A 288358-nucleotide genomic window follows, 5' to 3' on the forward strand; every position below is an offset into this window, starting at 1 on the left:
GCCCCTGGGGAAAATTCCCTTATACAATGGGATAATCACTTCCTTATCCCTGCTAGCAAAATTATTGTATACAGCCACTCCCTGACTTATTAGCATTAGCAAAGGCACATGATGCAAGAAAGCAAGTTTATATAGCATCAGCCAAAAAAAAAAAACACCTTATTTTCACCCATTGACTCGCTCCAAATGTTTGTCAAGTTCTGCCTTGAATCTATTTAAGCTATCAACCGCTACAACGATAGATGGAAGTTTGTTCCAGCAATCAACTATCCGCTGGCTAAAGGCAAACTTCCGCACATCTAAGGCGCCTCCATAGTCAGGTGGGCAGGAGCAGCAGTGCGTAGCACACGCTTCTTGATTAGACCGGGGTTCGCGCCCGTGACCACCAAATACGGAGAGGTCAGGGAATGACCACCGCATTATCCTCGGATTAATATGGTCTTAGTTGCTAATGCTCCTAAAAACCAAATGAAGACAAACCCCACATCTATCCTACAACCGTCTTTCCTCAATTTGAATTTATGCCTTCTCAGGCGATTATTCTGAGCAAGAGGAAGAATCCCATCCCCATTGAGCATGCTCTAATCATTCAAGTCTTTATACACCGCAATCAGATTACCAAGCAGGTGCCTAGTCTCTAGACACTGTAATTTGCAAAACTTAAGCCTTTCTTTGTAAGAGCAACCCTTTGTTCCATTCGCTAATCTTGTTGCCCTTCTCTGTACTCGTTCCAATAGCTCTACATCCTTCTTAAAATGAGGCCTCCAGACCTGTATACAGGACTCAAAGTGTGGCCTGACCATTGCCTTATACAAGGGGTTAATCACCTCCTTATCCATGCTAGAAAAATTCCTGTATATCATTGAAAAGACACCATGAGCTACTCTTGCAGACCATCTGCACTGCTCAGAAAACTTCATATCTGCCTGCACAATTATCCCCAGGTCCTTTTCATTCTCTACCACTGTCAGTGTGGTACCACAGAGTTGATACTTTTTTCTGGGATTACTGCTTCCCATATGTAGTACTTTACATTTCTCAATGTTAAACTTCATTTGCCACCTCTCAGCCCATCTTCTCAACTTTTCTAGATCCTGGTTCAGCAGTGTACTGTCATTAACAACCCTCGTATCGTCTGCAAACTTGGACATTAAGCCTGATATACGATCATCAATATCATTTATAAATACGCCGACCTGGCTAGCCGGGGGAGGGGGGGGGGGGTAAAGTACCTGCCTAGCAACCGAAAGGTCGCGGGTTCGAATCCCGCCTCGGGCTTGGATCAAAGTACTGCAAAAACCTAGGGAGGTGGATTATGGCCACAGAAGCCGATGCGCCAACAACTACCAAAAAAAAAAAAAAAAATTATAAATAAGAAAACAATGAACCTAACACTGAACCCTGAGGGTCTCCACTAATAACATTAGTCCACGAAGAGCGGTGTCCATTGATTACCACACTCTGTCTTGTCCCACTCAACTATCCCTTTATCCATAGCAGAAATTTGCCTCCAATGCCACACTGCTCCAATTTGTTAAGCAGTATCAAAGGCCTTCCTAAGATCGAAATATATGATATCAAAGTTATTCCCTGCATCCAATCAAATTGGTCAGACAAGACTTCCCCTTAACAAACCCATGCTGTGTCCGAGCTATAAATGAAGTCTTGTCTAGATGATCCTGCAATGCTTCTTTAACCAGTGCCTCCATTAATTTTCCTGGAACAGAAGTTAAACTAACAGGTCTGTAATTACCTGTGTCTCCCTTTGTGGATTGGGGTCACATTTGCACATACTCTACCGGCAGCACCTCCTCAACAGAAATAAACATATTTTTCTGTTTTCTGAAATTACAAGGACTCCGCTGATTGCCTCCCCTTAACACAAGCTTACCCTTTCCACCATATTCCCCCACTAAAACTAAACATTAATAAAAATATCAATATACACTATAACATCAACGTTATGTTAGATTTGGGTTTTACAAAAACATTTCCCATGTCGTTTTGAGAAATGTTCCGAAGCTAATTTAATTACAATACAGTGACTTGTTGCACGGTTCCGATATCAAGTTGAGGAATATGCAGTATTGCTTGTAATATTTATGTTATATGTACTAACGACTACAATATGCAGTTGCCTATACTCAGAAATCTACTGATGTGTCATCCTTTATAGCACAAACTACGGCCTCGTAAATAGCACAGTTGATATAATCATCATCCTCTCCATACTGGGTGGAAAAGACCCGAGTTTAAATTCCATCACTAGTATTGAAAATGCCTGAACCCTTAACATTTCTTCCCAGTACTAAACACTATCTAGTTATCATTTAGTATTATTAGCAGCATCCGATACTTATGGTACCGTAAAAGAGGAAACTTCACACTTAATAGTAATCAAAGACTATGATCAGAACATTATCAACTGTGAGCATAGCGGCATAAAACTTTATCGTTAGTAAACAGCTGCGCAATGGAAACCACTACAAGCTCACCTCTTTTCGAAATTGTAATAGCATGTGATGCAAGAAAGGAAGCGCATGGGTTTATGAGGCATCAGCTAAAAAAAAAAAAGTTCACACAACCATTCGCTCTAAAGGTTTGTCCAGTAACTCCTTGAATTTATTTAAGCTAGCAATTTCCACAACGACAGTTGAAGTTTATTCCATCAATTAACCTCCTGCTGGCTAAATGCAAATTTCCGCACATCTATTCTACAACTGTCTTTCTTCAATTTGAATTTATGTTCACTTAGTTCGTAATCTGAGCAAGTGAAAGAATTCCATCAGAATTCAGCGTGCTCAACTAATTCAAGGCCTTACACCCTAATCAGATCACTTCGTAAGTGCATAGTCTCCAGCCACTGCAATTTACAGAACTTAAGACTCTTGATAAGAGGATCCCTTCTTTCCTCTCGCCCATCTCTGTACACGCTCAAGAAACTCTACATCCTTCCTAAAATGAGCCCTCCACACCTGTACGCAGTACTCAATGCATGGCCTGACCATTGCCCTATACAAAGGGATAATCACCTCCTTTTCTCTGCTAGCAAAATTCCTGTATATCATTGACAAAACCCCATTACCCGCTCTTGCAGCCTGTCTGCATTGCTCAGAAAACTTCATATCTGACTGCACAATTACTCCCAAGTCTTTCATTTTCTATCACCCTAAGTATAGTACCACACAGTTCGTACGTTCCTCTGGGGTTACATTTACCCATATGCAGTACTTGGCATTTGTCAGTGTTAAACTTCAGTTGCCACTTTTCAACCAATTTGCCCAAATTTTTTATACCCTGTTGTAAAGCACACTGTCATTAACAACCCTACCAACCTTTGTATCATCTGCAAACTTCGACACCAAGTCTGATATACCTTCATCAATATCATTGATAAATATACAAAACAACAAAGGACCCAACACCGAACCCTGTGGGACTCCACTAATAATATTAGTCCACGAAGAGCAACACCCATTGATTACCACCCTCTCTCTTCTTCCACTCAACGATCCTTTTATCCATTGTAGCAACTTACCCTTAATACCATTCTGCTCCAATTTGTACAGTAGTCTTCTATGCGGAACAACGTCAAAAGCTTTCCTGAAATCCAAGTATATGATATCAAAATTATTTTTTCCATCCACATCATAGTATCCAATCAAATTTGTCAGACAAGACTTTCCCTTAACGAACCTATTATGTGTCTGAATTATTGCTGCAGTCTTGTGTGGATGATCCTGCAATGTATCTTTAACCAGTAGCTCCATTATTTTACTCGGAACGGAAGTTAAACTGGTCTGCATTTACTGGTGTCACGAGCGATCCCCTTTGTGAATTGGATATACATATCTCCAGTTTATGTGGACTTCCCGTGAGCTTAAGGATGTTCTCATAATTATGGCTAAGGGTTGCTTGGTTTCTTTGCCGCCTCTTTTAATATATCTAATAGAATCGTATTTCATCTGCAGCAAGAACGTACTATCCTGCATAACGCCTTGCAAAGTAAGGACCCAAATTCATGGTCCTCACCATAGCATGACATTTGGAAATGCACACAACCAATAATAATACATGGGATTGTGTTTTCTTTGGAAACGATGGAAAATGAGTGGACTCCAAATGAAGCATGGGCGGCTTTAACTGATAAACAAATACAAAAAGGTATTGTGATCTTTCTTGTGCAATTCTGAAAAAGAATTTTAATAAAGAAATGCTCAAAATTATTAACTTGCTAAAATATTTGAATATGAACTCCGACAACATAAGGGTGACTCGTATGAAAATGAATAACTGGCACTTTATTTTTCAAAGAAATAATCACCATAGTGTCATCCCCGGGAGAACAGTTGGTATAATTACAGTCCTCCCCACAAGTAGAAAAAACCAGAGTTCGAATCCCATCAAGTGACGCGAGGAATTTTTATGGGCCTTTTTCACGTGGCTGTAGTTTAGGTTTCATGCATGGGTAGCATGGAAACTTGGGTTTTTGGTCTACCAAAACACAAGCATTTATAGACATATCATATATGGCACAATGTCCTAAGTTGCTGATGTACCTAAAACCGTACAAGTAGTCCTTGTGAGTGTAAGATACCATACCAGTGTTTTCGAAGTCTTGAAATTCTCAGCCGTGACGATTAGTGTTTCTACTGCATGCTGCATTGCTTGCTCGTTGATTCTAAGTGCCGTCATAGCTTGGTCATGCACAACAATATGAAAGCCATATTGTCTCTGTTGCTACTCATACATCACAGTACAATGCGTGTCCCTAAATTTGCACCGAATAATTTAAATTTAGACAATCAAATCATCATAATTAGTTCTTATATGTCCAACAATATGGTATAAACTGAAAAGGAAACTTCTCGGACCTCCATTTTCATACTTCCCCATTTTGTTGGGTTGCATAATTCAAGTTAACTTACTCCTAAGTTAACTTGGAGTTAAGTCAAAAAAAAAGTTACCTTTTGACAGATTTGCGCGTTTACTATGATTTTGGTTATAGTGAATATCTTATTTTGAAATATTTCATTTTTATACCACAATAAAATCTCTGATTTTATATTGGTATAAAATCATTTTTTAAGCATCATAACACCGAATTAATAAATCACGAAATAATTATTATATATTTATTTTCCATCTTATTTTTTTTGGCTGTGCAGCAAAAGCCTAGAATCATTTCGCCTAAATACTATACATTACAATTTACACGCTCGTTCTCTGGCATGAACTGAAAATACATACCATATGTTTATTTTTTATCAGTATATAAGCAGTTATTGTTAAAATAGATAACAGCACGTACAAAGAAAAGACAACCACTTCAGTTTACCATTAAGTATATACTATAATATAAACAATAGAAGTTATTTAAAAAAAAAAAATTACCACACACCACTTTACAGAATTGGGAATTTTGAACCCTATCTTCCCCTAACCGATTGATTGATTAAAAAAAAAAAAAAAAAACAAGACAGAGAGAGACTCGACAATTTTAACTAATCCAAACCTAGATTGAAATTTAGAGGAGAATTAATTATTTCTTTCTGCCAGTAAAAGCATGCTTTAAAAACAAGAAGTTGCTTTTATTAATACCACTTTCACGAAAAACTGAAACCACAGTGCGTGACATCCCAACCACATACTCAGTACTTTTACCACGTTGTTTGAACCGATAATAAAGATTTTCCTCATAATTTACTTTCAGGAAGATTTACTACCATTTCACTAAATGCACATTTGGTTACGATTTAAAATTTTAATTTGCCAAAACATTCCGATAAAAAAAAAAAAAATCTGCACTAGAAACAGCGACTTCTGTAGCAAAAAAAATAATAATAAACCTGCAATGCCTCCATACCTACTAAAAACAAGAGTTTTTCAGTCGTGCATACATGGAATGGCGAGCTCTCAAGATGCCACTAAATCTGTAATCATAAGTTTTGCAATAATATCAGCCATTTAGTAAAGATCGTAACCTATCCACACGACTTCTTGTAACACCACTTTTGTATCACACACATGCACATTTATATATATGTGAATTAACGTGATTAGTTCTCAATTGCCACGTGGATGTCCACCTATCCAATCGGAGTTATCGAAACAAAAAACGCTAGAGCTGTTATCATTTACGCTACTGCTGAATTGCAAGCCACGAAGTTTGGCTAGTGTTATCGAGTTTAGATGTGGTTACTCGGCTGTGGGTCGTAGGTATGATCAGCTGCTTTAGCAGCGACGATTCCTTCAACGTTATTTATATATTTATAATAGGATCTTTATGCGATAATTAATGGCGCAATTTCTTTTCCTGCAGACATTAGGTGGACACGCTGGAGACACAAAACAGTATCTTGGACGGCTCTCCCGGACGCAGTACGGTAAGTTAATGTGACACGTCGACATCCCCCTATTCTGGTCATTGACTGATGCTGTCTTGTGTAAACTTAATATTTACATGTATATTTTAAAATTTTAATTCAGAATCGATGGAAATTTTCTCTTTTCGTTATGTGGTTAGCATCAACATGGCAGCTATTTTATTATTATTATTTTTTTTCAGTATGGGTAAAAGCATCACGTTGAAATGCTAGCACGTGAATACAAATTTACGATACCTACGATGTGATTTCACCACTTGTGGTTTACTAGTGGCGCTTCGTTAAAAGGGGGATAAAAGCTGCTCTTTAACTGCGATGAACCTTTCCCCCATTTCCCTTCCCCCACCTCTTGGATATAATTTACTTGATCATAGTTCAACGTAGATAATTTTTTTTTTTTTTTTTTTTTTTTAAATCTGGTTCTTGCTGTATGTTGTTTATGATCGTCACAGTCCTCTTGTTATTATTCTTAATATCTGTTCACTGATTACAATAAAGTGTATTTTTACTTGAATATTTTTAAGTTTATTTATTGCGAAGCTTTAACACAATTTTTAAGAAATAAAGATGCAATAGTATTGCTTTACTCTTGCCATATTGGTCTACGTATGCGGAATGCTCCAGTATCACATCAATATAACCACTGGGATGAAAGTCGAATATAAGAAATTACGTAGTTTCCTACATAATACATCCGATTTTGCGAATTTCTATATAACTGTTTTCAGTTGTTCTAACTATTTAGTAGCTCTTAAATGTTATTTGCGATGAAAATTACTTTTTACGTTATTTAACATATGTTAGGTTGGTTTCAAGTACAGTTCACATTTTTTTTAGTAATGTAAAATGTACTTTATGAAATTTTGGATTTTAAAGCTTATGCAGAAGCATGTGAACATCTTATATATATATATATATATATATATATATATATATTTTTATTTTTTTATTTTTTTTTTATTTATTTATTTTTTGGTTTGGTATCGTGTGCTGAATTTAACCAAAAAAAAAAAAAAGTTTCCACTGCAGCTTTAGATTTGGCTTAAAAAGAAACGAATTTAATTATTGCTACTATGTTATATTTAAAATTTATATGTTGTAAAAATATTTAAAGTAATTAATTTATTCCTATTTTGAAATCTATATTTGTTTGCACAATTTTCACCTTTATTTTTTATGGTGAGGGAAGTTTGAAAGGCCCTCTGTTTTTACTGAAATGATTGTATTTATTCTTAGTTGTAGTGTAGCCATAACTAAAACTGTCAATAAAGCAGTTCATTTATCACTTCAACTATAGGAGAAAATGCCCATCACATTCTACAAGTGATGGATTGAAACTTGTAAGAATAATATGGGAACTTATAATTTTTAATAAAACCTGTTTATCACTATTTTTTTTGCCCCGAAATATTTTGTTTTTCTATAACTATATAAAAAAGTGGTCTGTAAACATAGACCTGTTTTAAGTTGGATTTTAATAAATTAGGTTCCAGTTGAAGAGTGTGGTAATGTAGTTGCAAGAAATTTTTAATGTCTTTCATTTTGAATTCAGAAGCTAGTATAGTAATCCTCTATTCGTAAATAGACAATAGCTTAGTATTATTGGCAGTATTGATCTTGTTACTTTGAATATGTTTTTAGTTATTAGTGTGGTTTTCTGTACAGCTACTGTTATGTAATAAACCATATTGCAGTACTTAGAATGTCAGTGATTTAAATCTGAACTGAAATGGAGCATTATAAAATAAAGTAGCAAAAGTAATAATGCAAGTTCAAGGTCACTGGGACATTTCACTTCGGTTTTTACTCATTACTTTGTATGAGTAATTATTTACAACAGAACCTGGATAAGAAATTCCCGCATGAGAAGTTTTCCACTGTACTAGGTTTGGTCTCTTAAGTCCCAATTTCAACTCTATATATTGCAATGTATTATTTTCCCGTGTAAGAAGTTTCCTGCATAAAAAGTTTGTGATAAAGAATACACAGAGTATTATTATAATGACATTTTTCCGCTTAATGTTTTTAAATATACAGATTGTTTATTTTTAATATTAAACAATATAAACATTTTGGTAATCAAACAAGGTAGTGCCAAGAATCATTTTAGTTCGTAGTAAATCACCAAAGTAGGTGAAATGTCATCTTTTTTGATATACATGTATATCATACAGTGAATGCCTTCACAACAAGTTGCTCTGATTTTGCATTACCTCCAATAAGCAACAGTTTGCCAATGGAGAAGACTAATGTTACTCTTGGTAGATACCACCACCCAGCAGTGGTGGTATTCACTCAGAATCCACTGGCAAAGTGTTGCCTATTTGAGGTAGTTCAATATCAGGGCAACTCATTGTGAAGGCACTCACAATATGAGATATCACAAAAACGATGCCATTTCATCTACTTCGGTGATTTACTATGAACTAAAATGATACTACACACTAACTTGTTCGATCAGTGAATTTTTCAGAGGCTTTCAGCACTAAAACTTTTTTAGTGTAAACATTTGATATAATGGAAGTGACATATTGCAATTGTTTTCATCGATATCCATAATTGGATAGCGTTAGCCAAGTGAAGCCCAGTGATGCATTTGCCGTTAAGTTCTGAATTACTTAGTGGATCGTTGCTCTGTAATTGTGACCTTTTAAGGTATGTTGGAACTCCAAAGGAGCTCATCCTTCCAATTTGGTAAGGAGTTTAATGAACAGAATGTTAAGCAATTAGAAATCCTCAGTTTAAAAATGTTTCCCATAGGTAGAGTGAAATATTTATAAATTCTGAAATAGTACATAAAAATGATCTTTAACTTATGTATGTGTATCTTTTCATTTTAATTTGCGTAGTTAATATTTCATACTCTTAGGTCATTTTCTTGCGTAAGGAGTTCTAAATCTCAGGTCCCTTGGAAAACTGCTTATCTGGGTTCTACTGTATTTGATTTCAACTAATATTCTAAGTCATCATTCTAAAATTAGACAATGATCTAATATGCTAAATCCCTGTTATAGCACTTTTAGGGTGGAACCCTGAAGAAACAGCAAGAAAGCTGATGAACAATGTTGTAGCGAGAGAGGGATGGAAAGCTGCATAGTGTGCCTGTGCACTGATAAATGACTAGATACTGAATTGTAAAGGGTAACATTTCTACATTCATAGCTTCCAAATTAATTACTGTAAGAAATAAACAAACAGCACTTGCACTGAAAATAATTTCTATTAGGGAAACAAACTGAACCATAAATGATTTCTAGAATTTTCTATGAACTTTTTCCCAAACTAAAATCAAGAGGAAGGAGGGTGATATTTGGGTTTTTTTCTTTTTTGCACCTTGAGGAGAAGAAAAAAAAAAGCAATATAGATGGTAAAAAATTTTTAATTAGAGCACTGTAGATATTAAAAAGTGTCTCGCACTTATAGAATTGACCATGGTATCAGAAGAAAAGAGCATTAGCATCCAGATTTGGCACATTTTGCCTAAAAAAAAAATGAATTTAATTAATGCTACATATGTTATAGTTAAAATATGTATACATGTTTGTGTTGTAAAAAAATTTTTTTGAAGTAACTAATTTATTTCTATGTTGAAATCTATATTTCTTTGCAGTATTTTCACCTTTATTTTTTATGGAGAGACAAGTTAATTAAATAGGAGAGTTAAAGAGGACAGTTAAGTAAATAGTTAAACACTCTCTCACTTTTAAAAGTGAGATTGTTTAAGTATTTATATCTTAAAAGTGAGATTGTGTTCTAACCAGTAGTATTATAATGGTTGCATATTCTCTGTGTATTGGGATTGATTGTTTGATCTGGATAATGGTAATTAGTCCAAGTTTCATCTGTAGTTACTAACTGACTGCGAAACTTATTTGAGTCACGAGAAAATTTTGCAGTAATTGTCCTCTTGGGTCTTGTTTTTCTCGTTTTGTTGAAAGAATTCTGCATGAAAAGAATTTGTGTGGGCAATATGATGGACTCATTCACAAGATATGCTTTAATATCTTGTGTATTGTAATCAGGTTATTAACAGCATGTGTTTTTTGTAGTTGACACAGTTACTAGTCATCCAGACCTAAGTTCATCTTTAATGATTTGGCTACTCCGTTTGAATTCAGAAACCTAGTTCGTAAAGGTACTGTATAGTGGACATTCACCATGTAATATCTCCACCATAACAGTCCTTTCTAGCAAGGTGATTATTTTAAATTTCGATTATCCAATTTTTTTCCCTCTTGCTAAAAAATTGATGTTTACTATTTAACTGTGAGAAGCAAAACTAGCACATCAGTATAATAAAATCACAACTCCACTTTTTATAAAGCATTATGAATGAAGTAAAGAAGTGTACATTTCATCCATATCTGTATAATACCACCCACCATATTATTATTATTATTAGCCATATGGTGCAAGGAAGCCTGAGGCTTATGCTGCACCAGCCAAAAAAAAAATTTGAGTTACCCTGAGAAAGAGAAAGCAAGAGTCAGAAGTAGAAGGGAATCACCAAGAAAGAGAAGAATGATGATATCCAGCAAGGTCATATTGAGAAATATGACCTTGTTATGTATTGTTATATATCCTAAATGAATTGCAGTACAGTTTTAAAGGGAAAATCTTGTTTGACCAACCTGACAAACTACTTGTGATGTGGTCACACAGGAGTTGGATTCAAGAGACAATTTTGATATGCATTTGGCACAATTTCCACACTAGAGGTTTCTGTACAAGTTGCATCTCTTGGGTAATGGGCAGAATCATCAGGAGGATGGAAGGATGGCTGAAGAACAGGAGGCAGAGAGTTGTTACAGATGAGAGAAAAAACTTTTTTCTATGTTAATGATATAAAGGTTTGGTGGGTGTAATAATTCATGTCAGACTGGGCTAAGTAATTTGAGCAGGTGGAAGCAAGAGAAATGGATGTTATGTTTAAAATGCTGCTAAGTGACTTGGGTATTTTAATGCAATCAGTTGAAGGTTAATATGTGGAGTAAATAATGTGTCTAGGTTTTGGAGGTCACATTGAGCTTCTTGAAGGAATCCAAAGTTAGGTGGTGGTAGTAGTAATAGAGGCATGAAATGCAAGAAAGCAAGCTTATGTAGCATCAGCCAAAAAAAAAACATTTTACACATCCATTCCCTCTAAATGTTTGTCCAGTTTATCCTTGAATTTATTTAGGCTATCAACGACAGATGGAAGTTTGTTCCAGCAATCAACTACCTGCTGGCTAAAGGCAAAGAATAGCAAAGGAGTATCCATACAAGAAGAGATTATGAAGGCGTAGATTACAGAGCTTGAAAATGGCATCTCAGGAAGAGGCAGGGAATCATAAATAATTGGGGACCACTAATAAAATGGACCTCGGAAAATTTGTTTGGTCAGGATGTTGTTGACTATAGAATAAATTACTTTTACTGGTAGCTGAGGTTAACAGGTTTAAGGCACACCTAGATCCGTACCCTCCAGCAGTCAGAAAAATATGATCATTGTCATCACCAAACAAATGTAAAAATTGAAAAGTAAAATGAGATGGTGTCTGTTTTGCAGTTTAAGAGTTTGACACCAATAATAAGATGCAGTTTTATGGATGAAGCTTTTTTTTTTTTCTTGCTTTACTAGCTATCTTGCTTCTTTTCAAGGTGCCTCCGTAGCCAGGTGGGCAGGAGCAGCGGTGCATACCACACGCTTCTTGATTAGACAGGGGTTCGAGCCCGTGACCATCAAATACGGAGGGTGCGGAAAGGTCAGGGAATAACCACCGCATATCCCCGGAGCAATATGGCCTTAGTTGCTAATGCTCCTAAAAACCAAATAACAACAACAACAAGCTTCTTTTGGTCTTTACAAATACTAATAAAATACAGTCAGTCCTCCTATAGCATGATAGTTAAGTTCCTAGAACCCCTCATGCAATATAAACAACAGGCCCTATGGGAAAAATAGGGTTAGGTGCCGACCACCCAAGATTGAACACACATTTGTAACCAAAACATTACCAAACACAATAAATTATCATAATAAAATACTTACGTATTTTATTATGTAATAAAATATTGCTAATGCTTTTGCTTCTATTGTAAGCAGACTTGTTTTTTGTTTGATTTTTCTATCCAAACAGATGACAGCTGTTCCATCTCTTCTAATTCTTTGTCTTAATCTAATGGATTTTAATTACACTTTGAGTTGTTTCTGCTATGAAAGTTGTTTTTATTTTCTTTGCATGCTTTGTAATTCTCGGCATTGACTCGTTTAGGCCTGTAGCAAGTGCAATATCAAATGGTCTTTCATTTCGCTCAAAGTGTTTCATAATTTCATATTTTTTCTCTATCGACAGAGACAGACTGGCCATAAGCCTTACCGGGGAAACCTTGGTGGGCCGGAGGCCGATGTGATTTTGGCCATAAACACTAGTATGAGGCCACTACAAATTTTCCCGGGTAAGAATTTTTGACCCAGTCTGCCTCTGTTTATCAATATTCCTTTTCATTTTCTCTCTGAATCTGTAGTGTCTTCACCAGGACACTTCCTTTTCACACCTTTTAAGTATTTTACTCATTTTTAGGGAATAAAGCACAATTAAAAAATGAGGAGGCACGCTCGATACACATAAACAAAGCTGCGCATGTGTAGCAACTGAATAAACAGCACTGTAAAGACAGAGACACACTTTGAACAACTCACTAGCTCACATTTTACTAAAGCACATTTCTGGGGGTTACTACCATAAAACAATAAAAACAATTTATAGCTGCATTCCTACTAGTGGAATCTGTTATAAGCTGGTAGTAAACTCGATCTGATTGCATTTACGATAATACCAGTAGCTGAAATTGTGTGGGTTTTTACGTTATTATGGTGAAATTGTTTCCCCTTCACTGATATAAAAAACAAATACATTTTCAGACTCTTCTCTTCATTCTTATCGTGTTGCGTTCATTTGGGGGTGATTTCGCATTCGACTGCCATTTCTTGTAAACACAAAGGTGAATCGTGCATAAGCAAATTTGGTTTGTGTTATATATGATATCATTCCCCTATTTATAATTTGTGTATATGATATACGACAATTATACGACGACTGACTATATTCACATGTTACAAATTCATCATTACATAAACTGCCGAAAATAAAATTTATCTAATAGTCACTGTAGAAATATATTTTATTTTTTTAATTAAAGTTTTTATACATCACAATTGTGTGAGTTTAGTATTATAGAGAAGTGGCACAAATATCTGCTTATTGGTTTTTTAATACACCTGTTGGTTTCATCTGTGGATAAATCCTTGCTAGTTCTGTTCACAGATAAAACCATATCTATAAATATACACACTGATGGAACAATTTATCCATGGTTTTCAATCATGAAAGTTTTTTTTTTTTTTTTTTTTTTTTTTTTTCCTGTAGATAGTGCATTTAAAATTAACTCTCCTAAAGGACCCTTCATTCCAGTGTTTTCCAACCTTTTCAGATATGGACTATTTTTTTATTTGAAGTAGAAGCCAGCACAAACCACAAAAAATATTAACCTATGCTTGCAAATATATTAATAACTAGTTTTTAAATAACAATATGTTCTCATAGTTCATATGTAGTATACATCAGGTTTTTATAGATTTATCTGCCATCTCTGGTAATGGATCTGGTGCCAACCACAAAAAAAGTTATTTTAACAGGTTTATTTTAATCGTGAAAATGCTGTTTTATTCTAGAACAGCACACAGCAGAACCAGGATTCTGCTGTGTTTTGTTACAGCATAGTTCTTTCCTTTTGTAGAAATAAATATTCAAACCAAAATAAATATTGGTTTGAATGGACTTTTTTTTTTTTTTTTTTTTTTGGCAGAAGGGTAATATTTAAGACGAATATAAAATTCTTGCCATCACCAACCAAATGGAAGAAATTTACATTTGAAAAAGTAAAATGAGATACAGGAACTCCCTGACTTATGCAATAATTGAATTCCGTAAATTTGTTACATACGTTTTTGCTGGCCGGTGAAAACTTTAAAAAAGTCGTGGAAACATATTTTGCATCCCATAGGAATAAATGGAGATATTGTGAAAACATCACAATGTGAGCCCAATAGCACATTGTTTTTTTTTTTTTGTTGGTAATTCATTCCAAGACCTTGGAAGTTGAAATTTTCACTATATAACTAAGCTATTTATCTCTCTAAAAGGACATTTTTATAATAGAAATTGCACAACCCTTTCATCATTATCATACATATGATTCTGCCATAAGAATCAATTTTGAACGGCTTTGTTGATATTTTTCTAAAGAACATTTCTGCACGTCACGACCATAAAACAATTTGCACTTTCTGGTTTATTGGTCTTTTCTGTTAGTGCATCTAATTATAAACTGGTAGTAAAATCGATCTTATTGCATTTGCGATAATTGGAATTATGTGGGTTTTAAGTTATTATGGTGAAATGTGTTTCCCCTTCACTGGAATCTTCTCTTCATTCCTATTTATTTATTACAATGTGCCTCCGTAGCCAGGTGGGAAGGAGCAGCAGTGCGTAGCACACACTTCTTGATTAGACCGGGGTTCGAGCCCGTCACCACCAAATATGGAAGATGCGGAAAGGTCAGGGAATGACCACCGCATATTCCCGGAGCAATATGGCCTTAGTTCCTAATGCTCCTAAAAACCAAATAACAAACAAACATTTATTACAACGATGAAGGGAAAGTGACCAACAGAAAGTGCAAGTGGTGGTAATGATAGGAAATGAAACAAAATTGGTTTAGAAATGAAGATGAAAATGATTAAGAAGTAAGAAGCAGGACAAGTTTGTCATCTATTGCATAGGAATTAGGTCTTGCTGCTTCAACAGTGAATACTATTTCAAAGGACAGTGCACTTATAAATGAACATGTTAAAGGATCAAGGCATTAAAGGTTAAAAGTGATCACAAAACAGTGTTAAGGTGCTATATCGAAGATGGAAAAGCTATTAATAATATGGACGGAAAATCAGATTCAGAAGCGATTCAAGCAAAAGCAAGAAATGTTTATGAAGATATTAAGGATAAGTACGGCGAACCACAAGCCAAGTTCGTGGCAAGCAACAGGTGGTTTAATAGGTTCAAGCATCGCACTGGTTTCCACAATGTTAAAGTATGCAGTGAAGTTGCCAGTGCAGATTCTGCAGCAGCAGAGAAATTTTGTGATGTGTTGGAAAAAAACCCCTTCTAAATTTCCACAGCCCTCAACCTCTGAAGTGCCTTTCTTATATGCTGGAGACTGATTCTGGCAACAATGCTCGAAAGGTAAAAATTGATGTTATGCCTGTCCCCTCCTTTTTTTGTAATTTTATCATTTTGAAATTTTTGTAATTGCACCTTGTGTTTTTTCCTGTGAGTGAGATTAAATTTGGTCCTTGAAGTTGTCTGAGAGAATGTCAGACATTCTCTCAGATACCTGCCAGACTACCTAGGAGTCTAAAACGCTGATGTAACTAATATTCAGGTGACACCCAAGTCAAGTGGACCCAGTTTCGACGAAGTCCGGACGCTCTGTGAAAGCCAAATCCACTCCTTTTACCTTCATGATGGGGACTGTTAATAATCCTGAGTATAACACCCATGCATATGCACACTGTGGGTGACCACCCACGTGTGAACCAACGTAAGCAAGGGTCAAGGTGTGGTGCTCACACCACATAGTGAAATGCCACTCCACTGTGTTACCAAGTAATACTAGGTGGTAGATGACTCTCATCAACCAGTGCAATACTACTACTTTGCTTATTGGAGGCCTGAAGTAGTGGAACCCATGTTTAGTCTCCAAAGCTAAGTTCTGGTCAACCCTTCCCCATCTCTTCAATCGTGCAGTATGACTGATGTCTTTTTGAGGTTATGATGGACATCATGGCGAGATCCAATCTTCCTTACATTTCGAGGGTACAACTCTAAAATGGTGTTTGCAGCCTGACCGCTAGTTAATACATCGGTGGGCGCCTCCGTAGCCAGGTGGGCAGAGTAGCAGTGCGTAGCACATGCTTCTTGATTAGACCGGGGTTCGAGCCAGTGAGCCACCAAATACAGAGGATGCGGAAAGGTCAGAGAATGACCACCGCATATCCCTGGAGCAATATGGCCTTAGTTGCTAATGCTCCAAATAACAACAAAACAAACAGATACATCTGTAACTGTTTAGTAGGCTTCCAGATCAGCTAGTGTATAATCTTGCTACCTCTACTCTGCCAGATAGTGACTGGAGGGAGTCCGAGTAGTGTGTGTGCAGGGGGCATTGACGAGGCCACGTTATGTCAAGGATCTGGGTATATTCTTACCATGTGTACACCACATCCAAAAATTTCATTACTTCATACAGCATCTTTACCCTCCCCACTTTTTCTTACTATTGAATACACCATGAATTGCCAAACTAATAGAGTAAGCTTATCTGCAAAAAAAAAAATCTAACTTTACCTAACATGTCCTAGTTCATTTCGCAAATATACGTGGTCTCAGTTCTAATCTGAACGATGTCCATTTCCACTTGCAGTCTGCCAAAACCCATGTACTTTTTCTGACAGAATCTCAGTTATCGGTTGATTCAACTACTGCTCATCTCAGATGCCCAAATTATTTGCTGTATGATTCCTTTCGCCTCAGAGGTGGTACTTGTGCATATGTCCGTTCTGATATCCCCTGTCAGGGACTTGGTAATTTGGAATCTCCTCTCTTCAATCTTCTCTGGCTTAAAATCTCTCTACCTCATTGTGTCAAATTCATCTGTTGTCTCTACCGTTCTTCCAACTCCACTAATCACTTTGAACTCTTTGACTTCCTCTCTTTGCAACTTGACTCTCTCCAGTCCAACTTTCCTAACAGCGAGGTAATTTTCCTTGATGATTTTAATGTTCATAACTCCAGCTGGTTTCCATTTCTAGTCGCACTGATCCAGCTGGTCGAGATGCTGAGGATTTTGCAATTACTAATGACCTTGCACAGATTGTTCATTTACCTACAAGAATACCGGACAATCCTAGCCAACATGCTTGATCTTTTTCTCACAAACAACCCTTCTAAGTACACGGTTGAAGTGAGTGGTCCTTTAGGCAACTCAGATCATGACTTTGGTATTGTCTCTTCTCCAATGGAGCCTTATCTCATGGCTATTCCCAACCTCGTGTTGTTTGGCATTACAAGAATGCAAAATGGGATGACCTGCAAGATTTCTTTTCCTTGGTTGGATTACTGTTTCAAAACTTTGTCAACGTTTGCTCAGATTATGTCAGTGAAATTATTCTTGTAGGAATGGAATCCTTTATCCCACACTCCACTTTATAATCTCGTCCTTTATATAAACCTTGGTTTTCCAATAAGTGTGCTAAGGCTGTTCAAAAGAAGAACGTTGTATATCATAATTGGCTTGTTTCCAATTCTTCTGTTTCATTTTCTGTCTACACCAAAGCTCGCAACAATTGTAAAGCAGTTATTAATTAGTCCAAACTAGATTTTGAACAGGCTAAGAGTAGAAAACTTGCTTATTGCGTTAATGGTAGCAGAGCATTCTGGTCTCTTGCCAAAACTATTGGCCGCAACTTTTGCCCACCTCTGTCAAAACCAGATGGTTCTGTTTTCACTTCAGCCAAGGATAAAGCTGACTTGCTAGCAGCCCATTTTTCTTCCAACTCTTATATTAATGATCTTGGTAAAACAACTCTCACCATTCCCAACATGCTACATTCAATTGCCTCCTGTGGTGTTCTGTACAAAGGATGTCGGAAGGATTTTGACAAATCTTGATGCTAAAAAAGGTCCATTTTCTGATGGTATTTCTCCACTTGTTCTCAAAACCTGTGCTCCTGAACTTTCTCGTGTTCTTTGCCGCCTTTTTTAACTTTCTTATTCCAAAGGTGTTTTTCCTTCTGCTTGGAAATTTACTCATATCCAGCCAGTTCCTAAAAAGGGTGACAAATCCCTCCAATCCAGTTATCGTCCCATTGCAATTACTTCTACTCCTTCTAAAGTAATGGAGAAATCAATTAACCATCAACTCTTACAAACTACCTAGAAACCATCCGTCTGATCAACGGATTTCCAGTATGGATTCCGTCAGTGTTGATTCACTGGTGACATTCTGGCTTATATTACCCATTTATGGACAAATTCAATGGAAAGGTTCGGTGAAACCCAAGTAGTTGCTCTTTTCATTTCAAAGGCTTTTGATCGTGCTTGGCATAAGTCTTCTAAATAAGCTTCCATTGTATGGTTTGCTTGTTGTTCTTTGTAATTGAATGTCCAATTTTCTCTCTGACTGCTCACTGCAGGTAATGGTAGATGGCTCTCTGTCTTCTAACTTCTCCACTAATGCTGGTGTCCCCCAAGATTCAGTTCTTTGCCCCCATTGTTTTCCTCTTGTATATTAATGACCTTCTTCCATTGACCAGAAACCTATCCGTAGTTTTGCTGATGTTAGCGCATTGCATTCCACTTTCCATTTTGAGAAACCTTGCCCTGCTCAATCAGCTGCAACTTCTCGAATATCCGCTACCAATTCCTTAAATGTTGATCTCCAGGTAATTCTCCAGCGTGACAAAGACAACTTAGTTGATTTCAATCCTTCTAAAACTCAGTCTTGTCTTTACAGGCGGGATCAACACTTGCTGTTGACAATGTAGAGCATTTACGTGGGACACATGCCAACGTTTGCCGCATTGTTATATCTCGCAAAAAAGGATCCTTCTGCTCCTATGATTATCTTTGGTGACACTCCGATTTCTAGACAAGTTGATATATCTCTTTTGGGGATTACCATGACTTCTAATCTCTCTTGGTACAAGCCTATTACAAATATTGCTTCCTCTGCATCTAAAAAACTTAGTTTTTTCTTTCGCTCTCAGCGTTACTTTTCTTCCAAACAGCTGTTCTCTCTGTACAAATCGCAAATGTGCCCTACCATGGAATATTGTTCCCACATCTGGGGTGGTGCCCCCAAAACCGCTCTCAGACTTCTAGATTCCATTCAGAAGAGGGCAGTTAGGTTAATTAATAACTCATCTCTAACAGAGTCTCTCCACTCGTTATCTCATAGACATGCTATTTCTGCTGCATGTGTTTTCTACAGATACTTCCATGGGCACTGTTCTTCTGAATTGGCTTCTATAATTTCTGCTCTCTTTCAGAACAGTCCGAACACGTGCTGCCAACATCCATTTACTGTCCAACTTCAAACTCACAGCACCAACTTTTCATCTTCCTCGTTTATTCATTCAACTGCCGTTTTCTGGAACAACCTTTCTTCATACTGTATTTCCTGAAAATTACAGTCTACAGAAGTTCAAATCTAATGTCAACAAATATCTTCTCTCTTCTTCTCAACCTCCAACCCAAGCATTGTACTAAGTACTATAGGTTCTAATACTTCTCGTGTTTGGGGTTTTCATAAAAAAAAAAGAAAAATTGAATAAATAATTCTATTTACATGTTCATCAAACATTTCTTTTTTGCTTCAATCAAATTCAGCAACCATACTTGCAAGTGCTGTCTAAGCATTTAGGGAAATTCCAACTTACATAAAACTCAACTTACACAGAGTTTCAGTACATGCTCTTTGAGTGGACCGGGGTTCAAGCCCGTGACTGCTAAATCCGATTTAAAATTTGTGTCGATTGATTTACTGTAAACTCCACTGACCTGGTGGTCAGGCAGAGCATGAACAAGAACTTTTATTTAGTTTGCCGACTGGGCTAGCCGGGTGGGTAAAGTGCCTGCCTGGCAACCCAAAGGTTGCGGGTTCGATTCCCGCCTCGGGCTTGGATCAAAGTACTGCAAAAAAAAAACCCTTGGGAGGTGCATTATGGCCAAAGAAGCCTATGCACCAACAACTACCAAAAAAAAAAAAAAAAAACAGAAGTTTCACGGAACACAACTCTTACGTAAGTCGGGGAGTGGCTGTAGTGTTTGTTTTCCAAGTCAAAGCTTGACGCTATTAATGCTAATTTAAGGAAATAAATTAGTCTCCCTATATATATATATATATATATATATATATAAAAGGCTGAAGCATTAAGAATGATTGTAAGAAATTTCAGAAGTGCCTGTGAAATGGTTTGTCTCCTTTACCAGTTTAAAGTTATTGCAAGCGGAATTGGGAAATTTAGACACAGAAAAAAAATGAAGCCTGCCTAATGAGGTACAGATGGAAATTGTGTATCGTATATAAAAAAGTGAGATTGAGTTACTTGGGAAGAAGTAGTGAGAAATTGAACTATCAGGCAAAAGCTGCAAGGCACAACAGTAGGCAAAGGAAGAACACAGTGTTATGTTAACTCCTCAATCCAGCAAGGGGGTGAGATGAGATGCTGTAGCCCCAGAAATATAACTAGTAAGCACACATTCCTGATCAGTTCATCTCTGAATCTGTGAAAAAAAAAAAAATATATTAACAGAAAACCTATGTACACAAATACAAGATGTGATTAAAAAAAAAAAAAAAAAAGTTTAAGGACTAAACTAATATTTGAAAAAAGATGCTGCTTATGGCCCATTCAGATGGAATTTGTTTGAAGTAATCTTCTTGACTCTGTACACAACAATTCCAGTGCTTCTGGAAGCATTCTGATAGGCAATTCTTTTTTGAATTGCTAATAATTCCTGTGCCACATTCTGAATAATTTCTAGAATTTGCAAATATGTGACCTTTGAAGAGGATTTTAAGCTGAGAAAAAGAAAAATTAATGATTTATCAGACCACCTTGAGAGGCATAGACTTGGTTGCAATGCATCATTTTTCCCAAATCTTGTATTCAAATTGATTTTACATAGCCAATGAGGAATACCAGTTTTCTGGAAACTTTGCAGATATTTAAACATCAATCACTCCTATTCAATTCATGAATATGAGGATTGATTCATTGATATTTGAAGTAGAAGGGTGGCCAGAGTGAGGACCAGCTTTCATGAGAGAGAGCAGCTGTCTTTAAGCTTTGAGAATTACTGAAAAAGTCTTTGCCAACATATCGCACATCTGTGAAAGCTGTGTGTGTGGTTTCTGCTGCACTTTTCCTAATTTGAAAGAAAATTCACTGCTCAGTGAAATCACTCATTTAAAAGGCAGTGAAATGCATAAAACACCTTCTGTTCAACTTGTGATAATTGAGACTGACTGTAAATAAATGGGCGATGCATGTGTTACTATGTCTATATGAGTAAATGAATGTGTTGTGATAACTCTATGATGCCACAATTTCAAGATACAAATCAGTCTCTTAACTTTTTGATCGTATCTCATATAAATCTCTCTAACAGCACTTCTAGTGAGGATGAAGTATATAATAATTTTACTTCATATTTTGTATAGCAAATACTGCCATGTTATTACTAAAATGTAACATTATATAAACTTTTATAAGAAAGAAGATCCAAATGATTCAAAATTTTGAATTGTGATGAAAAGTATATCACGTAGCAAAGCAGCTTTAAAAACTAATCTAAAGAAGCAGGTAGGAACATGAAAAATGCAAGATTGAGTACATTAGGAAAGATCATTATATTGAACCCAATGAAATTAAAGAAATACAGCAAAGAATGGAACCTGATACACAATATTATGCATAAAGGTTAAATAAAATTGATAGTTCGAATGAATAAAGTTGTAAATAAAACAGAAATAAGGTCTATGTGCAAAACAGGAATAACTAGAAATGAAAACTCAAAAGCCATTTGAAACAGTGCCTCTCCTTTAATAGCTTAAGGTTATCACATACTGAATGTAAATTTTGGGAAAATAAACATGAATTTTTAGATAAATGAAAACGCATGCCAAGCAGAGAATTTGCTTAAACTAGGCAAATGTGTTGTGTGTGTGATTGCACCCTGAAATATTCATGGTGCAACCACATACTAAATCAAAAAGCACAAGAAGTAAATGAGGCATGAGAAGTCAAAAGGCATATGATGAAAAATAATAGTGTAAACCCCAACACACAATATTGACCATAAAAGTGAAGTTTAGGTAAAAATGAACATTAGGTTAAAATTCCAAAAGTAGAGAACAATGAGCATTTCCTTAAGATATTATGCTAAAAATTGGATTTCATGCATATAAATGTGTGTAAATTAATATGCATGAAATTCCAATTTAAATAATTTTGTTTAGTTAGAAATAATATATATTTTTTAACCAAATAATAAAATATGTGGGACCCCAGAAACATTTCAAGAAGTTGTCATATTTATAATTGTTTGCATTTAAAAGTGGTTGGGAACTCTATTTATAAAGTTGTATAAAATGCTTGCATATTGAGAGCAATCGATGAGCTATAGACTTTGATTCGTATTGAAAAGCTGTCACACTATAGAAGTCAGTAATACGAAAGTTAAAATGTTTTTATCTTGCTACAGTTATTGAACAGAATTCAAATCTTATGAAACAACACAGTACTCTGGGAAATAAAATATATTTATTAAGAAATATTTCTATAGAGAGATTTAAGCATTATGGGTTTTAAAATGATGGGACTATATTTATTTCTTTTGAAGGTGGCACAAATTAGAAGATGTGTATTTAAATAAAGGAAAGAAAATTTATTTTTAGCCAAAGTGTCAGTCAATCATTCTGTTGGAACAGTTTGCCACTTAATTTTGTAGAACTATAGCTTAGATGAATTTAAGAAAGAGATGTGTGGATTGTTTTTTTTTTTTTTTTTTTTTTTTTAAAGGTGATGCTAAATGCCTGGATTCCTTGAATAACTTTGCCTTTATTATGACATACGTTGTATGACCAAAATTGTGTACACCTATGCGCACAGTTAGTTGCAAAAAAGGGCTTTTAATTCAAAAACCTAATCCATAAGGACCACCTTTGGTCTGATTGACTGCCTCGCTTCTCCTTGGAATTCTTTCTACCAACTTCAGTAGGTGTCTTCTGAATTTGCTTCCATGAGCCAGTTTCGGGGGCAGGGTTTGGCTGCAGCCTAATATGGCACTACAATTTATTCTAAAAGTGCTGACTGAGGCTGACTTCCAGAAACCACGCCAGCTCTGTCACTTCATGTAGACGATACTGATGGGGCCTGTATTTGCAATACTGCTTGAATGTAGGTAGCACACTGTCTAAAACATCCAAGCAGATCATGGACTTTGTAGGTTCATGTTACCACCACCAACAGACAGTCTGAATTGGCACTCTGAGTAACTGCCCTATACCATCAGACTGCCTCCACCAAAGTTCATGGTTGAGATGGTGCACTCAGACTGGAGGTGCTTTCCAGTAAGTCTTCACAGCTAAGCATGTCAGCTGGAATAAAATGGTGCCCACTGAGACTTGTCACTCCACAGCACCTTCTACCACTGTTCTGGAGTAAGGTGTGACACCACTCCAAATGCTGTTTCACATTGGCGATTCTGATATTGGGCAGTTGAATTGAACCCAAGGTAGTGCTGCATCCCTATGGATAGTTGAAGTACTAATCAATTTTCTTCCTGTGACCTGTTGAACTTGTTTCAGGTTTTCTGCTGATGACGTGAGAGGCTCCAACTACTCTCTCTTTATGGTTCGTTGAAACATAGAGCATAGTTATTCTATCCTTATACTTCATGAGTTTTTGGGACTGTCTAGACCTTTTTATTTTTTTTTCTTGGAGATGTCCATTGGAAAAAACATTGTGCAGTGAGACTCTTCATTCTGTGGCACTTTCTGCCACTGCTTTGGAGTTTGTTGTGACAGTACTGTAAATGCTGTTTCGTGTTGGTGACTGTGATATTGGACTTATGGGCAGCCACCCTACAATTGAACCCAAAACTATGCAGTTTCCTACTGATGTTCTGCTGATCTATTGGACCTGCTCCATGTGTGTTTCTGCAGGTGTCATGAGGCTCAAACTACCTTCTTTGTGGTTCAGTGAAACACAAATAAGGTAGTTCTTCTATTTATGTGCTCCATGAGTTTGTGGGACTGTCTAGACCTCTCTAGACCCCCCCCCCCCAAGTGTGGTAGTAATAGAAACCCAATAGCTTGAAGAGCATGTACAGGAAAATATATAGGCACATGGCTACTCATAAACAGTTTATACTATAAAAAGTATTTTTAACTGAAGTCAGTTTTGTTTTATGGTCTATCAGCACATCTAGCAATGAAAACTTAGTGCAGTATTGAGTACAAAATTAGAGAAATGTTTTTTGCACATAGGCAAAAAAACAGTTCTCCATTGCTGACGCTGTCTTCCATATTTGAATTACATCCACAACAGTGGATTTGGGCAGTCCAAACAAAGTGGAATCCTATTATGATCCCATATTGAAAGGTCCCATTCTGATTCATGACCTGGACTGGTTTCTAACTTACCACTGCTGCACAGGCAGACCTGAGAATTATATTGTTATCTCTGTACTAGTAGGGTGCAGGACCTTCTGGTAGTACACTACATTTGTGTAGTGGTCCAAACAATTTTGATCATATAGTTAACTTTTGACCTATACTCTTATCTCCTTTTTTTTTTTTTTTCTTTTTTATTTTACAGTAAATTTGTTTTATTACTGCATTTTTGTATTGTATTTTGTCTGACTGGTTGGTGTAAACAAGAATGATATTATTAACCTGATCCCGGTAGTTATTTTGTACCATTAACTGGTTGAGTCCTAGCTATCCTTATATTTACCATCACCTCTGCATATTTCCAACTAAAGCTATTGAATTGAACTTTAATTCCTCATAATTAATGTAAGTTTGAGATATTTCCAATTATTCATCTAGAGTTCATCTTGAAATGTGTCGGGATTTGGCTACTTATTTAGTTTAAAACAGGGATTGAATGTGCTAGTCATTACTTTAATTAGGTTTAACATTATGAAATATGTGGAATTGGGCAATCTGCATGACTTAATCTTTAAATAACTGCTTTGAATTTTGTAGAAGTTTCTATACTGAATGGCATTAGATATCAGTTGCACACAAATTAATGATAAATGGTACATTGTTGTTTAAAACATATATACTTGTACAAACACTATAATAAATAAATGCAACAAGGCACAATACTATAAGAGCTTAGGATTTATACTATTAAATATAGGTGTAAATACACCATACTATAGCTCAAATGAAAACTACAATCATAGTTTTCATTTGAGATACATATCATACAAGATACATAGTTTCAATTGTATCTTGTATTGTGATCATCTTTCACAATGAGTTGCCATGTTTTGCACTACCTTGAATAAGTAATGCTTCACTAATAGAGAAGACTATTGTTACTTATTCTCGGTGGGCACCACCACCCAGACTGCACCATTTCAAAGCTTGTTGGCCTTTCATCGGTGTATGAGCAGGTACTCTGGTATTGCACTCATGACAATCCAGTTGTGAAGATATTCCCACAATATAAGAAATGCCAAAAGGTATATGTAATAATACTATAATAAATAAATGCGACAAGGCATAATACTATAAGAGTTTAGGATTATACTATTAAAAAATAATGATGTAGATACACCATAGTATAGCTCTTAAATGAAAACTATAATCGTAGTGTAAAGGCATTTTTTCAATTGTATCTCATATTGTGATAATCCTTCATGAGTTACCATGTATTGCACTACCTTGAATAAGTGACGCTTCACTAATAGATAAGATTATTGTTACTTATTCTCCGTGGGCACCACCACCCAGACAGCACAGTTTCAAAGGTTGTAACAATAGTCTTCTGTATTAGTGAAGCATTACTTATTCGAGGTATTGTAATATATGACAACTTGTGAAGGATGATCACAATATAAGATAATTGAAATGATGCCTTTACACTACGATTGTAGTTTTCGGTTAAGAGCTTTACTATGGTGTATCCACACCTATATTTAGTAGTATACTTGTACAGAGTATCCAAAAAAAATCTGAAACCATAGGCTGTACAGTTTATGTATGGTTTTCTCCTTTTGTTGCATTTGTGATTTGGTGGCATTGCATAATGATAAGTGTGTGGAAGTAATTCTGCCATGTGGAGATCATAGGCACCAAGAAGTTAAAAATAGTTTCAGCACACATCACCCAGAACAGTTCCTAATTGCACGTTACTGTATGTGTAAATCACTTAAGAAATTCGAGGAGACTGGATTAGTGCTTGATAAAGAATGCTTTGGATGATGAAACAAATGATATCAATGCTTGTACGGTTTATATTCAATTTGAACAAATCTCTGAATCACATTTGGTCCTTGAGGCTGTCACAGATATTCTCTGAGGTAGGCCAAGCTGTGCTTACTACCCACGAGTCTAAAACACTGATGGAACTGATATTCAGGTGAAACTCAAGTTAAGTGAACCTAATTTCGGTGAAGTCCAGTCAGTCTGTGACAGCCAAATCCTCTGCTTGCACCTTCACGATGGTGGGACTGTTAGTAACCCTGGGTATAACCCCCATGTGCAGGGTCCGAAATACGGTACCTAGCACACTGGAGGTGACCACCCAGGTGTGAACCAACGTAAGCAGGGGTCGAGGTGTGCCGTCCACACCACATGGAGGAATGCCACCCCTCCATATTCACAGGCAATACTAGGTGGTAGATGATGCTCATCAACCAGTGCAGTACCACCACTTTGCTTATTAGAGGCTTGAAGTGGTGGAACCCATGTTTGGTCCCAGAGCAAAGCTCTAGCAAACCCCCATATCTTTCTTCCATCATATGCAGTATGATTGATGTCTTTTGAGGTTACAATGGACATCATGGTGAGATCCAATCTGCTTTACATTTCGAGGGTTCGGCTCTAAAACTGTTGCAGGTTGGCCGGTAGATAGTCCACCAGACCAAACCAATTGATAATTCTCTAGGAGGCCTCCGGATCAGCTAGTATATAATCTCACTGCTTCTACTGTGCCAGATAGTGACTAGAGGGAGTCCAAGTAGTGTGTATGGAGGTGGCATTGTTGAGGCCACGTTATATCAAGGAACTGGGTATATTCTTACCATGTATATGCCATATCCAAAAATTTCATTACTTCATACAGCATGTCCTCACCACCTTTTTCTTACTTCTGAATACACCATGAACTGTCAAACTAATAGAACAAACTTATATGCAAAAAGATCTAAACTTCCCAAAAATTTGCTCATTCATTTCACAAACATGCATGGTCTCAGTCTAATCTCAGTGATGTCCATTTCTGCTTACAGTCTGCCAAACCCCATGTAATTTTTCTGACAGAATCCCACTTGTCGGTTGATTCAAACACTGCTCATCTCTGAACTATTTGCTATATGATTCCTTTTGCTTCAAAGGTGGTACTTGTGCATATGTCCATTCTGATATTCCTTGTCAGAGACTCGGTAATTTGGAATCTCCCCTTCTCAATCTTCTCAGGCTAAAAACTCTACCACATTCTGTCAAATTCACATGTTACCTCTATCATTCTTTCAACTCCACTAATCACTAGGAACTCTGTTTTCCTCTGTTGAAACTTAACTTTCTCCATTCCAACTTTCCTTACGGTGAGATAATTTTCCTTGCTGATTTAAATGTTCACAACTCCAGCTGGCTTCCATTTTCTAGTCACATGGAACCAGCTGGTCAAGATGCTGAGTCTTTTGCAATGAATAATGATCTTGCACGGGTTGTTCATTTACCTGACAGAATACCAGACAATCCTAACCATGCAGCCAACATGCTTGATCTTGTTCTCATAAACAAAACCCCTCTAAGTAAGGTGATTGGACCGTCAAGGTGATTGGTCCTTTAGGCACTAGATCACAATTTGGTAATGGTCTCTTCAAAAATTGGAGCCTTTCTCTTGTTATTCTCAACTTTGTGTTGTTTGGCATTACAAGAATACAAAATGGGATGATCTGGGAGAGTTCTTTTCCTTAGTTGGATTACTGTTTCAAATCTGCTAATGTCAGTGGTTGCTCAGATCATGTCAGTGAAATTATTTTTACAGGGATGAAATCCTTTATTCCACCCTCCACCTTAAAATCTCTTCCTTTATCTAAACCTTGGTTTTTCAGTAAATGTGCTAAGGGTTTTCTGCCTACACAAAAGCTTCCAAAAATTGTAAAGCAGTTATTAATCGGTCCAAACTAGATTTTTAACAGGCTCAGAGTAGAAAACTTTGTTCTTGTTGAAATGATAGTCGGGCATTCTGGTCTCTTTCGAAAGCTGTTGGCTGGAAATTTTGCCCCTCTCTGTTCCCACCTCTGCCAAAAAGAGATGTTCTATTGCCTCTTCAGCCAAAGCTAAAGTTCTGCTATCCTACTTTTCTTCTAACTCGTTTATTGATGAACTTGGTAAACCACCTCCTACCATTCCCAGTACACTCCATCAATGCCTCCAGTGGTCTTCTGAAGGATTTTGAAATAAGATTGATGCTAAGAAAGCTCTAGGTCCATTCACTAATCTTGTTGCCCTTCTCTGTACTGTAACATTCCAGCAGCCTTACATCCTTCTTAAAATGAGGCCTCCAGACCTGTATACAGTACTCAGGTGTGGCCTGACCATTGCCTTATACAAGGGGATAATCACCTCCTTGTCCCTGCTAGAAAAACTCCTGTATATCATTGACAAGACACCATGAGCTACTCTTGCAGACTGTCTATGCTGCTCAGAAAACTTCATATCTGCCTGCTCAATTACCCCCAGGTCCTTTTCATTCTCTACCACTGTCAATGTAGTACCACACAGTTGATGCATTACTCTGGAGGTTCAGGAGCACAAAGCCTGTGCTCCTGAACTTACTCCTGTTCTGTGTTGTCTTTTTTTCACTTTCTTATTCCAAAGGTATTTTACCTTCTGCTTGGAAATTTGCTCATATCCAGCCGGTTCCTAAAAAGTGTGACAATCCTTCCCATAAAATTATCGTCCCATTGCACTTTCTTCTACTCTTTCTAAAGTAATGGAGAAATCAATTAACCATCAACTCTTAAACTGTCTAGAAATCTTCCATCTGATCAACGATCACCAGTGTGGATTCAGTTGGTGCTGATCCACTGGTGATATTCTGGCTTGCGTTACCCATCCGTGAACACATTCAGTGGAAAAGTTTGGTGAAATTCAAGCAGTAGCCCTTGACTTTTCAAAGACTTTTGATCATTTTTGGGATAAAGGTCTTCTAAATAAGCTTCCATTTTACAGTTTTCCATCTTTTTTTGAATTGGGTATCCAGTTTTCTGTCTGGTGGGAGGAAAGGAGAAAGAATTGAACCTTGGGTGTTCACCGAGGTTTAGTTGTTTCTCCTATTCTTTTCCTCTTATATATTAATGACTGACCTTCCATTGACTGGAAATCCTATCCGTAGTTTTGCTGATGATAGCACATTGCATTCCAGTTTGAGAAACCTTGCCTTGCTCAAACAGCTTCAACTTCTCAAATATCCTCTACCAATTCCTTAAATGCTGATATCCAGGTAATTCTCTAGTGGGGCAAAAATAACTTAGTTGATTTTAATCCTTCTAAAACTCAGTCTTGTTTTATATCTCGTAAAAAGAATTGTACTTCTATGCTTATCTTGAATGATATTCTGATTTCTAGGCAAGATCATATATCTCAATTGGGGATTACCCTGACTTTTAATCTCTCTTGGCATAAGCACATTACAAATCTTATTTCCTCTGCATCTAAAAAACTGGGTTTTCTCTTTCACTCACTGTTACTTTTCTTTTCACTGTGTACAAATCGAAACCCCTCCCCTACCGTTGAATATTATTCTCACATCTGAAGCCTTGTTCCCAAAACATCTCACAGTTTTCTAGATTCCATTCATAAAGAGAGCAGTTAGGTTAATTAATAATTCACCCAACAGAGCCTCTCCACTCTGTCTTCTACACTGTTTCTGCTGCATGCATTTTCTATAGATACTTCCATAGTCGCTGTTCTTAATTGGCTTCTATAATTCCTGCTCTCTCTTCCAATGCATTCCGAACACGTGCCACAACCGGTCAACATCCTTTAATGGCTAAATTCAAACTCACAGAAGCAACTTTAATTCTTCCTCATTTACTCATTCGACTTTCATTTTCTAGAACAGCCTTCTCTCATGTATTTCCTGAAAATATCAACCTGCAGAAGTTCGTCTAATGTCACAAAGTATCTCTTTCGTCTTCTGAATCTTCAACCCATGCACAATAGATTCTAATACCTCTTGTGTTTGTGGGTTTCATTAAAAAAAAAAAAAAAAACTTATGGAAACTGGGGTATTTGCACATCCTGAAGATTTGCAAAAATATTCAGTCATCTGATCAATGCATGGAGTTGTGCAACTGGGTATTGCATTTAGCAAGACAATCCAAGTATCAGAACGACCACTCTGATACTTGGTTCCATGGTGATAATCATGTGTTACTGATCCAAAAGTAACCCTAACTGGCTCATCCTATCCAAGGACTAGGCCATGAAACAGAATACTTTCCAAGCAATCTCAATAAGCAGGGCAAATATTTGAAATAGTTACAGCAAGGTGGAGGCTTGCTTATTACGCCATGTGAGTAGAGATTGTTTATATGAACAGTTCCCCAACATTTAATTGGAAGGTGCCAATGGAATGGTCACCACAGTTCCTTCACATTTTCCTATGGGGCCATCTTAAATGCCAGGCACTTTCTGTGAAAGTGTGTAATGTTAAGTATCTTAAAGAACAGATTGTCACTTACATGCAAATGAGATTACACTCTAAACATTTCATTTTGTTTTTTTTGGACTGACAGAAATGTTTTTTTTTTTTTTTAAGGTGTTGTCCTGCCAAAGAAGTTTATATTGTTTGGTTAGGGCGATTTAAAACTTCTTCCTACCTTGTTTCAAAAGTATGTTGTTGGATCAGTAATAAAGAAAAAAGTTCCATCAAGTGTGTTTTCAAAACACCTTGTTGAGTGAATGTCACCTAAAATGTACTCATATTTTCATGGGTATGATTTTTTGCCAAGTGGTAATGTTATTTGATCTAGGATTTGAGCCAAAAAAAAGAGCATTATTATAATAAGAATTATCCTATTCTGAAAGCTAGTGTGTATAAGAAAATGTTTTTTTTGTTAAAACTATGAATAAAAGGGTGTGTATGTGTTTTTTTTTTTTTAGCGTAATGTCCAGGCACCATAAAAAAAAAGGTGCTTGAGCATTGTAACCATATTGCAACTTATGTTTGAAGATATGCTATTCACAGGCTGACACTTTGTTTTGTGATCCGAAAAACATGGAATAAATCACTGAGAAAACCTTATTCCCTCACTGAGGTCAACTAACTGCAGTCCCATTTGAAGAGGCTTAAGAATTCTTCCAGTTTCCAATGGAATTACAGGATTCGACCTCTCCAAACAAGCGATGGAAGACAAAGGTGTGAAGTCATTGAGCAGTATGTATTTCAAAATGACCGTCAGGCAAGAACTTTACATCATTAGTGCTGATTCATCATTACAGTTGTTTTTCACTCACACTTGATGCTTGATGATGAATAAATTTTCTTTTGATAATGCAGAGGTGAACTCCAGTTCATCAACATCAGAGTGATTTGTGTTTTCCATCTTCTGATAAGGAATAAGACATGTGGCAGAAAATGCAACATGAGGTAAAAGAGTGAAATATGTTTGACTCCCCATCCCCCATAAAAATTAATTTTAATACCTGTATTACAATAAACTGTCTTTTAAAAAATAAGTCATTAGATAGTAGATAAATTCTGTATAATTGTTGTTTTGAGAAGACTGTTTAAAGTGTCAGATGGTCTTTTAGACATCAAGCTGTACGTTTCTTTGTGTTATAAACACACACACACACACACTTTTTTTTTTTTTTTTTTTTTTTCAATCTTGGTTTGGGAATGCATTCTTGTATATTGCATATCACACCCTTTGAGAATTGGCTGTTTAAGTACACTCGGTCCCCAAACTGTTGTTTCACTTAATGCATAATTATCTGACTGACAGAAAAAATGTCTCTGCCTGTGTTTCCAAAGCTTTAGCAGTTTAGTGTTCATTTTTTAGTTTTAAATTCCATAATGTTGCTTAAAATACTTGCTTGCTTTAATACTGGAGCTTTATGTTTGCTATCTTCCCATCCCAGTTTGACCTAGATTAGTAGGAAGAAATTTTTGGCAATTTGACAATGCGTGCATATTAGAAGTGGGATTATAGTGGGGAGAAAAAAGTACCACAGAAATAGAAGCAGGGCTTTTTTTGGCCAGTATACGTATTGGTTAATATAGTAAGTGATGACATAAACATAATACTCGCTTATATATTATTAAAGTTTTTTGTTTGCTTACAAAGTCCCTCTTGTAAACATTTGCTTGATTGTCACCGTTTGTGTGAAATGTAGAATGTACGGCAAATGCCTATATTTTATTTATTTATAGTGTAGCTAGTTTGAGGATGGTTATCATACCCCATAGCAGATGATTACCGCTTGGTTCACCTTGCTGTTTCTGAGGGCAGTGCATACTCTTCTCTCCTTGTACAAGAAGTGTTCCATCCATGAGTGACAGAACAACAAACCTCTGATCTCAGTGACTGTCAGCCATGGCTAAAACATGCCCAGAGTTCCAACATAACCTCTTATTTCCAACTGAAACCAGAAAAAAAGTTAAAACTAGTTGAAGTAGTTGTGGCTGGAATAGATAACAATAAATGTGTGTGGGGCCGACCAGGCTAGCCGGGTGGGTAAAGTGCCTGCCTGGCAACCCAAAGGTCGTGGGTTTGAATACCGCCTCTGGCTTGGATCAAAGTACTGCAAAAACCTTGGGAGGTGCATTATGGCCACAGAAGCCAATGCACCAACAACTACCAAAAAAAAAAAAAATAAAATAAAATAAATGTGTGATTCAATGTGATTGTGAATGCAACTCTATAAAGAAGCTAATGACAAACAAAGTTGAAGACAATTGTGATGAAGCCGGAAAAGATTACGATGAAGGTTATAAATGCGATGGTGTTTGTGGCATCTGGAAAATGAAATGAAGATCTGCCTGACCTTTGCGACGTAGACAAGAAAATTGAATTTAAAAATATGAATGGCTTATAGTGAAACAAACTGGGATATGAAACTTTTTAAGATAATTGGATCTCTCATACCTGAAAAGAAAAATCAATATATGATATTATCAAAAGAATGGATGGATGTTCAAATAACACTTTTTAAATCAGACAAAAAAACAAGACAGCATTGTGGAAGGGAAAAAAATCCATGATTATAAAAATAGGTTAGCTAATAAAGCAGCTAAAAATATGTTATGTGCTTAGAAAAAAACATTAGAAAATGTTTGTGTGCAAAAGCTTATAATAAGGATAAAGAGATAACAGAAAAAATCTTTCGCACTGCTTACAAGGTAGCTAAAAAAAATCAGTCTTAATGATTTTGAGTGTGAAATAGACATACAAGAGCCAAATGGTGTTAATATGGGATGGATCCTGCACTCCACAAATGCACACATTACTATAGTTAATCACAATAGTCATAGTCAGGAACTGGATGCAAAAAATAATTTTGATATCATATACTTGGATTTCAGGAAAGCTTTTGACATGGTTGCACATGGACAATTACTATACAAATTGGAGCAGTATGGTATTAAGGCTAAGTTGCTACAATGGATAAAAGGGTGGTTGAGTGGGAGAAGACAGAGTGGTTATTATTCGAGTCCCACGGGGTTTGGTGTTGGGCCCACTGTTGTTTTGTATATTTATCAATGATATTGATGAAGGTATATCAGGCTTAGTGTCGAAGTTTGCAGGGTTGTTAATGGCAGTGTGCTACTGTAACAGGATCTAGAAAATTTGAGCAGATGGGCTGAGAAGTGGCAACTGAAGTTTAACATTGACAAATGTAAAGTACTGCATATGGGTAGAGAAGTAACCCCAGAAGAACGTACCAATGAGTGATTGTGCAGTCAGATATATCAAGTTTTCTGAGCAATGTAGACAGGCTGCCAGAGTAGGTCATGAGGTATTGTCAGTGATATACAGGAATTTTGCTAGCAGGGAAAAGAGGTGATTATCCCTTTGTATAAGGCAATGGTCAGGCCATGCCTTGAGTACTGCTTACTGGTCTGGAGGCCTCATTTTAGGAAAAATGTAGAGTTGCTTGAGCATATACAGAAAAGGGCAACAAGATTGGTGAGGGGAACGAAGGAGTCCTCTTACTAAGAAAGGCTTAAATTCTACAAATTGTAGCAGCTGGAAACTAGGCACCTGCGAGGTGATCTGACTGAGGTGTATAAGGCTTTGAATGGGTTGAGCACACTGAATTCTGATGGGATTCTTCTTCTTGCTCAGATTACGAACCTGAGGGGGCATAAATTCAAATTGAGGAAAGACAGTTGTAGAATAGATGTGTGCCTTTAGCCAGCAGGTGGTTAATTGCTGGGACAAACTTTTAGAGGGAATAGTTGTGTGAAATTTTTTTTTTTTTTGGCTGATGCTATGTAAGCTCATATACTTGCTTTCTTGCATCACATGCCTTTATTACTACTACAACAAATCATGAAAAAGAAAAACACTCTTACAGGAAAAACCAAAACAAAGAGTCACATATCTACCTTGATTGTCTACATCCGCGTTGTGTTCTCAGAAACATATCCCGAACCAGTAAACATTTTTCTGGATCTCTTAGAATTAAATGTGACAGCTCAAGGAATATTCCAAACACTTTCAGTACATCAGTGTTTATGGTTTCACAGATGAATTCTTGAGTGAAAATTTGGAAGGATGTCTATCTTGAACTAACCATTTAGCTGATGTCTATGCTGGATGATGTTTTTCATTTACCAGAATCAGACTTTGGTAGTAAAACTGTACAGTTAAAAAATGAGATTTTGTAACTGTTAAAATTTAACTTTATTTATCATTTTATTTATTTATTTATTATATTTTTTTTTGACAACCAGTAACTTAATTTCATGTTAAGCTATTTCAGAAATAACATCTAGTAATTTTTTCCATAAAAAATATAAATCTAAATGAAAAATTGATTAAGAAAATTTGTTATTAGAGGATTAGCATGAATTTCCTGGAATGTGAATATTTTAAGTGGAGTTATGGACTATATAACCTGTGCATAAAGGTTACCAGGATCCCATAATCTGATAGGCAACTTGTGCTTGAACCATTGGAATAATTTTATAATATGACCTATAATTTGTGCCCAACAGCTGGTTCATATTTCTAGGAAATACTATACTACTTTTTTTTAGACAAAATAAAAGTTAATTTCTTTTATAAAATCAGCATTCAAAGCAATATTGGTTCGTTTGTTTTTTTACAGTGATTAATTATTTTCTTTTTGTAGATTGCTGGTTGTAATATGAAATAAAAAAGCTAACATAACATTTCAGAACAGCATAGCATGATAATTCATTCCTGTATAAAAATTAAACTCTGGGAATTTTAATTTGAAAGATATAAGTAACATTAAATATATTTAATTCCAATAAACTTCAGACATTTTTATTATTTAGTTTTATTTATTTAATCAAAATTGAACCAAAGATGGTCATGCCTAGTGGTGTGCTGGAGCCAGCTCACACGAGCCGATTGTTAAATTTTCCAGAATTTTGCAAGCTAGTTGTTAAACCGACAGTGACTATAACCTGTAGAGCAGTGTGCACTTCAATCCAAAATGGCTAACAGCATTTGGGCGATAAGCTTGAATATGGTGACACGGAAAATCCAGCTGGGGCACTCTTATTTCAACACCCTTTGTGCTTCCCTTCCCTGCACGATAGCCTATGTAGGGATTATCTCTGCTAGCAATTTTACAGGAATATTATTTCCAACGAACATCTGCTAAATTTTGCTTGGGCCGCTTCTTAAGGTAATGACATTCCCATGCTCTCAACGTCTGTCAAAGATTTCGTGTTTCTAGAATTATCATGATGTATCGTTGTGATATTGTCACATATTGGATTTAATGATGATAAATTTATTAGAAAAAGAGTTAGCAGATTAGGATGCAACTCCATTTGTCAAATCATGGTTGAATTGCAACCATAGATTGGTGATACAAGAGCTCGGGGAAAAAGTCAGTGAAAACATTTTGTGAGAATCAATTGGCTATATGGAAATTATAATAAAAAAAATTATTATTTTATTATTGTTTGAAATTTTTGTATTCCAGATTGTTGTAAATCAGTAAGACTTACAATAAATATATACATACATTCTTGGTCTTGTTTTTTTTTTTTTTTTAAGCAAGTCAATTATTAAAAATTTACCAGCACACCACTGGTTTTGCCTCTTTACAGTCAGTCAACTATATAGGGTTCATAGCATAATAGTTAGCAATTTATAGGACATACTGTAGTTTATAGATTGATTTCATAGTAAAGAAATTACAAGAGAAACCATAGTTGTTACACATATACAAATGCAGTCTGTACATCACAATAAATATAACATAGAAATTATCCAGAAATAATTTTGTTTCAGTTGAGTTAGTTTGAAGTAGATTTTGCAGTTCAAAAGTTCATAGGTCAGTCTGCATAAGTTTAAAGAGCAATGTACTAGCAGGTGACCAAAATCCATTCACACCTGCTACACAATGTGTAGGGCTGGAAACCACTATAGATCGCACCAACTTTGTCATTACCTCATGTGATCAGGTACTAAGTAAATATTGGGAACAACAGTGACGGGCAGTTGGATCTATAGTAATGGAGAAAAGGACAAGATGTACCGATTCACGCCGACCGGGCTAGCCGAGTGGGTAAAGTACCTGCCCGGCAACCCAAAGATCGCGGGTTCGATTCCCGCCTCGGGCTTGGATCAAAGTACTGCAAAAACCTTGGGAGGTGCAATATGGCCACAGAAGCCGATGCGCCAACAACTACCAAATCAAAATCAAAAAAAGTACCGATTCACTAAATTTTCAGAATGAGGGAAGTTTCCAACAAGGTCCTCTTCCAATATGCTTAGTTGCTACAAAGAAATTCAATATCAGTTTCTGAGATGATTATTTGCAGGGAGTTAGATCGAAACATCCTTTCAAGAGATACAAGTCAGCATAAGCTGCTTGACAGAGGAAGCTTATTCCCAATAAGCCATGGCATGGAAGGTCAACAAGATGGAGGATATCTAAGGAGTATATCCTTTTCATGATTAGCTTTGCAGTGAAGAAGTTTCTTGTCATTATATGCTTCTTCTGTGGCACTGTTACATGGAGAATGGTATACAAAATAGTGACAGGTTTGCCCGAAGCACTATTCATTCATCAACAAAGAATCCAATATTCAATTTTAAGGTGAGACTTCATGTATGTGTTGGATCATCTGGTCCTTGGTGCTGAAGTACCAAATGACCTTTATGCATTATTCTATGCTTCTGTTATCTGGTCCTCAGTCCCCAAGGACCAGATGAGAGGCATAAAATCAAATGCTTGACAGCCTTTTTGATGGGCCACAAAGCCCCATATGTCTTACTGTATTTAAAATGATGGTGGAAGGTTAACACATCATGTTAAAGTGATGGTCAACTGGTGCTATTTTGGTTCCTCCAATATATATCTCAATAATATTTAAGGTTTTCTTTTTTGTAATTGTAAGTTTAGTTGATTTTGAACAATTTAGTTCCAGGCCAATGAATTATAGTGTTTTTCAATGTATTGGATCTGATTATTACTGTAAAGAATCACCTTGGGTGGCAGTTAGTGCTCCTTTGAGGTCATAATGAACATACTATCTGCATATGCCAGGAAATCTTCAGATGAGACAAGAAAGAGTTCTAAAGATGTTATACCTCTAGTGATTGTAACCTCTTTATGGTAATTGTTGTGTTACTTCATTACTGTCATTACTTTCCTGTTGGAAAGTAATGACAGTAATGAAGTGAAAAACACCAGAAATCTCAAATATTTATTTAAAGTTTCATAAGTGGTGGAGGAATTGCAGTGTTATCAATTGCTTCCTTAAAATCTAAGGAAGTGTAAAGCTAACTTTTATTACCAATTGCACATTAAATCCTAAATGACGTTGACAGAAGATTAGTAGTGGTTGAGCATTTGTAGTATTGTGTCCGAATGTGCAGGTTTATGGCTGAAGCAGTAGGCCACCAGTGAAGGAAGAATAGCCTTTCAGAAATCTTCTGACAAGTATGTCTCACCAACGTAGGCCTTGTACTCTTTGGAGCACTCCAATGCAAGTCCTTAGGAACAGATGTAACATAATGTAACCTGTTTAGATGGGATCTCACCAGAAATAAGAATGTTTCTAAATGATTTCAAAAGTGGGTCAATGATATAAATGCTGCACACTTTAACCATGAAGTGGAGAATGGCAACTGGTCCCTCAGTGTTCTTATTTGGTAGTTCATTGATGACTTGAACAAGATCTTGCTTAAGTGATTTTATCTGGGGGGGGGGGGGTTATGGATATGTGAAGGCTCGGGATTATCCTGTTTTCTCTTTGTAGTCATGATGGGCTTTTCTTTGTGCTCTGAGAAAGGACTTTTTCTTTCTTGTTGAGCAGAAAGTCAAATTGTTGTTCTCTTCCAATGTCTGTGGGCAGTCAGTTTCCACTTAAGAGCTAGTTTAATTTTTGGACTTGAACTGCAGCTTGATTCTTGATAATATACATATCAGTTCAGAAACTCTGTCTGCAATCATTCTAAGTTGCTCTTGGCCAAGAATTTTAAGACATCTCCCAGAGGCATGCTACATGGACTGTTCCAGTCAGTTGAGGCAAGATACCTAAGAACATAGTGTGTATATTGTCAGTTGGCTCACAATGTTTCCTTCAACTCTGTTTTTATTTCTGTTGTGACATATACAGTACTCTGTAGGGGAACAAATAGTTTTATGTAGGTTAATGTAAGGCTATATTGATATGTTGTTCATCTGACCCCTTAGCCTAGGGCTCATAAAACACTACTGATCTCTAGTTACCATCCATTGGCATAGTAACTAGGGGAAAGGTTAGGAGGGAACAGTACTCTGGCAGTGCTAAACCCAGAGTCACCTGATTTGCTGGAGATGCGTGCAGGATGAATAGATTTGGAGTTAGAAGGTATGGATGTAAAGTATAGTGGCAGATGAGAGAAAGAGGCAATCTGCCAGGCAAATTGGAATTAAGGGGATAGAGGGAAATTTTTTTTTTTTTTTTTTTAATGAAAACACCAATTATGCGAGGTATTAGAACCTATAGTACTTAGTACCGTGAATAGTTTGGAGGTTGAGAAGATGAAAGAAGATATTAGTTGACATTAGACTTGAACTTCTGTAGATTGTAATTTTCAGGAAATATGTATGAGGAAAGGTTTTTCCAGAAAACAAAAAGTTGAATGAATAAATGAGGAAAAAGACAAGTTTCTTTCTGTGAGGTTGAAGTTGGACATTAAAAGGATGTTGATTGGGTTGTGGCATATATTCAGGCTGCATTGAAAGAGAGATCGGGAATTATAAAAGCAAATTTAGAAGAATAATGCTCATGGAAGCATCTATAGAAAAGGCATGTAACAGAACATCTGTTACAGAGTGCAGAGATTCTGTTACAGGTAAAAAAAAAAAATATATATATATATATGAGTCATTAATTAACCTAACTGCCCCCTTTTGAATGGAATCTGGAAGCCTGAGAGAGGTTTCGGGGGTACCGCTCCAGATGAATGAACAGTATTCCATGGTAGGTGGATTTGCGATTTGTACAGAGTTAACAGCTATTAGGAAGAAAAGTAGTGCTGAGAGCAAAAGAGAAACCCAGTTTTTTAAATGCAGAGGAAGCAATATTTGTAATGTGCTTATGCCAAGAGAGATTAGAAGTCGGGGTAATCCCCAATAGAGATATATGATCTTGCCAACAAATCAGAGTGTCATTCAAGATAAGCGTAGAAATAGAATTCTTTTTACGAGATATAAGACAGTACTGAGTTTTAGAAGGATTGAAATCAACTAAGTTATCTTTGCCCCACTGGAGAATTACCTGAAAATCAGCATTTAAGGAATTTGTAGTGAATATTCGATATGTTGAAGCTGTTTGAGCAAGGCAAGGCTTCTCAAACTGGAAGGTGGAATGCAATGTGCTGTCATCAGTAAAACTATGGATAGGATTTTCGGTCAATGGAAGAAAGTCATTAATATACAAGAAGAAAAGAGTAGGAGAAAACTGAACCTTGGGGAACACCAGCAATAGCAGAGAAGTTAGAAGACAGAGAGCCATGTACCATCACCCACAGTGAGTGGTTAGAGAGAAAACTGGGTACCCGTTTATGAAAAACAGTTGGCCAACCATAATATGGAAGCTTATTTAGAAGAACTTTATGCCAAACATGATCGAAAGCCTTTGAAATGTGAAGAGCAACTGCTTGCATTTCACCATTGAATTTGTCCATAAATCCATACCTTGCATTTCACCATTTTGTCCATAAATCCATAACTTAAGCCAGAATATCACCAGTGGATCGACACTGATGTAATCCATACTGGCGATATCAGATAGAAGATTTCTAGACAGTTGAAGAGTTGGTTGTTGATTTTTCCATTACTTTAGAAAGTGTAGAAGTAAATGCAATGGGACGATAATTGGATGCGATGGATTTGTCACCCTTTTTAGGAACTGGCAAATTTCCAAGCTTCTGCTTGGATATGAGCAAATTTCCAAGAACAACAAAAAAACCTTTGGAATAAGAAAGAGAAAAAAGATAACACAGAACAGGAGTAAGTTCAGGAGCACAGGTTTTGAGAACAAGTGTAGAAATACCATCAGGACCTGGAAGCTTTCTTGGCATCAAGATTCATCAAAATCCTACTGACATGCTTTTGGTAGAAGACAACAAGAGGCATTGAATGGAGTATACTGTGAATGGTGGCAAGTGGTTTACCAAGATCATTAATACATGAGTTGGAAGAAAAATAGTATGCTAGTAGGTCAGCTTTATTCTTGGCTGATATGGCAATAGAACCATCTGGTTTTGACAGATTGACAAAAGTTGCAGCCAATAGTTTTGGCAAGAGACTAGAATGCTTGGCTACCATTTGGACAAGAAGCAAGTTTTCTACTCTTAGCCTGTTGGAAGTCTGGTTTGGACTGATTAATAACTGCTTTACAATTGTTGCAAGCTTTGGTGTAGGCATGAATATTTGTCAGCAGGAAATGTAACTGAAGATTTGTAAATAAACCAATTATGATACCCAACATTCTTCTCTTGAACAGCTTTAGCACATTTACTGGAAAACCAAGGTTTAGATAAAGGACCAGATTTTAAGGTGGAGTGGGGAATAAAGAATTCCATCTCTACAAGAATAATTTCATTGTTATGATCTGAGCAAACGTTGACATCAGAAGTTTTGAAATAGTAATCCGATGAAGGAAAAGAAGAAAAGCGTAGATCATCCCATTTTGAATTCTTGTAATGCCAAACAACACAAGGTTGGGAATTGCAATGAGAGAGAGGTTCCATTGGGGAATAGACAATCACCAAGTTGTGATCTGAGGTGCCTAAAGGACCACTCAATTTGACCATGTACTTAGGAGGGTTGTTTGTGAGAAAAGGATCAAGCATGTTGGTTGTGTGTTTAAGATTGTCTTGTATTCTGGTAGGTAAATGAACAATCTGTGCAGCAACATTAGTAATTGCAAATGCCTCAGCATCTTGACCAGCTGAGTCCATGTGACTAGAAAATGAAGCCAGCTGGAGTTGTGAACATTAAAATCGCCTAGGAAAATTACCTTGCTGTTAGGAAAGTTGGACTGGAGGAAGTCATGTTTCAAGCGATTAGTGAAGTTGGGAAAATGATAGGCAATACATGAATTTGACAGAATGAGGTAGAGAGATTTTAAGCCAGAGAAGATCGAAAAGAGGAGATTCCAAATTACCAAGTCTCTGGCAGGGAATATCAGAACAGACATAGGCACAAGTACCACCTTTGCAGCAAAAGCAATCATAGAGCGAATAATTCGGACAACCGAGATGAGCAGTGGTTGAATCAACCGATAATTGAGATTCTGTTAGAAAAAGTAAATGGTGTTTGGTAGACTGTAAGTGGAAATGGACATCGAGATTAGAATTGAGACCACGTATATTTGTGAAATGAACAAGGAAGTGTTTGGGAGCTTTAGATCTTTTTGCAGATAAGTTTGCTCTGTTTGGCAATTCATGGTGTATTCAGTAGTAAGAAAAGGTGTGGTGGGGGGGACTTGTTGTATGAAGTAATGAAATTTTTGGATATGGTACACATGGTAAGAATATACCCAGCTACTTGACATGACATGGCCTCAACAGTGCCCCCCACATACACACTACTTGGACTCTCTGCAGTCACTATCTGACAGAGTAGAGGCAGTGAGATTATGCACTCGGCTGATCCAGAAGCCTCCTCGAGAGTTACCAATAGGTTTTGTCTGGTGTACTAACTAGTGGCCATCCTGTGAACCCAGTTTAAAGCTGTGCACTCAAAATGTAAGGATAATAGGATCTTGCTATGATGTCCTTCATAACCCTAAAAGACATCAATCATGCTGTATGATGAAGAGAAGAGGTAGGGGTTTACAAGAGCTTTGCTCTGGTGACTAAACATGGGTTTTGCCACTTCAGGCCTCCAATAAGCAAAGTGGTGGTATTGCACCAGTTGATGAGAGTCATCTACCACCTAAATGTCCTAAGAGAGTCCCCTAGGATGGTAATGATAGGAGGAAAGTCATAGAGAGATAGGATACACTGTATATTTTTGTGGTGGTTGAGTGACAAGAAAATTGAGAATTGGAATGATAAGAGTTTTGTTTGTCAGGCTTGGTTCCATGAATCCTGTGAAAATTTAAATATAAAAATATTTTTTATATTTGAATATAAAAACTTGGAATCACATGTACTGATATATATATATGTTTGCCACGTGATATTTGAAAACCAGTGATTATTTGGTGGATGATTTTATGGCTGTAATGTACAAGGACAAATTATGGATTCAAATCTGAATGAAAAATTTGATTTTTAAAAAAAATTCTTTATCAGAGCTCAAATTTCCTGGATTATGATTTTTTTTAAGTTGGGTACAACTCTGTACTCTGTGCATAAAGATTACCAGGATCCCATCATCTGATATGTAACTTGCTCCCAACTATTGGAAAGATTTTACAATACAACCTGCAACTTCTGCCCAATTGTTGCTGGTTCATACTGAAACCAGCAGTTGGATCCAGTTGCCGTGTATGTAGGTGAAAACAAGCTGTATTTTTTCAAAATATATGGCAACAAAAAAGTTGTATATTAACTCACTCTGAATCCCAGAAAAAAAAGTGTAGAAAAATATTGAAACTGAAAATAAATCTTTACAAACTGTAATTACAGAAATTATCCATTTTTAATTGCACCCATTTCAAACATTAAAGTTTTTGAGTGATAAAAGTTGTTAGAATACGCATTAGCATTAGTAGAGGCATACGATGCAAGAAAGCAAGCTTAATCAGCATCAGCCAAAAAAAAAAAACCTCCCATTTCTGAACCTCCATTCATTCTAAATGCTTTGTCCAGCTCAGCCTTAAATTTATTTAGGCTATCAAGTTCCATAACAAAAGTTGAAGTCATTTCACCAATCAACCACCCACTGGCTAAAGGCAAATTTCTGCACATCTATTCTACAACTGTCCTTTTGTTTGAATCTATGCCCCTTCAAGTTCTTAATCTGAGCAAGAGGAAGAATCCCATCAGCATTCAGCTTGCTCAACCCATTCAAGTCCTTATACACCTCAGTCAGATCACCTCACAGGTGTCTACTCTCCAGGCGCTGCAATTTGCGGAACTTAAGCCTTTCTTGATAAGAGCACCCTTTTGTTACCCCTCACCAATCTTGGTGACCTTCTTTGTACTCGTTCTGGCAACTCTACATCCTTCCTAAAATGAGGCCTCCAGACCTGTATACAGTACTCTAGATGTGACCTGAACATTGCCTTGTATAGTGGGATAATTCCATGACCTGCCTTGGCAGCCCATCTGCACTGCTCAGCAAACTTCATATTTGACTGCACAATTATCCCCAGGTCTTTTTCACTTTCCACTGCTGAGTGTAGTACCACACAGTTAGTACATTTTGCTTGGGTTATTGCTACCCATATGCAGTACTTTGCATTTGTCAATGTTAAACTTCAGTTGCCACTTCTCAGCCTATTTGCCCAACTTATCTAGATCCAGTTTGAGTAGCATACTGTCTTTATTGTCGTTAACAGCTCTGCCAACCTTTGTATCATCTGCAGACTTGGACATTAATCCTGATATGCCTTCATCAATATCATTGGTGAATACACAAAACAACAAATGGACCCAACACTGAACTCCGGGGAACTCCACTAATAACATTTGTCCGCAAAGAGCAGGGTCCATTGATTGCCACTCTCTGTCATCTCTCACTCAACCATCGTTTTATCCATTGTAGCAACTAATCCTTAATGCCGTACCTCTCCAATTTGTACAGCGATCTTCCATGTGCAACAGTATCAAAAGCTTTCCTGAAATTCAAGTATCAAAATTATTTTTGACATTCAGTTCCTTTTTGACCATAGCATAGTATCCAATCAAACTGGTCAGACAAGACCTCCTTTTAACAAATCCATGCTGTGTCTTAACTATTACTGCAGTCTTGTCTAGATGATCCTGCAATGCTTCTTTAACCAGTAACTCCATTATTTTCCCCGAAACACAAACTAACAGGTCTATAGTTACTTGTCACCTTTTGAACCAACTTTGTGAATTGGTGATACATTTGCACACCTCCAGTCCATGGAGACCTCCCCTGAGTCCAAGGAAGTTCTCATAATTATGGCTAAGGGTTTGCTTACTTCTTTTGCTGACTCCTTTAATATAACTGGATAGATCCCGTCCTTATGTTTAACTTCAACAATTTCTCCTCCACTTAGCTCCCTGTTAGTTTGATAAACTTCTGGTATTCCCCTCATTGAATAACTCCTCGTGTGTGAATGTAGATGCAAAATACCCATTCAGTTTATCAGCTACCTGAGCATGATCATCAGTAGTCAGCCTATCCTGTGTTAAGTGGTCCAATCTGATTCATCCCTTTCCTTTTAGAGGTTACATAAGTAAAGAACTCTTTGCATCCTTTGTCAAGCCTCTGTATCCAGGTGGGCAGGAGCAGCAGTGCGTAGCACACACTTCTTGATTAGACCGGGGTTCGACCCCGTGACCACCAAATACGGAGGATGCGGAAAGGTTCGGGGAATAACCACCACATATTCCCGGAGCAATATTGCCTTAGTTGCTAATGCTCATAAAAACCAAATAACAAACAAGCATCCTTTGACAAAGATTTCTCGTAATCTGCCTTTGCCTGCCTAACCTCCTTTGTGACTTGATTACAGACAAGCTTATATCTGCCATAGGCTTCTGTGTCACCTGATAATTTATATGCATACCATACATTTTTCTTTTCTGTCACGAGCCTTGTTAATTCATCTGGCATCCATTTAGCATTAGTAGAGGCATATGATGCAAGAAAGAAAGCTTATGCAGCATCAGCCAAAAAAACCTTCCCATTGCACCCCTCCATTTGTTTCAAATGCCCATCCAGCTCAGCCTTAAATTTATTTAGGCTATCAACTTCCACAACAAAAGATGAAAGTCTGTTCCACCAATCAACTACCCGCTGGCTAAAGGCATATTTCTGCACATCTGTTCTACAATTGCCATTTAGGCCTGAACTTTGAACAGTATTTCTTAGTTGGAATGAAAAGCTTTGTAGCCTCCAAGATTACGTCCCTGAAGGCTTCCCATTTAGATTTCAACATTGGTATCAACATCAGTTGAGACCCCTGTAGTCGCCTTTACGAAAGTAAAAGCCCTTTCCTTTAGCCTTGATGGTAGTTACATCTTTAAGTAATTTCCATATCAGTACATTGTGATCACTGCCATCCCACGATTCCTTTATTTGCAAATTCTTAATGCATGAATAATCACTGCTGATAATCAGATCAAGAGTATTACTCCCTCTGGTTGCCTCTTGAACATGCTGCTGAAAAAAACAGTCATCCAATAAATACAAAGTCTTGCTAGTGTGCAAATGACCAATCCACAAGTTCCGGTCAATGTCTGGAAACTTAAAATCCCCGATTATAAGACATTCTTATTTACTGGCCCACTCTATTTCTCTGCACAATTGCTTATTATACTCATCAGATTCATTAGGCCTATAACACAGACCTACTCTTATTTTTCCTTTCCCAGTGCTTATGTCACACCAAACAGACTCAACATTGCATTGTCCACCAATATCAATTGGATGCACTTCCTTATATTTTTTTTGTGTTTAACTAACAGCATAACTCCTCCTCCCTTCCTGTCCTGTCTATCCTTTCTATACACATTGTACTCCCCAAATTCCAATTTTGCACTGCTTATATCTGTCTCTGTATTTTTTTTATGTGAACAGTATTTTTTTATGTCAACAGTATTTTTTTTTTTTTTTTTTTATGTGAACCCCAAACACGAGAGGTATTAGAACCTATAGTACTTAGTACCGTGCTTGGGTTGAATATCTGCCTTTGATGTCTTGACTAGCTCTTCAAGCTCATGTATTAACTATACACTTAGCATTGGTGTACATGCGAGTATACCTGCACCTGTTTCTACTCTTAGTTATCCTAATACAGCCCGTGTATTTATTTGTTCCACTGTGACTCCCAGCAGTCCTGGGAATCTCTATTGCCTTGCTTACCATGCTGCTGCTTATTCTAATAGAAGCCTTGCAAGAATCACTTTTGCCTCTGCCTTTGGCCAATGTTAACTTTTTAGTCTGTGAAACCCCCCCCCCCAAAGATAGCAATTTTCTGACCCACCTAACACTGCCTTGATAGCATCAGCAAATATTCTTGCACTGTTTCTATTTAAGTGTATCCCATCCCTGTAGAAGCAGTCTCTCCTGTCAATAAGCACAGACCAAGGTGAAAAAAATTCTATCCCTTGAGCCTTGCACCATCTCTCCAGGGCCGAATTGATCGACAAGGCTCTCATCATATACCCCCTTCTATCATGTCTGGGCAGAATTGCAAACACTTTCACATTCAACCCTAACTCGCAACTTTTTTTCAAAATTGAACTGTACTTGTTGAGTAAATCTGCAGATCTCTTACTCTTAATGTCATTAGTTCCAACGCGTACAACAATATCACCTTTTGTGCCCTTAAAAGATATCTGCTTTACAACGTCATCAACTTTTGCCCCTGGTAGACTTACCCTGATCCTGTTCCACCTGTCCTTTTTGCATAGTATATTTCCTGTCTCCCTGATAATAGAGTCACCAACAACAACTAGTTCCTTTGGGACCAGCATATTCTGCCTTGGAGATTGCCTCTGTGTTGCCTGATGCGCAGGAGTCAGCTCTGCTGTTGAGATGGGCAGCTGAGAGCTTGATGGGCCCTCATTTTAATTTCTTTGAGGGCATTTACCCCACACCTCAAGCTCTCATAGACGCCCATCATAATGCTGAGTTCGCACCTAATTTCTGGACACTCTAGACATCTAGCACACAAAGACATCCTCCTTGGCTAGATAGTGTCCAGTTTTAGAAAGTTCAGTAAACATTTCGCATTTCGCTCATTTTTTGAGACTAATGCATTGGAGAATCGCCCCCTTTGTTTTTCCCCCAAGTCACAGCACTCACTAGTCTGTGTTCTTTGCTTCACAGCTCTAGTCTGGATCATGATTTCCGTTTAAATACAGTTTAATTAACAATGGAATTTAATAAGATTAATAAATATTTTTGATTAATTGATAATACTATACTAAGCTAACAGATTCCTAATACAGTGCTTCGTATTACATTATCCAGTTTTATGACATACCTTACGCTATAAGTTCGAGAATATATGTTGCGCTATTTTTTATCGATTACAATATTGGTGCCAACACCGGAAGTCGTAACTAGTTGAGTACTTTCGAAATAAAACACTAAGTTTTATTTCATTTATGTGCAATAATATTTTTTTATTCTGCAGTGTCAGTTGAATAAATTAGTACTGGCAAATGACAGGTGAGAAAATTTATATATCAGCAAAAAAAAAAAAAAAACCCTCCTACATCACCTGTCCATCCCTTTCAGCAGTTTGTATAGTTCTTCTTTGAATTTATTCAAACTACTGACATTGACAACAACAGATGGAAGTTTGTTCCAACAATCAGCTACCTACTGGAAGGGATGGACAGGTGAAATAAAGACAAACTTTTGTATATCTATTCTGCAACCATCCTTCCTCAATTAGAATTTATGACCTCTTGTGTGTAGTCTGAGGAAGAGGAAGAATGCCATCGGCAATGGATTGAGCTTACTCAATCCATTCAAAACCTCATTCAGATCACCTCGCAGGTGCCTAGTCTCCATATGTTGCAGTTTGCAGAACCGAAGACTTTCTTGGTAATGGTTCCCTTTTGTTCCTCTTGTCAATCTTTTTATTGCCCTTCTCTGCACCCATTCCAGCAGATCTGTATCCTTCCTAAAATGAGGCCTCCAGACTTGTATGTAGTACTCAAGATGTGGCCTGACTATTGCCCTATACAATACAATAATCACTTGCTCCTTATCCTTGCTAACAAAATTCCTGTATATAATTGACAAAACCCTAAGAGCTGTCCTGGTAGTCTGAATTAACATAACTGTGTGAACAAAAAAAAAAAGACCTTTATTTAATGGTATAAATAATTCAGGTTTAGTTAAAAGGCAAATCAGGTAAATGTACTCCCTCATTAGTTTGTATCTTCCTAATGTGCACTGACAATTAAAAATTTTCCACAGCACCATATCAGTTTTCATCAATCACTTGCTGATTTCTTGGGGAATGTCTTTTTTATTTAAATTATATTCGTAGGACAGACATGAAAAATTTCTTTCCTTTTTCTTCACTGAAAAAAGTTGTATGTACTGAGCTTTGGAGATCTTAGTAACCATGCAATGTCTACAAATCTTAAAACAACATTATCTGTAACCATGCCATGTAAGGAATGCATAGTGGTGTTAGAAGTGTGGACTTCTTTTGGAAATAAACCCTATCTTGTTCTGGTTTATTCCTAGTCATTGCGAGTTTTTTTGTAAAATGTCTGATTTCACTGTTGTAGTGCGAACACTCAGCATTGTTTTGTAACCTTTGTACTGTGCAGCAGTTTTTAATGCAATTCTACAGAATTTCTTTCCCAATTGGAATGGTGGACATATCTGAAGGAAAGAGGTTTTTTTTTTTTTTTTTGTAATTTCACTTCAAATATTGTTGAAATGAAAGAGGATTTCCATGAGAAGTCAGGGTGATTAATGATAATTTCTGTGGTGCCATGGAAGATTTTCAGCACAGATTAGAAAGTTGTGAACCTAACAAAAGAGTACATTTACTCGACCAAATTTTAAAGAATTAAAACTGCTTCGCTTAAACTGTTAAAGTTTTTTGCACAGTTTGATTTCTTCATCTGATATTGCAAAACAAAAACTACTAGTTCACAGTGCTGCACCATCTGTAATAAAATTTTCACTTTTGTTCAAATGATATTCCTTAATTTAATGCTGAAATCCATTCTGCAACAATCAAAGAGCAACTGCATCATTGTTGTTGTTGCTTGAAGTTAGATTTCTAATCAGAACAGCATGCAAATTACAGGTAGGATTAAAATTTAAATAACCTACTGAGATTAGTGCAGGTAGGTTTGTGTGCAGATTACACATGCTGAAGTAGCAAGAGTTGAACTATTAATTACTGTAACATTCAGTAATCAGGATCAGTTTTACAGTAGAGTTAGGAGTGTAATCACACAGCACTCTCCTTTCAAACAGTTGCATTATATATATATATCCTATTGAAGATCCCCTAAATGAGCAATTGGTGGTAGTAGTAGTAGTGGCATGTGATGCAAGAAAGCAGGTGTATGAGCTTATACAGCATCAGCCAAAAAAAAAAAAAAAAAAAAATCACACCATTTCCTCCAAATGCCTGTCCAGTTCCTCCTTAAATTTATTTAACCTATCAACTTCCACAACGACAGATGGAAGTTTGTTCCAGCAATTAACCACCCGCTGGCTAAAGGCAAATTTCCGCACATCTATTCTACACCTGTCTTTTCTTAATTTGAATTTATGCCCCCTTAGGTTCGTAATCTGAACAAGTGGAAGGATCCCATCAGAATTCAGCGTGCTCAACCCATTCAAGGCCTTATACACCTCAATCAGATCACCGCGCAGGTGCCTAGTCTCCAGCCACTGCAATTTGCAGAACTTAAGCCTCTCTTGGTAAGAGGATCCCTTCATTCCCCTCACCAATCTTGTTGCTCTTCTCTGTACATGATCAAGCAAATCTACATCCTTCCTAAAACGAGGCCTCCAGACCTGTATGCAATACTCAAGGATTGGCCTGACCATTGCCTTATACAGAGGGACAATCACCTCCTTTTCCTTGCTAGCAAAATTCCTATATATCATTGACAAAACCCCATGACCTGTCCTGGCAGCCTGTCTGCATTGCTCAGAAAACTCTGACTGCACAATTATTCCCAGGTCTTTTTCCATTTTCTACCACCTTAAGTGTAGTACCACACAGTTGGTACGTTTCTCTGGGGTTACTTCTACCCATATGCAGTACTTTGCATTTGTCAAGGTTAAACTTCAGTTGCCACTTCTTAGCTCATCTGCCCAAATTATCTAGATCCTGTTGCAGTAGCACACTGCCATTACTATCATTAACAACCCTGCCAACCTTTGTATCATCTGCAATCTTCGACACTAAGCCTGATATACTTTTATCGATATCATTGATAAATATATAACAAAACAACAATGGACCCAACACCGAACCCTGTGGGACTCCACTAATAACATTAGTTGATGAAGAGCAGCACCCATTGATTACCACCCTCTGTCTTCTCCCACTCAACCATCCTTTTATTCAATGTAGCAACTTACCCTTAATACCATTCTGCTCCAATTTGCACAATAGTCTTCCATGCGCAACATTGTCAAAAGCTTTCCTGAAATCCAAATATACGATATCAAAATTATTTTTTGCATCCAGTTCCTTTGTAACCACATCATAATTTCCTATCAAATTTGTCAGACAAGACTTTCTCTTAACAAGCCCATGCTGTGTCTGAATTATTGCTGCAGTCTTGTCTAGATGATCCTGCAATGCATCTTTAACCAGTGACTCCATTATTTTACCCTGAACAGAAGTTAAACTAACTGGTCTGTAATTATTCGGGTCGTCCTTCGATCCCCCTTTGTGAATTGGGGATACATTTGCACATCTCCAGTCCATGGGGACCTCCCCTGAGTCCAAGGATGCTCTCATAATTATGGCTAAGAGTTTGCTTAGTTGCTTTGCTGTCTCCTTTAATATAACTGGATAGATCCCATCCACCCCAGGTGCCTTTCTTATGTTTAACTTCAACAATTTCTCCTCCACTTTGCTCTCAGTTATTACAAAATCATTAAGCACCCTGCTACAACTTGATAACCTTCTGCCATTTTCAAACCTTTAATAACTCCTCATGTGTGAATGTAGATGCAAAATACTCATTTAGTTTGTTTGCTATCTGAGCAGATTCATCAACAGTGGAACCATCGATATCAAGTGGACTAATCAGATTCATCCCCTTCCTTTTAAAGTTTAGTTGGCCACAGTGCTTCTTCCAAAATGCTAGAAGTGTCTGTACAGAAAGTTCAGTTCTATAATGACCTTGCTCCTTAATCTCTCTCTCTCTCTCTCTCTCTCTCTCTCTCTCTCTCTCTCTCTCTCTCTCTCTCTCTCTCTCTCTCTCTCTCTCTCTCTCTCTCTCTCTCTCTCTCTCTCTCTCTCTGTGTGTGTGTGTGTGTGTAAGTAACATGAGTTAGACACAAAAGGAAACTTGCACCCCCACCATTACTTTGATGCTGGTTACAACTTTATTGGCAACCTAAGGCATGATAGAAGAGATGGCATTGTTGCCATAATATATCATGAAAGCTATTGCATGCCATGGAAGTAATTCTGAGAATTTTGAAGCAATATATGAAACAGTCTCTTAAATATTAGTATTTGAAACAGCTTCAGTTTAAAAAAAAAAAAGTATTGCACTTAAGCAGCTCCTGTGGTCAAGTTCAAACTGAACTGAGCTGAAAATAAATAATTACAAAGGACAAATTAGGTATTATTTGGCAAGAAATTTAAAAATCTTTACCTAAAATTGATGTGGAAACCAAATATATATATATTTTTTATTTTATTTTTGAAACGGCTCTTACTTTTGTTTTCTTTTTCAAGAAAATATGAAAGTAATAGTGAATTCTATATTTTATTTTTCAACCCCCCCCCCCAATACATCAGTAGAAAATATAGAACTCGCTATTTAACCCATTATAATAACGCTCTACAAAACATCTCTCTGATAGTGAAATCTATTTTTATTCTACACTACAAGATTGCTATCAGAGCCGATATAAAAAGAATGTTTGTTGCTTCAGGGACGTTGTAAACTGTATGGTAAATAAAAAGCCCTAGGCATTATTCAAGATGGATGAGGAAAATTATCTGATGCAGATTTTGAAATGCAGCTGTTATTGATATTTTGCATATCTCTTACAAAAACAATACAATAAACATTCTTAAAACAAAATCAAACTTGAAAGTAACTTACTGTGCAGGTGCCAATCCTCTTGACCTTTGAATTTCCTTAGACTGCCAGCCTCACTTAACACTCATGAAGATAACATATTTCAGAAATTAACTTTTTACAGTCCAATCTTTAACCCTTCCCTCTTAATTTGAATTAATGGCACCTAGTTCTAGGCAGGAGAAATAAATTCTGAGGGTCTGGGAACTATCATTGGTTTGGGTAGCCCCCTTCTGTCATTGCCTACCTATGTAACATCTGGATCCACACTCATATATATGGCACTGGATTGGAAAACGAGCCTTCATTCATTTTATAGTCCTTACTCAGAGCCCTATGGACTTTGATCAGAACCCTTTTAAGGTATTTGGTAAGCAACTGTCTTGATTGCTAAAAAAAAAAAGAGACCACTTTATTATAAGAGGAAAAGATTGGTGTGGAGTTCTTAATTTTCAACTTTTAATTTCATTTTAATTCTTCAAGTTCCTGAAACCATATGGATCAAGAGATGAGTCTTGTAACGTATAAGCTTTTGCTATTCCATTAAACATCTATATTTATTTATCAGTGCAAAATAAAATTGTGATGTAATCAATGATGCAAGTTATGTAAACATCTTAGTTCAATTTATTCATTTTTGAATACTCTTAGCTCACTTTTAAGAAACTATGTAATGTCTCTGATCCAAGTAAAAGATTTCTAATTACTGTTCTGTATATATAGGGTATATCCAAATTTCTCTTAACCTATGAATGATACCAGGAATATAACTTAAAAATAAGGATCATTCATGAAAATCGTTGGATTGTTTAATTCCAGACTGATTTCAATATTTCATAGTTCATGTGTACTAATGTAATTATTATGTGACCTTATAGTTGGGCTGCAATTTTTTTCAAATGTTCCTGAAACACAAAATAACATAACTGAATTTTAACGTACCCTTCATACCTCCCCCCCAGATACATCAGTAGAAACTTATATACAACATGAACATAATGTCTCCTAATTTTTTTAAGCTTAAACAGAGAAAATCATACTACTTATACAACCGAACTTGACTCCTTAAGAGTTTTCTTTTTCTTTTTTTTTTTTCTAATTCTTTTTTTTTTTTCCAATTCTTTTTTGAATTAGAAAATTATCTATTCTTTTAACATAGCAAATCATTGTATACTTCTGTAATTATTTGTGCATGAAGAGTCAAATTGTTTACAGAATATATTTAAGTTGTGTCATTGTGTGTATTCAAAGCTTTGAGAGAGCATTGCATGTGCTGCTAGTGTTCTTTTTTTTTTCCCCACCTCAAGCTTTGTTGTCTATATCAGTCCTTTAATCCCCTATTAAGTCAAATGTATAACAAAATAGTGACCTAGTAAACTAAAATATAAAAAATTCATAAACAGTAAACATTTGTTAAAGCGTGGGAAATGTTTCAAGGGAACAGAGGAATGTCGGCATCATAATGGGCAAAACGAATGGGTATTTCCTTGTGGGATATTTTATTCATTGTAAATATTATTCAGTACACAGATAGGATTTTCTGTAACTTGGCAAATGTAAGTTATATCATGTGTTTGTATATGATAAATTCTTTGTGGGGCAAAAAAATATATATGCAAATTGGTTTGGTCAAATTTTTATTAAATATGGTGTATTGAAATTTTTAACTTTTAAAAAACATTCTCATTTTACCTTTATTGCATTGTACTAGGGAATAACTTGTAAATGCTCCTCAAGTTTATAGAGTATTTATTACATAATTCTGTAGATGCTCTGTCACTTGACAGTCTTAACCTTGGCATATAGCTTATAATGTAAAGTTAAAGAACTGTAGACAATCCTCAAGTAGTATGGCTGTAATTAGGCTAGCTGTAGACTAGTCTAATTATAGCCTGATAGATTTGGCAAGGAGTTTGCCAATAAAAGTCTCTACTTGAGTGGTTAACTAATAAAGTTCTTATCCAGAAATTAATTTGGTGTTTTCAACTCGCTCACTCTGGATTCAAATTTATATAAATAATGAATGGATAGAAAAGTTGGGTCTTAAACACATTAATAACCCATAATTTAGGTTAATAAATTTGTTGAAGGTTCTGTTTCTTCAGATTTAATTTATGTGAATGCAAGTTTAAAAATGTACATTATATATGTTGTGGGGGGTTAAAAAGCATAGCCTTGGAAAGAAAAAAAAACTGCAAACATACTTAAATTTCTACAAATAAAATATCTTACTTGATGTTGATACAAGATTTGTTTCTCGTGAACTACGTCACCAGAGACTCAATGATATTTTAGATATCTGTATGCATCTTACTTTTATGTAGTATCAGTTATTTCCATGTGTGGAAGAAAAACCAGATGCTTGTGTGTACTGTTTATTAACCACTTCAAAGATAAGTTCTAAATCTTCATGAGACATGATTCAGTTATGCTGTATGAATGAAATAATGTAGTATTTTCATCTTTTATTCATGTGTGTATATTATATTCAAAAATGTAATTTTAAATTAGTACCTATCCTATAAGCTGAAGTTGTGTGTTGATGTGGAAAAAAGAAATTATGTGCGTGCGCGCGCACACACACACACAGCTTTGTTGTGAAGCAGCTCTCTAAATCTTAAAGCACACTGGTTGGCACAAGGAAGTTATATTGATAGATGCTGGATTTCATTAAAAGTTATGCGCTACTTAGTACAACTTTATATATATCAAAATATCTGAAAGGGAAAAAAATATATATATAATATATATATATATATATATATATATATATATATATATATATATATATATATATACAATTTTTTTTTTTAGTTAATTATAATACCAACTAGATAAACTGGAGAATTTAGCATAAAAGTATGAGGGGTGAAAACTGTACTCATTAGTTCAAAGGGCCAAGTTTAGCTAACCTAAGTTGGACTTCTTTGTTGTACCCCATAAATAAACACATATGATAAAATAAAATGATAATATAGCTAATTATAAATATGTGGATACATTGAATGGAAAGTTTATATTTATTTATTTATTTTAATATTTCATCATGTTTTGTTCTTTCTATTATAAAAATACCTTGTTCAAATTTTAAAGTAAATTTCACTTGGGCATTTGGAATATCCAGAATAGCTGGCACATGAATTATTTTTGTTGTCCAAGCAAGAAAATAAAAACTGTCATTAATCTGATGAAACCAAGTGCATCTTTTTCATGAACAATAGCTGATTGTATCACTTTCAGCACATTTGGTATTAATAGTCATCAGTAAACTGAGCATTATCAGTCTCGTGTTTGTAAAAGCACAAGACAGCTTGAAGGGAAATGTCTGTTCACTCTTTCGTACTTATCAAAGTAACTAGACAAAACTGGTTTGATTTTTTATTTGGCCTGTATCTTTATAAAAAAAACAAAGCAAAAAAAGCCTCTATTTAATCACCAATGGGATAACTTTGCATAGTAGTTGTTTGTGTCAGTAATTTCTTGCTAAATAATCGTCATCAGGTCTTTTCCACACTGGGTGGAAAAGAGTTCAAGTCCCATCAGTGACGTGAGGAAAATTTATGCACCTTCTTCACAATGTGGCTGAGTTAGCTGGTCTCAGGAGCGTAGCATGTCCCCCCCCCCCAAAAAAAAACTTGGGTTTTTCATTCACCAAACAAACAATCTAGAATTTTATTTTTATTTTGTTTATAAAAGAAGGAAATTTTTACCAACAAGATATTGTTTTTATCTCTATGGGAAACTGAACGGTTTTTTGACTTAGATTCTCCAGTAAATGTCATCATTAATTTCAACAGGTCCACAACTAAAAATGCCCTCCTGGGTAGCATGGTCGGTAGAATCATCATCAGGTCTTTTCCACGCTGGGTGGAAAAGACCTGATGACGAGTTCGAGTCCCGTCAGTGACGTGAGGAAAATTTATGCACCTTCTTCACAATGTGGCTGAGTTAGCTGGTCTCAGGAGTGTAGCATGTCCCCCCCCCCCACTAAAAAAAACTTGGGTTTTTCATTCACCAAACAAAGTCAACCACAGAACACAACTAAAAATAAGTATTTTGCAGTATGCCTACTTTAAAAAAAAAAAAAAATTGCATACAAAAATGCAGCACATTCTCTCTCTCTCTCTCTCTCTTTCTCTCTCACACACACACACACATATATATATATATATTTGGGTTATTTTTATGTTAATTTTTGCTCTACAATTATTGCCATACTACTGGCTTATGTTTTATTTTATTTAATTTAAAATATTGGATATATTTCAGCTTCATATGGAAGAATTGCATGTCGCTGCCTCTAATGAATGCTTATTATTTATTTATTCACTTTATTATAATTTAACTTATGTTAATATTTAATATAATTCAATGATAGTGTATATATATATATATATGTGTATATATATATATATATATAAAAGCATAGATGAGGCCATGTTGCATATAGTTTATTTACCAATAGGAATTTTTCTAATATGTAGTGTTTTAAATAATGCTGCTTAAATATATTGTTCCACAGGTAGCACACAATCAGTCACCTTCCATGCTGTAGCTTGTTCTGGTTTCAGTTCTTGTTTTCTTCATGTATACTGCTGTTTTTTTTTTTTTTTTTTTCAATGAAATCTTGTTTTTTAGTATTTGCACTTTGGCGAATGTAACAAGGGTGGGCTGAAAAGTAATGCTTCCATTTTTATAAAGTCTGAAGACATTTACCCCAGATATTTACCCCAAAAGTTACTGTGATAAATTCTGCAATTAAAAGCATGTAGTGATTTTTCGGTCTTCAATATATTTTCGTGATTTGTTATGCATTTTTTCCATTGTTTTAACCATGCATCAAAACCATGACAGAAATACAAAGTTTCACGTGTTCAGAATTGATATTCCAAAGTTCGAATGAAATAAAATGAAACCTGCTAAGAACAAGGTCTGAGTGATGCCAGATCTTACTCCTGGGACTTATATCATGTGTTTGTATATGATAAATTCTTTGTGGGGCAAAAAAATATATATGCAAATTGGTTTGGTCAAATTTTTATTAAATATGGTGTATTGAAATTTTTAACTTTTAAAAAACATTGCTTAACGTGGTTAAACATTGCACCACTTTTGCTTAACGTGGGTCCCCCCACGTTAAGCAAAAGTGGTGTCTACCCCCCTAGTATTGCTTGGTGACACAAAGGGATGGCATTTCCTAAGCTTACTAGAATACACGCCATGGCACAAAATCAAGATGATGGCAAAAGTAAGCATTACTTGAAAGGCTTGTATGGGCTAAGGAATTTTAAGACAATATGATTTCGATGTTTATAATATATAAACATCGAAAAAAAATGCTCTATTCTAAATTTGGGAAATTTTTCCAGATTTGCTAAAGAAAATAAAATGCTAATACATGAAGTACTTTATATATATATATATTGTGTTCTTAATGAAGGTTATGATAATGATATCTAGTCAAATTTTACAGTGTTAGGAGTTTGGCAGTTGTGCAACGTTAATGCTATTGTACAAAGGTCAATTAGATATTATACATGCATGAAATTATATTGATTGATTTTATTTAATTAAATGTTAATCTGAAGGCAATTAGGTGTATATGGATCAGGTTACCAAGCTAGCAAATGTAAACTAACTTTAGTCTGGGAGGCCTATAAACGTTATATGAATGTAATGGTATTAAAAATAATATGATGCTAAATGATGAAATTAACAATAAAAATAACAATATAATTGCAATAACATTCCCTCCCTTGGCCATCAATCTGCTGCTTCATCAGGGACTTTGAGCAGAATGATAGCCAGACTAAAAGAATGTCTCATACCTACCCGTTTCTGTTGTTCCCATACCAGTTTTTCCAGTTATAAATTTTTAAGGGATAGTTTTAAATTTATAGAAAATCAATGAGCTGGGATAATATGTTTAGTTTAATTTACATAAATTTTTTAATTTTAAATTTTACCAACGTATTGTCTGAAATCGCAAACTGGGATAGGTGACATAGGGCAGGGCTTTGTGTCACCTTGGAAGGAATGAATGAAGAGAATTATGAATCTTCAGGTGTCAACTTTACAGTAATGTTATACATATGTGGATTGTTGAAGAGCCTTAAATTCATTTTCTTTGTACCCTTCTCATTTTTTTTTCTTTTATCGGAATGTGGGAGATATAAGTGATGTGCTAGGGGAACGCTTTCGTCAGGATATATCTACAATGGGAAAGGTGGTACCAAGGTTGGTGAAATACTGTATGATAGAAGTTTTCTGCTGGTTTCTTATGAGGGAAGCAAAATGAATTTAAAAAAAAACTGAGCAGAAAATATTTCTAAGGAAATATAATGTATGGTACATTGTTTTTGATTAAAATATTTTAAAATGAATGACTCAGTTTTTAAGCCAGAATTTGTATTATTGTGTGATATTTGAAATTGATTGTTCATTGAGTTACTAAAATTTCAGTATATTTTTCAATGGAGACACGATAAAAACATAAATTTGGTATTTTTGGAATTAGCAAATTAATTTTCTTTAAAAACCTGCAACTTTTGCTTGGAAGTACGAAAAAAAAAAAATCTTGGAAAGCGTAATTTATAATCATCCAATGCATTTTAGTTCTCTGCCACTAGTTTCACAGTTCATTTGACATCCATTTAAGGTCTAAAACTTGAACAGTATGTCATAGTTGGTATAAAAATCTTATTAGCTTCTGAGATTGCTTCCTTGAGTGCTTCTCATTGGTATCATCATCAGTTGGTCCCACTGAAAAGAATTTTAAAAACTATCCAGTACCATTGTAGTAACCTTTACGAAAGCAAAATCCTTTCCCTTGATAGTAGTGAAATCTTTAAATAAATCCCTCATCAGTACCCTATCGTTGTTGCCACCCAGTGGTTCCTTTGTCTGGAGATTCTTAATGCACAAAGAGTGACTTGATTATCAGTTCAAAAGTGTTGCTCTTTCTTGTTGCCCAATATGCTGGCATAGAAAACAGCCATCCAGTAAATTCAATTGCCAATGAGCCACAAAACTACAACCAACCCATCCAGTAAATTGAGAAATGTTCTGCTGCTGTGTGAATGACTAATCTTCAATTTGCTGTTAATATCAGGAATGCTAAAATCCCACATTATATGATAATTAATATCATTTAATGGCTGACTCTATTTGTCTGTATAGTTGGTCATCGTACTCATCACAGTTGTTTGGCCTGTAACATACTTCTAGTCTCATTTATGTTTTCCCAGGGCATATATCACACCAGACTGACTCAATATTACACTGGCCACCATCATCAGTCAGTTACACTGCCTTAGATTCTGTGCTTCTAAACTAGTAACTGAGCACTTCGCTCATTTTCTGTTTTCCACATATGCATATACTTAGTGGATTAAAAATTTATTGCTTCTGTAATTGGATGTGAGAAATGTGCACTAATTTTATATTCACGTTTTTCACTACATGCATATAATTATTGCACTATACTTAATGTGGTCCTGCAGTTACTTTTTGTACAGTAAACTAACAAAGATTTCTGAAATTTAATAGCAACATAAAAAAAAAAATTCATTGAAAGTTATTGGGAGTTTCAGCTGTGTGGATAGAGTAGATGAAGAGATTGACATTGCTGAAGGCTGTGTTGGGGGGGTCTTGAAGACCCTGCACTTGAGCCTCTGAGTTAACCAAGAGTTCTCCCTCCCATCCTGTCCTGTCTATCCTTCCTGTAGGTTATACTCTCCCATATTCAGATTCTGTATTTTCTCTGTATGAGTGACACCATGTTTCTGATATCTCCAAAATGTCTGCATTTTGATGCTTTAACCAATACATCAGATTCATTAAATTTATTTACTATGCTACTAGCATTGATGTACAAGCAAGTAAATCTGTTTTTTACTTTTAGTGACCAGTAGGAGCATACAGGAATACTTGTCTAGGCAGTATAGAGGATTTCCCAAAAATCCATAGAATATCATGAAGTACAAACCTTTGCTAAGCCTGGTGGGTGTTATGTATGGTTTATGTTTAGTGTGCTGTCATGTTATATGATTGGGCTCTTAGCAGCAGCAGCAGTCACCAGGAGAGCTGGCTGGTTCCCTTCCTTGCCATGAGGAGGTGGGCCATCTACTCTGTTTATGCTGCATTCCACTACCCCAAGGTTTTGGAAGGAAAGTCCTTCTGGCCACTACTGTTTAGTGAAGCTTTTGATGGGCCATCTACACATTTGCCTAAAGAAGGGTAGAGGCTGGCTGGTCCTTGAGATAGTAAGCAGAGGATAATAACAGGGAGAGTGTGGATGAAAGAGGAAGGGTTTGGGGATAGTAGGAGAGACATTCTCAGGCAAAAATAGAGCAGTGAAGCCTATAGAAACTAGGGTCCCCAAAGGAGAGCTAAGGGTGTCCACAGGTGGGCTATAAGTAAAATAAGTAAAGTGAAAAGGCTTGCCATCAAGTGTAATGCACCTAAAATCACTGTTGAGTGAATCCTACCATGGAATAGACTTGGATTCCCAGAAATATTCCCACCTTGTGACAGTTTCCTCAGACAAATATCACAAGGTGGGAAGCTCACCCCAATGATTCAGTGGGGGACAGGTCTCCAACGTCAGCAAAGAACTTACAAGAAAAGTTGGGTAAGCAAAGTGATTCCATGATAGGGTGATGAAAACCATTTACCACAAGGAATCCTACTCAGAGGGGGGATGCATTCCTTAAGGTCAGCAGAAGAGTAAGTGAAGGTAGCAAGTGCCATCCTAGAAGAGAAAGAGAAGACAGAGAATCCTGTAATGGGAAGAACACCCATATCATTATCAAAGTGGCCCTCACAAAGGGGTACAACTCCCATAACAGTGTGAAAGGACTGCATTTAACACAAGATCCTACCTAGATAGGAAATCCCCATGTCAGAAGAAAGGAGAATACCCCAAATGGGATGCTCTGGTTTTTAAAATTGCACATTAGGGAGCCCCAGTGTAGGATTTTCTACCCCAAGAAGCAAGAATTCCACTTCACAGCTGACCTCAATGATGTAGAGTCCATCAATGTCATCACTAGTGTGCAATTGCAGTAAATCCTATCCCAAGTGGTTAGGACATGACATATATCTCCTGGCATATCCTTTGTCAAGAGAAGGGACCCAGGTGTCAGTAGGAAGAGAGAGAAATCCTCTCAGTTAAAGACAAGGATCCCATGATGGGGAGAGGAACTCATCAGCAAAACCTTACCAGAATGGAAAAGGACAACCATTCAGGGCTGCAGGCATATCAGGAGTTATAGAAAATCAACTGGCCAGCACCTATGGTAGTGAGACTGAAGCATAAGGAGAACAGTCTTGTACACGATGTTGGTCGTGCAGCATCGTGTAGAGGATGCTGCACAAACAGCATCCTCTTTGTCTCTTAAAGTACAGCAATCGTACAATATCAGATCACAGTAACATTCACCTACAAAATTTTTTGGTTCAGTTATGAAGTTTGTTTTGAACCCACATCAAACAGGAACTTGTGGACATTGGAGGAGAACTTTGTCAATGACAGGTGGAAACGATGTTCCCCATACCCGATAGTTATAGGTATTCACACTGCTGCTCAGCCAGAAATGAGCATCATCTAATAGTTGTAAGGTTGCATGTCATCCACCTGTATCCTATCCAGAAGCCACAGAGCAGCAAAGTCTGTAAATTGTTGTGGGTTACACCTGTCATTAACCAGTGCATCACATGGATTTTGTAAGGAAACCATTGCAGGATGAATGAAACACTTAGCTTCTTGATGTTTAGTTATTGCAATACTACTGGATGAATGCATTTCATGTGGCATCATCAGACACAGCAGCAGGGATTTTGTTAACTGCATTCTCAGTTGGCTGGCATCCTCTTCAAGGAGCTATAGAAAAGGCATCTGTTTCTTTAAATTTTATCATAATTTTGCATAATCCAATTTAGGGAAATGGGTTCTTAAAATTTTAAAATGACAATACTTCAAAGCACAGCAAAGTGCTTTGAACTTTGGTCACATCTGCATTTATTGCACTTAAGATGTACAAAGGGTACTAGGAAAGTTTTGCAATACAGCTTTGTTTATTTAATTTTTTCAAAGTAATTTCATCTACATTCAATACACCTCTCCATCCTCTGAAACCAATCTTTAAACCAGTTCTGCCAAGTTTCACTAGGGAGTAAAGCACACTCGTTGTCCCAAGCCCGTAGAAGGTCCTCATCACTGGAAAACCGCCTTCCTTATAGCTTCATTTTCACATGCGGGAACAGTGCAAAGTCGCAGGGAGCAAGGTCTGGACTGTAGGGAGGGTGCTCAAGAAGTTTCAGTCCTGTCGTGGTTAAATATTCGGTGCAGGCTTTGGCGCGGTGAGCTGGAGCAGTATCGTGATCGAGGTACCAGGTGTCCATTCTTGACTTTGGCCGCAGGTTCTTCATAGATCCAATGACTTTAGGCAGGCATTGTTCAGTATACCACTTAGCTGTGACTGTCTTCTGCGTGTCCAAAACGACACGTTCCATAATTCCACTCGATTTGAAAAATACAGCTATCATTTTCTTCTTTACAGATCGGGATTTTCTGACAATTACGGGTGTGTCGTCATCATCAAAGACCCAAACTTTGTTTTGAGCTTTGGTCGGCAGATCGTAATAGTACAGCCAAGTCTCGTCACCTGTCACGATGTTGTTCACATACCGAGATTGTCCCTTATCAAACTTTTTTAACATCTCCCGGCACCAAGTCACACGTCGTGTCATCTGCTCTTCAGTCAGTTGATGCGGCACCCAGAGAGAACAAAGTTTCTTCACGTGCAAATGATCTTGCAGAATCGAACGAATTGCTGGTGCATTTAGGCCCAAAGTATCCTCTATCTGTTGGTAGGTCACTCGCCTGTTTTCGTCAAGCATTTTCCTCACAGCAGTAACGTTTTCCTCCGTAACTGACGTTCGTGGCCTTCCCGGCCTCTCAGAATCCTCCAGAGTGAAATTTCCCCTTTGGAATTCTCTATACCACCTGAATATCGTTGTACGATGTGGACAATCATCATCTAGTGCAAGAGTCATTTCTTCTAAGCACTGGTCTATGGTTAAACCACGCACGAAATTATACCGCAAAACTGTCCTTATCTCATTTCGTGACCACGATGCCATCACAAGCACTTTACACTCTCACTACTAATGAATAACTGAGCCCATCGACTTGGCGCGGCGGCTACTATGCACATATGAACATGTCTCAACATGCAGCAACAAGCAGCTTCCTGTGATTCATTGTTGCGTCATATTGCAAAACTTTCCTAGTACCCTTTGTATTACTAGTCATACTATGAATTTATTTTGCATTCTGGCCACTGTGCAAAATGCATACTGGTGTCACTTTTTGGAATGGCTACACCTCTGGATGGTTCGTGGTTTGCTACCTACAAGTGGCCAAAATAATCCACTTTAAATGTACTCACCCTTATGTATTCAAGATCTAAAAATAAGGTACAAACAAGTATAGTATGTGGTAAATGTTCAAAAGTGGAAGCATTTTACCAGCAGTTGTTAAAGATAGTATGAGTAGTTTTGAACAGAAAGGAGAGGTCTGTGCATGTGATATCAAACCAAAATAGCAGCAAGACTGGAGAGTTGGATAAATATAGAGATAGAAAATGTGATTCATTTTCTGCATACATGGGGGTAGCATACCAAGCACATTCATCATGAACTTATTGCTGTGTGAAGAATGCATTAAGAGCATGAAACAAATTTCTATGGGGTGCATTGAATTCCTTTACAGAGGTGTTGTCTGGATGATAAGCCACTCTTGCTCCAGCAGTGTGGGTGGGAAGTGTTGCAGCATCCTGCAGGTAGTTCCGAATTTGGCATCCTTGACGTTTATCTCTTTAAGTCCATCAAACCACCTTTATAGGGTCTGTGGTTTGTATGGTGAAGATGTTATTACACTTGTTAAGAACTGGTTAAAGATATTTTACCAGGATGTATTAATTTCCTGCTAGAATAAATGTCTAAACTGGGTTGGTAATTATGTAAAAAAGTAATATTGTGATGTTTGCACATTAGCATTAGGAGAGGCATATGATGCAAGCTTATACATCATCAGCAAAAAAAAAAAAAAAAAAAAAAAACTTTCCATTTCACCCATCCATTCACTGCAAAAGTTTGCCCACTTCTTGAATTTATTTAAGCTATCAACCTCCACAATGATAGAAAGAAGTTGGTTCCAGCAATCAGCAGTGTAATATGTACTCAAGCAATTGTATCTGTGTTAATAAATGCCATGTCACAATGTTTTTGTGCATCTTACTTTGGATCATCCTTTACACTGTCAAACAAACTTGTAGAACTTTCTGCCTTTTTTGGTGTAGATTAGGAAATTTGACCCAATGGAGATACTTATAAAATTTTGGCAAATCCCTTCTTTGAACTTTGCTTTTTAAGCAGCATTGCTATGATGAAAGTCAATTAGCTTGAGTTATAAATTTAGTTTTTGTAATGCAAACTATTTTCATTTATTATAACGTGTGTGCGCACGCTCGTGTGTGTGATATAATTAAACAGTTTAGTAAAGCATTTAAGTATGTTTCAGGGGCTACCTAAAACATTGTGACATACTCTGTATTGTGCATCACTGTGTTAGACATTCAGAGGCTCTCTTTTGAGTTTTCTATTTATACATAATGGCTGTGCTGATGTTTTTATTTTTTCATATGTATAAAATTAGAGAACACTTGTTTGCTTATTTAAAAAAAAAAAAAAAAATATTGCACATGCTCATTTCCCTTTTAAATAAGAATAATTGTATTTTTACAGGTGTACTGTATGACTTGGCATTGAACAACCAAACATGAATCTGGATATGTCTCAAATAACTCTTAATACTGAACATCTTGGTGCTTCTAGCCATAGAGCAACTGCAACTATTTTGGATGATGGTGTGATTTATGAACCTGCATATAGCTATGATGAACTCTTCCCTTCTTTGCCTGAAATGGAAGCAAGGCAAGAGACTCCACAGGTTGATGGAGTTCTCTGGAGTCAGAAGATGAAAATGAAGTCATCAGTCATCACACAGGTTAGTTCTGAGTTATTGACTATAACTGGAACTTTGTCCATGATATAAGTGAAGATTTATGTGTTACATGTATGTTATTAATTACACTAAATGCCATCAAGCTTTGACAATGCTATAATGCAATAAAATTATTATAATTTTGAGTAATGTAATTTTGGAATCAGGAAGATCGGATCGTGGTTTTAAATGCAAGTTTGAAATTTCACTTGTATGCATTCAAGTTCATTAGTATTAATATTGGCCATAGAGTTTAAGGAAGCAATGTTTCTGCTACATCAAGGGAAAAAAATAAATAAAACTTTCCCTTTCTCCCATAGGTACTGATCAAGTTTGCTTTTGAATTTCCTCAAGTTGCTGCCCCCAACTGCCTACAAATGCAACTTATTCAAATGATTAACAGCTTTTTCACTAAAGAAAAACCTCTAATAATCTAGTCTTTAGCTCCTTTCCCCTTTCTTTCAGTAAAGACGCCAGGTACTGTTTTAATGCTGATATTGAAATAGTTTGAGAGCACAGCACTGCTTAGCATTATAAATTTTTTGTTTATGCTCCAGGGTGGTAGTAGTAGTAGCAGTGGCATTTGATGCAAGAAAGCAAGTGTATGAGCTTATGCAGCATCAGCCAAAAAAAAAAAAAAAAAAATCACACCATTCCCTCCAAATGCCTGTCCAGTTCCTCTTTAAATTTATTCAACCTATCAACTTCCACAACAGCAGATGGAAGTTTGTTCCAGCAATTAACCACCCGCTGGCTAAAGGCAAATTTCCGCACATCTAATCTACATCTGTCTTTTCTTAATTTGAATTTATGCCCCCTTAGGTTCGTAATCTGAACAAGTGGAAGGATCCCATCAGAATTCAGCGTGCTCAACCCATTCAAGGCCTTATACACCTCAATCAGATCACCGTGCAGGTGCCTAGTCTCCAGCCACTGCAATTTGCAGAACTTAAGCCTCTCTTGGTAAGAGGATCCCTTCATTCCCCTCACCAATCTTGTTGCCCTTCTCTGTACACGCTCTAGCAAATCTACATCCTTCCTAAAATGAGGCCTCCAGACCTGTACGCAGTACTCAAGGCGTAACCACATAAGGTCAGAGGTGTTTTCAAGATAGAGAGAATACAAGAACATTATACTGCATTTAGTAGTCACATAGGCTTGAACCACAGCCACTCAAAGCATGTGCACTTTTTGTACCCTTTCACAGAACCACTCGGCTGTGGAGGCCTTTGCCTTTTTGTCTTCACTGCCTGTAACCATGACAGAGCTTGGGCTCTTTAAAATCAACTGTGTTTATTCATGAGTTTACCCAAAATTACTAGTATTGTTTTCAATCAGATAGTATTGCTGAGAAGGGTGAAACTGTTATTCATTAAAAACTTAAAAGGGCATTATTATGACCAAGTTTAGTAATACAGTCGATTCCGGTTATTTGGGACACAACGGGACTAGTGCATTTTGGCCTGATTAAGCGGCTGCCCCAATTATCTGAAGTTTCACGTAAATAGTTAAAAATACAATGGATCTCCCCTTTACAGTTGGTTCACTATACAATCAAATCACATTACAATGGACTCACCATAGTAAAGTACCATTCACTATACGATGTGTAGTGAGCGCTGTCATTGTGATCACATTTGTGAATTGAATTTTGATTCTATTAAATGGTGATTCTAATTAGCGAAAATAGGAGGAATATTATCCACAGGTTATAAAAGTAAAGATATATTAAGCACAAATTTAGCCTTTATTACCTTACCAGTTAAAAAATTAAATGATATATGAAAATTGGAAGAATATACGTGATAATTGGAATAATTTATACGTACTGTAATGTGTACATACTAACTAGTTGACATTTCTGTTCACTGACATTTGTGGGTGGGGGGGTTAAAATTTAAAACAGTAAAAAGATAAGCAATCAATAACAAAGAACACGGCACACACAAATTGCAAGTGAGAATGGAGTAACAAGTTATGAAGCTTTAAAAATAGGAATGAAGAGAAGATTCTGAAACTTTAATTTTTTTATATGATTGAAGATTCCATGGAAGTGTAAACACATTTCATCATAATAACCCACAGAATTCCAGCTGTCGGTATTATCACAAATTCAATAAGATCAAGTTTACTGTCCATTTATGATAGATTGCACTAACAGAAAAGCCTAATAAACAGGTGACTGTTAATTGTTTTTTATTGTTTTATGGTTGTGACCTCCAGAAATCCGACTGAACCACATGGTATGGTCAGAAACAATCATAGGGTAATCTCCAGTGCTGCGGTCTCCTGCCCCGATTAAACGGCATGTTGTCCCAGTTAAGCGAAGTAAACATGGCTATTTTCTCGATTGGGTTCTGTTTTTTAAGATTTGCCCCAAATAAACGGCTGCTCCGATTAACTGATGGCCCATATAACCGGAATCCATTGTATTTGTTTCAGTCATCTTGTATCAAGCAGCGAATAAGTGTGTTGAATCTAAATAAGCATGCAGGTGTTGTGCAAAATGAAACTAAAAATTGAAAACAACTTTTGCTATTATTTGGTTTTTAGGAGGATTAGCAACTAAGGCCATATTGCTCCGGATATATGCGGTGGTCATTCCCTGACCTTTCCGCATCCTCGGTATTTGGTGTTCACAGGCTCGAACCCTGGTCTAATCAAGAAGCGTGTGTTATGCACAGCTGCTCCTGCCCACCCGGCTACGGGGGCACAACTTTTGTCATGAGTATAATATAATTTCTATTATTGTGCTGCATTGGCTCAATGCAGCATTTCAGTGAAAAAGCAGGGTACTATTTCAACCTAGGTATTGAAATATTCGAGAAAATAAAATAATATTTGTTCAAACTGTGCCCCTGTTATTTTGATGGCAACAGTACATTATACAAATAATTTTCTTAGGAGAGGTGCCACTTATTTGTAGTAGTAGGGTACGGATGCAGTTAATATAAATATATTCACAGAATGAGAGAAAAGTGACATTTGAAATGCCTTTACTTTTGCAAATTTTAATTTGAAAGTAGCCATATTCTATAAAAATGAATGAAGTCCTATTGATTTAATTTCACCTCAGATAGATAAAAAGCTCTTTACAGCTAAATTTCTTAAATTATACAATTTTCTGCTGGTGATTATCACAAATCATCATTTTTTGCTATGTGGCACTTAATAAACATAATATATATCTATTAATCTCCCACAGTGACATGACTACAGTTACAGAGTGTCCTGAAAGTCATCTACCAGAAGGGAAAATAATAGTGTTTATAATTTTTGTTTATTGAAAGTTTTATTTTGACAAGATCAAAGTAAAACTGAAATTGGAGAAAACAGTTACCATAATATTTGTTTTTGGAGAGGTTCAGGCATCTTATAGATCCATTGCAGTACATTTTATCAGCTGCACCTGAAAAGATTCATCAGTCAAGTCAGAGGATTAGTTGACTATTTTAAGAGAACTAAAAGTGTCCATGACTGTGCCTGTAGAGGTAGACCATGAATTTCTATTAATGAAAAAAATGTGTGCTTGGAAAAGTTGTAATGAGTCCCGAAAAGTTTATAAGAATGGAATTTATTACTATGGCATGATCATCAGGTTAGAGGAGTTTACAGTAAATCGTGAAACAATCGTTACCCATATTTAGTGTCACGCGTGATTGAACTATAGTCCATTCAAAGAACAAGTGCTAACTGCGCTGTTACTCCTGACCACTCGGCCATGTCAGGCCTTTTTTCCATTAAATTCCATTTACACTTCATACAAGAGCTTCATGGGGGCAACACGAACTAAATAATTCTGTGAATGGTTTCTGCAAGATGAAAACCATTCATTATTGTTTATCTGTGAGACCTTGCTTTATCTTGATCGTGTCAAAAGACAATTTGAGATATTTGGCTGGTGAACAACTAATATGAACTGAAACAACATGAGTTCATTGCAATCCACAGTGAAACATCTATGTTGAAGAAATTTGTCATTCTTGTCGTCAAATGACCATTTTTCTTACTTTTATATATTGAGATCATTCAAGAACAATTGCAGGACCACAGCATAAAAATGTTGTGACCTTAGAATCAGGAGTTGTTTAAAAGTAAATGGCAGAATATATGAAATTGAATATGAATATATGAAAATGTGTGAATTAGAGACACTGCACGTAGAAGAAAATGAGAACTATTACCATTGGAGAAATGCTTGCCTCATCTTGTGCATAGCAAAATTTCTCAGCTGTGCTGAGACCATTGATGCTAACTTAAAATTTGTTTTTGATATGAAGTATTACTGTTAAGTTTCATTTATTTATTTTTTGCTTAATTTCTTAAAGTTGATTATGAAATGAAAGTTTTCTGTTATAATTTCAATTGTCAAAAAATACAAATTTATTGTAGAGCATGGTTAAAGCTAGTGCATGGTTGTGAACATGGCTAAAGGAATATGAAACAGAGTGCAGTTTTGATGTTAACCATGCAGTTAATGACCTATTTAAATTGTAATTTATAAAAATAATTATAAAAGTTGGATTATGTCTGGGCCACAAGGTCTGGAATGCATTTTCCTCCCCGGTTTTCTTCCAATATTGTGTTGTTCACTTGATGCTTGTTCACTATAGCACTCTTTATTTTTATACCTTTCCCTACAATAGCACTAATCACTCCACACACTTGGGAGGAGTTATCCATTTGGATGCGGGTGTTTGGGTGCCAGAGAGGCTTCATCCAAAAAAAAAAAAACCTGATGCTCTTTAATTCAATTTTTCAATCAACTAATTCAAAGTGCTTGCCTTCAAAAGAGTCTTCTTTGATTTAAATTGACTTTTAACCAATTCTGTAATTAATGAAAAAACATCAGAATTTCTGGAAATGCTACCACAATGCACTTCCACTTTTATGACAAGGAAAAATTTTGAAAGCTGTCTGTTCATTTCCACAAAATTATTTTTCTTGTCCATGAGTAACTTGCATCTTTGTGTTAATTTTCTGTAACTGTTTGTTCTGCACAAGCTTCCTACGTCCATGTCTATAAATTTCTGTGGTCATGAAATGCTAGGTGGAAAATTATTCCACCTATTTCCACATGAAATAGGTGGAAAATTACTGAAGTGGTCACTGTACCATTTCATGCATATTACAAAAATATATTCTTTATACACCTTCCCACCCAGTAGTGTTATAAGAAAGGGAGCACCTGCTCAGGGTTCTAATTAACTGAATTTTATTGAAATGCTATTTATAAAACTTCTCTTTAGGTTCTGTCGTTTCCTGGCAGGGAGTTGCTTTTAGCTGCACACTGACCGAAAACAGCATTCAGCAATGCTGTTTTCAGTCAGTTCTAATTTACGTATTGTTTACGTACATTTTATGTCTGAGTGATTGATTTTAGTCTACTGAGTAGGCTTCAACTTCTTTTTCTTTTTTTAAATGGCCTCAAAGAGATAAACGAAATCAGCTAAGCTAATAACATGAAGAAACTGAAATTCTAAAGTAAGTTTTCTTGCATTTTCTTACACATATACTGTATTTATTGCATAATTTATATATTTTTAAAGTTGATATTTAACAGTTTAAATGTTTCTACTACATTTAATATTGTTATATAGAAAAATGGTGCTCTAAAATCAGCCAGAAACACTGGTCACACATAACCAGTTAAAATTATATGCATTATATCCTATGGATAAATCTCTTCTGCTTAACTTGGCTCCCCTTAGTGCCCTGGTTTTATGGGCCCAATTAAGAGTGCTAAGCACAGTTGACTAGTATATTGTTGAACACTGGATTCAAAACTCATATCCTCAAGCTGATTAAGAAATGCATTCTGTGTGTGTGTGTGTGTGTGTGTGTGTGTGTGTGTGTGTGTGTGTGTGTGTGTGTGTGTGTGTGTGTGTGTGTGTGTAGAAATATCAGTAATTAACAAATATTGTCAACAGTGCATGCTTTGTTTGCCTGGTCTGTGATTTTTATAAATATTATATAACATCATATCTGATTATTAAATTTTGTTTATTTTTTGCCAGCTGTATGACTAAATTGATATGCACATATTTTAAGGTATTTCATGTTCCTGTTGAAGAGAGGCGTTTTAGGGAAATAAGTAGTCAGAGATTTGGTGAACAAGGAGAACAGGCTAAAATATGTGCAGACATCATGCAGAAAACTGGTGCTCATATTGAAGTCAGCTCTTCCAAGGATCAGAGTTTAACCATTCTCGTTACTGGCAAAGAGGAAGCAGTACTAAAAGCACGCCGTCAAATTGTAAAGGAATTACAGACCCAAGTAAGAACTGCATTATGGTGATCAGTTCCTTACCTTAAAAGTAGACTTAGGTTTCTTAAACTTTCTCTTCTATTTTTCCTCTCATAATTAGTTTAATGTTTCTTAAAGCCCACATTACCCTGTAAGAGAATGACTTTTACATTTCTTGCTTAATACATAATCCATATACAGTTAGTCCCCAACTTACGTAAGCCTGAGTTACATAACTTCAGACTTAAGTAAATTTTTTTGCTAAAATCGTAAAGATACTTTCTGTATAATTTTTAAGAGTGAAATTGAATGAAGGTACAATAAGTTTTTTTTTTTTTTTTTTTATTTCCATTCCAATGCAAACTATGTTGGATAATAACTTGCGGCATAACTAGAGTAACATTTCATTTTCGGCTTTAAAAATTCTGGAAGAAATATTTGACAATGTGTGTTTGAGACAGGTGAACTACATCAAAACACTTTAGAGAAACCCCACAATGTTCAAGCCACATAGACTGTGTCCCATCAGCTATTTCTTTGGAGAATTACACTTTAGCCCTCCTTCTCTACATCCTTTCCTTCCTTTCTTTCTGGACTGTAGAGTCAGTTCAGTTTTGTTTGCATTTTGTATGTAATATTTGTTATACATGTCAGGTTATTGTGGTGAAGTCGAAATTCACGTTGTCCTACCATTTTCAACGACTTCACATTAAACTATCATTGTGTAGTGTGTGTGCTTTATTCGCATGTCGTAAGGTGTGACATCATCTCTTGTAACTTAACCCTGTGAAGTTCTTTACAGAAAACTTGATTTTGACCATTATCATGGTGCTGTCTAAGAGAATAAGTGAAAGCAGTACTACTTCACTGCTGTACCCAAATAAAATTTTTAATTGTTGTGGTATACAACTATTTTTCTTCATTCTTCTCAGGATATTATATGTTTATAATTTTTGCATATCAGAGATGTGATAGCAATATTTTATTAGCCATTCCCAAGTTACGTATAACTCTACTTACGTAAGAAATCCTGGAATGCATCTCTTACGTATGTCAGGGACAGACTGTACTTGTTTGTGCACGTTAGTAAGTTACATAATCCATATACAGTTAGTCCCCAAGAAAGATATACAAAGAATTATACATTATATATGTAGCAATGGGCAAAATAGGTTTGCTACTCAATGCATCAATCTCATATTGGGGAGGCATTTTTTTGCCTTGGTATTGCAATACTCTAAATGAAAAGTACTGCTCCAATAGAGAAGTATATTTATTTTAATTTAAAGTGTATGCCACTATTCACACCATGGTGTAAACTCTGATTGGAATCTTGTTGGTGGGTAAGTAGGTACTGTGAACATCTAAACAACTGAGTGACAAGATGTATCCATAATATGTGGGATGGTGCAGTGGCTAAAATAAAGTCAAGTAAATTTAGGACAAAAACCTCATGCTGCAAAAACTATAAAACATTATTGTGCAAGTAGGGCATATGTACATAGCAGTGAGAAGATAATTTTCTACTTGGTGCATGCATCCACCTCAGGTTCAGGTATTTACAGTGCCTACCTCCCCACTAATGAGACTCCAATAAGAGTTGGAACTGTGATATGGGTAATGACATACACTTAAATGAAAAGCAGTATACTTCTCCATTGGAGCAGTGCTTGTTATTTGGACTAGTGTAGTGCCAACTTGTGACAAAGTTTATCCACAATGTGAGATTGATACGTTAAGTAGCAAATCTAGTTTACTCATTGCAACATACATAATGAGACCTGTGTCCTAAACTTGAACATAATTTAAGAAGCAGTTGTACTCTAATTTTTCTGATTGTATTTAATTCTTGATTTATATTAAAAATATCTTCTCATAAAGAAGATATTTTTAATATCTTGTGAAAACCTTGTGGAAGATTCATTTCACACAGCAATATTTTCACTAGTATATAGGTGTCAGCTCACTGGATTTATGTCAGAGACTGTCTTTTTGATGACTTCTGCTTACTATCCTGTTTTACTCAGTCTTTTCCATGACAAAAATAATAAAAAATATAGTTTTGCTGTTAAATTAGGAATTTTAAAAAATTCTGCAAATTTCTGCTTGCTTTTGTTCTTCATTTCTAGTTTATGAATTGGTCATCAGGTGCACTAGTATACTGTATATGTTTCAAGAAACAATAACGGTAAAGGTGAAGAAACAACTTAACACCTGACAGGGTTCAGCTGCAATCTTTTGATATATAACCTCCCTATTCCTTTCTGATCTGTCTTAATTTCGTGGTAATTTTTTGATAAAAATATTTACCAAAACTTTTCTGAGTTCAAATGTTTCTCTTAATTCATATAAATACATCCTTGATTCCTTATTTCTGATTTTCTCATTTTCATGGAATTTGGTTTGTACCCTAATTATTAGGCTTCACTTCCACATAATCTTGACACCAAAACACTTTCCTTCACTCACAGACTATTATCAAGTGGGCATCGTCCATCTTCACCTGAAGCTCTTTTCATCTAGCAAATCCCTTTACCCTTTGGTTAAAGTCAGCCCTATTAGAGAGGATAGCTCATAATTCTTAATCCTGATTGATCACACCCTCTCTTTTTACTGTAAAAACAGTCATGCCCTGCAGTTTGACTATCCCATTCTAGTGGTCTATTTCAAGCATTCTCCTCTCTCTCCAGAATTCAGGTAAGCCTTTCCATAATCTTACTTAATTTGATAATCTTTCTCTATATTTTACTTCCAACCCTCCCCCCCCTCAACGTTAACTTACCGTAATTTTCTTTATGTTTTTTGTGCACCTCCTTTCTATAACACTAAGTTGTCCTTGTGCTTTCCAAATTTGAATTCAAATCTTCTCAGTGTTTCTTGTGGACAATTTCTTTGAAATTTTGTAAAGAATTTAATTTGAAGTTATGTTCCTTAACTTATTAACCAATATTGCATTAAAATTCATTAATGTAACTTCATAATGCAATCCTGTTGTAACCCTGAAATTGCTAATTTGATTTCTTTAATGTTTTAACTTCCTCTGTAGGCCTGATAATGGGGTTCAGTTGAGCCTTGAAATGTCACTGAAGTGTTAAGTCTAAATTGTGATCCACTTCAATAAATGGTGTACCAGTGTTTTTAATTTCCTTTAAACATATATGCAAGATTTTCTGTGTATTATAAAATCTGGAATAGGCACTGTACATAGTTATGAATTTAGTTTAAAATGAGGAAATGCAGTTTTTAATCTGACAAATGAGCATAACAACAATGTTTGGTGTAAAGAAGAAATGCAAAATTAATGTAGCAGTTCAAAGTGAAGATAATGTCTGGTGCCATTTTTGTGAAAAAGTTATGTTCTGGAACACACTCCCCAGTGTTGGAGTTATGATAATATTTTATATTGTTTTATATTATCTAATGCCGTAGTTTGTTTTTGCACTTAACACCTGACCTACCTAAAAAATCTACAAATTACTTTTTTCATTAATTGTTCAGACAGCAATAATAAATAAATAAAATAAAAAAGTCAAAGTATTTTTCAGGTTTTTCATTTCCAACAGAATGCATAATATGACCCTTTCTTTCAATTTAGAAAGCAATAACAGTTGATAAAAGAATTATAAAAACCAATATCATTAAACATTTATTTCAAAGAAAAGAAATGTATGGGATGACAATTCCTCTAACTAATATTGTTGATAGTTTAGACATATGGGACAAAACATATTTCTAGACCAGCGTTTCCCAAATTGTGTTCTGTGAAAAATTGTAATTAATAATTAAAGAAATAAAATCAATACATTTTGCATTTGTAGTGTACACCACTTTGGTATCATTATAAATTTTAACATTTTATTTATTTTTTTTTTCTAGTTATTAATACACTGGCATAGACTAATAATCAAGTAGACCACGGAACACTTTATTTAGGTGGGCTTTTGCATAGAGCATAGTATGCATAGAGGTAATGCCATCTACGAAAAAGTAGCAATGTAGTGATCTAATATGCCATTCATATGCGATTTAGCCTGGAGTACACGGGTTGAAGGAGAGGGGGAAGCGAACCGATATCATGACTAAACTCACTTCCTTGTATAAATTTTTTTGATAATTATTAGTATTTAGAAATATTATTACAATAAATGACCATGGATTTGTGGTTGAAAAAAGGAACTTAAAAATGTGAAGCAAGTACTTCTAGTATTGCAACTGTGGTCGCTGAAAACGAACACAATATTGTCACACTTCAAAGTGGGGATGAACAATTGCAGCCTTTTGTTACGTAAAAATCCAAAGTGAAAAAACAGGAACCAACTAATAAAAGATCAAAACAAAAGTATGATGACAGTTATTTGAATTTTGGCTTTACATGAGTTGGAAATGAAGATACTCCTGATGTACAGTGCGTCGTATGTAATAAAATATTAGCAAACAGTTCTTTGGCTCCCGCTAAACTTGTGTTCTGTAAATGTTCCGTAAATAAAAGTATATTGTGAGTTGAAAAGTGTTAAGTGACTAAAAAGTTTGGGAAACGCTGTTCTAGACTATCAACAAATTGACAAAGGAGGACATATGGAAAACATGTCTTCCCTTGTCAATAAATTAGTAAAGGCCACCTTCCTTGTCAATCACAATTATAAAAGAGACCAACGAGAGATGAGCACAGAAACAAAACATTATGAAAAAAAAAAAATGGTGATTATAGTTCTACTGATGTGTCATCAAAGAAGAAAAAATTAGTCAAGAAACACTTGTGATGAACCGAAGGCAAAAAATGAAGCGCAAGATAAACACTGACAAGGAAAAAATTGAGTATACTGAGTTATGCAAAGCCATTAGAAAGAGACTCAGAGAGGACATAAGAAGATTTAACACAAGAAAAGTAGAACAAGCATTAAGGGAAAACAAAGGATTTAAATCAGCAGCCATGAGCAGTAATACAGAAAGACAAATGATACTGAAACTGAAGAATAGCGATGGTGTACTTATAAACAGCAAAGAAGGCATAATTCAAATAGCAGAAGACTACTATAGAGAATTATACAAGGAGCGAGGGAATTATGCCAGCAGTGGGGAAGATGGATTGCAAATTAGCAACACATACGACATACCCGATATTCTTCCTGATGAGGTAGAATATGCATTGAAGAATCAGAAAGCCCTGGGGGAAGATGAAGTTACTGTAGAGTTGTTAAAATTGGGAGGAAGAGACATAACACAAAAACTGGCAAGGCTCTTCACAAAGTGCATTAGAAAAGGTGTGACACCTAACCCTTGGAATAATGCAATCATAGTTTTGCTGCATAAGAAAGGAGATAAATCAGAAATTGGAAATTATAGACCAATTAGCTTGTTATCCCACATCTTCAAGTTGTTCACAAGGGTCATTACTAACAGATTAGAAAGAATACTTGATGAGAATCAACCGAAAGAGCAAGCTGGCTTTAGGACAGGATTCTCAACTATGGATCACCATAACGTAATATCACAGCTAATGGAGAAAGCAAATGAATATAAAACACCATTATGCCTGGCATTTGTGGATTATGAAAAGGCATTTGACTCCATACAGCATAAGGCAATGTTTCAGGCACTGGAAAGACAAGGCATAGATACCCCACATATTATGATTTTGAAGAAAATATATGAGAATGCTACCTCATTTATTAGACTGAACAAAGACAGTAGGAAATTTAAAATTGAGAAAGGAGTTCGACAAGGAGACACATCTTCAAAGCTGTTTACTGCTGCCCTTGAGGAAGCTTTGAGAAGATTAGACTGGTCGCAGAAAGGAGTCACTGAACAGAGAGTACCTAAACTATTTACGATTTGCAGATGACATTGTGGTCATAAGCCACAATCCCAAAGAATTAGAGGACAATTAGAGGAGAATTAGAGGACAAAATCCAGTTAGTAAGGATTTTGGACTAAGGATGAATATGGCTAAAACAAAAGTAATGATGAACAAGTATGCCACAGAAAGGGAAATAATGATTGAAGGAGCAATAATTGAAAAGGTGGAGTCATATACTTATCTGGGACAAGTTATTAGCTGTAATAATGATAAATGGCTGGAAGTCAAGAGAAGAATAAATTTTGGATGGATAGCATTCAGGAAATATAGTCACATACTGAAGAGCAATATCCCAGTTTGTCTGAAACGTAAAATAATGAACCAATGTATACTCCCCACCTTGACTTATGGAAGTGAAACTTGGGCACTCACCAAAAGAATGGAAGAGAAGCTGAGAACTACACAGCGAAGAATGGAACGAATTATATTGGGAATCAGACTGTTAAATAAGAAGAGAAACACATGGATTAGGCTGCAAACTCAAGTAAAGGACATTCTTATCAAAACTAAAGAACTAAAATGGTCTTGGGCAGGACACATAGCTCGAAGACATAACAGATGGACTAAGAAAATAACAGAATGGTACCCAAGAGCAGCTAGAAGAAAACCTCGAAGACAAAGGTGGAGATGGATAGATGAAATTCATGAGTTTGTGGGTAGTAAATGGATGGCCAGTGCTCAAAACAGAAGGAACTGGAAAGTTGCTGGAGAGGCCTTCATCCTGCAGTGGATTGAAAATGGCTGATGATGATGATGTGTCATCAAGGTGATTTTTGTGCTGATGTGACCAAATGAAGTGTTACAGTTTCAGGTATTTAATATGCTCTTAGCAGAAGCTGTATAGCTTTGAATAAATTTGGTAAATTATGGGCTTTGTATGGCAGCCAGCTGACTTTCTATTGTGAGTACATAGGGCCCAAGTGTGTTCCCTTACAGTAGTTGAAAGTCTGATGGCCCAACACAGAATTCCTAGGTAACAAGTGCCAACTTTTGAAATGTGACATAATTGGAGACCCAATTTATCATCCTTTTTGAATCAATTTTGCAAAAAAAAAAAAAAAAAAGTTGTTTTCAGTATCAATTCTGTAAATTTCATTGTGAGAAACTACCAGATGCTATTATAAAAGAAAACCATTGACATACGGTAGTTCTTTGTCGAAGAACTGACAAATTCTCAAGGAAGCTTGAAATATAACAATTATCCCAAGTCATGCTTGAAATTCTAACAATTCCTCATAGCAATGCTTAGTATGAGAAGATATTAAGCAGATAAGAAAAAGAAAAAACTGAGTTACATCTACTCATTCTGTTGAAGCTTTGAAAATATTCTTGGCAGCCAGGTCAAAAATCATTTGATTAAAACTAAGCATGAAATTTAATTTCTAGTGCAGTGTAGACTTTAAAAGCCCTCCTGCTTTTTCCAAAAAATTTCCTGCTTTACTCTTGTTTTTTGTGAAGAATTCCTGCATTTTTTACTAAAAAAAAGAAAAAAGCTGTTTCTTGTTTTGGCCAAACATGTTTCCTGTTGGCGCCTCCATGGGCAGGAGCAGCAGCGCATATCACACGCTTCTTGATTAGACCGGGGTTCGAGCCCGTGCCCACCAAATACGGAGGATACGGAAAGGTCAGGGAATAACCACTGCATATTCCCAGAGCAATATGGCCTTAGTTGCTAATGCTCCTAAAAACCAAATAATAAACAAATAAACATATTTCCTGTTTTTCCTCCTGCTGACAGTTATATAATCTCCAGCTTTACAAAGGTCAGAAGCTATGTAATAAGTTAAGAATGTTATATTATATTTTTTAAACTATACTACTGCAGTTATGAATATAATTATTTATATTCATAATATTCTTGAACAAAAAATTTATTTTAAAGTAGTAGTAGTGGTGGTGGTGGTGGCATGTGATGCAAGAAAGCAAGTGTATGAGCTTATGCAGCATCAGCCAAAAAAAAAAAAAAAAAAATCACACAATTCCCTCCAAATGCCTGTCCAGTTCCTACTTAAATTTATTCAACCTATCAACTTCCACAACGACAGATGGAAGTTTGTTCCAGCAATTAACAACCCGCCGGCTAAAGGCAAATTTCTGCACATCTATTCTACCTCTTTCTTTTCTTAATTTCAATTTATTCCCCCTTAGGTTCGTAATCTGAACAAGTGGAAGGATCCCATCAGAATTCAGTGTGCTCAACCCATTCAAGGCCTTGTACACCTCAATCAGATCACCGTGCAGGTGCCTAGTCTCCAGCCACTGCAATTTGCAGAACTTAAGCCTCTCTTGGTAAGAGGATCCCTTCATTCCCCTCACCAATCTTGTTGTCCTTCTCTGTACATGCTCAAGCAAATCTACATCCTTCCTAAAATGAGGCCTCCAGACCTGTATGCAGTACTCAAGGCATGGCCTGACCATTGCCTTATACAGAGGGACAATCGCCTCCTTTTTCCTGCTAGCAAAATTCCTATATATCATTGACAAAACCCCATGACCTGCCCTGGCAGCCTGTCTGCATTGCTCAGAAAACTTCATATCTGACTGCACAATTACTCCCAGGTCTTTTTCATTTTCTGCCACCTTAAGTGTAGTACCACACAGTTGGTACTTTTCTCTCGGGTTACTTCTACCCATAGGCGCCTCCGTAGCCAGGTGGGAAGGAGCAGCAGCAGTACATAGCACACGCTTCTTGATTAGACCGGGGTTCGAGCCCGTCACCACCAAATACGGAGGATGACGGAAAGGTCAGGGAATGACCACCGCATATCCTGGAGCAATATGGCCTTAGTTGCTAATGCTCCTAAAAACCCAAATAACAACAACTTCTACCCATATGCAGTACTTTGCCTTTTTAAAACGTTAAACTTCAGTTGCCACTTCTTAGCCCATCTGCCCAAATTATCTAGATCCTGTTGTAGTAGCACACTGCCATTACTGTCATTAACAACCCTGGCAACCTTTGTATCATCTGCAAACTTCGACACTAAACCTAATATACCTTCATCAATATCAATGATAAATATACAAAAGAATAGTGGACCCAACACCGAACCCTGTGGGTCTCCACTAATAACATTAGTCCACGAAGAGCAGCACCCATTGATTACCACCCTCTGTCTTCTCCCACTTAACCATCCTTTTATCCATTGTAGCAACTTACCCTTAATACCATTCTCTCCAATTTGTACAATAGTCTTCCATGCTCAACAGTGTCAAAAGCTATCCTGAAATCAAAATTATTTTTTTGCATCCAGTTCCTTTGTAACCACATCATAATAACCAATCAAATTTGTCAGACAAGACTTTACCTTAACAAACCCATGCTGTGTCTGAATTATTGCTGCAGTCTTGTCTAGATGATCCTGCAATGCATTTTTAACCAGTGATTCCATTATTTTACCCGGAACAGAAGTTAAACTAACTGGTCTGTAATTACTCGTGTTACCCTTCGATCCCCTTTTGTGAAGTCAGAAGTAACTATACACAGCTGTGTTATACAAGCTTTAAATCTTAGTGTGCAAAAATTAGCCTTCGCAATCATTTAGGTTAAATAAAATTTTTAAAAATTACTATTTGCAGTACAAAAATCATATTTGAATTTTATAATGGGTATTTTATGATTTTATAATAGTATCAGTTCCATCAATTTCAGTGCAAGAACCTACCAGAAGCTATTATGAAAGAAGAGAGAATTAATGCACATTGGTCCTTTGTTGGGGGGACTGACAAGTATAGAAGGAAATCTGAATTTTAAAAAATTTCAAGGCTCACTTACCATTTTATCAATTTCTAATAATAGTGCTGAGGTGTGAATGGATTTTCACCCAGACGAAAAACAAGTGTACTTCAGATCTGGCCGACCGGGCTAGCCGAGTGGGTAAAGTACCTGCCCGGCAACCCAAAGGTCGCGGGTTCGATTCCCGCCTCGGGCTTGGATCAAAGTACTGCAAAAACCTTGGGAGGTGCAATATGGCCACAGAAGCCGATGCGCCAACAACTACCAAATCAATCAATCAATCAACTTCAGATCTTCTCATTCTGAATAGGGCTATTGTTACAAACAAAACTGAAATGTTGAATTTCAGTCTGCAAGAGTATCTTCTTTGAAGCAACTGTAATCAGTTGGCATCTATTAGGCAATCCAAACAAATCTACAGAAAATCAGGTGTATGTACTGTTTGAAACAAATACTGATAAACAATTTTGTCGCTGTTTTAATATAAATGTGTATATTAATAGTGAAATTTAATTTGAGGTCCAAAGTCTGGATTTAAAAACTTTTTTTGTTTTCCTCCTGCTTTTTTCTAATAAAAAAATTACAAAATATGCTTTCCAAAAGTCAGTGGTTGGCAGTTATACTAGAATGAAAGACTTTTCAAAAAATATTGTGTAGTTGACTAGCCTCATGGTTTCATGTACAGCCAAATCTCAACCCTAGAAATTTTGAATCATTATATGAGGTGCTTAATTTAGCATGAAATAACAAGCTTAACAATTTGTGAAGTGGCTGAAGAGATGATCATTTCTTTCAGAGATGATCAATGGCCACTTGGGCCAGATTTATATATAAGATAAACAAGCTACAGCTTAGGGCCTCACATTACAAGGGGCCTCATCCCATCTTTAAATCTGGCCCTCATGACCGCTGGCAGTAATGGTAGAATAAGTGTGAACATGCTGTACACATGAATTTCCTTCAAAGTAAAATACTTTGGGGGGGGGGGGGTGGATATTAGCCTTGCATCTCTGTAAGTACACCTTTTCATATTTATTCTCAGTACAATTTAATCAGCTCTTTTATGTCTATAATAATATATTTTGACCCATCCAAATGGCAATTAAATTAATAAATTTTATTAGTGTTAATGAATTTCAAGACAAAAATAAATTAATACTATTTCCACTTTGTTTCTTTTAGGCAAGTTTAACCATTCTCATTCCCAAAGACCACCATCGTTTTATTTTAGGAAAAAATAGAAAAAAATTAGCAGATTTAGAACTTAGTACAGCTACAAAAATTACTGTGCCACGTCCAGAAGCAAATTCTGATCATATTCTTATCACTGGTACCAGAGAAGGAATTGATAAGGCTCGGCATGAGATTCAGTTAATTTCTGATGAACAGGTAAGTATAATTGCATATTTAAATTAACTGTGTGTATTTTAAAATTATGGTATAAAGAGAATTGTAAATAAATTTTGGATGCTTTTTTTAAATATTATTTTTAATAAATTTTTTTCTTTCCTTAACCTTAACCACTACAAGAAACAAATGTATTAAATGTATTGGGCTTTTTTTTTTTTTTTTTTTTAGGAAGTTATTTCTTGTTTTATTTTAAATATATACGTGTTAAGTGGAGTTTTATGGGTGGGATGAAGTTTTAAGATTTTTGAAGCTCCTTCAGATGCAGTAGTACATAATTAAGATATCTTCATTTACTTAAGTTACTTTATCAACCCTTAGTTTGCTGCAGTGACATTTAAGGTTCATTCTCAATCACTCTATGGGAACACAAAATCATGTGTAAAGTACTGCTTTGATTCTGAAAAATTACAGCATTTTTAAGTGACATCCATCAATAGACTATGGTACTGTTTAAGCATTTTGAAATTTATGCTTTCATTAAACTTAGGCTTGTTGATAGTTGCAGATTGCCTCTGAAGTCTTTGTGGATAGCTGTTGAGGTAGCTTGTGTCACTTTGTAAAAGTGGCATTACAATGGTTACTGACACAGGGTATACTCCCCAAAGATGGGGGTGATTTTATATATACCCAAATGTTCCCGAAATTTGAATGTTGCGCGGGAACTATGTCTAGTATGGACTTGTGGTGCTAGATAACACTGCATGCATCCTTTGTGAATCAGTGTGCCACGTGGTGTCGGGCTGGATAGAGTCATTGAATATTTATGCACAGTTCTTTGGCAGTGTGTTTCGTGTAGGTTGTGATGGCTGATGTGAGAGAGCAACGTGCTTGCATCAAGTTTTGTTTCCTTCTTAATAATACAGCAGCAGAAACCCATAAGAAGTTGAAACAAGCTTTTGGTGACAATGCTTTAGGCCAGACGTAGACCTACTACTAGTTTAACTGTTTTAAAAACGGTTGAATGTCGGTTGGTGACTGATTGCTCTGGGCATTCATCATCAAGCACCACCCCGGAAAATGTCACAAAAGTTTGGGCGGTGATCCATGAAGACTGCAGGCAAACCATCCACAACATTTGTGACATTGTAGGACTACCATGCGGCATGTGTCAGCAGATTTTGTCAGACGAGTTGAACATGAGAAGGATTGCGGGCAAGTTCGTGCCACGGTTACTGAGTGAAGACCAAAAGCAGCATTGAAGTTAGCAGAGATCTTCAAGAACAGGCCAGGAGTGATCAAAATTTCCTTTCTAAGGTTGTCACTGCTGGCAAGAATTGGGTATATGTGTATGACCCAGAAACCAAGCAACAATCATCCCAGTAAAAGAACCTATCTTTGCTCCAACCGAAGAAAGGCTGACAAGTGAGAAGCAATGTGAAGTCCATGCTGATCTGTTTTTTGGACATTGATGTGATTATCCATAAGGAATTTGTTCCTCCTGGCCAGACCATCAACGCAAAGTTCTACTGCCACTTTCTGAGGCAGTTAAGGGAAGCCATCAGGAGGAAACATCCAGAGAAGTGGTACACAGAGAATTGGCATTCATTGTAACAAAGCACTTGCCCACACATCTGTTGCTGTGGTGCAGTTTTTGGCATCCAACAACATGACAGTTGTCCTCCATCCCCTTATTCACCAGACTTATCCCCCTGCGATGACTTCCTCTTTCCAAGAATGAAAATCAAGTTGAAGGGTCAAAGATTTGACAGCATAGAGGATATCCAAACCGAATAGCAGGCAGCGCTGAACACTATGATGAAAGTCTTTCAGGATGCATTCAAATCACGAGAGAAGTGCTGGGATCAGTGTTTATACTCTCAAGGGGACTACTTTGAAGGTGACAGTGGTGATTAAGACCCAGGGTGAGTCTAATTTATTTTATAAATACAGTTTGGAAACTTTTGCGTAGCACCTTGTATTAGGGGGTTTTGAAAAGTTTTTGGTGGGCCAACTTCTTCACTGTGAAGAAGTTGGCCCACCAGTGGCTGTGTATTATTTTTCAACATATTCTCCTCAGAGCTGTACGAACCTGTTCCAGAGATGTTACAATGCATTTATTCCACTATCATAAATCATTCTACGGAATGACTCAAGGCCTGAAAAAATGCTTTTATGACTGATATAATCTCTTCATTTGTTTAGAATTATTTTCCAGCCAAGTGAAATTTTGAGTTTAGGAAACAAAAAGAAGTCTGGCATTGCAATATCTGGTAAATATGGTGGGTATGATAGTAATTCATCCCCATTACTGATGCATTTTAATCAATGCAATTGCTGATGTGTGAGTGGGAGCCCCTATCTTGGTGAAACAAAACACTTTCCATCAGTATTCCTTTTCTTTTAGACTTTATTTCATCTTATAATTGATATAATAGGTTATATAGTATTTTACCATCGGAGTTTGGCCTCTTGGAACATAGTTATTATTCATTTAGGATCCCAAAAGGTTTCCATCATAACTTTTCCAGCTAAAGGAATGATTTTTGCCTTCTTTGGCAGTTGTGTACTTAAATGTTTCTTTTGCTTTGATCAAGCTGATAGTTATATAAATCTTTAAAAATCATGCCAAAAAATTTTCTGGATCTCCTTTGTAACTTGCCAACAATTCTGACAGTCTTTCACTGACATTATAAGGTTTCAGAAGTAGCAGGGTCTCTTTTGCAGATGCAGAAACTTTTGATAAACCTAATTCCTCTGTCAGAATGTGATGTCTGATTATTAAGATGCCTATAGCCTAAAAAATTTCATTGATAATTGCCAGTCTGCCCTCACCATATGTGTATTGAATCAATTTTTTTTTTTTTTTTTTTTAAGCAATTTTTTTAGCTGGTCCTTGAGGTTGTCACAGATATGCCAGACAATCTGTACTTGCTACCTGGGAGTCTAAAATGCTGAAGGAACTGATATTTGGGTGACACTCAAGTCAAACAATTTCGGTGAATTCCGGACAGTCTGTGACAGCCAAATCCTCTGCTTGCACCTTCACAATGGTGGGACTGTTAGTAATCCTGGGTATAACCTCCATGCACAAGTACATGGTGGGTGACCACCCAGGTGTGAACCAACGTAAGCAGGGGTCGAGGTGTGGCGCCCACACCACACAGAGGAATGCCGCCCCTCTGTGTTACCAGGCAGTACTAGGTGGTAGATGACTCACATAAACCAGTGCAATACCACCACTTTGCTTATTGGAGGCTTGAAGTGGTGGAATCCATGTATAATCTCCAGAGCTAAGTTCTGGTCAACCCTTCCCCATCTCTTCCATCATGCATTATGATTGATGACTTTTGATGGTATGATGAACATCGTGGCGAGATCCAATATTCCTTACATTTCGAGGGTACAGCTCTAAAACGGTGTTTGCAGTTTAGTACACTGGACCGAACCTATTGGTAACACTTTAGGAGGCTTCCGGATCAGCTAGTGTATAATCTTGCTACCTCTACTCTGCCAGATAGTGACTGGAGGGAGTCCGAGTAGTGTGTATGTGGGGAGCATTGTCGAGGCCATGTTATGTCAAGGATCTGGGTATATTCTTACCACGTGTACGCCATATCCAAAAATTTCATTACTTCATACAGCATGTCCCATCCACTTTTTCTTACTATTGAATACACCATGAATTGTCAAACTAATAGAGCAAGCTTATCTGCGAAAAGATCTAAACCTCCCAAGCACTTCCTAATTCATTTCTCAAATATACGTGGTTTCAATTCTAATCTCAACGATGTCCATTTCCACTTCAGTCTGCCAAACCCCATGTACTTTTTCTGACAAATCTCAGTTATCAGTTGATTCAACTACTGCTCATCTCAGTTTTTTTACTTTTCTTCCAAACAGCTGTTCACTCTGTACAAATTGAAAATCCGCCCTACCATGGAATATTGTTCCCACATCTGAGATGGTGCCCCCAAAACCGCTCTCAGACGTCTTGATTCCATTCAGAAGAGGGCAGTTAGGTTAATTAATGATTCATCTCTAACAGAGTCTCTCCACTCGCTGTCTCATAGACTTACTGTTTCTGCTGCATGCCTCTTCTACAGATATTTCCATGGGCACTATTCTTCTGGATTGGCTTCTATAATTCATGATCTCTCTTTCAAAACAGTCTGAACATGTGCCACCACTAGCCAACATCCATTGACTGTCCAACTTCAAATTCACAGAACCAACTTTTCATCTTCCTTGTTTATTTATTCAACTGCCATTTTCTGGAACAACCTTCCTTCATGTATTTCCTGAAAATTACAGTCTACAGAAGTTCAAGTCCAATGTCAACAAATGTCTTTCCAACCCAAGCATGGTACTAAGTACTATGGGTTCTAATACCCTTGTTTGGGGTCTACATAAAAAAAAAAAAAAATTAGCAGTTGTGTGTTATGCACTGATAGGATCATCTTTAATACTCACTTTCTCCCCTCTTGAATTCTGCTTCTCATTTTTTAGGTGCATTAGCATATATGTATAATGTGCCTCTTTATTTTCATTGTCTGTTTGCCCATCTGGCATGTCATAATTTAACTCCTAGTGGATAGATTTTATGGAAATTTTATGTTTGGGCCCATTAGAAAGATTTGTTAAGATATCCTAAATTTCATTAAAATCAGACCAATAGAAATCCATAATTATTATTTCTTTGTTCATCTGTCTGCGTGTAATAACTAACCTCTCAGTGGGTGGATCTCACTCAGAATGATTTGTCGAGCATTCTCAAATTTCATTAAATTCGGACCAATAGAAAACCTGGCAATTACAATTTTTTTCCTCCCCATGCATATCATATGAGCTATCCATATACTGTATATTCTACCTGAAGCACTGGATATTGTTTGTGTTGCCATGTGCTTGTTGGAGGAATGAATGGGCATTGTGGTGGGTATGCAGAAATAAAACATTCTTGGTTTGTACATAAAAGTTGTTGCTTTGTGTGCATGATTTTATTATAAATCATGAATTAGTACTATTTGCTAATGTACTTGAAATGTAATGCACTGCATCCATTAACTAACTTGCTCACTACCATGGCATATAATCAAATAGCATTAGCATTAGTAGAAGCACATGATGCAAGAAAGCAAGCTTATACACCATCAGCCAAAAAAAAAAAAAAAAAAAAAAAAAAAACCTTTGAATTTCACCCATCCATTCACTCCAAAAGTTTGCCTTGAATTTATTTTAGCTGTCAACTTCCACAACAACGGATGGAAGTTTGTTCCAGCAAAAAAGGCAACTGTCTTTCCTCAATTTGAATTCATGCCCCCTCAAGTGTGTAATCTGAGCAAGAGGGAGAATCCCATCAGCATTGAGCATGCTCAAATCATCAAGGCTTTATACACCTCGATCAGATCACCTTGCCTAGTCTCCAGACACTGCAGCTTACAGAACTTGGGCCTTTCTTGGTAAGAGCAACCCTTTGTTCCACTCACCAATCTTGGTGCCCTTCTCTGTACTTATTCCAGAAGTTCTGCTTGTTTCCTAAAATGAGCCCTCGAGACTTGTATGCAGCACTCAAGGTGTGGCCTGACCATTGCTTATACAAAGGGATAATCATCTCCTTATCCCTACTAGCAAAATTCCTGTATATCATTGACAAGACCCCATGAGCTACTGTATATTCTAGCTGAAGAAGTAGCCTGTCTAATATATCAATTAGACAGGCTACTCTTGCAGCCTGTCTAATAGATATATTAGACAGGTACAATATCATGAATTTCTTTTGATGTTTAAGCCTTCTTCTGATGATATGATGTTCAGATTTTTTCATTATCTGAAAAAAAGAAAGCACATTTATTTACAGCATGTTATCAAAGAAAATGTAATGAAATTATGAACCTGCATTCTTGCATTTGTTTTATGCAGAGGATCAAATAACCAAACAAGACTATATTCACAATTTTATTGTCATTATTTTTGTATTATAAGCTACAAATTTTTCAATACCCATATAATATACTGAAAATGGTATTTGGGGATGAAAAAAAGCACAAACTACTTTTTGTGCTAGACTGCTTGAGTATATAAAATTGTAATGCATGTTCTGGGAATGTTATTTTAGTTGTTATTCAACAACTAAAATGCAAGAAATTTCCCTTTCCTGTGTTATCCATTTAATCAAAATCTTGTTTTAATCCTTGTCCTATATAATTATTTATATCTATTCATTCTTACAGCATTAATTTATTCTTACTAGGCTAAACTGGCATTCGAAAGGCTCGACATTCCCAAAATTTATCACCCGTTTATATCAGGTCCATACAATGAAACTGTTAATCAACTTATGAATGAAACAGGCGCTCGTATAAACATGCCACCACCCAGTGCAATGAAAGATGAAATCACTATAGCTGGCGAAAAAGATGCAGTCAATAAAGCTAGAGAAAAAGTTCTTAAAATCTATGAAGATAAGGTAAGTTTGTTTTTATTTGTTCCAAGAAAATTCATTTGTATATAAGAGAACTTCTGAAATTAATTTCAGGGTGGTGGATCTCTCCCAAAAAAAAAAAAAAAACATATCTAATGTAGTAGTTTCAACTTTTGTGCACAACATGCATATATTACAATCGCTGAACTAAAAAAAAAACTGGCATTTTTAAAGTATCACCTATGGACTTATTACAAATTTTTAGTGACACATGCGTTGAGAACTGCTAAAGGAGAGAAACAGCATATAGCTTATGAGATGGAAAGTCCACCAAAATGAAATCTGTTAAATATTACTTCAGTTGTACCAGTGATAATATGATAAATTCCAATAGCAGCTCAAGGGTAGAAGAGATTTATTTTTTCGTTTGTGAATTCAGTTTTAGGAATAGTAGTATACAAGAAACTGCTCCCTCTGAGCACTGGAGATGCTTTGTCAGTTTATTATTTGATCAGCTACATTTTCTCATAACTGTAATTATACTAAGGATCACTTAGTGTATGAGGATTTCCTGTACAATAAGGAGGATTTACATGGCAGCAATTTTTATCAGTCCCTTTCTAAATCCCTCTTATGAACATCCTCTAGGCATCAACTTGTCAAACATAAACAGCATTGTCTTCTAAGAGCTAATTGTGCCTGTATTAAGCAAGCTTTTTTGTCAGGAAATTTAATTCCATACATTTTTATTATTTTTTTTTAATGTGTTTAGATTAGATGTCTGGCTATTTTTGCACTTGTAGACTAAATAATTTACAATTTTTTCTCTTTTTTTTATCATCACCAAATAATTATACCATAACACAAATATAAACAGCAATACTATATGCACTAATAATGAATTTTGGAAACTGAATTTGCTATAGTGAACATGTGGTGCTTCTAATTGAAAAACTCTTATTGCTTTTAGACAATGCTGCTCAGCACCTGGCAATGAGGAATGTGAGCAGTTAACGTAAATTAGAGCAATGGCATGTTGTTTCCCCTGTAAGGTTTTGATGTGTTCCATTGAAGAGCAAATATTGTAACAACGATATACAGCATTACAGTTTAGTACAGTGCAGCGTTAAGTCAACCTTTGGATCGAGGAATAATGCAAGCAGTGAAATTAAATTTTAGAAGGAAACAATTCGTGTATATTTTAAGCCAAATATAAATCAACAGTGAAACTAATGAAGTTGAATTGTTAATCTATAAATTTATTGGACCCAATTTTTTGGATATGCTCTTAATCAGAAACCAAAACTTGAAACTATTCAAAAATGAGTGGGTTTTCATTTTTTCATTTAAACCCACTCAAAAATGAGTGGGTTTTCATTTTTTCATTTAAACCCACTCAAAAATGAGTAGGTTTAAATTTTAGAAGGAAACAATTCGTGTATATTTTAAGCCAAATATAAATCAACAGTGAAACTAATGAAGTTGAATTGTTAATCTATAAATTTATTGGACCCAATTTTTTGGATATGCTCTTAATCAGAAACCAAAACTTGAAACTATTCAAAAATGAGTGGGTTTTCATTTTTGCCTGAGCTTACTAATGAGAGTGTGCCAAATGATAAAAAGTCAGATGATTGCATTGAACATAAAATTTAATACTTATTATTACATATTTAATACATAAAAAGTTGCTGGGGGAGGGGAAGTTATTACCACCATTTATTTGTTGGCATCAACAAAACTTAACTTCAGTTATTCAGGAAGCCCTTTGGAAGACTGGTCATTATTTTTGAGGTAGAAAAAAAAATTTATTATGTTATTAGCATTTTTGTTATTTAGATGCATATTGATATTAATTACAAGGCTTCAGATATATTCCTCCTTCCCTGTTTCTTCTTTTAATGATTGGTGCCATTGTTTATATATTGAAGAGAAAAGAGGTGTATATCTTGCTTTAGCATTAGTTGAGGCATACGATGCAAGAAAGCAAGCTTATGCAGCATCAGCCAAAAAAAAGCCCTCCCATTTCACCCATCCATTCACTCCAAATGCCTGTCTAGCTCAGCCATAAATTTATTCGAGTTCCATAACATATTCAACTTCCACAACAAGAGATGGAAGTGTGTTCCAGCAATCATCAGCATTGAGCTTGCTCAACCTGTTCGAAGGCCTTATACACCTCATTCAGATCACCTCGCAGATGCCTAGTCTCCAGGCACTGCAAATTGCAGAACTTAAGCCTTTCTTGGTAAGAGCACCCCTTTATTCTCCTCACAAATCTTGTTGCCCTTCTTTGTGCTCATTCTAGCAACTCTACATCCTTCCTAAAATGAGGCCTCCAGACCTGTACACTGTACTCTAGGGACTGACCATTGCCTTGTACAATGGAATAATCATCTCCTTAGCCTTGCTCCTTAGACTTGCTGCCCTGGCAGCCCATTTGCACTGCTCAGCAAACTTCATAATTACCCCCAGGTCGTTTTCTTGGGTTACTGCTACCCATATGTAGTACTTTGCAGTTGTCAATGTTAAACTTCAGTTGCCACTTCTCAGCCATTTGCCCAACTTATCTAGATCCTGTTGCAGTAGCATACTGTTTTTACTGTCGTTAACAACCCTACCAACGTTTGTATCATCTACAAACTTGGACATTAAGCCTGATATGCCTTCATCAATATCATTGGTGAATACACAAAACAACGATGGGCCCAGCATTTGAACCTGGGGAACTCCACTAATAACATTTGTCCGTGAAGAGCAGTGTCCATTGATTACCACTCTCTGTCGTCTCCAACTCGACCATCCCTTTATCCATTGTAGCAACTTACCCTTAATGCCATACCTCTCCAATTTGTACAGCAGTCTTCCCTGTGCAGTAGTATCAAAAGTTTTCCTGAAATCCAAGTATAATATATCAAAATTATTTTTGACATTCAGTTCCTTTGTGACCATATCATAGTATCCAATAAAATTGGTCAGACAAGACATCCCTTTAACAAACCCATGCTGTGCCTTAATTATTACTGCAGCCTTGTCTAGATGATCCTGGAATGCTTCTTTAACCAGTGACTCCATTATTTTTCCCGGAACACAAGTTAAACTAACAGGTCTATAGTTACTTGTGTCTATAGTTCACCTTTTGTGAACCCCCCTCTGTGAATTGGGGATACATTTGTACACCTCCAGTCTATGGAGACCTCCCCTGAGTCAAAGGAAGCTCTCATAATTATGGCTAAGGGTTTGCTTACTTCCTTTGCTGCCTCCTTTAATATAACTAGATAGATCCCGTCCACCTGAGGTGCCTGCCTTATGTTTAATTGCAACAATTTCTCTTCCACTTTGCTCTCAGTTATTTCAAAATCACATAGCTCCCTGTTTAGATTTTGATAAACTTCTGGTATTTCCCTCCTTCAAGAACTTGTTTTCCCTCCTTGAATAACTCAGTTATGACTTTTCTTATATTTAGGTACATAAATCTCAAATGTTACAAGATTAATTTTTATATCTTGCTATCTGCATAATATACAAATGACTTAATTATAGGCATAACTTTTATATAGGGTTGTTATTTCTAGAATAACTAAAAATACAACTTAAAATCAAGAAATTTGATTTTTTTATCGTTTTATTTATTTGTTAGCGAAATAAATGCCAGATGGTCTCAGTAGAAGTTCGTAAAAATCAACACAAGTATATAATTGGGCCTCGTGGACAAACTCTGCATGAAATTATGGCACAGACAGGTGTATCTGTAGAAATGCCTCCCACTGAAAGTCAATCTGAAACAATTACACTTAGAGGTGAACAGGATAAATTAGGACAAGCCCTAACTCTAGTATATGCAAAGGTAATTACTTGTAGTTTTTATATATATATATATATATCTGTTAGTTGTGATTCAGTTAGCCATGTATCGAACTTGGTAACAACTGTTAATACTATTTATATTTAATTTCATTACTGTGTTGCTAAAATTCCAAAGAAAGTTAGAAAACTTATTTTCTGCAAACTTTCTCTGTAATTTTATTTTCCTTAATTTAATTAAAATTGCTCTTTACACAAATTAATTTAGTTTACTTAACTAAATTGCATTGCACGGTAAGGATCAATTTTAAAATAACCTACTGTTAATTACTGAAGCATTGCCAACGTTTTAACACATTTTCACCCTGTCTACTAGAGATTTCTCAAACTTTAAATAGAAAAACAACAAACTGGAGTCAAAAATTACCTTGAAGGTAATTTTTGACTCCAGTGGAATAAGTGACCATCATTTTTGTGATGGTCACTTATGTCACTTTGTGGTAATTTTGTGACCATCAGTGGAATAAGAGATTAACAAATCTCTTCCATGAGAAGATATATATTAACACTAACTAAAATAGAACTTACAACCTTCTTTTGATAGAAGTCCCTATGCTTCTTATATTTTCATTATTTTTGTAAATCAAGTTTCATATAACAAACTGTCATATAATAAGTTAAAAAAAAAAAGGTGTATAGGATATTTTAATTTTAATTTATAATATACAAGGGAGTATGAGAAGCTTTTGAAAATGTTTGAAGTAGTATATCACCAAAAGAGATGATTAACCACTGGTCTAATGTATTAAGGCAGTTTTGAAAGCGTGGTACACTCACTCCTGTTGGGAAAAGGGGGTATATAGTAAAATTGAATTGGTTACTGTATGGTACTCACGATATGATTGACTAGTTGTTTAAAATTCAATTTTTGCTTAAAGTCAGGCAGCATACCAATGTGGACTCAATAAAAATTTGACTATTTTTATTATCTTTCTCAGTCTGTCTGTGAAGGTCAATTAAGTTGCACTATCTTTATGGCTATACATGACATGTCACTACAGGGAATACCATGCTATTAAATTGTGTTGGTGGGGTCAGTTTGATTGGGTATTATTATTTTAATGGCATCAGAACTTGTCACTCATATCTATATCATGTATTTGTTTGTAGGGGTGTATATTTGTGGGCCAGTTGCATGTTTTGTAAGCTGAAAAACCTGGACTGACACACAGGGAAACTATTCCTGCCTCAGATTAGCTAACTACATCTTTGACTGAAAACTTTAGAAATTACTTCAGTCATTGATGGGAAATTAGACTCAAATCTCTCCAAAATAAGTGGTAGGTGGCAATGCATTCTGCTGGCCAAATGGCCATGGAGGACATTTTGAATAGGTAAATTTTCAGCTGCTTTACCTTAACATTTTTAAGTACAGACATAGTTACAAACTTTCACTCAGTACAGTGGAAGTCTGAAATTAGATTGCTATTAATTACCTTTTAGAAAAAAATATTCCTGATAGTAGTAACCAACAATAAAATTCTTGTGCACCTTGGTCATTATCCGGTTAACCTCAATTCTGTGCATTGATTACAAACAAAACCCTTGCAGCTGCAAGGTTAATCCATTAAATGCTACATTGGACAATGTTACAAACAGCTGCTGTGTTCATTCTTGACATTTGGCAACATTGTCTCTGGCATAATCTCAGTTATACAAAGAAGGTGTGTGTCACCTGCAACGACAGTCTAAAAATGGCACCCATATTGGAAACTTGGTCCTGCAAGGAACAGCAGAGTTGGTTAGTTTTTATGGGCAAAGCAGCAGAAAATAAATTGTGCAGTTGAGGATTATGGTGAAACAATGTTCAGTAACACTCAGAATTAAATAAAATCTAAATGCTCGAGGCATAATATATTATGAGTTTAAAATAACACTGTAAAATATCTGTGTAAATACACCATGGTGAGCTCATAACGAAAAACAGTATAAGTGCCTACATGGCAACCCAAAGGTCGCGGGTTCGATTTCCGCCTCGGGCTGGATATCACGATGGTGCCGAACCAACCGGTTGGTTGGATATCCCGGCCACGATACACGAAGGAAGCAAGAAAAAACTGGTTCCTTCGTGTATTGATCACATCATACGAAATAAATAAAAACAATATAAGTAGCGTAAAGGCATAGATTTAATTCTATCTCATATTGTGACTACCTTCACAATGAGTTACCATGCATTACACTAAGTCAAATAAGTAATGCTTCACTAATAGCAAAGACTATCATTACTTGGCACCTCCGTAGCCAGGTGGGCAGGAGCAGCAGTGCGTAGCACACGCTTCTTGATTAGACCGGGTTTTGAGCCCGTGCCCACCAAATAAGGAGGATGCGGAAAGGTCAGGGAATGACCACCACATATCCCCAGAGCGATATGGCCTTAGTTGCTAATGCTCCTAAAAAACCAAATAACAACAACTATCATTACTTATTCGCAATCAGCACCACAACCACCCAGACAGCACTGTTTCAAATCTTGTTGGCCTATCCTCAGTGGGTGGGTAGGTACCCTGGTGGTGTTGCTATCATGCCAACCCATTTGTGAAGTTAATTCCCCAATATGAGAGATACCAAAAGGTGTGCAAGATAATGCTTAAATAAAATCTAAATGCTCAAGGCATAATATATTGAGTTTAAAATATTGGATGTTTTCTTAAACATCCAATGTATTCCCTAATGATAACTTCAAATGAGTCATTACATCCCCCTCTCCCCCCCGTGTTTGGACAGTATGACCACCAAAAGTAGTTTGCATGTGATCAAGGGATTAGTATAAATCCCAGAACATGATGCTCTTTGTACAAGTAAATATTGTGGAGTAACAGTGTTTTTTAATTGTAGTTATATTTTTTATATATTAGTTAAATTAAATGATAGGTTTAACTGTACCAATCATTTTGGTGAATATGCAGAAAAATAATGTATAGATAGTATTTTATATTTTTTCAACTCTCATATGAGGTGCAGTTATAAAGTAATGCCTGCTTTGGTTTTGAAAAATATATTACAGTGGTCATTCAAATGAATGCTGCAAGATCAACATAATATGCATATTACAAAAAAAACTGATCATAATCTTGTGCCAGATTATTGATCAAAATCTGTTGACAACACTGAATGCCCACATGATACCATCTGCTGGCATTATTTGCATCAAGGTAGATGTGATCTGTACCCAAATTTTTTTTTTTTTTTTTTTTTTTTTTTATAATGCAAAAGGACAAAAACTGCTAAAATTTATCACAGAATGTTTGCTTGATATAGTGAAGTATGAGTTAATGGAAAGTCTGAGTAAGCAAATAAGTTTAAGAATGGTGTTTAAAGTGTTGAGGATTCTCCTCAACTAGGGCAAGAACAGTGACATGGCACCAGAAGTCATAGATGCAGTGGAAGAACTCGTATACAAGGAAACCATTGCATTACTATCACAGAAATTGCTATGTCATTCAAGATTACTATTAGTTCAGCACATACTGTCATTAGTAAGGAGTTGAACTTTAGGGAATTGTGTGCCAGATGGATTACTCAGTGTTTAACACCAGAACTGAAGGAATAACAACTTAATCCATGTTTCATGAACAGCATGAGTGTGAAGGAGATGCAGTCTTAGAACACAGTGACCAGAGATGAAGCCTGGGTGCAGTATTACACACCAGAAAGCAAATGTGCAAGTTCATAGTGAGTCTCAGGCTCACTATGAACTGGAGAAAGTCTTTACTCAAGCATCAGCTAGGAAACATTACTCACTGTATTCTGGGGTGAGTTACAGTTTTGAAACAGTGATTGGGAACAGATACAGTGATGTGCTTTTCAACCATGTTTTGCTGTACCCGGGTATTTGTGCCTGCAGTGTGTGATAACATCCATCCTCACACCACCCATTCTACAATGAATCAAATACAGGAGATGAAGTTAGAGGTATTGCCCCATCCCTCATATTCACCAAACCTGGTTCCATATAATTATCACCTTTTTGAAGAAATCAAGGCAGCAGTGCACAAGTGGCTTCAACAGCAACTACAAAACTTCTTCTCTTGAGTAATCCAAGCATCAGTATAGTGTTGGAAGAACTATAACTAATGGGAACTGCATAAAACATTTGACATGAATAGTCTCCCTGTTGTTTATGATATTCAACTTTTACTGAACTCTACAATTTTTCATTTGCCTGGCCTTTTTACATAATTGAAATCTTACATACTAACTTTGCTTTCAATATAATCACCCTCTTGCTTTAAGCATAGCTATAGTTGCTTTGCCCATTTCTGGTAGCATTGTGAAAACTATTTTGGAATCTTGCTGAAGCACTGAAAAATTGTTAAAACCAACAGATGGGATCACTACAGTGATCTCTCAGTTGAATCCCATGCAAATGATTTTTCAAATTCCAAAATAAAATAATCAGATGGTAGACCTGGAGAATATGATAAATGCTGAATTCATTCTACACTAATTTTTCCAAGAAAATTGGTCAATGTGATCAGTGTGGTGGTGTACTGTCATGATACAGAAGGAAATTGTCTCAGATGTCTTTCCTGCACGATTGCTGGCAAAAGTTTAATGCTCACACATTTCGCAATAGAATGGTTTCAAGATTTCATAATATCATACCCAGTGATTGCTATGAGAAACACTGATGGGGAACCATCCCCTTTGTAATGGAACAAGTTAGTATGACTTACCAATCTGAAATTGCTTTAGTTGTGGGATTCCAGTGCTTCTGTTATGCTGAATGTTGTTTTGCCTGTAGACCAATGGAATCCATCTTGTCCTCAGTGAACTGCATTAAGACAACTGGAATTTGCATACTACAATTGTGCCCCCATATCTGCTGATTCAGTTACTCGCAGTTAATCATTGGGAAAAAAAAACAAAAAAAATTTAACATGTACTACTCACATGGCCAATACAATGCTTCCCTTTATTTTTAATGATGTTGATTTTAAATTGAATAGCTTCCCTTTATTTTTTTACAATGTCGCGTATGGTTTGGTCACCAACATTATAATGGTTCTTTAGAGATTTAATGGATGCACCGTTTTCAAACATTTGAATAATTTCAAGCTCTCAGTTTTTGTTTAATTTGAAAGCACAGCTCTTGCGTTTGACCATCGTTTTTGCGATTTCTAAACAGAAAAAAAAAAAAAAAAAATTCTGACATTCCTGACCTAAATAACGAAACAAAATTTGTCCTTTTGCGGTGCGACAGAACACAACAGATGCAATGCACAAAATCAAACTAAACATTTGGTTTCTTTTTTTTTTTTTTGTTTTGAGCGGTAGGTGTGAAGCCAGCGGGGGTTGCAAGATAATAGGTATAGTAATCTCCCAATGACAACTTATAATGCCTGTTCTTGTTGCTTATTTACAACTTGCAAAACATCTGTTTATATCTATCCTAGTTGAATTTTATGATTTCTGGTTGTTTTTTTTTTTTTTAATTTGGAGCCTTGAAGTGTCCCGGTAAGTCTAGTCTGCTGTACTTGATTATTACCATATTTAATGTTGGTAGTGTCTTACTGTGTATTTAATTTATCAATTAAACTTTATTTTACGTATGTATGTATGTACAAGAAAATCATGTTATATGTGGGGTCAGCAAGTGCTTGCTTATGTCCGCAGTTTCAGCCATCCATGGTAGGTCTTGGAACATAGACCCCGTGGATATGGGGGTCTTACTGTACTAGGTAAGAAGGACCTTGTGTATTGATGAGTCTGCATTTGTCTTCATTTGAGACACCCTATTTTGTGCTAATTTTTGATGTGTTGCAAATCATCATAAATGATTTTTTTTTTATTACCCTCTATACCAAAAAAACAAGTTTGATTGCAAATTTATTGATAGGTACTGTTCTCTTATCAGTTATTAGTTTTGTGTTGCAATCTTTTCACTGCCTCTAAACATAAGACTTGTTCTGCCAGAATGTGGTTCATCAGCGCTCAGTTCTTTCCTGTGCTTTAAACATTCTAACCCACTTACTCGCCCTTCTTTCATCATTTGCAGAATTCGTGCACACAGACACTCCCTCCATGCATGGTGTTGCACAGATCCTTTTACAGTAAAAAAAATTAATCACCACATATTCTACTGAAATATGTTAAGGGCTTTAGCCTCAGGCTGCGAGAGATTTAGACAACATACAAGTTAGTGCAAACGCATCATATTAGTCCGCAACTAAACTGTGAATTAGCAAAAATATATGCAAAAGCGGCATCGTTTAAGTTATATCTCATATTGTGAATACCTTTACAACGAGTTGCCATGATATTGCACTACTTCGAATAAGTAACGCTTCACCAAAGGAGAAGACTGTTGTTACTTATTCTCGGCGGATACCACCACCCAGAAGGCACCATTTCAGGGCTATTTGGCCCTTCTTCGGTCGGTGGGTGGGTGGGTAAGTACCCTAGTGATGCATCTGAAAATAGCCCTGAAACGGTGCCATCTGAGTGGTGGTATCCGCTGAGAATAAGTAGTAGTAGTAGTAGTAGTGGCATGTGATGCAGGAAAGCAAGTGTATGAGCTTATGCAGCATCAGCCAACAAAAAAAAAAAAAAAAAAAAAAAAAATCACACCATTCTCTCCAAATGCCTGTCCAGTTCCTCCTTAAATTTATTCAACCTATCAACTTCCACAACGACAGATGGAAGTTTGTTCCAGCAATTAACCACCCGCTGGCTAAAGGCAAATTTCCGCACATTTATTCTACATCTGTCTTTTCTTAATTTGAATTTATGCCCCCTTAGGTTCGTAATCTGAACAAGTGGAAGGATCCCATCAGAATTCAGTGTGCTCAACCCATTCAAGGCCTTATATACCTCAATCAGATCACTGCGCAGGTGCCTAGTCTCCAGCCACTGCAATTTGCAGAACTTAAGCCTCTCTTGGTAAGAGGATCCCTTCATTCCCCTCACCAATCTTGTTGCCCTTCTCTGTACACGCTCAAGTAAATCTACATCCTTCCTAAAATGAGGCCTCCAGACCTGTACGCAGTACTCAAGGCGTGGCCTGACCATTGCCTTATACAGAGGGATAATCACCTCCTTTTCCCTGCTAGCAAAATTCCTATATATCATTGACAAAACCCCATGACCTGCCCTGGCAGCCTGTCTGCATTGCTCAGAAAACTTCATATCTGCCTGCACAATTAGTCCCAGGTCTTTTTCATTTTCTACCACCTTAAGTGTAGTACCACACAGTTGGTATGTTTCTTTGGGGTTACTTCTACCCATATGCAGTACTTTGCATTTGTCAAGGTTAAACTTCAGTTGCCACTTCTTAGCCCATCTGCCCAAATTATCTAGATCCTGTTGCAGTAGCACACTGCCATTACTGTCATTAACAACCCTGCCAACCTTTGTATCATCTGCAAACTTCGACATCAAGCCTGATATACCTTCATCAATATCATTGATAAATATACAAAACAACAGTGGACCTAACACCGAATCCTGTGGGACACCACTAATAACATTAGTTGACGAAGAGCCGCACCCATTGATTACCACCCTCTGTCTTTTCCCACTCAACCATCCTTTTATCCATTGTAGCAACTTACCCTTAATACCATTCTGCTCCAATTTGTACAATAGTCTTCCATGCGCAACAGTGTCAAAAGCTTTCCTGAAATCCGAATATATGATATCAAAATTATTTTTTTCATCCAGTTCCTTTGTAACCACATCATAATATCCTATCAAATTTGTCAGACAAGACTTTCCCTTAACAAACCCATGCTGTGTCTGAATTATTGCTGCAGTCTTGTCTAGATGATCCTGCAATGCATCTTTAACCAGCGACTCCATTATTTTACCCGGAACAGAAGTTAAACTAACTGATCTGTAATTACTCGTGTCACCCTTCGATCCCCCTTTCTGAATTGGGGATACATTTGCACATCTCCAGTCCATGGGAACCTCCCCTGTGTCCAAGGATGCTCTCATAATTATGGCTAAGGGTTTGCTTAGTTGCTTTGCCGCCTCCTTTAATATAACTGGATAGATCCCATCCACCCCAGGTGCTTTTCTTACGTTTAACTTCAACAATTTCTCTTCCACTTTGCTCTAAGTTATTACAAAATCATTAAGTATCTTGCTACAATTTGATAACCTTCTGCCATTTTCAAACCTTAATAATTCCTCACGTGTGAATGTAGATGCAAAATACTCATTCAGTTTGTTTGCTATCTGAGCAGGATCATCAACAGTCGAACCATCGATGTCAAGTGGAGCAATCAGATTCATCCCCTTTTAGAGTTTATATAAGTAAAGAAATCCTTGCTGTTTTTCTTAGCATCTTTTGCCAAGGATTTCTCGTGATCTGCCTTCGCCCGCCGAACCTCCTTTGTCGCCTAATTACAGATTAACTTATATCTGCCATAGGCTTCTGAGTCGCTTGATAATTTATATGCATCCCATGCATTCTTCTTCTTCTCTGTTACAAGTCTCATTAGTTCATTTGACAACCATTTAGGCCTAAACCTTGAACAATATTTCTTAATAGGTATGAAACTTTTAGTAGCTTCCACGATTAATTCCTTGAATGCTCCCCACTTAGAATTTACTGTTGGTAACATCGTCAGTTGATCCCACTGTACAGAATTTAAAAACTGTCGGAGACCACTGTACTCGCCTTTACAGAAGCAAAAACCCTTTCCTTTACCCCTGATGGTAATTAAATCTTTAAGTAAATCCCACATCAGTACACTGTGATCACTGCCACCTAGTGGTTCTTTTATCTGCAAATTCCTAATACATGAATGATCACTGCTGATAACCAGATCAAGAGTATTACTTTCTCTGGTTGCATCTCGAACATGCTGCTGCAGAAAACAATCATCCAATAAATCCACAAAAGTCTGACTAGTGTGTGAGTGCCCAACCCACAAGTTCCAGTCAATATCAACAACAGTCTTCTCATTTGGTGAAGCGTTACTTATTCGAAGTAGTGCAATCTCATGGCAGCTCGTTGCTAAGGTATTCACAATATGAGATATAACTTAAACGATGCCGCTTTTGCATATATTTTTGCTAATTAAGAGTTTAGCTGCGTACTAATATGATGCGTTTGCACTAACTTGTATGTTGCACATGTTCTACATAAAAATCACTTTTCTAGTATCAAAATTGCATCTTTTACTAATGATTGCTGAGAGGAACTGACTACACATTGAAAGTTATTAGTTATTCAGCTACTAACAGTGCATGTATTTGTAGTAGCAAATTATGCAAGAAAGCAAGCTTTATATGGCATCAGCTGAAAAAGGGGGGAGGAATCCCACTTCACCTATTCATTCCAATACAGCCACTCCCCAACTACGTAAGGGTTACATTCTAGGAATTTTACGTAAGTCCTAAATGCCGAATTTCCCTAAATGCTTATGCAGCATGCAAATTTGATTGAAGCCAAAAAGAAATGTTCGATGAACATGTAAATAGAATTATTTATTCAATTTTTTTATCTCATTCACAGGAAAAATTACAAAAAAAGAGGAGACCGGCATAACGTCAGTAAGTTTTACCATTCGAGCATCGTTGCCAGAATTAACTCTCCAGCCAATAAGCATGCTGCTGCGGAAGTTAAGGGCTGTGGAGATTTAGCAGGGTTTTTTCAACACATCACAATTTCTCTGCAGCTGCAGAATCATCACTGGTGACTTCACTGCATACTTTAATATTTTGGAAACCAGCACAATGGTTGAACCTATTAAGCCACCCGTTGCTTGCCACGAACTTGGCTTGGGGTTCACTGTACTTATCCTTAATATCTTCATAAATACTTCTTGCTTTTGCTTGAATGGCCATTGGACTTGGGGGCACTCGCTTCTGAATCTGATTTTCCCTCCATGTTATTAATAGCTTTTCCATCTTCAATATAGCTGAACGCTGTTTTGTGATCACTGTTGATCTTAAATTCGTTGATCCTTTAACATGTTCTTTTTATATATGCACTGTCCCTTAAAATAGTATTCACTGTTGAAGCAGCAAGACCTAACTCCATACATTGAATAGATGACAAACTTTGTCCTGCTTCTTAATCATGTTCATCTTCATTTCTAAATCAATTGGCCAATTTTTAGTTTTGTTTCCAGGCATTTGCACTTTCTGGTGTCCCTTTCCCTTCACCATTGTAATAAGTAAATAGGAATGATGAGAAGATTCTGAAAATTTATTTGTTTTTTATATGATTGAAGATTTCAGTGAAGGGGAACTCATTTCACCATAATACTGTAATGTAAAAACACAAAGAATTCCAGTTATCAGTATTATTGCAAGTGCAATAAGATCGAGTTTACTACCCATTTATAATAGACTACGCTAACAGAAAAGCCCAATAAACTGGAAAGAGCAAATTGTTTTTATTGTTGTTTGGTAGTGACCTTCAGAAATGTGTTTTAGAAAAATATCACAAAGGCTTTCAAAATTGATTCTTATAATGGAACATATGATAACAATGAAAGTGTAGTGCAATTTCCATTATAAAAGTGACCTTTTAGAGGAATAAATAGCTTAGTTATAGCAAAAATTTCAACTTCCAAGGTCTTGGAATGAATTACCAAAAAAAAAAAAAAAAAAAACCCAATGTGTTGTTGAGTTCACATTCCAATATTTTCACGATAATTTATTATCGTGAAAATCCATTTATATCTCCATTTATTCCTACGGGATGCAAAATGTTTCCACATTTTTCCCCCCCCCCTCACTGGCCGGCAAAAACTTGCGTAAAGTCAGATGACTGTAAGTTGAGTATTACGTAAGCCAGGAGTTGCTATAGTTTGTGTTTAGTTCTTCCTTGAATTTATTTTAGCTGTACACTTCCACAACAACAGATGGAGGTTTGTTCCAGCAATCAACCACCTGCTGGCTAAAGGCAAACTTCTACACATATATTCTGCAACCATCCTTTCTCAATTATATTGGTGGCTGGAACAACATTGGATGTTACAAATTGCAAATTTTACAGGACAGCCAATTTAATGGAAACGCAATAAAAGCTACATAGTTGTCAAGGAAATCTCACATCCAACGTTGTTCCATTGTAATAAATGTTTTCCAACAAAGGAGAAAAAAAGAAATAGAATCTTTTTTTTTTTTTTTTGAAATTTTTAATAAGAACACAGAGGAAAGTTTAATATTGTCCACAATTACATTGAACACTTACATTAGAATTCGGTAAAAAAGCATCGAATTAAGTGAAATGAAACTTAAAAAATTAAAAATCAGAAATAGCACACACATCATATCGGATATTCTCGTGCACTTGGAATATTTTCATAAAACTCGCGGTGTGTAGGGTCCATTAGGTATTTTGTCATGTCCATAAGATCTTTCTTTTTTGCTTTTGAGATTGGAAGAGAGGCTGAGTATAATAGTGGTAGTTCACAATACTTAATCACCTTTGGTTTCGCTGGGGAAAACAGGATCATGGTGCCATGGCCTCAACACGTTGAGGCCATGTAACTGGGTCATCTGCGGTCACTTCAACCACACATACTGAGTGATCTTCATTTCTATCTTGATTTTTCTGGGGGCAATATAGTCGAGATCTTTGAAGTAGGCCTGGCTCATTTCAGCGATCATGAAAGGGCCTGTTTATCTTGGCATTCGCAATGACTGACTTCCAGTCTGAAGGGACAAGAGGTTTTTCCTTTTTTTTAGCATGCTCAATAAGTGCAAAATTCTTGTCATAGGGCAAAAAACTGTGCCCCGTGATTAAAAATTTTTGATGTATCTCAGTGAAGTAACGTAATGATATCAAGTAAATCGGTACAACTTAATGATGTTCCAGTTGTTATTCTGACCCGTGCAGCAGTCAGACCACACAATCAGTCTTCTTTCTTGGCCAATGAGTAGAGGCTCGTATGATGAGGTCACATATTTTAATATGCACAATCCAATTTCTTTATATCCACGCTTGGCTAAGCTTTCATGCCATAAGAGCTTGTTAGCCTGATTTTCTGTCATTGTGGATGCACAGATTGTACGTTGAATATTGGCGCTGATAGTAAACATCAGAGTGCGTTAACATGGGCGTAAATAAAACCTGTTGTAAGTCAACGCAAAGTGTGACAAAATTCGCAGTATTTGAATCATGGGTAAGGGTTTTATATGCTTTGTCAGCCTTCGTGTGATGAATAAGACTTTCTTGTAAGATCTTATTTCGCCCTTCTTCGTTGTGAGCTAGAATCAGGCGGGCACAGTTTTTATCGCACTGTTTGCAAGTATCTGACCGCAGTGCACCAAATTGCAAATTGAACTCTTTTGAAAATTTTTCTGTACTTTGTGGAATTTGCAGGACTGTCAGGGTACTTTTCTTGAAATAGGCGATACATTTTAGTTAAGTTTAAGTCAGGGCTCAAAAAAAGTTTTGATGAAACATTTCTACTGTAGTGACTAACTTCAGTTGGGGAAAGAAGCAATATGCTCTCTGATATTTGAGTTTACAACTGCATCAACAGCGTGTTGACCGCTGAAATGTAATCCCCTTTTATCTTTTGGTGCGACCTCCCCGTCTTTCATTTTTTGTTGTAATATCTGTACTCGTCTTAGGGAGATAATAAATGCATTGCACAATGTCTTGCGCCTACGTAGCCAGGTGGGAAGGAGCAGCAGTGCATAGCATATGCTTCTTGATTAGACTGAGGTTCGAGCCCGTCACCACCAAATACGGAGGATGCGGAAAGGTCAGGGAGTGACCACCACATATCCCGGAGCAATATTGCTAATGCTCCTTAAAAAAAAAAACCCAAATAACAAATAAATAACAAGCACAATGTCTTCTGGCAAACAGGCCTCCCATTGAGACTATAATCAAAACCAGCCAATTGTGTTGAAATCGAATCTGTTTTATTTGGACGTCTTTTTTTTGGCTCTCGTAAGGTAATTAACTAGAGCAGTTAAAAGGGTTTGTTCGTTGTAACTTACCTCGTGAAACTGTCGGAATAAATCAAGGACCATGGAAGGGTGAGGTCACTGCACCCTGACTTGCACGTTGCTAAACAACCTCGAGGACAGGACGGTGGCTTTTTATCTGAAACAACTTTTCCCGTACGCCGATTCACATAACTTTTACCACTGTCTTTCAAACATTTACGCTTTTTGTCTTTCCACTCCGCGATGTTCAACACCCATTTATGGTTGTTCATACTGTCTAAATCACTATTAGATACCTGCGTTATAGCAACAAACTTGATAGAACTGAAACCAAAATGAATTGTAACCTCTGGCTCACTGGCTCACATCCAGCGTTGCTCCACAACCTGATATCAAGACATGTGCTCTTTAAACCGATTTATCACTATCTACCGGTGAGTTTGAGAACTAAAACTTTACGCATTCCGATTCAGCGAGTCACAATCAATGTTATTCCACAAAAAAAAAGACTTTGCCAAAATAGTCACATCCAATGTTGTTCCAGCCATCAATTAAATTTTAATTTATATCATCTTGTGTGCATAGTCTCAGAAAGAGGAAGAATCCCATCAGTATTGAGCTTGCTCAATCCATTCAAAGTGTTAAACACTCATCAGATCACCTCACAGGTGTCTAGTCTCCACATGCTGCAGTTTGCTAACTGAAGCCTTTCTTGATAAGATCATCCTTTTGTTCTCCTCCCCAATATCTTTGCCCTTCTCTGTATCCATTACAGCAGCTCTACATCCTGCCTAAAATAAGGCCTCTAGACTTTATGCCGTAATCAAGATGTAGCCTAACCATTGCCTTATACAATGGAATAATCACCTGCTTATCCCTGCTAGTAAAATTCCTGTATATCATCAACAAAATCCCATGAGCTGTCCTGCCAGCCTGTCTATACTGCTAAGAGAACTTATCTGACTGCACAATTACCTCCAGGTCTTCTTCATTTTCCACTACCATGAAAACTTTCCCACACAGTTGGTACATTACTCTCTGTTACTGCTACCCATATGCAGTATTTTGCATTTGTCAATGTTAAACTTCAATTGCCATTTCTCACCCATCTGCCTAATTTTTTCTAGATCCTGTTGCTGTAGCATACTGTCATTAACCACCCTGTCAACCTTTGTATCATCTGCACACTTTCGCATTAAGCCTGATATGCCTTCATTAGTATCATTAATAAATATAAAAAACGAGCCCAGCACCAAAACCTGGGGGAATTCACTAATAAGGTTCAGCAATGAAAAGCAGTGTCCATTGATTAGAACTTCATCTTCTATCACTCAGTCATCCCTTTACCCATAGCAGTAACTTTCCCTTATTGCCACACTGCTTAAATTTGTACAGCAGTCTTTTTTGTGCAATAGTGTCAAAGGCTTTCCTGAAATCCAAGTATAAGATAACAAAATTTTTTGCATCCAGTTCCTTTGTGACTGCATCATAGTATCCAATCAAATTGGTCAGACAATATTTTCCCTTCACAAACCCAAGTATAACTACACTCCTGTCTATAGGTGGTGCTGCATCACTTCTTTAACCTGTGACTCCATTATTTTCCCTGGAACAGGAAAATAATGGATTCAATTCTTGAAAACAGGCAAGTGAAATTGCTTGAAATTGCACAAATAGTGAACATGAGTAAGTCGACTGTTCACAAAATTCTTCACGATGTCCTTGGCTTTCGAAAGGTATGCTGCTGCTGGGTGCCCCGGCAATTGTCAGAGGAGGACAAAGCAAAATGCATGGGGATGTGTCTGGAGAACCTGTTGCGATACAGCGATGATGGAGAGGATTTTCTCGCTCGCATAGTCACAGCAGATGAAACGTGGCTTCATCGCTTTACCCCAGAGAGCAAGGCACCTCCGTAGCCAGGTGGGAAGAAGCAGCAGTGCGTAGCACACGCTTCTTGATTAGACCGGGGTTCGAGCCCGTCACCACCAAATACGGAGGATGCGGAAAGGTCAGGGAATGACCACCGCATATCCCGGAGCAATATGGCCTTAGTTGCTAATGCTCCTAAAAAAAAAACCAAATAACAAAATAACCCAGAGAGCAAATGAGACTCCATGACCTGGAAACATACACGATCTCATGTGTGCAAAAAATTCAAAACTGTTCCCAGTGTCTGAAAAGTCGTGGCCACAGTGTTCTGGGATCACCAAGGTGTTCTGTTGGTGGATTTCTTGCAGAAGGGAGGAACAATCAATGCACAGCTTTACTGTGCAATATTGGAAAAACTGAAAACCAACATTTGATGCAAATGACCAGGACTCCTGACAAGTGGTGTGATTTTGTTGCACAACAATGCAACTCCACACACTGCCCACGTCACTCGTGAGTGGTTGCGCCATAATTGTTGGGAAACACTGTCACATTTCCCCTACAGCCCAGACTTAGTACTTTCAGACTTCCATTTGTTAGGCCCTCTGAAAAAAACACCTTTCAGGAAAACATTTCGCCACAGATGAGGAAGTTCATCAGGCGGTGCGATGTTGGTTACTGCGTGTGGGCACGGACTTCTTCAGTACTGGTATTGATAAACTGATCTGTTGTTGGGACAAGTACATCAATAAAACTGGACACTTTATGGAGAAGTAGTTCGTGTTCACTTATTTCTTGGTGCGTAATTTCAACTTCGTATTATTAAACATCATCAAGAGAAAAAATGCGTCGCCTTACTTTTTGGAAACCCCTCGTATGATAAACTTATTTTTATCAATTTAACCTCTTTCTCTAATATTCACCTAAATGTGATGATTTCAATATTCAAGGGTTCTTTTATAATACTAAATCATATAGTTTGTTCAACATAGTATTTAAATATTATAATTATTTTTGTCAAGATTTACCACTTTCAATTTGTTTATTTTAGGCAAACAGTGTAAAAATACGTGAACTTGATGCTCCTAGCTGGTTGCATAAATTTATCATTGGTCGAAAGGGAGCTAATATTAGGCAAATAACGCAAGATCTGACTAAAGTAAGTATATACCTGAAGATTTAATAATCTTTATTCAGATTTCTTCTTCATTTTTTATTGAATTAAAGATATGGTATGGAAAATTATGTGAGGTTTATGATTATGTTAATGAAGGTGGCATCTGCTTATTGTACAGACTGTCTTTTTAAAAACTCATAAGTTAGTGGATTTATGTGAATATATCCTTAAAAAAATTAAGCTAGTTAATGCCTTAAGCTCCATGTATTTAAACACATACAGCGATGGTTCAATATATCTCCTTGCTAGTTTATATATATATATATATATATATATATATATATATATATATATATATATATGTTATCAAAAGAAGTGGTTAAGAGATTTTTGAAATCGAGATACATAAAGGATTATATCTCTAGGTTACTACTTTAATAGTAGAAAGAACCCAGCAACTATAAGGGATGTAGATAATAAATATATAGACAAGGAGTATGAGGTAAAGTATAGTCTAAGGAACCAGCAGTCGAAACTATAGGAAAAAATGCATATAAGTACCTGTAAATAAAATAATGTTGAATTATGTTGAATTATTTCCCTGCCTTTTTCTTTCAGCTATGTATTATTTTCCCTCCAGCTTACTTCTGCTACGCATTACTCAAAAACTCCAGGTATTGTTCACTTATTATACTTTTGGTTTCGATTTTAGTTTGTTTCTTGGCATATTTCAACTTACATATTTTTTGCACCTGCTTTTTCCTTGCAATACAAATATTTGGTATTAGCTCCCTTTTATACTGATGCTTACAAAGCCAGAGCCCTTACTATAAGGTTGGGTTTCACAACCCCAGCTAGCTCAGTGTGAGTTAACAACTTGCTCTTTGCTTTTTATCTTTCTACTATCTATTTCTACCTTTCTTCCCATTGGTAAAACTATTAGTGTATACGAGGGTGATATGAACGTTCCTACTATCCTCCTCCTCCTATTGCTATTTTCATCTTTATTTACTTTACTACTCCTTTTTCCCTTCTCTGTCCTCAATTTAATACCTCACCTTATACCATGTGCTTGTTCCAAATTATTTAATTCTAATTTCCACAAAATTACTACATTTAAATCCTACACAAAACTTTATATATTTTTATTAAGGACACCTTTTCCCATTCTGAAAACACTTAACTGTGTTTTATTCTAACTTGATCCTTATTTTTACCTTAATAATTGACACTTCTTTGGGACTACCTTGTCCATACTGTATAAGAATGTTGCTTTTTGGCCTTTCACCTTTCTTCTACTACTATGGACAAGTATAGAAATGCTGTATCCGTTATATCCTGATACATGGTCAGGTAGTGTCCCCTGATGAAATACCTGACCATGTATAATCAATTTAGCTGACATCAGATTCTGCATATTTGTCTTACCTGTATTCGACTTTTATCATAATATGTCCTCCCATATCTGATGCATCTACCACTTTTTATTTTATTTGTATTATACTTTATCTTATTATTAATAATTTTATTTTACAGTTTACTCACCTCCTATTGGCTTTGTAATTCAGCCCATAATTTTCTTAATTCATCAAAACTTTTAGGATATTAACATTCTTTCAACTTTTACATATCTACTGTACTTTTTCTACTATCCTTACCCTTCTATTCACTGGCACTTTGTGTAATTTTCACTTCCATGTATGCGTACTTTATCTAATATATCTTTTCATACATACTTATATATACTTTTGCATCCTTTAATGCTGCTTTGCACCTTTAGGTGCATCTGTTATACCTGACTTATTAATTTTTCATCAACTAAAACCTTTTCTTATCCACTTAAACTTTTATTTTAAAATTACATTTAACACACACACACACACACACACACACACACACACACACACACACACACACACACACACACACACAGGGGTATCAAAAAGTTCATACCCTGATCTAGATAAAACATCAGTAGGAAGATGCAGGAAGTTGTCTACATGTTCAATAACTAATGTGAAATTTCAATCCTGCGGGTGATTGTACACCAGAGGTGGAGCCCGGAATTTGAGGAAGGATGCTATGGTTGAGGAAGTGGAGTATCGAGCAGTGATCAAGTTCCTGCATTTGCAGGGCAAGAAAGCTCAGGAAATTGATGAAACAAAAGCTGTGTATGGGCAGAATTGTCCATCCTGTGACACTGTAAAAAGTGGAAACAGGAGTTCCAGTGTGGTCATACAAGTGTCTTTTGACGAGCCAAGAGAAGGAAGGCCATCAACATCCACAGACAGTGAGATGGTTGCAAAGATTGAGCAGCTGGTGCTGGGTGACAGACGTGTGACAATTCATTTCATCGCAAAAGCAGTGAGAATTAGTTATGGGTCTGCCCACAGCATTTTACATGACCATCTGCACATGTCTAAGGTCTCCACACAGTGGGTTCCAAGATTGCTAATGCCTTTGCAGAAGCCGTTGCCACCACAGACTTTGTTGCCCAGTGCAGGTTCGAACTACTGCAGCACCCACCATATTCTCCTGACCTAGCACTGTCAGACTTCTTGTTTGGAGAAGTGAAAAAACCATTGCATGAAATGCCACTTTGATTCGTCTCAGGAAGTCATCAATGAAGTAGAATTGTGGTTTCAGGCAGAAAGTGTGGACTTCTATGATCGAGGCATTAAACAACTGATTCATAGATGGGAGAAATGTGTTACTATACCTGGAGAGTACATAGAAAAGGATTAAACTTCCTGTGAAGTTTCACCTTTCTAGGGCTATTATTTTTGGTAAAGGTACGAACTTTTTGATACCCCTCGTCTGTATATATATATATGTTGTTGGCATAGATTAAGTATAAAATATCATTTTCACATTGCATTAGCAATTATTTTTATTTATTTTTAGGAAAAAAACCCCAGTACAGTTAGTATTGCAGATATAAAATTTGATGTTTGTAGCTGATAGTTTTGATGAAAAAGACACATTTCTGTGGTAATTAAACTGAATTATTTTGGGAAAAAACTGAAACGTAATATTAAAGATAGACCAAACATTTCAGTATGATTCTCTATACTTTTATCAGTGATTAACAGCAGAAAATTTTGGATAAAGAATGATATCCACATTGCTGCTAAAACCCTATTTGTTCAGGGATCTAGAAATACAAAGAAAGTATCTACATATATTGGAAAGTTAAATGCATCTGTCCTGAAGTTCTGGTACACTTGAAATAATGTATCTGCTGACTGTATAACAAAGAATAAAAAGAAACTGCTTCTCATTGGACTATGAAGGTGATGTTGGCAGGTGGACTGGTCATTGACTCGTGCCATAATGGAATGATTTGCTGTGGGCCAGTTGCTTGGTTACTGGTCACCAGACAGATCTCCTGGATACTAGAGCTGTCAGTGGGAGAAAACACTGTTGCTAGCAAATGCATAGGTAGTCTACTTACTCACCTGGCTCTGTTGGAAAAACCTGTGGATAGAAAGAGCTACTATTTGTAGCCCCCCAGATAGAAAGGGGTGCTAGTGATAGTCTGCTGGATAGAAAGGGATGCTACTATTAGTAGCCTGCTGAATAGTGATGAGATATTTATGCTGTTGGATGGGAGTGGGTTTGCTGTATGAATGTTAGATGGGCCCATGACTTTCCTCTTTTTGTGTTTCTTGTAAGCCCTAATCATTCAGTAGTTGGCAGTCACAACAATCAGACATTTGAGTCGTTGCTCCTGGCTCATGAATTTTAATCTTGGATAAGGAGTTAAGGTGGAACACACTTATTTTATCCTATCTTTTCATGAAACTTTTAGAGTGAAACACAGATTGTAGAATCTGATTGATTGTCAGTGGTAACTTGAACCTTAATTTTTATACAAACATAAGCTTAAACCAAATATAATAAATCTGAAAACTTAATGTATTTTCTTAAGCTTGGTTAAGGAATTAAGGTAGTATCTTAAATGTTTATTTGCTCAATTTCTTGTTAGTTGTTGGCGCATTGGCTTCTGTGGCCATAATGCACCTCCCAAGGTTTTTTTTTTTTTTTTTTTTGCGTTTTTACTCTGATCCAAGCCCAAGGTGGGATTTGAACCTGCGACCTTTGGGTTACCAGCAAGCACTTTACCCACCTGGCTAGCCTGGTCAGTTTTAGATTCTTAAGTTTCAGCAATAAATTAATTTTTGTTATCCACTTAATTTTGTAATATTTTGCTGGTTTTTTACTGTAATACTTTGTAAGTTAAATTCTTATCTTAATAATGGTTGCCACAAGGTCTACTTCACCTGTCTCATCACAGGAGATATCATAACTTTATGATAGGCAATGCTAAGTGATTGTCGTTCAAGTTGAGAGTGTATCACATTTGCAGCCTTTAGAGTGTATTCCAAAGTCACCCTTGTAAATAATCATGGTTCCACTGATGATTGTCTTCTGAATTACTGTGTCAAAATTGTGCCAGATGCAAGGAGTGTGCTAGTCTAAAACTGAAATGTGGTGCATTGCTGGATGAAATTGAATCATTGAAGAAATGGGTAATTCCCAAGAGAAAAATAAAACTGGGGACTAATACTAGTGACCTGCCAGGCAATACAATTCCAATTCAGTTACCAAGGGAGAATGATCACATGCAGACTTTCCTATTTAAAAAGGACAGTTTTTTGCATTGGGGGAATGGAAAACCCATTCCCCCATTGCAGTGGTAATGGGGAAAACATATTTTGTATATATAAGGCCTGATGGACTGGAACCAGAGTGTTTTCCAAGAACTAAAATTAATGATATGTTTAATGATATGTGCAGTTTTTCTGAACATGATAAGAGGAATTTTATGATGGAAAGCCTTGTGGGTTTCTCAAAGGTAGCAGGATTCTGCAAGGCTTTTCAGAGGAAATGTTTATCAATGTGACGTGTCCTGTGCTTGCAAATAGAGGATCTTATTTTGTAAACACATAATATATTTGAACAAAGTAGGTACATTGGTCTTTGCCAGTACCATTGTCATTAGGAATTAATGGAAACTGCTAGTTGGTGAGGCCAGTGGTAAACACATATACAAGTTTATCTGATAATATGGGTCTAACACTTGCACACATTTCAAGAGTTCTTGTATTGAATTCTCAGGTGTCTCCGTAGCCAGGTGGGAAGGAGCAGCAGTGCGTAGCACATGCTTCTTGATTAGACCGGGGTTCGAGCCAGTCACCACCAAATACGGAGGATGCGGAAAGGTCAGGGAATGACCACCACATATCCCGGAGCAATATGGCCTTAGTTGCTAATGCTCCTAAAAACCAAATAACAAACAAAACAAACAACGAATTGAATTCTCAAAAGCCAGAGAGCCTTCTGATATTTTGAATATACGAGGGAGGGCAGTGCTACTGCAGCAAATTTATAACTTCGAAGGATGTGTTAGGTTAGTAAACAATACAGTAAGACTTAGTCTAAATTGCGTATACAGTAATATTGGGAGTTGTCGATAAAATGAGTGAGTCTGAATTGGTTAGGATAACTAATGCTGACAAAATAGGGCCAACAGGAACCTACTGCAACTTTCACTATGGCATGTGTAGTGTATTTAGGAAAAATAGGCAAAATAGGAAGAGGTTCATGCTCCTTGTCAAAAGCATTCTCATATTTGGAACTTACTCATGACAATAGAATATGTGGATAAATAGCTGGAAGTGAAGGGAAAATGAGTGGGGTATTCCATAGGCCAAAAGTTTATGAAGTGTATGACCAAGAGCAGCTGTATACAGATGGAATGGGTAAGTGCGAATGCCTTCTTATACTTGATATCAGTTTTCCCTTAGTGATTGAAACAAGTGACAGGCAGACTCACAGTGAAGGACACACTTCTTAAATCAGCTAGATGAATTGTTATTTGTTATTAGCATGTTTGAAAGTACTAGCTACAAGAATGATCTAGACACAGTATTTACCCATGAGTTAGATAGCTTACAGTTCCTTGGCTGACAATAGAGGAACTCTTAGCAGGGAGTGATCACACAGTACACTAAATGGACATAAATCATGGGATACCTACCTAGTAATGGGTAGGCCCACCTTTCGTTCAGATAAGGGCAGTCACACGGTGAGGCATTGAGTCCACTAGTTCACAAAAGCATTCCATTCCACGGGTATTTCCATCCATGCTTGCTGCACCACTGTCCATAATTCCATTGCATTCCTGGATCAAGGAACTAAAGCTCAAACGAACCTTTCCACAGCATCCCAAAGATGCTCCACAGGGTTCATGTCTGGTGAACAGGGAGGCCATTCCATGTTGGTAAAATCTGCGGAATGCTCTTCGAACCATGTTCTAGTTACCATGGCTATGTGGGAAGGTGCATTGTCCTGCTGGAAGAGTCCGTTGCCCTGTGAGTGCACAATGACCATGAAGGGATATTAAAAGAGGTATGTGATGCAAGAAAGCAAGTGTATGAGCTTATGTAGCATCAGCCAAAAAAATAAAATAAAATTCACAACCATTCCCTCAATGTTTGTCCAGTTCCTCCTTGAATTTATTTAAGCTATCAACTTCCACAATGGCAGATGGAAGTTTGTTCCAGCAATTAACCACCCGCTGGCTAAAGGCAAATTTTTGCACATCTATTCTACAACTGTTTTTCCTGAATTTGAATTTATGCCCCCTTAGGTACATAATCTGAGCAAGTGGAAGAATCCCATCAGAATTCAGTGTGCTCATTGCATTTGAGGCTTTGTACACCTCAATCAGATCACTTTGCAGGTGCCTAGTCTCCAGCCACTACAATTTGCAGAACTTAAGCCTTCCTTGGTAAGAGGATCCCTTCATACCCCTCACCAATCTTGTTGCCCTTCTCTGTACACTCAAGCAAATCTACATCCTTCCTAAAATGAGGCGTCCAGACCTCTAAACAGTACTCAAGGCGTGGCTTGACCATTGCTTTATACGAAGGGATGATCACCTCCTTTTCCCTGCTAGCAAAATTCCTGTATATCATTGACAAAACCCCATGACATGCTCTTGCAGCCTGTCTGCATTACTCAGAAAACTTCATATCTGACTGCACAATTACTCCCAGGTCTTTCATTTTCTACCACCCTAAGTGTAGTACTACACAGTTGGTACATTCCTTTGGAGTTGCTTCTACCCATATACAGTACTTTGCAATTTGTCAATATTAAACTTCAGTTGCCACTTCTCAGCCCATCTGCCCAAATTTTCTAGATCCTGTTGCAGAAAAACACACTGCCATTACTGTCATTAACAACCCTGCCAACCTTTGTATCATCTGCAATCTTTGACACTAAGCCTGATGTTGTTTTGTATATCGATCAATATCATTGATAAATATACAAAACAACAGTGGGCCCAACACCGAACCCTGTGGAACTCCACTAATAACATTAGTCCACGAAGAGCAACACCCATTGATTACCACCCTGTCTTCTCTCACTCAACCACCCTTTTATCCATTGTAGTAACTTACCCTTAATACCATTCTGCTCCAATTTGTACAGTAGTCTTCCATGCGCAACAGTGTCAAAGCTTTCCTGAAATCCAAGTATATGATATCAAAATTAATTTTTGCATCTGGTTCCTTTGTAACCACATTATAGTATCCAGTCAAATTTGTCAGTCAAGACTTTCCCTTAACAAACCCAATATGTGTCTGAATTATTGCTGTAGTCTTGTCTAGATGATCCTGCAACGCATCTTTAACCAGTGACTCCGTTATTTTACCAAGAACAGAAGTTAAACTAAGGGCGGAAATACCACCCTCTGTCTTCTCCCACTCAACTGTTGACACCATTGTCACTTCATGAAACTTCACTTGTATACATGTCAAATGTACGGGAGCTATATTTACCAATTAGTTTATTGCTCAGAGAGCTCTGTTGTCATTGGCTGTATTCACAAGATAACACGTCGGGCTTCAAGGTCAAATGACATTTTCAGGAGCTCAGATTTTTCTGTTCGAACAGAAATTTCATTAGGCATGACAAGAGGAAAATGGAGGAAATGCTAATAGAAAATTAAATTAGAAGTAAATAATTTGTTTTGAGCGCACAAGTAAGAATATCCAAAAAACAAATAACATCAAGGACGTTGCACCTGTGCCTATTCCGAAGCACCCTCCACTTCGACCAGCTACTCGGCATACTCACTACAAATGTCCAGTCAGAGGGAGGCTCAAAAATGGCCAAAGGAGGAAAATATACCAACAGAATTACAATTAGCAAATTGAGAGGACAAACAATCTATCATTTCAATTAGCACAACTCATAAAAATTTCTTACAAGTTCAATTTTTAGCGTTGAAAAATAGTTTTTTGTTGTAATTAAATTTCATTAATTTTTGTTTCGTATTTTGACAATAAATCCTTATTCAAAATTAAACTTGCAGTATTTCAATTTTCCTTAAAGGTACAACTAATTTTTCCTTAGCGCTGATTAAATTTCGTATTTTGCCCTTGAATGTTGTCATCCTTAATTGGATTATATAGGGAATTAAATTATTCTTTATTCATCTGTAAGTACATCTTGAAACGATTTTCATCTTCTAAGTCCTGCAGTAAATGATGGAATTTGCCTTTTTCTGTTCTCTTCCAGTTTGTCCTGTATCTGTTGCTTACTCTCTTTTGTTTTCTCGGCTATAAGAAAAGCGCATGCATTTTCTAAATCTTCTTCAAAATCCGAAGAGAAGGATGAACTGTGGCAATTCATTTTGCTTCAGGTTTCCTCAAAGAGACTGACACATATACGATGTTACAGGTTTCCAGATGTACCCCTTTTGGAATTATAATAAAATTTCCAAGATATCCCTTTTTTAACATTTGAAATGGGGAATTTTAAAAAAGCAGAAATCATAAAACAACCTGTTGAGATGATTATTTAGAAAAAAAGAATTAATTGACAATAAAGTTGTTGTTGAAATGCACTCTTAATTAAAGACTCAAAAAACAACATTCTATCCTATTTACAAAGAGGGTTATAGAATATTTATATTATGCTTACTTTGTAACCTTTTATATTCTACTTGACTTCTTTTTTTATTTCGTTGTAATGGTTTAAGGCTCAGGCAACAAACTTTTTTTATTTAAAATTCCCAATATCAATATCGATTTGCTGTATGAAGAATATGTTCTGTTGAAATCATTCCATAAAAATATTGCGACAAAAGACCTCAAAAATACCACTGATGTTTGGATTAAAATTTTAAATGCATATGAAGTACGTAATACAGAAAAAAATATTAATTTTGTTTTTACCTTTGCCTCACTCAAATGCAATGAGTGAGGGAGTATTTAGCTCAATGTTTAATGCATGGAAAAAGGATAGAAATAAGAATGTTGAAGGAGAAATGTTGCCGAAAATCAATCACAATATGTCATGCAAAAAGTTTTATGCAAATGCATTAAAAAATGAAAAACTGTTAAAGAAAATTCCCTCAAATGAAAAGTATTGCTAGGTAAATATTTTCTTTTTTATAAAATAAATCAGGTTTATTGAATGTGTATTGTAAACAATTATTTAAAACATTTGATGTTAATATTTATAAAAAGTTTCCTTTTAGTGTTTATAACTCTTGCAGTAAAATTTTCCGAATTAAAGCATGGTCTATAATTCGGTTAATTTTATTAAAAGTTGACTAATTTTGCATTCCACGAACTTGTAAAAATAAACAAAATATAGAAATAAAATGGTTGTTATTAAAATTGTTTGGTTTTCTTAAGATGTGATGCATGTACCCCTAAACGAGGAATGAATACCCCAAACATAAGCATGACTTCCCCAAGGTCAAATTTTTAATCTGATCACCCTACGTTACAATGATGCTTCTTCTCCGACCAACTTCACAGTTTACCCTAAACAGCAACGTGGCGAGAGTCCCGTGACGTGATAACAGTGTGTTTCCGCCTTAACTGGTCTGTAATTACTCGTGTCGCCCTTGGACCCCCTGTGTGAATTGTGGATACATTTGCACATCTCCAGTCCATGGGGATCTCTCCTGAGTCTAAGGATACCCTCATAATTATGGCTAAGGGTTTGCTTAATTCCTTTGCTGCCTCCTTTAATATAACTGGATAGATCCTATCCACCCCAGGTGCCTTTCTTATGTTTAACTTCAATTTCTCCTCCACTTTGCTCTCAGTTATTAAAGAATCATTAAGCACCCTGATACAATTTGATAACCTTCTGGCATTTTCCTTATTTAACTCCTCATGTGTGAATGTAGATGCATATACTCATTCACTTTGTTTCCTATCTGATCACGATCATCTACAGTTGAACCATCAATATCAAAGTGGACCAATCTGATTCATCCAATTTCTTTTAGAGTTTATATAAGTAAAGAAATCCTTGCTGTTTTTCTTAGCCTCCTTTGCCAAAGATTTCTCGTAATCTGCCTTCACTTGCCTAATCTCCTTTGTTACTTGATTACAGACTAGTTTATATCTGCCATGGGCTTCTGTGTCGCCTGATAATTTATATGCATCCCATGCATTTTTCTTCTCTGCCAAGAGTTTCATTAGTTCAAATGACAACCATTTAGTCCTAAATGTTGAACAATATTTCTTTATAGGTATGAAACATCTAGTAGCTTCCAGGATTAATTCCTTGAATGCTTCCCACTTAGAATTTGCTATTGGTAACATCATCAGTTGGTCCCACTGTACAGAATTTAAAAACTGTCTGAGACCACTGTAGTCACCTTTACAGAAGCAAAAACCCTTTCCTTTACCCCTGATGGTAATTATATCTTTAAGTAAATCCCACATCAGCACACTGTGATCACTGCCACCTAGTGGTTCCTTTATCTCAAATTATTAATACATGAATGATCACTGCTGATAACCAGATCAAGAGTATTACCCTCTCTGGTGGCCTCTCGGAAATGCTGCTGCAGAAAACAATCATCAAATAAATCCACAATAGTCTTGCTAGTGTGCAAGTAACCAACCAAAAGTTCCAGTCAATATCTGGGTAGTTAAAATCCCCCATTATAACACATTCTGATTTATTAGGCCACTGTGTATTTCTCTGTACAATTGTTCATTGTACTCATTCGAGTCATTAGGCCTATAACACACTCCTACTCTTATTTTTGCTTTCCCAGTGCTTATGTCACACCACACTGACTCAACATTGCACTGTCCATCTGTGTCAACTGTATGCACTTTCTTTAATTTTGTTTTTCTTAACAGCATAATCCCTCCTCCCTTCCTATCCTTTCTATTCTTTCTGTACACATTGTACTCCCCAAATTCCAATTCTGCATACCTAATATGTGTGACATCATGTTTCTGATATCCCAACAATATCTGCCTTTGATGTCCTGACCAACCAGATGTGGATGGTTTGCAAGGATGGACACATAACCTGGACCATTCAGAAATGCGTTTAGACGTACCAGAGGTCCCAATGTGTGCCAGTTGAACATGCCCCAGATCATTACTGACTGGCTACCTGCCCGAACAGTTCCTTGTTGACATGATGGGTGCTTAGTTTTGTGCGGTTTCTGCCAGATATACACCTCCTGTCCGCTTGAAATAACTGGAAATGGGACTCATTGGACTGGGAGACCCATCTCCAATCATTCAAGGTCCAGTGCCACTGTTCTTTTGCCCAGTTGAGGCATAGAGTCTAGTGTCATTGTGTTAGCAATGCGACTCTGGTGGAGGACAGCTCCCATAACCTATTGTGGCTAATGATCGCTTGATGGTCTTGGTGGAGATGTTTCTGGCACCTCCCTCATTGAAGTTGGCAGTGATTTGTGCCACTGTCGCTCTCCGGTTGGCTGAAACAATGTGAGACACACGTCTGCAGCCACATTCATCCGCACCTTTCTCTGCTCACGATGAAATGTTATTCTGGAAATGGCATATTCCCGATACTCTTGAGATTGTCAAACGGGGATAGTGCAATTTCTGTGTCACCTCTGCGATAGTGGCCCATGCATCGGGCAATCAGTGTAAAAGACTTGCCTGGTGCAAAGAGCGTGCACATTGGACTTTAGAAGACTGGAAGAAGGTGTGCTGGTTGGATGAGTCACATTATTTACTCCACACCGTGGATGGTCGTGTACGGATTTGGCATCAACAACATGAGGCTCTTGATCCATCATGCATGGTATCAAAAGTGCAGGCTGGTGGAGGCGGTTGTATGGAACCTGACTGTGGTTGCTGACTGTGTACAGCCCGCTATGTTACACTTTGTCCTGAATGGCAATGGTGTATTCAAAGATAACAATGTGCCGAGCCATCAGGCACTTGTTGCGCAGAAATGATTTGAGGAACACAGTTCTGACTTCGAGCATATCGATTGGCCTCCGAACTCCGCCAATATCAATCCCATAGAGCATTTGTGGGACACTATGGAAAGGTATATCAGGCGTCTGGATACACCAATCACCTCCATGCCTGCATTGCTGACCACATTACACACAGCTTAGTTGGCCATACCTCCCGAACGCTTCAGACATCTTGTTGAATCAATGCCACATTGGATAGCTGCTGTACTGAGGACAAAAGGACCTACGATGTATTAGGTAGGTGGTCATAATTCAGTGATCATTCAGTGTAAATAGGGGACATAAATTTAAATTGCAGAGGAAGAGGTATAGATTGGATTGTCAGAAGTTTTCTTTTAGACATTGAGTTGTAAATTCCTGGAATAAGTTACTTCCATGGGTAGTTGAAGCTGAGAGCCTGAGAGAATTCAGAAGTTACTTGGATTAATGCCTGCACGAGCAGGGTTTTATTTTTATTGTATGTTTACAAAAATTTTTATTTATTGTATCATTGTATCATGTGGCGAGTTATCTCCCCCCACCTCCAGCATGCACTAGCACAAAGTTGGTTAAGTAGTATTTAAACTCTTTATATTAATTACACAACCATTTAATGAATTGCCCAATGTTACATTATATTGAAATACTTGGTTTGTATGTAAATAATATAACATAACAATTGGATAATGTGCTACCATTGCTACACTGTAAATCAAGATGAAGATGATGCTCGATTTTCAGACAACATCTTTTGGTTAATGAGACTATATTCAAGCTCGCTGGTACAGTGAACTAACATAATTGTATGCATTAGCACCATCATAATCCAAACCTTCATGTAGAGAAGGCTGTGAATTTACCAGGAGTTAGTCTTTGGTATCTCATCCAGGGAAATTGTTGGACTGTATTAAGTTATGGATGACATGTACCTTCACAAGCATAATATGTCCATTGTGTCTACAATTTAATTGCAATTAATTTATTAATTTTATTTCCTAAATTTTGTGCACTTTTTGAAACACTATGTATGTTGACATAACAGCTAAGCAAATAAGGAAGTTCCAATTCAGCTAAAGGTTGAATTATTTTGCTTTATATGTCAGTCCAGTATGGTAAAAAAGATTTTTTCAAAAGAGTATTTTGCATTTCAACAACTTTAAAAGAACAGTACCTAATATATTATAACAAACTATAGTGGTCTTATATATTAAGACATTATAGGTAAAAATTTGCTAGGATTATGGAATGCTATATATGAATTTATAATTTTTATATATGAATTAAATTTATAATTTTTCAACAGAAATATTGCAGTTTACCTTATTTAGACAGAAACAATTTGTTTCTGTTTTGTAAATACAAATAAATATATGGAGTGAGAGATACCTTAAAGCATTTGTCATGCTTTTCTCGTTTGTTTTTGTACGTTCATACTAAAAAACTTTATTTAGTCATTTAGCTTTATATTTATTTTGTATAGCTCTTTCTGTTTGCATTAAAGTAATATTGGGTTAACAATTCCCATGCATCATGATACCCAGGTTTTAGAGTGAATATAATCACTTAGTAGTGGGGTAGAATATATTTCCTTAGAAATTTTTATTATTCTAATTATATAGGTTCATGTTGAGTTTAATAACGATCAAGACAAAATTAAAGTTGAAGGTCCACCAGAAGAAGTAGAAAAAGCCTGTGAGGCTCTTGAGAACATGATTCAAGATCTGCAGTCTCGCATTGTTCATGAAGAAATCTCTATTGATCCTCAGTATCATAGGCATATTATTGGTAAAAATGGAACAAACAGTAAGTATATAATAAAATTCTTTTAATTGTCTTATAAGTATGTAGTTTTCTTAATTGATAACTTTCTAAAATTAATCTGATTGAAATTTGGCTGAGATCAATTGCAAACATAAAGAAATAAAATGTTTTCTATGCATACCTAAAAGCCTGCATTATTTTATTGTTAATTTTTTTTATTATAGTAAAATATTGTTGTTGCTTATTCTGTTTGGCACACTATGGCCATAGTTGCCAATGCACCTAATAAATCCCTACACCAACAACAACAGCTTATTCTGCTATAAATAATAACTCATCGCTTTCAGAATTTAAATCAGGGTATGGAACTAAACTGAGAAGAAAAAAAAGCCAGGGTCAGAAGCAGAACTAAAACCAAAAAGCTGCTGTTTTTTGGTTCACATAAATTGTTAGCAAAGGTGGAATGATCTTGATTCTGTGACAGTACTTATCATGACAGTATTTTGTCTTATTTTAACAGAGTGGAAAGAATGGGGGATATTTAAAATTTTGGAAAGTTAAACTAATTAGCCATAGTTGTATGAACTGGCTGCTGTTGTTTTGGATGCATCAGTAATCCAATTGATTGGGAAATGGGCTTTTTGAGACTAAATTTTACTTTGCAGAATAACAGGGTTAGTTCAAATGGCAATTTATTGGAAGATATTCTGTTAATTTTATCAAGTTATGGTTGCTTAGATCATGGCCATTTCCCTAGTCTTTGCATTTTTTTATATTCCCTATTTGCTAGAAATATTGATTTATATACAGTTATTCTATATTGTTTTATATATTTATGAAAATACAGGGTGTTTCAAAATTACGTATACACACTTTAAAAATTTATATTTAATGAACAATATATACAAATGTAAATTTTTTTTTTGATACGTTGAAGACAAAAAACTATTTTTTTTACAAAAATAAAACTTTACTTTAATTGTTCAAAATGCCCTCCATCAGCATTAATGCATGAATGGCATCTATCTTCAACAGATCTACATACTGAAATGCACAGATCAAGTGGAATGTTTTCTGCTTGTTGAATTTTCATCCACAATTCCTCCAATGTTTGTGCTTTGTGACTGTAAACCCGATTTTAAGTACTGTGTTCAAGTATGGAAACCGCACCTGAAGAAAGACATCGAGCTTCTTGAAAGGGTACAAAGATGGATAACTCGCCTGGTGAGATCAGCAAAAGGGCTTCCTTATAAAGAAAGACTTCGAATATCTGGGTTGCAGAGTTTGGAAACTAGACACCTTAGAGGAGATTTGATTGAGGTGTTTCAAGGCTCTGAGAGGCATCAGTAAAATGAATGAGGACGAAATTTTCAAGATTATAAATGATGCTAGAACTAGGGGACATAAATTCAAGTTACAGGGGGAAATGTTTAGATTGGACTGCAGGAAGTTTTATTTTAGCTAGTGAGTTATAAATTACTGGAATAAGTTGCCTACATGGGTGGTAGAGGCTGACAGTTTGGGGAAATTCAAAGGTCATCTGGACAGTACCTTTGGGTCAGGGAAGTGCATAGGATGATAGGTTTTATTTCCTTTCCTTTTCTTTTATTAATTATTATTATTTATTTATTTATTTTTATTTTATTTTTTTATTTTTTTGGCTGGTGCAGCATAAGCCATAGACTTTCTTGCACCATGTGGCCATTACTAATACTAAGTATCCCGAAGCAAAAAAAATCTAAAGGTGGGAGATCTGGAAACCTTGGAGGATATTCAAAAGCACTCCCTCGACGACCTATTCACTGATCATGTAATTCATTGTCAAGATAATCGTGCACAGCTATATGATAATGTGGAGATGCACCACCTTGCATCTGCAAACATGTCTCTGATTTTTGGTACAGCACAATCTCTCAACATATCCAGAATTTTTTCCATTAACAATGCCAATGAATCGATAGGGACCAATTATTCCATATGAAGAGAGTCCCATCCACACAGTAATGCCTGGTAGATTGACATCTTTCTGTAGAGTGATGTGTGAATTTGGCCCAGTAAACAATTGTGACGATTTATATATAATCATTCATTTAAAATGTGGCCACATCTTACCACACGATTGTATCCTGAAAAGCATGATTTTTGCCATGTTTTTTAATGTACTGCTCACAAAATTGCAGTTGTCAATACAGATAATCTTCTTGGATTAAATGCAGTAATCGAGGTAAATGACTTAGTTTAATTCCTTCGTCATTATAAAAACACTTGTATGGTTTAAACCTAGCTCTTGTGAACACTGTCTTGTTGATTTTCTTGGAGTGCATAGGACTGCATTTCTTACAGCTTCAATGTTTTCATTACTTCTGGATGTCCTCTTCCTGCCACATGCTAAGTCATTGATATTCTGAATGGCTCCATGCTCCTCAAATTTATCCCACAAATGAGTAATTGTTAAATGTGTGGGCACTTTTGTACCATATCGCGATTTCCAAGCACACTGAACTTCATTGACATTTTCATATTTCCAATACCATTTTATAATTGCCTTTCTTTCTTCAAAATTTAATTGAGTACTCTCCATCGTTTTTAAGATATCTATAAAATAAAACAAAAATTAAATTATTGTAAAAAATTATCTATTTTAAGCTACAAAACGAGTTTAAGAAAATTAAATTGGTGCACATTGTTCATTAAATATAAATTTTTAAAGCGTGTATACATAATTTTGAAAAACCCTGATATTGTGAATAAAATTTATCATTTTTAGTGATAAAAATGTAAGGGTTTTTTTTTTCTTCCCCCTTTTGTAGAGTTTGAGATATTTTAAATAACTACTATGTGTATCCAGGAAGTCTTTAATGAAAATAGTCATGGAAAGCTGAAGTAAAGTAGTACTAGTAGTAATGGCAAAAAAGTGATGCAAGAATGATGCTTAATAGCATCAGCCAAAAAAAAAAAAAAACCTATACAGTTCACCCATCCATACCATACCATCCACGAATTTGTCTAGCTCTACCTTCAATTTATTCAATCCGTCCGCTTCTACAATAACAGATGGAAGCCTGTTCCAACAATCAACCACCAACTGGCTGAAGGCAAACTTCCACACATCTATCCTGCAATGAATTTATGATCCCTCATGTCATAGTCTCAGGAAGTGGAAGAATGCCATTAACATTCAGCTTACTCAATCCATTCAAGGCTTAAAACACCTTAATCAGATCTCCCCGCAGGTGCCTATTCTCAAGATGCTGCAATTTGCAGAACTGAAACCTTTCTAGATAAGAACACCCTTTTGCTCCCTTCACCAGTCTGGTTGCCCTTCTCAGCACCCATTCCAGCAGATCTATATCACTTCCTAAAAAGTCAGGCTTCCAGAGCTGTATGCAGTACTTAAGGTGTGGCCTGACCATTGCCTTATACAAGGGGATAATCACCTCCTTATCCCTGCTAGTAAAGTTTCTGTATATCATTGACAAAACCCCGTGAGCTTGTCTTGTCCGTACAGGGCATGTCTGTACTGCTCAGAGAATTTCACATCTGACTTGCGTAATTACCCCCAGGTCTTTATCATTCTCCACTACCCTGAGTGTAGTACTACACAGTTGATAAGTTACTCTGGGGTTATTGCTACCCATATGCAGAACCTTGCATTTGTCAGTGTTAAACTTCAACTGCCATTTCTCAGCCCATCAACTCAATTTTCCTAGACCTTGCAGTAGCTTACCCTGATTACTGTCGTTAACCACCCTGCCAACCTTTGTATCATCTGCAAACTTAGACATTAACCCTGATATACCTCCATCAATATCATTGATTAATTATTGAAAACAACAATGGGTCCAGCACTGAACCATGGGGAACTCCACTAATAACATTAGTCCATGAAGAGCAGTGCCCATTGATAACTACTCTGTCTTCTTCCATTTAACCATCCCTTTATCCATAGGATTAACTTGCTCTTAATGCCACATTGCTTCAGTTTGTACAGCAGTCTTTTATGTGCAACTGTATCAAAAGCCTTCCTGAAATCGAAGTATATGATATCAAAATTATTTTTTACATCCAGTTCCTTGATCACTATATCATGGTAACCTATCAGATTAGTTAAACAAGACTACCGCTTAACAAATCCATGCTGTGACTGCATTATAATTGTATGCCTGTCCAGATGGTCCTGCATTACTTCTTTAACCAGTGATTCTATTATTTTTCCTGGAACAGACATTAGTCTAAGTTGTGTAATTACTCACATTGCCTTTTGATTTACCTTTATGAATTGGGGATGCATCCGTACTTGCTACCTCCCTTAATATAATTGGATAGATTCCATGTGCCCTAGATCCTTTTTTTATGCCCATCTTCAACAATTTCTCTTCCACTTTCCTTTTAGTTGTCACAGTCACTTAGCTCCTCGCTAGAGTTTGATAAACCTGATGATATTGTAAGGAGTCCTTATGTGCTGGGATGTAATGACTAGATCGTAGATATAGCTTACCTTAATTTTTCAGCACTCACCTCAAGGTGAGTGCTGAAAAATTAAGCTAAGCTATATCCACAATCTAGTTTGATAAACCCTAACAAAGAGCTAAACCTCCTCTTTGTACTATAAATATAAGCATAGAAGGCTTTGCTGTTATCAGTAAGCATAGGAAACCAATTAAACAAATTCACTTGGAGAGAAAGAAGAAAAATTATTCAGAAAGTAAAATTAGTTTTTTATAATATAATTTAAGTCCATTTTACCCTGTGTACCTTGAAAGGTGTGTAAGAACTAAATGAATTGATTAAATTCTCCCAAAATGAGAATTAAGAAAAATGGAAGGAAGAGATGGGAAGACCATATTATGCATTAGGAAATAAGAAAAATTCATGGTAACATAGCAAATATCCAATCCAAAGTGATGTAAACTTAAGGTGGTATGGGCATGTTTAGCTAATCTTTCTTTTCCCCAAGGCTGGAAAAGGAGGTATTAGCCAAACAGATAGTCAAAGCAAACTTGTAGGTTACATATCAACCTGATCATAATTACAGCATCCAAAATACTTTATGAAGAATTGTTTTGCTGAAAGTAACTCAAATCAATAATTTATTTGATTGTAATTAAATTATTTAGAATTTGAATTATATGTTGTCAGTGAATCATCAAAAGATATTCTTAAACTCTGGTCTCATATAGGCATCCTGTCTCGTGGTGTTTAGGTATATCACAGTAATCAACGTGGGCATGAGTAGCATGCATATTTGAGTTTACATGTGGTTTTAGCACATGTGACTGCTAAGTATGGATAATAATTGTATGCTTTGTTTTCTTGTCAAAATGATTAGCTGTAAACTCCTGAACTATGTGGTCATATGGGACTATAAGCAGAATTTGTTAGATATGTGGTTTTCTTTCATTGTCTTGTTTACTATTTTTCTCATTGTTATTTGATACCTTTCAAAATAATTTGATATACTACATAAAGAACTTTTTTTCTTTAAAGGTATTTCTGATGTATATTAATATTTCTGTTTGCTAGTGTTATACCAAACAATTATTTTAAAACTAATTTATAATAATTGTCCATTAATCCAGTAAATAGGCTTAAAGAAGAAACAGGTGTTCTAGTAAATATCCCATCTGACAGTGAAGGAAGTAGTGTAATTAAAATTGAAGGTAGCCCTGAAGGTGTAGCAAGAGCCAAGCGAGAATTTCTTGATATGGTTTTTAAAATGGTAATTAAATTATTTATTTATTATTTTGTTTGGAAATAAATGTAAACCTATTAACAAATCTATTCAGATAAGATTTATTTCCTTTTCAGGGAAAAAAATTTTTTAATTGTTTCAAATTAAATTTTAAAGTATATTTGTTGATAAATTCAACTGATTTCTCCTTATGGTGAGGTGAAATTTAGTGAATAATGACTTCTTCATTATGTTAAGCATATAATAGTTAATTAACTATTCCATGTAAACTATTGGAAAGTTTAACTTTCCTGGCTACTGAGTCTAATTTGCTCTCCTTCCCACACCCAAATTAGTTGGGTTGATGTGGTGTTTGCAGCAGTTCTATCTTTAGATAGGCAAACTCACACAACAGAACTTGATATTTAAAAAATAAACAAACAAATAATTGTAACATTATACATACACTTACAAGTAATTTGTCTAGCACCTTAAAAATATAAACTACTGTTTGTGTGGCCAAAGATGTTTATAACTCAAATAATTAAAATATTATTCTAACCCTTAATTAGGTATGCTGGATCATTTAAAATTCATAAAACATATAACACTATAATAAGACCTATATAACATATGCAGCTGAGACAAGAGGCACAGCAGCAAAAATAAAACAAAGCAATGAAACTATAGAAATGAAAACATTATGAAAAATAATTAATAAAACATTAAGAAAGTGAGAAAATTAAGAATAAAAATAAATTGAAAAATAAAAATAAAACATTAAGAAAGTGAGAAACAGTGTAAAACTCACAGTTAATGAGTGTATATATAATAGGAAAAAAGAATGAAGAAGAAAATGATGGGATAGAGAATAGCTGGTGGACAAAATATTAAAGAACCGGAAACCATGGGCGAATGAAATGGAGAAAGATCAAGAAAAAGATGGAAAGTTAACTTATTCTAAACCCAAAAAGCAGAATGCGTAATGGGAAAAGAAGAGTCATTTAGACCCAGCGATTTTTAGCCCTTTCATGCTCTTTAATTACTCTGCCCACACAGTTGAAACTCCCCTTACCTTTCAAAGGAGTATTTTCTTTGATTTATCTATTTAAAATTACAGAACTCATCATTAATTGCGCTAATCTGGATTTTAAGAAATGTTTTCTGATGTTTTACTACCAAAGTAAATGTAGTTCAGTAATCTGGACTAAATTTTTAATAGAAATTTTGAGTCACTTGAAATTTTCTCTATCACATCAATATTTTTTACAAATAAAAAATATGAAAATATTGATGAGGGTGGTTCTGGTTTATTTTGTATTTTTACATATTTTACAAATAGGTTATTTTTATATAAAAATACTGATAAAAATATATAAAACGAAATATTAAAGGCTACATCCTCCTGTCAAGCATAGATGGCTGAAAATTAGATTTCTTACACACTTAACTGAGTTAAACTTGTGCCATTTTGACTTCCCTAGGAAGCAAATTTCAATGGTTGGTCCTCCTTTTAGGATCCAGTAGTAGTTGACTATCACTTTGACATTCCATTCCCCCTTGGTACCTTTTTTCCATTATTTTATATCCAGATGGAATCTTCCCTGCTTTTCACTTAAACTATGTAAATTTTCTGGGAAATAGTTGATAAGAGTGCAAGAAGTGTATAGTAACACTCATATTGCAACCTAGTTTTCTGTACTTCCCCAGCATGTTATTTACGAGTCTCATAATCTCTTTCAGTTTGGTTCGTGGATTCTTCAGATACAGAGTCTAGCAGCAGTTTATGAATAATGAAGCCCAACAAATTCCTGCTTTGATTTTTTTTCATATGCAAGTGATGGGAATTTAATGCAGACATACTTGAAACAACTTCCTTCTCTATTCAAGGCTTGGATGAACTGTTTCATTAAATCTTATATAGAGGAAGTAACAGTTTGTTTTGATCTACTAGTGGCTTGTCTTTAATTTTCTTTGAACCTGTTGTCAGAAACTGTCTTGGTGGCCACACTTGCCTTTCCAAATGTTTGCTCCTCCTTGACTATCCCACTCACAGAAAGCAAAGCAGTTTTGTGTAACCAAAATGTTGGCCAAATAGCAGGCCAGAGTGACTATAACTCTACATGCTATCAACTGTGATCCTTGTATTGAATATTTTTGAAAACAAGCTTAACACTTTTGTAGTTTCATTTTTAAGTGCTGAATGGACTAAGGAATGGATGCATATTTGTATCTGTTATTAAGGAGTTATGCCCTTGAGATTTTGCTTCAATGAGTCTATAAGTAGCCTCCACTCTCATTGGTTGAAAATTCCATAAAAGTTCATAATTGCAGGAATATTGCCTTCTTCGAAAAAACAGGGAACCAGTTCTTTTTCTTAATGTCTATACCATGAAAAGCTGACTGTTCCTGTGGTCAGCAGATTCTTGGGTTTCAGCCTTGATCCTAATAGCTCTTTAGACTCCTTGGGTAAATTAAATCTCCCACGAAATAAAGTTCACTTTTGGTAAACAGCTGTGGGCCAGAGTCGTGATTTCTTTGTCACAATAATTTATATCATCCTCTAGATCAGTGGTTCCCAAACTACTGAAACCTATGGACCCCTTCAAAATCAAAAAAAGTTTGCAGACCCCCCCCTCTCTCTCTCTCTCTCTGTGTTGAGCCAAAACATTATGACCAGCAAGTCATTATGCAAATCAAAGCAACTGTAGGTGAACTGTGGCGCAGGTCGGGACATGGTATAAAAAATACCTGATACTGAGCTCTGTTAATCAGTGTTACTCTTGTTCTTCGGATGGGAAAGGCAACGGCCTTAAGTGAGTTTGACAAAAGCCAAATTGTAATGGCCAGACGACTGGGTCAGAGCATATCTGAAATGGCATGGCTGGTGGGATGCTCATGGTCAGCAGTGGTTAGTACCTACCGAAAGTGGTCCGAGGAGGGTGAACCCCATGAACTGCCGGCAAGGTGTTAGACAACTACGGCTCGAGGTGAGCGAAGGCTCTCCCGGATGGTACATGACAACAGAAGGGCGACTATGGTGCAACTCGCCAGTAATTGGAATGCTGGCGATGGAAGTAATGTGTCACAAAACACAGTACATCGAATCCTGCTAAAAATGGGGCTGCATAGCCGTGAGCCACTCTGAGTGCCCATGCTAACCATGGTTTACTGGCGACAGCACCTACAATGGGCACGCGAGCATCGAAACTGGACCTTGAGCGATTGGAAGAAGGTCGTCTGGTCCGGTGAATCACATTTCCTGTTGCACCATTTGGACAGCTGGGTACGTGTGCATTGTTTGCCTGGTGAAGTGATGGCACCTAGATGCACTGTGGGATGAAAACAAGCCAGTGGTGGCGGTGTCATGCTTTGGGCAATGTTCTGCTGGGATATGCTGCATATGTTATATACCCTGGGTCCAGTTATCTATGTGCCAGGCACTCTGACGTCTACCACTTACCTAAACATCATTGCTGAACAGGTACACTCTTTGATGGCAACGATCTTACCCTCTGGTTGTGCAATCTTTCAGCGGGATAATGTGCCATGCCATACCGCCTGCATTATTCAAGACTGATTCAAGGAACGAGGAAGACTTCCAGGTATTGCCCTGGCCTCAATTCCCCAGACATCAATCCCATTGAGCATCTGTGGTTTGTGTTGGAACAGCAGCTCCGATCTGTGGCATCTCAACCACGGACCTTACAGTATCTGCTAGTTACATGTTGGTTCCAGATACACAAGACACATTTAGAAACCTTGTAGCATCCATGCCTCACTGGGTATGAGCTGTTTTGGCTGCACGTGGAGGACCAACATCATATTAGGTAGGTGGTCATAATGTTTTTGTTCATCGGTGTATATGTATGAACACTATTTTCTGAAAATAAAATTCAATTTTATGTTTAAAACAACTTAATTTTATTTATTCTTATTTTTACATAAAAATATAATAATAGCTTTATCATCAATTTGTAATACATAGAAAGAATAATTTGACCAATTCCAGAGGGTCTGTTTTGCAGACCCCAGTTTGGGGAATCCTGCTCTAGATCACAAATATCAGATTTGGGATCTGATAGCATATATTCAAAAACTGATGGTGGTTGTGGTAACAGTAGTTCGGGTCTGTGGGGTGCTGGCTTTACAGCTGAAGTAATGTTGGAGTGCACAAACAATTCTTTGCTTGTCCATTGCTCTATAACCTGCTACATTTATGGAACAAATGTAGCAGTTATTAATATGATCCTGAAGTTCCTCCACACCATGGGAATGGCAAATGTCATGGCTTTTCTTTTTACCACATTTCCACCAATTGCATTCCCTCCATTCATGTATGGCTCACTTATAGGGATGGAGGGTGGGGACTCTTATCTTGGTCACATAATTTTAATTCCAAAATATATGACATATTCATTTTTCACAAATGATGTTTTATGCAGCGTTTGTTTCACCACAGCATGGTTACTGCAAATGTAGCAAAATATATTTGGATTGTTCACACAACTATGAGTTGCCATTTGAAAAATATGAAAATCATGCAGAAGCAGATACTAGTTAGCAAGATTGCACCAGAAAACAACTGAATTCAAAAGAAATGCTTCACAGGTTTATATAACTATTTGACTTGCAGTTATGGACACATCTATATCTACCAACCATAAAGGAAGTAGTATGCATATCACAAATACATGGAATGTGCATCTAAGAAAATAATTCTTACAGTTGATTAAAAACTGTACGTGGTATGTAAAAACAGTTTGGAGTTTTAGAATTAGCATTAAAAGTACACTCAGAAACACCATGAATTTTGGAAACATCAAAATTTATGCAGACCAGTGTTTTATTGGGCTTGCAGAGAAAAAGTATGAAATGCTACTGTGCATTACTTTTTTTTTTTTCTTTTTTTTTATTTATTTATTTATTTATTTTTTTGAAACTGCAAAACCTCGGTTGTGGAAAAAAACATTTCTTATCAAATACCAAAATTATTCTTTAGATGTCCTGAAACAGCTGGCTGGTCCCTACATAGCTCCTATTAACTTTTGGATGACTTCTCTGCAACTGTTCCATTTTATGGAACAGAATATTTGTTAATAAAATATCTTATTTTTAATGATCAAGTATGTATATGTTGTTACTGATGCATTTGATGAAACCTGATTCATTCTGAACCCTGCTCTTTTGGGATTAATAATAATTCTGAATTCCAATGGCCACTAGTTTGTTAACAAATTGCTTCCTATGCAAGTGAAAATCATTTTTACTTTTTATTTTTCTGTGCAGTGCAAAACATTCCAATTTGTCGAACTTTGTTTGTTCATGTTTATGAAGGATAACACTTTTCTTGTGCATGGGTTCTATTTTAATTTAATTAGTTCTCTTTCCTTCATCCCATATTGGGAGATCTTAAGTGAGTGATTTGGGAAGATTTAGAGAATAAAATTGACACATCTGAAAGTGATACCAATGATTTTGCTGAAGAACTTCAGCATCACAGTGACACAGAGGCTGAAGGTGATGAAAGTGCAGAGAAAAAATAAGGAAATATATCTTTCTCTCTTTCATTTATGCACAAATAAAAAAATGTGCATTACTGATAAAGTCTTCTTGGTGCACTTGGAGTTGTCAATATGCTGCTTTACTGAACAATCAGCTCAGTAAAATGTACCATATCAAAGTTTTTAATAAATTGACAGTAAAGGACTTTGTACCTTCTAATATGTTTCAGTTTCAACTATGTTTTTGCTACCAGTACATGGGTAATGTGCTTTATCATTTAAAATACTTTGAAAGCTCCGCTTAATATCCTCTAGTAATTTTACAGCCATATTTTGTTATTCATATTTAGTTTAGTACTTGAAAACGTGATGAATAATGGAGCATAGAATATCAGGGTCTGTTTTTTCCCCATAGACTCCATGCTGTAAATAGATGCGTGTTTCTGGTAGTTTGATTACAAGTAAAAATAATTGTAATATGCTGATATACTAGTGCATTGTACTTCCTATTTGCTTTCAAATTTGCAACACTAAAAGTCCAAAAGTTCATGTTTGAATGGTACTTCTTATGCAAAATTTTTATTTCATTATGGAGTAACACATACAATAATATAATAGTAAATTCGGCACTTATTTTGAGAAAGCATTTTTTTTTATCTCTGCTCCCGGTACCAAGATGCCGTACTATGGCACTGACTATATCATGGTAGTCCTATTCTGTTGTTGTGTGTATGAAACCAAATTAGATAATGCAAATAATATCCATATTTTGGGATATGATTAAAAATTAAAAAAAAAAAAAAAAAAAAAAAATGATAGAGGCTGTTTAACACCTGTAATCCTTGCAATAAGGGTAGGATTTCTCTTTTCTGGCACCACTCCTCATTCAGTAAACTGCATAACAGATTGCTAACTACCCTTTTTAAGTGCAGCTACATAAGCTAGTCATAGAGCACTTGTGTGAACTGGTGATCAGTTTGATATTACTTCAGAGCAGCTGAGAGAGAGAGAGGCTAACCACCCGACTCAGCGTGGACACTGCTGGAAAAATGTATGTTTAATTCTAGTTGTGAAATTTCATCTTGGCTGTATGTGTAAATTGTTGTTTGGTTTTTAGGAGCATTAGCAACTAAGGCCATATTGCTCCGGGGATATGCGGTAGTCATTCCCTGACCTTTCCGTATTTGGGGGTCACGGGCTCGAACCCTGGTCTAATCAAGAAGCGTGTGCTACACACTGCTGCTTCCACTTCCATAGAGTGGAAGTGATTAACGATGAAGCTGCTTGAAGTGCTTTTCTCTAATTTTCAATACCACTTTGCCGAGTCCAGTTAAATATTTTGCTTTCAATAAGCAGCTTTCATAGTCAGTCATAAATAGTGACTTATTTACATGAACAAAAAAATAACTAAATAAAAAAGCTATTTTAATTCCACATAGTGAAACAGACAGATTTTGTCTCTTTGAACTTTGTATTAACCAATTTACTGTGCTCTGCCATACTGGTTACTCACAACTGATCAATTAGTATGATGTATGATTCATATAATATAATAACATTATTTTTTATGTTGATGTGGCACTTTTTTTTTACTGTTTAAAACCCATTTTAAGCAGTCATATTTTGATGACAAATTTGAACATGAAAATGTTTTTCAAAAGTCTTGATTTTCTAGATATGAAATATTAATCATAAATTACAAAACTGTTTTATATGGTTTTGTTATTTATGATTAATATATTTCATATCTTGGAAACATACTATTGAGACATTGTTTATAGGAACTTTTTTTTTTTTTTATTTTTAGCCATAGAGATTCTCTTACATATTTTCTGTTTAATTTTGAAACATGTATGTTAATATTAGTATTGGCATTAGCAAAATGATGAGGAAGCAAAGCATATTCAGCATCATCTGAAAAAAAAAGTTAATAAATAATTTTATTCAAACTATCTGCTTCTGCAACACTGAGTGGAAGTTTACTACTTCCTCGCTGAAGGCAATTTCTCCATGCATATTCTGCAATCATCCTTTTTCTGTTTAGATTTATGGCTGTTGAAAAGAACATTTGTAGAATAGATGGGCATTTACAATCTGTTGCAAGTGTAATATAATGCAAATAAGTATTATGTACTTTGCCTCTGTTATCTTTTATATAGGTAAACACTATGCTAGCCTGTAGTTGTCCAGAGGTTCACCAAATTTTGTTCAATAAAACTGATTTTAATAATAATCCCCCTTCTTAAAAGAAAGCAAAAAAAGTCTTAGTGTTATTTTAAGAGAGATTAGCTTGATTATCAATACAAACACAAGCTAACCTCAACTTCAGATAAAGCTAAATTTAAAAAGGAAAGTTTAGCATACATAGTCATTAACTTAATTTAAAATTTAAGCAAGTATAATTTTGTAATATTCTTAATTTTTCATTTATCTACAGAAAAATGAAATTACTAAAGAACTTGCAATTGAACAGCGATTCCATAGAACAATTATTGGCTCAAAAGGAGAAAAAATTAAAGAGGTTAGAGACCATTTCAACAAGGTAATGTAGTGACATTTCTTTTATAGTTATATATAATTTGTATTGTAAGCCAGGTTATATATTTTAACATGTCCTGTATCTCCACATTTCCTATATTCTTCCTAATTCATTTCTCATCATGCCAGTTCCAATCTCAGTGATGCCCATTGCCATCTACAATCTTGCAGCCATTGTTTTTGTATAGAGTTGTAGGGAATTCAAATTTTTAATTGTGGTAACTAGGCAACTCTAACGTATAATTATATACCGTAATATGCATCACTGCATTTACGATTCTATTAGATAGCGTAGTATCGACAATTAATTAATTAAATTTATTGATCTTATTAATTTAAAATATTATGCCCCAGACTAGAGCAGCAAAGCAACGGGCACAAAGTGGCAGGAGTGCTGTGACTCGGGAGAACCGAGGAGGGAAAATTCTCCAATGCATCACAGCCTAAAAAAAATGTGCAACTTGTGAAATGTTTGCTGAACTCTCTGGAACAGAACATGATCTAGCCAAGGAGGATGTCTTTTGTGTGTGCCAGATGCAGAGTGTGTCTAGAAATTAGGCATCAACTTGGCGTTCTACTGGGCGTCTATGAGAGCTTGAGGTGTAGGATAGATGCCCTCGAAGAAATTAATATGAGGGGCCCGTCAAGTTCTCAGCTGCCCAACTCAACGCCAGAGCTCTCTCCTGGGCATCAGGCAACACAGTGGCAATCTCCAAGGCAGAATGTGCTGGTCCCAAAGGAACTAGTTATTGTTGGTGACTCTATTGTCAGGGAGACGGGGAATATATTGTGTAAAAAGGATAGATGGAACAGGACCAGGGTATGTCTGCCAGGGGCAAAAGTTGATGACGTTGTAAAGCATATATCATCTTTTAAGGGTACAAAAGGTGATATTGTTGTACACATTGGCACCAATGACATTAAGAGTAGGAGATCTGCAGATTTACTTAACAAGTACAGGTCAATGTTGCAAAAAAGTCGTGAGTCAGGATTAAATTTGAAAGTGTTTGCAATTCTGCTCAGACACGATAGGAGGGAATACATGATGAGAGTCTTGTCAATCAATTCGGCCCTGGAGGGAATGTGCAAGGCTCAAGGGGTAGAATGTTTTTTCAGTGTGGTCTGTGCTTGTTAACAGGAGAGACTGCTTCTACAGGGATGGGATACACTTAAATAGAAAGGTGCAAGAATATTTGCTGATGCTATCGAGGCAGTGTTCGGTGGGTCGAAAAACTGCTAACTTGGGGGAGGATTCACAGACTAAAAGGTTAAAATTAGCTACAGGCAGAGGTGAAGGTGATTCTTGCACAACTTCTATTAGAATAAGTAGCGACCTGGAGCGAGGGGTGCTGGGGGTTTCAGGGACTGATGGCAGTCATCGTGAAACAGGTGGGTATATGGGATGTGTTAGGGTAACTAATAATAAGGATAGGTACATGTATACCAATGCTAGAAGTATAGTAAATAATTTGATGAATTTGAAGTGTTGGTCAAGACATCAAAGGCGGATATTGTTGGGATAGCAGAGACGTGGTGTCACACAGATATAAGGAATGCAGAACAGGAATTTGGGGAGTACAATGTGTACAGAAAGGATGGACAGGGTAGGAAGGGAGGAGGTGTTATGCTGTTAATTAAGAAAAACATAAAATCAAAAGAAGTGCACCCAGTTGATACAGATGAACAGTGCACTGTTGAGTCAGTTTGGTGTGACATAAGCACTGCGAAAGCAAAAATAAGAGTAGGAGTGTGTTATAGGCCTATTGACTCGAATGAGTACAATGAACAATTGTATAGAGAAATAGTGGGCTAGTAAATCAGAATGTCTTATAATGGGGGATTTTAACTTCCCAGATATTGACTGAAACTTGTGGGCTGGTCACTAGTAAGACTTTCGAGGATTTATTGGATGATTGTTTTCTGCAGCAGCATGTTCGAGAGGCAACAAGAGAGGGTAATACTCTTGATCTGGTTATCAGCAATGATCATTCGTGTATTAAGAATTTGCAGATAAAGAAACCACTAGGTGGCAATGATCACAGTGTACTGATGTGGGATTTACTTAAAGATATTATTACCATCAAGGGTAAAGGAAAGGGTTTTTGCTTCCATAACGATGAGTACAGTGGTCTCAGACAGTTTTTAAATTCTGTACAGTGGGATCAACTGACGATGTTACCAACAGTAAATTCTAAGTGGGAAGCATTCAAGGAATTAATTATGGATGCTACTAAAAGTTTCATACCTATTAAAAAATATTGTTCAAGGTTTAGGCCTAAATGGTTATCAAATGAACTAATGAGACTCGTGACAGAGAAGAAAAATGTATGGGATGCATATAAATTATCAAGCGACTCAGAAGCCTATGTCTGTAATCATGTCACAAAGGAGGTTAAGCAGGCGAAGGCAGATTATGAGAAATCCTTGGCAAAAGATGCTAAGAAAAACAGCAAGGATTTCTTTACTTATATAAACCCTAAAAGGAAGGGGATGAATCTGTTTGGTCCACTTGATATCGATGGTTCGACTGTTGATGATCATGCTCAGATAGCAAACAAACTGAATGAGTATTTTGCATCTACATTCACACGAGTTATTAAGGTTTGAAAATGGCAGAAGGTTATCAAATTGTAGCAGAGTGCTTAATGATTTTGTAATAACTGAGAACAAAGTGGAGGATAAATTGTTGAAATTAAACATAAGAAAGGCACCTGGTGTGGATGGGATATATCCAGTTATATTAAAGGAGGTGGCAAAGCAACTAAGCAAACCCTTAGCCATAATTATGAGAGCATCCTTGGACTCAGGGGAGGTCCCCATCCACTGGAGATGTGCAAATGTATCCCCAATTTACAAAGGGGGATCGAAGGGTGACACGAGTAATTACAGACCAGTTTGATTTCTGTTCCGGGTAAAATAATGGAGTTACTGGTTAAAGATGCATTGCAGAATCATTTAGACAAAACTGCAGCAATAATTCAGACACAGCATGGGTTTGTTAAGGGAAAGTCTTGTTCCACAAATTTGATAGGATATTATGATGTGGTTACAAAGGAACTGGATAAAAAAAATAATTTTGATATCATATATTTGGATTTCAGGAAAGCTTTTGACACTGTTGCACATGGAAACTATTGTACAGATTGGAGCAGAATGGTATTAAGGGTAAGTTGCTACAATGGATAAAAGGATGGTTGAGTGGGAGAAGACAGAGGGTGGTAATTAATGGATGCTACTCTTTGTGGACTAATGTTATTAGTGGAGTCCCACAGGGTTCGGTGTTGGGTCCTCTGTTGTTTTGTATCTTTATCAATGATATTCATGAAGGTATATCAGGCTTAGTGTCGAAGTTTGCAGATGATACAAAGATTGGCAGGGTTGTTAATGACAGTAATGGCAGTGTGCTTCTGCAACAGGATCTAGATAATTTGGGCAGATGGGCTAAGAAGTGGCAACTGAAGTTTAACGTTTTAAAAAGGCAAAGTACTGCGTATGGGTAGAAGTAACCCCAGAGAAACGTACCAACTGTGTGGTACTACACTTAAGGTAGTAGAAAATGAAAAAGACCTGGGAGTAATTGTGCAGTCAGATATGAAGTTTTCTGAGCAATGCAGACAGGCTGCCAGGGCAGGTCATGGGGTTTTATCAATGATATATAGGAATTTTACTAGCAGGGAAAAGGGGGTGATTGTCCCTCTGTATAAGGCAATGGTCAGGCCACGCCTTGAGTACTGCGTACATGTCTGGAGCCCTCATTTTAGGAAGGATGTAGATTTGCTTGAGCGTGTACAGAGAAGGGCAACAAGATTTGTGAGGTGAATGAAGGGATCCTCTTACCAAGAGAGGCTTAAGTTCTGGAAATTGCAGTGGCTGGAGACTAGGCACCTGTGCGGTGATCTGATTGAGGTGTATAAGGCCTTGAATGGGTTGAGCATGCTGAATTCTGACGGGATCCTTGCACTTGTTCAGATTACGAACCTAAGGGGGCATAAATTCAAATTAAGAAAAGACAGATGTAGAATAGATGTGCGGAAATTTGCATTTAGCCAGTGGGTGGTTAATTGCTTGCTGGAACAAACTTCTATCTGTCGTTGTAGAAGGTGATAGGTTAAATAAATTTAAGGAGGAACGGGACAGGCATTTGGATGGAATGGTGTGTTTTTTTTTTTTTTTGGCTGATGCTGCATAAGCTCATACACTTGCTTTCTTGCATCACATGCCACTACTACTACTACAATCTGCTAAACCCCACTTTCTGTTTCTGACCGAATCTCAGTTATCGGTTGCCTCAACCACCATTCATCTCATTTGGCCTTAATTATTCACTCTATGATTCCTTTCACTTCAAAGGTGATACTTGTGCATATACATCTGCTCTGATATCCCTTGTCAGCGATTTCCTATTGCAAATCTCCTCCGGCTTAAAATCTTTACCCCATTCTGTCAAATGCAATTGTTACCTCACACATTCTCCCATCTCTACAAATCATAAGTTTGGACTTTCTTCCTTTGAAACTGTGACTGTTATTTTCAAATAAACAATGAAACAGTGAAATAATTTTCCTTGGTGATATTGATATTCATAACTCCAGCTGGCTTCAATTTTTTAGTTACATGGACTCAGCTGGTAAAGATACTTGAGGCTTTTACAATTACTAATAACCTTAAGCAAAATTTTTTTCTTTTCCTCACCAACGATAATCACAATCTTTTCCTTACCAGCAACCCTTCAAAGTACACAGTTAATGTTAGTGGGCCTCTACCCTGTAGCCTTTCTCTGCATTATATGATTTGGCATTGCAAGAATGTAAAATAGAATGATCTGCCTGATTTATGTTTCTCTTTTCTTTGGCCATGCTGCTGTTTTAAATTGTTCAGTTATAATGTTTGTTCAGATTGTATCAATGAAACTTGTCAGGTTGAAATCCTTTATTTTTCATTCCACCCAAAAATCTCACCCCATATCTAAACTTGGTTTTTCAATAAACACTGGTCCAAATAAGAAAATAGCATATTGCATTTGGATTCTATCCAAATCTCCAGTTTCATTTTCCACCTACACTAAGTTCTTAACAGTTGTAAAAAGTTGTTAATCAATCCAAGCTCAATTTTGAAGGCTAAGAGTAGGAAACTTGCTTGTTGTCCAAAAGGCTGTCAAGCTCTTTGTTCCATGGTCAAAGCTATTGGCTACAAATTTTGTCCTTCATACTTCCATCACATTATAATCTGATGGCTCTGCACCCTTAGCTAAAGATAAAGCTTACTTATTAGCATCCTACTTTTCCTCTATTCAAAGCCCCTTTTACACAGTCATATTTTTATGACAAATTTGAACATAGTTTTAATCAAACACATTCCACTCAGTTCCTCCTTGTAGTCTTTTGACATAAGGATATTAGAAAAATTATGAACAGTTTCTTGATGCCAAGAAGCCAGCCTCCACATCCTGATGACATTTCTCCACTTGTTCCCAAAATCTGTGCTTCAGAGGCTGCTTCTGCTTTATGTTGTCTTCATATCCAGCCAGTTCCTAATGAAAGTGAAAAATCCTCCCCTTTTCTAGTGATCATCCCATTGTATGTACTTACCTTCTCACTTTCCAAAGTAGTAGAGAAATCCAACTGCCAACTATGGCATTGTCTCAAAACCTTTCATCTGATCAATGATTTCCAATACGAATTACATCAATGTCAATCCAGTGGTTGAATCTTGGCTTTATTACTCTTTGGACAAGTTTGATAGAAAAGCTCACTGAATCTCAAGTAGTTGCTCTTGACATTTCCAAGGTTTTGATGCTGAGTTCTTCCCTCTTATGGTTTGATTTACGCTTTTTACAACTGGGTAGCAAGTTTTCTCCCCGACTTCCCGCTAATGGGTAATGGCTCTCTGGCTTTTAACTTCTCAGCTGATGCTGTTGTTCCCCAAAGTCAGTTCAACCTTTTAAAATATTCACCACCAATTCCTTAAATGTCAATCTCCAGGTAATTTCTCAATGAGGCAAAAGAAACAGGCAAACAGAGACAGTTTGAGCAGTCACTATTTGTATGTATTCTTGACCCTAAGTAATCAAATTCATCAACTTCTTCGATATCTTGCCAATTAACCTTCACTTTACTGGAATCAAAATTATCACCAATCACCATAATTTTAGTTTTACACACATCCAGAAACAATCCTTTTTTCTTACTTGCTTTACATACTCTCCTCAGAGTTTCTTTTTAAATGATCCTTAGAATTACAAATTAGCACAGTATCATCTGCATAATGAAGGTTGTTTATCTTCAGTCCTCCAATTTTGATTCCAGTCTCTAAATCTTCCAAAACTTCAAGCATGATATCTTCAGCATAGAGATTAAAAAGGTGAGATGACAAAATACAGCCCTGCCTGACACCATTACCTATTGTGAAAAGTCCGTGTTTCCCATGTTCATTCTCATAGTTCCTTCCTGTTCCTGATACAGTAGTTTAATCAGCTGAATTATGTGGATTGGGAAACCCATAATAGTCATCGTTTCTCATGTTGAACACAATCAAATGCTTTTGCATAATTATAAAACACAAAACGACTGTAACATTGAATTCTTTGCATTTTTCAATAATCAGTCGTAGACTTAAAATATACAGAACTAATTTTCTAAATTATAGTTTTACTTTCTGACAGTAAAACAACTTTCATTAAGGCATATTTCCTTTTTCTTTTTATTTACTGATAGGAGTATAAAAAAAAATCAATTTGATGAATTTGAAGTATTGGTTAAGTCATCAAATGCAAACATAAGGATATCAGAGATACAGAGATAGTCAGACATAGGGGATGCAGAATTTTAATATGGTGAGTACAATGTGTACAGAAAGGCTACAGGACTGAGGGGGTGGGATTATGCCCTTGGTTAAGAAACATGTGGAATCTAAGGCAGTGCACCGGTTTACATGGGTGGCCAATGTAATATTGGGTCAGTTTGGTGTGACATATGATCTGGGAAAACAAAAATTAGAATAGGAATATGTTATAGTCCAAATGATTGTGATAAGTTGAATGAACAACTGTACAGACAAATAGAGTAGTTGAGTAATTCAGAATGTCTTATGGGAGATATTGACTTTCCAGATATAGACTGAAACATGCGAGTTGGTTACCAATGTGTTAGCTTTATTGGATGACTGTTTTCTGTGCCAGCATATTAGACAGGTAACAAGAGAAAGCAACACTCTTTATCTGATTATCAGTAATGGTCATACTGTATTGATGTGGAATTTACTTAAACATGCAACTACTATCAAAGGAAAAGGGAAGGAATTTTACTTTTGTAAAGGTGACTGCAATGGTCTTAGGTAGTTTAATTCTTTTCAGTGGAATCAGCTGATGTTACCAACTACAAATTTTAACTTGGAAGCATTCAGGGAAGTAATCATAGAAGCTACTAAACTTTTTATACCAATTAAGAGATATTGGTTCTGACTTAAATGGATGTCAGATGAACTGATAAGACTAGTAGCAGAGGAAAAAATGCATGGCCTGATTATAAATTATCAGGCCATCTGGAAGCCTACAGTAATCAAGTCACCAAGAGGGTTAGGCAAGGTAAGGTAGGTTATGAGAAATTGTTGGCTAAAAATGCAAAGAAAAGTAGCAAAGAATTTTGATTATGTTAACATTTGAAGGAAAGGGATGAATCTGATTGATCCACTAGAGACAAATGGCATAACTAGTGATTATTCTGTTCAGGTTGCTGACAAACTGAATAAATATTTTCATCTATCTTCATGCAAGAAGTTTTTAGACATGGGGATAGCAGAATTCCAATATCTAGCCATCATTATGAGAAATCCTTGGGTTCTCATAATAATGGCTGGATCTTCAGTGTTTTGTCCACATCTCCAATCTGTAAACACAAAAAAAAAAAAAAAAACCACTAAAATTGTTTTAGGTCAACAGGCATCAGTAATGCCTGTTGTCTCTGATTTAGCAGGCCTGATCTCTAGATTTGTTCAAAGTATTGTTAGTTATATAAAGCTTTCGAGACAACAGCTCTGTTTTTATTCATTGGTTATCTGATTTCAGGTGAAAATTCTTAATACGTGGATGGCATTGTGGAAACCTGCATAAGCATTTTAGCACTGAATAGTTCCTAGAGTTTTTGCAGATAGTGGTTCCTGTGTTGGTGGAATATGTCCCTTTTTAAGTGTTCATACCACAGTATTCTTCCAATTTTTTTTTCCCCCCACGGAATTCACATGAAACAACCAGTGTACAAAACAGAGGTTATGGCTTGCAATTACATTTTAAACACTATGTTCATATGACTCTTGCAGCTATCTGTCAGCTCTCCTGAACAGTTTAAAACATTATCTCTTCTGTGAATGGCATTGCACTCCAGTGGGTTATTCTTAATTGAACAAGATGTAATAGATATTTATAAACATCATTAAATGTGAATGTGCTTATGTTTATGAGCTTTCATATGCTTGGGTAGAAATGACACATCATAAAAGTTCCTTTAGACATTTATTGTTTGTATTTTTGAATGGGACATTCTCGTGAAATTTATAATCTATATTTTTGACTCATTCTTTATATCTAAATCCTACTGACCGTACACTTTTCAATTTTATTTCCTCTCAGGTTTGAGCTTTATTTCTTGTTTACCATTAATTTGCACCTCTGCTAAGAATGTTTTGAATGCTCTATTTTAGATTAGTTGTGTAGTTGGAAATGTAGTCAATGTAATTTCTTCAACATTATTTATTTTAAAGTTAAGTAGTTTACACTAAAGTATGAAGCTCAGGATATTTGCAGGTCAAATATTTTGTTAAAATGCCCTCTTGTCTGTGGAAGTAATGTAGCAGTAGGAGGCTTATATAATTACTGATATATTTATGATAAAATTTAACCCGGTTGTTTGTAGTAATGCTATTTATACTTTTCATCATATACCTTTTGCATTCTGTTTTATAGGTAAACATTACTTTTCCTGAACATGGGATTAAAAGTGATAAAGTAATTATTAGGGGTCCAAAAGAAGATGTGGAACAGTGTTACAGGTATCTTTCTCAAGAAAATGAACAGCTTGTGGTTAATAACCATAGGATTGAAGTTCCTATATACAAACAATTTCATAAATTTATAATTGGAAAAGGTGGAGCAAATATTCGAAAGGTAAAGTTTTTTTTTTTTTTTTTCATTAATGATCTTTTTAACATTGTATTAAAATTCTCTTTTACTAGCATTGAGACATTGAGCAACCTAATCCTATTATTCTCTTACTGTATCCTTTTATAACTGAAATTCTTATATTCTCTCACACGAATGTAAGAATATCAGAATGCCTAAACCTGATCTTCCAAAGCTCGTAATTTTTTAGACAAGATTTGTAAGTGTAAGTTCACGTTTGATTTACAAAGAGTGTTTGAAAAGTAGAGACAGGCAGTACTGCTTGCCTGTTGATAGCTATATCATGATGTAGAACAGCGGCTCCCAATTCACGAACCCCAGGGGGGTTCGCACTAAAATTTATGTAAATTTATGTAATGGCATCTGCTTAGATTTAAACAACTGGGAATTATAGAAGCCAATTCAGAAGAACAGTGCCCATGAAAGTATCTGTAGAAAAGGCATGCAGCAGCAACAGTCTATAAGACAGAGTGGAGATACTCTGTTAGGGATGAGTCATTAATGAACCTTGATTAGACCGGAGTTCGAGCCCGTGACCACCAAATACGGAGGATGTGGAAAGGTCAGGGGACGACCACCGCATATCCCCTGAGCAATATGGCCTTAGTTGCTAATGCTCCTAAAAAAAAACCAAATAACAATTAATTAACCTAACTATCCTCTTCTGAAAGGAATCTAGAAGCCTGAGAGAGGTTTTGGGGGCACTGCCCCAGATGTGGGAAAAATATTCCATGGTAGGCCAGATTTGCGATTTCTACAGTCAGCAACTGTTTGGAAGAAAATTAGCACCTAGAGTGAAAGAGAAAGCCCAGTTTTTTTTAGATGCAGAGGAAGCAATATTTGTAATGTACTTATGCCAAGAGAAATTAGAAGTCAGGGTAATCCCCAAGATATTGCCTAGAAATGGAGCATCATCGAAGATAGCATAGGAGCAGAAGAATCCTTTTTGCGAGATATAAGGAAGGACTGAGTTTTAGAAGGATTGAAATTAAGTTTTCTTTGCCTCACTGGAGAATTACCTGGTGATCAGCATTTGAGGATTTGGCAGTGGATACTTGAGAAGTTGCTGTTTGAGCAGGCAAGGTTTCTCAAACTGGAAGGCGGAATGCAATGTGCTATCGTCAGCAAAACTATGGATAGGATTTCCGGTTAATGGAAGAAGGTCATTAATATACAAGAGGAAAAGAGTGGGAGATGTTCCCCAAGGTGAACCTTGGGGAACACCAGTATTAGTGGAGAAGTTAGAGCCATCTACCATCGGCCACAGTGAGCGGCCAGAGGGAAAACTGGATACCCAGTTACAAAGAACAGCTGGCAAACCACAGGATGGAAGCTTATTTGGGAGACCTTTATGCCAAACACAATCAAAAGCCTTTGAAATGTCAAGAACAATGGCTTGAGTTTCACCAAACTTTTCCATTGAATCCATCCACAAAATATCACCAGTGGAATGACAATTACTGAATCCATACTGATGATTGTTGATCAGATGAAAGATAGTTTAAGAGCTGGAGGTTAATTGATTTTTCTACATTACTTTGGAAATAGTAGAAGTAATTGCAGTGGTATGATAATTGGAAGGAAGGGATTTGTCACCCTTTTTAGGAACTGGCTGGATATGAGGAAATTACCAAGCAGAAGAAAAAAAAACACCTTTGGAATAAGAAAGTAAAAAAAAGGCAGCAAAGAATATGAGTAAGTTCAGGGGGCACAGGTTTTGAGAACAAGTGGAGAAATACCATCAGAATTTGGAGCTTTGTTAGCATCAGATTCATCAAAATCCTTCTGACAACCTTTTGGCAGAAGACCAGAGGATGCATTGAATGGAGTGTATTTGGAATGATTTGAGGTGATTTTTTCAAGATCATCAGTAGTTGGAAGAAAAATAGGATGCTAGCAGGTCAGCTTTATCTTTGGCTGATGTAGCAATAGAACCATATGGTTTTGTCAGAAGTGGAACAGAGATGGGCAAAAATTGCGGCCAATAGCTTTGGCAAGAGATCAGAATGCTTGCCTACCATTAGAGAAAGAAGCAAGTTTTCTACTTTTAGCCTGTTTAAAATCTAGTTTGGAATAATAACTGCTTTACAAAGTATAAATAATACTTAATAATAGTTTTTATTATTACGCAATGTCACTTATAAAAACTTAGTACTGGAAATATTTTATAATAAAAATTCAGAAATATTATACGATTTCAGAGAATATAGACTTAGTGGTTCGCATTAAAAAATATTATGTTGAAAGGAGTTCGCGAGTCAAAAAAGGTTAGGAACTGCTGGTGTAGAATGACATTGATTGATATTGATTAGTCAGTAGTGCAACAGCCACCTTATTTGTATATATATGGGTTTCATAGTTGTTTTATGTGAAACCTGTTTTCGGTGGTGGTTGTGAATATTTCATACATTTTAAGACAAAGGTGCATGATAGAGCATTGTATGCAGTTCAGGGAAGAACAATTGAGAAATATTAGAGATATTACAGAAAGCCCGTGGCCCAAAAGCAATGAGCAGAGTAATAATATTCAGGTAGTAGGGCTATGTAGTGCCTTAAGCTGTCATAATATCCTTTCCTGAAATTAAAACCCAGTCTTTTGCTTTTGATAACTGTTATCCTTTCTCCTAATCATCAATCAAAGAACTCCATGATCATTCCCTGGTAATGGTTCCTCTATTGTCAGTCCTGTGATGTCATCTAGTTCATGGATGATGATCAGGTCTAGAATATTCTTGCCCCTAGTACTTTCCTAACATGCTAATACAAATAAAAATCAAATAGCTGATTTTAAAATGTTTTGTTATCCATGGTGAGTTTCTCTTCGCTTTCTCCTATCAATTACAGGCAAATAATTGAAATCGCCCATAATAAGACATTCATACTTGCTTGGCTATTCTCATTACACCTTTACTTTCAACTAACCTTTTAAATCTCTAGCTGGTACACCAAATTGAAATACATCAGCAAGCATCAAAATATTTAAATATATTATAAGTTTATTATAATAAATATAATGTTTTTGGAGTACAGAATACACCAGGGTAACAGTTAAACAAAGGAGGGAAAAAACTATTTAAATGTTAGTAAAAATTACTTTTTGTTTTTTATTTCAGATTAGAGATGAAACTAATACAAAGATAGATCTTCCAGCTGAGGGCAGTGATTCTGATGTAATTGTGATTGTTGGAAAAAAGGAAAATATTCTTGCTGCTAAAGAACGTATCTTAGAAATCCAGAACGAATTGGTAAGATTTAATCAAAAAAAGTAATTCTTAGAAAAAATTCAATTTTCAAGAGAATTTTTTTTTTTTTTTTTTAATAATTTGCTGCATTGAATTAATTTATCAGTACTCACACAAATAAATTAATGTTACCTGAAAATGCTTTACATGTTTTATTATTCTTGTTTTTTTAGGAAAATATTATTCAAGTTGATATCATTATCCCGGCCACGTTTCATAATTATATTATTGGAGCTAAAGGCAGACTAATACATTCCATTATGCAGGAATGTGGAGGTGTTACAATACAAGTTCCAAAAGAAGGGTCTGGAAGTGACAAAGTAACTATTCGTGGTATTAAAGATGATGTGATTAAGGCCAAGAAACAGCTTTTAGAACTAGTAAATGAAAAAGTGAGTTATTTTTGTTAGTATATTTATTATTATGCACTTATGACAATAGAAAGTGTTTTATTTAAATTTTTAAAATTTCTGACATTCCATTAAATTTGTAATTATAAAATTCATCTAATAGAATAAATAATTGTGATATCCAGTTTGTAGCTTAAAAGCTGTTTGTTTATTTTGAAATGTATACGCTATGAAATTTTCTTATGTAAAAATTGGCGGTTAGAATGTGTTTTTTATTAGATTGTTTGTTTTTAAAATTCCTGACAGTCTTTTAAATTTGTAATTATAACATTCATCTAGTAGAAAAACTAATTGTGATATCCAGTTCATAGCTTAAGAGCTGTTTGTTTATTTGAAAATGTAGTATACACTATGAAATTTGTTTATACAAATTTTTCCAACTATGATCTAGTAATGATGGGTCAACTGAATAAAAATGTTTATCTTGTGAACCTGATTAAGATGACTAAAAAATAGTATCAGTTGTTTAGAGAGAGGATTGCAAAATGTAAATTTAAAGCAATTATAGTTTTATTGTAATTTTGAAATAGATAAACCGTATACAGTGGAGCTTGGATAATTCAAAATACTGGTTATATCAAATATTTTTATCCTCTCTGAACCTCCTATTCCATATAATGTAAGAAATTTATCTTTAATTCGAAGTTTGCCACTTAAGTTGTTGAGTAATTCGAAGTTGGTCATGCAATTTTTACATTAGGAATGTACTTCACCATATTCTTATTTGCCTAAGTATGTTTCTTTAGAATAAACACTAGTCAATTTGGGGGAATATTGTTACAATGATTGCTAATGTCCTCTATGCTTTAGCAATCATCATAACAGTATTTATTCTCCAGACCTGAATGGTAAATGTCTAAATGCAGGATTTATACAAGCCTAACCTCACCAAAAAAAGTAGAAGTGATTAACGAAGTAGAAAAAGGAATAAAGAGAAAGTCTGAGAATGCTAAAGAATGTGGAATTCTGCCAAACATGCTGTCCTCTTCTCTGAAAAACAAAGAACTGGGAACTGCAAATTGTTTTTTTTTTTTTTTTTTTTATAGTAGTGATTTCCAGAAATGTGCTCCTCTGCTCATGCTATCCCACCTTGTGAAATTTCTGTTCGAACAGAAAAATGTCACTCTTGAAAACATTGGTTATATCAAATTTTGATTATATGAGTCGACCTACAATATCACAAATTATCTTATCAATACAGTGAATGACAATGGTGTCTCCGACCAATACAACTATAGTAAATGGGAAATATAGCTCTCACACATTTGATGTTTGAAGTTTTTAAGCTTTGTAAACTTGTATGTATTGCTGCACAGGTCAATACATTCAGCTTGGTGCCAGGTTTTGCATTCACCTGGTGTTACTCACAGACAAAATTGCTCATGAGCCAATGCGAAAATCGCATTATACTTGCATTGTTCTCTAATATATAAGCTATCTGTTATAGCAGAACTGACTGTACCTACAGCTAGTGAAGCAAATAAACTGCTTGAACAGTTATGCAGATTTGTAGAAGCACAGGACAGTGTAAATGATAGTTTTTCAATCTCTGAATGAACTAGATTTTGTATTGGATTTAAAAAAGAACAAACCCAGACAAAAATTAATACCCTCTTTGGGTAGATTTTTGTAAAGGTATAGACAGTACACAGCTTTCTGATAATGTACTGTATAACTGATATACTGTATATTCAAATTCTACTAGAAATCCGGTGCGAATTTTGAACTCCCCACCCTTTTCATATCATGAAACTAACCTCTCGAACATATACGCAGTTTTGTAGAATCTGCATAACTACAGTACATGTATTTAAGCACAGGACAATGTGTATATCATACATGGATTAGAAATTTCCCCCTTCCCTTTCAAATGTCAATACCCAAGTTCCAAAACTCTTTCAAAGTAAAGAAAATAATTTCTCTATTCAGTACCCTTCTATCATCCATTATCAACCAACTGTTTGTTTCTTATCAGCACTGTAAACAATACTTTGGAAGTTACTTTATGATATAAACAGGTATTTTTAGATTAATTACTGTTCTATATTCAAGGCAGCGGGGAAACACACATGTAAAATGTTCATTTGTATGGGGGGAACAACAAAGTCTGATTATTTTGTGCTTTTCTGGGGGGGGGGGGAATGCATCTCTGAAAATGTAACAGATAATGGCTTGCAACAAAATGTAAGCACTGCATTGCTAATTTTCCAGTAGAAATCGTATTCATGAAATTCTTATTGTGCAAAGTTTAGGCTAAGATAAAGTGACATGCTTAGTAAAACAGATGGTGGGAGTGGGATTGGATCATTCAAAGTTTGGGTAATTCAAAGTAATTTTTATGCCTTTTCAACTTTGAATTATCCCAACCCCACTGTATATGTATATGACAGGTTCCTTCATTAATGCAGCACACCTTAAATTAAATAAATAATAAATGTTCTGTTTATATTTTGACACAACTGCATAGTTCCAAGGAGTTTTACAACTGGTTATTTGACAAATATATTATTATTAATCATATTTAGTGGTCACATAGACTCAAACAATGGTCTGTTTGAGTGAGTGTTTTATCATACTTCTGCGTTGACCACTTGGCTGTGGCATGCCAGTTTATAATGAATTTTTTATGAATTATTGAATTTCATAACAATGTTATAATAGTTTTTTCCTCATTTACAACTGTCTTCTTCCAAATTAGTGGCCCCTCATTTGAGAAGCACTTTTATCAAATACAGTATAATGAAGTATACATGACTGTATCCATATGAAATGCAGCACATTCCTTATCTTATCTTTAATCCATCCTCATGAAGTGATATCGGTTAAAATTGTAATTTATAGATATACTGAATTAATTACTTTTTTTTTTTAGAATTTTATTTTTTTAATTATGTTTTCTCTATTTATTTAGCAACAATGCAGCTTTACTGCTGAGGTAAAAGCAAAACAGGAACATCACAAATTTTTAATTGGAAAAAATGGAGCGAATATTAGGAAGGTAAGTATTAAACTATTTTGATACAAGGCAGTTTTTCAAATTCTTAGTCCCTTTACATTAGATGCATATATTATTTATAGCTATATTGAAATATTGTGCAGACTATAAGAACTAGTAATTAATATTTTCAAATGTTTAAAATATTCAACATTTGAAACTTAAGTTCTTCATAACAGTGATAGATCTTATATAGTATAATATTTGGATGACAAAATAATAATGCATTATAATATATTGGTGAAACCATATTCTAAATAAATATGTTTAGATAGATAGTTTTGTAATCAATTTCTGTTTTCACTTAAAACATAATTTAATCATTTTTGGTTGTTTTGTAAGGTACCACACATTATATAAACAGTACAGATTGGTATCTTCAGAATTGCAGGCTCAAACCTGAGGCTAGCATTTGACAGTATCAACAGTGAAATTGCTCACAAGTTACAACTGTTGGTTCTGTGCAATAACTTTCCTCCTAATGATATTTATTCAGCCAATGGGAGAAGAGTGATGCAGGTTATGTGCTAATACGTAACAAATACAAAAATATGTAACAGAAGCTTGTTTTACTGTGGTAAAACAAACTTCTGTTTAAGCATGGTCGTGCACTATGTTCATCTAACATGATCACGCGGTACCATTCTTGATTTCCATGTGTAACGTATTTATTTAAATAAACTAAATGCAACAATGTATAATATTTTAAGATTCTATATCTATATAATATCGGTATAGATACACCATAGACAACTCTTAAAGTAGTGTGAAAGACACCCAACGACGAAAAGCCGACTAGCTTTGAAATGGTGCCGTCTGGGTGGTGCTCACCAAGAATAAGTGTCTAATAGTCTTCTCTATTAGTGAAGCATTACTGATTCGAGGTAGTGTAATATATGGCAAATCGTTGTGAAGGATGAGCACGATGTGTGAGATACAGATGAAATAATGCCTTTCACTCTATGATCGTAGTTTTTCTTTAAGAGTTGTCTATGGTGTATCTACACTGATATTATATAGATATAGTAACATATTTATGTATTCATAGCTGAGGAACAGAGACACAGAGTCAAAAGCTTCTGTAAGTATTCTATTTTATTAAAAGAAGCGAGCGCAGGGGGGGCAAAGCCCCCTGGTGAGAAACAAGACTTCATGTATATTTGCAAATATTGGTTTATTGATTGTTACCTAGAGGTAGAAAAGAGGGTTTCTCACACAAAGGCATTCATTTAACTTAACTAAATAAAATTACAATTGATGTCATTGTTTCCGATCTACCCTGGGATTCCATTCTCAAGACTTGTTTCTAGACTGTAGAGGTGACTGGAATCTTCTGAAGCAGGTTTTAAACTGAAGCTCTTTTTAGCTTTTAGGATGTAGTAAACTAGTTATGTAGATAATTTATTTTCATAATTATCAGTATCAATTCTTGTATAAATTGGGAAATCTGCTTTCTGTTCATAATTCTTATATTAACAAAAGGTATATCTATAGATACGTGAAAAAACAGAAGCTCGTATACTCTTTCCAACAGAGAAGGATTCTGATCGTGAAACCATTGTAATTATTGGAAGAAAGGAAGAAGTACTTCAAGTAAAGAAAGAACTTGAAGAAATGATTAGTGATCTGGTGAGTTTGTGAATCAGTTTGTATAAGTTTATTAATTTAAAATAATAAATATTTCATTTTTCATTCTGAATTGATTAAAAGAAACTGAATTAAAAAAGGACTATATGGTAAAATGTCAGTATAATGAATGCCAGAGTAATGAAATCACTTCACATCCCTGCCAATTTACTATATAACTTTATATAAAAATGTTTCATTTTAATGAATATCGTAATAAAAATATGATCTTCAAATAGACCTCTGGGGTTGGGAAAATTCATATTCACAAAAATTACACATGTACATCAACCGTTGCTGAAATAATTACTTTTAATTTACTTTAATATTGTAAAATATATACAGTCTGTCCTCGTATAGCACGATAGTTGCATTCCTAGAAACCCTCGTGCAATGCAAAATCGTGCAATATAAACAACAGGCCCTATGGGAAAAGTGGGGTTAGATGCCAACCACCCAAGATTGAACACACATTTGGAACCAAAACATTACCAAACACAATAAATAATCGGGTAATTTTAATCGTTATAAAATACTTACGTATTTCATAACGATTAAAATACGTAATAAAAATAATATTATATTATAATAAAGTATTTTTTAATACTAAAAAAGTATTTTTTACGGATAAAATACGTATTTTATTCGTAAAAAAATTATTATATTAAATAAAATAGTCGTAATAAAATACTTACGTATTTTATAATACGTAAGTCGTAATAAAATATTGCTAATGCTTTTGCTTCTATCGTAAGCAAACTTGTTTTTTGTTTGATTTTCTATCCAAAGAGATGACAGCCGTTCCATCTCTTCCAATTCTTTGTGTCTTAATCTAATGGATTTTAATTACACTTTGAGTTGTTCCTGCTATGAAAGTTTTTATTTTCTCCGCATTCTTTGTAATTCTCGGCGTTGCCTCATTTAGGTCTGTAGCACGTGCAATATCACATGGTCTTTCATTTCGCTCAAAGCGTTTCACAATTTCATATTTTTTCTCTATCGACAGAAGCGAACTGGCCATAAGTCTTACGGGGGAAACCGCGGTGGGCCAGAGGCCGGTGTGATTTTGGCCATGAACCGTATTATGAGGCCACTACAAATTTTCCCGGGTAAAAATTTTTGACCCAGTCCGCCTCTGTTTATCGATATTGCTTCTTTTTTTTTTTTCTCTCTCTGAATCTGCAGTGTCTTAGCCAGGACGCTTCCTTTTCACACCTTTTAAGTATTTTACTAATTTTTAGGGAATAAAGCAAAATTACAAGATGAGGAGGCACGCTTGATATACATAAACAAAGCCGTGCGTGTAGCAACTGAATAAACAACACCGTAAAGGCCGAGATACACTATTAACACCTCACATTTTATTAAAGCACATTTCTGGGGGTTACTACCATAAAACAATAAAAACAATTTCAATTTGCGTTTCTGCTAGTGCAATCTGTTATAAACTGGTAGTAAACTCCATCTAATTGCACTTGCTATTATGTCGATAGCTGGAATTGTGTTGGTTTTTACATTATTATGGTGAAATATGTTTCCCCTTCACTGATATAAAACACATAAATACATTTTCAGAATCTTCTTCGTTCCTATCGTGTTGCGTTCAGTTGGGGTGATTCCGCGTTCGACTGCCATTTCTTGTAAACACAAAGGCGAATCGTGTATAAGCGAATTCGGTTCGTGTTATATAAGATAACGTTCCCCTATTTATAAATCGTCTATGACCGAATTCGTGTAATGCAAACACGTGCTATACGAGGACCGACTGTACATAGAACTAAATGAATTAACAAAACTTTTCTTTAAATTAATGTAGAATAAAAATATATAATCTATTTACAATAAATATAAGATATATAAGAATTTATGAGAAAATAAAAGCGATAAAATAATGAAAATAAAACCACTAAAATACCGATAAAACAATGAGGCTAAAATCCCGAAGCTTTCAGAGGCATCCGCCTCCTTTCTCAACAGTAAGATTTTATGGTACAACACATCCTTAAATAACAGCAGGCTCACGGCTCTCAGCTCGTGGTTCCCCAGGAGCATGGGCAGTATTCTCTTCATGCACACTGGAACCGGAAATAGCTCGGGAGCGTGCCAGGCAGAACCAATCATCACCGCGTCAAAGAGGGGATGAATACGAATTCCCCTGTCTGTTAATGGTATTATTCTCAGAAGAAAAAATCCGCAAGCACTCAAGCCACTTGCGGTCCCAAAACCTATGTGCATGGCCGACAATGACAGCTTCGTCCGGAGAGATCTGATGATGCTTCTCCCAAAAATGTTTCGCTACGGCAGACTTCCCATAATCCGCAGATTTTTCAACTGTTGCTGAAATAATTAAAAGTAATTATTTTAGCAACAGTTGGTGTACATATGTAATTTTTGTGAAAATAAAAATGAGTTTAGCATAACACGAATTCATACCACTGTGAAAAAATGTGACCATTATGAAATAATGGTCATATTATTTCATAAATAATGGTCATATTATTTCATAAATAATGGTCATATTATTTCATAATGTGAAATAATGAAAAATTGTGAAATTTTCTTTTCACAATTTCACATTATTTCATAATGTGAAATTGTGAAAAGAAAATCCATAAAAAATATGACATACATTTTAATCTTTGGTTTTTAGTATTTGGCAGTGCTGTAATGATTTACTGAACAGTTAATTATCTGTTTAAGATTAGTAGCTCTTGATCCCCCTCCCAAGTCTTTTCTCGAGTAATTTTGGAAGTAATAAAGGTTATTTACATAGTTTCATATTTAGTGGAACATATATTGGTAAATAAGGTACCAGCATTGAAAATTTTTTGTTTTGTCATGTCATCTGATGGTTGTGCTTATGATTCTATAATTGTGAAAATGTAAGACTGTAGTTTCATATTTATAATGGGTTTTTTTTTTAAGCAGAATTTATAAGAGTTATTTTTTTAAATATAACAAGCATATAAAAATGTAAAATTTCTAAAGGCTTTTTTTTTTTTTTTTTTTAATTTTTCTCGTAAAAAAAAGTATAAAATTGCATTTAATAGTAAATGCAAATTGATAATGAAAGCTTTGCTATCCATATTTAGTAATACGTAACTTATTGTTCTGATTTTTTTTTTTTTTTTCCCCTTTTCATAAAAAAGAAGAAATTTCATTTTCAAATACCAAGTTTCTCTCTCCTTGGCATCATGAATTATTTTCTTGGCATTCAATCCAGTCCAGCTTGGGTCCATCTCCTGTTTTTCTTTCTCCAAATCCCATTATCTCTTGCCTTTCAGTCCAATTTGTGGTATTTTGTATTTCTTTCCTCTCAGGATTTCCCACAGTATGCCAGTTTCCTCAACTCTTATTACTAATGCTGCTTGTCCATTTGATATGCATGATTCTCCATAGGCACTACATCTCAAATTTCTCCAATCATTTTATTTCTTTTTTAATTGCCATGTTTCTTCTTCATAATAGCAATATAGGCCAAATATAGCATTCCAAAGTTGTTCATTCAACTGGTTCTACTCTTTCATCTGATTAAAATTTTTTTGCTTGTCCTATTTGTGATCTAATTTCTTTAATTTGATTGTTGTCTAAGTAAAGTGACTTTTCCTAGGTAGCAAATGTTTTTGACCTGTTTACTTGTATTTCTGCAAAGAGAATGGAAAATGTTATTTTTTGAGATCCATTTCTTCACTTTTACATTCCGTTCTGCTCACTCAAGTAGAAATAAATACAGTAGGCAGATCACAGTCACTCATTTGGCTTCCCATTCTGTACTTTGTGAAAGAGCTTGGTGAATAATCGTGAACCTTCACATTCACTTATTTTTTTTTCTTTTTTTTTTTTTTTTTTTCTTTTTTGTCTCCATACTTCTTGTTTGGAAAATCATTTTTGTATTCCTCAAATTTTGATATAGTCCTTAACTATTGACAAACAATGTGTAAGTTGACACTGTGTAGGAAACACATGTAAAGGATTTGATTTTGATTTAATTATCATATAGATGTGTGCTGCTGTTCTCGTGAAAGGTTGCAAAAAAAAAAAAAAAAAAAAATTCAGTTCTTTTTGGTGGCCAATTTTCTAAATATTTTTTTAAAAACATGTTTGGTACTTCTACGGTTACAGTCCCAAAGGCTTCTAGTTATGTACAACTAATAAAAAAATTTGTTTAGAAATTCTTTATTCAAATAGCTTGCTTCTATAATCTGCATATGAAAGAGACTAAAAATAAAAATGACCAAGAAAACTGGAAAACCATTAAAGTGCTGCTTATACTGAAATGCATTTCAGTAAAGTGTGTGTACTTAAAACATGGTGGCAAGAAGAGAACTAATCTGTCATTGATGATCAGTGTTAAACTGTGCACGGGTAGAGAAAATTGTAATTGGAGCAATCATGGGAACATAGAGGCTTGTTTGTGATCATTTGTTTTGAAACCTCTGTCAAAGCACCAGCCATTCAAAAATTTGACCAGGGATCTGATATTCAGTGTGCAAATATTCTAACATAACCTTAGTTATGGTGAGGCATTCATAAAGTGTAATTTGCAGTCTATTTAATTAAATTAAAAGTGAACTATCAGTACATTCACACTGATGGATCAGTGTAAATTTAACTGTTTTAATTTAACTGACACTTCAGTTTTAATTGAATTAAAACTGAAGTGTCAGTTAAATTAGATTGGTGTATCTGTGCATAGCTTATGGGATAGAATTTTTTTTTTTTTTTTTTCCCAGCATGGTCTGCATTTGTTAATAGGAGAGACCATTTTTATATGAATGGAATACATTTAAGTAGGAGGGGTGCAGTGATATTTGATACTATTGAGGCAGTATTAGGTGGGTCAGACATCTGGTAGTGGGGGGGGGATATAGACTAATAATTTAACAACAGCACTTCTTTCACTGCTTCTATTGGTTCATGTAGTGTTATTGCTAAGGGAAAAACACGCAAACTTATTGTACAGCAGTCCTAGGAGTATAGTAAATAAATTTGAATTCAAAATATTGGTTAAGCCATGAAATGCAGACATTACAGGGATATCAGAAACATGGTGCCACTCAGACATGGGGGGGTGTAAAATTTGAATATGGAGAGTATGTGTACAGAAAGGATAGATGGGAAGGGGAAAGGAGTGATGCCCTTGGTTAAGAAGAACGTAGAATCTAAGGCAGTACACCTGGTTGAATGGGTCCAATGTAATGTTGAGTCAGTTCATTGTGACAAGAAATGAGAGTAAAAGTCTGTTATATGCCAAATGTTCAAGTATTGTAAACAGCTATCCAGACAAGTAGTAAACTGGAATGTCTTATAATGAGGGATTTTAAATTTTCAGCTGTTGACTGGAATTTGTGTTTATTGAATGACTATTTTCTATATCATGTTAGAGAGGCCACAAGTCAAAGCAATGCTCTTCATCTGATTATCAGCAGTGACTGTTCATGCATTAATCTGCCACCATTTGTGCAAGACCTGACAGGTGATCTTCAAAAATATGTTGCACATTTATCATTAATTAATGTTTAAGGATCTGAATTTTTTTTCTACCTCCTTAAATATAGTCAAACTTGTATTCAAGATGATATGGAAGTGAAAAATTGTTTACTTGGAATGAAAATTGCAAAGAGCCAGTCAGGTCTTGTGCAATTGTTTACTATTTTTGCTTTTCAATTCAATTTGCCAGTTTAGTATACAGTGTCTTTGTGAGCAACACATTGCCCTGTGTTTTCTGAAATTAACACATCGGCTGGCGTGTGGCTAGGGTTGCCAGATTTCTATGACTGGATTAAAGGACACTCAAAAATAATGCTACCACTCTCAAACTCTCACTCCATCCCCTCCCACCCCAAAAAAGGAAAATTGATTGATTTTTTTAGTTAATAATTAAACATTTTGTTTATATTTTTTTAGATTTTGGTTTAAAAATTATAGTTTTCATTTTGACTATAAATATTTGCAAATTTTAGTTTAATTTAGAATTTAAAATATTTAATGGTAAACCATGCTTTCTATGGGGAAAGATATGGACTGATATATAAGGATAATGAATGATATGGATGATATAAAAAGCATGAATTGATCCAAATATTTTAATGCAAGTTTAGTGCATTAATCGCCATCAAGTTAAAGTAATTTTAGGTAGGTGAAAAAAAAAGCAAAAAAAAAAAAAAAAAACCCACACTGGTTTAACAGCTAGAAATAATTCGCATTTGAACATACTTTGTACTACTTCGAGCATATTTAAGAACTTTGGCATCATTTTTAATATTTTCAGAAAAAGCTAAACAATGATCTTTAAAATTGAAGATCATTAGTTTGCTTTTTATGAGTGAAACTGAACATCTATTTCACCCATCCTTCCAGTTAATTACACTAAAAATCCTTCAAAATGAAAAAAAACTTAACACGTATTACTCGCGTGTTCGATACGATACTTCCCTTTATTTTTTACGATGTCAGTTTTAAATCGAAAAGCTTCCCTTCATTTTTTACAGTGTCGTGTATGGTTTAGTCACCAACATTATAATGGTTCTTTAGAGATTTAATGAATGCACCGTTTTCAAACTTTTGAATAATTTCAAATTTTTGTTTAATTTGAAAGCACAACTCTTGTGTTTGCCCATCATTTTTGTGATTTCTAAACAAAAAAAAAGTTACTATAAAAAAAAAAAAAAAATTCCGACATCCCTGACATAAATAACAAAACAATTTGTCCTTTTGCGGTGCAACAGAACACGACAATTGATGCAACGCACTAAAACAAACTAAACATTTGGTCTTTTGTTTTGAGTGGCAGGTGTTTAGACAGCCAGGGGTTGCAAGATAATAGGTACAATAATCTCCCAGTGAAGACTTATAACGCCGGTTCTTGTTGCTTATTTACAACTTGCAAAATATCTGTTTATGCCTATTCTAGTTATTGCTTGAATTTGATTTGTTTTTTTTTTTTTTTTTTTTTTTGTTTTTTTGGAGTCTTGAAGTGTTCCTGGTAAATCGAGAGTCTGCTGTACTTTATTATTACCGTATTTAATGTTGGTAATGTCTTACTGTTCATTTAATTTATCAACTAAACTTTATTATACGTATGTATGTACAAGAAAATCATGTTACGGCAGACCCTCGTTATAACACGGTTCGCTTTATGTTGATTCGCTATAACGCTGTTCTTATATTATAACCCATATCTGACTATAACGCTCTTTTACAGATTGCATTTTTGGCATATTTAACGAAATCGTTTCATTTGGTGGAGTCGACAGCTTGAAAATGAATAGCAAAACAGCATTAAAACTTTTCCCACCCTCAGTGAAATTTTCTCACACGCTAATTTAATTGCAGTACATTGACTTGTTATGTATTCCGAGATCAACATTTTAAAAAATGATCAAGTATATTGCTTGTAATATCTGCATTAATGCATTTATCCGAAGTCATGTGGTACAGTATTAGACATCGTGTGTAACGGACAGTTTACTCGAATATTGTATCATAATTAATGCAATGAACGCAGTTACATTTTTGAAGAGTTCATAATGTGGGATAAGAATGAAAAAGCAACAACATCTGGACTCAGTACAAAGACTATAAATGTAAGAAAAAGACCTGAATTTGAAAATTAAATTAGACATTTTGAAGTGAATCGATTCCGGTCAACGACAAGCGGATGTGTGCCATAATTTAGGACTGGCAAGTTTAACTGTAAGAACAATCATAAAAAATAAAGAATTAATTTTAGCAGCGAGAAAGACAGCTGTTCCACTACAAGTAACTAGGGCTAGACCGGCTATTAGGATTGAAATGGAGAGACTTTAACTAATTTTATTGAAGATAATATCCAATGCAGAATTCAGTTAAGTGAAATATTATAAAAAAAAAGGGGGAGAGGGATTAGCCTATAACAATCTGAAAAAAACTCACCTAAAAAAAAAAAGAAAAAAAAGTGGAACCATTTAAAACTAGTAAGAGCTGGTTGAATAGATTTAAAATCCACGGAGAAGCTGCAAGTGCATATCAAGGAGCCAGAACTTTCAAAAAAGAACTTGTTAAAATTATTGAAGAGGGGTATTATGTGTTATACTTCTCACCAAGTTTTTAACATAGATGAAGCAGGACTTTTTTGGAAATGAATGCCTAAAAGAAGTTTCATATTGAAAGAAGAAAAAAACATGCCAGATTTCAAGGCGGTGAAGGATCGGTTGACTTTATTGTTGGGTGGTAACGCTGCGGGGGATTTAAAATTAAAACCCCTTTTAGTTTACCAGGAAGAGGGCCAAAGTACAACCCAAAATCGACACATTTGTCATGATTAAATTCATCAATTAAATTAAATCAATTAAATTCATGATTTTAATTGGAATTTTAAGTTTCATTTTGATACATTAAGTAGTTACCATGTAATTATATACGTATGCAATGCAGAATATTTTATATGTACAAATAAATATTTGAATATTAAATATTTTGACTGACATTTGTGCATCTTTTCACTGCTGTTTATTATTGATTAGGAAATATCCTATTGCACTGACCGCAACTCACAAATACATGTTACCTCATGGGAATGCCATGCTCGCTTAGCGTGGATTCACTTAATGCTCTGTTTTTCCGGAACAAATTATCAGCTTTAAGCGGGGGTCACCTTTGTGTGTGTGTCTGTGTGTGTGTGTATATATGGGGTCGGCAGGTGTTCACTTATATCCACGGTTTTAGCCATCCACGGTAGGTCTTAGAACGTATCCCTCACGAATACGGGGGTCTTACTGTACTCAAACAAGTTTTAAATTTTTCAAAAGTTGACACAGTTTCATAATTTGTTTTCAGTACTGAAACCTCATCAAATAAATCATTCATAGCCAACTTGAGTTTTTCTATTAATTTAAAATATTCTGCTATTTAACAAATGAGTCATAATTAGGACAACCATTTTTAAAGCTTAATTTGCTGAGTTTCAGAAAAGGGGTAAAAAAAGTAAAAAAAAAAAAAAAAAAAAGGTATTTTCATTAAAATTAAATTTCTTTCCTAATATTTCAATGCAGCATTATAAAATTCTTTGAAATCATTTATTACTGTGCTTTTAACTACAGGGTCTAATTTCTAAAAATGCTGATGAACTTGATACCCAAAAAATTCTTGATCAAGACGATTCTTCAGTGAATTTTTTAGATCATTCGTTATATAAAAAATATCACTGCACATGTTTCATTCTTTTCAAGCTCTTTTATTGCTTTGCAAATTATTTTGATCGCATACATTGAGAAAAGAAAATATAATTCCATTATTATGGAGTCCTCTGAAGGATTTTAAAAAGCTGTTTGGAACAGTCTTTTGGTTTGCTTATGAAATAAAGGCACAAAGCCTTCCATGAAAGCAAAATTCATTCTATACATGGTTGTAAAGAAAGCCATCTAGTTGGTACATGCCTTAAAATTTCCTTAAACTCTGTTTCGGCAAACTCATGAAATTCTTTAAGATTATCCCTTCTTTTAGCTGAAACAGAAAAATTACCATATATTTTCAAGACAATATTTTCTATATCAATATCTAAATCACCGAAGGCATATTTAGCTAAATTATGAATAATGTGAGCATGGCAGTTTGCTTTTAATTACATCTTCATTTAATTTCTTAATATTTTGGAATAAGGATTTATTACTCCCGAAATTACAATTTGCATTGTCTGCACTAAAACTAGATACCCTTTGCCAATCCAATCCTAAATTACTCATTAAATTTTTTAGGCACTCAAACATTCCATCTGCACTTTCGTCGGCATTTTCAAAAACATTAACTGAATAGTGTGTAGGACCATATTCTTTCTATTAGAAGCATCAACAAAAAAAAAAATGGTGGATCATGATGTTTTAAATCATCCAAAACAATTTGCAATGAAAACATTACCAACAATGGCAGCAGATTTAGTTCTTCCACATGATATTTTTGGTGCAATTTTTGAATTGTAAAGTTTAGAGATCAATTTCATGCTACAGTCTAATGAGTTATAAGAATGGTGATGCTTAATTGAATGATAAATATGAGTTATTTCAGCTGCAGTAACTAAATCCTCTTCTTACATTCTTTTTCACAAAAAGCCTATCAAGATTTGAAGAATTTGCCGATTTACGAGCTGAGTAGCTGCTAAGATGCCCATATAACCAACTTTAAATACATTTCTGCACAGGAGACATCTCGCCTCATGAGGATCATTTGTTGAAGCTAGCCATTCGTATTCTTGCTCCCAATTTTTGTTATAAGAACAAAGTCTCTTCTTTTTTGATGGAAATTCCATTTTTGATGGCTAAAAAATAAAATGTTTTCAAAATATGTTTGTATATAACATGAAATATGTAGGTGCCTATAACCATATAAATGAAATAGATAAATATTTCTTTATAAAGTTATAGGAAAAACAGTTTAAACAAAGCCATTAAGCTCCATATTATAAAAAGTGATTTTTCTGATACCTATGATTTTATTAATTATCTACCAGTTGCATGATTTTCGTGAAAATTAGATCATGGCCACACAGGTGCAAACTTTTATGCTTTGTCAAAAAAATATAATTTCATCAACATATGAAGTTAAGTGCACGGTGTTCAAGAAACTACATATATGAGCCAGAGAGGCTAGAATAGGTTAAGATTATCTCTTTATGATTCATTTCTCAGTGGCAGATTTTGCATTTGAGGAGGTTTTTAACATATTCCATGTTAAAGCTTTGAAATGAAATTGTAATTTTTTGTTGATTTGGGGGCTCTGCGCATGTGGGGTCCAAAGTGTACACCTGTGCAGAAATCCACCACTGCCATTACAAGGCACAGGCATTGAAAAATGAAAATAGAGGACAAATTGCATCCTTTCTCATTTCAGTAAAGGACAAGGACAGTTTGGCTAAAATAAAGGATGTCTGGCAACCCTACGTGTGGCAGAGGCATCTCTTATTAATTAATATACAAAATGGGGTGTGTTTGTTTTGTGTTTTTTTTTGGTTAGATTATTGAAATAAAATGGTTTCTTGCTTTCATTACTACACTGGTGTGCAAAACTTAAGGACCAACACTATTTCTAAAGGTTACAACCACAAAATCTTTACTTAAGGTACTCTTTACTGATGAGAGTAGATTCAGTCTCAGCAGCGATTCTAGATGTCAGCTAATCTGGCGAGAGGTTGGCACATGGTATCGCCCCACAAACATCACTGAAAGGGATTGATATGGTGGTCGAGGTGTTCTCGTATGGGGAGGCGTTATCTTGGGTGGACATGCACAATTCCAGATACTGGAAGGCGGTACTGTAACCGGTGCATGCTACTGTACTGAGGTAATCTTTCCCCATGTGCGTCTGTTCTGAGGTGCCATTGGCCCCAAGTTAGTGTTTATTGATGATAATGCCACACTCCATCACACTGCAGCTGTTGATATGCTTTTGGAAAGTGAGGACATAGTTCCTGTGGATTGGCCTGCCTGTTCAGCCGATCTAAATCCCATCGAACACACATGAAACACTCTGGGGAGATGCCTAGCAGCACATCCACACCCACCAGAAAATGTTTACCAGCTGAAGATGGCGATGTTACCGCAAGAACTTATCAACAACGTTGTTCTAAGTATGGACAGGCAGTGCAAAGCCTGCATCAACATTAGGGGTGGCCATATCTCCTACTAAAAACCACCTCTTCCCTTTGTTCCATTTTTGGCAGTAATGGAAATAGATAAATTTGCTTTATAAAGTTATAGGAAAAAATCTATATCATAGCAGCCAGTGCTATGTTGCTATTTTTGAATAAAGTCCCTCTGTACCGTTTTTGTTTCCGTTGTTGTGTGTCGGTGTTGTTTCCTTCATTTCTGTACCTCACAAGGTTCATTTGGTATGCTTTTCCCATATCCAGACCATTCCTATGAGAAGCTACAGGTGAAAACCTGACTGGTCCTTAAATTTTGCACAGTGTATTTATCTCTTTATTTCCTTACTTGATGAAACATATATATGTGCTCATTTAAGTTGGCAATTTCACGCTATTAATGGTTTTCTGCACTGGTAAATGGAAGTGACTATTAGTGGGGGTTTTTTTTTTTTTTTTCTTGTTTATATTTCATGACTAACTGTTTTTTCATTTTCAGTTGAATTAATTTTTTTAAATGTATAAAAACAGCTTTTTTAAACATTTAAATTTTTTTAAAAATTACAGACAATCATATTAAGAAAGGAAGAAAAACTGATATACCACAATCAGAATTAAAACTCCACAAAAAAAAAACCGAGTTGGTTGTCACACTTCACAACTTTTTTAGACAGTTTTTAAATTGTTAACTGAAAATTCTAAATTGAAAGCATTATGGCAATTAACTGTAGAAGATACTAAGCGTTTCGTACCAAATAAGAACTGTTCAAAGTTAAAATTAATTTAATCAAATTAAATAAAATCAAATTAAATTCAATTGATGAATTGATTAGACTAGTGGCAGAACCGGGGTTTGAGCCCGTCACCACCAAATATGGAGGATGCGGAAAGGTCAGGGAATGACCACCAACATATCCCGGAGCAATATGGCCTTAATTGCTAATGCTCCTAAAAAAAAAACTAAATAACAAAAATAACTAGTGGCAGAAAAGAATGTATGGGTTGATTATAAATTTTCAGGAAACGGAAACCTACGGTAAGTACAAACTAGTCTGCAATTAAGTCACAAAGGGGTTAAGTAAATTAGGGCAAAATAAAGAAAAGTAGCAAAGAATTCTTCTTTGGAAGGATAGGGATGAACAACATTGGTTCACTAGATATGAATGGTACAACTATTGATGACACTGTTCACATTGCTGACAAACTGAACAAATATTTTTCATCCATGTCCATGCATGCATGCATGAACAAGTTTTTAGGGATGATGTGATACCAGAAGTATATCAAGTTATAATTGGGAGCCAAATGATCTTGTAATAATTGAGAAGAGAGTGGAAGAGATTATCATTGAAGCTAAAGGTAAATAAGGCATCTGGGGCTGAAGGAATATATCTAATTCTATTAAAAGAAGCAGTAAAAAAGGTAAGTAAACTTTTAGCTGTAATTATGGGAGCATCCTTGGATTTGGGGAGGTCCCAACAGATTTTCAGGTGAATATTTCAAGGAGTTTGATGTGGGTGATTAAAAATCTATAAGGGTTGACTTCTTTCTGCTCCAGGAATATAATGCAGTCGGTGATTAAAGAAGTAAAGTAGGATAACCTTAACAAGAATGCAGTTATACAGCGATCACAACATGGATTTGTTAAATGGAGATCTTATCTCACCAATCTGATTGGCTACTATAATATATTAACAAAGGAATTATATGCAGAAATAATTCTGATATCATATACTTGGGTTTCAGTAAAGCTTTCAATAATATTCCATATGAAAGATTGCTCTATAGAGCAATCTTTCATATTGAAGTTTGTAAACTGGCATTAGGAGCAAGTTGCTGCTATGGATAAAGAGAGAGTGGTTATAAATGGGCACTGATCATATTGGACTTTTAGAAAAGGACTGATAAAATTTCTTAAACATTCTCTTTTTTTTTAATAATCAGGTTTTTTTTTTTTATTATTATTATTAGAATGACAATTTTATTAGAATGACTTTAAGATAGAACAATTAAGCTTTTATTCTTGAATTACTTTCTATAAAAATTTGAGTGCCATTACCATTATAATATATTTAGTAATTTCATAGTTTAAAATGTTTAAAACTTATTAAACTTTATTCTGCATTGAACATTTTCTAATCTTTGTATAGCAATCATGGAATTTTTTTTTTTTTTTTTTTAAAGTCTAATTTATAAATAATGATTATTTAAAAATTATTGTAGGATGAAGTAGTTAAAGATGAAATGCATGTTGATCCTAAGTATCATCGGCATTTTGTTGCCCGTCGTGGGGAAGTACTTCAACAGATTGCAGAAGAATTTGGTGGTGTCACAGTTAGCTTTCCTCGAAGTGGTACAAACAGCAGCCTTGTTACGTTAAAAGGTGCTAAAGAATGTGTAGAAAGAGCAAAACAAAGAATTCAAGAAATTGTAACAGATCTAGTGAGTATACTTCTTTTCTATATAATATTCAGTTCTTATTAAAAATTAAATTATTTTTTTTAAACCTTGCAAACTGATTTCTGCAACCTTTTCTCTTTGTGGCACACCTTAAGTTATCTGTGACACAACACAGCACATCAAAATATTAATCCTCCAAAAAGCATAGTTTACAGAAATGTTAATATAAATATGCTATAAGTCACAATAGAATCAATTATTATTGTTCCAACAATCCAACAGAATTTATTTGTTGAACCTGAACCTGGGGTGTGTAAACACCCCAACGTTCAGGTTCAACAAATAAATTCTATAATTTTTACTCTTATCTATAGAGCTGAAACATGCTATAGCTGGAGCCAGAACTGTTTTCTTGAATTTTTCCACTTCAATTTTCAGAAATTTCTATTCAATTTCATGCAAATGACAAAAATGTGACATCAGGTAATCAAGTAAGCATATTTTTAGGCCTTTTTCAGTTATTTTTCTAACCCTCGCCCTAACTAGCCTATGGCTTATGAAACACGATACCTGATTCATTTGTTTGTTTAGAGAGCAGGCATCTGTTTACATAGGAAAGTTGTTTGAGAAGTGAAGCGTGAGAACAGTTCTCTGCCATTGTGTCAGTTCTCCGTACAGCTATATCAAGAAGGCCAAAAAAAAAGACAAACGCAAGCTACTGTTAGTTGCCATAAGAAGCAATAAAGTGAAACTGTAGTAACAATTGTTTCTGAAAGGCAAAAAGATCATATTTCCTTACTTCAATGTGTATTTCACCTACTAACAGAAAATTAAGGAAATTCATCTATTGGAAGCCACACTGGAAACGGGAAAAACTGGTGTAAAACTGATAACACTACAATGCGCATTTGATTAAAAAAAAAAAATGTTTGCTCTATTGTAATTGATTTTAGAAACAATATTGGAACAGCAGTTTTCTGGATTTGATTTTCTAATGAAATTTCAAGAAAATATTTCTATTTATAGCTGCCTTAAAAACTTCATAAACTGGTGTGCAAAAGAAAAAAATCTTCCTCCATGAATAACTGATTGTTTTTTTGAAATGTGTATTGTTCACAAAACTGCGATATTTTCGAACAATACAAAGCTTACGGCTAACGGGCTACTCAAAAAGTATTGTTTTAGTACTAAAGCCGAATAAATTCACCATCCACAGTCATATACTGTTCTGAGCTGCAATAAAAAGATATACCCCACTGAAAAATAGATTTACTCACTATCTCTTCTTTCATTTTACTGTGGTTTTTGGCAGATGTGCAATTTCACATAATCAAGCCGGTGACTGCTAAAATGCAGTGCAGTTTCTTGTATTCTCTCTCTTTCTTGGGATCTCCTCTTACCATGTGGTCATCCCAGAGTATAAACAGAAAATTTGTTTGTCGAAATGCTGCCCACCGATGGCACCAATTATTAACTCTTCTACTGTCCTAATCTACGTTGTGTTCAGAAAATCCCATTTCGGAAAATCCAAAAGTGTTACATCAGTTAGGAGCAAAAACCGTTTCCCCCAACATAACGAATAACTTTAGGTACAATAAAGGACTACTACTGATTACTTTACTGGAATGAAGTTTAGACAATAAAACATCTGTACAAGGCAGTAAAACATTTAAACATGCACTCACTCGAAGGAAAGTAACCGTAGTCATTTGCATTCAAGGACAAGCTATACAGCAAGGTTTGAAATTTATGATGCAGTTCACTCACTAATATTTCCAGAGAGATTATCAAAATATTGTTCCCTAAAACAATTGCAGAAAAGCAGAGTGGTTTTTTTTTTATCAAATGCACACCAGACCAAAATTGGACTTATTAGAACTTCAGCATCCTAGGATGAAGCTGACTAATTAAAACTTCGGCATCTGTGATGAAATGTCCTACACACTGATATTGTTGGCTACAGCAATTATGTAAAGCAACAAAGCAAAACATTGTAACAGAGATATAATTTCAAGCTACTAATTTTTGTTAGTATATTGAAGAAAGGAAATAAGATATTTTTGTTTTTCAAAAACAATTCATTGGAATTCTTTCATGTAACAATTACGAAAAGCAGTAAAGCAAAATGTTGCAACTGAACGATGATGCAGAATATTGTTCAAAAGTAATGATGCTCAACTGTTTGTTTTCCAAGAAAGTTGCTTACATTTTTATTTTCTCCTTGGGTCACCTTTGTAACACTAATGACATAAGCTTGACCAGTCAATTATAGCTCTGTGTGTGTTGATTTGTTTTAGCCAGCGGTGCCACGCCAAATTCAAACTAATGCAGTAACACGTATAATCAAAGTGAACGGCTGCTGTTTTTTGTGGTCGTAATTTCATAAAATGATATGTGACTGTACATTTTTGCTGTTTTCGAGTGAATTAATAGTTTTTGCTGCAATTTAAAGGTATGAAATCAAAGAATATACTTCTGCTTATGTATATTGAGAGTTTCAATTTTGTAAATTGAGTAGAAATTATGGAAATGATTTAGTTTTTTTCAGGGGGCAATTTTCAAGTTAGGGTTAAAAATCTAGACTTAGAGTCTAGATTTTTAACCCTAGACCAAGTTAAAAATCTAGACTTAGTCTAGATTTTTAACTTGGTCTACCTCTTGTTAACCTGGTCTACAACCAGATTAACATTTTATGAACCCTAAATCACTGTACAAAAGCAAACCAAAAAAAAAAAAATTTCTATTAGTATTAAACCAAATAACCACACATACCTTCATTGTGATACTTGTGCCTGCTTTGCTGAACACAGACTGATGATTTGTGACAGAATTGTTGACAGTGCAAGTCTCATTTCTTCAACAATAGATCTGAGTCTCTTCCTCTTTGATGTTTTAATTTCAATCAAAGTCGAAAAGCCCATTTCACACAAATGTGTAGTCAAAAATGGTAATAACACATTAATTGCCATCTCGACACTAACTGGGTATTCTTTTCTTATTGAACGTCTGCTGCAATTTATCTAAACGTTCTTTAATGAAGTCCATCACTACTTTATTACCGCAGCAAGTGGCCATATGGTTGGGATGAATGACAGGTGCTATTTTCTGTCTGTAAAAAATGGAAATTATTTTCATTAGTGGTTCCAACTAGCTTAGGTGGTATTAGGAATTGTAATAAATTACAATTCCAGATCCAGCTTATTCTGAAAGCTTTGAATCTTATCCATACTTGTAAAAAGATTTTTGTTCTTGTCTTGCATTTTTCAGTTCAGATCATTCTAGTGAACAAAAATATTGGAAAGATGTGCCAACTTAATCACCCATTCATCATCTGCAAATAACTACATACTCATACCCCTCAACTGTTAAAAATGTCTGTACCTTCTCCTTAAGTTCAAAAGGCGTGTTAACACTTTACCATGTGACAGCCACCATACTTCTGTATATAGCAGGAGTGTGGTGTGTTCAGATCCCATTTCCTGACACAAAACGGAAAAGGCCACGAATTGAGGGGCCACAATTTGATGAAATAACAGCTGTTATTTTGCTTGTTTGCCATTAAATTTAAATATAGATTGCCTTAATGCTCATAATTGTGATAATTTGGACCTAGTTAAACAGGCAGATAACAAACAGAATCAGATAGCTTTGCTAAATATTGAATGATGCTTGCCCTCGAAAACATACCATTCAAGGTATCCTATTAGCCTCATAATCGTTATTTTATTTTATTGCTAAATATATGTTTATTTATAGGGTATAACGAAGTAAACCAGCATGGGCTACCTTAGTCTTTATAGGTCCTTTTTGCCTAATGGCTCGCTCTGTATCATACATCCACTCTTTTGTAGGCTCACTTTGAGCGCTTATATTGTACATATACATCTTACAGCAGCAATTAGATTACAGACTGATGTAATGTTCAATCAATAATTTGATGGCATTAATCTGATCTGATATACATTTTCCACTCTTCCTTTTACTACCTTTCCATTATTTCATAATAGATTGTGTGTGTGTATGTTTAAACTTATATCTTATTTCTCCTTACAGGAGTCAATGATAACTGTGGAGTGCATAATTCCACAACAGTATCATCGGATTGTGATGGGTACCAAAGGATATAAGGTTCAAAACATAACTAGTGAACACAATGTTCAGATTAAGTTCCCTGATAGGGATGTGCAGCAAGATGGTAAGTTTTTGACTGATTTACCTTTCTAATTTGTGTTCATTGCTAATTATTTCTTGGAAAAGATCAATACACCCAATTTTATATAAAAAGTATCTCGGTCAGTGGTTCTACTTGAACTGTATTTCCTACATATTTGAAGCAAATCCTTTAATTTTCTTGTATATCTTTCAATGTTTTATATTTTTCAGATTTTGAATTTAATATGTGCTGTATTGTAATATAATGTTGGCAGGATATAGTCCAGTGTGGTGAGTGCAGACTATGTTCTGGGCAATGATTTTTAATGAAAGAATAGGGATTGATGGCCAACAGCTTGCTACTCTTCCGTATTTAAGCTTTAAAATGTGTTTTTTCTGCTATAGGAACAAAATTTATAAAACAATTGTTTACAAATCACCTTAATTGCATTGTCAATATGTGGAATCGCAGCCACGAAAAATGAATAGAGCCAATTTGGTAGTTGAATTGTCAGAATTATGCCTTTGTAATGCAGAAAATCCCCAAAATTTGTACAGTATATTGATTCATGTTTACACAGAAAATTCCAATAACGTGATGTGGCAGATCCAATCAACATCGGTATCATTTGTATACTACAGCACGGGTGGCATGTGAAAAATGAATGACAGGTGCTATTTTCTGTCTGTAAAAAATGGAAATTATTTTCATTAGTGGTTCCAACTAGCTTAGGTGGTATTAGGAATTGTAATAAATTACAATTGATGTAGTAACAACATTATATTTTATATTTCTAGTACATCAAGATTCTATTTGTAAGTTCTTTACATTTTAAATTATAAAAATAAGTATAAAAAATTTCAAAATAATTATAAAAAATATATACAGAATTAAGTGAAGATCCACAAGTATGTAAGAAAATTAAATCATGCATAGATGCAATATTTATACATAGATAAAGCAGATAATAGAGAAATCATAGAGCACCCCTAGAATAAAGTAAAATTGATTATTAGGCTTCTAACATACTGGCAAGTGCTATAGTTAATTATTACAATAATATTATAGTTATACAGGTCGACCATCACTAATCCAACCACCGGTAATCTGGTTCCACTGCTAATTTGGACATAATTTCCACGAACGTAATTTCAATTTCCCTGGGTCAGTGCACTGACCTGCCACTACTGTTTTGGTGGCATTGGTTGCAGCATCAGCTGTTGGCGCGAACTCGTTGTTGTTATTTGATTTTTAGGAGCATTAGCAACTAAGGCCATATTGCTCCGGGGATATGCAGTGGTCATTCCCTGACCTTTCTGCATCCTCCTTATTTGGTGGTCATGGGCTCGAACCCCAGTCTAATCAAACAGCATGTGCTACACAGTGCTGCTCCTGCCCACCTGGCTACGGAGGTGCCGCGCAAACTCGTAAACACTGGCAAGCCATTCCTACTTGTTTTTCTGCATTTATTATTATAACCTGCTCACATTTAGCCCCAGCCATGGTTCCAATGCATAAAGGAAGTGCCTCGTAGTGTTAAGCGCAAACACTGTACATTGTAACAGATAAAGTTGAACTTCTGAAAAACTCAACAGCAGTGTGTCTGTGAGAAGTTTAACTCTGCTTAGTTGTAAATTCCAGCAATTTCTCTCAGTTCCTCTTATTTTAGTAATTTTCTTTTAGCCATTACTTTTTAGATTTTTTTTTTTTTTTTACAACACATATGTGTTGTATCTTTTACACTTGTACAAACTTGCAGAAAAACACAACACAATATGTTGTAATACAGTGCACTAATGAACTTGTTTTCACAAAATCTCTAACAATACTGACAAACTTATTGCAACATTTGAGAGTTTATTTTATCGCAATTAGTTTTATTGCATTGCTCACAATAAACTAATTACAAACGACCTTCATGTGTATGCCGTAATAGCATCACACACACACGTGGCCGACGTGGCTTCTCAAGAAATAAAGTAACCTTACTGGCCACATATATGCGACACAAAAAAATACTTTTTTTTTTTTTAATATTTTAAGCGGAAAAATGACAATACTAACATTACAATATTTATTTTAGAATTACTAATCAAATTATTTGCTAAATATTTTTGGCACCTGGGGAAATTTTCTTAAACTAGCTTGGCAGTCAGTGTGTTAAAGGTAAGATGAGGTGGTTAGCTGTTGGGTAAACTGTATATGCTAAAATAACCACTGGTGATCCGGCAAACTCACCAATCTGGCACACCACAGGACAGATCCCAATGCTGCTGGATTAGTGACGGTTGACCTGTATTAAATATAAAGAGTTATACACACACTGGTCAAAAAAAAATGCAAACCTTTGTGAATTAGTTGCATATTTTATAGTCAGCACATTATCCAGAGTTTAATAACATTTTCCGTAGCTGAGTGGTCAGGAGCGGGAGTGCAGTAGCACACGCTCTTTGAGTAGACCGGGGTTCAAGCCCCTGACTGCTGAATACGGTCGATCTGCCAACCCGCACTGGACCAGCGTGGCAGATTATGGTCCATTTCCCTCAGCATGAATTGTTGAGGAGGCTTCCATCCTGCAGTGGGTTGATAATGGCTGCACTTTACCTTTTTTTTTTATATTGATGAACAGCCCATTAAATATACATTAGAAACAAGTGAAACTTTGGCAACTGGGATAACAAAAAAGATCTATAAATGCTCACAGACTGGTTAGTTCTGTTTGAGGAATGGAACAACCTTCTATATTTCTTATATTGCATCCATATGAACAGAACAGCCTAGTATCTTTGGACATCGATTCCATGTTTACAACCATATCTCTTGAAGAAGCAAAAGCATGCCTACAGCAATCTCTTGACAGTCACATTTACCTTAATGTCCCAAACTGTTACCTGTAACAGATATGCTAGATCTCATAGTGGGAAAAGCCTTCCTGTCTTTCAGTGAATTATTCTATTCTCAAAATTTGGGTCAAAGCATGGGAAATACTTTCCCCCACTTCTTGCAGAAATATTCATGTACAATCTGGAAAACGAATTTCTAGAAAAACATCTTTCAAGGCAAAGTTTTGCCATGGTGATAAGGTTTTTAGCTTGTAATTTATCCCATTTTGTTAGCTTAATCCCATATTGGTAGCCCATTCTTATTCATTCAGTAGCCACATGGCTAGCTCACAACAGGGTATGCCATAAGAAAATGAGGAATGAACCTAGGGTTTAATCAGGAGATGCCTTGTGGGTATCTCCTGATTAAGTAGCCTTAGGCTCTTAAGCTTCAATTCCTTCAGTAGTTTCTAATCAACCATAGTAACTCTACTATATGCATGCGAATTAGTAATGCTTTAGAATTTATTAATCCTGTACAATTTTTCAGACAGTATATATGGAAATTTAACTTTTTTACAATTTGTATACCAAAATCTTTCCCAAATTTCACCTTAATTCTGCAAAACTGCTAGACATTTACCTCTCATTCTGTGGAAAAGTTTTCTTGATAAACTGAAAAAGTAGAAATATATTATTTTTATTATCTTTTCCTCTCTAGATAGTGGCATAGATGAAGTTACATTAAATGGAGAAGCAAGTCCCGAAGGAAGTGAAATGGACAAGCCAAGGAAATCTGATATAATTACCATTACAGGAAAAGCAGAGAACTGCGATGCAGCCAGGGAGGCCTTACTTGTATGTTTCCACTTGTTTTGGTGTTTATTTATTTTATACACACACACACACAGGGTTGTTAAAATTATCCCTATGTAGAGGGCTCTGGAGCGAGTTCTAAGGCTCGTACTAAAGAGAAATTTGGACAACAGGTACAATAATGTGCTCGCCATTTATGGGGGGGGGGATTACAAAATTTGGTGCGTAACTATCTTAGTTACGGTTATGCAAATAACTTATTTGCATAATCGTAAGTTATTGCCACAGTGCCACTACTCAGCTCTACTGTACTGTATAAAAGAAATGCAGTCTCTTCAAATTCATACAGTAGATGTTTGCTTGCACTACAGCAGCAATACCAACAATGTTGCAGGAAAAGGCGCTATTAGTGAAGCTGTACTATCAGAACAGCAACAATGCAGCTACGGCTATCAGAGAATTCCAGAGTCAGAAGCGCATAAGGCATGGACCTATGACTGTGCCGTCTGCAAAATGATTGCAAAATTTAAAGTGACAGTACATCTTGGTGTTCAACCAGATAGGGGTCGAAAACAAGTGGACTCCTCTCATGTTAAAGATGTGGCTATGGCTGTCATGGATTTATCAAGTCAATCTCCATGTGTCAGCTGTTTTTCATGAAGTGGACATGCTGTATTCCCCTGTAAGGCTAGTAATGAGTCTGGTGTTGCAATACTATCCTTACAAGATGCACGTGCTACAGCAGCTAAAGCATGGTGATGCAGATATTCGTTTCACATATGCACTTGTTTCTGGCACGAATGACAGTGGATATCACTTGGCCATGGAACATCCTTTGGAGTGATGCCCACTTCTGCTTAAATGGACAAGTGAATACACACACAACTGTCACATTTGGGCAACAGAAAACCCTCACGTTATCCAAGAGGTCCTGTTGCATTCTCCAAAAGTGACATTGTGTTGTGGATTTATGGCCACATTCATGATTGGGCCATATTTTTTTGAACAGGTAACACCGATTGGACCCCGTGACTGTTCCATCACTTGACAGTGATATTATGAAATGTTGGCAAATTTCGCAATACCAGAGCTGCAACAACATGGTGCCTTCGGGATACCTTATTCATGCAAGGTGATGTGCCACCCCACATCCACGTTGTATCCAAAGCTTGCCGAGGCAACGCTTTACAGACGAACGGGTCATCGGCTGTTGTTTCCAGACATCTTGGCCGCCCCGATCACCGGACCTCACCCCATGCGACTTCTGGTTGTGGGGTTTTTTGAAGAACTAGGTGTTATCAGGTAGGATGTCAAACTCTGGAAGATCTGAAGGACAGCATTAGACGTCATATGCTGGATATTCCAATTGACATGTTACATTCTGCTGTAGAAAATGCTGTTCTTCGAATGGAAACTGTTGTTGACCAAAATGGAGCACACATTGAACAATTGTAGTGCTGTTAAAATGATTTGTATTGCCACAGTGCCATATAGTGACAAATTTTGTAACTAATATTTTTTTCCAATAAATGGCAGGCACATTCTTTATTGTACCTGTTGTCCAAATTTCTCTTCAGTACAACTTAGAACTCTCTCCAGAGCCCTCTACATAGGGATACTTTAATTTTAACAACCCTGTGTGTGTGTGTATATATATATATATTATTTTTTTCCACTACAGGCAGGAACTTTCTTCCACTGAAATAATAAAACCACTATTGTTTGGTGATTTTGTGGTACATACATGTACATGTGTAATACACAGATACATGTAGCTTTTGCTATTCATCTAATCTGTCAGAAACATAACAAGAGTGCACAGGACTTTCTGGGCTAACTTCAATCTTTTGCCTACAAACTGTAGGCAAAAGCAGCTACAAAACTGTGCCATTTAAGTCAATTTATTTGATCAACCTTCCATCACTTGTGCCCTCAATTTAACAAAGATGCTTTCATGATATCTTTAAAAAATTGAAAGCCAAAAGGAGGGCATCTGTGAGCCACCTCTTTTTTGTTTTAATTATAAAAAAATTATTTTTACGTTTTTTATTGAATTGAAAACTGATCTATTATGATTTGCTATCACAAAATTTTCTAGCAATGACTGACAAACTGAGTTAAAATAAATTTGTTGAAATAAATAAAATGCTAAAACAGAGATAAAAAAAATATATATATTTTATCTCTATTTTTGCATTTTATTTATTTCAATAAATTTATTTTAACTGTTTATCAGTCATCGCTAGAAAATTGATATGCTGAAGCTCAAGGCCTATTTTCCAATATGATTTGCTACGCACATTTAAAAAAATCAAACAAAAATAAATGATTGAGAGAAACCAAGAATAATAAAATTTTTATAATATTTTTTAGAATTTTCAAGGTCACGCATCCCCCAGATTGTAACTCAGATGCCTGTGTGGTATCTGGCAAATGTAACATGAACATCTGTATTTTTGTCAGCTGTTTTGCATTTAGCTGGTGAAACAAATCTATGGCAAGATTAAACACCTGCCACTGGCATATCCCAGATGCCATGTAAGAATAGGAATTGCCTAGAAGAAAAATATATTTTTGTTCACTTGGCTGGCATCTGTTAAATTCCAGACAAAAAACAGTTGTTGTCTTGTAATTTATAGTACAAAGGGTACTAGGAAAGTTTTGCAATATGACGCAACAATGAATCACAGGAAGCTGTTTGTTGCTGCATGTTGAGACATGTTCATACGTGCATAGTAGCCGCCGCGCCAAGTCGATGGGCTCAGTTATTCATTAGTAGTGAGAGTGTAAAGTGCTTGCGATGGCATCATGGTCACGAAATGAGATAAGGACAGTTTTGCGGTATAATTTCGTGCGTGGTTTAACCATAGACCAGTGCTTAGAAGAAATGACTCTTGCACTAGATGATGATTGTCCACATCGTACAACGATATTCAGGTGGTATAGAGAATTCCAAAGGGGAAATTTCACTCTGGAGGATTCTGAGAGGCCGGGAAGACCACGAACGTCGGTTACGGAGGAAAACGTTACTGCTGTGAGGAAAATGCTTGACGAAAACAGGCGAGTGACCTACCAACAGATGGAAGATACTTTGGGCCTAAATGCACCAGCAATTCGTTCGATTCTGCAAGATCATTTGCACGTGAAGAAACTTTGTTCTCTCTGGGTGCCGCATCAACTGACTGAAGAGCAGATGACACGACGTGTGACTTGGTGCCGGGAGATGTTAAAAAAGTTTGATAAGGGACAATCTCGGTATGTGAACAACATCGTGACAGGTGACGAGACTTGGCTGTACTATTACGATCTGCCGACCAAGGCTCAAAACAAAGTTTGGGTCTTTGATGATGACGACACGCCCGTAATTGTCAGAAAATCCCGATCTGTAAAGAAGAAAATGATAGCTGTATTTTTCAAATCGAGTGGAATTGTGGAACGTGTCGTTTTGGACACGCAGAAGACAGTCACAGCTAAGTGGTATACTGAACAATGCCTGCCTAAAGTCATTGGATCTATGAAGAACCTGTGGCCAAATTCAAGAATGGACACCTGGTATCTCCATCACGATAATGCTCCAGCTGACTGCGCCAAAGCCTGCACCGAATATTTGACCACGACAGGACTGAAACTTCTCGAGCACCCTCCCTACAGGCCAGACCTTGCTCCCTGCGACTTTGCACTGTTCCCGCATGTGAAAATGAAGCTAAAAGGGAGGCGGTTTTCCAGTGATGAGGACCTTCTACGGGCTTGGGACAACGAGTGTGCTTTACTCCCTAGTGAAACTTGGCAGAACTGGTTTAAAGATTGGTTTCGGAGGATGGAGAGGTGTATTGAATGTAGAGGAAATTACTTTGAAAAAATTAAATAAACAAAGCTGTATTGCAAAACTTTCCTAGTACCCTTTGTATATTGAAATGAAAACAGAAAATACTGTATAACCAGTTAGAGAATATTGGTGGGAAAAGGTACACAGGAGGATTTGCTTTCATTTACAAATTTTAAAAAAATAAATTAAATTAAAAAGTTGGTGCCCATCAGATGCCATACTAGCAATGGCAGGTTAATTTATTAAAAGACCACTGAAGAAGAGCAATAAAAATTTCTTGAAATGTCCAAATCAAAAGTTTTTACATAGCAGTGTCTTTTATTTTCACTATTGTGCATACTACTAACCTGCCATTGCTAGTATGGCATCTGATGGGCACCAACTTTTTAATTTAATTTATTTTTTTTAAATTTGTAAATGAAAGAAAATCCTCCTGATGGTATTTCTCCACTTGTTCTCAAAACCTTTGCTCCTGAACTTACTCCTATTTTTTGCCGCCTTTTTTCCCTTTCTTATTCCAAAGGTGTTTTTCCTTCTGTTTGGAAATTTGCTCATATCCAGCCAGTTCCCAAAAAGGGTGACAAATCCCTCCCATCCAATTATCGTCCCATTGCAATTACTTCTACTCTCTCTAAAGTAATGGAGAAATCAATTAACTGACAACTCTTAAACTACCTAGAAACCTTCCGTCTGATCAACGATCGCCAGTATGGATTCCGTCAGTGTCGATCCACGGGTGATATTCTGGCTTATGTTACCCATTTATGAACTAATTCAATGGAAAGGTTCGGTGAAACACAAGTAGTTGCTCTTGACATCTCAAAGGCTTTTGATCGTGTTTGGCATAAAGGTCTTCTAAACAAGCTTCCATCTTATGGTTTGCCAACTGTTTTTAGTAATTGGTTATCCAGTTTTCTCTCTGATCGCTCACTGAGGGTGATGGTAGATGGCTCTCTCTTCTAACTTCTCCACTAATGCCGGTGTCCCCCAAGGTTCAGTTCTTTCCCCCACTCTATTCCTTTTGTATATCAATGACCTTCTTCCATTGACTGGAAATTCTATCCATAGTTTTGCCGATGATAGCACATTGCATTCAACTTTCCATTTTGAGAAACCTTGTCCTGTTCAATCAGCTTCAACTTCTCGAAAATCTGCTACCAATATCTTAAATGCCGATCTTCAGGTAATTCTCCAGTGGGGCAAAGACAACTTAGTTGATTTCAACCCTTCTAAAACTCAGTCTTGTCTTATATCTCGCAAAAAGGATTCTTCTGCTCCTATGCTTATCTTTAGTGACACTCCGATTTCTAGGCAAAATGATTATCTCTTTTGGGGATTACCCTGACTTCTAATCTCTCTTGGCACAAGCACTTTACAAATATTGCTTCCTCTGCATCTAAAAAACTTGGTTTTCTCTTTCGCTCTCTGCGTTACTTTTCTTCCAAACAGCTGCTCACTCTGTATAAATCGCAAATCCGCCCTGCTATGGAATACTGTTCCCACATCTGGGGTGGTGCCCCCCAAAACCTCTCTCAGGCTTCTTGATTCCATTCAGAAGAGGGCAGTTAGGTTAATTAATGATTCATCTCTAACAGAGTCTCTCCACTCGCTTTCTCATAGACGTACTGTTTCTGCTGCATGCCTCTTCTACAGATACTTCCATGGGCACTGTTCTTCTGAACTGGCTTCTATAATTCCCGCCCTCTCTTTCAAAACAGTCCAAACACGTGCTGCCACCAGCCAACATCCATTTACTGTCCAACTTCAAACCCACTGAACCAACTTTTCATCTTCCTCATTTATTCATTCAACTGCCGTTTTCTGGAACAACCTTCCTTCATACATATTTCCTGAAAATTACAATCTACAGAAGTTCAAGTCCAATGTCAACAAATATCTTCTTTCGTCTTCTAGAGGATTTCGTCTTCTAGATATTGTCTAGAACTCTAGAGGATTCTTATAGTCCAGAAGGACTGGCTTGCACTATAAGGCTTCTGATGCACAATTTACTAAATTTATTTCTAAGGTCCTGTAGCTTCTGTTCTATGAAATACTTTGAAGTATTACTAGCCAAAGTGAAATGTCTTAATTAATATCTTGTGAAATGCAAGATCTTGTTTTTTATGTGTGCAGTTTTTGTAAATTGTTACACTTATTTTTGAGTCCACAAAATTCCTGGCATGACAGTGGATAGAATTCTTAGCAATCTACACTGTTTGAAGGATTCTGCTATGTACCTAAGCCCTCCTCTGTTTAGTAGTGAAAAATATACTTTTTATATGCCAAAACATGTCAGATGTAGAATATGCTTATGTTCAATGAAAGACAAAATAACAAAATTTAAATTCCATGAAGGTATTTAGTCTAGAGCAGAGGTTCCCAAACTTTTATACTTGTTAAATTTCATGCGTCTCTTCCAGAACAATTTCAAATAAACAAATTTGACATAATTTAGATAGTGTGCACGCTTTTATAAATTAATATATATTTCAGTACATTTAATCTCACGGGTTGAAATAAAATAAACTCATACCTGGACTAGTGGGATGGTTTGTCAGTCTTTCGTTTAAAATGTACCTTATAAAAATATCAATTCCCCCCCCCCCACACACACACACCTAGAAAATAAAAAATAAGCGTGTCCAGGATGGGATGAGCATTCTCAACACTGGGAATCTCTGGTCTAGAGCAGTGTTTCTCGCTTTCTAATCTGTGAGCTGCCAGTCTGCATTTATAACAGGATTAATAATATAGTACAGCTGTTATTGGTAGTGTACAAGCATAAATCATAACAGCTAAATTAAAACAGCTTAGTAGAATTTAAAAACCTCAAACCAATAAAGTGTCTCACATCAGAAAAATACATGCAAACACACTGATCTATGGTTTAATTTTACTTTTCTCGGTGAGATTGAACAGTTAATGTTAGTTTATTCTAAACATATGTAAATCACTTGCAGAAATAATTTCATGTTAATTTAACTAATCTAATAACTTATATATTTTTGGCAGAATTAATAATTTCTTAAACATTTTACAGGCTCTTGTGCCAGTTACTATTGAAATGAATGTTCCTTTTGATTTGCACCGATTCCTTATTGGCCAGAAAGGGAAAGATGTGCGAGATATGATGGAACGGTATGATGTTAATATTACCATTCCACCTGCAAACTCTCAGAATGATGTTATAAAAATTAGTGGAACTGCTACAAATGTTGAATCAGCAAAGTTAGCTATCCTAGATAGAGTCCGCCAACTTGAGGACGAAAAACAAGATCGGGTAATTTTAGAAATTTTAAGCAAATTCTTTAATGTAATCTTAAAAACTAAAATTCAGAAACTTTAAACATGAAAATATGTGCTCAAATATTAGTTCTCATTTGTTTATTTTGCTTATTCATTATTATTCATATATTTTCCCTTCTTTCTTATTGAATATGAAAAATCACATTTAGGCTAATATATAGAGCTCATCCTGCTACAACAGTGTCATCTTACAATGTGTATTTCAAGTTATGTGCATATTTATTTGATTCCTTGTCCATCAACTATGCACAGAAAAATTCAAAGTTACATGTGTGAAACATGTACTGCTAGTGTTATGCGCTTTCTCATTAGCATCATTTCAGTTTATGGTTGTAGACAAGTGCATGTTGCATATTTTAATTTTTTATATATTTTGCATGTAGTAAAAAATTTATGTGCAAGTTTTAAAGTTTTGGCAAAATGGTTTCCAACAAGATGTGGACATCAAAAGAAGCTACATATTCAAAAACAAATTGGATGATATGGTGAGTGGGTATAGATTTATTTTAGAGGAGAGGAAAGAAAGAAAAAAGCAAGGTAGGCAACCAGCTTTACATTTAGTCTTTAAATAAACTGGCCCAATACAAGAAAATTCACCTCCCCTTCCTCCAATTGAAATATTAGCCATGTAAAAACAATACAATATTGTTTATGTATGTTTTATTTCAAAATTTGAGTTTCATTGTTATTTACCAAACGTAGTGTAACAGCCAGGTGGGCAGGAGCAGCAGTGCATAGCACATGCTTCTTGATTAGACTGGAGTTCGAGCCCGTGACCACCAAATGCAGAGGATGCGGAAGGTCAGGGAATGACTACCGCATATCCCCAGCCCAGACAAAGGGTGAGGGTTGGCGTCAGGAAGGGCATCCAGCCATAAAAATTTCATGCCAAAACAGTAAAAAAAAAAAAAAAAAAAACGCTGACCTCATATATATAATGGGGAAAAAGACGTGGACATAAAAAAAAAAAAAAAAAAAAAGTGTAAAAGTACTGACAATTTAACATTTAAAAATGTCAGGGAACCTATCCCTGACATTTTATATGAAAATGTGCACTTTTTTTTTTTTTTTTGTTGGAATGTATGTCACATGTTATAGCAGGATGCTGTGTGTGTATTTAAAAAAAAAAAAAAAAAAACTGACTCTTATATACCTTACAATAATCAAAATCTGTTTGGTCACTCTGAATTCAAGGTAAGTACTCATGAATTACTTGGAAGAACTTATATTCTTCACCAGGAAATAGATGTAGAGTTTGTGGCCTTTGAGCAAATTAGGCATTTCACCTATTGCAATTCTGGGAAAGAAGTGAATAGCTGAACTTCTTAATCCAACTAGAATTTAAGAGATCTTAAATTAAGAGTTGCTATATATTTTAGTGTATAAATCAACTTATATTTTTTGTCTACATACATCAACCCCTGTTTTGACAGTCTTTTGCATCTTACATGGTGTGTTACAGTAAAATCTGTCTACTTTCAAATTCAGTTATTTCTGCTCTTTTTTTTTAAAAGTTAATGCACTTTGTTACAATGCACAGTAAACTGTAAAGAAAGCAGTAAATGTATGCAGCCCCCCTGTGTAGGAAGGTCTGTAACCAAAACCCACAAGCATAGATAATAATGTGACATGGCTCTAATTGATGCTTTACAGTATGTACATGGGAGGTTTTTTATTATATAACTGAGCCACTTCTTGTTGCCTGTTTACTACTATACTACAAATTGGTTCTCTATAAACAGTGCCTCAATATGAAAGTGCTATGAGAAATTAAGCCTTGAAAGTATGCTTTCTAAAACTAAAACTGAAAATGTAACTCTTGATGAATTCTACAAACTGTTTTCATCTGTTGAAGAAGGTAAACAGATTCTTGGGTGTAAAGGATAAGCAACAATGTGTATTGTTTATGGTATATGTGCCGTTAATTCAAGTTTAGGATTTTATACTCAGTTATAAGTTAATCTTAAAATTTTAGTTGATTTTTGAGTGCTTCGTCTAGTGAAAACTTTTGGCTGAATTGATTTCGTGAAATAATTATTTCCTGATTTTGTGTGGATGATAAGAGCTCAAATGTGATGAGTGACCAGTGGTCATTCACTGTCACATTTGTATTCTATATTTTCCATTCTCTGGGAACGGTGATGTGTATTATTTAAAGTTTGTGAATTATGTGGTGCATGTAAGTTGTCATTAAGAATTTTCACTCTGTGAAATCACCCTGCCAGTTTAAGAGTTAAACATTTAAGAACCTGTTGCATATAATGCATAAAGGGTTAAATAAATCTTAAATGTGGGAAAGCTGGAGGCTTCATATCTACTCCAACTTGAAGTTTAATCTCTGAAATTCATGAAAATTACAATATCTTTTATTGTCTATATGAACTCGCTGGCATTAGCACGGGACAGAAATTTCTCCTCCATTAAATACGTTTAACTTTAAAAAAAAAAAAAATTAAAATCCAATCCTGTTGCACTCTTCAGCACAGCATGATTGTTGGATTCCTCCTCAACACACATACACAAAAGGAAATTCTAAATGGATATGTAGTGATAAACTCCATTAAGCTTAGTGGCTTCAGAGAGAGTCGGTGTTCTCTGGGTAGATTTCTGCCAAAAATCTTTTTGGTAGAAATCTCTTTTGTATATTTGCTATAGAGGGTTGTCTGTGTTCTACTCACTTTATTTTAAAGTTACTGCTTTAGGAAAGTTATTAAAGATATTATTGGAAAATGACAAAAATACAGTTTAATTGCTTATAATAGGGTGGATTTTCTACCTCATTCAACACCGAGAACTAAACATACATAGTGACAGCATTAAGAAACTGAAAGTTTGTCTCTTTGGTGAAATTAAGGTAATTCCATTTGTTCTAGTTGTTTTTATTTTGCATGCAATTAATTTTTTGAAATTTGAAACATCCAAAAATCACATTTTTCGCTTTGTTGCTGCTCCCCCTCCTTTTTTTTTTTTTTTTTTTTTTCCTATTTGAGACCACATTTTATTGAAGTAGCAATGTGATGAGATGTGCAGAGAGGACAGTTGTTTTAAATGTACTACTTAGTGACTGCCCTTTTAAATTCAAGAATCTCAACTGTCTGTAATGATGTTTTGCAATGACTGTTAATCCAGCTAAAGTCATTCATTTTTCTAGCAAGGATAAGGAGGTGATTATCCCCTTATATAAGGCAGTGGTCAGGCCACACCTTGAGTACTGTATACAGGTCTGGAGGCCTCATTTTAAGAAAGATGTAGAGCTGTTGGAACGAGTACAGAGAAGGGCAACAAGATTAGTGAATGGAACAAAGGGTTGCTCTTATGAAGAAAGGCTTAAATTTTGCAAATTACAGTGTCTGGAGACTAGGCACCTGCGAGGTGATCTGATTGAGGTGTATAAAGTCTTGAATGGTTTGAGCATGCTCAATTCTGATGGAATTTTTCCTCTTGCTCAGAATAATCATTTGAGGGGGCATAAATTCAAATTGAGGAAAGACAGATGTAGGATAGATGTGCAGAAGTTTGCCTTTAGCCAGCAGGTACTTTAGTTGGTGGCGCCTCCGTAGCCAGGTGGGAAGGAGCAGTAGTGCGTAGCACATGCTTCTTGATTATACCAGGGTTCAAGCCCGTCACCACCAAATACGGAGGATGCGGAAAGGTCAGGGAATGACCACCGCATATCCCGGAGCAATATGGCCTTAGTTGCTAATGCTCCTAAAAACCAAACAAACAAACAAACAACAACTTTGGTTGGTGGAACAGACTTCCATCCTTTGTTGTGGAAGTTGATAGCCTAAATAAGTTTAAGGCTGAGCTGGATAGGTACTTGGAACGAACGGAGGAGTGAAATGAGAGCACGTGTGTTTTTTTTTTTTTTTTTTTGACTGATGCTGCATGAGTGTGCTTTCTTGCATCATATGCCTATGCTAATGCTAAGAGTTGCTGGTGGCTGTAGTGAATGTTGTTGGGTTATATTTCTAAATATTAATCTGTAAAGTACTCACATTAGCAACAATACCACTGTCCATTAGTCAATATAAATTTTCAGTATCTTTTTAATAAGTAGTATCTTTCCTTCAATAAAATGTGGCTAATTATTTAAAATTCAAGGCACCATGTTGCCTTGAATTTTAAATAATTTTAGTGATATGTGGTCTCTGTTGACAACTGATGCCACCTGATAAATAACACTACTCTAGATTTTTAAAAAAAATTCACTGACATTTTCTCAGAAAATGACTTCTGTTTGTTTCCAACATGTCGGGTCTCCTCAAAAATCACAAAAGAAAATTTGATTTTTCACAAATTTTTATTAATTTTGGCAGAATTTGTGCCCTGAAATTATAACAAAATGCTACTTTTACCAGACTTATATTTAAATACATGTTGAAAATGCTAGTAAAAAAGTCCACTAAACACTCACCTCTCTTTTTAAAACTTCTCTTTTTTTCTGGTTAAATTCCTTGATCTGTTATCATCAAATTTAAAAAAAATTGTAGAAGTTTAGAATTTAAAGAATGTAAGAATAAAAAAAAAAAAAAAAACTTCAGTTGTAAGTATAATATATTTGTAAATCATTAAAATTTAAACCTTATCTTATAATTTAGTTGCTGAGAGGTTTTCACCTGACAGTAGAAGTAGATCCACAGTACCATCCAAAAATTATTGGACGTAAAGGAGCAGTTATTTCTAAAATACGTAATGAGCACAAAGTTCAAATTTCCTTTCCTGAGAGGGATGAAAATATCATAACTATTACTGGTTATGAAGAAAATGCAAAGGCAGCTCGAGATGATATTTTGAAGATTGTTCGTGAACATGTAAGTATAGATTAAAAATTTCCTAATTTGTAATTATTTATTATTTCAGTAAGAAACATTGGCATTTTTTTTTTTTTTTTTGGCTGATGCTGCATAAGCTCATACATCATCCTTGCATGGGGATTTGACTTGAATGGTAAGAACACTTGACGGTGTGTGAAAAAATTGATTTATTGTAATTAAAATTAGTACAGAATCACTGTTTTAAAAATAATTGTTCTGCTTCTTCAAGAGTAAAAAAAAAAAAAAAAAACCTTAATGGACATAGGAATATACTTAAAAAAAAAAAAAAAACATCCATACAGAAAAATTTGGTAGGGCTGCAAGCTTAACACAGCATCTTATAGCCCTCTCAAGTTCATTATAAACAGCTGTTTTCTATAATATAAGCATATCCCTTATCTTTGTAATTTTTCTCACTCTTGAGAAAGTGGGCATACCCTTCCCAAAATGTTAAGCAATTCCATACTAAGCTTAGAATAAACTGGTTTTTAAACATTTTTGCTGTGAATATTTATATTTTACTATTTCAAATGATTAAATTTTAAGTGCTCCTGACTAGAGAATACTATTCCATAAGCAAGGGGATTTTTTTTAATATCAAGTGGTTCTGATATTTAAAAAGTGACTATGCTTATATCTTTATGTATTAAGTTATATTAATTAATGCATTTATACATTAGTATATAAATGTTGGTTTTTTTTTTTTTTTTTTTTTGCTAAAAGTATTTTGTTTTGTTATGTGAAAATATAGCAATGCTGTTATGTATTTTGAATTGGATATGCATTATATAAAAAATTAACTTTTCGGTCCCATATTATCAAAATTAAATTGGATATACCAAAATTGATAATTAATAATAGTAAAACTGTTATTGGGACTGTGGAAATAGTATGCATGAACCATTCACTTCATATGGCGAGATGGCCATGTGGATGACTGTAATTTTTCCATTTCCTCCTTAACCCATTTTATATTCCTTTTCAAATTGCCTTTTGTTTTTTAAATATGGTTCTTTAGTTATAAGATCATACAAATTCAAATTTAGTAATTAACTAATAAAATTAGGATTTAACATTAATAAAAAAATAATAATAATAAAATAAAAAATAGGTGAACCAACTACTGCTGGCATGCCAAATTTCTAGTTAGCACCATTATGCCTGAATGCCTGAAATGTCTTCCAGTCAAGTTATAAATACACTAGCAAAAACAGATCCAAAAATAAATAGGATTTTGTCCAAAGCAAAACAATGTGCATATAATGTTTAATTGATAACTATTACAATAGCATCAATGCCACATATCTACAACACCAATCTGAAAATTAAGTTTATTCCATAAAAGCACATGAAACAAAATACACAAAGTTTACACACACTAAAAGGTACCCTTCTCTCCACTTTCCCCACACTTTTCTTCCCATATAAAAGTACAACTTTCACTTTAGTGAATAAAAATATTTGGAGTTTGTATATTTAGTAATTTAAACTCCTGTGATTCTGAATTTCATATAATAATAGCATGATTATTTTATAAAATAATCAGTTTTTATGATTTTAATTCCAAATGAAATAAATCACTTTCTGAATTCAAAGCATTAGCATTAGTAGTGGCAAATGATGCAAGAAAGCAAGCTTATACAGCATCGGCCATTCAGGGTAAGTTTTACTTCTATGGATGAAGGGATGGTTAAGTGGCAGGAGACAAAGAATTTTTTTTTTTTTTTTTTTTTGATTTTGATTTGGTAGTTGTTGGCGCATCGGCTTCTGTGGCCATATTGCACCTCCCAAGGTTTTAGCAGTACTTTGATCCAAGCCCGAGGCGGGAATCGAACCCGCGACCTTTGGGTTGCCGGGCAGGTACTTTACCCACTCGGCTAGCCCGGTCGGCAGGAGACAGAGTAGTTATAAATGGCCACTGTCCATAATAGGTTGATGTGATAAGTGAGGTATTACAGATTGATGTTGGGACTTATACTATTTTTAATATTCATTAATAATATTGATATAGTTATTTCAAGTTTGATGTCTAAGTTTGATGATACAAAGGTAAGCCTGGTGGTTAATGACAGTAATCAGAGTTGCTACATCAAGAAGATCTAAATAAACTAGGCACGGGGACTGAAAAGTGACCACTGAAGTTTAAATACATTGCTAAATTAGAAACCTCATTTTATGAAGGATATAGGTCTGTTGGAAAAGGTGGAGAGAAAAGCAACGAAGTTTAATTTGGGATAAAAAAAAAAAATAAAAAAAATATTCCAACCAAGAAAGACTTGAATTCTGTAACTTGTGGTCTCTGGAAACTATGCATTAGCTGGGTAACATAATTGAAGTGTATAAGGCTTTAATTTAAGATACATGAACTAAATGGTTATGGCATCTGTACTCTTTCGCAGTGGACTTCAACAGGACATAAATTTAAAAAGGATGGTTACATGTAAATTTGGAAATTTGCATTCTGCCAAAGAGTAATTGATTGTTGGAATAAACCTCCAACCTTTGTGTAAGCAGGGTGAGTGGTGTGGATAAATTTAAAATAGGTTTGGACAAGACAAATGAAGTGGCTTTTTTTTTCTCTCTCTCTCTTTTTATTTTTTTTTTAATGACATTAGATGCAGATGATATTTAAAACATTTGTAGATGACATGAAGGTTAGCGAAGTGTTTAATGACAGTAATCAAGGTATACTACAGCAACAAGATCTAGAAAAATTGGGCCGAGAAATGGCAGTTTAATGTTTACAATGCAAGGGTAGCAGTAATTCCAGAATAACTACCAACTGTGGTACTACACACTGAATGGTGTAAAATGAAAAAGACCTGAGGATAACTGCACAGTTAGATATGAAATTCTCTGAGCAGTATAGGCAGGCTGCCAGGACAACTAATGGGGTTTTGTCAATGATATACAGGAATTTTGCCAGTAGGGATAAGGATGTGATTATCCCACTGTATAACAATATACAGTGCAATGGTTAGACCACATCTTGAGTACTGCACACTGGTCTAGAGGCCTCATTTTAGGAAAATTGTGGATCTGTTGGAATGAGTTTAGGGAAGGACAACAAGATTAGTGAGAGAAACAAAAGGGTGCTCTTATCGAGAAAGGCTTCATTTCTGCAAATTGCAGCATCTGGAGACCAAGTACCCGCAAGGAGATCTGATTGCGGTGTTTGAAGGTTTGAATGGATTGAATAAGCTCAATGTTGATGGAATCCTTTCTCAGACTACATACACATGTTATAGGGCATAAATATTCAAATTGAGGAGGGATTGTTGCAGGATCGATGGGGGGGGGGGGTTAGTTTGCTTCAACTGGCAGGTAGTTGATTGCTGGAATAAGCTTCTGTCTAGTCTTATATAAATAGGTAGTTTGAATAAATTCAGGAAAGAACTAGACAGACTATTAAAAGGGATGTACTAGTGATATCGGAAATGTTTGTTTCTTTCTTTTTTTAGGCTGATGCTGTATAAACTTGCATTAATATTTATAGTTGAGAATAATGACCGACCGCTTCTGTAATGTTAAGTGATTCTTTTGGAGCTTTCGAGAACCATTTCGGGCTTTAATTTTATATTGGACAAATATAAAATTAGAGCCTGAATAGAACAGAGAGAAAGGAACTGCAGAATTATAGTTTCTTTTTCTTTTGAAGGACTATAGATAAATATTTACAGATGAGTGTTTTACATTACTTACTTTTCTGTTAAATGAATTTTGCTTTGCATGTTCCTAGTGTACTTCATTATTTCATGATGTTCATATTTAGGAGGAAATGTTTAGAGAAGAAGTGGAAATTGACCAGCGTGTTCATTCAAGGCTCATTGGTTCTCGGGGTCGCAATATACGCAAGATTATGGATCAATACAAGGTGGAAATACGTTTTCCTCGGCCTTCAGATGCAAATCCAAAACTTGTAGTGATTAGTGGCTCAGAAGATAATGTGCAGGATGCCAAAGATTATCTCTTAAACATGGAAGAGGAATATGTAAGTATTGGTAATTTTGTGCTATCTTTTTAGATTTTACTGAACTTTAATAAAGTCTGTACTTGTATTTTCAAATTGGAATTAAAAATATCAAGAGCAAGTATTTCTGATTTGTTGGTGTTTTTAAGCATCATTATTAATTATTGAATAAAGTGCATTTCATAACTGCCAGGATACACGTGTAGATCATTTCAAACCTTCATTCTGTTTGAGAATATACAAGGTAGTGGACAAAAATATATAATTTTTAAACTCAATCAATGCCTTTATTACAATTGAAAGTACATAAATGAAAAAAAAAAAAAAAAAAGGTCATCTAGCAGTACAGTTCCAGATTTTTATTTTTAAATGGATATGTTCAGCATAATCCAGTTTCCAGCAATAGGGATTATTGTTTTCAGTGACCTTTTCTAAGATTTCTCACGTTATGGCATCAATATCTTGAATAACAGCATATTTGCAGTCTCTATTTCTAGCAAGTGTAGAATTGTTGAAAACTCCCTTTCCTTCAAAACATTCCACAGAAAGTGACATGGTGACAAATCTAGGGATTGGGTGGCCAGAAAAGCTCTCCACAGAAACTAATGACATAACCATTCCATGTATAAGTTGGCATTGCGTGCCTTAGCACAGTGGTATGCAAACTTATTTCGCTCACGACCCCCTTTATTAAATATAAAATTGATCCATAAAATTGCCTTAGCACCATCCTTTTAAAACCATATTCCTTCTTGGTGGTTGCACTATCCAATTTCTGAACAATGAAATTTTTTCAACATGTTAGGGTGTACCTCAGAATTACACCAAAGAACTAACACTTGGTCGTTTTGCATCCTTATAGAAGTGTAGGTCCTCTATGAGGTATAGTAGTTTTGCCACTTGTCATTATTTGAAAAGGTCTGGGTTCAATTCCTGTTAATGACTGGAGGATTTTCTAATGTCCTCTTAGCTGATCTCAAATGGAGGGAGTACAGTACCCCACCCCATAGTTATGCTGGATTTTTCAGCTTGCACAACATAGAAATTAGCCCATGAACATACACTTCGGACATAATACACAGTTCAGCAATATGACTTAAACTGGTGATGTTGTTAAAAGCCAATAACCAATAAAAGTATAGCTCAATCCTTGTGTGAACTCCATGCCAAATGGTTATTTTTGGTAAGGGTACCTTGTAGTGTTCCTCTATTCCAAAAATTTTAAATTCTGTGTTGTTAACCCATGTAAATAAGAATAACATTCATCTGTGAAAAACACATCATCCAGAGTAACATCGTTGCACATTTTAGATATTACTTCACAAAAACTCCATTCATTTTCCATTGTTTTCCTTAATCGAAGGTGCCTCCGTAGCTAGGTGGGCAGGAGCAGCAGTGTGTAGCACCCGTTTCTTGATTAGACTTGGGTTCGAGCCCATGACCACCGCATATCCCCGGAGCAATATGGCCTTAGTTGCTAATGCTCCTAAAAACCAAAACAAAAACTTAATTGAAAGGTGTGAATTTTGTATGGAAAGAAGGGACAGTCAGCATGTTGGATCTTTTAAGTTCTCTTTGTTTCTAAAGCTGCCAATAGCTTCAGATGATTTTCTGTAGACTGTTTCTAATGGCAATCTGTACCTTTTCAATTGCTTCTGGTGTAATACAACTTGTTGGATGACTGTTTACAACAAATTTAAAGAAAAAGGGAACAACAGTTCCCTTTTTCTTTAAATTTGCTGGCCATCTTTTTAATTGTTGCAGACGTGGATGGGTATGTTCTCTCTCTGGAAACCTCTTTTGAAATGTCCATTTTTCAACAGCCAGAGATTTAGTTTCTATGATGTGTGGCACAGTGAATACCCCTATTCTTGTAAACTGATAAGCAACCAATTTAATTTCCCAAAAACAGAAAATTTTAACTACTGAATCAATTGGTGATATGCATATCCAAGTTGTACTGAAATTAGAGGCTGTATATGTCTCTAATTTCAGTACAGACTTTTACACACATTTTTTAAAATGTGATCCTTTTTTATGTTCCACCCTGTACTATAATTACATTTCAGGTTTGAAAGTTTTGCTTTGTTTCTGCAGTAGTTAAATTATGTATCTCAAAAGTGACGTATTCTTTTTATATTTGCATAATACTTATTGTTGTGCAGATGAAAAAGAACAGTGTGATAAATGAGATATATCTTTAATAAAAACAAGAAAAATAAAACATAAGCCAGTTTTATATGAAAAAATTTACAATGAAAACCACCTAATTTCAATACCATAATGTACCAAAATTTGTTATGGAATTATTCTCCAAAGAGTACAACAAAAATTTAAATAACATGTGATAACTGCTTAAAAAATTTTCTTGTGGAATTATATTCTGATTATTCCATAAATTTGTTCCACTAAAAAACAAAAGTAATATGAATGTTAAATTTTACAGCATGTATATAATAATTTTTTTTTTTTTTTTAATATTTCAATTAACAGATTCAAGATATAAGTGACAAACTCATGTTGCAGTCACTCAGTCGCCATGATTCTGATGAATACCGTCCGAGAGGGGGAGGAGAAAACAAAGGATTTGTAGTAAAGGGTGGGCCCTGGGAATCGCAACAACAAGCTCCTGACACCTCAAACACGCAAGAATTTCCATCTTTTGGCTCAGGAGATGTGCCTAAGCCGGTAATCTGGGGTCCTCGTCGTTAAGTTTTTTAAAAAAAAATAATAAAAAATTTTAAAAAAATGCCAAGGCACCAAAAAAAAAGTGCTACTTTGTGATAGAGCACATAGTGCCTCTGTTTGTTTCTGGCATTTCCTCTTAGTACCACACCCCTTTAGTATGATAACTTGAAGACATTTTCTTACTTTCACAAGGACAACTCTGAGGATGTCATGTATTTGTGTTTTTTGACCTTTTCATAATCTTCTTCTGTATTATAATCGTATAAGAAGTATTATTTCCAGTTTCTGAACTCTTATCAGAATCATGAAGTATCACAAAGGAGCCTGCCTAAAATGCATGCTAATTTTTGTTACCTCTACTTTTTTCTTTATTATCTCTTGAAATTAGTTTATAAGCAGTGTTCAAGAGAGAGAAACATGTGTAAGAATAGGTTATATTCTTATATATTGGCCAAGGTTATGAAAAGGTCAAAAGATGAATTGTGGTACTTGTTAATAAATACTAATCAAGAGTTCAAAAAAGATGTTTTAGAAGTGTGATCTAATCTTAAAGTTTGAGTTATTTGTGATTAAGGTTACCAGCACTACCATCTCTGGGCTCTGAAAATGATTCCGTGTAAATCATGAAATTCTATGTATATTTTATAAATTTTAGATTGAAATTCAGAGCTTCCTAGCAAATGGTTTCTCAAGATGGACATTTTGTCATTTGTGAATTTAAAAAAAAGTCTAACAGCTACTAATTACTTACCAATAATGTACATAGGGTGTGGACTTGAGAGGAAAGGTATATTGTTGCATATCAAGTAGCTTCCTTTTATGATGTGGAGGGGATGTTGAACTATGCAGAATCTTCCAGACCCTCATTTTGATGGTGCCAGTCACACAGAGAAAAAAAAAAAAAATAACTTTGTATATTCCTTAAATGTATTATATCTGAAAAAAAAAAAAATAATAAAATGAACTTTTGAAATATTTTAGCTCTTGTTTATTTCCTTATGTAGTGCCATCCCAAAACTGAGTCTTTCTTAGGCTATGCACACTTTAGTTCCAGTTCTATATCTCTTATACAAGTCCCCCTTAGAATTATACCACTACTCTTAATGTCTGTAAGTGCATGCCTTTGACTGAATTAATATATTTTGGTGAAATTTAAAATTTCATTTAATGAAAATAAACTTTTTAACTCTAGTGCCGAGAAAAGTTAGCCATAATATATAGCAAAATTTATAACTAAATTTAACATAAAAGTAAAATACCTTTCCATTTTATTTAATTTCTTTCATTTCAAATTATCAACACAAAATAATTAAACATAACAGAGTCATATTCAGTGGAGTTATCATGTTGAGTTGTTGTTTAATTACTGTACTGAATGGTGAGGAAGTAAGATTCTAAAGGTCCAAGTTGTGTGTCTATAGAGAGAGAGAGAGAGAGAGAGAGAGAGAGAAACTACATTTAAATCTCAAATTATGTATGATTTTAGTATCAGTATTAACAGTATAATACAAGGAAGCTATGTGCTTTTGCTGCATCAGCCAAAAAATAATTACTAATAAAATAAAATGACCATAGTTACTACATAGTTGAATTTCTTAGACAAACCAAAGTTTGTACATTGGCATCATCATTGTAACGTCTCATTGTCAAATCCTTCACAATGAGTTGCCCTCCTTATACTTCAAAATAGGTAATGCTTCCTATTAGAGACTACTGTTACTTATTTTCAGTTGAGTGCCACCATTCAGACAGTGCTGTTTCGAAGCTATTTCACTTCTCATCAGTGAGTAGTAGGTACCCAGAGGTGTAAGGGTTTCACAACCCAATTGTGACTTATTTATGCAATATGATAGAAGCCAAAGGTTTGCTTCTTAGACTAATATTTTATGGCAGAAAACCTCAAACTATTTAAAAGTTTGAGGCTTTCTGTCCTGAAATATCACATCTGGGTTGTCAAACCTTAAACCTGTGGATACCTACCCACTCGCTGATGAGAAGCCAAATAGCTTTGAAACAGTACTGTTTGAATGGTGGTACTCAACTGAAAATATATAACAGCAGTCTCCTAATAGGCAGCATTACTTATTTGAAGTTATAAGGAGGCAACTCATTGTGAAGAATTTCACAATGTGAAATGTTAATAATGATGTAAGTGCACTGAAGTCATAGTTTGAATTTTATATAGTTTGATGCTTTCAGCCCTAAAATATTATTAGTAAAATAAAATGAATAATAACCAACAATAATAACAAAAGAATAAAATAATAAAAAGCTAAAGGAAGGTATAAAAAATAAAGAAGATATATAAAAGGTAGATAAGAAAATAGACTAATTATATGCTTTCCTCTTCAAGTAGGTAACTATCTAGTTGACCTATTGAATTTATAGCCCCTAGTTCTGGAATCCTTTATAACAGTGAAAATTTTGCTTTCATTCATTTTACTATCTCCTCTCAGAGCCTTATTGACCTTGATCAGGCCACCCCAGAAGGTGCTTGGTTTCCCAGCTCTCTTCAACTTCGCAAATTATGGCCTTAGATGCCAATGCACCATAAAACAACAACACCCCAGCTTTGTAGCCCATATTAAGTCTTTCCTCTTACAGTCACCCTGTCGCTGATCTCACCATGCAGGTTGTCCATCTTTGGACCTTTTCAAGAAGCCCAATTTTTTTTTTTTTTTTTACATAAGGTTTCCATACTTGAACAGCATATTTCAAGTGCAATCTTATAGTTGCCTTATACAGTGGGATTATCATCCTATTTCTACAGGCATCCCATCTAGTTCAATAAATCACTGGATATCATGGACTTTCCTGGTGCCACCTGTTTATACTGTTCAGAGAACTTCACATCCATTTGTATCATGCTCCCAGATCCCTTTCTTCCTCTGTTTTTAAGTCTAAGTTATTTTGGGTTTGCTTTTCCCCAAGTGTAAGACCTTGCATTTGGCTGTATCAAAACATCTGCCACTTCTCTGACTATTCCTGAAGCCTGTTGAACTCATCCTGAAGGAGTGCTGGTTGGCACAGATCATTAGCAACTCTTCCAGACTTTATATCATCTGCAAATTTTGACACCACACACTATCCCTTCATTGATGTCATTTATAAAAATCAGAAACAGTGGTCCAAGAAGTGGGGAAGGAGACCCCATTCTGATATTACACCAATCTGAAGAAGATTCTGAGATAGATCTCAGAATCTTGCTGGTAATCCCAGCATGTTCCAGCTTATACAGTAACCTCTCAAGTTACTTTTTTTTGTTTCAAGCTTTTTAGGTGCATCTTGTGTAGCAGTATAAAAGCATTTATTAGTATTGCCTTTTTTTCATGCCTGTTAATGCATATCCTTCTGACTGAATGAATAGAGGGCAGGCCCTTACCGGTGAATTTCAGATAGCAGTGGGAAGTGAGCTCTTATGTGGAATTTTTAAATTTTGGAAAAATGAAACTTTATACATAACTGCTTTAAAAAAAAATAATTCATTCCTATTTTTACTTTATTTTCCTATACTAAGGATAACATTATCAGAATGAAATAATTTCTAAATAAAACCTATTGTGGTTTTTTTTTTTATTCTATAATATTCTTTAAATCTATTTGTATATCACTTGATTCGGTTTTATCATCTGGATTAAAATTCCAGGGAAATTCTTAAATTTCAGCTTTGGTAAGCCCCAATCAGACGAATGAGGTCCACGGGTGCAATCTCCTCCTCCAATTTTAATATCTATTTTTATGTTGCTATTATAAACCATGGCTATGGTTATTTGAAAAAAATAAATAAAATAAATAAGAGGTAGCATCATTAGAAGGTAAGACAGTTATTGTAAAATTACAGTGAACATAAGTTTGTAGGTGATGCTATAAGTCAAGCCATTGAGAAAAGCTGTTTGTGTATACATGCCAGTAGTGGCAGGGCACTGTGAGCCAGCACAGGCCTTGAGGCAAACAGCCTCACTGTACTTACCTGCCTTTCCCCGTAGGTGCCCCTGGACTACAATTCCAAGCCTCTTTCACAATATTTGCATCAAGGACAGCTGACCTGCCTCTCCCTTCCATTAATACTCCTGAGTGGCAGATATTTTGAATATCTAACCTAATTATCACATATCCACTAATCACATAGGAAATGTGGGTTTATGTTTATTCATATTTTTTAGAGATACAATATATCTCACTGTTTATATATAATTTTGAATGCTGAATAACAGTGTTGAGGTTTCACTCCTTTGCATGGGGTGCATCAAATGTACTTAGTTTTGACTGTTAAATAGTGTCTTGTGTCTCATTTCTTACAAAAATGCAGATAACATGCAGATAAACTGATAACATGTTTGCTGTCCTGCTGATACAAAGAATGAAATCTAAGTTTATGGCCATCTAACTGATGTAAATTTTTCACTAAACTTAATTTTTGTAACAAAATTTACAAATAAACTGTAAACATGCAATGAGTAAATTGCGTACTCAAAATATTGTGCCAATTTTGCATATATGAAAGGTACTCTGCATGGTAATGTGGCAGACAGCTTGTCCAGCAAACCACTCTTTGTAAAGGAGCAGGCTGATCAGTCTTGAGCAGATGTCATATTACTAAACATGTGGTTGTCCATAGATTGGAGAAAGTTCAAAGCATTGAGGACTGGTACCAGAAACACAAGGTGAGGCACACCTATGACAGCAATCTTTAATGAACACATGCCTTCGGCTGGCAGCACAAAGGTTGATGTGAAAAACTGATAGCACTTATTGCCTTCACCTGATATCACAGGAAAGATTGCTTGAATTGGACATAGGCAGTAGTATGGCCATCTAACTGATGTAAATTTTTCACTAAATTTAATTTTTTATTTCCATCAAAATTTACAAATAAACCGTAAACATACAAAGTTTACAGGACCAAACAGGGACCAAAATCAACAGCATCCAATGGGTTATTTACACATCTATATTTACTATTTAATGCAGGTGAAGTACACTCATCTGATTTAATCAACGACGGAGAGAAGGACAGGGCATGATGGCAAGGCTTCATACGTCAACCCTTGCAATAGCAGAACAATGAAAAATTATGATAATGACCAAAACTTTATCCACTAGTGAAATTAAACTGAGCAACTGAAGTTACCGGAAAGTATGTAACTTAGCAAAGTTAAGAATTAAATTTACAAATATTGCTGAAATTAATTTCACAAAATTACCGAAAATACGATTTAAAGATTACAGAAAAATTTAAACAAAAAATTTGTCCATGGGCACCTGATCTTAATCCCCTTTTAGTCAGGGGTGGACCGTCCTGAGGGTGCCAGGGTTGATTGCACTGCACCTGAGCACTAACGTTCAAGAGGTTTGTTTGTTTGGTTGGTAGGAGCATTAGCAACTAAGGCCATATTGCTCCGGGAATATGTGGTGGTCATTCCCTGACCTTTCCGCATCCTCCGTATTTGGTGGTGACGGGCTCAAACCCTGGTCTAATCAAGAAGCATGTGCTACGCACTGTTGCTCCTTCCCACCTGGCTACGGAGGCGCCTCAAGAGGTGCTGAAAACCTGAAACTTACATAAACATGAAGAAAATTTTAAAGGGCGGTGCCAAATTGATATTTGCACCCAGGCGCCATATTCCCTAGGAACTCCCCTACCTTTAGTTAATTTGCTGTAGCCAACTTAAAACACATCTGCTCTCTTTGAATGCCTACAGTAGAATGAAATACCATATCAATTTTTGCATTTCTAGGCACTGCATGTTTTTCTTATGCTTGCGTGTTTACAAATATGAGTACTGTATATCGAATCCCATTAATGCAGCGAAAAATTTTTATCATCTTTTTTCACAAAGTATCTGAGTTAGGTTTTGTTTATCGCTAAAGTTAGGGGTTTTTTCGTCTAGAAAACAAATCGACCACAGAATACAATTAATTTACAGACACAATACAAGGACATCTCATACTAAGGCTATGAGGTGTCTATCTGTATACTGTGTCTGTAAATTGCATGTTGTTGCTGTGGCGCTTAATACCACACACACAAACACTTGAACATGCGTCTTCTGAAATTTTAAGCACTATGTTTTTTGACATCTTACTGAAAGACATTGTTAATTAGCTTTGCACCACACAAATAAGATGAAACTATCACATGTTGTACAACATGGCGCTGTTATTCCGCATTCCTATATTGCAACGTAGACTAGAACACCTGGCGGCCAATTCATTAACAAGAAAGGTAGAAATTCGCAGAACTTTTAAAAAAGTAAATAAATTTGATTATGACATAGGTTTTATTGGGAAAATAAAAATTACGTTACGACGGTGAAATGGAGAAGATACAAAGCCAAATCGAATCAAAAAGACGGATTCTCTGGTGTAAGATTTGGCAGTTATGATTTAATATAACAATTGTTATAGGTCCATTTTATATTTTAATAGACGTTGATATGTTATAGGGTCTCCTTTGGCTTATAATGCAGCACATGGTCTTTTATGAGAGTTGATGGAAACATTTCTCCATTCCTCCAGCAAAACAGTTTTAAATTGACTGTTGTTGTTTGCTTTTGTGTCAGAGCAACTGTCATGAGGCATCAGTACATTGTCTGTAAAACGTGTGACTGTTTTATACTCGAAAATTTTTCATCCTGCAAATCAAGCAAACTGTAGTTTCTCAGAGGAGAACCGTGAAGCCTTCGCCCAAGACCAATTAAGTTCACTATGGTGTAAAACGTCTATAAAAATTCTTCCTGTCCTTGACGGATTCGAACCAAGGCTTTCTTTATATGTTATGGATGGCCAGAGATCATAGCCACTGTGCTATCCATGAAGGCTTTTAATTAGATAATGTTGTGTCGTGGATAGAATCGCTGTCCTCCCCAAATCGAGTGGAAAAGAAAGACCTGAATTAGAGTCCCATCGATGACGTGAGGGATTGTTATGGGCCTTTTTCAAAACGTAGTTTAGTCGCTCTCAGGTTCTCGTGGATTTTTTCCCGGAAACTTGGGTTTTTCGTCCAGAAAACAGAAAATCGACTACAGAATACATGCAATTTACAAAGAGTATATACGGAACAATATGGCCTTAGTCACTGATGCTCCTAAAACCTTATTACAATAACAACAACGTTGGCATCCAGGACGATCCCGCACATCTTTCCATATTCATCCACAATAGTGCTACTCGACTCAAACGTGCGGGGGAAGCCCACATCATCATCATTCACCTGCGATATAAAATTTATCAATGTTGTGTAGCGTTATAGAGGATGACACAATTGCAGCTTCTTCTGCAAAGTACTACCATCGTTCAAGCACCATACCACGTAAAGCACATCTAACTGGTAAAATGGTGTGAAATTGCAGTTTTCTACTTGAAAACTAGTTTTACATTCTGGAAATTTGGGCCTTTTTCAACTTCGCTGAGTTAGTCAGGAGAGGGTAGCATGTTTTTTTTTTTTTTTTTTTTTAATCCAGAAACTGGTTTTTTGTCTAGAAAAACAAAAAATCGACCACAGAATACGCGCAATTTACAGACAGTGTACACGCAGCAATATGGCCTTAGTCGCTAATGCGCCTAAACCCGTTCCGAATGTAAACAACTTGAAAATTCGGGAAAACTGTAGTTCTTCCTTGAATGTGCCCGGGCACATTCAAGGAAGAACTGGACAAACTTTTGGATCTAATGCATGGATGAGATAGGAATGTTTTTTTTTTTTTATTGACTGATGCTATATAAGCTTCTTTCTTGCATCATATGCTTCTATTAATGCTAATTCTACTATGGTGTAAAAAGTCAAAAAATTCTTTATGCCTTGAAGGATTCGAATCCAGGCCTCATTTACACTGTGGAAAGAGAGCGATCGTACACACTGTGCTATCCAAGAAGGGTGCTCTTACCAAGAAAGGCTTCAGTCTGAAAATTGCTGCCCCTAGAGACTAGATTTGAGGTGTTTAAGGCAGTTGCCAGTAATGAACTTCATAGCACGATGAAATAATTTTTCAAAAAGTTTTTCCAATTTCTGCCACACAGTTTATCTGACTGAAAACAGCATTCGTAGAGTTTTAAATGTCCGTTTTCACTCTTCCAGTCAGATTCTTCTTTAAGCATTATACCACTGCACAGAGTGATGATCTATGAAATATGACGATCACTAGACAGGACATCAATACCCAAGCAGATGCTAAATCGCTTCACGGTTCGAAAAGCCAACTGGGATCTCTTCGGGGAGCTGCTTGCACCTGCTGCGGCCGGGCACCTCGCCAATATGAACCCGCAATCTGACCCGAACGATATCCAAATGAGAGTCACCAAGATCTTAACCAGCATTAGCAAAGCTGCAATGAAACGAAAAATTCAACACCGGGTGCGGTTCCTTGGTGGACCCCAGATATCCAAAACCTATGGCGTGAGGTGATTAGAAAAAGAAAACAGTTTCAGAGAGCGAGGAGCTCATGACCGGCCGCAGAAATTGCAGTTTTCAGGAAAAGCTATGAAGACGCAAGAAACAGGCACACAAACCTAATAACCAAAAGCAAGCATAAGGCCTGGGAGACATTTGTAGGCACAACCGGAAACGCTGAATCCTGGGGAGTGGTGTACAAGATAGTGACAAACAAACTCCCCAGAGGGGAAGTCATCATGACAACAAGGACACCGCAGAGCACCCCGACTATCACATGGCACCAATCAATAAACAATACACTGGACACTATCTTCTCGGAACCAGTCATCCCGACCTTACCAGGACAACTGCAAACCTGTGCTGAGAACAATGAATATACTACAAACCGACGTGAACCACCATTTACCCTGAAGTAATTCCGACAGGCTTCAACCCTCATACGAAACAATAAATGTCCTGGCCCAGACTTACTGGAGCCGGAAATTATTAAAAAGGTAACGGAAATTGCACCGGAACTACTACAAGCCACCTGACTCGCCGAAATCGTATCGACCGATCGCGCTGCTACAGTTATAAGTAAACTGTTTGAGAGACTGCTATACACAAGAATTAGCCAACGCTACCGAACAGCTGGACTTGACATGGCAATCCAATTTGGCTTTAAACCACAATCATCTACTGTGGAAGCCTTAAGAAATCTACTAAACTCTGCAATCTCATGCGGCAGCAAATACTTTTTTGTCATATCAATTGATTTTGCTGGGGCATTCGACGCCATTTGGTGGCCGAGCATCCAGTTGAGACTACGGCGGGCCCACGTGCCAGAAAACTTCTAGGAGACTATCAAATCATATCTTTCACAGAGGACAATAAGCGTCATCGCACCTCATGGGAAACTAGATCGACCGGTTCACGTGGGCTGCCCCCCCCCCCCCCCGGCTCTGTTCTTGGCCTGCTCCTGTGGAACATGGTCCTTGATCAGTTCCTAGCCATGGACCTGGGCGAAGTCCACTCCCAGGCCTTCGTGGATGACTTAATCATGACGGTCGCTGCAGACAGCAGGGCCAAACTGGAGGACAAGGCGAACCAGGGCAGGACACTTCAGGAGTGGACACAGACTCATCTACTGAAAATATCACCGACCAAAACTTCCTCGATTTTGCTCAAAGGAACACTAGACCTACGCAGATAGTCTTATATTCCACAAATCAAAGTGGAATATAAGACTATCAAACTAATGGACCAACTAAAACACCTCGGTCTTATACTTGACTCTAAACTATCATTCCAGTACCACCTGACATACTTCAGAGCAAAGATTGAGAAATACTCTGCACTAGTGGCCAGAACCACAAGACGAGATTGGGGGTTCAACAAACGCACCCTGTCACTGTATTATAAAACAACCTTCCTACCAGCAATAACCTACGCCTCTCCAGCCTGGTTTCAAAAAGCCGTAACTTCCGTAAATCGACGGACACTGGACGCCACTCAACGGACAGTACTGCTAACCATCACCCGTGCCTGCGGTACCACCAGCACTCCTGCCCTACAGGTATTAACAGAGGCCCTTCCCCTGGACTTAAAGGCTATTCGCTGCGGCATCACTCACAGCATTGCAAAAGAACAACCCTACACCTTCCTTGGCTTTACAGTAAACACAGCTGCGAATCAGAAAGAAGAAAAAATCAGACTACAAATGCACTAACAGCAGGTATGGCAGGATCGATGGACTGCCACAACCAAAGGCGAAATTACGAAGAAATTTCTGCCCACCATAGACAGGGTGTACCCCAAGCCCCCACCCTGGTTTCAACCCAGTCTCTTCACAACCTATTTGCTGACAGGCCACGGAGCGTTCAACGCGAAATTAGAATCTTTCAGAATCCTAGAGGACCCACGTTGCTCCTGTGGAGAGCCAGAAACCTGGACACACATAATGTATGAATGTGCCAACTATGAAGACCTACGCTGCAGACTTATGACAGCAACCACGTACTTCCCAAGACATCTCGAGTCGCACTTACTAGATTCGTGCGAAGAGTACAAGGCACTAGCCAAATTCGCGCAGGAGTTGTTTACCTGGCGCAAAACACAACTTGCTTTGCGCCAGGTAATTGAACAACGAACCACAATAATAAGGAGAAACTCCTGCAAGAGCTGCTTACCCCTACAGTGCAAAACACAACTGCTGAATATAAGAAACTTCAATAAGGAGGGACCTCGCGGACTCTTAGTACGACCTACCTGATAGAGATGCGGAAATATGACTGACGTGTGAGGATACCCGCTCGTGCATCGCCTGCACAAAAATGATATGCTAACTACTAGACAGGTCGGGACTGTCCCAGAAATGATGAACTTTCACAGCTTGGACACTTCAACTACTGTGACAACACGCAGTTTTGCTGCCGTCGCCATAAGGCAATCCTACACCTGTGCTCACTTGCACAGGGCTTTTACTCCACTTCCTGGGCGGGGTAGAGAGGGAACGGCTCTGCTGTTTCCTCTCCCCCTCGCCCAGCCCTCTTTCCCTCCTGGTGGGGCATGGACATGCCCCACTGACCTTCTCTGAGGGAGTCTTCCCTGTTGACCCCATATTTCTGACTTTTCCTCCTCAGCCTTGTCTCCTCCCCACTCTGACTAAATATCATAGCGTATGCCCCAAACTACCACAATTTTAATTGTTGAAATCTAGTCACGCATGCCCTTTTGGTCTCTAATAATCTCTTTAGCGTCTTACCCAGAAAATCGCCGCGTGTTGGATTATTATTATTTTTTTATTTATTATTTTTTTTTTTACATAGGCCCTAGCCACTGAAATCTCAGGAAACTACGTGGCAGGGCCTGCCAGAGTAAAGCTTCACACTACTGTGTACCTGGTCTGCCTCCACGGGGCCAAGTGTGGGCAACGTTGGGCCTCAGTAGGGGTCCAGCGGCTAAATGGCCAGATGAACAACGATACAGAACATTACACTTATACAAAATCCATACACTTTTAAATCTCTGGCCTTCCTGCCGACCGGGCTAGCCGAGTGGGTAAAGCACCTGCACGGCAACCCAAAGGTCGCGGGTTCGATTCCCGCCTCGGGCTTGGATCAAAGTACTGCAAAAACCTTGGGAGGTGCAATATGGCCACAGAAGCCAATGCGCCAACAACTACCAAAAAAAAAAAAAAAAAAAAACTCTGGCCTTCCCAGTGAACTGATACACCTACAATAAAAGCAACGCGGAGATGGGGGAAACCCCTGGTGCCGTTAGACATCAATACACTTTACACTTTACTATACCACTGCACTGGTTTCCATGAATTAATTGTCATGATGAAAAATTTGTAGATTATTATTACTAGCCAGTTAGTGCAAGGAAGCCTGAGGTTTATGCTGCACCAGATAAAAAAAAAAAATTTCCGAGTTACCCTGAGAGAGAGGAGTACAAGATAATCACCAAGAAAGGGAAGAATGATGATATCCAGCTCAGGGCCCTGGGTGTGCTAAGCCCATACTCACCAGATGCGAGTCTTTGGGGTTTATGAAAGCTTACGTGGAACCCTTGTTGACAGGACCAGTCATTATGGGAGGAAATGAAATGGGTATAATGCATCCGGGTCCCGGAATTAAAAAGGACCTCCTTCCCCCAACAAAAGTCCCCTCCGTTCAGGCTAAGATGACTCCTTGCTGTCCTTCTTTCCAACAGTAATTCTCCCACCCAGATCTTGAAATCCCTATAACTGGCCCTACTTGCTGTTGAAATGCTCTGCATACAATACACATATACATGGACCCAAAATTCCAACCATCTAAGTTGATTCTCTGGTAACTCTGGGTGAGACTTTCCCGGACATCGTAACTATTCGAAATTACATCGTAACTATTGCCAAAATACGCAGTCCCAAACTCAAAGTTCAATTTTTCCAAAACTTGCTTCCTCTTGCATATGAAGTTCCAGAAAAGTCTTCCAAATGTTAGAAAACTCTAAAATCTGCTGTATTCTAAGTCTGGCATTATAGCATCCTGCCATGGGTTAACATTTAAATTCACAATCTGTTTCAGCAGTTCATTATAAGTGACAGCTTATTTTCTGAAGCTGTAGTTATCTCTGTGCCACACTACCATCGACAGTTATTTGCATAAAAAACAGCTAGCATAAAATGTGCTTATTTGGATGAATTTATGGACGAATTTCAATTTTCAGCAATGTACAGCGATGGAGAGTGACATCAGATCGTGGTAGTACTTGAGCTAATGGAATTTGCAGCTTGACAGGCTTAACAAACCAAACGTATTTGAAAACATCAAATCATCAACATCAATGATGCTTGGCCATCTAATTTCAAAAATCGTACAAATATTTAAGTCATTCAATACAACACATTTCCTGCCAATCTGCAAATCTCTTCCTCATTCTGCCACATTAATATACCGACCTTGGCATTCTATGCGCAAGTCGACATTTTCGCCTTCTTTTTTTTTTTTTTTTTTTGTTTATCCCAGACCAAGTTGAGCCAGTTTTGAAGAACATTCAAAGGTTAGTAGCCTACACATAAGCATGTAGGCAGAAAACACGTTCCTTGAAAATGGATTCATCTTCGGCCATTTATCAATGGTTGAGCTCTCCTAGATATTATTTAGTGGTATAACTTATCGGATAATTGTTTACCAAACAACTGCTGTATTTCAATGAATTTTTATTATTTGAGACGCAACTGGGAGAATCATTACTTCTCTTAAGAATTAACGATTTTTAGTAGAATAGAGTTTACAGCTACTATAATTTTCTGATTGGTAATTCAGAAGACTTGTGTAACCAGATAAGCTTGGGGGGGGGGGGGGGGATTTATAAAAATGTTATAATGCATTATGGATAGCGGTGTCTATCGCACGAATTATATGGATTTTCCATAAAGAAACGAATGTTGCGAATTAAGAGTACTTTATTACGTAGTAATAATGAGAGTAATGAAAGCTGTTGTTACGTATTAAAGGGAGGGGATAAAAAGTTAAAAAGAAAAAAAATTGCGTTGCGTAACTTGTGAATAGCCCTTAATTATTTCTGAATATTTTTCTATATAAACTGGGGGGGGGGGGGTTAAGTTACGAAACGCGTTTCTTCTGAAAATCAAAAATCTTTCATATAAGAAATATTTCACTTAAAACTCAGATCTTGGTTTATTATTATAAATGGCTAAAACCAAATTGATAATAATTGTATATGTCTGAATAGATTACTATGCAATTTTTAAATTCTTTGTGAGGATATACTTACAACTAAGTATATCCGATTTATTCTACCTCTAAAATGACTAAAGCACAACTATTTCTGACTAAAATCATTAATTTATTATTAATGTTCAGAATAAAAATCATTCGAACAATTAATAATAAACGACTATAAATATTAAAAATACTAATTGAAAACAGTGATGTTTATATGTATTTTTTTATTATTGATTACTATTATTAATCATTCTTATAAATAATTATAGTCTGTTTTTAGTCATTATTATTACTACCGTTATGCATAATTAGGCTCGATAATGAACAATACTTACTTTGGCTGCACATTAATATTTTGTTCTAAGCGGCTAAAAAACATAAACCATCATTGCACATTGCGATAAAATCCATTCGGATTTTGTCTTTTCTTCTCCTGAACGAAATTTGTTTTTGCTAGTCCAATTTTAATTGATTTATTACGAAAAGGAGGACGTTTTCAGGTAGAGTTTTCTTATTTCACGGCAATATGTACGTAAAATGTCCCAAACGATTTTTAGTACCAAAATCTTTTTAGTAAACTTCAGAAATAAAATATAGATGTCGCGATGATACGTTGGTCACTGAATACGTCAAATTCTTTACGGATAGAAAAATTAATCATTTAATTCAATGTAAATAAGTAAAGAGTCGACTAATCGATTAATTAATACATTCAGATTGCTTAAATGAACAAATTCAATTAATTAATTAGTTATTCAAGTGTAAATAAAACCTTTCAATTACATTTGAAGTTTAATCGGTTTCTAATAATAACATATGCTTCATTCTTCTCTGTGCCGATTTCACTGCTAAATTTTGGATCCCAATTTCGTCATGGTAATTAAAAGCACTAATGTGGGCTTTTGAATATCTTTACTGTACTTTTTGTTGTCTTATCGATAGTTTGTTGTTATGTATTTCGTTTCTCGTAAGTAGGTCATGCTGTTGTGTAGGTTTATTGAAGTTTCGGCTATGTCTAATAACAGCTGTCTCATCAACAACTCGGATGGGAGTAAAGAAAGGGTGGATTTCCTTAATGCCAGTCAGCGAAGCTTTCGGTACGTTCTTCAACATATGCGGTGGGCAGCGCAGCTGGTAATGACGTCACTGTGAGACCACCATATTTGTCAACAATGACATCACGCATTCCGAACGTGGTGGTCGGTGGGCAAACTTTAAATGGTAAATCTAGGCTAGTACGTTGTATCCTCCTATCGTCCAGTCGATAGTCGGGAAAAGCAAGTATACAGAACGCTTGCCGTATAGGGAGTCGGTACGTGTGTTCCCTAAGTGGGTCGCAGAACGTGGGCACGTAGGGTCGGCCGTGGCATCACCAATAATACGCGACCTTTAAAAGCTATAAGTTTAGTCTGACAAGTTCACCCGATAAAGGAAGCGGGTACACGTGAAGTTATTACTAAGGGAGGCCACATGATAAGTATGTGTTTATTCCGAGTTATGTTAGTTTAGTTAACTTTTGGAGATTGCGATAGTAACTGCAACCAACGTATTCTTGTGGAATGCCAGTGAAAAATTGAAAATGTTTTCGTGTATCAGGTAGGAGATGATTATGACATTTATGTAACTATATTTATAAGATTACGATAAATCACGCAACAGCGGAAAACTTCAAGCTTTACATCTATTAGGAACGCCATTTAAAACACTTCTTTTTAAGAAAATTAAAAATAACCAAGTTAAGTAACATCTTATTAAGTAATGAATAATCAACCTGAATTAACCAGTAATGAATAATCAACCCAAAACCTGAATAATCAACTTATGTCATGTTAAGTAATCCGAATTATCTTCTATAGTATGACTGTCTTTTTCTAGTCATACGGTATCACTGAACAAATACATATTACTCAAATTGAGTGAATGTTACTAAACACAAACTAAAAGCGATTAAAAGAAGAAATTTTTCACAGAAGTAAGTAAAGAAATATTTATCAAAACAGTACATTTTAAAAGAATTTCATTCCTCGATAAATTATTAAGAAACACGGACTTATAAGAATTAAAATTCATTTTGAACGCCGTACCGAAAGAATATTAAATAATAAGAGATGGAACACAGAGGATGTTGGACTTATTTATGCCACATTTAGTTCACAAAATACTTAGTACAGGTCTCATTAGATATTTATAACTTAAGCTGTTCTTTAGTGCGATTTAGTAATCCATATAAATTTGTGCTTCTCTGTATGAACTAAATATTAGAAGAATGTTATACTTGGGGAAAATCGCACATTCATCAAAATACATTTATTGCATAACCTGTGTTACGCAATTTCCTTACACAGCTATTCCAAAAAAGACTGCGTGTCTGAATTATATAATCCGTTCGTTATTATTATACAAAGGTACGTATTTCAATAGAGTCAATCCAAAGAGATTATTTCATACTTTTAAGGGCACATTATTCTAATTCTTTATATATATATATATATATATATATATATATATATATTTCTAACTTATGTACATTATTCCATACTTATTTTCGAATAAAATGGCGCCAGTTAGCGCCGGCTTGAAAAAAAAAAAAAAAAAAATGTGAAAGAAATTATCGTTGAGAGAGTCATCAATTGTAATCTAACTAAAAATGATATTTAGAAGAAAAAAATAATAACTGAAACAAAACATAAAAATGTGTAATATATAAAAAAAGGTACAATAAAATGTCATAACACAATAATATATTGTGACGTTTGTTAACAACTTAAGTACTGCACTAGTATCCTATTCGTAAATTCATACAGTTTATTTTATGCTTTGCTTTATTCTCTTAACATAGTAACTCTGGATAATGTTTTAATTAAAAGAAAAGCGAGGAATTTACCTGCCGCTGAATTTTAATTGAAATAATTTCACCTATTGGATCCAAAAGGAAAAGCACGTTCCAGTTTTTACATATAACACATAATTACTACATGAAAGCGAAAGCATACTTGTGAAGTTCACAAAGTTCAAACAGTAATTAATTAATGTGATTATTATTATTAGCTATATGGTGTAAGGAAGCATAAGGCTTATGCTGCACCAGCCAAAAAAAAAAAAAAAAAAAAAAAAAAAAATTCCCGAGTTACCCCAAGAGAGAGAGAAAAAGAGAAAAGTAAAAGGGAATCACCAAGAAAGAGAAGAATGATGATATCCAGCTCAGGACCATGGGTGTGCCAAGCACATACTCACCAGATGTGAGCCCCTGATGTAATACATACACATTATTCAATATTAAATTGTATATTTATATAATAAATATACACTTTATATTAATGTTGAAGAACTAGTATAAATTTTAAAATAAAAGAGGAGAGATTTATGACCATAGCACTTCTTGTCTATATTATAATATCAGTACAATGCATGTACTAATATTATAATACAGAACAACCGTTGTTAATTAGATCAGAATTAATGCGCATAATTTGTTCTGGTATTTGCCTTTTTGGGAGAAGGAAAGGAAAATGGCTAATTAGATATTTCTGTAAAAATGAAATATTCCGAAAACGGTTTATATTAAATAAATATATATTTTTTTATTTATTGGTTGTTTGCGTCTAAATGGACAGGATGAGTTTTTTATTTTTATTTTTTATGAAAACCCCAAACACGAGAGGTATTAGAACCTGTAGTACTTAGTACCGTGGTTGGGCTGGAGGTTGCGAAGGTGAAAGAAGATATTTGTTGACATTAGACTTGAACTTCTGCAGACTGCAATTTTCAGGTAATATATATGAAGGAAGGTTGTTCCAGAAAACGGCAGTTGAATGAATAAACGAGGAAGATTAAAAGTTGGTTCTGTGAGGTTGAAGTTGGACAGTAAATGGATGTTGGCTGGCGGCGGCACGTGTTCGGGCTGTTTTGAAAGAGAGAGTGGGAATTATAGTAGCCAATTCAGAAGAACAGTGACCGTGGACGTATCTGTACGAGTCCAAACTGGCGATAATTGATCAGACGGAAGGTTTCTAGGTAGTTTAAGAGTAGACGGTTAATTGATTTCTCCATTACTTTAGAAAGAGTAGAAGTAATTGCAATAAGACGATAATTGGATGGGAGGGATTTGTCACCCTTTTTAGGAACTGGCTGGATATGAGCAAATTTCCAAGCAGAAGGAAAAATACCTTTGGATAAGAAAGTGAAAAAAGGCGGCAAAGAATAGGAGTAATTTCAGGAGCACAGATTTTGAGAACAAGTGGAGAAATACCATCAGGACCTGGAGCTTTCTTTGCATCAAGATTCGTCAAAATCCTTCTGACATCCTTTTGACGGAAGACCACAGGAGGCATTGAATGGAGCGTGTTGGGAATGATGGGAGGTGTTTTACCAAGATCATTAATACATGGGTTGGAAGAAAAAAAATGGAATGCTAGCAGGTCAGCTTTACCCTTGGCTGAAATGACAACAGAACCATCTGGTTTTGACAGAGGTGGGCAAAAGTTGCGACCAATAGTTTTGGCAAGAGACCAGAATGCTCGTCTACCATTAGGGCAAGAAGCAAGTTTTCTACTCTTAGCCTGTTCAAAATCTAGTTTGGGCTGATTAATAACTGCTTTACAATTGTTGCGAGCTTTGATGTAGGCAGAAAATGAAACTGAAGAATTGGAAACAAGCCAATTACGATATGCAACGTTCTTCTCTTGAACAGCCTTAGCACATTTATCGGAAAAACAAGGTTTAGATAAAGGACGAGATAGTGGAGTGTGGAATAAAGGATTCCATTCGTACAAGAATAATTTCACTGACACGATCTGAGCAAACATTGACATCAGAAGTTTTGAAACAGTAATCCGACCAAGGAAAAGAAATCTCGCAGATCATCCCATTTTGCATTCTTGTAATGCCAAACAATACGAGGTTAAGAATAGCCATGGGATAAAGGCTCCATTGGAGAAGAGACAATCACCAAGTTGTGATCTGAGGTGCCTAAAGGACCACTCGCTTCGACCGTGTACTTAGAAGGGTTGTTTGTGAGAAAAAGATCAAGCGTGTTGGCTGTATGGTTAGGATTGTCCGGTATTATGGTAGGTAAATGAACAATCTGTGCAAGGTCATTAGTAATTGCAAAAGCCTCAGCATCTCGACCAGCTGGGTCGGTGTGACTAGAAAACGGAAGCCAGCTGGAGTTGTGAACATTAAAATCACCAAGGAAAATTACCTCACTGTTAGGAAAGTTGGACTGGAGGAAGTCAAGTTGCAAATAGAGGAAGTCAAAGAGCTCCAAGTGATTAGTGGAGTTGGAAGAACGGTAGAGACAACAGACGAATCTAACACAATGAGATAGAGAGATTTTAAGCCAGAGAAGATTGAAAAGAGGAGATTCCAAATTACCAAGTCTCTGACAGGAAATATGGGAACGGATATATGCACAAGTACCACCTTTGAGGCGAAAGGAATCATACAGCGAATAATTTGGGCATCTGAGATGAGCAGTAGTTGAATCAACCGATAACTGAGATTCTGTTAGAAAAAGTACATGGGATGTACTTTTTCTAACAGAAAAAGTACATCCCATGGTTAGAAAAAGTACATGTGCTTGTGCATGGAGGTTATACCCAAGATTACTAACAGTCCCACCATCCATTAGCCGACCGGGCTAGCCGGGTTGGTAAAGTGCCTGCCTGGCAACCCAAAGGTCGCGGGTTCGAATCTGGCCTCAGGCTTGGATCAAAGTACTGCAAAAACCTTGGGAGGTGCATTATGGCCACAGAAGCCGATGCGCCAACAACTACCAAAAAAAAAAAAAAAGTCCCACCATCGTGAAGGTGCAAGCAGAGGATTTGGCTGTCACAGACCGTCCGGACTTCACCGAAATTGGGTTCACTTTACTTGAATGTCATCCGAATATCAGTTCCATCAGCGTTTTAGACTCCCAGGTAGCAAGTGCAGCTTTTCTGGCATATCTGAGAGAATGTCTGTGACAACCTCAAGGAGTTTGAACCATTCAGATATCACACGTGCATTTTATATTTAAATTTTGCAGTCCTCGCCGTTTAAATCAGTTTACTTACGGACGACGTTTACCGTTCCAACGTTTAGTTCTATATCATTTTTAGATGTGCCCTCCATATATGAATACAATATTTCCAGTGTAATCATCACCATCGTGCCCTCGTGGGTAGCACAGTTTGTAGAATCGCTCCCAACACCGCGTGGAAAACACCTTAGTTCGAATCCCGTCAATGACGGGAGGAATGGAATTTTTATGGGTGTTTTTCACAACGTGGCAGAGTTAGTCGGTCTCAGGAAAGGATAGCATGTTTTTTCTCCCGGACTCTTGGGATTTTTCATCCAGAAAACAGAAAAACGACCTCAAAACACACATGCAATTAACAGACAATATACACGGAGCAACATGGCCTTAGTTGCCGATGCTCTTAAAATCCAATAACAATAACTCACCATCGTATCGTCTTATACAAAGTGACAATCACATTTTCTCCCTGCTTGCAAAGGTCTTATGAATCACCGATAAGACTGTTTACATTACATGGTAAATTTGGTGTTGGTCGTATCGCTACCCCTAAACCTTTTATTTTATTTATTTACTTTTCATTGACAACCTTAAATGGATGCCTAATGAGCTAAATATGTTTTGCATTAATATTTACATGTAAGCACTCTCTTAAATTTCACAGTACTATTGGCCCAAAGAGCAGATATGGACTAGAAGATGAAGTGTTTCCAGTAAATAGATTGATTTGTCGTTGATGTTGTAGTAAGGTTTTAGGAGCAACAAAATGGTAAGGGTGGGGTTTTTTTGTTTGTTTTTTTGTTGGCTGATGCTGTATAAGCAGTGGTGTATTCGGGCCGGGACGTTCCGGTACTTTTTTCTAAATTTCATAATAGAAATCATTAAATTTATACACCTAATATTATGAAACAACGGCATAATCAAAGGGAAGGATGAAATATCTATTTTGCCCATTGCTACTAAAAATATATATTAATAGTAATCTTTAAAATTAATATATTCCTTTAAAAATTTATTTAAAAACAAAAATGTAAATTTCTCAATAAAACTTGAACATCTTACTAAAGTACGATGCGTTAGATAAAGAGATCAAGCGAATGAGATATACTGTGATGCGTGCAAACGCTGCATTTTGATTCGCTATGAGCTGAACGCTAGAACTGGTTGTTCTATGAACCGTAAGTCTGAAGTCTGATTCCATTTACTGTACAGTCGATGTGGCGTTATCATATAGTCTTCTGGAGAACGAGCGTTCCGGTACAATATTGTTTAGCAATACACCTCTGTGTATAAGCTTACTTTCTTGCATCATATGTCCTACTAATGCCAATAAGGCCTGAGTCCATATTGCTCCGTATATATAATTGCCTGCTCTGTGGTCGCTTTTCTGTTTGCTGAACGAAAAACCAGAGTTTCCAGGAGAAAAAAAACCATGCTACCCTAGCCTAAGCCTACCTCAGCTACGTTGTGAAAAATATCCATAAAAATTCCTCACGTCATCGACCAGACTCGAATTCAGGTCTTTTCCACCCAGTGTGGGGAGGGTGGAGATTCTATCAACTGTGCTACTCAGAAGGGCATAGATTGATTTGTAAATTATCATTCTTCAATGTGAAAAAAGGTACTAGTAGGTGATGGAATATATACAGTAGTATTAAAAGAAATAGTAAAACAGATCACCAAACTCATGTTTATTATAATGCGGGCACATTTTAGCTAAGGTGAAGTCCCAGCATATTGCGGCTAAAGTCTCTTGAATTCACAAAACTGGTGAATTCACTATCACTTTAACTTCGGCAGCCAGAAAAATTCGAGAATCGATGATTAAGGATGTACTGTGGTATCATCTGGATAGGAATATAACTGTATCAGAAAATCAGCATAGATTTGCTAAAGGGAAGCCATTTCTAATTAATCGGATAAGCAATTATGAACTGGTCACGAAAAAACTAAATGAAAAGAATTCGTTGGTATAGTATATAATGCGCAGTCAGATATGAAATTTTCTGAACAGCGTAGACAGGCTGCCACAGCAGGTCATGAGGTCTTGTTAATGATATACAGGAATTTTGCTAGCAGGAATAAGGAGGTGATTATTCCCTTGTATAAGGCAATGGTCAAGCCACACCTTGAGTAGTAAGTACAGGTCTGGAGGCCTCATTTTAGGAAAGATGTAGAGTTGCTAGAACGAGTACAGAGAAGTGCAACAAGACTGATGAGGGGAACAAAGGGGTGCTCTTACCAAGAAAGGCTTAAGTTCTGCAAACTGCAGCGTCTGGAGAATAGGCACCTGCGAGGTGATCTGATTGAGGTGTATAAGGCCTGGTTTGAGCAGGCTCAATGCTGATGGGATCCTTCATGTTCAAATTACAAACCTGAGGGGATATAAACTCAAATTGAGGAAAGACAGTTGCAGAATAGATGTTCGAAAATTTGTCTTTAGCCAGCGGGAGGTTGATTGCTGGACCAAACTTCCAACTGCTGTTGTAGAAGTTGATAGCTTAAATAAATTCAAGGAAGAAGTGGACAACATTTTGAAGCGATGGGTGAAATGAGAAGTTTTTTTTTTTTTTTTAGCTGATGCTATATAAATTTGCTTTCTTGCATCATATGCTAATGTACAAATTGAAAAAAATGCGTCATTTATGGGAAGGTGGGTAATTGATTCATGACAGGATGTTTTTTGATTTTACAATGGCTAATGCTGATGGATGAATGTTCCTAGTGGAGTTCCACAGGGTTCAATACTTGGTTCTCTTTTGTTTTTGATGTTTGATAGTGGCATCGATGAAGGCTTAATGGCTTTCATGCGAAAATTTTCAGATGATACTAAGGTTGGGAGGGTGTTAACAGATAGTAACTGAGATGTGCCACTTCACAAAAACCAAGCTAAATTATTCCATTGGTCTGTCTGAATTATAGCAATTAAAGTACAATAATAGGAAATGCAGAATACTACATTTGGTTAATAATAATCCAAGATTAGCTTTTATTTGGGAAGCAACAAACTTAAGCTAACTGATTATCATAAAGGCTCAGAAGTAATCGTGCAGTCTAACATAAGGTCTAAGAACAGTTACAACTTTGTAAAATAGAACCGTTTCATTGGAAATAAACAAAACAAAAAATTTCGACAGATTACAAACCTCTAAATTGCTCGTGACTCCCTGGGGGAGGGGAAGAGAATCATAATCCATAGTTTGAGAACCCCTGATTTACAGGAATTTTTCTAGTAGTAAAAGTAAAGTGCAGCCATTATCAACCCACTGCAGGATGGAAGCCTCCTCAACAATTCATGTTAAGGGAAGAGACAGGGGTAATTATTTTATTATATAAAGCTTGGTTAGATCACATCTTAAGTATGGTGTACAGATTTAGAACCTTAATTTCAGAATTTCTCTGTAAAAGGCACAGCAAAGATTTAGGTTAGTTATTGACATAAAGAAGCATTCTTACAGAGAGAGCGAGACTTCAATTCTATGGGATTCAAGAGAGAGCAGATATCTGCTCTCCTTTGCAACCCACGGTAAAAGACATGTTGGAATGAACATTCAATCGTATCTAGAATATGTAAATTTGGAGAAGGTAAGGCAACTGAAAGCAGGTGACTTCTTTCATGGCTGATGCTAAATATGTCTCGTTTCTTTGCATCGATTAATCTTCATTAATAATGCATTCATGCAATTTATGAACATATTCATCGTACAACTGTAAGATGTTCATCAACAAAAAGACACTATAAAAAGTGAAATATGTGTATAAGAGCAAGGTGGACACTTCCAGCACTTTCAGTAGCAATTTAAATTAAATTCTGTATACGTTTTTAATAACATTTTGTTGTTTTGCAAACTGCGTTGCATTTTATTTAGATAAGCCGGTAGAATATGAATCTAGGAACAGGAAAAGGAACATGTACAAATATGATTCTTGTAGTGCTTTTAAAGTGGGGAAAGGGGCTTTGCTTCTTAAGAAATCGTTGTACATTACCATAAAATAAATTTTAAAAATGGGTCGTTTTCCAGTTACATTATCTTTTGTAATTTTGTAAGCAGTGCAAAATTTCTGTTTTGCCTATGCCAAAAAAGGAAATGCATTATGCTGCACGTGTTTAGAATTTATTAAATAGCAATGACACAGGAATGCTCCATTTAAACTCTAGAGTGCCACTAAACGTAACCTGCACACGGAAGAAAATGTTTACAAGAACACTGTTACCAATTTTACTAGAATAAACGAAAGTCATATGCAGTTAAAATTATTAAATATTAGAAGGTTCATGGAATTACACCTGATTTAAACTTATATACAATCTATTAATACCCAACTTGTATTTAAAACTAGTTATACAAGTAAAAATACTAAATTCGAAAATTTCTAATCTGATGAAATTTTCCTAAAAGATACTTGAAACGAGAGAAACACACATATATAATAACACTTTTGATGTGCGTTTGAAATTTATTTTGATTCATGAATAATATGATATTTTTATTAAAGAATAATGTAATATTATTCATTTTTAATAATAAACTAATATTTTAATACTAACTTTTTAACTGGTGTATGTTCATATTACTAATTATTGCACGAAATATACGTGATACTTCAAAATTATCAATAAAGTACTAGCTATAAACGTTGTCGGTAGAAGTTGAATACGGTATTTCTGGGAGTCAAAGCACCCCGGAAGATCCGACGAAAACTTTTTAAAAACGCTTGCCTGATAAATCTGCTATTACAGTATCTCTGGGATCAAAATTTTAGCTCCAAACAAAGCTTTGGCCTTCTTGTGATTGAAAGAGGAGGCTATAGGGACATACCCATAGGGATGCATGAAGAAGTGGCTGCCCCTATGCACTGCTGTGTGGTGGAGCACTAAAAATTAATATTGAATAATTAAATTTGATAATAAATATTATCTTTTAATATCAGATTTTTTGCTGGAAAATAACGGAATAAGTGGTAGAAATAAATTCTTGTCCTTGGGCACTGTAACCCTTTCTATACTATTGGGAGATCACTAGATCAAAAGAATTGCACTGATACTACTGTGCTGATCGTTAACAAAACAAGGGGATGATCACGATCGAAATCCTCAGTTTCGTTCAATAACAGAACATCAAGACCCTTTCTGTTATAAATATTAGTATAAATAGAAGAAAAATGTATTCTTTTACAGACCAGGTACAATTCCATTATTCCCCGCCTTCTTCTAGTGATGGCTATTCTTGGCATTTGGGCCTGCATCATTCAGGAGTTATTCTTAGAGTATGATAATGACTTCTAATTTTCCTGTTCCGCACACTTACCGATCATGGTCGAGTGGAACATTTTGTGATGAGGCTCAAAAGGGTCTAAGAGAATATCGACTCACTTCTATCCAGTCTGATGGCTGAAGACAGGAGAGAAACATTGCTATCATCTCTTTCTTTGCGAATCACTGCTCTGGAAGTCGTATATAAAGTATGAGTATGAATTCATTGCTAGATTATAATAAAACTAGAACAGTTTACGCATTTATTACAGCGCAGGGGAAGGCTTTTATTTTCTTTCTATTAGAAGTTTGTGTCTACTGTGTAAATTTGTCTTTGACGGTTTACTGTACAGCAACATCTCGCGGATAGGCTGGCTGACTCATACGAATCAAGTTCTGCAGTTTGATAAGAGTCATCGGTCCATCGCAGTTTGCTTCTCATGTCAGCAACTTCACCATTTACACCACTTAGCAAGTAACATTCTTTGATTGCAGAAATCGAATAACACTTCGCATCTTTCTACGTGCACATTGTTAGTTGGGTCGCCATTTTCAAACAGTTGTAAAATACACGACCAGAACTAATAAAGCTTTGGTCTAATATTTATGATGTAATACATAAGGAATGCTTTTAACAATTAGTTCGTTGAAGTGGCAACTTTTTTGTAATGATAGCAACAAATGTCTGGTTATTAAAGTTTCTTCTCCGTTCTAAGAAATCGAGCTAGTTTCCAAAATCAAATTAACAGTTTTTTTTGTGATTATTCTTACATCAAATATTAGTTTCAAGTCAAATATACACATTATTACCAACTTTCAATCCTTGCTCTTTTTTGGCCTTGGAAAAAACGGAGTCTTCCTGTGAAAGAACTGGGCCTTTGTTTCTGGTTCATAGCCATACTCCCATCACTATTGGTGAAAAATAAAACTATTGGTGAAAAAAAAAAATAATAAAAATAAAATGTTGGTCAGCAGCAGAAACTCACGAAATATTAAAAAAACAGCTTTCTCCGAAAACTGGAGAAATGTGAGTTTCTGTTGCATTTTGCCCTAATCTGAAACAAAATTTAATGCAAATTCTTGCTCAGTAAAATCATCCATTTTTAAATGTAACGAAACACATAAAATACCTATTCAACGCGTGCTAATTCAGATTGACTTCAGATAACCGGACGATTTGTGCGTGTCTAGTGAGTCCCTTGAGGCAAATCGACACTGCAATTTCAAGATATGAAATCATTTCCCAACATTTTTCATCCACAATCCCTCTGAACTAGGGCACTGATATTAAGCTACCATACAAATAGTTACAACAAAGTTATAAATTACACTTAACACTGGAAAAACCATAAAAATTTTATTATATTTTTTTATTTTTGTATGCCATACCGGAATATATAAAAAAAATTCTATTACTATCATAGTCCGAGATTTCAACTAATATAATCTTTTGGTATTCCTCTTATAGTTTCTCTCTATTTTTAATTTTTATTATTATTTTTTTTAATACTACGTAACAGCCACCCAGCGTCAAGTGGACTAACTTCTTATGATATATGGGCCTGCTGTACTGGGGTCCATGGTTAAAAAGAATACAATGATATAAACCAGTAAAACGTATTTAATAGATAACACAATAAAATACAATAGAAGCTTTCGAGTTGATAAAGAGACGCAACTGTCTCGAAAGCTTCTATTGTATTTTATTGTGTTATCTATTAAATACGTTTTACTGGTTTATATCATTGTATTCTTTTTGGACTAACTTCATTGAAACTGTATCACAATATATCAGCGATTTTTGTTATCTAACATTAATGATTATTAAATAGCTTAAATAAATTCAAGGAAGAAGTGGACAAACTTTTGGAGCAAATTGGATGGGTGGAATGGGAACGTTTTTTTTTTTTTTTTTTTTTGGCTGATGCTGTATAAGCTTGTTTTTTTTTTTGCATCATATGCCTCTACTAATGCTAATGCTAAAAAATATCTCTTGTTGTTATTGAAGGTTTTGATTCAAGGGCTACAGCGGCCATATTGTGCCTTTCAAATTAATATAATACTTTCAAGTTTGTAAGTTTTTAGAAGTGAGAGAACACCTTATCTTCTTTAGAAAAGAGAAAAATTCATCTAGGTTTGCTTCATTTCCCAAGATGTGCTTCATTGTTATAGGTTCTTGTAAACTTCTGTGAGATGTGAGATAGGAATGATTCTAGCCTTTCCTGCTGATAATAGGAGCAATCAAGTGAAATATATTTTACTCAAAAAACGTTATAGCAGTGAGGTGGATGGCCTTCGTTTCTAAGAAGGTAAAGATGAGTTATAAGAGAGTGTCCAATGCATGCTCTTCCAAGAACCACTCTTCTTTTCTTACTTTCCTGGTGAGTGCTGGAGGCCCAGATGAATGGCTGGGTCTTAATTTCTACAAGTTTGTTGTTGCTATGTTTTTGCCATACATTTTTCCATTGGGAGTAGTAGGATTTTCGTGTAATGGTTTTGCAGTCTTGCACAGGAATCTTCATATCAATTACATTTCAATTTATTGGTTGTTTTGCTGACTGATTTCAACAGGGCATGGTAATTGTGCGTTTCATTCTGCATTGAGTTGACAGAGCTTAAAGAATGGGTATAGATGATATTCTGTGCTCTGGTTTGAGAATCTAAGTGATTAAGAGCTAGGCTGATGGCAAAAAGTTCTGCAGAGAAATTGCTGAACTCAGAAATTGTTGAACAGAGAAATTGTTGGTAGAGAAGCAGAAACAGTGAAAGCAGGTAAGATTGCCGCAGCACCTACTGTCTTGTCTGATTTCGAACCATCAGTGTATATCTGATTATATTCAGCATAACTTTGGGTGTGGACAGCATAAAGTTGTCTTATATTTAAGCTTGCCAGAGAATGCTTACCCCACTGACTGAAATAACTATCACATTTAATCATAATTGTAGATTTCGGCGTAAGTCTCGGTGTCTCGATGTAACTGCACATTAATAAACCACAGTCTCCATAACGTTAATCTGATAATAAATGTTAATCGTCATATATATTTAAATGGATAGTAAATATGTATTTTATGGGAATTAAACCATTACGGTGTTATCACAATTGAATAAATGTTACTGGTATGTAATTAAATACATATAAATGAAAGGTTATGTAATTAAATATAAATGAATAATTGCTAATAATGAAAAGTAATGAATACAGATTTTAGCTGGAATTAGATAAACGAAAATCGGTGTATAGAAGATTGTGAAATCTATGAAAACATTATCATTAAAATATGCTCCGTGTCAGAAAAGTTGGCCAATCCTTGCAAGGGTTAATGGCACTGTCTTAAAAATTTGCATATCAGTACGTCGAAAAGATTTATGCATATGATTAAATACGCTGTAAGCTGGAAATGAAAACAAATAGGATACAGAACCTTTGAAGCAGTCAGTGTGCACAAACTATTAGTTCCAAAAGAAGACAAAGAAGATCGAATACTGATGAGTCAATTTTTCAGCAGGGCTTTTAAGAGCTCAGACCACGCGTATGGCCCCGTAGACGAGTGGTCAGGAGCGGGAGTGCAGTAGCATACGCTCTTTGAGTAGACCGGGGTTCAAGCCCCTGACTACTGAATACGGTCGGTCTGCCAACCCGCACTGGACCAGCGTGGCAGATTATGGTCCATTTCCCTCAGCATGAATTGTTGAGGAGGCTTCCATCCTGCAGTGGGTTGATAATGGCTGAACTTACCTTTACCACGCGTATGAACAGAGTGCACCAAAATGAATGAGTATGAACCTGATTTCGCGAGGCTGGGTAGCCCATCCAGAAAATTGCTGTTCATAATTAACAAACTCCTAAAGCTGTTTGTCGACATGGCACAAGTGGAAAGCACAACGCAACCACAGACGTTGTCCAGGTTTCGGAGCACCTAGGTATGCACGAGAACAGGATAATTAGCATATATGTTGCGGACACAATTTGGCCTCAGTAGGCCTTGTGTCATTAAACCTTATATTAACAACAACAGCAGCAGGCTGCAATTAGCAGATTTGGCTCTCTGTGGTGCAAATTTGAGGCGCAGATCTGAGGCGATATTAATTCATCTTAGGAAAATCCAATATCAAGAAGTAACACCAGTACGCGACTGGCAGAGGTATTAGGCCACACTGGCCAGTAACTACACATGCTGAATTTCTTTTAAAATTTTACTTTCGGCCTAACAAATCATGGTTCTTAAACCTGTATCCTTCTTTCGTCTGAGTTGTTTATTTTATATTTCGTCAAACCGGTTCCATTTTTGTGTAGTAGGACAGCACACTGTCAGGCTGATAAATAAACGACTTTTATTTCAGTTTGGAGTTTTCGAGCTAGATTTTTTAAAAATTATTTCACACATTTTTTTAAATAAAATAATAAAAAAAAAACATCTCCAGCTTTTTATTATTTTTTTTATTATCACATTTAACCACTTTCCGCCAGTGGTTACTGACGTTTCTTTTGTAATCGCATAGTTAAACCTCCAAAACTCCCAACGTTCCAAGAGCATCAGCTCCTGCCTGTGAAGCTGTGACTGAACCTGTGATTCAGACTCTGTGGAAAAAACCTACTACAGTATATCATTTCTTGCCAGCCGTTATAATCAGAGTGAGAAATCAAAGGTTAACTTGGATTTTTGGCATCTATTGCAAAATATCAGATATGCGCCTTTGATTTTCATTAATTTTTAACATATTATATAATAATAATTAAATTATAATTATTTATTTAATTTTTAAATAATGACTCAATAACATTAATCAATATTATCATACACTTATAATTTAATATTGTTTCCATTAATTGAATTATTAGTATCAATATGGCTTGCAGTTTAAGGAAGCCAGGTTTTTGCTATAGCAGCCAATTTTTCTTTTTCTTTTCTTCTTTTTTTAATGACAATCCATGTGCTCCTCAGGGTGGAATTCATCCAAGTTGGCCTTCGAATTTCCTAACGTCGTCGGTCTCATAGAAGATACTTATTCCAATGATTAACAAGTTGCTAACTAACGCAAACCTCCCACAATTCACTCTACACTTTTCTCCTTAGTCTGAATTTCTTCCTTCTGGTTCAAGGTTCATTAATACGCGAAAATCTTTCCTTCATTCATTTTACTCTTCCCCCTCTAAAGCTTTGCAGTCGAATGCCACCTGATATAGGCGCCCTTTTGACAATTTCACCAGATGCATTCCCCGTCTTTGGACCTTTGCACAAGCCCTCGTGGATAGCACAGTTGAATCGCTGTCCTCCCCACACCGGGTGGAAAAGATCTCAGTTCGAGTCCCGTCGATGACTTGAGGAATTCTGATGGGCCTTTTTCACAACGTCGCTGAGTTAGCCAGTCTCGTCAGGCGAGAGTTGCGTGGTTTTTTCTCACTGAAAACCAGGTTTTTCGTCCAACAAACAGAAAATCAACCACAGAACACATGCAATTTACAGAGAGTATATACGGAGCATTATGGCCTTAGCCATTGATGCTCCTAAAAATCCGATTATAACAACAACGTTTGCACAAAGATCGTCTTTTTTTCTAAGTGTGGCTTCCATACATGGATATACTCAGTGATCACTGAATTCTGGCCACCCCATCGATAACGGACTATGTCGCATAGCTCGCAGTATAAAAAGCTGAACAGCTTCTTACCCTAGAGCAGTGGTAATTTGCATCTGGTCGTGCAAGTCAAAGTGATAAAATAGCAGTTATGGGAGGTAGCGAAGATATCACAGAGTTCCAAAATGGCATAATTGTGGAAGCCCGTGCGCCCGGTACTTCCATATCGGAAACGGAGCGTCTTGTCAGTTGCTCAAGGCCCACTGTGGTTAAGGTGTATGGTTATCGAGCGGATCAAACTACCTCCCGCTAACAGAACTGTAAAGGACTACGCAAGGTAAATGTTCGTGAGGGGCGAAGGGTGCAGCGCGTTTTAAGCACTCAATTCCGATACTATGAAAAGCCTTGCAGGCAGCATGGCTGCAGATCCCTACAGACATTTAGTGAAGTCAATGCTTAGGCGAATAGCACTGTTATCCGTGCTAATGGTACCCCAACACGGTATTCGGTAGGTGGTCACAATTCAATGATCACTGAGTGTAGTGTTACGAGACTTAGAATTGCTTTATATAATGGAAATATAACCCGTGTCTACAAGCAATTGTTTCTTATAATCATCAACAGGACATCATGGGCCGAACTTGTCACCTGTCTGCACTGATAGAGAGCTTCATATCTGCTGTGTCATAATCCCAAAATCCCTCTCTTCCTCTGCCATTTTTAATCCAATCCCTCCAAGTGTATTTATTCTGAAGTTGTTAAACCTTCTATTTTACAGATTAAAACAGTTCACAGTTATGTGACCATCCGTGAAATTTATCTAATTCGTGCGGGTGGAATGCTGCTTGACGATGGTTATTAACCATCTTCCCAATCTTGGCTGATCTGCAAATTTTGACATTGCACCTTATATCCCTTCGCCAATATCATGTCTGCGCGTGTAGCACAATGGTATCGTCACCGGCTTCCCCACACCGGATGGAAAAGGCCCTGGTTCGAATCCCGTCGACGACGCGAGGGACTTTAAGTTGCTTTTTTCACTCGGTGGCTGAGTTAGCCGGTCTCGGGAGTAGATAGCAAGGTTTCCCCCCCCCCCATGAATCCGGGGTTTTTCGTCCAGCAAAACAGGCAAATCGACCAGAGAACACACACGATTTACAGACACAATTCGCATGGGTAGACGAAGTAACTTTCCGGGTGACCATAATAAATAGTTTTTTCTCTTTCCTTCTTGTTATTTGCAAACAAGTAATATTCCTCTTTTCCCTTTTTTGCTTCTCATAATCAACCTTTGCCAGCTTAACAATTTGTGACGTACTATTACATTTCAATTTATAACTATTATATGCTTAAAAGCTTTTCATGGCTCTGTGACTGTCCCATGCCTTTTTGTTTTATTCCACGAAACTAGCCAGTTCCATATTCACCTATCTCGACGTTCTCCTCATGCCATGTTTTCTTAATAGCGTGGTTTCTTTGAAAGAGGCTTTCATGTTTTACGATTCTCCTGTGTGCGATTTCCCCGCACTGTCTTGCCAGTTGATACATACAATGTACCATCTTAGACTGTCGTAACCACCCTTTCTGAAACTCTAACTACTGCTTTTACTTTTAAATACCACTCCCCGCTAAGGGTTTCTGTACTGTCAAGCCTATTATACAATCTGTATCATGGGTGTTATCAGGTCCAGAATATTCTTCTTCCCAAATAACTTTCCAAATATGCTGATACAGATAACAATGACCTAGTCGAAATAATGGATTAAATGTGGTGTGGTCAATCAATATCTAAATTACACCACGCTTAACCACTTGTGGCTAACTGCAGTTTATTTAATCATTTTATTCTAAGTGAATAAAATTATTAAATAACTTCTAGTATCAGTTATCAAGTTAGCACCTCAAGTATTTCTTCTTGTTGCGGTTAGCAGAAATGTTGCACGCGTATCTCTGTAGACTGTAGGCAACTTGAATGGTCAGCCAAATGTGATTTTCTCACTGTGGGCGACTTCAGCCCGCTTCATATATTGGAAACCATGGACTAGCAATACGCCATGAGGAAACAGATTTTGAGCCATTTGGATGATTGTTATTTATTCTAACATGTCAGAGAAAGTAAAATGGACTCTAATATCCTCGACTTTGTTTTCACCAAGTATCTAAATTACACGCAAAACACGACAGTGTACGAACCAATAGCAGCCAGTGACCACAGTCATAAAATGGGTAGTGTCTAATGAGATTTCTGTAGTCAAAGGAAAATGTGAGAGCTTCAATTTCAAGATAGGGGACTGTGGTAGATTGAGGTGTTTGTTTGGCTCTGTTAACTGCACAGACAACTATATGAAAGATTCAAGGGATTTATCCCGGAAGCTGCGAATCATCTGTTCCAATGGGGAATTTTGGCAAAAGGAAGATGTCCGAGTGGATGGGACAAGGCAGGAGAAAGCTGAATACGAGAAGTCGCTAGCAACTAGAGCTAAAAATGAAGAAAGAGTATTCTTTTCGTACGTGAATACAAAAAAGAAGAGATTGAATCAGATAGGCCTCCTTACTTGTTTGAAGTAGAAAAAGTCACAGAAAGCCCAGCAGAAATGGCTGACAGATTAAACAAGTAATTTGCAACGATATCTGTAGTTGAAAGACCGTTCGAACCACGAGAGAACAATGACAAGGAGTTAGACCGCTGTAAATTAAATAATATATCAATCTGGGAAAGAGTCTGTAGGGAAAACCGAAGCAAAGATAAGGATCTGCGAAAGACAGTATACTCGTAAATACTGCTATACTAAAAAAAAAAAGACTGAAATGAGTTCATCAGCCAGCCAGTTGGGGATATTAATGAGATCGTCCGACTCCGACGAGCATTCTGTACTGAAGCAGCATTAATGTCTCCCCAATCCACAAATGATGTACGAAAGACGTAACTGGCAACGACGGAGACCAGTGAGTTTGACTTCAGTGGAGGAAAGATCATGAAGTCTATGGTTAAGGATACAGTATAGGACCGTCTCTATAGGAATGGTATACTTAGCGGATCACAGCATGGATTTGTGAAGGGGAAAGTCTTACCTGAACAATCTAGTTAATTATTACGACGTGGTCATGAAACAGCTGGCTACAAGAAACAACTTTGATATTATTTACCTTAACTTCAGTAAACTTTTGATACGGTTTTCCATGAAAGGCTATTATATAAGCTAAAACAAATTGAGGTAAAGTAAGATCCTTCGTTGGATCAAGGGCTTGCCAACAGACAGGAGACAGAAAGTAATCATAAATGGACGTACCTCAGAGTAGACCACTGTAGCAAATGGACTCCCTCAGGGACCAATGTTGGGGCCACGTCTGTTTTTCATCTTTCTTAGTCTTTGATGTGCAGGGGAATTGTTAAACTTAGTCATAAATGGACTTACTTTAGGGTAGATCATTGTGGCAAATGGAGACCCTCAGGGACCAATGTTGGGGCCATTTCTGTTTTTCATCTTTCTTAAACATTGGTGCGCAGGGGAATTAAACTTTGCTGATGGTTTAAATTTAGAAGGTTGATTAACGAGAACCAGGCCATTTTGCTTCAAAAAATAAATTTTACATATTTCAAATTGCTATTTTTTTAATTTTAATTTCCTGCACTTATAACAGTGATATTATAGCCACCATAAGCACAGGAAATGGATAATAAAAAAGATAATTACATTATAGAAAACTATTTTTAATTCCTTCAGAATTATTGAAATTATGGTTCGTGAATTCTGTTTAAAAATAATGAAATTAAAAATAAAAATGAAACTAGAGAAAAAAATATTACATATTATTTTTAATTCTCAATTACTGTAAAAAACGGCAAATAGCTTACATGCTAGTGCCGAATAACAGGTTTTTGTCACAGCGTGCCGGCGTTAACAATTACAGATTCAGTCACAGGTCGGAGCTGATGCGCCAGGAATGCTTGGATTTTGGGACACTATTTGATGGGATAACTGATTGTTTACCCAATATTCATTCATCGTACAATTCAGGAAACTCGTCATTTAGATTTTTTTATGTGAATGACCCAAAATCATTGATGCATATATTTCCTGTCCACAATAGTTACTGATTACACACTGGCTGGAAACTGTCACGACAACTAGTGTGACAGCTTTTAATGTGTCATATTAACAACAATTAATGCAATAGCATTAATAATAAAAAAATAATACGTAATGTAATATAATAATAATAAAATGTAATGATAAAAATCATGAAAGCGATAAAATAATATAATTTCCACCTGAATTTAATCGTTTTATTTTATCATATTTCTTATTAACAATTTATAATAGTTTTGTTATTTTTAATCTGAGATTAAAATAAGTTATTCGCATCAATGCAGACCCAGTGGTCATGAATGCGTACCTAGCGCCCAGGGCTTATTTAGTGGTATTTCCTGTTGTTGCCCACAAATATAAGGTGTGAATCAACACCGTTCCTTGCAAGGCAACGAGAATGAATGTTGATTCATCTTTACATTGGGAGAAGGAGGATGGGAAAAGAAAAATACAGCATCCTTATGTAATGCCAGCATATATTTACAATGTCGTCATTTGGCATAGGTTAATTTAGACAGCGATAACTTGTTTTCTTAGCATACTTCTAACATTTCAGGTTTTCCACCTGTACATTTTTTTTTATAAAGGAAACTGAGAGTAAAGAGAAGAATGAAGAGAATTCTGTTATCCAAGGAGCCTGCTTCCGGAAGCTCTAAGATGATTCTTAAAACTAACATGATGATTCATGTTCGATATTATAAAAAAATTGGTTTCCTTCGGGTGTATTTCTATCTCTTAAGTAAATTCTATCTCTATTGTGGATACAAAGTGCCAAGGCAAATGTTATTTATACTGAAGGTAGGGCTAAATTTATGCTTAGACAAATAAGACTATTGTCCAGGACTCTTGATAACTCTCTTCCCACATTCTGCTGCATTAGCTCTCTTAATTAGGTACGTTTAAGCGGTTACTTTACACCACAGCACATTCAGTGTTCATTACACAGTTTTTTTTTTTTTAATAAAAGTTAGCCTCAACTAGTCTTAGGGCAGATCCAGTCGTCGTGTTTTTTTTTTTTTTGAGGGGGAGGGAACATAGAAGAATCATTCTGTTTACAGACAATGCAGAAAAATAACATGCAAGAATATGCGAATATGCCTTAATTTGTAATTATTTTGTTTAGAATTAATAACAATTTCATTCCACTCACTCTCACTTACTCTTCTTCTTCTTTCAATCTTCTCTAGTTTCATTTATGACGGTTGGGGGAGTGGAGTCCAACGACCTCTATAATAAACAAATAACAATCAATCAAATGGTTATTAAGCGTATTTAGACAGCTTGCTAATTAAAATTTTACTCCTTTAATTTTCTCGAAATTAATTTCGATATGTTTCATTATACAAGAGTCAAGTACCAGCAGTAAACTTAAAACTTGAAGGGAAAATATTATGAAATTAAACCTATATCAGTGTGATTCATTATAAAGTTTTCCTCGTGTCCATGATGCACAACACATACAACTGGCAAAGGAAAATCTGTTCTTGGACTATTACGAATGTCATTGACAGGGGCAGGTCCTATGTCTCATTTACTAGACTCGATGGTATGTGATAACTGTTCTGGGGGTCACTTAAAGGATAAAATTTATACCATCATACCACGCGGCATAACAACCTTGCGACAAGTCACCGAAGAACAGGTTGATTTCATTCTAATAATCTTGATGCTTAAGGCAATGGACAGTTTCGACATTGGAATGCTTTTCATGGGGCAGATTTAGGAGTTTAGGTGACAAAAGTACGCTTTCATTTGATCGATAGAAATTTTAAAGGTAAATGAATTCATTAGTTTGAGAAGAATTGGGATGAAAGACCTCTGCATCTATGTAAAGTTAGTTTTGGATTTTTTTTATTGTGTGTATTGTATTTTTTAATAGTTTTTCTTAAATTCTGAGGTCGTACAACTGTGAAACGACAGGAAATATATCCGTTTAATTTTTAGTACCAGTAACAGCGAGGGTTTGAATTGCCGGTTTGATAAATTGTGAATCAAATTTGCCTGAAATGAATGGTGAGGGTAGGAGGGGGGGTAGGAGGATTTGAATGCTGGGGTTTGAATTGCCGGTTTGATAAATTGTGAATCAAATTTGCCTGAAATGAATGGTGAGGGTAGGAGGGGGGGAGAATCCATCGTATACGCAACCTGTACAAAATATCTACGAGATCAAAAGGATGGATCATCATTTGAAAACTACTAGTTGGAGAATGTAGTCTAGTATGAAGCTGTGTAAGTAGGTTTTATTTATTAAATTTTCGTGAAATGTCAGACATGCAAATAAGATAGAAATTCTTCACAAAGATCACTTTCGAAATACTATCGAAATATCTGTGGTAGCGTTACTTGTTATGAAATTCATGAGCGACAGGTGTGATTAACAGTTACCAATATTCTTATTGTCAATCGATAATTTGTTACCATTTATTGTCAATGGAAACAAAACCATTATATTGTTTATTGTTAGAGAAGTAAGGTTTTCTAAATAGGTATCCCCTTATATTTTACTTAACCTAACATAATCCTAGATGCTTCTAGGATTATAAAATCCTAAATAAGAAAAGAAAGCCGTACATAAAAGTTTTAATATGCTTATAATAATAAATGGAAGGAAAGAATTTTCTGTGATCGCCTGTATGAACATTGAATATTGTATTGTAATATTGCATTTCAAGTTAAAAAGGTTGCCGACCCCTGGGTCGGCAACCTTTTTAACTTGAAAGTACAGTTGTTTGTTCATCATAACTATAAAAATCTTTAATGTGCCACTGGAAAAAGTGTACTCGAAATACAATATATAGAAAATTTTAGAAAGTATCATAGCACCATCGTGCTGCAAAAAATCTTATGTGGCACCAGGTGATATTGTACTCAGGTGTGCCTGATCATGCCGTAGACCAAGAATGCTTATTTCTTCTGCTTTTCACAAATATGGCAATATTTGAATGTACACCTGCTTATATTTTCTTTCTTTCTAAATTTCTTGAATATACGAGGGTACAACGGAAAATAAGGCCTCCGATGTATAGAAATGTAACTTTTAAGTATGTAGTCAATCATGTTGAGGCGTATACAAAAGAAGTGCGGGGAGTGATCAATTTCTTATGCGTTACAAGCAATGAATCGATAGAAATTCAGAAAGAAATTATGGATCTCTATGGTGAAGCAACAAGGTCTACAAAAATGTTCGTAAGTGGTGTCATTGCTTAAGGAAAAGAGAAGCAACTTGCAAGAACAACAACGGCTTCTTAAAGAGAATCATCTGGAAACTGTAAAAGACAACCAAAGCGTTTAGATTTCTTATGATAAAGTTTGTATATTATTCATCAGGAACTGAATCTCCATAAAGTGAGAAGCAGGTGGGTTTCTTCAAAAAATTCTGATCGATAAGAAAAAAAATAATAATAATAAAATAATAATAAATAAATAAAATGTGAAAATAAGGTGTCCTTTGAAAAACCTTTAGTCTTGTGCCTTAAAGGAAAGCTTTCTGGATCGAATTGTTACAGGAGATAAGACCTATGTAGGCGTCTATTCTGAATCATTGCGCCCTCGTGGGTAGCACAGTCGGTAGGATCGCCGTCCTCCTCACACCGGGTAGAAAAGACCCGAGTTCGAGTCCCGTCAGTGACGAGAGGAATTTTAATGGGCCTTTTTCACAACGTGACTGAGTTAGTCGGTCTCAGGCGAGAGTAGCATGGTTTTGCTTCTGAAAACTTGGGTTTTCCGTCCAGCAAATAGAAATTCAACCACAGAACACACTCAATTTACTGACAGTACACGTGGAGCAATATGGCCTTAGTCACTGATGCTCCTAGAACTACAACAACAACAATTGAATCATTGCAAACAATGGCATTATGAATTTCATGACCCATTCCTACGACAATGTTTCGAAAATCTCCTCAAACATTGGGTAAAATGTTCTATCGACTACGTTGAGAAATATAATGCATGCATGGTTTCTTTATAACAAAACATAACTTCTTTTCTTTGTAGCAAAACATAATTTCTCACTAACTTTTGAAATGAGTTTTCCGATTTGCTCTCGTAAATACTTGCTCAACAATGAGATTAATTTTGTAAGCAAAATCAGACGAATATTTTATGCTACCACAAACGAATAGTGGCTCACGCTTGGATTTATCAATAATATTTGTACAGGGTGAGAAAATTTTGGGGGCTTGAAAATTCGCAGCCTAAATTCACCAGGCCCATGTTTAGGGTGTTCGGACCCAAAAGTCCAGGATTGTACAGATTTACTATTTACTATTAAGTCTATACAAACTATTTACCACCTGACCATCTGAGCAATTCCCATTATGTAAACACAATAAAGTTCTGTCACAGAAAATAATTCAGGCACTGTTATGTAGTGGTCAGCCAGCTTCTTTAAACTGCCTTTTTGTTTTTAAAAGGTTTTGTAGTTAAGTGCATACGATTATAACCGACACTTACAACCATTTAGCATCTTTGGAGGTACTTCAGAAACAAAATACGTATTCAAGTTTTCTTTAAGACTCTTTTGGGGTGGTAACAGCTTGTGGGGTTATAATGGTGGGCTCGGCATGTTCCTTATAAGGAAAACCGCGACAAGGAACAGGGTGGTGAGTTGGAGGACGTGAACTTCCCACGGATATGGGTGGAGCAGACTACCTTTTGAGGTGGGCGTTTTATCGTCGCTTGGCCTGTTTATTGAAAATATGGGAGGGTAGAAATATAATTTCGGTTTCCTGTTTTTGATTAATGAAACTTGAAAGTTATATCATTTATGCCGTGTTACACGGCTTTCACCAGAAATAAGGCAATTATTTCTGATTCCGTTTTGGTTATTGGAAAACTGCTCGCTGACTTGCAGCAGAAGAACTATGTCAGGCGTTAAGACTCAATTTCTGTTCCCTTCGTCTATAGTTTCATGTTAATCCGATAATTGACAAATGTTTGCCAGCAATTTCTTTTTTTTCGAGGCTGGTCAAGTCGACAACATACGTTGTACAATGTATAGCAAATATAGATATACGTATTTTAAGACTTAGAATTGATGTATTTTAAAAGCATCCTTAATCCTTGTTTAACCATATTTATTCTTTGTTATTTTATTGTCCTCAAGTGGTGTATTCGAGTTACGATTCGCACACTTTTTGATACCGTGAAGCAGGAGGGCATGAATTAGTTTTGGTAAGATTCGAATTCAAACGGTTCTTTTGGATGATGGATACGCCGACTATTTGTAATGGACGTAGGCCTAATGGACGTTAGAAGACTGTAAGTAGATATTTTTTCATTGTTTTCTAATTTTGAATATTTTAGGGCAAATAGATTAAAAAAGAAGATTAATATGTATGGATGGAATGCAAATCTGAAATTTCAGTCTCTAATTTTAAAATATGATTTTGATAGAGAATTCCATATATTTTCCTTTGCATGGAAATAAGGTTTCTTTCAATGTAGACCCTTATAGACTAATTTATATCGAATTTACATCAGAATTTTAATAAACATATAAACTCGGCGTTATAACGTAAACAGAGAAAATAAGGAAAAAACGTCAGAAATATGTGAACGACTCCATATCCAGTGTTAGTATTAGTTTTCTAGTGCAAAGGAGCCACAGACTTTCGCTGTGCTAGCCAAAAATAAAATAAAATAAATAATAATAATAACAGAAAATAAACTACCTATGTGTTTTCTTTCTCACCTGAGTGAAATTACCCAGCTGGCCTTTCAATTTTCCCAATCTGTCAGCCTCAGCTCCTCCAGAGGCATCTTATTCCACTAATTAAAAACTCACTGGCTAAAAGAAAACTTCCTATAATCTTCTTTCAACTTCTTTTCCCATAATTTGAATACATGGCCCCTAGTTCTGAAATCATTTCTAAAGTGAAAATTTAAAAATTTCGCCTTATTCATTTTACGATCTTCTCTCAGCCTTATTGGCGTCAAAGAAAGACTTCGAATAAGTATGCTCTGTAGCCCACATATTCGAAGTATTTCCTCATATGGGCGCCCTTTTGCAGATCTCACCAAGTGGGTTGCCCGTCATTGAATCCTTTCAGGAAGCTCAATGTCTGCTTTTTTTTTTTTTTTTTTTTTTTGAGGTGCGGCAGCCATACTTGGAGACAGTATTCCAAGTGCGGTCTTACAATTCTTATCCAGTGGGATTATGACTATCCTGTCTCTGCAAGCAAATGTTCGATAAATTCTCGACAGGATCCCATAGGCTGTCTGCTCTGCTTGGAGAACTTCATGTTCGCCTTATCGTAACTCCCAAACCCTTTCCTTCCTGTTTTTAATTCGATTCAACCAAGTGTATAAGTTGTTTTGGGGAGGCTGTTCCCCAAGTGTAAAATGTTGCATCGTTGCATAAAAACATAGCTTCCACTTTTCTGACAATCTCCGAAGTCTGCCCAAGCCATCCTGAAGGGATGCTACTTTTCACTGATAATAATTAACGATTTTTGCCACTTTTTACATGCAAATTTTGAAATTTATTTATTTACATGCTTAAGTGGTTAAGAAAACCGTTTACGAAGTGAAATGTATATATAAGTTTTACGATTTTATACAAAATTAAAATTAATTAATAATATTTTAAATTATAAATTGAAAATAATAGTCAACTTTCTAACAAATAATTTAAAAATGTTAAACATTATAAAGACAAGGAATATTTCAATACAATGACGACTAAAATATAATTAAAATTCACCATAAAAGACATCACGCCCTCTATCCCTTCGTCGATGTCATTAAATCAAAACAACAGTGGTTCCAGAACCGATCCTTTGGAGACCCGATTTCTAACGTTATTTCCAATTCGAAGAATAACCATTATTCACAATCTCTGCCTCCTGCACTGCTGCCAGGCTGCATCTTATCTTAGAATCCTACCCATGATTCCAACGTATACAAGATTTGCTAAAATCAAATGTTTTGCTTTTGAACATTTGACAATTAAACATTAAGCAAAACAAAGGATTTTGCCTGCACTAAGCAATGTCGGATTATTTCCTACATCCATCTCACGAGTGATTGCGTACAAATAACTGATCAGGTTAGTCAAACATACCTAGGTGGTAGATGACTCTCATCAACCGGTGCAATACCACCAATTTGCTTATTGGAGGCTTGAAGTGGTGGAACCGATGTTTAGTACCTAGAGCTAAGTTCCGGTCAAACCTTCCCCATCTCTTCCATCACGCAATTAACTGATGACTTTTGAGGTTATGATGAACATCGTGGCGAGATCCATTGTTCCTTACATTTCGAGGGTACAGCTCTAAAACGGTGTTCGCAGGCAGGCCGCTAGTTAGTACACCGGACCGAATCTATTAGTAACTCTCTAGGAGGCTTCCGGATCAGCTAGTGTATAATCTTGCTACTTCTACTCTGCCAGATAGTGACTGGAGGGAGTCCGAGTAGTGTCTGTGCGGGGGGCATTGTCGAGGCCACGTTATGTCAAGGATCTGGGTATATCTTACCATGTGTACGCCATATCCAAAAATTTCATTACTTCATACAGCATGTTCCGCCCACTTTTTCTTACTATTGAACACACCATGAATTGTCAAACTAATAGAGCAAGCTTATCTGCGAAAAGATCTAAACCTCCCAAACACTTCCTAATTCATTTCACAAATATACGTGGTCTCAATCCTAATCTCAACAATGTCCATTTCCACTTGCAGTCTGCCAAACCCCATGTACTTTTCCTGACAGAATCTCAGTTATCGGTTGATTCAACTACTGCTCATCTCAGATGCCCATATTATTCGCTGTATGATTCCTTTCGCCTCAAAAGTGGCACTTGTGCATATGTCCGTTCTGATATTCCCTGTCAGGGACTTGGTAATTTGGAATCTCCTCTCTTCGATCTTCTCTGGCTTAAAATCTCTCTACCGTTATTCCAACTCCACTAATCACTTCGAACTCTTTGACTTTCTCTCTCTCTTTGCAACTTGACTCTCTCCAGTCCAACTTTCCTAAGAGTGAGGTAATTTTCCTTGGTGATTTTAATGTTCACAACTCCAGATGGCTTCCGTTTTCTAATCACACCGACCCAGCTGGTCGAGATGCTGAGGCTTTTGCAATTACTAATGACCTAGCACAGATTGTTCATTTACCTACAAGAATACCGGACAATCCTAATCATACAGCCAATACGCTTGATCTTTTTTCTCACAAACAACCCTTCTAAGTACACGGTCGAACTGAGAGGGCCTTTAGGCACTTCAAATCAGAACTTGGTGATTGTCTCTAATCCAATGGAGCCTTTATCTCATTGCTATTCCCAACCTCGTGTTGTTTGGCATTACAAGAATGCAAAATGGGATGACCTGCGAGATTTATTTTCTTCTTTTCCTTGGTCGGTTTACTGTTTCAAAACTTCTGATGTCAACATTTGCTCAGATCGTGTCAGTGAAATTATTCTTGCAGGAATGGAATCCTTTATCACACACTCCTCTTTAAAATCTCGTCCTTTATCTAAACCTTGGTTTTCCAATAAATATGCTAAGGCTGTTCAAGAGAAGAATTTTATATATCGTAATTGGCTTGTTTCTAATTCTTCAGCTTCATTTTCAGTTTGCACCAAAGCTCGCAACAATTGTAAAGCAGTTATTAATCAGCCCAAACTAGAGTTTGAACAGGCTAAGAGTAGAAAACTTGCTTCTTGCCCTAATGGTAGCCGAGCATTCTGGTCTCTTGCCAAAGCTATTGGCCGCAACTTTTGCCCATCTCTGCTCCCACCTCTGTCCAAACCAGATGGTTCTGTTGTCTCTTCAGCTTTCTAAAGCTGACCTGCTAGCATCCCATTTTTCTTCCAACACATGTATTAATGATCTTGGTAAAACACCTCCCTCCATTCCCAACAGGCTCCATTCAATGCCTCCTGTGGTCTGCCGTCAAAAGGATGTCAGAAGGATTTTGACGAATCTTGATGCTAAGAAAGCTCCAGGTCCTGATGGTATTTCTCCACTTGTTCTCAAAATCTGTGCTCCTGAACTTACTCCTATTCTTTGCCGCCTTTTTTCACTTTCATATTCCAAAGGTGTTTTTCCTTCTGCTTGGAAATTTGCTCATATCCAGCCAGTTCCTAAAAATGGTGACAAATCCCTCCCATCCAGTTATCGTCCCATTGAAATTACTTCTACTCTTTCTAAAGTAATGGAGAAATCCATTAACCGCCAACTCTTAAACTACCTTTCTACCCTAATGGTAGAAAATGAAAAAGACCTCGGAGTGATTGTACAGTCAGATATGAAGTTTTCTGAGCAATGCAGACAGGCTGCCACGGCAGGTCATGAGGTTTTGTCAATGATATATAGGAATTTTGCTAGCAGGGAAAAGAATGTGATTGTTCCTCTGTATAAGGCAATGGTCAGGCCACGCCTTGAGTACTGCGTACAGTTCTGGAGGCCTCATTTTAGGAAGGATGTAGATTTGCTTGAGCGTGTACAGAGAAGGGCAACAAGATTGGTGAGGGGAATGAAGGGATCCTCTTACCAAGAGAGGCTTAAGTTCTGCAAATTGCAGTGGCTGGAGACTAGGCACCTGTGCGGTGATCTGATTGAGGTGTACAAGGCCTTGAATGGGTTGGGCATGCTGAATTCTGATGGGATCCTTCCACTTGTTCAGATTAAGAACCTAAGGGGGCATAAATTCAAATTAAGAAAAGACAGATGTAGAATAGTTGTGCGGAAATTTACCTTTAGCCAACGGGTGGTTAATTGCTGGAACAAACTGCCATCTGTCGTTGTGGAAGTTGATAGGTTAAATAAATTTAAGGAGGAACTGGACAGGCATTTGGAGGGAATGGTGTGATTTTTTTTATTTTATTTTATTTATTTATTTATTTTTATTTTATTATTATTATTTATTTTTTTTTTTTTTTGGCTGATGCTGCATAAGCTCATACACTTACTTTCTTGCATCACATGCCACTACTACTACTACTACTACTATCTAGAAACCTTCCGTCTGATCAACGATCGCCAGTATGGATTCCGTCAGTGTCGATCCACTGGTAATATTCTGACTTGTGTTACCCATTTATGGACTAATTCAATGGAAAGGTTTGGTGAAACACAAGTAGTTGCTCTTGATATCACAAAGGCTTTCGATCGTGTTTGGCATAAAAGTCTTCTAAACAAAATTTCATCTTATGGTTTGCCATCTGTTTTTTGTAATTGGTTATCCAGTTTTCTGAGAGTGATGGTAGATGGCTCTCTGTCTTCTAACTTCTCCACTAATGCCGGTGTCTCCCAAGGTTCAGTTCTTTCCCCCACTCTTTCCTCTTGTATATTAATGACCTTCTTCCATTGACTGGAAATCGTATCCATAGTTTTGCCGATGATAGCACATTGCATTCCATTTGAGAAACCTCGCCCTGCTCAATCAGCTTCAACTTCTCGAAAATCTGCTACCAATTCCTTAAATGCCGATCTTCAGGTAATTCTCCAGTGGGGCAAAGACAACCTAGTTGATTTCAATCGTTCTGTTCTAAAACACAGTCTTGTCTTAAATTTCGCAAAAAGGATTCTCTGGTCGTATGGTTTTCTTTGGTGACACTTCGATTTCTAGGCAAAATGATATATCTCTTTTGGGGATTACCCTGACTTCTAATCTCTCTTGGCACAAGCACATTACAAATATTGCTTCCTCTGCATCTAAAAAACTTGATTTTCTCTTTCGCTCTCGGCATTACTTTTCGTCCAAACAGCTGTTCACTCTGTACAAATCGCAAATCCGCCCTACCATGGAATATTGTTCCCACATCAGTTTAACCCTCTTCTGAATGGAATCAGACTTCTTGATTCCATTCAGAAGAGGGCAGTTAGGTTAATTGATGATTCGTCTCTAACAGAGTCTCTCCATTCGCTGTCTCATAGACTTACTGTTTCTGCTGCATTCCTCTTCTACAGATATTTCCATGGGCACTGTTCTTATGAATTGGCTTCTATAATTCCTGCTCTCTCTTTCAAAACAGCCCGAACACGTGCAGCCACCAGCCAACATCCATTTACTGTCCAACTTCAAACTCACAGAACCAACTTTTCATCTTCATCGTTTATTTATTCAACTGCCATTTTCTGGAACAACCTTCCTTCTTATGTATTTCCTGAAAATTACAGTCTACAGAAGTTCAAGTCCAATATCAACAAATATCTTCTTTCATCTTCTCAACCTCCTACCCAAGCACGGTACTAAGTACTATAGGTTCTAATACCTCTCGTGTTTGGGGTTTACATAAAAAAAATAAATAAATACCTTCGCGGATAACACAGTAAATATAATAATCACCGTCCTTCCCAGACCGAGTGGCAAATTCTGTGTGGAGAGTGGAGAGTTCGAATCCTATTAATTATGTGAGGGATTGTTATGGACTTCTTTCACAAGATGGCTAATATAGTCGGTCCCCAACAAGAAGTTGCGTTGTTTTTTCTCGCGGAAACTTGGGTTTTTGTGGAGGTAAATCGACAACAGAACATCCGCAATTTACAAACACAATGTACTGACACCTCCTTGTCTTAATAGCTTTGGCGCTTAACGCACACAAAACACTGTGTGTGTGTGTGTGTGTGTGTGTGTGTGTGTGTGTGTGTGTGTGTGTGTGTGTGTGTGTGTGTGTGTGTGTGTGTGTGTTAAGCACCACGATTTTACCTTAACAAAAGGTTTTCGCAAATCAAAAGTTGGCAGCTATGGGGTAGACATGTTGAAAAAGAGAAGGCACTTTAATTCAAATCTCAATAGCAAGCTTTTCGGGTTGATAGCCTAGCGAAGCCTCAACCTCCATTGCTAAGTGAATTATAGGCATTTTGCGAGGGAGGGTAAGAGACTTCATGCCAAAACTGATAATTCTTTACTACTCTTATCGAAAGCTCTTCGACAGCGATCAGACTCGAACTAGAGTAAGGGCCGGCACGGGGTACAAGATACAAGGCCGAGGACACCGAGGAACTTTTCTCTTATATCTTGTGGATTAAGTTTTTGCCGTTTGAGCTCGGATAAAAGAGATACATTGGAGGGCGGAAAGCTACAAAATATTAGATTTAGCTTTGTTGTCACTTAACAAATTGAATTTAAAGTATTTCAATGTCGAAGTATCACAATCCTTAAACCTGAGTGCAATGAAACCTATTTGAAGGAAGTTCCTTATTCTGGATCTGTATGAATTCTGAGAAGAAGAAAAGGGAAGCGAAAGTTATTAGTAAACAGTGTTCGACAGTTCTATGGATGAAACAGAATAGAGAACAGTGTTCTTCAGTGAGTAGATTTTTATGGTTTAGTGTTCTGGTGATAGTGTGGAAGAACATCAGTGAAATCTATTGTGAAGTAAGATAGTTTAGTGCTCGTTAGGTGATACTGTGGAAGAACAGCATTGAAATCTATTGTGAAGTAAGATAGTTTAGTGCTCGTTAGGTGATACTGTGGAAGAACAGCATTGAAATCTATTGTGAAGTAAGATAGTTTAGTGCTCGTTAGGTGATACTGTGGAAGAACAGCATTGAAATCTATTGTGAAGTACATAGTTTCATTTTTGCTTGTAAATATTTCGACAAAAGTTCGTGTAAAAATCAAACATTTTGCATTTTTTATCGAAAAAAAAAAACATTTTCTCTCAACTTTTTTACGGTATCAATTACAAATAAAAATATTTAAATACCAAATGGCCAATGCTAACCAATTTTTATTTGATCACTTACATCTGATCTGATCTGACTGCATACTTTTAAAATCGAAGGCGGATAATTTTATTCTTTGTAACATTTTTTTTTTTTTTTTCATATATGACGTAAAATTCTTTCTCGTGTTCTTTTTTTTTTTTCAATTCTTTTACTGAATATATAAAATTTAAATACTGTATATAACATCAATATTATAGAGAAAAGTCCTTCTTCAAATGACAGAAATAAGAAATTAATCCAGACTGGGTAACAGAAATAAAAATGAATCACATTTATAAACAGAGGGAAAATCCCTATAATCATTATCACCTAATGAACACTACATAATAAAAAGGGGGGAAATATAACAAAAAAACCTTATCTAACTACTTCTATTTCATTTTTGTAGCAAAGATGGATTTTTACATCGATAATCAATATTGAAGGGCGCAACTTAAAATTTTCGCCTAGGGCGCTAAGAAAGCTTAGGGAACAGTGTTCTTCAGTGAGTCTACAGTCAGATCAAATTCATATGGACGTTGGGTCTGTGTGGTGCAAGGCGACTTCTGGAAAAGTGAAGACGTTAATAGAAGTATGTTACAGACCAAACGATTCTGAGAACTGTGATAAAAATCCCTATAGGAAACTTCAATGAGCAGTCAAGTATGATTGCCTCATTATGGGTGATTTCTACCTGCCCCTTATAGATTGGAAATATGCCATGGGATAACACGCTTTTCAGCCACTGGATGATTGTTATTTATTCTAATATGTCAGCGAAAGTACAAGAAACACTAGTATCCTGACTTAGCTCTCACCAAGAATCCAAACTGTATCCAAAATTTCACACTGAAGGAGCTAATAGCAAGCAGTGTCCGAAAAGATTTCTGTAGTCGAAGGAAATGTGTTGTATTTTATGAAGAGCAGCACCGGAACGAAAGGAGAAAACTTAAATTTCAAGAGCGGGGACTGGAGAGGCAACTATACATTGTTGGACACGAGTTCATTATGGGAAGTATTCAAGGAATTTATCCAGGTGGCTACGAATGCATTTGTTCCAGCGGAAAAGTTCCGCAAAAGAAAATTTCCCAAAATCAAAATTTTCCCAACTGATCAAAAGAAAAAAGCATGGGATGGTTACAGACTATCTACATGTACACATACACCGACGAGCCAAAACATTATGCCCACATACCTAATATGATGTTGGTCCTCCACGTGCAGCCAAAACAGCTTGTACCCGGTGAAGCATGGACGCTACAAGATTTGTAAATGTGTCTTGTGGAATCCGGTACCAACACGTAACCAGAACCAGCAGATTCTTTAACTCCTGTAAGGTCCGTAGTTGAGACGCCGCAGATCGGAGTTGCTGTTTCAACACAAACTACAGATGCTCGATGGGATTGATGTCTAGAAAATTTGGAGACCAAGGCAATACCTGGAAGTCTTCCTCATGTTCCACGAACCAGTCTCAAACAATCCGAGTGGGGTGGCATGGCGCATTATCCTGCTGAAAGATGGCAGCGCCAGAGGGGAAGACCGTTGCCATGAAAGGGTGTACCTAGTCAGCAATGATGTTTAGGTGTAAGATGTATTAATGTCGCCGACCGGGCTAGCCGCGTTGGTAAAGTACCTGCCTGCCAACCTAAAGGTCGCGGGTTCGAATCCCGCCTCGGGCTTGGATCAAAGTACTGCAAAAACCTTGGGAGGTGCATTATGGCCACAGAAGCCGATGCGCCAACAACTACCAAAAAAAAAAAAAAAAAAAGTATTAATGTCAGACGGCACCAGGGGTTCCCCCCATCTCTGCTTAGTTTTCATTGTGGGTGTACCAGTTCGCTGGAAATGCCAGAGATTTAAGTGTATGGATCTTGTATATGTGTAGTGGCGTGTGCCGTTGTTCATCTGGCCGTTTAGCCGCTGGACCCCTGCCGGGCCCAACGCTGCCCCCACCTTCGCCCCATGGAGGCACACCAAGAACCCAGTAGTTTTAGTTTCACTCTGGCAGGTCCTGCCACCTAATTTCCTGAGATTTCAGTGGCTAGGACCTAAAAAATAAATAAATAAAATAAATACATGTATATTCTTATAGTGTATGTATATACGTGTGTATACAAATACACACACACACACACACATGTACATATATACACACACAACGTGCATACACATACCAGCGTCAGTCGTGGGGGTTGATGTCGCTTGAGTTGATAGGCCGGGACGTGGGCGAAGATATTTTGGATGTGTTTAAAGTTAGGTGTGTGGGGGCTTCGCTAGCGTGAAGATATAGAAGAGGGAGCTGAAGACTGGGGGGGGGGGGAGAAAGACAGAAGTATGTGGCCAATATGGAAGACAGCCCCAAGTTTCAGTGGGGCATGCCGATGCCCCACCAGAGTAGAAATGAGGGTGGGGGGAACGAGAGAATCGTCCCGTCGGGAAGTAGGGTTTAAAGGTGAAGGGGGCTAGGGTGCCGTAAGGCTTTGGGAACTAGGCTGCGGTTTGTTGTCTCTATTCCTGTCCACTTGGTTCATGTTGGAACACTCATGGGGTAAGCCCCGTCCTTTTTTTCTTTTTTTTTACCCTTCTTTTCTTTATCCCTTTTCCCGTTCATTTTCTTTTCTTCCACAGTTTTCTTTTCCATGAGTTGTTTCTGTCTTATGCGGTTTGTTTATGATACTGTACTATCAGTCTCGATGTATGGCAATTAACACCCTTCTCCTTGTGAAGAGGTCCTGTGCATACTGGGAAAGCGCTTGGTACTCCTCTTCCGTGTCAACGAAGTGATGTCCAAGTCCTTTGGGGAGGTAATGGATTTTCGTGATGAGGGTGCATCTGAGATCTTCGTATTGTGGGCAGTCGTAAAGCAGGTGGTTCCAGTTTTCGACCTCCCCGCACATGCAATTTGGGTCATCGGCGAGGTCGAAGCCGAACAGTTTCTGGTTGAAGGGTCCATGTCCTGTGAGTAACGAGGTCAGGTGCAAGCCCGGGAAGAACCAGCCTGATTGCCTTGGGTATATTTTGTTCAGTTCTGGAAAGAATTTACGAGTGATCTCGCCTTTTGTCGTCTCTGTCCATCTTTGCTGCCACTCTTGAAGGAGGTAGGCCTGTAGTCGGACTCTTTCCGTTTTTTGACTGCTTGCTGGGTTGATTGTGAAGTCCTGATGATTTTCGGCCACTCCCTTTGAGTGCGGGTAGAGCAGTCCTGTTTGACAGCTTCTAAATCCAGGGGGAGCGCTCCAGCAAGCATCTGCAGTGCAGGTGTGCTTCCCACGCAACAAGATTGTGTGGTTGTCAATAGAATGGTCCTATGTGTCATATCCACGATTTTCTTGTTGGTTACTAGTGATGTTTTGGTGTACCATACTGCAGCTGCGTAGGTTACTGCTGGGATGAAGGTTGACTTATAATATAGCATTAGGGTTCGTTTTTTCAAACCCCAGTTCCTCGTAATTCTAGCCACTAGGGCTGAGTATCTTCTTATTTTCGTTCTTATGTATTTTAAGTGGGTATGAAGGATAGTTTATTATCTAAGATAACTCCTAAGTACTTCATTTGCTTGGTGAGTTTGATGGTCAGGCCATTTATTTTTATTTGGGGCAGACGCTGTACCTGAAGAATTCCTTTCAGCAAGATGGATATGGTTTTCGTCGGTGCAATTTTTAGCTGGTTTTCCTGTGGCCCAGTATTGTAATTTCTGCATTGCTTGATTGCCGATGTTTTCCAGTTGGACTCTGGAATCCGCCTCAATAGTAACAATGAGATCGTCTGCAAAGGCCTGAGCCTCAGCCAGCCCCAGGTCCTGGCACAGGAATTCGTCCACGACCATGTTCCAAAAGAGAGGCCCCAAGACAGATCCCTGCTGGCAGCCCCTATGTATGTTTCTTGTGATTTTTTGATAGTTTGTATTTATGTCCACTCTTCTGCCTGAAAGGTAGTCTTCCTTTGTTTTGTATAAGTTGACGGGTACTGCAGCTTCTCTCAGTCTGCTCAGGACGCTCAGCCACCAAAGTGAGTCGAACGCCCCGGCAAAATCGGCTGAAATGACTAATGGATATTTTTTCCTGCACTCTTGTGCTTTCCTAAGCAGATATCCAAGGGCATCCACCATAGAGGATGCTGGCTTAAAGCCAAACTCATTTTTAGCTGCCAGGTCTGCCCTTTTGTAGTGGTTCTGTATCCGCATGTGGAGTAGCCTCTCGTATAATTTACTGACCACTGAGAGCAGCGCGATTGGTCTGTATGATGATGGGCATTCTGGGTTTTTAGTAGGGTTTTTCAGAATTAGCTTGGTTTTCGCAGTTTTCCACGCCGCAGGGAATTTCCCTGTTTCCAACCATCTGTTGTAGAGGGTGAGTAGGATTTGCGGGGCAATTTCTACTATTTTTTTTTCAGTATCTCCGATTCGATCATATCAAGTCCTGGGCATTTGCGGTTTCTGATCCTGGTAGCAGCCACGCCGAGTTCCTCATGTGTAAAGGGGGGCTCTAGAGCAGGGGTGATATATTTTTCATTTTCTTCGCAGATTTTATGTTGTTCTTGCAGAGTTAGGGTCGCGGGTTTCTTGAAAATTGTGTCGAGTATATTACCCATCGATTGCTCCCAAGTGGTTGTAAAGTCAGTCTCCTTGCTGGGTCCTGGTGGTAGTAATCACCTTGTAAAGGTTGGCAGGGTTCTTACTGCAACAGGATCTAGATAATTTGGGCAGATGGGCTAAGAAGTGGCAACTGAATTTTAACCTTGACAAATACAAAGTACTGCATATGGATAGAAGTAACCCCAGAGAAACATACCAACTGTGTGGTACTACATTTAAGGTAGTAGAAAATGAAAAAGACCTGGGAGTAATTGTGCAGTCAGATATGAAGTTTTCTGAGCAATGCAGACAGGCTGTCAGGGCAGGTCATGGGGTTTTGTCAATGATATATAGGAATTTTGCTAGCAGGGAAAAGGAGGTGATTGCCCCTCTGTATAAGGCAATGGTCAGGCCACACCTTGAGTACTGCGTACAGTTCTGGAGGCCACATTTTAGGAAGGATGTAGATTTGCTTGAGCGTGTACAGAGAAGGGCAACAAGATTGGTGAGGGGAATGAAGGCATCCTCTTACCAAGAGAGGCTTAAGTTCTGAAAATTGCAGTGGCTGGAGACTAAGCACCTGCGCAGTGATCTGATTGAGGTGTATAAGGCCTTGAATGGGTTGAGCACACTGAATTCTGATGGGATCCTTCCACTTGTTCAGATTACGAACCTAAGGAGGCATAAATTCAAATTAAGAAAGGATAGATGTAGAATAGATGTGCGGAAATTTGTCTTTAGCCAGCGGGTGGTTAATTGCTGGAACAAACTTCCATCTGTCGTTGTGGAAGTTGATAGGTTGAATAAATTTAAGGAGGAACTGGACAGGCATTTGGAGGGAATGATGTGATTTTTTTTTTTTTTTTTTTTGTGGCTGATGCTACATAAGCTCATACGCTTGCTTTCTTGTGTCACATACCACTACTACTACTACTACTACATCCCAGGGGACAGTGCTTCCTGTCGTGGATACTAGACGCTCCCAGGAACGCTTAGGTCGGTAGACATCAGAGTGTACGGCACATGGATGACTGGACTCATGGTGTCCCAGCAGAATATCGCCCTAAGCATGACACCGCCACCACCAGCTTGTTTTCGTCCCACAGTGCATCCAGGCGTCATCACTTCCACAGGTAAACGATGTACACGTACGGCCGTCCACATGGTGCAACAGGAAATGTGAATCATCAGACCAGACGACATCCTTCCAATCACTCAAGGTCCAGTTTCGATGCTTACGTGCCCATTGTTGGCGCTGTCGCCGGTGAACCGTGGTTAGCATGGGCACTCGGAGGAACCTGCGGCTACGCAACCCCATTTTCAGCAGGGTTCGATCTACTGTGCATTGGGACATATTACTCCCGTCACCAACATTCCAATTACCGGCTAGTTGCGCCACAGTCGCCCTTCTGTTGCCACGTACCATCCGGGAAAGCCTTCGCTCACCTCAAGCATCGATGAGCTGTGGGCGTCCAACACCTAGCCGGCGGTTCGTGGGCTTCCCCTCCAAGGACCACTTTCGGTAAGTACTAACCACGGTTGACCGTGAGCATCCCACTGTCCGTGCCGTTTCGAATATGCACTGATCCAGTCTTCTGGCCATTACAACCCGTAACACCGGCGCGTGCGCGGGTGTCCCGACCCGCGCACGCGCCGTAGTTCACCTGCAGTTGCTTCGATTTGCATAACAACTCGCTGGTCATAATGTTTTGGCTCATTAGTGTATAATACTCATGGACATGAGTATTATATGTGCAAATGTAAAAAAACCCACTGATGGGAGTAAAATAAGCGAAAGCTGAATGTGAGAAATCACTATGAAAGAGAGCTAAGAATCAAGACAAACAGTTCTCTCTTAAGTGAATACAAAAAAGAAGAGAAGAAATCAGATATTCCGTCACATAAACGAAGTAGAAGAATCCAGCAGAAGGGCAGCCCTTGTAGCACAGTTGGTATAATCACCATCCTTCCGGCATCCGGAGGAAAAGACCCGAGTTCCAATCCCGTCAATGACGCGAGGATGTTTTATGCACCTTTTTCACAACGTGGCTGAGATAGTCGGTCTCAGGCTAGGATAGCATGGTTTTTCTCTCGAGGAATTGTCGTCTAGCAAATAGCAAATCAACCACAGAACAACGCAGTTTACAGGTATATATATGGTGCCATATGGCCTAAGTTGCTGATGCGCCTAAAACCCTACAACAACAGAAGCGGAAGACGAGTTCAATATGTACTTTGCAACAACCGTAACAGATGGAAACCATTCGAATCATCAGTGATAAGGAGTCAGTATGATGTAAATTAGTGATATCTCATGAGATATGACTGGTATAATCTCATATATCAGTCATATATCTCACATGTAGTTTCATATACCAGTCATACACTGGTGTGCAAAATTTAAGGACCAGTGAGGTTTTTACCTGTAGCTTCTCATAGGAGTGGTCTGGAGCCTGGATATGGGAAAAGCATACCAAACGAACCTCGTGAGGTACAGAAATGATGAAGGAAACAACACCGATACAACAGCGGAAACAAAACGGTACAGAGGGACTTTATTAAAAAATGGCAACATACCACTGGCTGCCATGATACAGATGCATCACTGCCAAAGATGGAACAAAGGGAAAAGGTGGTAATCAGTAGGAGATATGGCTACCCCCTAATGTCGATGCAGGCTTTGCACCACCTGTCCATACTTAGAACAATGTTGTTGATAAGTTCTTGGGGTAACATTGTCCATTTCACTGTCAGCGCCATCTTCAGCTGGTGAATATTTTCTGGTGGGTGTGGACGTGCCGCTAGACATCTCCCCAGAGCATCCCATATGTGTTCGATGGAATTTAGATCGCTGAACGGGCAGGCCAATCCATACGAACAATGTCCTCACTTTCCAAAAGCATATCAACAGTTTCAGTGCGATGGGGTGTGGCGTTATCATCCATAAAGACGAACTCGAGGCCAATGGCACCTCGGAACAGGCGCACATGGGGAAGGATTACCGCAGTACAGTAGCGTGCACCGGTTACAGTACCGCATTCCAGTATCTGGAGTTGTGTACGCCCATCCACAGATGGGCGTACACAACTCCAGATACTGGATAACGCTTCCCCAGACGAGAACACCTCGACCACCATATCGATCCTTTTCAGTGATGTTTGCGAGGTGATAATTTGTGCCAACCTCTCGCCAGATTAGCTGACGTCCAGAATCGCTGCTGAGACTGAATCTACTCTCATCAGTAAAGAGTACCTTAAGTAAAGATTTTGTGGTTGTAACCTTTAGAAATAGTGTTGGTCCTTAAAAAAGTTTTGCACACCAGTGTATCTCTCACATAATGATAAAGAGATACCCCGCCTTGAATTACATGTGTGATTTATATGTAATTTTTGGGCTTTTTTGTTTTTAAATATATATTTATGCTTACATATATCCTTCATTTATTTATTTCATTATTAAAGTACTGTTTTGATTTAGTCGGTCGTTTCAGAAATCTTTTGATATGCATCCCGATTCCCATGTGCATTCCTTAGAAAAATTCTAAGGAACTACCAGCCTTAGGTACCAACAGAGATAACCCACTCCAGTAATCAACAACTCTCTCACCAAATGAAAAGTCCTACAATCCAATCTAAAACTTCTTCCCCGTAATTCGAATATATAGCTGCTAGTTTCAATATCATTTATAACCATGAAACCTTCACCTTCACCCTTCATTCAAGATAATTCGCAAATAACAGATTTACTGACAGTGCAGACAGGCTGCCAGAGCAGGTCATGGAGTCTTGTCAATGATATATAGGAATTTTGCTAGCAGGGACAAGGAGGTGATTATCGTCTTGTACAAGGCAATGGGTCAGGCCACACCTTGTATACTGTGTACAAGTCTGAAGGCTTCATTTTAGGAAGGATGTAGAATTGCTAGAACGAGTACAAAAAAGGGAAACAAGATTGGTGAGGGGAACAAAGGTGTGCTCTTACCAAGAAAGGCTTAAGTTCTGCAAATTGCAGCATCTGGAGACTAGGCACATGCGAAGTGATCTGATTGAGGTGTATAAGGCCTTGAACGGGTTGAGCAAGCTGAATGCTGATGGGATTCTTCCTCTTGCTCAGATTAAGAACCTGAGGGGGCTTTGATTCAAATTGAGGAAAGACAGTTGCAAAATAGAAGTGTGGAAATTTGCTTGTAGCCAGCGGGTAGTTGATTGGTGGAACAGGCTTCCATCTCTTGTTGTGGAAGTTGATAGCTTAAATAAATTTAAGGCCGAGCTGGACAGGCATTTGGAGGGTTTTTTTTTTTTTTTTTTTTCGGCTGTTGCTGCATAAGCTTGCTTTTTTGCATCGTATGCCTCAACTAATGCTAAATGCTAATGCTAATATAATCACTAACCAGTCAGGTCTTTTCCGCCCTACACCGAGTGGAAAAGACCTAACTTCGAATCCCGTCAATGACGCAAGGAATTTTTATGAGCCTTTTTTTCACAACGTGGCTGAGTTAGGCAGTCTCAGGCAAGATTACATTGTTTTTTCTCCACAAAACTCGGAATTTTCGGTCCAGTAAACAGGCAAATTGATTACAGATCGCACACAATTTACAGATATAATATATGGCGCAACACGGTCCAAGTCTAAGGGGATAGTTGCTGTTGTAGTAGGGTTTTAGGCGCGGATGCGCCTGAAACCCTACTACAACATTATTTATATTTATTTAACATATTTATTTATTCGTGGCTTCCGTGATGTCTGCTTTAACGGTATTCCATAAGTCTCCTCCATTTGCCCTCCCTATGCTCTCTGCCGAGTTAACATAAGTTATGTAGCATCTGAAACTGTTATAGTCCCCTCTTCTGAAATGAAAACAATAGTTAACTGAGCAATATGTCATAAAACATCACTACCTAATATAGAGGATGAGGAGTTTCATTTTGGAATGTACAATGTATTATAGGAAGAATAAATAGTAATGGAGGGAGGTAGTCATACTCTGATCAAAAGCTGCCCGGATGTGGTAAGGATATGAGATTGTCCCGAATCATATTATGATTCGGAACAATCTCAGGAGCGCACTGAATTTGTGTGGTGTGAGATGGTTAGTGGCAAAGGAAAAGTTGAGAGTAGGGGTTGTCTACAGGCCTCATATTATCAACGAAATTGATAACAGTCTATATATGCGGCTTGAATGGGCAAGTACCTTTTTAATGGAGATTTCAACTTACTCTCATTGATTGGATATCAAAGACTGCTAACAGGCAAATTTTTGAATCAACTTGACTGTTATATATATATATATATATATATATATATATATATATATATATATATATATATATATCGGCAAAAACAATAGTGTGAACTTCAAATGTTACAAAAGGATTTTAGAGAGAAAAGTAGGCCTAATATTTATGTAAGTTTCATGGAATTTCCACATAGAAAAATATAATTTTTCGCATAACTATTAACTTTCTTTAATGTGAATGTCACTTAATCATGCGAATTATCTATTGATTTGTTTTTATTATTATTATTATTATTAAATATGAATACACTGTATTTGATATATTCGAGAAAACAGCTGGGTGGCTTCATATTATCTTCTTTTATGAAATCTTTGGATTGTTCTGCTAATAAACATGGATTTCTTTAATGTATCATAACAGGTGATGAATCTTGAATTGTTCGAGTGATCATGAATACAAAAACGGTGATAATATTCTTTAATTGTCACAGATTATGTTTCATTGTGCATAACGTGCTTAGAGCGATTTCTTTCTCTTTACACTCAGGCGTTCACTACAAATTCTGGGCTCTCCGCGAGATTTTCGAATGGTCCTCCCCGCCTCTTGCCCAATTATACCGAGTGGTGTTACTCAGCCGGTTCGAGAGAACCGGTTATTAAATTTTAGAAAAAGACTAATGACTGTTATACTATCGCTATGTATCAAAAAAGAATCATCGAAACGAACCGGTTGTTAAAAATCTGGGGTGACACCACTATGTCATACTAATCGTCGTATCCACCGCCCCTCTTCCGGTGGCGGGCCCTGCGGCTCAGTAGTTACGCCACTGTTTACACTAAAATGTTCCCTTAAAGGTGGTAACGTGTCCAGCATCTAGTAGGCGCAGATACAAAGAATAAAAACGGCTCCCTTTACCCACCAAGTGGGCCCTTGTAGTTGTGGGTTAGATGCAGCCGCACCTGTTGCACATTCTGGTAGGTTCCCATCCCTCAATCCCAGTTGTAGAGAGCGATTTGTTGACATTTTCACAATTATTAAAACTTGGAGTTAAAAAGTATTGTAAAGAAAGAAAAGACACCTCTATCTTCTGTAGCTCCATATATATTTATGTCTCCGTGCAACTTCACTACCTATAAAATTTCCATAACTAAAATTTTCATAAAACGTGCTCATTCGTTAGCGCTCTAATACTTTCGATAACATAGTGTAGTTTCTTCCTTAACTGAAGCTGTCTGAAGCGTATTTTTTGTAAAGTAGCACCCGCACACATAACAACTATCTCTTATGTATTTTTACCCCTCTTATGGACAATGACTTGAGTGTAAAAGATATTTCTTGGCTAAATGCCTAAGAGTATGAAGGAGTTTATTTAGCTTCGAAACGGTGCCGTTTGGGTGGTGGTATCCGCCGAGAATAAGTAACATTAGTCTTCTCCATAGGCGAAGAGTTACTTATTCAAGGTAGTGCAATACCATGGCAACTCGTTGTGAAGGTATTCATGAGATATAGTTAAAACTAACTTGGTAGTAGAAATGATGTGTGTGAATTACTCATGGATAAGTAAACTCCTTCAATGACTTTAGTGATTGTATGTTATTTGATTCTGTTGACCTCCACAACACCCCACCCCACCCCACCCCTGCTCTCGTGAATAACACAGTTAGCAGAATCACCGTTCTCCCCACACTGGGTGTAAAAGACCTGGGTTCGAATCCCGTCGATGACGTGAGGAATTTTTATGGGCCTTTTTCATAACGTGGCTCCCTATAAAATTATAGGGAGCCACGTTATGAAAAAGTCCTAAAAAATTATAGGGAGCTACGTTATGAAAGCCACGTGAATTAATCGATCTCAGGCAAGGGTAGCATGGTTTTTTCTCCCGGAAACTCGGGTTATTCACTCAGCAAACAGAAAATCGACCAGAAAACAAACGCAATTTTTTACAGATAGTATACACGGAGCAATATAGCAATATGCCCTTAGTTGCTGATGCTCCTAAAAAAAAAAAAAAGTACAGTACTACAATTCCACATTCCCCACTATCTTACAGCCTTGTCGTTTTTAGGCAATGGCCATTTTGGTCATTACCTAAAATACAACGAGAAGAGAAACCACATATTGTCTTCAGCCAGTGGCGCACCCAGAAATTTTGTTGTGAGGTCACGTACGTCCCAGTGACAGTACAATTGCATAATATAAAACAACGCTCTTGAGGGAGGGGATTTATCTCCCTCAGATACTCTCCGTGTATTGCCTGTGTCTTCAGAATCTGTTATCCATTGCTTGGAACAGAGGTCAACGACCTATATAATACCTTGGGAGTCTTCTGTTCTGACCTGTTGAACTTTCTTGCTCATAAAATTTATCTGTTTACAGAAAGCAACTTTTGCAATACTTTTAGTATGCGAATCCAAACACTACTTCTATGAACAGATATGTGGGGGTCCCTTTCCATAAACAAGTGATCGCTCACAAACCCGTGGGTAGAAGTACTACACTCGTCAAACAGAAAACTCAACAAAGAAAATCATGCAAGCATCACACTAAACTGTTGTGTCCACATTTTAATTTCAGACGAAACTTCTTTACTACATTAAAAATCTTTATTTAATTTACATGTTCAGTATTTATTTTTATAAAAATAACAGTAGATGGTTTTTTGTACAATGTGTCATAAAAAAAAGTTCTCTGCTGTAAAAAATTGTTATCGCTTACCGGTTATTCCATGTCGTCTTTCCCAGTAAATAGTTCCCTTAAGACTTGATACAGCGTGCCAATTTATTCTGCCGCTAATTTCCAGAACTGCTGTTTTTTGATATTCAGTAATTCCGGACATTTTCATTGGACCTATAAAATGTAATTAAATCTTCGACCTTATCATAAAAAACGTTATTTGTTATTCTTAGCAGAAAATTATCACACATTTAAACTGGCTAGAGAAGTAACCAATCTCCAGAACACCATTTTTCAGACACTACTGGGTTCGTCTTTCTATATCCGCTGTAGGATTCCTTTCTAGAAATATGGATTAAGAGTTTGACTAGTAGACCACATCCTTGATGCACGATCCCATCAATGTCAAAAAAGAAAGGAATGAGAAAAAAAAAAAAAAAGCAATCGTTCAAGCTGACCGGTTCAATTAGCTTGAATGTAGGACAATTTTTGACAAAAGGCAACATGACTGTAGTCTTTCACTTTTCGAATGTTCAGACCTAGATGATTTCTTAGTGTTCTCGAAACTAAGATTTGCATTGAAAGACATGAGATTTCAGTGCGTTTCAGTGACCCATGGAAAAAATTGCAGGATATGCTGAGGGAGACCAAAAAACAAGAGATCCAGAAATGCTTCCAACTATGGCAGAATCGCTGAATTCGCTCTATCAAGACTCAAGGGAACTACTTCGTGGGTGATGACTTGGAATAGTCGGCACGTGACAATATTCTCTTTCTTTTTTAATACGCTCGAGGAGATTTTTTGATCATACCTTGGATACAGGCTTTTCGAATTTTAAAATTTACTACTTGCACCAGAAACCCTAAGCGGAAGCAAATGTGACACGTGAGATCCTTCATTTCAGCGAATTTTGCACACCACTTTTGAAATGTCGACCGACCCCTGGCCTAGAACAGCATACATTCCTGAACAATTCTGTATCATAATGACAATTAGCATTATCTGAAGTTTGTGTAGAAGTAATTAAGGCCATGTGGCATCAGTATGTTGCGTTTAAATATTACGTGTATTCCATGATCGGGTTGGCTATTTTACAGGAAGAAAAATCAGTTCCTGTAGAATATACCATGTATCATTGTCCGTTGACCTCTGTCATAATATGAAAGTCCATACGAGTTCCTCCCCCGTCTTGTTTGGAAGTACAATATTTGTCAAGTTCGGGAGCGATAGGGATCGAATGCCTTTTTTGCATACTGTGAAAGAGGGCTATTAATTCTCGTATTTATGGTGATTCAACTAGAAAACCTCAGTAAAGACCTGTTCCTAATGTGAGGTAATTCTGACTTACAAAAGAATCTTTTGGCAGGTTATATCATTTATAATATGAACTACAGCTAATTAGCATTTGAATTTCATGAGACAGGAAAGTGCAATTCAACTCTAAGCAAGGATGTTAATTTTTAAATGAACATAATTAGATTAAAACTCTCTTTCCTCACTGACTTCTTTTCAAACATTTTGAAGGGCAATTTTTATTTTTCCTTAAAAATTTCAAACATTCGGAAAGGTGAAAAATCAGTTCCCGTAGAATATGTCATGCATCACTGGCCCTTGGCTGGTTTTATTTTTCAAACATTCTGAAAGATATTTTTATTTTTCAATCAAATTTTCAAACATTATGAAGGAATTTTTATTTTTCAAACTAGTTTTCGAACATTCTGAAGGACATTTTTATTTTTCAAACAGTTTGGAAGATTTATCTGGTTAGAAGTTGCTTGTGTGTCTACCTATATAAATTAAAGTATCAGAATTTTAATGTCTTTCATCGTATTATTTTGAAAACAATACTTTTTTTTTTTTTACATTAAAAACAAATGATAAACAGGTGATATCACGAAGCAAACAACTTCAGTATTAACCTATATACTAGGAAACCTGCAGGGGATAAGAATTTTCCGTATTAAAACAAGTTTTATAATACATTCCAATGACTGTGCAACTTGGACCGGTTTTCCCTACACCATTGGTGAAACTGTATAGGACAGTCGACCAAAGATTAATGCCCCACATTTTTTTAAAGAACTTTCCAAAGGAAAAAGATGACACTTTCGGTGCTCTAATCTTTGACTTTCACGCTTCTAGTTGTGAAATTTTGAAATATTTTTACAGGTGGCGCAAGCGCAATTTTCATCAAAAATTCGAAAATGGCATTAGATAGCGATCAGGGACACGTTAAAAACGAGTCATTGCAGACCATTTACAAGAGGCTAAATAAAAAAACAAAAGGAGAAAGTCTCAATACTAGAGAAGATAAACTTCAATTAGCAGTGTTTCCTTATTGGCTAAACAGTTCTAATTTTTCTCCTTGACTTTATCACGCTAAAATGTTCTGAAAAACGTCATCTGCTGCTAAAAGTTTAGGAATGATTGCGAATTTGTTGAGGAGTCGTTAAGAGACACTGTATAGGACTTTTACCAACAATAATTATGGATTTTTGTTTTCTGATCGTGTGCTGTAAAGCTAGCTACTGAAGACAGAAGTTATGAGTAGAAATGGCTTGGCAATCAATACATCTGATAACTCTTGGGTAAGTTTCACTTGTTTTTCCCCCAGTAAGGTTTGATCGAGAAAAATAAAATATGTGGTGATTTTATGTGACTCTTTGAACGATCCTTGTATATAAACAATGCACTTTCACTTATTATTAAAATACAAATACTGCTTTTGTAATTAACATTGTGTGTGTGTTGATGCTATGAATGGTTAATATGTTCTATGTAAGCAGCAAGTGGGAGGGGGAAAAGTCACAGGGACAAGTGTCCCCGTGACCCCCCTCTAACCATCCAACAGGGTGGACCAACAGGGAAGACAGTCCACCAGGCAGTAAAGGCGAAGTGGGGGTTGGGGAAGGGGAGAGAAAGTCACAGAAGCAGGTGTCCCTGCTTCTGTGACAGAAGCAGGTGAATGTTCAAGTGCGAATTTTTGTTGTAACATCCCGCATCAAAGCAATGAAGTTTTGTGAAATTAGAGAAAGATTTTCAAGGAGATTTCATAGTTCCGGTCCTACAGACAATGCGATTCGTGCACTGGTGAATAAGTTTAAAAGAACTGGGTTTATGCGTGACGAGGAGAGAGAGAGAGATGTGGACGCCCAAGGACAGCACGTGAAAGCATTGAATCAATTTAAGAAATGTTCGAAGAGGACCCAAAATTATCAGTTAGGGTGGTATCTGGAAGAGTGAACGTACCCAAGATATCAGTTCACAGAATTTTGTGTTCGACACTGATGAAAAAGCCCTGCCACATCCAACTGTTGCATGACCTGCATGAAGAAGATTTTCCACATCGAGCAGCAGAACTTGCCGATCGAATCCAAAATAACAGCTTAATGGACTACACTATGAAATCTCCTTAAAAATCTTTCCCTAATTTTACAAAACTTCATTCTTTTGATGCGGAATGTTACAACAAAAATTCGCACTTGAACATTCATCATGAATTATGGGTCTGAAAAGAAAACATTAAAAAAAATAAGAAAAATTATAATTACATCTCTAACGCATTACAAATACTTATGTTTTATGTAAAAAAATAATATATATATACTTGTCGTAATGAAATTTATTTGAAAATCACACTATTTCACCAAAAATATGCAGTGACTTTTGGGATACCCTGCATTTTGTTCGTGAATAGCGTGTCTTCCCTGATCGATTTGCCTGTTTGCTGGACGAAAAACCCGAGTTTCTGGGGGGGGGGGGGGAATCACGGAGTGAAAAAAGCTAACAAAAGTTCCTTGCGTCATTGACAAGATTCGAACCCGGGTCTTTTCCATCCGGCGTGGGAAGGACGGTGTCGATGTCACTGTACTACCGCGCAGACTTACTTGATTCATACGCAAAATTTCAAATTGATATACAAAGAAAGTATAAAGCCAACTTTTGCCTACCAGCGTAATAATACCGTTCACCGCTGTCGGTTACTCTTGTCTTTCATCCTAATTTTGTTTCTTTTAATTGTGTTAACATGGTGCAAGTCATTGGAGACCATCTGGAGCACTCTGTACAATAACAACTGACAGTTTTGCTGTCAGATTAATGACATTGTGCCATGCACATTAAATACTGTACTGCGAAGTGAAGCTGTCCTCTGACGTCTAACGACCTTCTCCTTCATTTTCCTTCCCTATCCTTCCGTCTTATCACTTACCCATCTTAAAACGTATACTTATTACTCAAATTCGTGTTAACCAATCTGCAGTTTTCTTTTTAAATATGTGTACGGTTTTCATGTTTTATGAGCTGTTTTGAGTGTTATCGCTTTTCCAACAGCTATTTACATACAGGGTGGTTGTGAAATCTTTCCCCACTTTTAAAAATTAATAACTACTCTAAAACTATCAGTCGTATCGAAAAATGTTTTTTTTTTGCATTGTAACCAGTATGTGTGGAAGTTTATTTATTTATATTTAAACGTAAAGCGTTTCAAAGAAAGCTACCTACCTAACTCCTGAGCCTAGGAGTAGTGGTCCGTCGGCATCACAAGAAGTTATTCAAAGAATTGTTGACGTGCAACAACTCCTCTTTCATATTTGAAGTACACAATCCGTTGGGAGGTAATGAATATTCCATAGGAAATTTTGAAGGTAGCTGTGGGGAACACAATGTCCCTTTTTGATTGTATTAATATGCAATCAAAAAGGGGTGGACACGTGAAAAATAATGGCGGACATGTGGAGATTCGATCTTCAATAACGATTGATGAAAATTTTACCTTTGTATTATTTTTCTAAACTTAATCACTGTGGCCAAAATTTCGAATTAATTTCTTTACTGTTTAAAACACTCCCAGATATTTTGTTTACAATGCTAGAAACCGTTTTCCGATACGACGTATAGTTTTTGAGTTATTAAAAGTGGAAAAGAACTTTATAGCCATCCTGTACATAAAATCTCTTTAAGATTTTATTTATATTTTCTGATGAAATTTGGAATGGTTCCACAAATCTGGGATGGACCTCTTTAGAGTCCAAAATGTTACGTATTTGAATGACAAAAAGCTTTCTATTACGTGGAACGTAATGATGGGGTAACACCAATTGTATTAACGCAATTATTTTAAAAAGAGTGCTTATAGGGGAAAACGGAAACAGTACTTTGTAAATTAGGGATATTTCATGTTTTTAAATCAATTTATTATCTGAAGTCGATTGTGCAATCAGTGTTTTACGTTAACTGTATTTCAGTGCAATCATGTCTTTTTGAATCAATTTCTCTAAATTCACTTTTGTTCATCACTGTAAATATTTATCTAATAAATTCACCAAGCAATTTTGTATCTAAAAGAAGAGCTGAAACGTGTTCATTCTTCTAAATGGATCATTAAATACTCCAGAAAAATATTTAAGGCCAACATTTTACATTTCGCCCATCTGTTCTGCTGTTCTGTTCTCTCTAATATTGGTCTCTGCGCTGGACATTCTTCACATAAAACTTTAAACCAGTAAGTCCAGGACGTTAATATTGAATATCTTGATTGTACAGAATTTTGTGTTTCTATTACAATGAACAATTTAATCCTATTTTTCCAAACTCTATAATTCGGACTTATGATAAGATTACTGTGACCCCTCAAAGAATGGAAAATTCCCCGCAGATCGATTAGAATTAAAGCCTTCCTGGTCCCCGTCAACAAAACTTTGGACAGTGGAACATAACTTTCCTTTCAAATTATCAAAGATATGAATTTGAAATAACCTTATCATTTTTAATTTTGCATTTAGCCTGCGTTGAGGTAGCTTCCCCTTTCTCAATATATTGTAAAAATATAAATACTCTTAATATCGACTTAACCTGTCTAATTACTTAATAAACTCATTGCTGAGTATGCCAAGAAAATAAAGGAAAAGAAATTTTTTTTACAAAGCCATAAATAGCTGTTAGTTAACTATTAAAACCTCTGTCAAATCTTTAACTTCGGTTATCAGTATATATTCATAACTTAGCAATCAATTAGTATGTAAATTTAGTTTAATGCTTATAGTGTTTACCCTTTTGTCATTGTTCATGGCAGTAATAAGGTAAAGCAGTCTTTTAGAGTTCTTGCTTTATCATTTGAATTATTTGCGGGCTATGTAATTGTATATTTGTTCTATATGTAATTGTATATTTGTTCTATATGTAATTGTATATTTGCTCTATATGTAATTTTCCTTTTGCTCTATATGTAATTGTACATATAGAGCAAAAGGAAAAAGAGACAGAGGAAGACCAAAGAAAAGACGGGCAGACCTCTTCGAGATCGGAACAGGCGAATCGCCTAATCCATGAAGGAAGATAAGATAAGATAAGTAATTGTATATTTGGAGAAGATCTGTTTGTTTAAATACACCGTGTTGACTTAATACAATAAGCGGATCTAAACTGATTTATTGATATTGGCGAAAAGGACATATGGTCTTGAATTTATCTGTCCACAAACTCGAATTTCTGAATTCGATTAATTCAATTTCTAGATTGATTTTCAATTATGGAAAATTCTTTTATAACGCTCAATAAATTTATGTAATTAATCAATCAAAATACAAATTTAAAGACAGATTAGTTGGTCAGAGAAAGAAAAAAAATTACAATAAATATAACCATCCATCAAAATATAGGACCTTGTTTCAACCTTCGTGGAGTACAACAGCTTAGTAAATATCAACCATAACCTTCGGCCTATCTTTTGATAAAGCTAGAAATAATCGCCTTTCTCATTATAATCACCGTCCTCCCCACACCGGGTGGAAAAGACCTGAGTTCAAATCCCGTTAATGACGCAATGAATGTTTATTGGTCTTTTTCACAATGTGGCTGAGTTAGTCGGTCTCGGGTGGAGTAGCACGGTTTTTTTCTCCTGGAAACTCCCGATCACAGAACACACACAATTTACAGACATTATATATGTTCAATATGGCTGTTGCTGATGCGCCTAAACCGTACGATAACTTTGAACAGCTTAGGAATATTCTCTAGTAACTTTTAAAATGTGTGCTGAGGTTTTAGAGTATTGTTATAGTCAGATCTGCATCCCTATTTTAGAAGATGTCTGCGCATGTCCAAGGCCATGCTCCTGACATATATTGACCTACTGTCGTATTTCTTATTTTGAGTTGACAAAGAGGCACAATGCCTTGAAAGCTTCTCATAAGATTTTATATTAGTTTTGTGTATTTTATTTTAGTTCATTGTATAGTTTTTAGCACTTTTATTTATACAATTCTCAGTCTAATTTTTTTTATATATGTATATGTAATTAAATTCTCAGATTAAAGTTTTTTTGAAAATTGTTCAAAAATTTTTTTATAAAATTTTTGAACAATTTTCTGGTCGGTACAGTATTATTTCATTATGAACATACCCGGCGCTCAGGACCTTTTTTCTACTACTCTCTGTCTATCTTTTAGACAGCGCTTGATCTAACGAATGATCGTACCATTAATCGTAATTTGCTTCAGTTTATATAAATTATTAAAATTTATATTCAAATGATTTATTAAAACGTCTCCAGGTTATTGCACTTTTTTTTGAAAAAAATAAAATAAATAAAATAAGAAAAAAAGCAATAACAAAAGTGTTGTATGCCTGCCATTAGTGTGAGCTTATGATTAAATGAAATATAACCTAAAAACATCACTAAATTTATAAAAAATGCTTTTTGTTACATAATTTTAAGAGGGTTTCACAACCACACAGCAATAACAACATGACATGATTTTATGGAAAATGTAAATGTACATTCTTGTAGGCCACACTTAAAGAATGCTTTTTAATTCAGGTAAGAACTTTTTATTGTCGCTCCCTTCAACTCTTTGAACATTTTGGCAACTGTGGTAGTGTCATGGAGTTTTATTTATTAACAACATTTCAATCGTCATTATATTCTGGTTCAAATGATAGGTCTTTGACGTAGAAAATGGACAGATAGAGGCATATTAAACTTACGTATGTAGGTAGACTACATACGTAAGTTGATTAAATGGCGCAGGGATAACCATGAACTCTTTATTTCTGGGTGGACCAACTCCGGCCGTGATCGTTTTCAAAATATATATAATAAACGACACATTGCAATTTTTTTTACTGGAATTGTGTTTGTATTTTGTTACTATAATTGTATTTTTGTAATTTTACCTTGAATTTGTATTTCGTCTTTCTCTCTTTCTTAGGATTTATTCCGTTATTACAACGGTTCTCCTCAACCTAACATCGAAAAGTCATTCCTTTATTCTTTTTTTCCATTTTCTTCTATCTTCCCAATCTCCGTCCACCAGTCCTCTTCTATTCATAGCTGCTCTCACACCCTCTATCCACGTCATTCTTGGTCTTCCTCTCTTTTTAATAATCCTTCTCCATGGCATCCATTCCATGGCTCCTCTGAATAATCTTTCGTCCTCCATTCTCTTCACTGGCCAAACTACTCCAATCTTTTCTCCTCTATTTTATCAATGATGGTTTTTTGGACTTTCATTGTATTCCTTATCACGTCATTTTTAACTTTTTCAATCCTAGACTTCCTTGCCGATCTTCGCCAGAAATCCATCTCAACAGCCATTTTGTCTTTCTTATTAATAAAATTAATTATATGTACGTGTATGTATAAACATTACAATAAATAACTGTTTATGACGATTTTTTCATTATACGTCATTTTAATAATCCTAAAAATCGTGAAAGCTAAAAAAAAAAAAAAAAATTGGCCCGCGTGTACCTCACAGACATTTTATTTGGCCCGCCATTTATAAAGGTTGCCCACCCATACTTCAGATAATGCCTTCGCTTTCACACAGTTTACACTTACACTGTGCTGCCACTTTATTAGGTACACCAACCTATTAGCGTGTTGAGCCTTCAAAACAGCCTGAATTCGTCTAGGCATGGATTGAACAAGATGCTGAAAACGTTGTGCAGGAATGGAGTACCATGCAGACATGAGTGTGTGTCACGCAGTTCCTTGAGATTCGACGGAGGTGTAGGCCTGCAGCGAACAGCCCTTTCCAGCTCATTCCAAAAATATTCAATGGGATTGAGTTCCGTGGACTGAACGGGCCACTGCAGCAAAGAAAGGTCATTGTCATGTTCCTGGAACCATTCCATAGTGATTCGGGCTTTGTGCACCGGCGCATTATCCTGCTGGAAGTAACCATCTGACTGAGGATAAACTGTCAACATGAACGGATGCACTTGGTCAGCAACGATATTTAAGTACGATGTGGCATTCAGAAGTGAATCTATGGGTATCAATGGATCCAACGTGTGCCAAGAAAACATTCCCCACACCATAACACTTCCCCCCACCACCTTGCAAAGTGGTCGTCAGACATGAAGGGTCCATGGATTCATGTTGTTTTCGCCAAATTCTGAGCCTTCCATCAACATGATGCACCAGGAACTTAGACTCGTCAGACCAAGCAACTATTTTCCAATCCTCGATAGTCCAGTGCTGGTGTTGCTGTGCCCACAGGAGGCATGCTCTCTTGTTCTTCATTGATAACAAAGGTACGCGATGTGGCCGTCGGCTGTTGTAGCCCATTCGCGACAAAGTGAGACTAGGTATAAGGTATGTTCGTGTCAAACGGCACCTGGGATTTCTCCCAACTCCGCGTGTTTTTCGCTGTATCGAGGACAGTACACTGTCAAGCCAGAGGCTTGAAAGTGTGTGTGGGCCGTGTCTGTGCAGTGTGATATGTTGTGCCCATTGTTTGACCGGCTTATTGGCCGCCAGGCCCCTAGTGGAGCCTGACGTTGCCCATACCCTGCCACGTGGAGGCTAGTCGGGTGTATCCAGTATCACAACAAATTGTTCTGGCAGGTCCTGCCACCTAGTTTCCTGGGATTCCAGTGGCTAGGACCTTATAAAAAATAAATAAATAAAAATTATGCATTTGACATTAGTGCTTAATGGGATTGCTGTTGGGAAATCGCTGGTTGGGGTTGAATGCTAAAGAGATGTGTTAAAGGCCTAATAGGTCGGGCAAAATTTTGATGTTATTAAATTTAGACGTGAGGCTATACGCTAGATAAAAGCTAATAGTGTTTGTTGTCTTAGAGATTTAGACGAAACCGGTGGAATTTAGACGTTGATTAGAATTTGGCGGCATTGTTAAGGGTGTATTTTGGTCGATTTAGTGAGAGAGGGGGGAGACCGAAGACTGGGGGGAAAACAGATAGAAGAATAGGGATGATAGAGTAGGCATCCGCAAAGAGGTCAGTGGAGACGAGCCCCACCAGGCGAAGTATGGGGGGTAGGCAGGGAGGAGAGGAGACAGAGATCCGTCTCCCCCCCTGCCTGGGGATGGGGTTTTAAAGGGAACCAGGTTAGAGTACCCAGTTCAGATTGCCAATGCGTGTTGGCAGCAAAGCCGCAGAATGCCTTCGTCAGTGTCATGTCCAAGCAGTTCGAATCCGGTATGAAGGTCAAGCTACCCATCCCGCTCCGGGGGTGGGATATGTTAGCTGGCAGTGGGGAACCCACCAAGCGAGGGGTTGGGAGATAGACACATTTATTTCATTCATAATCTGCATTCTCATTCTACTTGCATTCTTTTTTATTATTATTATATATATATATATTTTTTTTTTTTTCCCACTCAACTCATTCATCTTTTTCTCACACACCAGGATGGGATGCAATGATGTGTAGGGTAAATTTAAATACTAATTAAAACGACAAAGTGCGACTAGTGGTCCGTTACGATACTAATTAAATTACTAATTAAATTAAATAAACTAATTAATTGTTCTGCGCACCAAGGTTGTATTCTGACGTGATGTGCGGCCCGTCTGTTTGCTTGCACAATTCTAGCCATCCTCCTCTGACCTCTCTCATCAACAAGCTATTTTCTTCCACAGGAGTGCCGTTGAGAGGATGTTTTCTGTTCGTTGCACCATTCTCGATACACCCTTTAAAATGTGGTGCGAGAAAAGTTCAGGAGAACTGCCGTTTCAGAGATGCTTTGTCCAGCATGTTTTGCACCTACTACCATGCCACGTTCGAAGTCCGTTATATCACTCCCTTTCCCCATTCTTGCTACGGTTTGTACGCTTAACTGATACTAGAAAGGCTGTTCTGCTGTATTTATATCCACAACTGTGGTCATGTGACTTGCAACTTTGTGGGACAAACCATTTGTGTGCACAGAAGGGATGTACCTAATAAAGCGGCAGCACAGTGTAGGTTCTAGTGGATCTCTTGCTGAAGCTTTTACGAAAGCTGCGTTGCGACACTACTCTGCATTTCATGAAGAAATCATTTAAACAATGTTCCCCTGGTGGATGTAACGAAAATTACATTTCCGGCAGTGATAAAAAAATACCGTAATTCAATAAATAAATAAACCCTCGAACCTGTCTGCCAGACAGGTATTTAATTTCGGGTTCGAATGAACCTGAAATTTAACCGAATGCATACGTGTTCAGTACAAATTTTATCACTAAAATTTGTATTGAGCATGTTCCCTTATTAGCAATTTATTATTACCTTGAATGGTTAATGATTTTTCAACATTTATTATATAAATGATGACAATTACAACTTAACTTCTACCATAATAAAACTTCCGGTGATCTTGCAGCAAGAAAATTTCGTAAACTTTAATTTATTGCTTCCGTTTCGTTTGTAATCAACGGTAAATGGTAACGAAATTAATGAAATAGTTAAATGCATAAAAAACAATACTCGTACAACGTTGGATCACTTGCAATCATGCGCTGACGTTTGTAAATGGCTAACATTAACTCTGGAAAAAAAAAAAAAAAAAAAAAAGCTTCGTATCTAAATACTTTTGAGTATGACTTCATTATCAAGATAAGAATATATTAAAAAGAACAAACATATTAACCAACGTTACATACGTTTACGCTTTGAAGCCGGTTCTAATTTCGTAAGGTGATGGCTGGGATGGGCAATGTGCTGTACGAGAACTATGGAAGCAAAAAAGTTGGAACATGCTCAAGGTTAACGGAAGCAATACGTCTCTTTGAATATTGCTAAAACCTGCAGACGACAGGGAGTTCTCGACTGCCTTACAAAAGAAGTAGGCCTAATTATTGTTTCAAAAAAAAAATATATATAAATAAAATAAAATAACAAATATACAACGTGGAAAAGGAAAAATTGAATGTCGAATTCTTAATGCGAATAAAGAATGAATTTTACTTAAAGGAGCTAAAAACTAAATAACAGGATTTGAACGAGAATGAAGTACGTACGAAAATACTTCAATCTTTTTTTTTTTTTTTTTGCCTGTTATATTTTTTATTATACGTATTTTTTGATGAATTCTTTTCAATTCATTACGGATTTCACCTGACAGTTTATGATTGGTTAACGTTCTGAAAAATTGGAATAAATTTTTTAAGAAGTCACATTCAAAGTTTTGAAGTTTGCATATCCTATTCATTCTCTCCCATACATTTCTGTATTTCATAAATCGAAATTGTTAACTGATCTTATTCCGGATTCCTGCTTTCAGTTATGAAATGCTGGACCGATTTTAAACCACCTAGAGCGCGTTTTTTATTGATCAGTGTTTGCCCAAAGAAATTAAACTTTTTTAGGTGCTCTTCTTGTTGTTGCAGTGGGTGTTAGGAGCATCAGCGACGAAAGCTATATTGATCCATGTGTGTTGTCTGTAAATTGCGTGCGTTCTCTGGTCGATTTTCTGTTTGCTGGAAAACATAAAATCGACCAAGTTCAGGAGAAAAACCATGCAACCCTCATCTGAGACCAACTAACTCAGCCATGTTGTGAAAAAGGCCCATAAAAAGTTCGAGTCCCGTCATCGACGGGACTCGAACTTAGGTCTTTTCCACCCAGTGTGGAGAGGACTGCGATCATACTAACTATGCTACCCATGAGGGCTCCTGTGTGTGGGGGGGGGGATTACCGTTATTATACAAACTGTGCTAACTACGAGGGCATACTGTATGTGATGGACAGTTACCGAAAATCAAAATCGAATTTAGCTTGAATTTTTCTTGAAATTTTAACCAATCATTATAGATTACAACGCCATAACTTAATATCATATGAAACACAATATTTAACCCAATTTACTCCGGCTTCAGAGGGAGGGGGGGCGATCGCTCTCAGCTGGTTCCGCCACTGCTGATCCAGGAAAAGGAAGATTCGGCATATATTTTAGTTTCTTTAGCGCTTAACACACGTAATCTTTATTTTGCAATCGCACCTACGGCAATAAAAAATATATGTCGCATGGAAATTGTATTTTTGACTAACCCTGAAGAGTACAAATAACTACTTGTAAGTACAGTATATTTCGTTCGGTCCATGGACAACATATCGCGAATAACATTGTTTGGCATTGGGAGAGTTAATGTAAGAGGATAGTAAAACAAAAAGGGTGTAATGACATTCCTCGGTGATTTGGATATTGTTGAATTCCGGGGGGTATTTTGATGAAGTTTATCTGTGTATGTCAACGTTTTAAAGGATCAACTATAGTAAATATAAAGTTTGTTATTTTTGGTCTATACTGATATGTGGTTCATCTGTTTTATGGAGGGAAAGCTCATATATTGCCACGTGTTATAGGGATTGGAAGTTACTTTAAGAGTTGACATACACTCCAACCTAAAAGTTTGGAACCACAGTATACGACAGCAGTTTTCAATCTTTTTTTTTTTTTTTCGAAATTATCTATGACAGTTCAAGGTTCATTACAAAAAAAAAACCCAACACACTACAAACTATTTTAAGATTTTTTATTAAGCATTGGAAAAATTTACGACAAAGTATTGAAATGAGTAATACTGTATTAACAACTACTGTATACTGATTTTTCATCAAAATATCCTTTACGAGATTTTATCACTGTCTTACACAGCCGTGGAATTCTGGCGATTAATGTTATAATAGTGTCTTCACTAACATTATTCCAAGCGATCTGCAAGGCATCCCGTAAATTTTATGAAGATGAGCAGAGTTCACGATCTAGATGATCCAATAAAAGCTCTATCAGGCTTAAGTCAGAGGACTGGGGTAACCACACCATAATTTGCAATACCCCCTCCTATTGTTTAGTTGCTAGACAGTCCCTGCACAGTTTAGATCTGTGCTTCGGGTCATCGTCTTGTTGTAATATAAAATTTCTTCCACAAAGTCAAAGTCCAGAGGATATTGCATTATGTTCAATAATGTTTTTATAGCCTTCTTTTCTTAAAATTCCTTCGATTCTGACGATGTCACCCACTCCAGAAAAACAAAAGCAACCCCAGATCATGACGGAACCACCAGCGTGCTTAACCGTAGGCACTAAACAATGTGGCACCATTTTTCCTTCCATTGATCTCTCGAACTCTACACTTGGATTGAAAATTTTCAAATTTGAATTCATTCATTCCGAGTACGTGTTTCCACTCTTCAGTTGTCCAAGTTTGACGGTTCTTTGCCCGAGCCAATCGTTCCTTTCGATTTTCCGGTTTTAACAAGGGTTTTCGGACCTCTACACGACATGAAGTCCTGCTTGTTTAAGACCAAGTTTTACAGTGCATGCAGACACGGAAGTTTTTCTCTGTTCCTATTGAATTCAGCTCTGATTTCAGGTGCAATTAGCGGTCGACTGCATTTAGAAATCAGTGTTATAGTCTTATCTTGTACTTCCGTTGTGCGCAGTCGTCCTGATCATGGCTTGTCCTTTAAACTGCCAGTTTCCTTGAATCTTTGAATGGAAACGTTTGTACTCCTTTAAACGAAACCCCTAGTTTTTTTGCCAATGCTTCTCATGGAATAACTCTCTTTATACAGAGTTATAACAGAACCTCTTTTTTTTTAACACTCAGTTCCTTATTTCTTGCCATGTTTATCACGAAACACACCAAAAGGTCAGAATGACGGGTGTTTGATTTTATAAGTTACAGCTCTTACTCCTGAATTTATATTACAGTATTACAAAACGCTTTAGAATCATCTACAATCTTCTATAACATTGAACGAATACTCCCACGATCTAGAACATTCCAGTCATTCTAGAACGTTCTACCACATTCAGGAATCTTCTTTGCCTTTCTGGGATATTCTCGAATATTCCAAAAATTTCATAAATATTATTTATTTTTGTTATACATAATAGAAAATACTTTAATATACATATTGGCCCTATTTTAATAAAAACTTTGAAAAAAAAATCAAAACGAAACGTGATTCCAAACTTTTAGGCGGGAGTGTAAATGTCTACCCTACATTAAGACGATTTCTTCCATCTTACAGCTCCGACTTATTAAAGATGTTTGATGTGCAGACATGCTTGTCTTTAGGAAATGATTTTGGATCGCATTGTCTCATACTTTGATTCGCTAGTTGTAGCTTAACATTATCGTTCTTAGTTGTAGTGTGCACTTTATATTTTTGCTATGAGGCTGTAATATGCTTTCCCCATTCAAGTACTAGTTTTAGTCTGTAAGTAGGGTAAGCTTGAAAAGATAAGCGAGCTAAGCATCGCATCGAGACGCCTATGGTAAGCAAGTGCCAACGGCCCGATGTGGAGTGCGTTTGAAATAAAAGTTGCTTGGGGAGAGCCACCTACCTAGAGTCGTACCTCTCCGTATGTATGAAGTTTTGTAAATAAATATAGAGTTCAAGTGTAAAGGAACAGTTTTGCTATAAAAGGCCAATATAAAATAGAAACTGTGAAAAATGAACATATAGTGAGCACAGAACGTTGTTGTAGTAAAATTTTTTTAGGAGCATCAGCGGCTAAGGCCATATTTCTCCATATGTACTGGTCTTCAAATTGAGTGTGTTCTGTGGTCAAATTTCCGTTTGCTGGACGAAAAACAAGAGTTAAAAAAAAAAAAAAAAAAACACGCTACACTCGCATGAGACCGAACATGTGAAAAAGGCCCCTAAAAATTCCACGGGACTCGAACTCAAGTCTTTTCCATCCGATGTGGGGAGAACGGAGCTCCTACCAACTGTGATACCCACGAAGGTACATTATGACTACTAATTTCTATGTTAATTTGGTTTACTGATTTCAGTTTAAAAGTTAGTTAAACAGAAATTAGTTAACCTGTTAATTAAGCCAAAGTTAATTAAACTTGCCAAAGAAGGATGTGAACATGTTTTAACTTACAGGATTCATTTTATATTTCAATAGCTTTTTATTAGAAAAGCAAAATACGTGGCGAAAAACATAACAAGAATGGGAGATTGTCTAAAAGTCGTCTTGCTGTCATTTCCTAAACATGATACACATTCCTCGACACTTTGAGCAGCATTGGACGTCATACAGCGTAACAGTTACTGAAATATGCTGTATATATCTTTCTGGATGTTTTCAGATTTTGGCTGATGAGTGCAGGGGTGTATAAACATGGAAGTCTGGATGCGATCGTATCCAGGCGCCATCTACATGAAAAAAGGCCTCAGTAATACTGCTGTTCTTCCGCCCCGGAGAGGTGGCCCTGCTTAAAAGTCTTGACACGACCCTGGGTGATTGGGCGTGTTTGGTAAAGACTATTCTATGAGTGGTGATCAAAATGAGGCAAGTGTGTCACCTTTGGTATGTCAAGCTGGGGTATTCTGCTATTTCTTCCTGCATGTTGTTGGAGCAAGGTATGCGAGGAATTGTGATGTTTTTGTATATATATATATATATATATATATATATATATATATATATATATATATATATATATTATTTTTATTTTTATTTTTTTTGAAAAATAAAAATAAAACTTATTTAGAAAAATCTATTTAAATTAACATTAAAAATCTATTTTTAAATTAAACTTATTTTTAGAATCGATATCATCATCAGAAAAATGTGCATCTAGAACTGTGGTGAGCAAGTTTTTTTTGCTTGAGGGCAGTACATGAAAGCAATTTTATCTTCTATAAATCCAAAAGTCTGATATTTTACCTTTTTAATCCAGTTTAGTATTATTATATCAGTAATATTTTAGCATTATTATATTAGTAATATTTTGGTAGTAATATTCATTAATATTTCTTCAATTTAATAGGCTACAAATGATTTGTAAGTTATTTTTTGAAAAACATCCTAACATAAAAATAAAAATGGCTTCCAAGGCCACTAAAAACTGCAAGTTGTTCACTGTTACTTTGAGTTTAAACCCATTTCTGGGAGAAGAAATCATGCTACCTTCGTCTGAGACCGACTAGCTCAGCCACGTTGTGAAAAAGCCCCGCTGTGAATAATAAAAATCTCAATTTACAGAACTAAACAAAAGCAAAATGCACCTCTATCATTTTCAAATTTACACATAAGCGGATTATCTTCTGCACGGTCGTCAAATGAGAAAGTTGTTTAGTGGTTTTTGTATGGTTTTAGGGGTACATCAGCAACAATTTAGGCCACATTACACCGAATATATAATGTCTGTAAATTGCGTCTGTTCTGTGGTTGATTTACTGTTTGCTGGACAAAAAACCCGTTTCCAGGAGAACAAATCATGCTACTTTCGCCTGAGACCGATTACTCAGCCACGTTGTGAAAAAGATCCTTGACGGGATTCGAACTCAGATGTGGGAAAAACGGTGATTATACAAACTGTGCTACCCACGAGGATGAATGAGAGGGCGCTGCGTGATAAACATGCAGGCACAATCTTTTGTAGATTGTGGAAAAAGTTAACTTTCATAATAATAATGAATAATTGCAATAAAAAGCACTTTTAAATTCACGCGCGTGTGGATACATCCCTGGAAACGGCCTTGCTATTTTCCATTCAAAGTGGCAATATATTCGTATGGCGACTAAATAACAGCTTAAACTCACATAGCAGGCTAATTCAGGTCACCAATATCGAAAGATAAACTATCACGCAAATTGCTTCACTTCATCCTACCATCTCGATAAATAAGACTCCATCACTCCTGATTCCGGGTAGCAAATTGTCAATAATTACAGTCCAACTCTACATAAGTGATTCTTAAATAAAGCCAGATTATTTTTTTATTCTTGTGCTTTGTGTATGCAAAATAATAAACCTACCCATCTATTAAAAATGCAATAAAATAAACTTCATATTTTAATGAAAATGCAGAACTGCGTGATGAAATGTCACGTGATTTTTTAGTATTTTTTCACTGTATATAAACCACATATACTGTGTAAGCTATATTGTAAAGTATAATGCCGCAACATGTTCTTGTGACTGGAATCTTGTCTTCATTCTCGTTTTATAATTCAAATTATTCGATAAATACAGTTTATCACAAAGATTATCTGATATTGGTTATGATTTGGGTTATTATTTTGTTAGGCCTAATTAGCATTCTTGGCATGTTTTTGTTATGTTTTTATTTTTATAGAGTTTATCTAAAACACGTGTCTCTTCAGACATCTACATGTGTGTATGTGAGGAATGAAGGCATTAACATTTATAGGATGTAAACTGCGAGCTGTTAACAGATTTCTTGAATTAAATTTCTTGTCAAATGACGAAAAGAAACACGCGTGCACAAGAGAGACAAGCCACAGGACTTGTAACATTGAAATAAAAGCAACTAGAAGGCTCTTGTCAGAGGTATTTTTGTTGGAAAAATTCGCCATTATTCCAACCACTTTTATCCTTTATGAGAATAAAAGTGGTTGGAATGCTCTACAGATTAAAACATTCTTAAATCATAACAAATACAATTAAATCAGCTCATAAAACTATCTGAGCAGAAATGGGATAGGTTTACACTTACACACACACGCTCAAAAATAGCTTCTAAATCATTTAACTAATAGATTATTAATTACACTTAATATATCCTATATAATTGATAATTTATTTAATTTTATTTTTCAGGAGCTACTCACGTGAAAGTATTGCTAGAAAAATGAATTTTCTGACTTCAAAGCTTACTTGTAACACATAATTAATATATTGATTACAGTAACATAAATACTCTCGACACAATCCACACTGAATAAAACTATTACAAATCAATAAATAGCTTCAAATTTGGATTATTATTATTTTTTTTTTTAAATCCAGACTTGAAGTATTTTATTCTCTTTTAACAAGCGTGAAACAGGGCAGACTGCTACAAATTAAGTTTAAAAATATTAATTAATTATGAAATTTAATAATTGTAAATTCTCTCCACATAGTATTTTTCTCAGTAACATAAATATCAATTACCGTAAACTTTCTAACTGAATGAAGTTTTGGGCTGGCACCGATTGTCGCAGAATGTTCTTGTGTAACAATTATAAGAATTTCTGTGAGGTATTTAAAGCATGTAAAATAACAAGTCCGGTATGTAAATGTACTGAAATCTTGACCTTCAAGGTTGGCGGTGATTGCTGACCTTGAATCTTGCCATGTAACCCATTCTTATCAGGAAAACAAGCAACACGCCAATTATATATCTCAATGGTCGTCCGACTGTCGCTTTAAAGTTGGCCCAAGTATCAAATGTGAAAGTCGGTATGAACGTCCTGTCGAACCATCTGTTATATAAGTTTCCTTTGTCCTGAGTCTCCATAGATGTCCAGCTCCAATGAAGTCTTTATTTTCAAACCATTTATTGTTTTAGAAGTCTCTTCTCATCCACTTATTTTGCCTTACGTTAAGACAAGATAAGAGGATAAAAATAGACTTTCATCGATGTATTCATCAGTTATTGCAACTTAAGCTCCACTCATTTACCACAAACACCTAATATTTACCATCTCATATACTATTTACACTGTCCTACCAAAAGTGATAGGGTATTTTAAGTTATGAACAAAACATGTATTTATTCAAAGAAATTAATAGCGCGTTGGTCATTAAGCTGTACTGATTGCATCAATGCATCTTGGAAGGCTATGTACCAATTTCTGATAGAGAATTAGTATTGTATTCCAATCTTCCCTTTAAAACAATTATCGAAGAGGACTCTCTTCGATAATTGCTTAAAGGGAAGATCTTTAAAGTCTTGTCCTAATTCAGTACTCCAATGCATGTCAAAGATGTTCTGTTAAGCGTCAGCGTGTGTGCTATCCATTGCAACGTTCCGATGCTATTTTCTCCAACCTACACATTCAGAATTCTTGTTTTGCAATTTGGAATGTCGTGTTAGGTTAAGGGCCACTTCTATAAAGTTATCACTGTGTAGGACCGCAGAATTATCCAGAAAATCAATGCGGGATACATACATTCATGACAGAGCCGTGCTGAGGGTGAGGCGAACGAGGCTCTTGCCTCATGTCAAAAGCTGAAAGGGGCGCCAAAAGAAACATTAAATAATTGCCAACGTTTTCGATTTTTTGTTTTGATTATTCCAATCCGTTTATCATTTTGCTTTTGCAAGACGAAAATCTCTGTCGCGCCACTGTACAGATACCGCGCTCTGCACGCCAGCGCTATATTGGGCGCCACCATGGTTTTCGCCTCACTCGTTGTCATTTTTATAAGCTCAATTTTAATTTTTTATTAAAACGTGTACCAGAAATGTATTTTAAATCTCATATTTTTTAATAATTTTTTTTTTTTATATATTTTAGGGGAGAACCCAATTTTCATTCTTGCCTCGGGGTACTAAAATGGTTCGGCACTACCCTGATTCATAGTGTAATATATCGTAAAATAATTACATTACATTAATTTATTTGAAGAATAATTAAGAAGTACGGCAGCTTTGGCAATAAAATAAATCAGGAGACATTGCTCTGTCTTAATATACATCCCCAGGGGCTGATATCTGGTGAGTATGGATTGGGCACACCCACGGTCCTGAGCTGGATATCATCATTCTTCTCTTTCTTGGTGATTCCTTCCTTCCTCTCTCTCTCTCTCTCTCTTTCTCAGGGTACTCGGGATTTTTTTTTTTTTTTTTTTGTCTGGTGCAGCATAAACCTCAGGCTTCCTTGCCCCATATGGTTAATAATAATAATAACAATAATAATATTATGCACTCTAATTGAACATTTGGCATTAGTTTTTTTGTCTTGTGCGGATTACAAATACGATAAATATTTATTGATGATGATGATAATAATATATACAAATCATGTAATATATTTTTGATTAGCAGTTTTATATTCGTGTCTGTTTTTTTTTTTTTTTTTTTGTTTTTTTGTGGCATGTTTTTTTTTTTATTTTTTTTGTGGCAGTATCCCTTTTCTTTTAGCTCAGATGACACATCAACTAGAATTCTTTCCAGGAATATTTTTTTTCCTTTCCTTTATTAAAAGCCCATGTCTTTGCACGACCTCAGAGAAACTACAGGTGAGAAATTTTATTAAATCAGTTTTATGGCATGGCATAAATGGATTATTATCGCGTTTTTTTTTTTTTTTTTTTACTTCATTCTTCCTCGAAAGTAGCGCAGTGAATAATGTTGCTGTATTCTGACACTGTATGGAAATGAGAATTCGATTCCTGATCAAGCTGAGAAATACTTATCAAGACAGGAAATGATAGTTCTCCCATAGAGTCATTTGATCTTTGGCAAGATGACCAGATGGTTTATTATTATTATATTAGGGTCATCCGTAATTCATTACATAAAGCAGTATTTGTGTCTATAAATTGCATGTGTTTTCTGGTCGATTTGCCTGTTTTTGCTGGACGAAAAAATCCCAGTTCCTTGGGGGGGGGGGGAAACCTTGCTATCTACGCTTAAGACAAACTAATTCAGCCACGGAGTAAAAATATCCCATTAAAGTTCCTCCCGTCATTGACGAGATTCGAATCGGGGCCTTTTCCGCCCGGTGTAGGGATTACGGTGACGATACTACTGTGCTACCACGATGACCAGATGGTGTAAAAGTGTAAAGTGTGTTTAGGGTCTAACTGCACCAGGGGGTTTCCCCTATCTCCGCGTAGTCTACATTGTCGTGTGTTACAGAACAATGTAAAGGCCAGAGATTTAAAGTGCATGGATATTGTTGGGTGTAGTGTCGTGTATCATTGTTCATCTGGCCATTTAGCCGCTGGACCCGAACTGAGATCCAACTTTGCCCACACTTAGCCAAGTGTGGGCAGGCCAGGTACACCAGTATTTTTAAATAAGTACTCTGGCTGGTCCTGCCACCTAATTTCCTGAGATTTCAGTGGCTAGGACCTTAAAAAAAAAAGGAGGGGGTGCGCTAGAGATTGGGTCAGGCCAAAGGAGTTTTAAGTTATACAGTGTGGAATTAAGCTTTCTTAGTCCTACCACAGTGGAGGCTTTGTTGAACCATATGCCAGAAGCGTAGGTGATAGCCGGTATGAATATGGCTTTATCGAGTAATGCTAAAATGCGTTTTTGAGCCCCCAATCTCGGCGGGTCACACTGGCAACCAGTGCAGTGTAGTTTCTTATTTTCCTCTGTAAATAGTTGAGGCGTGGGAGAAATGTTAGTTTGCTGTCGATGATAATGCTAAGGAGTTTCAGCTGGGTAACAGGCTTGATGGTTGTGCCATGTATCTTGATTTCAGGTGGCCTCCGATCAAGACAGCCTTTCAGGAGAATGGATTGGGTTTTCGTGGATGAGATACTCAGATGGTTTTTCCGGACCCACTCTTGCAGGGTAATAAGAGCTCTGTTGGCAGATACTTCAAGTTAAGACCTGGAGTCCCCTGCCAGGATTAGGGAGAGATCATCAGCAGTGTAGTTTCTTATTTTCCGCTGGGAGGCAACTAGAGGGAGTCATACTCTTGATTTGATTATCAGTAGTGATTCTTCATGCATTAAGAATCTGCAGATAAATGAACCACTAGGTGGCAGTGATCACAGTGTTCTGAAGTGGGATTTACTCAAAGAGGTAACTACCATTAGGGGTAAATGGAAGGGGTATTGCTTTCGTAAAGGCGACTACGGTGGACTGAGACAGTATTTAAATTCTATACAGTGGGATCAACTGATGATGTTACCAACAGCAAATTCAAAATGGGAAGCATTCAAAGAACTTATCTTGGAAGCTACTAGGCTTTACATACCAACTAAGAAATATTGTTCAAGGTTTAGGCCTAAATGGATGTCAGATGAACTAATTGGGCATATGGCAGAGAAGAAAAATGCATGGGATACATACAAATTAACACGTGACACAGAAGCCTATGATAGATAATAATAATAATAATTTTCTGTTTATACTCCGGGACGACCAAACGGTCAGAGGAGTTCACAAGATAGACAGATTACAAGAAACAGCGCCGTATTCAATAGCCACGGGCTTGAACCCCGGTCACTCAAGACACGTGTACTTATGCACCCGCGCGTCTGACCACTAGGCTACGGCGGCCTACAAGTTGATCTGTAACCAGTTACAAAGGAGGTTAGGCAGACGAAGGCAGATTACCAGAAATCCTTGGCAAAGGATGCGAAGAAAAACAGCAAAGAGTTCTTTACTTATGTAAACTCTAGAAGGAAGGGGATGAATCAGATTGGTCCACTTGATATCGATGGGTCAACTGTTGATGATCCTGCTCAGGTAGCTAACAAACTAAATGAATATTTTGCATCGACATTCACACACGAGGAGTTATTCAGCGAGGGGAATGCCAGAGGTGTATTGAACTCTGGAAGTAAGCTAGAGAATCTTGTAATAACTGAGAGTAAAGTGGAGGAGAAATTGTTGAAAATAAACACAAGAAAGGCACCTGGGGTGGATGGAATCTATCCAGTTATATTAAAGGAGGCAGCAATGGAACTAAGTAAACCCTTAGCCATAATTATGAGAGCTTCCTTGGACTCAGGGGAGGTACCCATTGACTGGAGATGTGCAAATGTGACGCCAATTCACAAAGGAGGATCAAAGGCTGACACAAGTAATTATAGACCTGTGAGTTTAACTTCTGTTCCAGGAAAATTAATGGAGGCACTGGTTAAAGAAGCACTGCAGGATCATCTAGACAAGACTTCAGTTATAGCTCGGACACAGCATGGTTTTGTTAAGGGGAAGTCTTGCCTGACCAATTTGATTGGATACTATGATGCAGTCACAAAAGAACTAGATGCAGGGAATAACTTTGATATTATATACTTGGATCTTAAAAAGGCTTTTGATACTGTTGCACATGGAAGACTGCTGCACAAATTGGAGCAGTGTGGCATTGGAGGCAAATTGCTGCTATGGATAAAGGGGTGGTTGAGGGGGAGAAGACAGAGTGGTAAACAATGGACACTGTTCATCGTGGACTAATGTTATTAGTGGAGTCCCTCAGGGTTCAGTATTGGGTACTTTATTGTTTTCTGTATTTATAAATGATATTGATGATGGTATATCAAGCTTAATGTCCAAGTTTGCAGACGATACGAAGGTTGGCAGGGTTGTCAAGGACACTACTGACACTATGCTGCTGCAACAGGATCTGGAAAGGTTGAGCAGATGGGCTGAGAGGTGCCAAATGAAGTTTAACATTGACAAATGTAAAGTACTACATATGGGAAACAGCAACCCCAGAGCAACGTATCAACCCTGTGGTACTACACTGACAGTGGTAGAGAATGAAAGGGACCTGGGGGTAGTTGTGCAGGCAGATATGAAATTCTCTGAGCAGTGCAGACGGGCTGCAATACTAGCTCATGGTGTATTGTCAATGATATATAGGAATTTTTCTAGCAGGGATAAGGAGGTGATTATTCCCTTGTATAAGGCAATGGTCAGGCCACCTTTTGAGTACTGTATACAGGTCTGGAGGCCTCATTTCAAGAAGGATGTAGAGCTGCTGGAACGAGTACAGAGAAGGGCAACAAGATTAGTGAATGGAACAAAGGGGTGCTCTTACGAAGAAAGGCTTAAGTTTTGTGAATTACAGTGTCTGGAGACTAGGCAGCAGCGAGGTGATCTTATAGAGGTGTTCAAAGCCTTGAATGGTTTGAGCATGCTCAATGCTGATGGGATTCTTCGTCTTGCTCAGAATAATCACCTGAGAGGGCATAAATTCAAATTGAGGAAAGACAGATATGCGGAAATTTGCCTTTAGCCAGCAGATGGTTGGTAGGTGGAACAGACTTCCATCCCTTGTTGTGGAAGTTGATAGCCTAAATAAGTTTAAGGCTCGGCTGGACAGGTATTTTGAACGAACAGAGGGGCGAAGTGGAAGTGGTTATTTTTTATTTATTTATTTTACTTTAATTTTTTTGGCTGATGCTGCATAAGCTTGCTTTCTTGCATCAAATGCCTCTACTAATGCTAATGCATATGCCAAGGTCTAGACATCGCCTAAGTCAGTATTGAGGTGGAGTAGATAATGGTCCATTTGGTAGACTGAATTCACCAAATGGACCATCACCCGCAAAATTATACCAGACATATACCATATGTATGTCCCAAAATGTACCGAGTACCTTTTCTGGAACTCTGTACTCGTCGAGTACAGAGTTCCAGAAAAGGGGGCCCAGGACAGAGCCCTGAGGGCAACCTCGGTGAACACGACATTCCATACTGGAGAAGGGAGCCTGAACCACGATGCTCCTGTCACCGAGATAGGTGGCAATGCAGTTGTAGAGATTTCCTGGGAGCTCAACGTGTTTCAGCTATCCGAGGATGCTTGGCAACCATAAGGTGTCGAACGCCCCAGCAAAGTCGATCGAGATGACGAAGAGATACTTCTGGGTGCAGTTGCTGGCAGCATTGGTAATGGTCTCCAGCGCATCGACCATAGACATGCCCGGCCTGAATCCAAATTGATTTCGTGCAGGTAGCTGTGCTATCGTAGTGGTTTTCACGTCTCCATCTAAGGAGCTGCTCAAAGACCTTACTCAGCACAGAAAGGAGTGCAATAGGTCTGTACGAGTCAGGTCGATCATGCAGTTTAGTTGGATTTTTGATTATGAGCCGAATGGACGCAGTTTTCCAATCAGTTGGGAACCATCTCTTTAGCAGGCGATGGTTGAAGATCCTCGATAGTGAAAGGCTTTTCCGCGAGTTGAATTGCTGTTGCTCAGGAGAGTTGTCAACTGGTGGCTGTTTGAAAGAGTGATCAAGTATGTTTGAAATTGAATGCTGCCAGGTGGTGGTCACATGGCCTTGTGGAGCGACACCCCAGCTATCAGATTTACCAACCGTTGATACCAAGTGCTCCCAGGACAGTCTTTTACGCTGCCGGATCATTGTGTTGTAGGCATTTCGAGTCTCTCTGTACTCCTGCCAGAGGTATTCAATTTCTTCGGGGGAGCCAGGATCACCTGGCCCATTGGAATGCATACCTCTTTTGGTTTACTTTGCGTCTGAGGGCCTGAAGCTCCCCTGACCACCAAGGGACCGCGATGACCAGATGGTGATGGCCACAACTGGCAAAAATTAATTTTAAATCTAAAAATATGGGAAAATTAAAAAAGAAAAAGAAAAAGAAAAAAAAAGGACATTGGGAACCGCCATTTTTAGGTAATATGTACTACAAAAGAAATATTTATAAAAGAGAAAATACGACTGCAAAAACGTAGCCTAGTGGTCAGGCGCGCGGGTGAATTAGTACACGTGCCTTGAGTGACCGGGGTTCAAGCCCGTGACTACTGAATACGGTGGTTTCTTGTATTTTGTCTATCTTGTGAACTCCTCTGACCGTTTGGTCGTCCCGGAGTATAAACAGAAAATTTATTTATATAAAATATTATTACAATAAAATATAGTATTGAACTTCTTTCTGCCCTAATCATATTTTGATCCATAAAAGTCCTTACCAATTAAATTTGCATTCAGATGGTTTCTTCCACGTGACTACGCCCCAGTGGGTAGCACAGTTGGTAGAATTTTCGTCCTCTATAGTCTCCACACGTGGAAAAGATATGAGTTCGCTTCCCGTCGATGACGGGACCTTTTTCATGTGGCTGAGTTTGGATAGCATGATTTCTCTCCCGGAAACTCGGGTTTTTTCGTTCAGCAAAACAGAAAACCAACACCAGAAAGCAGGCAATTTACAGAAAATATACAAGGAGCAATATGGCTTCAGTTGACGCGCCTAAAAAAAAACTGTATTACAACAATTATCTGACTAATGAAAATCGACACAGGATGAAGTAGCGTTCTAAACCCATACTTTAATTAATGCGGAGTATTATAACCATTTCCAGGAAAATAAATTTTCCAAGAAAATAGCTTTTACTGTGATCAGTAAATTATCAAGCTGGATATCATCATTCTTCTCTTTCTTGGTGATTTCCTTCTACTTTTGTCTCTCTCTCTCTCAGGGTAACTCAGGAATGAACTTTTTTTGGCTGGTGCAGCATAAGCTACAGGCTTCCTTGCACCATATAGCTAATAACTAATAATAATAATAATATATTTTAAATGGATTATAGATTTTTTCTGAAATATAATTTGAGAACTTCATACTGGTGTGGTAGAGCTGAGATGTGGTCAATTATAAATTTGAATAATGATTCACAAATTTTAGAAAATATCCTTTCGACATTACGTTATGTTCTGGAATGGCAAACAAAAAGCTAAATAATTTTTCGATTTCCTAAGTCTGCCCTTGAAATAAAAATTTCGGCAAAAATAGTGACCACCGACTGTAGCAAGATCTCTCAAGACAATGATCATTCCTTGTCCTTTAAAATTAAACAAAATTCTCGAAGTTACAAAGTTCAATGAACTTGCAACGAAAATAACGTCGCATCCTTGATCAAGAACATCGGAGTCCTCCTCGATAGGAGGGTACTCTGCAGGCGCACTCGAAATCCACATCACTAGGACCGCTTACAAGTAGAAGGGAAGAAATAAAAATAAACAAATATGTGAAATATGTGTGGGTGTATACGTACACATACACACTTGCAAAGTTGACAGTATTATCTTATTTTCGTAGGATCAGTTTGTGTGGATTTTCTAGCACTAGAAATGCAAATGCCTTTATGAAGTTTCATTGGATGGATGTAATTTGAGGTTGAATTCATGAAAATGGAGAGGATAAAATCCGTTGTAAAAACTATTACGTTTAAAATCTCTTAAAACCATGCCATTTAGCGAGCCCAAAAATAAACTTTCGGGACAAATGGGGTCAAAACATTGAAAACTGGGGCATCTGGCCCCTTGCAGTAGATAATGTTTGCATTTTTATTTTTTCGCTCAGAAACTCTGAACAGTCAACTTTTCTTCCTTTAACTCTGCTAGATAAGCTTATAAAAGCTTTAATATTTGCACCAAGGCAACTGAGGTCATGAAGTAAAGCATCTGCATATAGTCTATATCAGAGGTTCCCAAACTTTCTCGGTTCACGGTGCCCTCGGTGTCCCAGTAATTTTTTCACGGTGCTCCTGGCACCTTGAAAAAAACTACTGGGACACTGAGGGCACCGTAAACTGTTTATATGGATGAAAAATCCAAGCTCTTGAGTGGAAAAAAATCATGGGGCAGAGGCTGAATAACTGGGCTATGGTGCTCAAGGTGAAATCACTACATTGTTTATATTCTTTGTTGAAGTTATGAGGACTGTTCAAAATTTTACAGCATGGGTATAAATTGGATAGCTACAAACATTCAAATACACTGATCTAATGCAGTTAGAGGAATATGGTTGCAACGGCAATCAGGGCCTACTTAAAGGGTAAGCCATGGAGCATTGGATCAGCACACTGTTTTGGGACACCAAAATTTGAAAGAGCAGAAGAAGAAATATCACTTGCAATCATAAACAAGTGAATAGTTTTAAAAATGCCTTCTAGATCAGTGTTTCCCAACCTGCGGTCCATGTAACTTATGAAAGTGGTCTGCAAGGGCAACAGTAAAACAGAGCTACGCAACAATTCTGTTAACACTGATTGGAAATACAGATATACTTATAATAAACTAATGCATACTACATATTTTAAATACAACTACATATTTCTGTATTTAGAAATAGGTAATAGATTTTCATGTTAGTTTAATCTTTTATGTGGTCTGTGGCCTCTACTTCAAATATAAGTGGTTCATGATTTCTATCTAAAGTATATTAGTCTGTGGTTTCGATCTTAAATATAAAAATGGTCCATATCTGAAAAAGGTTTGGAAACACTGTTCTAGACCAGTGCTTCTCAAACTATCTGTGGTGAAGGACCAGTTTCTTTTATTTCCAATCCGTCACCGACTGATTGATACTTTTGTAAAATACAAGTCACGAATTTCCAATTCGTCGCAGACCGGAAACAAACAGTTCACGGGCCACACTTTGAGTAGCACTGTTCTAGACCAGCTTTTCCCAAACCGGGGTCCGTAGACCAGTTCCAGGGGATCCTCAAAATGGTGTTCGACCATATATATATTTTAAATATGCATAATGCATATGTTATATATAGGGGTCTGCAAACGTTTTTTGATTTTTGAAGGAGTCTGTAACCTTTTGAAAGGGGCCATAGCTCTCAGTAGTTTGGGAACCACATTTCTAGACAATACCAAAAATTTGGCAATTGAATTGGAAATTGAACCTGAATTTGAGAAAACATTTGAAAGAATTTGTCTCAAAAAAGAATGATAAAGAACACCAAGATGAAGTTGGAATGATAGAAAAGGAAAAGTTTAGGATCCACTTCACCATTTTTAGACAGCACACTCCAGTCACTGGGACAGATTTGAATTAACTGTAAAGTATAACAAATAATTTCAATATGGATTTAGAAATCCTGCATGTAGATGGTGATCAGAAAGCCATCTCCATCAATGATTTATGTGAATTAAATTATTTGTGAAACCATTTTGAAGGCAATTATTCTCACTGAAAATCTCGCAATTCATGTACTGGAACACATGGCATAATTGGCATATCTTTTCGTGGTACTGAGAATTCTTGTAACATTGCCAGTATCTGCGACTAGTGCTAAAGGAAGATTTTTTTTTTCAAAGATGAAGTTAATCAATGCCTGCCTCCATTCCACAATGACACAAGATTGATTGGATGGGTTGGCAACTAGTTCCTTAGCCATAATTATGAGAGCGTCCTTGGACTCGGGAAGTTCCCACGGAATGGAGATATGCAAATGTATCCCCAATTCACAAAGGGGGATCGAAGGGTGACACGAGTAATTACAGACCAGTTAGTTTAACTTCTGTTCCGGGTAAAATAATGGAGTCACTGGTTCAAGATACATTGCAGGATCATCTAGACAAGACTGCAGCAATAATTCAGACACAGCATGGGTTTGTTAAGGGAAAGTCTTGTCTGACAAATCTGATAGGATATTATGATGTGGTTACAAAGGAACTGGATGCAAAAAATAATTTTGATATCATATATTTGGATTTCAGGAAAGCTTTTGACACTGTTGCGCATGGAAGACTATTGTACAAATTGGAGCAGAATGGTATTAAGGGTAAGTTGCTACAATGGATAAAAGGATGGTTAAGTGGGAGAAGAGACAGAGGGTGGTAATCAATGGGTGCTGCTCTTCTTGGACTAATGTTATTAGTGGAGTCCCACAGGGTTCGGTGTTAGGTCCACTGTTGTTTTGTATATTTATCAATGATATTAATGAAGGTATATCAGGCTTAATGTCGAAGTTTGCAGATGATACAAAGGTTGGCAGGGTTGTTAATGACAGTAATGGCAGTGTGATACTGCAACAGGATCTAGATAATTTGGGCAGATGAGCTAAGAAGTGGCAACTGAAGTTTAAACTTGACAAATGCAAAGTACTGCATATGGGTAGAAGTAACCCCAGAGAAACAAATCAACTGTGTGGTACTACACTTAAGGTGGTAGAAAGTGAAAAAGACCTGGGAGTAATTGTGCAGTCAGATATGTTTCTGAGCAATGCAGACAGGCTGCCAGGGCAGGTCATGGGGTTTTGTCAATGATATAGAGGAATTTTGCTAGCAGGGAAAAGAAGGTGATTGCCCCTCTGTATAAGGCAATGGTCAGGCCACGCCTTGAGTACTGCATACAGGTCTGGAGGCCTCATTTTAGGAAGGATGTAGATTTACTTGAGCATGTACAGAGAAGGGCAACAAGATTCGTGAGGGGAATGAAGGGATCCTCTTACCAAGAGAGGCTTAAGTTCTGCAAATTGCAGTGGCTGGAGACTAGGCACCTGTGCGGTGATCTGATTGAGGTGTATAACAGAAGTTTAAGTAGGAACTGGACAGGCATTTGGAGGGAATGGTGTGATTTTTTTTTTTTTTTTTGGCTGATGCTGCATAAGCTCATACACTTGCTTTCTTGCATGACATGCCACTGCTACTACTATCGCCAAGGATTTAAACCTGGATAAAATGATCAAAAGATCTGTGTCTATTAAGGGACAAAAAGTTAATCTTCGAAGCATGAAATTTAATGAATATATAATAATTAATGCTATTTGTTGATTATATTTAAATTAATAAATTATATTTTATTTTTGAACTGAAACAAACTTTTTTAGCTTATGAATGGGATGGGTGTATGGTGCCAAACCAAAGTTGACTCAGGGCACCACAACTCCTTCAGCCAGTTCTGCTTGCAGTTGTAAATTAAGTTCAGCAACAAATACAAGCTGAGAATGTATAAATTCAGGCATGTGACTGTTTTACTAAATACTTGACTATGTAACAGATGCATCTTCTTTGCAAACTACAGCTGCAAAAAACAATATGCCTGTCAATTATCATAGTGAAGTATCTGAAAATGTCATTTCAAATAATTTTTCTCATGTCTACTGCTCAGTTATTAGGAGACCAGAAATTGGGACAGTCACATGCAGGGAAAAGGAGGTGATTGTCCCTCTGTATAAGGCAATGGTCAGGCCACGCCTTGAGTACTGCGTACAGGTCTGGAGGCCTCATTTTAGGAAGGATGTAGATTTGCTTGAGCGTTTACAGAGAAGGGCAACAAGATTGGTGAGGGGAATGATGGGACCCTCTTACCAAGAGAGGCTTAACTTCTGCAAATTGCAGTGGCTGGAGACTAGGCACCTGCACAGTGATCTGATTGAGGTGTATAAGGCCTTGAATGGGTTGAGCACGCTGAATTCTGATGAGATCCTTCCACTTGTTCAGATTATGAACTTAAGGGGGCATAAATTCAAATTAAGAAAAGACAGATGTAGAATAGATGTGTGGAAATTTGCCTTTAGCTAGCGGGTGGTTAATTGCTGGAACAAACTTCCATCTGTCATTGTGGAAGTTGATAGGTTGAATAAATTTGAGGAGGAACTAGACAGGCATTTGGAGGGAATGGTGTGATTTTTTTTTTTTTTGGCTGATGCTGCATAAGCTTATCATACACTTGCTTTCTTGCATCACATGCCACTACTACTACTACTACTATTGCTTGGTTTATCACAAAGTATTATGAAACAGACTGAGGAATTGGTTCTGAGAAACCCTGACCATTTGTAGATATCCAGGTCAGGATAATAGACCATAAACAAGCAAAGGAAAAATTACTGTCTCTCTCTTCCTACTCACATTTGTATGCTACTCAGCTACTTGGGCACTCTGCAGCAGTGACAGGGGCATGGATGTCAACCCAAACCATCCAAAATTGACTGCAGACAAACTCTGAATGACAACTATGGTGTGTCCACTGAGTGCCTAACATTGTAGGGCCAGAAAAATGCAGGCACCTGAGTATTGTAATTAGACTAACAAGGAATGGTACCATGTGCTTTCTACAGATTATCATGATACAGCCCACAGTTGGATTCTCATCAGATCTTACTGTGGCATGAAAGAAGAATGGAAAACAACCCCGTGTCCATAGAAATAGATGGTGAATTTGGTGGCTTGACGGTAGTAGATGGCATTAGTTTCTGTGGTTGTACAAAATGCACCTGCATGTAAATTTTAGGATGTATCCTTTGAAATAATATGTAAAACTCAATTTTTTTATAATTTCAAAATACCATAACTTAAAACAAAAATTACTTATAAGTATAATTTTTTAATGTTACATATTGAGACGAGATAATAACCTGGTTAATCTTATAAGATCCTGTAGTCTACTGATTCCATAAGTTAGACATTTTAATCTTATAAAAATAAGCAAACCTCATCATTGACTCAAATAATTATTAGACTTTATGAACAGTTATCCACTTAATCAAAAGGTAAAATCCCCAGATAATTATCTTGGATTTAGTATTTTCAAACATATATTTTGATGTAGAGCTTCTCAAGGGTGCTGTTCCATCTGATCGCAAAGTCCTTACCTTTCAGATCACATTGGGCAGCACTGTTGAAAACTGACATAAGCATGTCCAAAATTATAACAAAAATACACTGGAACTAAATTGGAACTAAATTTGGCTCTAAATGTGGAAATTCATTTGTTTCCATCTCTGCTCCTTTTAGCCCTGAGGGTTATCTTATCCCTCAGGTTACTGGCCCTGCCGGTGTGTTCTGTGGTCGATTTTCAGTTTTTCTGACGAAAAACCCAAGTCTCCAAGAGAGAAAACCATGCTACCCTCGCTTGAGACTAACTAACTCAGCCATGTTGTGAAAAAAGCCCATAAAAATTCCTCACCTCATCAACAGGACTTGAACTCGGTTCTTTTCTACTAGGTGTGGGAAGGACAGCAGTTCTACCAACTGCACTACCCACGAGGGTGGAGTGTATTTGGTATGGTAGGATGTGATTCATCAAGGGAAGAATTTGTCACCCTTTTTAGGAACTGGCTGGATGTGAGCAATATTTCCAAGCAGAAGAGTGGATATAGTTAGAAGAAAAATAGGATGCTAATAATTCTGCCTTATCTTTAGCTGAGGATGCAATAAAACCATCCGGTTTTAATAGAGGTGGGAATATAAATGGACAGAAGTTGAGACCATAGTTTTAGCAAGAGACCAGAATGATCAATTAACATGTTGACAAGAAGCAAGTTTTCATCCCTGCAATTATAATTTTATTGATATAATCTAAGCAACATTAGGATCTAAATCAGTAATCTAAAACGTCAGAT

General features: G+C 36.5%; 1 protein-coding gene across 1 annotated transcript; it reads left to right on the forward strand.

The window, feature by feature from the left end:
* Nucleotides 1–6099: 6099 nt before the first annotated feature.
* Nucleotides 6100–195792, forward strand: Dp1 (satellite-binding protein 1 Dp1). Its single transcript, XM_090372689.1, has 23 exons — nt 6100–6219; nt 6323–6386; nt 65681–65942; nt 71991–72215; nt 82961–83167; nt 89379–89594; nt 93190–93396; nt 109204–109311; nt 123166–123349; nt 128887–129026; nt 136920–137024; nt 145977–146177; nt 149306–149437; nt 149608–149826; nt 152756–152842; nt 154334–154468; nt 168303–168521; nt 172533–172674; nt 176176–176312; nt 183137–183376; nt 188004–188216; nt 191992–192210; nt 194683–195792. Exons 3-23 carry the CDS (start codon nt 65715–65717, stop codon nt 194899–194901), a joined length of 3783 nt encoding a protein of 1260 aa, XP_090228815.1. The 5' UTR covers nt 6100–6219; nt 6323–6386; nt 65681–65714; the 3' UTR covers nt 194902–195792.
* Nucleotides 195793–288358: the final 92566 nt, after the last annotated feature.

Source organism: Mastigoproctus giganteus, chromosome 4 (genome assembly GCF_048544385.1).
Source record: "Mastigoproctus giganteus isolate SK-2022 chromosome 4, ASM4854438v1, whole genome shotgun sequence".
NCBI lineage: Eukaryota > Metazoa > Arthropoda > Arachnida > Uropygi > Thelyphonidae > Mastigoproctus > Mastigoproctus giganteus.

Excerpts from the sequence above, each read along its gene's own strand:
- Dp1 (XM_090372689.1), top strand. The coding sequence starts at position 65,715 with ATGAATCTGGATATGTCTCAAATAACTCTTAATACTGAACATCTTGGT. Across the intron at positions 146,178-149,305 it reads GTGGAGCAAATATTCGAAAG|ATTAGAGATGAAACTAATAC; the intron begins GTAAAGTTTTTT and ends TTTTTATTTCAG. Across the intron at positions 168,522-172,532 it reads AAGAAATTGTAACAGATCTA|GAGTCAATGATAACTGTGGA; the intron begins GTGAGTATACTT and ends TTCTCCTTACAG.